This window comes from Pan paniscus, chromosome 8 (genome assembly GCF_029289425.2).
Source record: "Pan paniscus chromosome 8, NHGRI_mPanPan1-v2.0_pri, whole genome shotgun sequence".
Taxonomy (NCBI): Eukaryota; Metazoa; Chordata; class Mammalia; order Primates; family Hominidae; genus Pan; species Pan paniscus.
In genome coordinates, this window is record NC_073257.2 from 113220801 (window position 1) to 113452364 (window position 231564).

The window sequence follows — 231564 nt, forward strand, 5'->3', positions numbered from 1 at the left end:
GAGGTATAATCTTGGGAAACTCCTTTCTAAACTTCAAATCAGGAGGTCATGACAGGCAGCTGCAATTACTTCTGAGTTGACTTTTGTGATTTTGACTCTGGGCATCAAGCTTTTACACCACCCTCCAGGGCCAAAGGCCAGGGATCGAAGCCTTGCCCCATTTCTCTCAGTTCTCGGGCTGACCTGTTCTTCTGCTGCCCCTTGCCCCTCCTGCCCTCAACCCACTTTTGCTAATGTGCAGAAAAAATTAAGTCAAAGAACTGCCAGAGAGGAGGAAAATGTCCAAAGAATCACAGATGGCAGCCTTGCAAATTTAATTTAAAATCATTCTTTATTATCCAAAATATTAAAATTAGAGCTATAATGCCCAAAGGAAAACACAGATGAAAACCCCCAATGTTTCACGGCCTCTTCCTCAGGGGGTCCCAAAAACACTGAGTGGGAATGCTTTTGAAAAGAAAGCAGGAGTGCAGGAGCAAAGAGCCAGCTGTAGATCATTGAGCCAAACACTCAGTGACTGACCCAATCAGCTTCCCTTAAAGCCAAACACCAACTGTTTCATATGCAATTAATGATTGCCCTGGCAAATTAAAGTGCATCAAGTCATCACAGGCATGGTTGAATGAGAAGATACACAGCAGTCACAGGTATCTCATCCCTGGCATCTACATAATGATATTACCAGGCTAATCTAGACTCAGAGATTTAATTCTGCAAAACACCATGCACTAAATATTTATATTCATAAAAGGGCTAAAAAAATGCCCACATGCTACCTCTAGGCTCCCCATTCATCTAGAATAGGCTGCTGGTTTATTTGCTGGGGTCTATGGTTGGGAGTAAAGGGTACAAGTCAAGTGTCAGGAGGATCCCAGTGTTCCTGGCCCCCAACTTCACCTTTCAAAAGGGTCTCGGCCGGGCATGGTGGCTCACGCCTGTAATCCCAGCACTTCGGGAGGCCGAGGTGGGCGGATCATGAGGTCTGGAGATCAAGACCATCCTGGCTAACATGGTGAAACCCCATCTCTACTAAAGTACAAAAAATTAGCTGGGCGTGGTGGCAGGTGCCTGTAGTCCCAGCTACTCGGGAGGCTGAGGCAGGAGAATGGTGTGAACCCAGGAGACAGAGCTTGCAGTGAGCCAAGATAGTGCCACTGCACTCTAGCCTGGGCAACAGAGCAAGACTCCGTCTCAAAAAAAAAGTGGGGGGGGTCTCATTCCTGGATTGGGTACTGAGCAGCATCCAAGAGTGGGCAAATCTCCTTCCTTCTCTGGAGATGTCAAAGCAGAAAAGAAAGCCCCTTCGTATGTCAGAGTCAAGAAAGGAGTGTTAGAATGGATGACAACATCTCTTCCCCATTCTTTGGTGCAGAAAATCAAAGTCCAGAGAAGTACCAAAGACTGTTACAGTCATCCTTTACAGGTTCCAAATTCTTTTTTTTTTTTTTTTTTTTTTTTTTTTGAGATAGGGTCTCACTGTGTCACCCAGGCTGGAGTACAGTGGTGCGATCTTGGTTCACTGCAACCTCTGCCTCCGGAGCTCAAGTGAGCCTCCCACCTCAGCCTCCCAAGTAGCTGGGACCACAGGCATGCACCACCATGCCCGGCTAATGTTTTGTATTTTTGGTGAAGATGGGGTTTCACCATGTTGTCCAGGCTGGTCTCAAACCCCTGAGCTCAAGTGATCTGTCTGCCTCGGCCTCCCAAAGTGCTGGGACAAATTCCAAATTCTTTTTTTGTTTTGTTTTGTTCTGAGACAGAGTCTCCCTCTGTCGCTGAAGTTGGAGTACAGTGGCCCCATCTCAGCTCACTGCGACCTATGGCTCCTGGGTTTAAGTGATTCTCTTGCCTTGGCCTCCCCAGTAGCTGGGATTACAGGCGTGAGCCACCAAGTCCAGCTAATTTTTTTTTTTTTTTCTGAGATGGAGTCTCGCTCTGTCACCAAGGCTGTAGTGCAGTGACGTCATCTCAGCTCACTGCAGCCTCTGCCTCCTGGGTTCAAGTGATTCTCCTGTCTCAGCCTCCCGAGTAGCTGGGACTACAGGCGTGTGCCACAACACCCAGTTAATTTTTAGTAGAGACGGGGTTTCACCATGTTGGCCAGGCTGGTCTCAAACTCCTGACCTCAGGTGATCCACCTGCCTCAGCCTCCCAAAGTGCTGGGATTACAGGCATGAGCCACCAAGTCTGGCCTAATTTTTGTATTTTCACTAAAGATGGGGTTTCACCATGTTGGCCAGTCTGGTCTTGAACTCCTGACCTCAAGTGATCCGCCTGCCTCAGCCCCTCAAAGTGCCAAGGCATGAGCCACCATGTCCGGCCTCCAAATTCCAATTCTAAGTCACAAATATAGTTGTGATTTTGGATGCCACCGTGCCTGATCTGAAGAATAGGGTCTCTCCAAACAATCATAAATAAACCAGTGCTGATGGAAAGAAAATGTTTTCTTTGGCCTTTTGGATTTGTCTTGGTTTCCTCTACTAAAACCTAATTCTGAGCTTATGGCCCCTACTCAAATATTCTCATCTCAGCATTCAGCACACTGCTGGGCCTCAGCACCCCTACCATATAAAGGCACAGAACCTAACCTGGCTTGGCCTAGCCCCTATCCTCATCAGGTTGCCAGGATCATTTCTGTGTCCATCCTGGAGACTGCTTTCCTCTCCCCACTGGCATCCCAAACCCAATTATTTTCATTCAGCCCCCTCTGCCCTTTCTGTCTCCCTGGTAGAAAATGCAGATGATGGAGGCTGCCTGTTCTCTGTGCACACCATGACTTGGAGCCTTCAGCAACTTTTCCAGGGCTCTGCATATTATAATCAAGATGAGATCAGCTAATAAAAAATTACATTGGTTACAATCCAAAAAGATTAACCAGCCTTAAGGGTTTCATGGCTACGCATTACACTTCTCAATTTTCCTACAATTAAGCTAACAACAAATAATATTGACAAATAACTGCTAGATGTGCTAGTTGAAGCCTGGCCATGGAAGGAAGGGTGGTTCTGCGAGTCTGGCCATTCCCTGCTCGTAAGTTCTAGCAAACATTGGGCTGCTGGTACTTGAGCTGCTCCGGTGGAGAAGTGATGAGGAATGGTTGCTGTGCTTGCTCCTAAATAAAGAATTTTGGGCCAGGTGTGGTGGCTCATGCCTGTAATCCCAGCACTTTGGGAGGCCAAGGTGGGCGGGTTGCTTGAGCCCAGAAGCTCAAGGCCAGCCTGGGCAACATGGCCAAACCCTGTCTGTACAAAAAATACAAAAATTAGCTGGGCATGGTGGCGTGTGCTTATAGTCTCAGCTACTTGGGAGGCTGAGGAGGGAGGATTGCTTGAGCCTGGGAGGCGGAGGTTGCAGCAAACTGAGATTGCACCACTGCACCCCAGCCTGGGTGACAGCCAGACCCTGTCTCAAAAAAAAAAAAAAAATTAAAAGATAACAATCCTGACACCTGTTCTCCTACCACCTTTTAGAAATTTTCCTGGTTTCTACTGATTTCTCAACCTCCTGCTGGAGACAATCCAAGATAAGGAGACCTATATTCTCACAAGGCACAACTATATCGATTCATTAATGAACCTGATGTCACAAATCCAAGACCTAAAATAAATTAGATCTAGCATTAGCAAAATTTGGGACAGATAAGACTAAGAGTCTCAATGAAAACCCCCTCCCACACAGATGCTGATAGAGGTCTGTGGAGGTGAGACTTTTCCCTGACTGGCTGCCCTGGCACTGGGGAAGCCAGCGAGGGGTGGAGGAAGAAAGGGTGTTTTTGTTGTTGTTGTTGTTTGTTTTTTTATACAGGATCTCTCTCTGTTGCCCAGGCTGAAGTGCAGTGCTATGATCACAGCTCACTGCAGCCTCAACCTCCTGGGCTCAAGTGATCCTCCCACCTCAGCCTTCCAAGTAGCTGGGACAGGCCTGGCTAATTAAAAAAAAATTTTTTTTTGTAGAGATGGGGTCTCAAACTCCTGGACTCAAGCTATCCTCCCACCTTGACCTCCCAAAGTGTTGGGATTACAGGCATGAGCCACTGTGCCCAGCCACCAGTTATTTCTATTACTCAGTGTTGGGGAAGAAGCTAGCAGAGGGAATGGTTAGGAGAGGAGGACTACAAAGGAAATAATGACACTTGTTATCATTTAATCAGAGTTACCATGTTCCAGGTACTGTGGTAAGTGCTTTCATGCATTAATTTATTTAATTTTCACAATAATAACATGCTCACTTTGATACTATATCTGATGTTCATCAAAACTGACAAATATCTGAAGGGAACCCAGGCTGGAGTGCAGTGGTGTGATCTTGGCTCGCTGCAACCTCTGCCTCCCGGGTTCAAGTGATTCTCCAGCCTCAGCCTCCCAAGCAGCTGGGACTACAGGTGCACACCACTACGTCCAGCTTTTTTTTTTTTTTTTTTTTTTTTTTTGTATTTTTAGTAGAGACAGGGTTTCACCATGTTGGCCAGGCTGGTCTCGGACTCCTGACCTCAGGTGATCCGCCCACCTCTGCCTCCCAAAGTGCTGGGATTACAGGTGTGAGCCACCGCGCCTTGCCGATTGGTTTTTTTTGCTGTTGTTTTTTGTTGTTTTGAGATGGAGTCTTGTCCTGTTGCCACGCTGGAGTGCAGTGGGCCAATCTCACTGCAACCTCTGCCTCCTGGGTTCAAGTGACTCTCCTGCTTCAGCCTCCCCAGTACCTGGGATTACGGGCACCCGCCACCATGCCTGGCCAATTCTTGTATTTTTAGTAGAGACGGGGTTTTGCCATGTTGGCCAGGCTGGTCTCGAACTCCTGGCCTCAAGCAATCCACTTGCCTCAGCCTCCCAAAGTGCTGAGATTACAGGGGTGAGCCACAGCACCCAGCCTATATTTGTGTTTTACACATCTGGGCCTGGTGTAGGACTCTCTCTCTTTCTTTTTTTTTTTTTTTTTTTTTTTTGAGACAGAGTCTTGCTCTGTTGCCCAGGCTGGAGTGCAATGGCACCATCTTGGCTCACTGCGACCTCTGCCTCCCGGGTTCAAGCGATTCTCCTGCCTTAGCCTGCAAAGTGGCTGGGATTACAGGCACCTGCCACCATGCCTGGCTAACTTTTTTGTATTTTTAGTATAGACAGGGTTTCACCTTGTTGGCCAGCCTGGTCTCGAATTCCTGACCTCAGGTGATCCACCCGCCTCGGCCTCCCAAAGTGCTGGGATTACAGGCATGAGCCACCGCGCCCAGCCTCTCGCTGTCTTTTATAATGTAATTTTTACTTAAGTATAATATACAGAAAAGTGCAGAGAATGCATAAGGATATGGCTCAATTAATTTTTAAAAAGCAGATACACCTGTGTAGCCAGTATGGCGTCTCCTCTCTCTCAACACAAATTTGAAATCAACCCTCAGTCTATCCTCAATGGAGTTGTCCCTGAACTAAGCCTATAGGAAGCCTCTGAGCTGCCTTTTTTCTCTGGTTTCTCACGGTTATCACTGGAAGAATCACAAAGGAGCTCTGTTTTGGAGCTTGGAGGTTTAGAATCAAGAGTCTCATTGGTGGTTTTAGTAGCTACACTGCTTTGTTCCTGAACTGGCAAAGATGATGCCCCGGCACTGAGGGGCGGGGTCAGAACAGTCCATGCCCCAAAGAGTTTGCCTGTGAGCCATTCAATTTCTCACCTAGTACTGATTAACTCAATGCAAATGTTTTGCCTATTTTTTATTTTTAAAAAATTGTATATGTTTTTATTTTTTTAAAGTAGAGACAGGGCCTCACCATGTTTCCCAGGCTGGTTTTGAACTCCTAGGCTCAAGTGATCCACCTGCCCCAGCCTCCCAAAGTGCTGGGATTACAGGCGTGAGCCACTGCACCCAGCCTGTTTTACCTGTTGTAGCCACAAAGAGACCTGAAGATTCAAGAGTGGCTCTTTAGCTCTGTTGTCTGGCTCCTCCTCCTGCTCAGTCAGTGTGGGTCCTTCGTGCCCTTGACCCTACTTAGGGGCAGAGCATGACCTTCCATTTGCCTCTTCTCTTCCTTTCCACCTCCACCTTGGTCCATCCTCAGACCCTCTTTTATTCCTGGCTCCCACGGTCTGGGCCCTTTCTCTGAAGGACTCCCTCTGTTGGATTCCCTGACAGGTGATTGAACTGGGGAGAACGTTGGGAGGCAAACCCTCATAACACAATAATTAGTTCTTTAAAAGCCCAGCTTGTCTAGGTGTAGTGGTACGTACCTGTAATCCCAGCTACTCGGGAGTCTGAGGCCAGAGGATCACTTGAGCCCAGGAGTTCAAGACTAGCTTGGGTAACATAGCAAGACCACTTTTTTTTTTTTTTGAGACGGAGTCTCACTCTGTCGCCCAGGCTGGAGTGCAGTGGTGCGATCTTGGCTCACTGCAACCACCATCTCCTAGATTCAAGTGATTCTCCTGCCTCAGCCTCCCATGTAGCTGGGATTACAGGTGCCCGCCACTACACCCAGCTAATTTTTTTTTTTTTTTTTGTATTTTTAGTCGAGATGGGGTTTCACCATGTTGGCCAGGCTGGTCTTGAACTCCTGACTTCAGCTAATCTGCCCGACTGGGCCTCCCAAACTGCTGGGATTACAGGTGTGAGCCACCGTGCCCAGCCAAGACCACATCTTAAAAAAAAGAAAAGAAAGAAAAAAAAAGTTCAAAAGCCCAGCTTTACAATCCTTTGCACATCTCCATATTGGGTAATAGAATGTCTCCTTCCTGTTAAATTCTCTATGTCTGGAGAATTCAAATAAACGAACAAAAATCTACTCTGCTGTACTTAGGTTCAAAGCTGAATTCTGGTAAATGAATCTTTTTTTTTTCAAGACGGAGTCTTGCTCTGTTACCCAGGCTGGAGTGCAGTGGCACGATCTCAGCTCACTGCAACGTCCGCCTCCCAGGTTCAAACAATTCTCCTGCCCCAGCCTCCTGAGTAGCTGGGATTACAGGTGCCCACCACTGTGCCCGGCCAATTTTTGTATTTTTAGTACAGACGGTTTCACCACGTTGGCCAGGCTGGTCTCGAACTCCTGACCTCGTGACCTGCCCTCCTCAGCCTCCCAAAGTGCTGAGATTACAGGCGTGAGCCACCGCGCCCGGCCAAATGAAGCTTCATTGTGTTCTTTCTGGGCCTGAGTCCTTGACAAAATTCTTTGTTAGGCCCTTGTCATCGTCGTTGTCATCATCATCACCATCATCATCATTACTAGCATCTAATGTTTACTGAGTCCTTACCATGAGCTGGGGCCTGGGCAAACTGCTTTCCATAGATTGTCTCCTCCTGGTCCAGCTAAATCTGGACTACTGAGTCTAAACCAGAGGGTCAGTCTCCGGGGCTCTGCTGTGAATGAGGCAGACTCTCAGACCAGCACTGGAATCAGCAGGGAGAAGCCAGGGGTTGGGCATAAAGTTTAGATAGATTGCTGACAGTTGAGACAGGTTTGGGACAGTTCTCTGACAGAGACTGAAGAGTAGTGTTTGGTCATGCATCCATTTAATAACTATGTAGAAAAGTGCTTGCTAAGGATAAGGGAACTCTATGCTCAGGAAAGCTTTGAGATCAGAAACAGATCAGTACAGCACTTCGTGACCTTAATATACTGCAAGCTGCTTTTATAGTTATGAAATGATATGATACCCGACATTTGCATCCATATGAGCCAGAGAAGGGTGAAAGAAGTGGGTAAGGGCACACACAAAACAAAACTGACTATAAGTCAGTATTTTTGAAGCTGGGTAATGAGTAAAAGGAAATTTATTGTATTATTCTCTTTACTTTTTTATATGTTTGAATGTTAAATTCAAAGTTAAATATACATACCCTGGCCGGGCACCGTGGCTCACGCCTGTAATCCTAGCACTTTGGGATGCCAAGGGGGGTGGATCACTTGAGCTCAGGAGTTCGACACCAGCCTGGGCAACATGGTGAAACCCCGTTTCTACTAAAAATACAAAATTAGCTGGGTGTGGTGGTCAGCACCTGCAGTCCCAGCTACTTGGGGGCTGAGGCAGGAGGATCCCTTGAACCTGGGAGGTCGAGGCTACAGTGAGCCAAGATGGCACCACTGTACTCCAGCCTGGTGACAAAGTGAGACCCTGTCTCAAAAATAAAATAAAAATAAATAAATAAATACACACATCCATATTCTTCCATACCTTTTTTCCTTTTCTTTGTGTGTGTGTGTGTGTGTGTGTGTGTGTGTGTGTGTGTGTGTGTGTTTAATTTTAGTTGTTTTCTTTTTCCTGGTTGTTTTGTTATTCTGAATTAAGGTGCTTTAAAAAAAATAGCCAGTTCAGGCAAGCATGGTGGCTCACGCCTGTAATCCCAGCACTTTGGGAGGCCAAGGCAGTTGGATCACTTGAGGTCAGGAGTTTGAGACTAGCCTAGCCAACATGGTGGAACCTCATCTCTACTAAAAATACAAAAAAAAAAAAAAATTAGCCAGGCGTGGTGGTACCTGTAATCCCTACTCAGGAGGCTGAGGCAGGAGAATCACTTGAACCCGGGAAGTGGAGGTTGCAGTCAGCCAAGATCATACCAGGCTGGGCGACAGAGTAAGACTCTATCTTAAAAAAAAAAAAAAAAGCCAGTTGGGTGCAGTGGCATAGCTACTTAGGAGACTGAGGTGGGAGAATCACTTGAGCCTAGGAGTTCAAGACCAGCCTGGGCAACATAGTGAGACCCTGCCTCTAAAACGAGAGAGAGAGAGAGAGAGAAACATACATAATGAATAAACAAGCAATCAATCATTTATTTAAAAATTTTAAAAAATAGCCTATCTTAGTTGCGATAAGGACAAACCAAGTCAAATGGTTTTTTTGGGCCAGTAAGAAAAAGATAGTTATGGGTTCCTAAAATCTGGGTGCCTATAAAGGGGACATTCATAGGAGAGTCCCATGAAGACAAATAGTCTGGGGTGGGAGTCCAGACCTCTTTGGACAGCTGCCCTGGTTCTCTCCTTCCCTTTGCTGCCCCTTCTCAGGGTTGTTCCTCTCAAAATATGTTTCTTGATGCATGAATGACATTGCATTTAATTTAAGAGGCAATTCTCTGATAAGAAAGTCCTGCCTTTTCCCCACTTCCTGCCCCAAACTGCTCCCAGACCTCCTGGGGTTGATAGCCTGGCTATCTGGATTTCTCTCTGCCTACTAATTTGCTTGTCATCAAAGATCCTTCCCACTGAAAGCCCCCCTTGATTTTTTTCCTGGTACCTGCTTCTGGGGCCTCCCTCAATGACCTGCCCTGCCCTGAAGGTCTGTCCAGCTGCCAGCTCTCATCCACCCCCAAACCAGTCACATGCTAAACTCTTCCTTTTGCCTTTCTAGAGGCACTCTCCATCCTTTCCCAGCCCTCTCTGGACCTGGGAGATGAACACAAATGGACTGCATCAAAGGCTCTCTTGTCCTCTGGCTTCTGTTTGTGTTTAACCAAAAGGAGATATCAGAAGATTAAAGAGCAGGAGGATGCTGGTATATGATTCTTCCAGATCCCTCCCTGCTGGGCTGCCATGAAAGGGCTACATCCCTTTTCGAATGCCATAGCTATGGTCAAGTGGTCCTTTCCCCACAGCCACCTTCTCAGGGTCTTGGTAACTATGCCCTTCCCTTGGCCCTTGGGGCCTAGGAGTAATATGGTTGTCTGCTGTTGCTAGCTGAGGGGTATGCACTAGCCCTTGTTGGTCTCCCTTCACTCTGTCCACACCTTTGCAAATAGGTCCTTAATTAAACCCTTCTGAAATTAATCAAGTCTACATATGCCAGGACTGTGACTGATACAAATCCATACTATTGTCAAAAGAGCCTTAGTTAGTATCTATTTTTATGTCTTGTTTCCTTCACATAATGGAAAGCTTCTTGAAGGCAAGGCCCATCTCTTATCTGCAGAGCGATAGACACAAGGAAAATAGTGAGTTTTTAACACTGACTCTTAGAAGTAATCCTGACCTTGATCACCTCTTCCTCAAGAGGCATTTTTAGGAGGGAAGGGGTATCCAACGAAATATAGCTGCAGACGATGTAAATGTCTGGGAAATTAAAGCAGCCAGATAAAGGAAATCACCAGCTTGAAGACATGATAGTGGGGGAGTCTGGACAAATGCCAGTTAAAGATAAAACAACCTGTTCAAACTTTGACTAAACTATACAAAATAAAGTATGTTAAACAATGTTGGTCAAAAAGCGTCTAAGAAATCCAGGCACAGAAAGCAAGGGAAAGATAGCTTGGTCAGCACTGAAGACTAAAAACTGATTAATCTCCCAACCTGGGAAACATATGTAGCAAATATATGAAGTATATCTTTATAACCAAGGTGAATACTCTTTTTGTTTGTTTAGACATGAATTCCTGCTTTGGATACATGTGTTAATAAATAAAAAACTGTCACTGCATTTAAGATCTGGAGTTAGACTACCTGTAAAAGAACCCTGGTTCCATAAGATATTACAGAAATGATGGAAGATGACGCCCAAGGCTACGTTATACAAGGTACTGTGGCTTCTGCCTTAGTCTGGGAAAAATTAGCCACCATGTTGTGAGGTCCCATAAGCAGCCCTATGGAGAGGTTCACATGACAAGGAAATAAAGTATTCTGCCATCAGTCACCCCCAAATTGCCACCCACATGAGTGAGCCATATTGGAAGGAGATCCTCCAGCCCCAGTTAAACCTTCAGATGGCTAGAGCCCTGGCCAACACTGACTCCAATCTTGTGAGACACTGGGTAGAACACTCAGCTAAATTGTTCCTTAATTTCTAATGCATGTCAGATTTAAAAAGATGCTTATTATTGTTTTAAGCTGTTAATTTTCAGGGTTATGTGTTATGCAACAATAGATAACTAATACAGATGCATACCCTGGATCTAATGATGAAGAAACATCACAGCCAGGCACGGTGGCTCATGCCTGTAATCCCAGCAATTTGGGAGACCGAGGCGGGCAGATCACCTGAGATCAGGAGGTTGATATCATTCTGGCCAACATGGTGAAACCTCGTCTGTATGAAAAATACAAAAATTAGCCAGGCTTAGTGGCAGGTGCCTGTAATCTCAGCTACTCAGGAGGCTGAGGCAGGAGAATCGCTTGAACCCGGGAGGTGGAGGTTGCAGTGTGCTGAGATTGGGCCACTGCACTCGAGCCTGGGCAACAAGAGTGAGACTTCATCTCAAAAAAAAAAAAAAAAGGAAACATCAGATAAATCAAAATTAAGGAGCATTCTACAAAATAACTGGCCTGTAAGCTTCAAAAGTGTCATGGTCATGAAAGTTAAAGAAGAGATGAAGGAATTGTTTCATATTGAAGGAGACCAAAGCGATATGACAGCTAAATATAATTTGTGAATCTGAACTAGATCCTTCTGCAATAAAGGACATTATTGGGACAACTGGCAAAACTTGAGTGGATTCTGAGGATTAGATGGTAGGTATATATCAATGTTAATTTCCCAATTTTGGCGGTTGTATACTAGTAACATAGAATGTATTCGAGTGTAAGAAATACTAAAGTAGGCTGGGCGCGGTGGCTCATACCTGTAATCCCAACACTTTGGGAGGCCGATGCAGGCGGATCACGAGGTCAGGAGATCAAGACCATCCTGGCTAACACAGTGAAACCCCGTCTCTACTAAAAAAAAAAAAAAAAAATTAGCTGGGCGTGGCAGCGTGCTACTCGGGAGGCTGAGGCAGGAGAATGGCGTGAACCTGGGAGGAGGAGCTTGCAGTGAGCCGAGATCACCCCACTGCCCTCCAGCCTGGGCGATAGAGCCAGACTGTCTAAAAAAAGTAAAGGGCTGGGCACAGTGGCTCACGCCTGTAATCCCAGCACTTTGGGAGGCCGAGGCGGGTGGATCAAGAGGTCAGGAGATCGAGACCATCCCGGCTAACACGGTGAAACCCCGTCTCTACTAAAAATACAAAAAATTAGCCGGGCGTGGTGGCGGGCCCCTGTAGTCCCAGCTACTTGGGAGGCTGAGGCAGGAGAATGGCGTGAACCCGGGAGGCGGAGTTTGCAGTGAGCCGAGATCGCCCCACTGCACTCCATCCTGGGCGACAGAGCGAGACTCTGTCTCAAAAAAAAAGGAAGAAAGAAAGAAAGAAATCCAATTCTCTCAATCTCACCTGCCTGCACTTCTTTTTTGAAACGGACTTTCACTCTTGTTGCCCAGGCTGGAGTGCAATGGTGCAATCTCGGCTCACAGCAACCTCCGCTCCCGGGTTCAAGCGATTCTCCTGCCTAAGTCTCCCGAGTAGCTAGGATTACAGGCACGCACCACCACGCCCGGCTAATTTTGCATTTTTAGTAGAGACGGGTTTCTCCATGTTGGTCAGGCTGGTCCTGAGCTCCCCACCTCAGGTGATCCACCGACCTCGCCTCCCAAAGTGCTGGGACTACAGGCGTGAGCCATCGCACCCCGCCCCTTGCCTGCATTTCTTTACTCCGTGGAAGGAAGTGCAGGTGATGACGTTTGACAGGCCTCTGTGCAGACCAGACTGTACCTTCAGTAACTTCTCACGTACTCGCATTTCTTTCTTTTCTTTCTTTTTTTTTTTTTTTTTTTTTTTTGAGACAGGGTTTCACTCTGTCACCCGGGCTGGAGTGCCGTGGATCATAGCTTACTGCAGCCTCGACCTCTGAGGCTCAAGCAATCCTCCTGCCTTAGCCTCCCGAGTAGCTGGGACTGCAGGGATGTGCCACCATGCATGGTTAACTATTTTTGTATTTTTTTGTAGAGATGAGGTCTTGCTATGTTGCCTACCTAGGCTGGTCTTGATCTCCTTAGCTCAAGTGATCATCCTGCCTCTCTGCCTTCCAAAGTTCTGGGATTACAAGTGTGAGCCACTGCGTCCAGCTGCATTTCTCTTTTTATTTGTTTGTTTTGAGATGGAGTTTCGCTTTTGTGGCCCAGGCTGGAGTGCAATGATGCCATCTTGGCTCACTACAACCTCCACCTCCCAGGTTCAAGCAATTCTCCTGCCTCAGCCTCCCGAGTAGCTGGGATTACAGGTGGCCACCACCACACCTGGCTAAGTTTTGTATTTTTAGTAGAGAAGGGGTTTCACTATATTGGCCAGACTAGTCTCGACCTCAGGTGATCTGCCTGCCTCGGCCTCCCAAAGTGCTGGGATTATAGGCATGAGCCACCATGCCTGGCCTTGGCCACACATTTCTTAATAATAGGCTGCCACACTAAAAACAAACAAAACAGGTGCTCACGCCTATGAAGACAAAGTGTTAACAAAGAAATAGTAAACAAAGTGTAATTAGTCTTTATCCTTTACAGTTCAGTTCAAATATTATTGCTTTTGTCTTTTTCTATTTCCCAAGCAGAGCTAGTTAACATCCTATTGGATGCTACCATAGCATTTCCCACACTCTTCACTCCTAGTGATAATCACAATATATTGTAGTCTTGGTTTTTTTTTTTTCTTCCAAGTTTTCTCATAGACAGTGAGGAAGGAAATGTCTCTTATTTCTCTGTGTATCCTTCATGGCAGAGAGTTAATCATTACAATAATAATGGTTAACACTTACTGAGTTCTTAGTATGTACCAATGCTCTAAGTGTGTTATGTTTATAAATTGATTTCATTCTTAGAGCAATCCTATGAAGAAGTTACTGTGATAATCATTATTTTACAGATAAGGAAAATGACACACAGGAATAGAAGTCAGATTTGAACCTAAGTAGTCTGCCTCCAGAGCCCAATGCTGTTAAACACTGTGGTATATTGTACTGTATAAAATAAGTTTGTAGTGAATGGATAAATGAACGATGACTCATAATTACTCGTTTTATTACTTAAAGTCACCTGGGGCATGAACAGAATTATATTTGAGTTCCAATATACGATTAATTATATTTTGGACAGCCTTGGTTTAGAACAGGGTTTCTCAACTTCAGGGTTATTGACATTTTGGGCTGGACAATTCTTTGTTGTGGGGGGCTGTCCTGTGCATCATAAGATGTTCGGCAGCATCTCTGGTCTTTACCCACTAGATGCCAGTAGCAGCTCCCATTGTCCCTAGTTGTGACAACCAGAAATATCTCTAGACATTGCTATATGTCTTCCAGGGAACAAAATTGCCCCCAGTTGAGAATTACTATCTAGAATAGCACTAATCTAAAAAAAGCTACTTGTTTTTTTGTTTGTTTGAGATGGAGTTTCACTCTTGTGGCCCAGGCTGGAGTGCAGTGGCATGACCTTGGCTCACTGCAACCTCCGCCTCCCTGGTTCAGGCGATTCTCCTGCCTCAGCCTCCCGAATAGCTGGGATTACAGGCGCCCGCCACCATGCCCAGCTAATTTTTGTGTTTTTAGTAGAGATGGGGTTTCACCACATTGGCCAGGCTGGTCTTGAACTCCTGACCTCTGGTGATCCACCCACCTCAGCCTCTGAAAGTGCTAGGATTACAGGCATGAGCCACTGCGCCCGGCCGGAAAGCTACTTTTGGATCCAGCAATCCCACTTCCCAAATGAATTGAAATCAGTGTGTCTGTCAAAGGAATATCTGCACTCCTATATTCCTTACAGTATTATTCATAATAGCCAAGATATGAAATCAACCTACATATCCATCACCAGATGAATGGATAAAGAAAATGTGATTATATATACACACATATATACATATACATAAACACATATATACATATATACATATACATATATATTTTTTATTTTATTATTATTTTTTTTGAGATAGAGTCTCGCTCTGTCGCCCAGGCTGGAGTGCAGTGGCACTATCTTGGCTCACTGCAAGCTCCGCCTCCCACGTTCACACCATTCTCCTGCCTCAGCCTCCACAGTAGCTGGGATTACAGGGGCCTGCCACCACGCCTGGCTAATTTTTTGTATTTTTAGTAGAGACGGGGTTTTACCGCGTTAGCCGCGATAGTCTAGATCTCCTGACCTCATGATCTGCCCACCTCGGCCTCCCAAAGTGCTGGGATTACAGGCGTGAGCCACCATGTCCGGCCCCCTTTTTTTTTTTTTTTTTTTTTTTTTTGAGACTGAGTCTCGCTCTGTCACCTAGGCTGGAGTGCAGTGGCATGATCTCGGCTCACTGCAACCTCCGCCTCCTGGGTTCAAGCGATTCTCCTGCCTCAGCCTCCCAAGAGGCTGGGACTACAGGCGCACACCACCATGCCCGGCTAATTTTTTTTTTTGAGACGGAGTCTCGCTCTTTCACCCAGGCTGGAGTGCAGTGGCGCGATCTCGGCTCACTGCAGGCTCCGCCCCGCGGGGTTCACGCCATTCTCCCGCCTCAGCCTCCAGCGTAGCTGGGACTACAGGCGCCCGCCACCTCGCCCGGCTAATTTTTTGTATTTTTAGTAGAGACGGGGTTTCACCGTGTTAGCCAGGATGGTCTCGATCTCCTGACCTCGTGATCCGCCCGCCTCAGACTCCCAAAGTGCTGGGATTACAGGCGTGAGCCACCGCGCCCGGCCAATTTTTTTGAGTAGAGACGGGGTTTCACCATGTTAGCCAGGATGGTCTCGATCTCCTGACCTTGTGATCCGCCTGCCTTGGCCTCCCAAAGTGCTGGGATTACAAACAGGCCAGCCAAATGTGGTATATATACACAATAAAATACTATTCAGCCTTTAAAAAGAAGGAAATTCTGGCTGGGTTACATAGTAGGATAACTATAGCCAATAGTAATGTATCGTATATTTCAAAATAACTAAGAGTAAATTTCACATGTCTCATCACAAAAAAGGATAAGTAAGTGAGGTGATGGATATGTTAATTAGGTTGATTTAATCATTCCACATCCTATACATATATCAAAGCATCACATGGTACTCCATCAATGTATACAATTACGATCTCTCAATTTAAAACAATATTAATTTAAAAAGAAAAGCGACTTTTCCACTAATTGTGCTAATAAAAGGGAAAAATATAATCCAGAAGAACAGAAAATACAAAAATTTTATTTCTTTGTATGGCAGAAATTGTTAGTTGCCTATTGCAACACCTATTAGAAGGGACTACCTCGGCCGGGGGCAGTGGCTCATGCCTGTAATCCCAGCACTTTGGGAGGCTGAGGCAGGTGGATCACAAGGTCAGGAGTTTGAGAACAGCCTGACCAACATGGTGAAATCCCGTCTCTACTAAAATACAAAAATTAGCCATGCGTAATGGTGTGTTCCTGTAATCCCAGCCACACAGGAGGCTGAGGCAGGATAATCCAACCAGGGAGGCAGAGGTTGCAGTGAGCAGAGATCGTGCCACTGCACTCCACTGCAGCCTGGGCAACAGAGCAAGACTCCATCTCAAAAAAGAAGAAGAAGAAGGGACTACCTTAACCTTTCTCTGCCAATTCTAAACTTAACTGCATTTGTCCTCATACACTCCTCCTCCTGTCTCTCAGAGGAGGCTAATCCCTCCATCTGTTCCTAGATCCCTTTCTGTCCTGTCTTCTCAGGAACTGTTGCCATCATTATCCTCTTTCTTTCATCCTTAGCCTTTCTCTAATGGATCCTTTCTATCAGCATTTAAATATGCTCAAGTATCTCACTTCATTTTATTCCCCAAGTTTAAATTTTGGAAAATTTCAAACCCTCAGAAAAGTTGCAAGAAGAGTACAACGAATTCCTACAACCCTTCACTTAGATCCATCAATTTTCCTTTTTTTTTTTGAGACAGAGTCTCTCTTTGTCACCCAGGCTGGAGTGCAGTGGTGCGATCTCGGCTCACTGCAATCTCCATCTCCCGGGTTCAAGGGGTTCTCCTGCCTCAGCCTTCCATGTAGCTGGGATTAGAGGCACACACCACCATGCCTGGCTAATTTTTTGTATTTTTAATAGAGACACCATTTCACCTTGTTGGCTAGGCTGGTCTGGAACTCTTGACCTCAAGTGATCTGCCCACCTTGGCCTCCCAAAGTACTGGGATTATAAATGTGAGCCACCACACCCAGTCAGATCCATCAATTCTTAACATTTTGCCACGTTCGCTTTAGTTGTCTTTCTCCCTCCCTTCCTCCTTCCCTCTTTCTCTCTCACTTCACATAGACACCTTCCTTATTTCCTAAACCAATTGAGAGTTAGCTGCAGGTATCATAACATTTCACCCTAAATACTTCAGCATGTATCATCTAAGACATTCTCTGATTTTCTTATTCTCACAGTTATCACACTCAGAAAACTTAACATTGATAAAATACTGTTATCTAATACACAGCCCATATTCAGTTTTTCCCTGTTTCACTAATGTCTTTATTTATTTAATTTTATTTTTTTAAGAACTGGGCATGGGGCATGGTGGCTCACGCCTGTAATCCCAGCATTTTGGGAAGCCGAGGCGAGTGGATCACTTGAGGTCAGGAGTTCAAGACCAGCCTCGCCATCATGGTGAAACCCTGTCTCTACTAAAAATACAGAAATTAGGCTGGGCAGGGTGGCTCACGCCTGTAATCCCAGCACTTTGGGAGGCTGAGGCGGGTGGATCATGAGGTCAGGAGATAGAGACCATCCTGGCTAACACGGAGAAACCCCGTCTCTACTAAATATACAAAAAATTAGCCAGGCGAGGTGGCAGGTGCCTGTAGTCCCAGCTACTCGGGAGGCTGAGGCAGGAGAATGGCGTGAACCTGGGAGGCAGAGCTTGCAGTGAGCCGAGATCGCACCACTGTACTCCAGCCTGGGCAACAGAGCGAGATTCAGTCTCAAAAAAGAGAGAGAGAGACAAGGTCTTGCCAGGTTGCCAACCTGGTCTTGAACTTCTGGGCTCAAGAGATCCTCCTGCCTTGGCTTCCCACACCTGTGTGTAAGCCACCGCACCTGGCCCTATTAATGCCTTTTATAGCTGTTTTCTCTGCTGTGTATCAGTGTCAGTGTATGTGTGTTGTTCCTGTGTCCAATCAGGGATCATTCATTGCATTTAGTTGCCATGCCTCTTCAGTTTCCTTTGAACTAAAATCTTCCTTCTTTCAAACAAAACAATGCTTTCCTTAGACTCTCAACTTCTACATCCCACCACTGTGCTAGCTTTTCTCTCCTTCCCTAGATAGCCACATGTTTTGTAAAGAAGAGACTCAGCAGTCTTCATATCCTCACCTCCCTCTTCAACATGCTGCAGTGTGGCATCTGCACCCCCTAACCCCTTCATGATCCTCACTCACCAGACTTTCCTGCTACCTCTCTGGTCACTTCTTGGGCTACTTTGTAGGCTCCTCTTCCTGTGCTCGTCCTATAAATCTTACAGTTCTTCAGGGCCCTGTCCTAGGCCTGTTGCTCTTTCCACTGTTTATGCTTTCCCTGGGTGATTTCTTTTCTTTCTTTATTTTATTTATTTATTTTTTTGAGACAGAGTCTTGCTTTGCCACCCAGGCTGGAGTGCAGTGGTGTGATCTCGGCTCACTGCAACCTCCACCTTCTGGGTTCAAGCGACTCTCCTGCATCAGCCTCCTGAGTAACTAGGACTACTGGTGAGCACCACCCCACCCAGCTAATTTTGTATTTTTCGTAGAGATGGGGTTTCACCATGTTGGCTAGGCTGGTCTCGAACTGCTGACCTCAGGTAATCCACCTGCCTCAGCCTCCCAAAGTGCTGGGATTTCCAGTGTGAGTCACCATGCCCAGCTCCCTGGATGATTTCATTCTTTTCGGGGGAAGAAGCTGGAGTGGAGTTTCATTTACCACCTACATGCTGGAATCCCTATTTGTAGCCCAGGTCTTTCCCTCCAACTTCAGTTTCAAATATCCAATGGCCTCCTCAACATCTGAATCCACTTAGAAATCTCACAGGCACCTTGAAGCAATATGTCCAAAAAGAGAACTGATTATCCTCCTACCACTTCTACTGTGCTTTCTGTCAAAAAAAAGAAAAAAAAAATATATATATATATGGCATCCCTCATTCATTACCTGAGCCAGATACATAGAAGTCATCTTTGACACATCCTTTTGACATCATCCATGACACATCTAATCAATCACCATACTCCACTGATTCTATCTCCTTAGTATCTCTGGAATCCATCTACTTCTTTCTGTTCTCACCACCACATTCAGGCTGCCATCATCTCTCCCAGGAATATTTCAGCAACCTCATAAGCCTTTCCCCAAGCTTCCAGCTGTGCTCCATTTTAATCTCTCCTCCACCCCGGACTCTGAGTGATTTTCTGAAAATGCAAATCTGACCATTTTAAAAATTGTTCAGTTAGTTTCTCACAGCTCTCAGGATACAGTCTAAATGACTGAGCTTGGCCTATAAGCTGGAGTGAAAGTCAAGGTATTTTATAGCTGGTAAGGTACAGGCCCTGATGCCAGTTTAGAAAGCATGTCAGCTGATTTATCTGACCAGTTTATGCCGGCTAAATAATGGCTTGCCTATAGAGCCCCATACTCTTCTGCAGTCTCATCTAGGGCCACTCTTCCTCTAAAGTCCCACTGATCTTGTTTTGGTTCTCAGAATCAATCACCAAAAATGCAGTTACCTTTGCCTGGAATACTCTTTTCCAGTGGCTGCACCATCATCCCACCTTATCTTTTTATTTATTTATTTATTTATTTATTTATTTTTTGTAACTCCATCCTGTTACTGCCTTAGTCCTCTGAAAACTTCCAGCTAGTTTTCATACGAATGCGTTTGAAGTCTTCTCCATTTTGCACTTGTGTAGAATTTTTTTAAAAATTCAAGAACAAAACTTTTTATTAACTGAAAGCCTATTATGTATTAAGTATCATGCTGAGTTTTGTGGATATAGGGGCTAGGACAAAGTATCAACAGAGTAAAAGTGTAAGCTCCACGAGGAAATAACTGGGTCTGTCTTGTTCATTAATGAATCCCCATTTCTTTTTCTTTTTGTTTACTTAATTACTTTTATTTTTATTTCAATAGTTTTTGGGGTACAAGTGGTTTTTGGTTATATAGATGAATTGTATAGTGGTGAAGTCTGATATTTTAGCCACCCAAGTAGTGATGAATCCCTATTTCTTGAGATGATGTCTGCACACGGTTATATGCTTACCATTTGTTGGATGACTGAGTGAATAAGATAGTTTAAAATGGAGATTTTTTCCTATAAGTGAAAAAGTATTTTCCTAGTTCATTTATTTTATAAATTCAGATATTTTGTACAAGGCTGTCACAATCTAACTCACTTTTTTTTTTTTTTTTTTTTTTAGACAGAGTCTCGCTCTGTTGCCCAACCTGGAGTGCAGTAGCGTGATCTCGGCTCACTGCAACTTCCGCCTCCCGGGTTCAAGCAATTCTCATGCCTCAGCCTGCCGAGTAGCTTGAATTACAGGCGCGTGCCACCAGGCCCGACTAATTTTTGTATTTTTAGTAGAGACGGGGGTTTCTCCATGTTGGCCAGGCTCGTCTCGAACTCCTGACCTCAGGTGATCCACCCGCCTTAGCCTCCCACAGTGCTGGGATTACAAGAGTCAGTCACCGCGCCTGGCCCTAAATCACTTTTGTTGTTGTTGTTGTTGTTGTTGTTATACTGTTCTTTTTCATTGCTAAGTAATATTCCACTGTGCTACATATGGAATATGCTACAATTTGTTCATACAACCACCTGCTGAGGAGCATTTGGGTGTGTGTCAGTTTTTTAGGCTGTATAACCAATTATCACAAACATAGCAGCTTAAAACAACCTAAATCACTTTTAACCAAACCCTAGAGTTTTCTCCTCCTAAGGTAGATCCAATTTCCAAAATAAACCCATATTGTACCTTTTCAGGCCAAAGAAAATATTTATATGCTCTATTTGCTGGAGGCCATTATATTCCACCGTTGAAGGACTTTTGTTAAGTACCTGTTTGACCCTTAGTGCAGGGCCTACATCCCACAGTTAGCAATAGCAAGTTATGTGCTTTTTGAGCTCTAAACACTGAGAATTTCTTGAACCGAGTTCTATTCGGCCCTGACTTGCTGTGGGGGAGAAAAGATTCCTCGGGAGAAGTGTGGGTGGCGATGGCTTAGGAGGACCTTGAAATTCCGCATTTGTCTGTGAGCTGCTGCCAGGTGCCCATTGGCCCAGCTACTCTGGGTCGCAAACCTGCAGATGCCAGATACATGAAATTTGGGGACATTCAGCTTCCTAAAACCACAGTTAGGCAGGTCCTAAGACCCGTGATTCTTGCCACAGTTTTTCTTAGTATTTGGGCTACAAGTGAGGCATTGGCCGCCATCTTGATATCAAATGCCAGGCAAGCCGCTACTGGCGTCGCTCGGTAACCACGGAGACACCCGTGCCCCTCCCGTTTCTCATCCTTAGAGGCTGTAAACTACAATTCCCATCAGCCGATTTCCTCTGCTTAATGGCAACTTATCTAAATCTGGCTTGTGGGCAACCGCAACGCTGCCGCAGTGAACTGTGGGAGTTGCGGTTCATGGCGTAGACTCAGTTTTTTTCCTGGGGGAAGTTCCAGAACTACAAATCCCGTGAGCCAGTGGGCTTTCGCCTGCGCACGGAGAAGCCGATTCTCCTTGGCCCCTCAGCCTGCGCCTGAGAGGTAAGAGAGGGCGGGGGGAAGGAAGAGGAGGCGGGATCCGGGCGCTGCGTTGGCTGCGGCCTGGCACCAAAGGGGCGGCCCCGGCGGAGAGCGGACCCAGTGGCCTCGGCGATTATGGACCCGGCCGAGGCGGTGCTGCAAGAGAAGGCACTCAAGTTTATGGTGAGGAGACGGTGGAGGCCGGGGAACGGTGGAGGCGCTGGCGTTGGCGGCGTCGTTGAGCTCTGGCCTGGGCCGCCCGCCCACTGCGGGACCGGGCAGCGGGACCCTGGGCCGAGGCTGGCGGCGGAGCGGCTGGAGGGATGGGATGGGAGCTCCAGAAAGGAGGCCGGGGGTTGCGGAGCGGACCCAGGGGTGGGGGCAGCGGCTCCGCCATCTTGTGGATGAGAGGCCAAGTGACAGCGGGAGCTTAATCGAGGAGGGGGCTCCAGGCGGCGCGCGGGGCCCTGGAGGGAAAGGGGCGTGGGGACTGTTACTGAAAAGCGGAGGAAGCTCTCTGGAGAAACGCCGTGAGGCCGCTGGCGGGGCCTTCCTGGTGTCAGGGTTACCGGTAAGGCCCGGGAGAGGAGGTGCATTCACGACTGGGGAAGGGAGCGCGGGATAGAGTGAAGACAGATATGGTGGGTAGAGGGGAACGGGCAGGGCTGGATGCAGATGGATTTAAGGGTGGAGGAGGGAACGCTAGGGCTGGTGAGAGGCTTATAGTTTTGTAGAATGAGGAGGGAGGATAGCCTTTGCCTTGAGGGTGGAATCCCAGCTTGGCCAAACTACTGTTGACAAACTCTGGAAGGGAAGAGGCCTCACTAAAGAAGATAAGGACTGGGAATGAGGACCTAGGGCTATAATGACAGTCCCTGGGAGGGGAAAAGGGTGTTGACTGTAAGCTAGAATTACAAATGTCAGGGAGAGGGGTACATAACGCTACTTTGAAAGGAGAAGCTAAATACTGTAATAAGGACAAGGTGATGAAAAGTAAGAGCAGATTGTCAGGGAAACATGGGTACAGGAGATTGGGGCAAAATGAGTATCTAATAGGGTAAGCAAAACAAAATTTAAAGGTAAATTGTGGGACGGTAAAATGTGGAGGCCAGGTGCTTTGTATCATTTTCCGGGAAAGGAAAGGCCGTGGAGATGAGAGTTGCAAAGACCCATAAGAAGTGATGAGATCAGTTGAGAAATTTAGGAGATAAAAAGGGTGGAGGTTGGTAGAGGGAAGTAAGTCAGGGATAAGTCAGGATTTGTGGTTACCCGTCAGTTTTAGGTTGAAGCACAGTGTGAGCAAAGATTGGATTTTGTGGGTGTGCTTAAACCCCTTGGAACATATTTCTTTAACTTTGTATCACGCTTTTCTTTTTGCTGTGCTTATCTTTGGCAAACTTGTATAGTCTGATATTTGATGCTTTTAATCTGATGCTTTTTGTATTTCCTAGGTGTAAAACCAGACTTTGTGGTTACAACTAAAGAATGATGGAATGCATAGATTTTAAGCTTAACAGGTGGCCTTAGGGACATTGATATTATTTGCAGTCCAGTCTTGCTTTTTCAGAAGTTATTGTGACTTGTCACTCCAAATCTTACTCCTTTGCTTAAAAAAATAGCTATTTTGTATCTTTGCCTAAAATACCGTAACAAATCCAGATAAACATGGATACTAACAAAATTGAATTTTAGACTTTAAACTGCCCCATTTATAAGAATACTTTTTTGGAATCTAGTCAAATTCACTAAAACTTTATCTTGCATTAGTGTTTTCGAAAACACCTAATTAAAATTCAGGGGTATCATTAACAAAATTTCATTGAGCCTGAAGAAGGTTCTTGGATTTCTGCCCTACATTAAAATTCTAAATATGAAGAAGAGACCTTGAACTTTTACTGGACTTTAGAAGTAAGTGAAAGTTACTACACTTAAGTTAGAAAACTGTTACTGCTTATTTTTGTTTTCCTACTTAGAGGGTTGACTCCTTTTTTTCTTCTTTTGAGATGGAGTCTTGCTTTGTCGCCCAGGCTGGAGTGCAGTGGTGCAGCCTCCACCTCCTGGGTTCAAGCGATTCTCCTGCCTCAGCCTCCCGAGTAGCTAGAACTACAGGTTCGGGCCACCACGCCCATCTAATTTTTTATTTTTAGTAGAGTCGGGGTTTCACTATGTTGGCCAGGATGGTCTCATCTCCTGACCTCGTGATCCGCCCACCTTGGCCTCCCAAAGTGCTGGGATTTCAGGTGTGAGCCACAGCGCCCAGCAGAGGGTTGACTCTTAATCCTAATCCTGACATTTGTGTCAGATTTATGGAATAATGTGATTTACAGATCATAAAGAGACATTATGAGATCATCCTTTTTACTCTCAGTTAGACTTCAGCCTAGTAACATTCTCAGCTACTTAATCTCTGCTTTGTACCAGTGAGTTATGTTTTGATAATGGCCTCCCTGGTTGAGTTAAAGTGGACTTGGAGATGACCATGTAGTAGTTGCAGCTTTTAGAGCACCACACATTATTAAATCTTGAATCAGTTTCCATAGGGAGAAGCCAATTTTTTCTTTTAATTTTAGTTACTTTCATTATTGACCTTGCCTGCTGTTTTGGCTGCCGTTTGAGAAAAGGTCAACTAGAAGAGGGTCACCAGAATGACACCTTAATAAAAGAAACAGAGAATGGAGAGTTTGAGATTGGGTATTCTCTTTCAGTGCAGTAACAGTCTTATGAATCTGAGTAAGTCACAACTTCCCTTTGGTGCCATTTACCCTGCTATAACATGTCTGTTTATTCAGAGTCAGTTTTAAGAAAGGAAGATAGGCCAGGTGCGGTGGCTCATGCCTGTAATCCAGGACTTTGGGAGGCCGAGGCAGGCGGATCACGAGGTCAGGAGATCGAGACCATCCTGGCTAACATGGTGAAACTCCGTCTCTCTAAAAATACAAAAAATTAGGCGGGTGTGGCAGCGTGCGCCTGTAGTCCCAGCTACTTGGGAGGCTGAGGCAGGAGAATGGCGTGAACCCGGGAGGCGGAGCTTGCAGTGAGCCAAGATCGCACCACTGCACTCCAGCCTGGGTGACAGAGCGAGACTCTGTCTCAAAAAAAAAAAAAAAAAAAGGAAGCTATTTGAGCTAGCATCAAATAATTAGTGCACAGTACACATGGAAGAACTATCCTTTTAATCAAACGGGCATTTTTATTACTATTTGGCTTTGTTCTGGTCTTAACCTTTCCCTCAATTGTGAATCGCTAATGACAACTTTTATACAGATGTCATGATTTCCATGGTTTAAACAAATGTAAAATTAGTTTAAAATGCCAGAATGAAATGGATACTCTCACAAATTTGCTCATTGCTATACTAATGTGCCTTGATAAAGAATTTTACAATAAAATCCTATTAATAAGACTGCTGATTCAGAGATGACCATAATTCACACGTGATCGAGACTTAAAGCTTATTGTTTTACTTGTGAAAAAAGTTTAAGCAGAATGTTTAACTTTTAAAAACAAATAAATGATATTGAAAGCAACCGTTTACATTAACTTACGTGCTAATGTCTCTCATTCAGCTTTAGCAGGTCCTCAAGGACCTTTCTTAATACTTTTTTGGTTAACAAAAGTATAAATGGAAACTTGAAGAGAACCTAAGAAGAGAAATGAAAATGATTGAGGGAATATAGACCCCAAAACACACACACACACACACACACGCACATTTAAGATAGGGGTTGAAAAGACATGCTGAGGAGGAATTTGAACTTTATTTTTGTTTTCACCTTTGAGACAGGGTCTCACTATGTTGCCCAGGCTAGAGTGCAGTCATAGCTTGCTGCAGCCTCAAACTCCCAGGCTCACACGATCCTCCTGCCTCGGCCTCTCAAGTGGCTACAGGCACACACCACTATGCTGGCTATTTTTTTTTTCTTTTTTGTTTTTGTAGAGACAAGGGTCGCCCTTTGTTGACAGGGGTGGTTTTTGAACTCCTGGGCTCAAGGGGTCCTCCTGCCTTGGTCTCCCGTTGTTGGGATTACAGGTGTGAGCCACCTTGCCAAGCCACGTTTATTTTTAAAAACAGGATAAATATATTCTTGTCCAGCCAATCCCAGAATCAAGTACAGTAGCTTGAAATAGATGAAATAATTTTAGAATGTATTAAGTTTTATTTATAGAGCTGATAGATAAATGAAACAGTATAAAGGGTAAATATTTGCTGTTTAACAGACAACCTCAAAACTTAGCTTAAAAAAAAACAATTATTTTTCCACTCAAATGTGATGGTTTTTCTGCTTCACTTGGTATTGGCTGAGGTGTGGGAAAGACCTTCACTTCTCCTCTATATGGGCCTTTCTCTACCTGGCTGCTTGGATTTCCTTAAAGTGTGGTGGCAAGGTCCTAAGAAGGGACATTCCAGGAGACAGGAGGTACAGACTGCCAGTCTTCTAAATCCTAGATTTGGAAGTCCAAGAATGTCACTGTGGGTCAAAGCCAGTCAAGGCCAACTACAGAGGGAGGAGAAATAATCTCTACCTATTGATAGGAAGGGTGGCGTGCATAAACAGGGAAGGGGGAATTGCTGGGGGCCACCTTTTGAGACTTGCTACCATAGGTGCTATGCTAGTTGGATGTTCAGGCTAAAAATAAGAATGGTATCAGCCAAGTTTGTGGGTCATAATGCTAGGAATGTTTAGGAGGCATCTCTTTTTTTGAGGTTAACTTCGGAAGGCACTAACATGATCTCCTGCGTGACTTCCCTTAATGATGTCACTGTTGACATAATACTGGGTGAATTAATGTGATTCAGTAAACTTGCTTACTTACTTCAGGAAACAGAGGTATCTAAACACAGATTACATTTTAAAATAAATTGTCAGATGCTTCACTGTAATGGAATTTTCTTTACATCAGTGAAATTGATTACCAGGTAGTGGGATGAACATCTGAAACTAGTTCTTAGTTTAAGTTGTCTGAGTTTTTGTGTATACTTTACCTATTCCCAGTTTAAATTGGCTTTCAAACAGTTTCTTTTCTGGGTACTCTTATAGGTGTTGGGGTATGAAATTAGTGGTAATTCTTTTTGCTAATTTTCTTTTTTTTTGTCTGAGATACCCTGAGTCTCGCTCTGTTGCCCAGACTGGAGTGCAGTGGCACAATTTCGGTTCACTGCAACCTCCGCCTCCTGGGTTCAAGTGATTCTCCTGCCTCAGCCTCCTAAGTAGCTGGAATTACAGGCGTGTACCACCTCGCCTGGCTAATTTTGTTGTATTTTTTTTTTTTTTTTTGAGATGGAGTTTTGGTCTTGTTGCCCAGGCTGGAGTGCAATGGTGCAAACTCAGTTCACTGCAACCTCTGCTTCTGAGGTTCAAGTGATTCTCCTTCCTCAGCCTCCCCTGTAGCTGGGATTACAGGCATGCACCACCACACCCAGCTAATTTTGTATTTTTGGTAGAGACAGGGCTTTTCCATGTTGGTCAGGCTGGTCTCGAACTCCCAACCTCAGGTGATCTGCCCGCCTTGGCCTCCCAAAGTGCTGAGATTACAGGCGTGAGCTGCCGTGTCCGGCCTCTTTTTGCTAATTTTCTAAATTTATGTTTATAGTAGATTTTCATAAATTATCAAAAGTGAATTATTAGATGTGGAGTAAAAATTCAACTTTGGGTAGTTTTAGAAATTATTTATTGCTAAATTAGAAAATAAACTTTCAAAAGAGATCTCTCTTTTTTTAAAAAACTTAATTGAGACAGGGTCTCACTCTGTCACCCAGGCTGGAGTACAGTGGTGCAACCTTGGCTCACTGCAGCCCCTACCTCCTGGGTTCAAGCAATTCTTGTGCCTCAGCCTCCCAGGTAGCTGGGAATACAGGCATGTGCCATCACGCCCAGCTAAATTTTGTGTTTTTAGTAGAGACGGGGTTTCACCGTGTTGCCTGGGCTGGTCTCGAACTCCTGACCTCAAGTGATCCGCCCACCTTGGCCTCCCAAAGTGCTGGGATTACAGGCGTGAGTCACTATGCCTGGCCTAGAGATGGGATCTGCTTTTTTTTTTTTTTTTTTTTTTTTTTGAGATGGAGTCTTGCTCTGTCACCCAGGCTGGAGTGCAATGGCACGATCTCAACTCACTGCAACCTCCGCTTCCCGGGTTCAGGCAATTCTCCTGTCTCAGCCTCCTAAGTAGCTGGGATTACAGGCACCTGCCATCATCCCTGACTAATTTTTGTATTTTTGTAGATGGGGTTTCACCATGTTGGCCAGGCTATTCTTGAACTCCTGACCTCAGGTGATCCGACCGCCTCGCCTTCCCAAAGTGCTGGGATTATAGGCATTAGCTACCGCGTCTGGCCTCTAGAGATGGGATCTTGCTTGCTCTGTTGCCAGGTTGGCCTTGAACTCAGGCTAGGGTTAAGTGATCTTTGTGCCTCGGCCTCTCCAGTAGCTGGGACTACAGGTGCGTGCCACCACTCGCAGCCTAAAATACTTTTTAAATCTCACCTACTTTCTAGCAGTATTTTATTTTATTTGGGCGCAGCTCTGCCATCAGTAGGCTGAGCTCACTGCAGCCTCAAACTCCTGGGCTGAAGCAATGCCTCTGCCTCAGCCTCCTGAGTAGCTGGGACTACAGGTTTGTGCCACCACACCTGGCTATATTTTTATTTTTTTGTAGAGATGGGGTCTTGCTGTGTTGCCCAGGCTGGTCTGGAACTCCTGGCCTCAAGTTATTCTCCTGCATCAGCCTTCCAAATTGCTGGGATTACAGGCTTGAGCCACCATGCCCAGCTTTAGCAATTTTTTTTTTTGAGACGGAGTCTCGCTCTATTGCCCAAGCTGGAGTGCAGTGGTGCGATCTCAGCTCACTGCAACCTCAGCTTCCTGGGTTCAAACAGTTCTCCTGCCTCAGCCTCCCAAATAGCTGGGATTACAGGCACGTGTCACCACACCTGGCTAATTTTTTGTATTTTTAGTAGAGATGGGGTTTCGCCTTGTTAGCCAGGATGGTCTCGATCTCCTGACCTTGTGATCCAACCGCCTCGGCCTCCCTAAGTGCTGGGATTACAGGCATGTGCCACCGCACCTGGCCAGCAATATTTTAATATAGCACAGAAGTCCTTTCTAAATGTGTATAGTGAGAATCCATTGAGGATGAAATAGAAAATATTTACCAAAGTTTAACAACTTAGTCAATAAAAATAAAACTTTCTCTTTCCGTAATAAATCAATCTCAGCATTCTAAAATAGGCAATGGAGGGGGGAAGAAATCTCCATGGGAAGGGTCCACTGGATCTTAACAGTTTCAACTAGTGTTCCACAATATTTCTGCTGTACTTGGGGAGAATTTCTGGATAATTAGAATAGTCTGAGGCTTATTCCTTTTAGTTTCCCATAGCCTGATTGAGATAGAGCTATAAGACCAGCTATAATATTGTACAGAAGACTCAGAGATAAACAAGTGAAAAAGATAACTGAGATTAATGTTGAACTAAGAATATGATTGTTCTCTGAGGCACTACCTGCTAGTTCCTGGATTACCTTTATATGTGGCCAAGGTGGGGATTGGGAAGCAAGGGAGCAAAAGCCCTAGAGCTAAGGGAGAGAGAATTTCTGCCTGCCTAAGATGAACCTTCTGAGTTGGATATTTTTTTTCTTCCCCCTTGAGACGGAGTCTCACTCTGTCGCCAGACTGGAGTGCAGTGGCATGATCTCGGCTCACTGCAACCCCCGACTCCCTGGTTCAAATGATTTTCCTGCCTCAGCCTCCCGAGTAGCTGGGATTACAGGCACGCACCACCACACACAGCTCATTTTTGTGTTTTTAGTAGGGATGGGGTTTCACCATGTTGGCCAGGACAGTCTCGATCTCCTCCTCGTGATTCGCCTGCCTTGGCCTCCCAAAGTGCTGGGATTACAGGTGTGAGCCACCACGCCCGGCCAGAAGAAATTTTTTGTGTTTTGTTCATACAGTCAGCCACGAATAGCTAACAGCTATTCAGCCACGAATAGCTAACAGCTAACAGCTGGTCCCTCATATTCGTGGGTTCCATATCTGCTAATTCAACCATTGATTGAAAATATTCAGAAAAAGAGACCACAATAAAAAATAACAATATAACAATAAAAGTGGGAATTAAAAACAATACGTATAACAACTACTTACATAACATTTACATTGCATTATTATATGTAATCTAGAGATGATTTGAAATATATGGGAGGATGTGTGTAGGTTATGTGCCGTTTAAGGCACTATAAGAGACTTTTGAGTATCTGTGGATTTTGGTATCCGATGGGAGGATCCTGGAACCAGTTCCCTGCAGCTACGGAGATTTGACTATAATTATTTAGCATGTACTATTTGCTGTTCTAAATATACCGTTCTAAGCTCTTTATATATATTATTTCATTTAATCCTCCCAGTAATCCTGTGAGATAGATTCAGTATTACTATTATTCCCATTTCTCATTTAAGGAAAATTATTCCAGAGAGGTTAAGTAACTTGCTCAAAGTCATGCTAGCAGGTATCCTGAGATTAAATCCAGGCAGTCTGACTTGAGAGCCTTACTTACGTGCAGTATACTTCCTCTTTGAAGAGCAGGAAAACTGTGGGATATGGTGGCATGTTTCCTTAATATCTGTTAAGGCACACTTTGGTAAATGCTAAAATAGAAGCACAAAGTGCTATAGAATTTAAGGGAGGGGAAGTTCGTTTTTGTTGTTGTTGTTTTTTTTTTTTTTTTTTGAGATGGAGTCTTACTCTGTCACCCAGGCTGGAGTGCAGTAGTGCAATCTCAGCTCACTGCCACCTCCACCTCCCGGGTTCAAGTGATTCTCCTCCCTCAGCCTCCCGAGTAGCTGGGACTACAGATGTGCACCACCATGCCCGGCTAAGTTTTGTATTTTTTAGTAGTGCTGGGATTACAGGTGTGAGCCACTGTGCCTGGCCGGGAAGTTCGTTTTAACTGAAGAGCTCTTTAGCAGCTTTGTAGAAGAAAGCTTCATATTAGATCTTGATGAATAGATAGATTTTGACAGATATCTCTCTGAGGTAGGCAGTCAAGCGGTGGCCAGAGTGGAAGAATTACTGTCCAGATTTACATATAGGTTTCCTGATTATTTAAATTACCGATGAAGTGCAGTAAGACTCTACTGTTGTCACGGTATCATTTCAGTTAGCTATTGGCGTTTAGAATCACAAAATACCAGCATCTTACAGTGATAGGTATTTATTCTCTTGAAATTGTGGGTTTGCTGGGTAGTGGATGATCTAAACTTGGCTTACTCAAAGTCAAAAGCCCAAAGTCAAGCAGGGCAGGGAGTAACTTGCACAATACTATAGTGACAGTAATCTACTGCAATGATCTAGTACAGTTGATTTAGAGAAGAATGGTAAGATGCTTATTATGACAACTATTGTGCTTTCTTCTTTCTGCTCTCTATTGTTGACACTCTCCTGATAGCACTTTTTCATTTTGGTTGCTGAATAATACCTGTTGATTGGATACTCCTAGAATCATAATGTAATACAGCAGATTTCTTCTCTTCATGTTATGTAGAAAAAAAGCATAAAGAAATAATCAGAATCTTGACTATTCCACAGTGATGCCCTGAAAAGTTCAGCAATATCATGGTGCTATTCTTCTATCTTTGGGACTGATAAGCTTGATGTCACTGGAATGGCATTTGTAACAGAATTTGAACTGTAACAGAGTTTACATCAAGGTCATACATAATAACCCAACAACTCCTTTGTTAACAGTTTTAACAGCTTTTCCATCTCTTCGCTGCACCTAAACTTAAGGTTGCAAAGATCGGGTGCTGATATATTTAGATGTCTGGAAAACTTTCATGCTTTCACTGAAAAGTCATAGAGACAGATATCCAGGAATTATAGCATGTCGATAAATATTTTTGTAGCACAGATTCATAAATCCTTGTATGCAGGAAGTACTACACCAAACTGTTAATGTGGTTATTTGTGAGTTGCTGGATTATGGGTAATATTTCAAAATATTTAATGGTATTCTGAAAATATACTAGTAAATACACAGAAAAGCATTATTTAGGTGATATTTCTTTTAATTCTTTTTTTTTTTTTTTTTTTGTATCCCCGGAGCGAGTGCACCGTTCCTGGAGGTACTGCAATACCAGGTCGATGCATGGAGTGGACGGAGCAAGCTCCTATTCCATCTCCCTGCTCCAAAAATCTATTTAATATATTGTCCTCAGATAGAGGACATATCAGATACTAAACTGATGAGAACAGATACTACACTTGATCTTAGCCAAAAGGCTGAGAAGTGATTTTAATTCTTTTTCTTTTTTTCTTTTTAAAATTTTTTTATTTTTATTTTTTTTTAAGATGGAGTTTCGCTCTTGGTGCCCAGGCTGGAATACAATGGCGCGATCTCGGCTCACCGCAACCTCCACCTCCCGGGTTCAAGTGATTCTCCTGCCTTAGCTTCCTGAGTAGCTGGGATTACAGGCATGCACCACCACACCCAGCTAATTTTGCAGTTTTAGTAGAGATGGGGTTTCTCCATGTTGGCCAGGCTGGTCTTGAACTCCGGATCTCAGGTGATCTGCCTGCCTCAGCCTTCCAAAGTGCTGGGATTACTGGCGTGAGCCACCGCGCTTGGCCCTTTTTTTTAAAATTTTTTGAGACAGTCTCACTCACTCTGTCACCCAGGCTGGGTGATATTTCTTTTCTTTAATTCTTTTTCTTTTTAAAAATTTTTTATTTTTATTTTTATTTTTTTGAGACGAAGTTTCGCTCTTGTTGCACAGGCTGGAGTGCAGTGGTGCAGTCTCAGCTCACTGCAACCTCTGCCTTCCGGGTTCAAGCAATTCTCCTGCCTCAGCTTCCCGAGTAGCTGGGACTACAGGTGTGCATCACCACACTCAGCTAATTTTTGTGATTTTTATTAGAGACAGGGTTTCACCATGTTGGCCAGGCTGGTCTTATACTCCTGAACTTAAGTGATCCACCTGTCTTGGCCTCCCAAAGTGCTGGGATTATAGGCATGAGCCACCATGCCTAGCCTTCTTTCAATTCTTTTATGTTTTACGGATTTTCTACAGTGAATATATATCATAATCGGAAAAAGTAAAATTTAGTATATTGAGTATATGCATTTATAAAACAAAATGATCACGGACTACATTGTAGCAAGTGTACTGGCCAGTGGGCTGACAGTGGCTGCTTAAACGACTCCTTACTCTGAGCTCCAGTTTTCTTAACCAGAAAATCGGCTATTGTTAATTTTACCTACTTAGGGTCTCTCTCTATTTTTCCTTTCAATTCATGTTAATTTCTAAATTGCCATGTATAAGTAAGGGGTTGTCAATTTACACCATAAAGCCCCTTTATGTATCCAAGGTTTTCATAGGAAATTTAGGACTGTATGATCCTAAATTGTGCTGGAGTACCACATTTTCTGTTAAGTAGTACTTGGCAATAAAGTATAGGAAAAAAAAATCAGTGGGTTGACAAAGAGAGGTCATGATAGTGTACCTGTAATGTAATTTGATAAAAAATGTGAGCCTGAACTGATTGCAAAGCATTGTTACATATAGGGGAAGACATTAGGGGGCAGAGGGGGGTGAAGATACAAAGTTGAATAAAACTTCTCTAGAGCTTCACAATCTAATAAGATAGGCATTTATAAATATCTCTTAAGGCACACTTTGTTAAGTGCTAAAATAGTGGCACAAAGAGCTATAGAATTTAAGAGAGGCAACAGGAAAAAAAAGTAAATTGAGTTAAAGGAAGGAGAAATTAGTTTTAATGAGAGATTTTTTAGAAGCTTTAAAGAAGAAAGTTTTGTATTGGACCTTGAAGAGTAGACAGATTTTGACAGACTTGTGTCTGAGGTGGGCAATTCCAAGAATAGGAAGTAGCTTGGGTAAAGGCCAGGAGATCAGAAGTTGGGCAGGTGCAGTGAGTTATAGGTGGGTAGATAGATATAATTTGAGTATAGCAGATAAGGAAAATATAAATTGGAGGCCCAGGGAGTTTGGACTTAATCTAGTTATATATATATATATTTATATATATATTTGTATATATTTATATGTATATTATATATATAATATATTTATATATATTTTTATATATTTATATATTTTTTTATATATATATTTATATATATATATTTTTGAGATAGAGTCTCACTCTGTCGCCCAGGCTGGAGTGCAGTGGCGCGATCTTGGCTCACTGCATCGTCTGCCTCCCAGGTTCAAGCCATTCTCCTACCTCAGCCTCCCCAGTGGCTGGGACTACATGCACGCACCACCACGCCCAGCTAATTTTTGTATTTTTAGTAGAGACAGGGTTTCGCCATGTTGGCCAGGATGGTCTCTATCTCTTGACCTTGTGATCCGCCTGCCTCGGCCTCCCAAAGTGCTGGGATTACAGGCGTGAGCCACTGCGCCTGGCCTAGGTCTATATTTAAGAAGAATGTTCTAGTGTACTTTATGTATGTGTTAATGTGAGCTTTTTTACTAAAGTAAAATATATATACAAATAGTTACATATTTTTAATATGTACAAATAATTATATATAGCTCAGTGAGTTTTTACCTAGTGAACACATCTTCGTAACCATTATCTAGATCAGGAATAGAACTTTGCCAGCACTCCACAAGTTGCCTTCATGCTCCCTTTAGTTACTAACTCCCTAATCCCAAGGGAAACCACTCTCTTATAATATCTGTAGATTAGTTTTACTGTTATTGGTATGTAAGCTCATCTAAATGGAATCATTCCAGTGTGTATTCTTTGGTGACTGGTGTCTTTTGTCCCACATTGTTCGTAAGATGATTCATTCAGGTTGTTGTGGGAGGTGTGGTGTGTTTATTCTTGTTAATGTATTCCACTGTGATTAATCATTCAGATTAGTCATTCTATTTTTGATGGACACTTGGGTTATTTCCAGTTTTTGGCTACTTTAAATTGTGCTATTATAAATAATCTTGTACAGTCTTTCCTTAAACATATGTACATATTTCTGTTGGGTAGGTACCTGAGAATGGAATCGCTGGGTCACAGGGTATGAAAATGTTTAGCTTTATGCTATGGTTTGAATATAGCTTGTTTGGCCCTGCCAAGTCTCATGTTGAAATTTGATCTCCAGTGTTGGAGGTGGGGCCTGGTGGGAGGTGTTTGGATTATGGAGGTGCATTCCTCATGAAGGGCTTGGTGCCATCCTTTTGGAAATAAGTGAGTTCTCGCTCCATTAGTTCCTGCCAGAGTTGGTAGTTTAAGAGTCTGGCACCTCCCTTTTCTCTCTTTTGGTTTCTCTCTTGGCGTGTGATTTCTGCACATGCAGCTCCTCTTCGCCCTCCACCGTGAGTGGAAGCCGCTTGAGACTCTCACCAGGAGCAGATGCTAGCACCATGCTTCTTGTACAGCCTGCAGAACTGTGAGCCAAATAAACCTTTTTTTATTATGAATTACCCACCCTCAGGTATTCCATTATAGCAACGTAAATGGACTAAGACACTTTAGTAGAACCTATGCAACTGTTTTTCTTTTTTTTTTTTAGAGACAGGGTCTCACTCTGTTGCCCAGGCCGGAGTGCAGTGGCATGATCATGGGTCACTGCACCCTTGAACTCCTGGGTTCAAGCTGTCTTCCCATTTTAGCCTCCTGAGTAACTAGGACTACAGGCATGTGCCACCACAGTCAGCCAATGTTTTTCATTTTATACTTTCTTTAGCAGTGTATGGGAGTCCCAGTTGCTGAACATTCTTGCAGTGCTCACTTAATATCGTCTTTTTTGAGGCCGGGTATAGTGGCTCATGCCTGTAATCCCAGCACTTTGGGAGGCTGGGGCAGGTAGATCGCTTGAGGCCAGGAGTTTGAGTCTAGCCTGGCTAACGTGGTGAAACCTAGCTTCTACTAAAGGTACAAAAGTTAGCTGGATGTGGTGGCGGGCACCTGTAATCCCAGCTACTCAGGAGGCTGACGCACGAGAATCGCTTGAACCTGGGAGGCGGAGGTTGCAGTGAGCTGAGATGGTACTACTGGACTCCAGCCTTGGCGACAGAGCGAGACACCATCTTAAATAATAATAATAATAACATCGTCTTTTTCGTTGTAGCCACTGTAGTGGATGATGGTACTATCCCACCGTTTTAATTTGTGTTTCCTTAATGACTACTGTAAACAAGCACCTTTTTAGGTTTGTTGACTGTTTAGACATAGTCTTTTGTTGAAGTGTTTATTCAAGTCTTGGCCTTTTTTCCCCTATTGGAGTATTATTATTATTTTTTTTTTTTAAAGAGATGGGTTCTTGCCCTCTTGTCCAGGCTCTCGAGTACACTGGTGTGATCATAGCTCACTGATGATAGCTCACTGCAGCCTCCAACTCCTGGGCTCAAACATCCTCCCACCTTGGCCTCCCAAAGTGCTGAGAGGCATGAGCCTCATTATTTTTTGTGTGCCTGGCCTCATTATTTATTTTGATGCTTGAATTGTTCCCTATTTGGCCAGTGGGAAGTGCATTCAAACTGCTTCCTCTGTTTTTTGGTGTCATTAAGCATTTTCTTGTTTACTGAAAGATACTCCAGGCTCTTCTTATACTTTTTTTGCCCTAGCCCTGGAATTAGTGATTTCTCCGAGAAGCTCTTTTAGAAGTTTCTTTTAGTAGAGAATGACATGTAGAAGTCCAGATCTGGGTGTTAAGCGTGCTCATTGCTATTGGGGTGTCACTGCTCACAAGCCATCATACTGGACACACCACGCACACAGGTGCACATTGCACATTTACGTTGTTATTTTATCTTACATATTATTTAAAACCATGAGTTCACACTGATATCCCCAATTCCAGTCTAATACCACAGGGTTCGTTCAATAATTTCATAATTGTAACTCCGTTTTCTGACAGTGAGTAACTTGGCTTTCATTATCCTCAACATATTTTCTTAGTCAATCAGCCCCTTTCTATGTGACCACTCTCATGTTGCTGCTGTTCCCCACACCCACTATATAGATGCCGTCCTTGACTTACTTAGGCTCCAAAACCCCATGTCAGATTGCTGGCCTACACCCTTCCATGAACACCCTTGTCCGATACCTGTGCTAGATTGCTTTTCACATCACATTTGGACTTCAACACTCTGTGCGGGGCTGCCATGTTACCTGCCATATTTCTGTATGGACATATCCCTTATCCTGTTTTTTTGTTTGTTTTGAGACAAGGTCTCACTCTTTTGCCCAGGCTGCAGTGCAGTGGCACAATCACAGCTCACAGCAGCCTCACTCAACCTCCTGGGCTCAGGCGATCCTCCTGCCTCAGTCTCCTGAGCATCTGGGACTACAGGTGCTTGCCAGCACGCCTGGCTAATTTTTTGTAGAGATGGGGTTTCCCCATGTTGCCCTGGCTGGTCTCAAACTCCTGGACCCAAGTGATCCTCTCACCTCGGCCTCCCAAAGTGCTGGTATTACAGGTGTGAGCCATCGGGCCCGCCCCTTCTTCCTTATCCTGATAGTACTCTGTCATCCTGTACTAAGACCTCTGCTGATCCTGCAGATATCTGTTTTGCCTGGCCCTGACAAAATGAGTAGAGGTTTATTGTAGTCAAAATGTAGTCAAGATTTTCAATTTTTAAATTTATGGTTAGCACTTTTTCTCTTTGCTTATCCCAAGGTCATACAGATCCTTCCCTCCCTCCCTCCCTCCCTTTCTCCCATCTAGGCTCACTGCAGCCTTGACCTCCTGGGCTCAAGCGATCCTCCCACCTCAACTTCCCCGTAGCTGGGACTACAGGCATGTACCACCAAACATCGGCTAATTTTTTTGCATTTTTAGTGGAGATGAGGTTTCTTCATGTTGTCCAGGCTGGTCTCAAGCTCCTGGGCTCAAGTGATTCACCTGCCTCTGCCTCCCAAAGTGCTGGGATGCTGGGGTTACAGGTGTGCACCACTTCACTGGGCCAAGATGTTGATTTTATTTATCTGCACACACAGACACACATACATATGTACCTATATACATACACACACATATAAGCTTCATTTAAACATTTTTTATTGTGGTAAAATACATGTAAAATTTACCATTTTAACTATTTAAAATGTATAGTTAAGTAGTGTTAAGTATATTCACACTGTTGTGCATATATAATCTTTAGAACTTTTTTGTCTTGCAAAACTGAAACTCTATACCCATTAGACAAACTATCGATGTCTCCCTTATCCCAGCCACTGGCAACCACTATTCTTTTTTTTGTTTGTTTGGTGTTTTTTTTTCCCCCAGAGACAGAGTCTTGCTCTCTTGCCCAGACTGGAGTGCAGTGGCACCATCTTGGCTCACTGCAGACTCCGCCAAGCAATTCTCCTGCCTCAGCCTCCTGAGTAGCTGGGACTACAGGTGTGTGCCACCATGCCAGCTAATTTTTGTATTTTTAGTAGAGACGAAGTTCACCATGTTGGCCAGGCTGGTCTTGAACTCCTGATCTCAGGTGATCCGCCCGCCTCGGCCTCCCAAAGTGCTGGGATTACAGGCATGAGCCACTGAGCCCAGCCTTCTATTTTTTTTTCCTATGAATTTGATTCCTCTAGATACCTCATATAAGTAGAATCATACAGTGTTTGCCTTTTTGTGACTAGCTTATTTTACTTAATGTCCTCAGGTTTCATCCATGTTCTTCCTTTTTTAAGGCTGAATAACATTTAATTGTATGTATATACCACATTTTATTTGTTGTCAACGGACACTTGGGAAGCTTGTACGTTTTGACCTTTGTGAATAATGCTGCTATTTGTATATGTTACAAGTACCTCTTCAAGTCCGTGAGAAGTTTTATTTACCATTTGCATTTAGCTCTGCAATCCATCTGGAATTAATTTTTGCATATGGTGTGAGGTAGACGTCAGCATTCTTTTTTTTTTTCTTTCTCCATGCCGGACAGGTAATGTGCCTATGTAACAAGGTTTGAGGGAGGCACACTTCACACATGAGGCTGAAAACCCAATCGTCATGCTTACAAACTACAAAAGGATCAGAATTCTTTTTTTCCTTTTCTTTCTATAGCCAGCTTATTCAGCACTATTTATTGAAAAGATTGTTCTTTTTCTATTGCAGGGTCATTTTTGTCATATTAATGTCTATATATGTATGTAGGCCTGCTTTTGGGATTTTCTCAGTAGCTCCATTGGTCTATTCTTGTGCCAATACCACACTGTCTTAATTTCTATATTTTTATATAATAACATTTCTTGATATCTGATAGTATATGCCCCTCAGCTTCCCCTTCCCCCAAGATTGCATTGGCTATCTTGGCCTTTTGCGTTTTCTTTTTTTTTTCTTTTTTTTTTAAATGGAGTCTCGCTCTTTCACTCAGGCTGCAGTGCAGTGGCGCAATCTTGGCTCACAGCAACATCTGCCTCCTGGGTTCAAGTGATTCTCCTGCCTCAGCCTCGAGTAGCTGGGATTACAGGCACACACCACCACGCCCGGCTAATTTTTGTATTTTTAGTAGAGACGGGGTTTCACCATGTTGGTCAGGCTGGTCTCGAACTCCCTGACCTCGTGATCTGCCCGCCTCGGCCTCCCAAAGTGTTGGGATTACAGGTGTGAGCCACTGTGCCCGGCCTGCATTTTCATGTGTATTAGAATCAGCTAGGCCAGTTGCGGTGGCTCACGCCTGTAATCCCAGCACTTTGGGAGGCCGAGGCGGGCAGATCACCTGAGGTCAGGAGTTGGAGACCAGCCTGACCAACATGGTGAAATCCCGTCTCTACTAAAAATACAAAAATTAGCCGGGCATGGTGGGGCGTGCCTGTAATCCCAGGTACTCCAGGTTGAGGCAGGAGAATCGCTTGAACCTGGGAGGCAGAGGTTGCAGTGTGTGGAGATCATGCCACTGCACTGCAGCCTGGGCAACAGAGCGAGACTGTTTCCAAAAAAATAAAAAAGAATTAGCTAGTCAGTTTCCACAAAACATACTTTTATGATTTTTATTGGAATTGCATTGAATCCATATATAAGTTTTGGGAGAGCTGAGATCTTAACACTATTGAGTTTCATAGTCCACAAAAATGATGTGTCTTTCCATTTATTTAGGTTTTGAATTTCTCTGTTTAGAGGTCTTTATATATCTTTTGTTAAATTATTCCTAGGAAGCAGATGTTTTTAGGTGTTACTTAAAAAATTTAATCCTCTTTGTTGCTGATAGTGCAGAGGCTTTAAATCTGTGGTCTGTGGCCCCTGTACAAGCTATAAACATGTGAATACTTTTTCCTGAAAGATTTGTAATTTACATTTGAATCTGATTCCCACTGGGGGCAATAACAACAAAGATGAAAGAGCACTTAGTGCTTTAGAGTGGATTAGACTAGGGAGGGGTACCAGAGAGGCAGGGAGGCCATTTAAAGTATGTAATAGTCTACACAAGAGACTGGGCTTGAGCTAGGGCAGTAGGTATGGAAAAGGAGGAAAGACATTCAAGGATATTCTGGAGACAGAATGAAGAAGGTTGCTGAGAGTAGGGTAGAACAAATGAAGAAAAAGTAAAATATAGCTGGCATCAGTCATGTTAAGGGCAATTAGAGGGTTATCAAAGCAGTAGGTAGGTAAGGGAAAATGAGTGTTTGGTGGGTGAAGATATTGGGATGGTCCCTAACTATAATAAGGAGACTTTGAATTTAAGATATATTCGTATAAATAAAGATGGGCAGGGCCGGGCGCGGTGGTTCACACCTGTAATCCCAGCACTTTGGGAGGCCGAGGTGGGCGGATCACGAGGTCAGGAGATCGAGACCATCCTGGCTAACATGATGAAACTCAGTCTCTACTAAAAAATACAAAAAATTAGCCGGGCATGGTGGTGGGCGCCTGTAGTCCCAGCTACTCGGGAGGCTGAGGCAGGAGAATGGCATGAACCAGGGAGGTGGAGTTTGCAATGAGCCGAGATCGTGCCACTGCACTCCAGCCTGGGCGACAGAGCAAGACTCCGTCTCCAAAACAAAACAAACAAGACAGAAAAAAAAAAAAAAGATGGTCAAAGTGATAGAATATATGAGACTTGAAAGGTAGAAAGCTGGGTGATGATTAGATGGAGATTATATATTATTCTGTACTTTTTTGTATATTTAAAAGTATCCATGATAAGAGGTTAAGAAAAGTTTATCCGCATAAGAAGTAGGCTGAACTGAAGATCTCTGGACCAGCTGTACTCAAATTGTTATGTGAGAGAAATATCAGGATTTGGTTTTGAGTAATTTCATAACCGCTGTCTATTGGGAACACAGTTTTATCAAGATCTGCCAGATAAGGAGGCACAAAGCTACAGAGGCCAGGTGCTGCGGGGTGACTAGGAGTTGGGGAAAAGAAATTGACTAGGTGTCTGTTGGCAACTCAACCAGGTGTGTGGACTCAGGGGAACTTAGCAAGGGAAGGTGATATGATTTGGCTCTGTACCCACCCAAATCTCATGTCTAATTATAATCCCCAGTGTTGGAGGTGGGGCCTGGTAGGAGGTGTTTGGATCATGGGGGCGGATTTCCGCCTTTTGTGCTGTTTTCGTGATAGAGTTCTCACAAGTTCTGGTTGTTTAAAAGTGTGTGGCACCTTCTCTGCCCCCCTCTCTTCTTCCTGCTTCGGCCATATAAGATGCACCCGCTTCCCCTTTGCCTTCTCCCGTGATTTTAAGTTTCCTGAGGCCTCCCCAGAAGCAGAAACCATCAGAAGCAGAATTCACTACGCTTCTTGTACAGCCTGCAGAACCATGAGCCAATGAAACCTCTTTTCTTATAAATTACCCAGTCTCAGGCATTTCTTTATAGCAGTGCAAAAATGGACTCATATACAAGGGTATACATTCAGCAGGAGAATAATGGCAGGGAGTCTGGGGCAGATATTCTGGGGAGATCAATAGGCAGAAAGCATCAGTGAATACTAGAAACAGGTAGCAAAGCGTTGCTTCAAGCTTGAACTCAAAAGTGGAACTGGGAAACCTAGCAAGGAACTAAATAATTGATTCATTCAGCCTATACTGATTAGTGTCTATTGTAATAGTTCTACACTTTACCCTGTATAGGAATTATTTGGAATGCATGTTAAAATGTAGTACAGATTCTTAGTTCTTTTTCCCCCCTCTTCCCTTTTACTTGGTATGCCTAAAAAATTGGCATGTTCAGCAAGCATATCAGATGTTTCTGATGCTGATGTTTCTCAGGATCATGCTTTGACAAAATATCTAGTCCACTGTGTGCTGGCCAGTGTATCAACACAGGGGAAGTGGGGGAAATGATGTGGCTAGAACCAGAGTAAAAGGTGAGGCCTTGTACTTGGGAAACACAGCAGGAAGGAGCTGAATTAACTGGAATCAAAAGTGATGGCAGGCCAGTTGCAGTGGCTCACGCCTGTAATCCTAGCACTTTGGGAGGCTGAGGCAGGCGGATCACCTGAGGTCAGGAGTTTGAGACCAGTCTGGCCAACGTGGTGAAACCCCGTCTCTACTAAAAATAAAAAAATTAGCCGCTCATGGTGGCCCAGGCCTGTAGTCTAGCTACTTGGGTGGCTGAGGCCAGAGAATCGCTTGAAACCAGGAGGCGGAGGTTTCAGTGAGCCAAGATTATGCCACTGCACTCCAGCATGTGTGACAGAGCAAGACTCCATCTCAACAACAACAACAACAACAAGTGATGGCAGAATGAGACAAATCTCATGGCCAAGGCTTGGACTCTCTGAATTCCAACTAGTTGGTAGTAAGTTGGTTTCAGAAAACAATTTACTTCTGTAGGCTGTTTGCAGCTAGAGAAATAGTGAACCATGGGAGTAGGAATATAAGCAAGCTGTGACACTTGGAAGAGGTATATCTAGTGGAAGGACAATAGCAACATCCCAGAATGTGGCCACTGAGGTACTACATTAAAATCACATCACAATAAAACTGGTAGTTTTTCCTAGTACTATGAACAGATTGTGTATCATCTTCATTTATTTTAAAGATGCTGTGGCTGGTCCCTCAGCTCATAATCACCATCAGCCATGGCATCTTTACATAGAGGAAAAGGATGTAATTCAGTACAATTAAATAAGGTAAATGTAAAGGTGCTTTGTAGGTCATAGGGTAAGGTGGTGGTGGTGGTGGTGGTGGTGCTTTCACAACAACGTTCTAACACAAAGCAATTCATACAGACTCCCAAAGTTTATTGAATAGGCATTCCACTCTCATTCCATTTTACTCTTTAAATATATATTTATTCATGCCTGCTGTATGCAAATTTTTGATTCCAATTTTTTTAATGAACATACAGTAAAATGGATTTTTCTTAATGTACACAGTTTTAGGAATTCTAATATGTGTAGATTCATGTAAACCACAATCAGGATAAGAACAATTGTATCACTCCCCCGCAAAAAAACTCTTAAACTCTTCCTCCACCTCTAACACCCTCTTCCTCACTTCATTTTATGTTTTTGAGAATGTCATATAAATGGAACCGTGCAATATGAAATCTTCTGTTACTGACCTCTTCCGTTCAGCATAATGCCTTTGAGCTAGATTAATCCATGTTTTTGCATGTATCAGGAGTTCACGTCTTACTATTGTTGGGTAGTATTTTATTGTGTAGTGTACCAGACTGTTTATTCACTCCTGAAGGACATTTGGGTTGTTTCTGGTTTTGGTGATTATAAATAAAGCTGCTATAAATAAACACTTGTGTATAGATTTTGTGTGAACATTTTCATTTCTCTAAATACCCATGAGGGAGAATTGCGTGATAAATGTAGGTTTAACCTTTTTAGAAATTGCTATTTTCCAGAGTGATTGTACCAGTTGGCATTCCCACACGCAATGGGTGAGAGTTCTAGTTGATCTGCATCCGTGTCAGCATTTGGGATTATCAGTATTTTTAATTTTAGCCATTCTAATAGGTGTATAGTGATATCCTATTGTGGTTTCAATTTGTATTTCCCTAATGCATTCCTCGATTCTTGATGCTTTTATTGATGGAGGATCCAACACAAAAGATAATGCATGGTCATGAGAACAAAATATTTGATATGCCTAACTTTAACATTCTATGAAAGACTTCATTAATATTTTTAAAAAGGAGTTTGTACTATTGAATATTCATGGTTTTTCAGTGAAGTTTGAGGTACTCTGAAGCCTATCTACAAAGTTTTAAGTAAGCCATGTGACAGTGTGGATAAGAGAGTGACTTCAGAGCATTTTTTTTTTTTCTGGTGACCTTTGGTGTGTAGAACACTTGTGGCCTTTAATAAACTGAGGAGATAGGATGACCAAAAATTTTTTTATATGCCTGTAATTTTTTTAAAGCAGAAATAAGTGAGAAACGCTTATGGACACTGTGATCAAGATCGTGAACAAGATCATGATCTACATTTACTGATTTCATGTTCCTAGTAGCATAGATCAGTGGTATGATTTTAATAATTCTTATTCAGGGAAGTAATTTAGATGGAGGCAAGGAAGGCTTTCCCTTGAGTAATATATTAATTTGGCCCCATCTATCTCTTCTCCTTTGTAGATCATCCCAAGCAGCAGTCTGTATTATAAGAAGCAAACTAAATGATTGCTAATTAAATGTTTAGTGTTTTTTTTGAGTTGGTTATTAGCTTGAGGTTAAATTTGTTTAATGAGTGAATATGGAAGAATTATGTTTTTCACATTTGGAATGCATACTTGCTGATCATTGGTATGTTACTCCCATTTTATGAAGCTGGAACATAATTTCCTTCTTTTTAATGATTGTGAGTTTTACAGTTATTTAATCTTTGTTTTGGTGGTGTTAGTCATGTCAGTACTTTATTTGCTACCGAGTTCTCAGTTAGGAAATAGGCTCCCAATTATAATTTTTTTTTTTTTTTTTTTTTTGAGACGACGTCTCACTCTGTCACCCAGGCTGGAGTGCAGTGGCGCGATCTTGGTGCACTGCAACCCCTACCTCCCACGTTCAAGCGATTCTCCTGCCTCAGCCTCCCAAGTAGCTGGGACTACAGGAATGAGCCACCACGCCCGGCTAATTTTTGTATTTTTAGTGGAGATGGGGTTTCACCATGTTGGCCAGGCTGGTCTCGAACTCCCGACCTCAAGTGATCCGCCCACTTCGGCCTCCCAAAGTGCTAGAATTACAGGCATGAACCACTGTGCCCAGCCCCAATTATAACTTGTTTCCATGGGAAAACATCCGCTTTTAAGCAGTATTCAGTAATATATTGAAATGAGAAATAGGCGGTCAAGCAGTGATTCAGGTTTAGTGTTCAGTGTAATTAAGAAAAGGTGACTTAAGTTGAAGAACATTGATGTATCTGTTTTTAAATTGCACCTAATTATAATGACAACTTACAAGATCTCTTTCCTTCCTTCTCTCTTGGAATGTTGACTATAAATTTCACATAATTTAAAAACAATTTAAAAGCTAGTCAAATTAATTGAGAAGAATCCTGCTTTATCAAATTTTGCCTGTAATCATATCCAGACATGGCATTTTGAAAATCAGAAAGGATTGCTTCCACTTATATCAGAGTTTGAAAGTAGAAACTCTTTTCATGTAGGTATGGGTCACCTTTGATTATATGGTAGTCTTCTGAATATGGTCCTCTTACCTGACACATATGCACCTCATCAATAAACTACATACAATTCTTAGGTTTATATGTGGTCATGTTACAAAGGATTTCTTAAGTACTCTTAAATGTGTTCTACTAATGTCTTGTGGAAAAATATAATCTTTTGAAAGCATTCGTGTTAAAAAGAATTAGACGTGATTTATCTCATTTGGACCTGTTCTTTTTCAATGTGTCTTTAAAATGTAGGTACAGTATATAAGAATTCATACTAAAGGATCAACTGAGACTTTGATTTAAATATGTTATAAATTATAGTATGGAGGCCTGCATAATATACTACATATTTTTTTTTCCTAAGAAGCTTATTTAAATGGTTCTGTTAAGTGTAGGAATGTTCTGATGATTATCTTTTTAATTAAAATGAGAAATCTTTGTTTAAAGTGGCACTCGTTTTTTTATGGCCTGTTACAGTCTCTGTAACAATCATTTCTTAAGTCTGAACGTTTTATTTCCAGGAATCCATTTATATAAAACTATGTTTAGACGTAATTAAGGAACGATTCTTACAAAGCTTGTAAATAGCCAGGAAAAAAGGGACAGAAAATAAAACTGACATTCACATTTAACAAAATGATTGTTACAAGGTATGTAATAAGCTATAAAAATACAATAAAGCCCTTTTTATAAGAGTTCATATTTTTTGATCCTTGTTTTCAAAGGTATTTAAGAAAAGTATCAAAGCTTTGCAAAGTGACATCTGTTTGCTGAATGGACTAGTTATAACTTCTTTTGTTTATAACTGACAATACGAGAATTCTACCTGTTTTGTTAGTGTGTCTTCTTTGAAATACCTTGTAATTAGTTTAGATTGGTAGGTAAATTTTACGTTGTACCATAGTGAAAACAAGACCTGGTTTTCAGGTTCTGCTTCCTAGACGTCATAGATATTGGGCATGTTGCTTGACCTCCTTGAGTCTCACTTTCCTCATATAGAAAGCAAAGATAATATCTACTTTTGTACCTCAAAGAGCTGTTATGAGGAGTAAATGAAATTATTATAAATAGAGCAAATATTTTGGAAATTATAAAGGACTGTAAGCATCCAGATCATGTGTCTCTTAAAGATGAATTAGATTTAACAACCTCTTTTTTTTTTAATTAAAAAGTAAACTTTAATGTCAAAAATGCAAACTTGGGGAGGGCAGAAAGATCACACACAAGGCTGTCCCTTCACACTTGGAGGGTTGCACAGCAGCCGGGCAGAGGTACTCCTCACTTCCCAGACGGTGGGGCGGCTGGGCAGAGGCACTCCCCACTTCCCAGACAGGGCAGCGGCTATTAACAACCTCTTTTAATTAGCAAACTTCCTTCTCTTGTTCATGCATTCTGTCAAGTACATATATGTACATCGTTTTTGAAATGACACTTATTTTTCCATTTCCTTGTCTAAGTATAAGTGATTGAAACCACTATTGGCATAGTGGAAATTACACAAGAATTGGAGTCAGAAGACCTGGTTTCAAGTCCTGTCTTAACTACAGTCATGCATTGCTTAACAATATGTGATACATTATGAGAAATACATTGTTAGGTGATTAAGTGGTTGTGTGAGCTTCACAGAGTGTACATAGACAGATCTAGATAGTATACCTTACTATACACAAATGCCATGTGATAACCTGTTGCTTGTGCAGTTTGTTACTGTACACTGAATCCTGTAAGCCATTGTAACACAATGGTATTTGTATATCTAAACATAGAAAGGGTACGGTAAAAATACAGTGTTATAATTTTATGAGACCACTGTTGCGTATCTGACCATACTTGACTGAAGTGTCAGGGGGTGCATGACTGTATTTTTACTTATTCTCTGACCTTATTCTTGGGTGGTGATAATAATAAAATAACAATAATAATGGCAGCCAACACTTGTAGCTCAGTATATACCGTGCAGGATTCTAGACACTATATATATTAACTCACTTGATCCTCTCATCTTATTAGGTGTGTATTATTATTATCATCCTGATTTACAAATGTGGAAACTGAGGCACAGACAGGTTGTTACTTTTTCCAGATCAAACAGTTTGTGAATGGCACAGCTGGTATTCCAGCTCAGACATTCTGGCTCCAGAGTGAGTGTGGTTAATCATTGTGCTATACTAACCATGTTCCTTAATTTCCTCTTCTCTAAAATGAGAATAACAATAACTGTTCTATCTACTGGGTTGAAGATCCAGTAAGAGAGTACACATAAAAGCACTTTGACATCACAGTGTACCATAAATAGAAGTTATATGTGAACTGTAGAATTAGCATGCACCTTAGAGTAGGTATTTTATAGTTTTTTGGTGGGTGAGGGATGTTATCTTTTGACTTATTTTTGAGAAATATAATTTTGAAGAGAGGTGTTGATGGTGTCATTCTGTTTTCAACTCCTCAGAAAAATTATGAGAAACACACGATGATAACTCATATATCCCTCACCTGAATTATCTAATTGTTAACATTTTGCCACATTTGACTTTTCCTAGTATATAGTTATACTTTCTTTCTAAATTATTTGAGAGTTGCAGACATGATATTTTACCTTCTGCATGTATTTTCTAAGAACAAGAGCATCCTTATTCCTAACCTCAATACAAGATCCCACTCAGGAAATTTAACACTGATCACTGATAACCTTTTATTATTTAATATACAGTTCATATCCAGAACCCCTAGTTATCCTAAGAATGTCTTTTTTTTTTTTTTTTTTTTTTGAGATGGAGTCTTGCTCTGTTGCCTAGGCTGGAGTGCAGTGGCGTGATCTCAGCTCACTGCAACCTTCGCCTCCCGGGTTCAAGTGATTCTCCTGCCTCAGCTTCCCGAGTAGCTGTTATTACAGGTACCTGCCACCACGCCCGGTTAATTTTTGTATTTTTAGTAGAGATGGGGTTTCACCATGCTGGCCAGGCTGGTCTCGAACTCCTGACCTCAGGTGATCCACCTGCCTCAGCCTCCCAAAGTGCTGGGATTACAGGCATGAGCCACCGCGTCCGGCCCCTAAGAATGTCTTTTACAGCTCTTTAAAAAGAAATCCAGGATCCAATCACGTTATATATAATATCTCTTTAGTTTCCTTTAATTTACAGTAGTTCCCTAATGGTTTTTATTCATGAAATTGACATTTTTGAAGAGTTTGAGGTAGTTTTACAGAATGTCCCTCATTTGTTTTTGTCTGATTGTTTTTCCATGATTAGATCAGGGTAAAAAAATTTGGCAGGAGTATAATATATGCTGTGTTTTTTTTTTCTTAGTGCACTACTACATCAGAAGGCATATAATGTCAGTTTGTTCCATTATTGGAGATATTGTTTGATCATTTATTAAGGTTGTATTCACTAGATTTCTCTGTTGTAAAGGTATATTTGTAAGTATTCAGAGGAGCAAACTTGGAGACTGTGTAAATATCTTATTTCACAACATTGTTTCACACAGTAGTTTTACCATCCATTGGTGATTCTTCTGTGGTAGTTGTAAAATCAACCTATTTATTTTTAGGTAGTTCTAAATAATTTTTTTCTTTCTCAATTTTGAAATGGTGAGTGTTTCCTATTTTGGAAAGACATTACATGGGCTTTATCCTCTTTATTTCATTTTTGAACTTAGACCAATTAAACTGTACTTTTTACATTGTAAAAAAGATAAAGATAACTTTTATCTTTAGTGCAAAACACTACTAAAGCTGCTTGGAGAATTGAGTTAAGTTTTTAAGGGCTTTTTGTAACAAAAAGTATGTCTGAATTCCCTGGAGGACTTGTTGGGCCTTCCCTGGAGATTTTTTTTTTTTTTTTTTTTTCTGAGACAGGGTCTCACTCTTTCTCCCAGGTTGGAGTGCTGTGGTGCTATCACAGCTCACTGCAGCCTTGACCTCCCAGGCTCAAGTGATCCTCCCACCTCAGCCTCCTTAGTAGCTGGGACTACAGGCGTGCACCACCACGCCCGGCTAATTTTTTTATTTTTCATAGAGATAGGGTTTTGCCCATGCTGAGTTTGCCATTCTTTAGGCCTGGGTTGGGGTCTGAGAATTTGCATTTCTAACTAGTTTACAGGTGATGCTGCTGGTTCTGGGACTACACTTTGAGGACTGCTGTGGCTTCTATAAGTCTTCCTTTTTAAAAAAAAAAAAAAAAAAAGGCTAGTCAAGTTCTGAAGCAATTGGTTGTGAACACCTGCACTTGCCATTCGAGCAGATATTTTGCTCATGATTATTTGGACCGTTTTCTTCCTTTCTTCTTTTCTTTCTTCCTTTCTTTCCTTCTTTCCAGGCTGGAGTGCAGTGGTTCGATCATAGCTTATTGCAACTTTGAAAGCCTAGGCCCAGGGAGCCCTCTCGCCTCAGCTTCCTAAAGTGCTGGGGTTACAGGCATGAGCCACTGTGCTGACCTTGGGCTACTTTTCTACTTGTTTGCTTTCTTTAATAGATATGAGAATAATATGGATATAGTATAGCAGAGTAAATTGAAGTTTGTATTAGGGGATTTTGATGAATGTTGGGAAAATTTTGGCAATTGGCTAAATTACTGAATAGGATCTCATTAACCTAGCTAATTCAAAATTATCTATGTTGTAATGAAAATGGTTATAGGGTATTTTATCTATTTATTTATTTATTTATTAGAGATGGAGTCTTGCTATGTTGCCCAGGCTGGACTCAAACTCCTGGGCTCAAAAGTGATTCTTCCGTCTCAGCCTCCCAAATAGTTGCCGGTACCACAGGCTTGTATCACCATGCCCTTTCTAGGTTATTGTAAAACATATTTGTAGCATTTATATTTGTTGAATTTTCTTTACTTTGCTCAATGAAGTAACCAAATTAGGTATCCATAGTGATCAGTTTGTGCTTTCAGTATTTAAGTAATCTCTGTTACACTTTAGCAACTGGTTTTGTTAAGTCTGTGCAATTAGTAAAGCAAGTGGCAAATTTGTTACGTCATAGAGATTATTTTCACTTTTACAGAAGTTGGCCATCAGCCCTCCTTCTTTGAGTCTCCTATTAGAAATACTATAAACATCAGAGAGAAGAGGATGACCTTAATATTTGCTTCCCAGGCTAAATCACAGCCTTGAAGCAGCTATTTCTTTCCGAATAAAAAGTTTAATTTCACGCCCTGATTAGTGCCAGTACGTGCAGGTAGATACTTATGTTATGTAGCTAAACTGATTTGCCTTTGCAAATTACTTGCCAGTCAGCAGAACTATAGTTTCTTATGAGTAGTTTATGGTAAATTATAGTTCTAGTTAGCAAGTTCTGTGTGTTTTTTTAAAGTGTGTATTTATTAGATACGAGTAGGAATCAGTCACTAAATTTTGGCCAGACTAGCAGTTGACTAACAGCTTTTTTCAAAGGCTCAGGTTTGGACTAACAGTCCAGCCAATTAGCAGTAGGAAAGAGTGAGATCTTATTTTCAGTTGATTTGAAAATATACACAGGACCTAGAAAGAGTGGTTTCTGATGGAAAAGACCTAAGGAGAGATTATTTTTCTTATTGAGAAGTAAAATACATTGTAGTTAAAAATTGAGACCTTTGAGAGGCTTAAAAAATAGGAAGATCCACTGAGGACAAGACATAGAAGGTTTTGAAATCGTGGGACACTACTTAACTGAATTTTTAATTGCTTAATTGAAACTATGGAGTTTTAAAAACTTTTAAGATGAACTGGGGCCAGGTTTAGTGGCTGTCACCTGTAATCCCAGCACTTTGGGAGGCTGAGGTGGGAGGATTGCTTGAGGCCAGGAGTTTGAGACCAGCCTGGTCAACTTAGCAAGACCCATGTCTCTACAAACAGAACAAAACAGAACAAAATTAGCGTGGCATGGTGGTGCACACCTGTAGTCCCAGCTACTTGCTTTGAGGCTGCAGTGGGCTATGATTCCTCCACTGCATTCCAGCCTGGGACACAGAGTGAGATCCTGTCTCTAAAAAAAAGAAAAAAAAAAAATTAGCCGGGCATGGTGGCGGGCACCTGTAGTCCCAGCTACTCAGGAGGCTGAGGCAGGAGAATGGCGTGAACCCGGGAGGTGGAGCTTGCAGTGAGCCGAAATCGTGCCACTGCACTCCAGCCTAGGTGACAGAACGAGACTCTGTCTCAAACAAAAAAAAAAAAAGAAAAAGAAAAAAAGGGAAACTGACTTTTTTTGAACTTGGATGAAGGATAGATGAGATGAATTAGAAGGAAGCAAAATACTGTTTCCTTAATAAATGTATCATTTGTCTTATCTGAAATGTCACTAAATTTGCATGGAGTCATAGGATTTAAGAGTCTAGAAGGACCATCTAATTCAAGGCTTTTTTTTTTTTAATTTAGTTTTTCTATTTTCTTTGTTCTTTCTTTCTTCTTCTTTTTTTTTTTTTTTTTTTTTTTTTGCGTGTTCTTCTACTTGATAATTCAAGGCTTCTTAACCTTTTTTTGGTTATGGACTTCACTGAAAATCTTGTATCACAGGATCCTTCCTCTTCCCAGACATACACACACACATATGTTTTGTACAAAATTTCAGGAGGTTCAGAGATCCCTGAATCCTATCTATGGACCCTGGGTTAAGAACCCTGATCTAGCTTGGTTTTTTTTGATTCTTGCATAGTATATTTTTATTTAAAAGGTTTTGCTGATAATTATTATTTTAATATAACTAAGTTGTGACCTGTTTTAATAAGGGTCTGACTGTAAAACTTGAGCTTCATCATAAAGTGCCATTTTGAGAAGCTAATGAAATGTTGAGTATGTTGCCTAGTAGTGTCAGGAAAAATGGTACAGAGATGACTTGGCTGGTAGTTATCAAAAATCCTCCCAGAACATCCTGTTCTCATTCCCCTAGCTATTCAGGCAAGCGGCCACAATTAATCCCTGTCTATGATGATGTAATTTTACTTTTCAGGATATATGGACAGATACACTTAAATCCTTTGATTATTATTCTACTGATATTTCCAGGACCTTTCTATTTTTATAAGTTTTATTAAAGATGTGGTATAACCAAGCAAATGCCCAGCAAGGTCAGTTTACTCTAGTAAGTACACTCTGCATCTAGAAGCATGTGGAATAAACTCTGTTCTGTCAAGGTCAGCCTTAAACATTGTCAACATGTTCACTTATTTATGCTCTGCAGTTCTGGGGAGGCCTGGGAAACATTTATCTTCTTTTCTTTTTCTTCATCCTCTTAAGGTATCAACACTGACAATGCTATCTATCTAATTAGCTCATTCAAGAAAGACTTTTTTGTGATAATTTTAGATCAGCAGTACACTTTGGCCAGAAAACCTGGTTTGGATTTTATCTTATGTTATCCCACATGCTACTTAGAAAAAGAGTTTTTATGAGATATCGATAAAAAGTATTGTGGAATACTTCTTTTTTTTTAAAAAATGAGCACATGAAGAACCAAGGACTTGTTTGACTTGCCAGTGTCACAATTGATGACAGCCTGAATTAGAGCCCACATTTCCTAAGTCCAAGTCTAGTTGGTGCTTTTCCGAGTCTTTGCTTTGTTTGTGGTTTAGCTTGTGTTACTTCTACTGATAGGTGAATTGGTGGGGGGTGTTTTTAATTAGTACTTTTGTGATTCGTTTAAGAAAGCCTTCCCTAATTTAAGATCATGAAAATAGCCTCATATTTTCTACTAGAGACTTTTTGAGTTTTGGTTTTTACGTTTAGAATTTTAGTCTTTCTAGAATTGATTTTTGGGTTTGATGTGAGGAAGGGATTCCGTTTCACTTTTTTCCATATGGATTTACAATGGCCCCTAGCATCATTTATTGGAAGAACATGCATTCTCCATCAATCTGCAGTGTTATCTCCCTCATAAATCATGTCATTACATGCATTGATCAGTTTTTGGACTCATTCTGTTCTATTGTTCATTTATTTATATCAGTGCCATACTATCTTATTCATATAGCTTTTTTTTGGGCAAATCTTTTCTATTTTAAAAAATTCATATTAAAAATTTAACATAATAAGTGTACATATTTATGGGGTATATACTGATATTGTGATACATATAGTGATCAGATTAGTAATTAGTGTATGTATCTCAGTCATTTATTTTTTTTTGTATTGGGAACATTCAATATTCTCCTTCTAGCTATTTGAACTATATAATATTTTATTATTAATTATTGTCATTCTACAGTGCTATAGAACACTAGGACTTATTCCTCCTATATAGCTCACACTGCTTTATAATACACCTTTTTTATGGTAGTTAAGGTCTCATACCTTATTTTCTTCTTGGCTATTTGTGGCTTTTTATACCTTCATGGGACTTTTTTTTTTTTTTTTTTTTTTTTTTTTTGAGATAGCCTCACTCTGTTGCCCAGGCTGGAGTGCAATGGTGCGATCTTGGCTCACTGCAACCTCTGCCTCCTGGGTTCAAGCGATTCTCCTGCCTCACCTTCCCGAGTTGTTGGGATTACAGGTGCCCACCACCACACCCGGCTACTTTTTTTTTTTCTTGAGACGGAGTCTTGCTCTGTTGCCCAGGCTGAAGTACAGTGGCGCGATCTCTGCTCACTGCAAACTCTGCCTCCCAGGTTCAAGCGATTCTCTTGCCTCAGCCTCCTGAGTAGCTGGGATTACAGGTGTGTGCCACCATGCCCAGCTAATTTTTGTATTTTTAGGAGAGACGGGGCTTTGCCATGTTGGTCAGGCTGGTCTTGAACTCCTGACCTCAGGTGATCTGCCTGCCTCGGCCTCCCAAAGTGCTGGGATTTCAGGTGTGAGCCACCATGCCCAGCCTTTGGAAATTTTTATAGACAGCTTGTCAAGTTCAAAAGCAACAAATATCTAAAGGCAAAAATATACTAAACCTATTGGGATTCAGGTTAGTTGATTCTTGATAGAAACCAAAGTATGGAGTTACTTCAAAATTAAAAACTAAAATTTGAGAACTTTTAGCTAGGAAAGATGGCTTTCTTTTGTTTTGTTTAGAGGAGAATCTTGCTCTGTTGCCCAGGCTAGAGGGTAGTGGTACAATCATAGCTCATTGTAACATCAACCTCCTGGGCTCAAGTGATCCTCCTGCCCCAGCCTTCCAAGTAGCTAGGACTACAGGTAACACCACACCACACCCAGCTAATTTTTATTTTATTTTATTTTATTTTTATTTATTTATTTTTGTAGAGACAGGGTCTCTCTCTGTTGCCCAGCTGTTCTCAAACTCTTGGCCTGAAACAATCTTCCTGCTGTGGCCTCCCAAAGTGCTGGGATTACAGGCAGGTGCCACCGCCCCGCCTGTGTTTATTGATTGATTGAGACAGGGTCTCATTCTGTTGCCCAGGCTGGAGTGCAGTGGCATGATCTCAGCTCACTGCCGCCTCGACCTCCTGGGTTCAGGTGATCCTCCCACCTCAGCTTCCCAAGTAGCTGGGACTACGGGTGCCCACCACCACGCTTGGCTAATTTTTTTGCATTTTTGTAGAGGTGGGGTTTTGCCATGTTGCCTAGGCTAGTCTTGAACTCCTGGCCTCAAGCAATCTGCCCACCTCAGCCTCTCAAAGTGCTGGGATTACAGGCATGAGCCACTGCACCCAGCCCAGCCTGTTTTATTCTTAATGTTAAGAGATAGTTGGATATGATGAAAGAGCACTTTATTGAGCCAGATCACTTAAGCATTTGACCTTTAGACAAGTCTTTTATTTATGTTAGAGTTTCTTAGCCCTTGGGCCTTGGCCCTCTTCTCTTTCCTGTCTACACTTTGTTCCTAGATGATCATCTATTCCTTTTGCTTTGAAATACCATCTGTGGGCTGATGATTTCTAATGGGCTAATAGTCTCTAACCCATCCTTTTACTGTGACTTCTACCTTTATGTATTCAACTGATTATCCACTTGAATGTTGCATAATTGTGATTTTTTGTGGGTTTTTTTTTTTGCTGATCTTCCCATACTAATAAATGGTGCCACCGTTTATCCAGTTACTGAAGCCTGAAACCTGGAATCATCATTGGCTCCTCACTTTTTCTTATGCCGATATGCAATTCACAAGATTTTATCTGTTCTACTTCCAAAATACATCTCAAATTCGTCTACCCCTCTCTGCCTACACTGCTATCAACTTACTTTGGGTTATTATCATTTCTTTTATGGAAAAGTTTAACAGTTTTCTAGCTACTCTCCCCTTTAAATCTAGTCTGTCTCCGCACAATAGCCAGAGTGATCTTTCAGAGATCTAAAATGTTCTAATATCTTCCTTTTGGACTAAAGCTATGCATGGTAAACTTTGTTGTTTTGCCTGGCAGAGCTGGTCCTTTCCCACCTATGTCTTTGACCCTGTTAGGTCATTACTCCCAGTCTTCAGTTACAGTCAAGTTACACTGGCCTTTTGCCAAACACCTTTTTTTTTTTTTTTTTTTTTTGAGACAGGGTCTTTCTCTGTTGCCCAGGCTGGAGTGCCATGGAATAAACACAGTACAGCTCACTGCAGTCTTGACCTCCTGGGCTCAAGTGATCCTCCTGCCTCAGCCTCTGGAGTATCTGAGACCACAGGTGCACGCCACCATGCCTGGCTAATTTTTAAATTTTTTGTACAGACAGGGTCTCACTATGTTGCCCAGCCTGGCTGACCTCTTGGGTTCAAGCGATCTGTCTACCTCAGCCTTCCAAAGTGTTGAGATTATAGGTGTGAGCTAAATTTGCCAAACTCTTGCAAGACCACTGTAAGGCCTTTGCATTGGCTGTTTTCTCCAACTCTGACTTTTTGGTTGAGTCCTTCGTTTATCCTTTATATCTCAGTTCTAATCACCTACTTAGAGCCTACCCTATCTAAAGTAAATGCCCCTTTCCTTATTTGTCTATTATTTCTACTAGAAAAGAAATTAAAGCCCATGATAGTAAAATTTTGTGTTTTACTCTTGAGTATATCCCAGCGCATGACATGTGGTAGACAATAAATACTTGTGAAGTCACTCACTTTCTTTTTTTTCATTTTGTAAAATGGAAGCTGATGATAAACTGCCCATCCTGCTTCCTGGAGTCATTGTAGGGAATAAATCAAACAGTGTTTATGGGAATAAATCAAACAATGTTTATCAGTTTTGATGTCCTGGTATGATTTTTTTTTTTTTTTTTTGAGACGGAGTCTCGCTTTGTTCCCCAGGCTGGAGTGCAGTGGTGCAATCTCTGCTCACTGCAAGCTTCGCCTCCCGGGTTCATGCCATTCTCCTGCCTCAGTCTCCTGAGTAGCTGGGATTACAGGTGCCCGCCACCACGCCCGGCTAATTTTTTGTATTTTAGTAGAGACGGGGTTTCACCATGTTAGCCAGGATGGTCTCAACCTCCTGACCTCGTGATCCTCCCGCCTCGGTCTCCCAAAGTGCTAGGATTACAGGCGTGAGCCACCATGCCCGACCTGGTATGATAATTTTCAATAAATGAGCTTTAGTTTTTTAAAAGACATTAGAGCAAATTTGAGAAAGTACAAAATAAAAAAAAGCAGCCTGCCATCCCACACAGCCACTTTTATTTAATTTTGTTTGTCTTAAAAAAAAAAAAAAAAGAAAGAAAGAAAAACAACAACTTTTAAGGGTGAATGTACTGTCCAGCACTCTCTTCTTTCTAATTTTCCTGTCCCAAGCAGCTTCCAAACACTTTAAGGAGGTGCATCAGTTAAGATAGATTAATTTTATACTTTTTAAGACTTGTAGGGAATTCATTTATGTATTTTGAAACTTGCGTGGAAAGAAGTAAATACAAATGGTTCTTTATCAAATTTAGAAATTTTACTCTTGATAATTAAAGTTTTTATAAGAATTTTGCCTAAAGAACTTTTCTTGAAACTAGCCTGTATATAATCAGGATTTCTTGATATGGAATACAATCTGATTTGTCTTTTAAAACAACTTGTACAAGTTACTATTTATCCTGTGTGGTAACTACCACTCCTGCTGTGATTCAAATATTTCAGCCCTTAAGCAGTTATATTAGGCTTGGGGAATAGTGTAATTTGAAGCCCTTGGAACATCTTTTTGAATTAGAAAAGCAATTCTCTAAATAAATATATTCAACTGGGAGAACTACTTTTTTGAAATTTATTACTTTGGAATATATAAAGTTTGGTCATCTTTGGAAGTAGAGATCTAATTTACCAGCAAATGGAGTTTATAATACTAAAATATAGTATTGTTTGCAAATAACATTCTTTGTTTTTGTGTCTTAGGTTAATAAATTGTCTCTGAGTCAATTGTTACAACAAATACCAAATGGAAAAATTGCTTTCATTTCTTAGCATAGGCACAACCTTCGTAGTTCAGCCTTCCCAAAATGCTCTTTGTTCATCTGATGTATGTTGGAGAGACTCTTTATAAAAATGGCAATGTTGACATGTACCTTAATTTGCTATGTTCTTTTAAAAATAAATTTGGGAAATTTGCTCTCTAGAACAGGTAGCCTCCTAACCCATCAGAAACATTTTAAGGACTTATCCTAAATATTTTTACTTCTTAATTTGCAAATTGCAAATTGTACTCATGCCCTGCCATCATTAGCTACTATATTAAGGCACAATATATACACTTAGGGTAAATAAATATAAATAAGTAAATATATATGTGTAAATTGTGTCCAGATAGTTGTAATGATAATGTCTTTGGTTTATTCACATATGGTTAGTTCAATATTATTTTTACCTTGTAAAGTGACTAATGAAGGGCTTGTGCAAAGAATTAGAGAAGAGTCAATTGACAGTTTACTTAAAACTAACTAATATTCTTTTTTTTTTTTGAGACGGAGGCTTGCTGTGTCGCCCAGGCTGGAGTGCAGTGGCGCTATCTCAGCTCACTGCAACTTCCGCCTCCCGGGTTCAAGTGTTTCTCTTGCCTAAGCCTCCCATGTAGCTGGGATTACTGGCGTGCGCCACCACGCCCGGCTAATTTTTGTATTTTTGATAGCTACTGGGTTTCACCATGTTGGTCAGGCTGGTCTCAAACTCTTGACCTCGTGATCTGCCCGCCTTGGCCTCCCAAACTGCTTGGATTACAGGCATGAGCCACTGCACCCAGTGAAAACATTCTTAAATTCTGAGCACACTTAAGTTTTTTGCAATATGCCCAAAGAGAATGAATGAGGGAAGAAACCATTGGCAACCCCTTTGTGTTGTGGAATTCCCAATCTTCAGTAAGTGACATTTAACCATTTAACATCAGATTAGGGGAACATGTATCAAAAAAATTTTTAAAGATTATTTTTTAAACTAAAAATTAATTGAAAGTTTTTTGTTGTTGTTGTTTTCTTTTTGAGACAGAGTTTCGTTCTTGTTGCCCAGGCTGGAGTGCAGTGGTGGCATGGTCTTGGCTCACTGCAACCTCCGCCTCCCAGGTTCAAGCGATTCTTGTACCTCAGCCTCCCAAATAGTTGGGATTACGGGTGCCCACCACCACACCTGGCTAATTTTTTTGTAGTTTTAGTAGAGACAGGGTTTCACCATAGTAGAGACAGGGTTTCACCATGTTGGCCAGACTGGTCTCGAACTCCTGACCTCAGGCGATCCACCTGCCTCGGCCTCCCAAAGTGCTGGAATTATAGGTGTAAGCTTCCGCACCCGACCAATTAAAAGTTTTAATATTCCCCCTGTGGTGCTATATATGTATACATAGGTTTTCATCCATGGTCCTGGTTCATAACTCCCATATCCCTTTTTATGGTCTTTTGTTAATAATGTTGGGTGTGTTAGGCCTCAGCCGCAGACCTCAGGAAATAGTCTGTCTCCTGCCCTTCTTTCACCTGCCCCAGGGCAGGACTCTAATCTCCCACCACCTCCTTTCTGATTGTGGATCTTAAGACCCTCCACTGAGAGGGTCCCACCTCATACCCTCGTGGGAGGAAGGAATGCTTCCATAAAAACTCAAGAGGACTGGGTTTGGAAAGCTTCTGGATAGCTGAACACATGGAGATCCCTGGAGGGTGGTGTGCCCAGGGAGTCATGGCAGCTCTGAGCCCCTTCACCCATACCTTGTTCTGTGGGTCTCTTCATCTGTATTCTTTGCAATATCCTTCATAATAAACCAGCAGATATAAGTAAGTGTTTCCCTCAGTTCTGTGAGCCACTTCAGCAAATTAATTGAACCCACAGAGGGGATCATGGTAACCCCAACTTGAAGCCAGTCAGAAGCTCCAGAGGCCCAGAGTTGTGACTGATATCTGGGGATATGGGGGACAGTCTTGGAGCTCTCAAGATGAGGCCCGAGGCTCTCTTTTAAGGGGTGTTCTGGATAAGTCATAGCAGTTAACAAGAATGCTAGGACATACGGGGACACATAATTCATCAGTCCTGTCAAAGTACATCACAAAAATCCAGTATCATGATTCCAACAGCATTTCAGTCTTGGGGTTAGGGTTGAAGTTAGACAAAACAAAAACAAAAACAACCCACATTTGGTCACAGAGAAGTCTTCTGTGTTGATGATTATTGTAGTATGAGAGTAGTGGAAAAACACGAGGTTGGAAAGAGTCTTTCCCTACACACTCCCCCACCCTGGAGGATCATCTTGCCTACCTCCTGGCATGTGTACACCCTGCTTTGGAAACCACCTTGCCTCACACAAGGGGTGAAAATGCATTGTGGCAGAATTTAGTTCTTTGTCTTTTCTCATTTTCTCTCCAGATTTCATATATTGTTGAAAAGCAGTTGAATGAGAAAACTAATCTTTCGAACAAGCATAGCCAGTGTAATGCAGACTTCGTAGACTGTAGAGCATGTCCCTCTAAAACTGAGTGTATAATTGAGTCTGTACCTAGGACTTCCAGGGCTTTTAGTAATTAAATGATAGATTTTATAGAACGCAGACATTGTTTAGCTAAAAAGAGATATTTCCATCTCAATTCTATTTAGAAGATATTATGGAGCTAGAGGTGGAGATCTATGACTAAGGGCATGTTGAATTTTTTTATGAAAGAAGGGGACTCTGGTAATTAATTTTTTATGATAATGTATTCTTTCAATTTGGAAATGGTTTGAGTACGAACTCAATTATTTTCAAATATAAATTTTGGAAATGGGATATTTTTAGATCTAATTGCCGATGACTAATATAATGAATCTTTATAAAAATACTATTTTTTATCTTGGAGGTTGGGGGACATGTAGATGTCGCTTAAAATCACTGAAAAAGTATTCTTTTTGCAGCATCCTGCTTGCCTGGCTTGTGGATTTCACCTTGTTTCTGCTGGGGATATTAGTTTGTTTCTTAAATAAGGATTTTTGTCTATTTAAAGACTCAGTTGTCTAGTTTCAAAGGTAAAGCTTAAAGCAGGTCCTTCTTCCGCTTCCCTACTCCACAAAATACATAGTCACAGACTGACTAGTTATGAGTAAAACAAAAGCAAACTGCCTCTTAATCTAGGAACAGAGAAGAAATAAAGAAGTCCCTATTTCAGAGAGAGTAAGGGTTAAAATTCTTACCAGTCGGGGCAGGATATAACACTCTTTAGAAGAGTGATAAGGGCTTTCCCAGTAGCCTGCAGTTCCCTGTAGAGTAGTACATGGCTAGACTTGTCAGATTAGGGCAAGAATAGCAATTTGACCAGTGAGTTCCAGCAGGTGTAACAGCAAAAGCACAGATTTCTTACACATACATGTAATGCATGTCTGCTTATAGCAGACAGCCCTTGAGATGAGGTCTGAGGTGTTCTGGATGAGTCATAGCAGTTACCAAGAATGCTAGGACATGCATGCACAGATAATTCACCAATCCTGTCAACGTGCATCACAAAAATCCAGTCTCACATGATTCCAACAGCAGTAGCGCCTAAATTCACGTTATTGCACTGTAACAAAATTGTATCATCTTGTGTATAGCCTAGGATCTACTGGCTTCAGCTAATGTAGAAGTCATTATCACTAGGTGGCATTTGCTTGGGGAGTTGAGGCCTCACACAGAGGGATTTTCCTGAGGTTTCCTACCAATACAGCAAACTCTAAGGAAAGAAGAAGGTAGGGTTGGAGAGAGATGGGGTTTTGTATATTATTTCAGCCCATTCCGTTGGTTTAATTTTCGTGTGAGAGTCTAGCCAGGCAGGCTAGGATTGGAAATTATTTTGTCTGACTCTTTGCCCCCCTTTTTTCCCAACACCCTCTGTGCTGCTGTTCTTCCTCCCTTGACTGTAAGTAGTGTAACCCTCCCTTTTGCTCCAGCTGCTTTATTTTCATTATCATTGTCTAGGAGTTCCTCATTTTCCTGAGTGTGGAAAAGATTCTAAAGAAAAGACCTTGATCCAGTAATTAATTTTGCTCTTAACATTTACAGACCCTTCCTCTCCTTAATAAAAATGGCTAAAATACAAATTGTTAAATTGTTATTTCAGAATTTGAAATAACAGTGGATTTTTTTCTTTAAAAAATGAACTTAAAATGATCATGCTATGAAAGATCTTAGATTTATTTTTGGTTCTCAGGTTTGGTTAATAAATTATATTTTTCAGTTCATTGCATACTACAAAATTTATTAAATTATCTCAGCTGTGATTAAAATTAAAATGTATCTTGTTACATTAGTATGTGAAAATTAGTTCTATCCTGTAAAAATACTACCATATTATGAATAATCTTTTACATGCCTGTAGGGGACTAATGGGAAATTTAGTAATATTTGCATATTTTTTCCTTAAATAGTAGTAATATTTCCATGTTTTGTTTGTAAGCGACAAATATGTGTATATATATTCATAGGTATTTTTTATATGATGGGAGAAGGTTTTGTATTTTTGTTTTTTGCCTCAGCTTTCCCAGCTGTAGGGAGAGGTTTTTAATATATCTTTGTAATTGATCAAAGTTATAAGGGATCTGAATTTATTGATTTAAGCTATTAAAGATAACCTTTGCATACACAAAGTTCTGTTATAGCAAATACTGGTACAACAAAGAGTCATAACAATAGAGTTCTTTAAAAAACACACTGTCTTTGCTCTCATTTCCCAACATGATGGACCTAGTAATGGATATGGTGATCTAGTAGCCAGAATATTTTAAAATTTTTATACCGCCAATTAGAATAATGCTTTTCTTTAATTTTTGTCAATGAATGTGAGTTTTTATAAATGCTCATTTTATACTGTAAAAGTAGTTGAACTTTATGAATTTCTGCAAGATTCTGCCACTATGCGAAAACTTGAATGGGAGGTGAAGTTTTTTTTTTTTTTTTTTTTTGGTAGAGACATGGTCTCACTGTGTTGCCCAGGCTGGTCTCGAGCGAGGTAAAGATTTTAAATGGAGTTCAGCTAGTATTAAGCCCACTACTCACTTGTTCTGTGGTACTCTTAACAAATAATGTTGGATTACGACAGCAAAATATGTGGTATAGAACTATTTTCATTTTTGATCTACTTAGGACAGGTATTAATGGACACTTTCTCATAGCTCATAATCATGTTGGTATTGCTGTCTCTTGTTTGTGAAAGTCTGTGGAAACATCAGTCACTACTAACGGTAGACAGTCTTTAGATTTCAGCAGATATTCATCAGGGTTTGTTGATGTTTGTTTTTACATGATGAAAGTCCCTATCAAAGTAATTCTATCTCCAAAAGATTTTTTTTTTTTTTTTTTTGAGACAGAGTCTCACTCTGTCACTCAGGCTGGAGTGCAGTGGCATGATCTTGGCTCATCGGAACCTCCGCCTCCCGGATTCAAGCAATTCTCCTGCCTCAGCCTCCAAAGTAACTGGGATTACAGGCATCTGCCACCACGCCTAGCTAATTTTTTGTATTTTTAGTAGAGACGAGGTTTCACCATGTTGGCCAGGTTGGTCTCAAAGTCCTGACCACAGGTGATCCACTTGCCTCGGCCTCCCAAAGTGCTGAGATTACAGGCATGAGCCACTGCGCCCAGCCTCTCCAAAAGATTTTAAAGTTGGGTGTTATGTTATTGAAATAAAATTCTTATATAAATTCTCTTATTTACTTTGTTAGTGGGGAAATCCAGTATCCTTAAGAATACAATCCTAAAATAAAGTTGTTACATATTGCAGAAAGGCAGAGTGATTGTGTTGTTATGGCAACTCAAATGGGGAAAATGAAAACAGCCCAGATAAGCTGCAACCTGTTGTCATGGCAACCACAGTTGTGGAAATGATTAAAGCTAGTCTAGAAAGGATGTATTGCAGCTTTAGTCCATTGAAAGTAAATAGTGTAAGAAAAGACAGGGAGAATTGGTTTTTGACAAAAGTTAAATCCCTCTGGTGCCACAAGTTGCTAGTACCACCATGTGTAGACAGATCTCTGTCCTTTCTAATTGTGTTTCAACTCAATTTTATTGCCTCAGATCATAATTGTGCTATGAAGGAAAGAAATGTAATAACTATGAAAAGCTTGTGAATAATGATTTTTTGGTAGCAAATTTAGAAAGCAAAGTTAGGAAATTTATTTATTGAAAATGACTTTTAAAAAATAGGGTGTTTTCCTTTCCTCTTTCCCCCATTTCTCACCCAGTGCTTAATTTTCACTTTTTTCATACCCTGTTACTGTATCATTTTAGTCTTAAGTGTTGAATTGTAATGTAAATATCTAATACCATGGCAATTGGTAAGGCATCACATGCAGCATTATGATTGCCTATGAACAGATGGATTTGATGATAAATGATAAACATCCTGTAAGTGTGAATAAATTTATTTTAGCTCTATCTTTCAAACTTTCTCTGTAATCAAAGCTTCTTAAGTGTTTTTAAAAATGCCATTATTTCCTTCCCAAATTCCACTTGCTCATCACAGCAAGATATTTCATCCTATTGGAGTGGAGACATGTTAGGAATAAACCTGATGAAAACCGTGGTCTTTGTTCAGCAGCTGGCTGCTTGCACAGGTTTTTGTGGTAATGGCATTGGCATCTCTGTATTAGAGTATTGATCTGCTGCTTGGTAGGTACTGTGTAAAATAAGTCTTCTAGTAAAGATGTATTAAAGTGGTTTAAGAGCAGTTTATATTACAAATAAGGTGGAAGAAGGTGGAGTTCTGTAAGACTGGACACATGCTATAAATATCCATAAAATTAAGTATTTTATCTAAAAATGTGTGTTGAAAATTTCTTTTTTTCTTTTTTTGTTTTTTTGAGACGGACTCTTGCTCTGTCGCTGGAGTACAGTGGTGCGATCTCGGCTCGCTGCAAGCTCCGCCTTCCGGGTTCACACCATTCTCCTGCCTCAGCCTCCCGAGTAGCTGGGACTACAGGCGCCCGCCACTGTGCCCAGATAATGTTTTGTATTTTTTAGTAGACACTGGGTTTCATCGTGTTAGCCAGGATGTTCTCAATCTCCTGACCTCGTGATCCGCCTGCCTCGGCCTCCCAAAGTGCTGGGATTATAGGCATGAGCAACTGCGCCCAGCTGAAATTTTCTTATTTTAATTCATATTTAATTGCACATAGTTGAACATTATCTGAGTGTGAGTTGCGTACACTAATACCATCATCCTTTGCCCTTTAGTGGAGGATTTTATATTTGATGTTCCTGTGTTGTGGTTGAAAACTGTGTTGTAAACTCGTCAGTTATGAGAAATAATATTGACCATAGGAACAGTGTTTTAAAGTAATCCATTGAATATTTTCATGAAAATCCAGGTTGATTTTGCCTGAGCATAAGTTGGTCTTCATCAATAACCTCTTCACTGTATACATTGCCTGGTTTTGCCTGGCTAACCGAAATCTGGCCTTTCATGTAGGTATAGAGAAGAAACCTTTTTTGTTTTTTTTCTTTTGAGATAGAGTCTCACTCTGTTGCCCAGACTGGAATGCAGTGGTGCGATCTTGGCTCACTGCAACGTCCGCCTCCTGGGCTCAAGCGATTCTCCTGCATCAGCCTCCTGAGTAACTGGGACTACAGGCATGCGCCACCATCCCCGGCTAATTTTTTTGTATTTTTAGTAGAGATGGGGTTTCACCATGTTGGCCAAGCTGGTCTTGAATTCCTGACCTCAAATGATCCACCCACCTCGGCCTCCCAAAGTGCTGGGATTACAGGCGTGAGCCGTCATGCCTGTCCAGAAACCTATTTTTAAAAAGAAGAAAAAGATGGAGGAGGAGAAGGGAGAACTATAACTAGAATCACCTTTTTTTTTTTTTTTTTTTTTTAGAATTTTTAAAAAGCTCATTCCTTTTTGCTGTTATTTAATGGTAGCAGGTCATGTATGACTCACGACTTAGGTCATACAACTTAGGCTATTAAATGGTTCAGATACCCAGCAAACAGTTCAAAGATTGCATTAACAAGCTAGCTAACATTTTGTAAAGGAGTTCAAAATGAAAGACTGTCAGTACCTATATTCTGTGTGCCTAGCTATTGTTGCCCCACTGGAATGTCACAATGCAAGGATGTGAATCTCCCTTTCTCCTAACAGAAGTTTTTAAAGCTAACAGATTTTAATAGATTTGCAAACAGAAGTTTGCAAGCAGAAGTTTGTAAATCTGTTAAAATGTTTTACATTAAAATTTGATGCACTGATTTTTAGATTGGTGTCTAAAGTAGGCAATATCATCAGGTTGTGCATTTGAGATTTACCAGTTTACATCTTGGCTTATGATAAATTGGATTGGAAGATCAGGTACTTTATTTTCCTGGAAGAAAAAAAAATTAGGTATATTCATCATTCCCATTTCACAATTTCTTGTCATATCTCACTTGCTTCAGAAATACTCATTTTGGATCCTTCTTGTGAATATGTAACTCTTAATACTAATGTCCTGAGAGAAAGGAGAATTTCTTGTCTAACCTCAGTAATAACCATACCATCACAAAAGAAGGCCTCACAATGTATCAGGCAATGAAATAGCCAATAACCTATTCTCCTGCTAAATTCCATAAACTGGATGGGGAGGGTAGATAATGTTCATTTTTGTTACTTACCAGGGAACATGACACTTGGTCTTTGAAATTGTTATTTATTTCATATATTGTAGCTGCCAATCAGTCAGTGATTTGCAAATAGCAAAGTAAATACACTGCTGAAAATGAGTTTCTTCTTTGTGCTGACCTGTGATGTGCGGGAAATCAGATGTAATATGGTTGCATTTATTTATGTAGGCATTTATTCTCTTTCTTAATGAGCAAGTAATTTTCTTTTCTCTACTTCTACACAAAAGTTAAATTAAGGAGTACCCAAGAGGGCTGGGAAACTTGGTTTGCAGTCATTGAAATACTGCTGAGTATCAGGGGATCCTTTCATGAGTGGAGTTTCCCTCTCCTTAAGAAGAAAGCTCCAGATAGCTCCCTTTTGAACTCATTGTTAGAGCAAACACATCTGTAGAGGAAGATGATCCATAAGTCTAATGCTAAGGATTTGCCTCCTCTCCCTATCAATGAGAAGGATTTGCCTCCTCTCCCTGTCAAAGGATTTTACTCTGGCTTATTTGGCTGTTTTTGCCTGGGAAGTGAGGGGCAAGAGCTCTGATCTTTCCTATGACGGCCAGCCTGGCCTTAATATGTAGATTATTAACATGATACCAGCCTCTGTTGAGTCATAGCAACTGCTATGAACAAACATGTAAATCCATCTAGGGGAAAAAAAGAGTGTTGCAAATGCCTTTCATCAAAATGGAAGACTACTTCAACTTCTATTTGCTCTTCTTGTTATAACCAAGCTTTTTCTTTTTTCATTTTCCTCTGCCTTCCTTTCCCTCCTTTTTTCCGTCCCCACTATCCTCCATCTTTCAGAAATATCAAAAGCTGAATCTTCCCACCGAACACTGCAATCATTTGAAATTTGTGTATAGGCCAGCTTCACATCATCAGAAATTGTGTAACCCCATGATTCCCAGGCCTCAGCTGGTAGCGTAGTTATTTCAAATAATATTTAATACAATAAATTCTATGGCAATAAAAGAATTTGGACAGTCCCTTCGAACTTATTGCAACGAGATTTGACTTGAATTTAATACAATGAAGTTTCAGAATAGCCAAGTAATTTTGTTGTGGCATGATTTAAAGGGTATTTAAGTACAGGTATAGGTGATTGAGTTTGTAAAACCTAATCAGAGGTAAATTGCAGTTTCACTCTTATCACGTGAATGAGCATTCAAAAATACAGAAATTCTTTACTTAGCATGAGGTGATTTTTAACAGTGTGGCAAAGAGTGTAAGTGAACATCCTTAACTTTTTGTTCTGTCAAGGGGAGAATAAAGATACCACCTGGCTGTATGTATAAATTTGCTTACTAAGATGGTTGATTGATTTCTTGTAGGTGGGTATTAAAAATGGCTTTTTTGGTATAGAAAACATGTAGCATCAAAGCATTGTTGTGATGCCCTGCTGTCTTCTGATGTTGAATATTTTATGGGATTAAAAACAATTGTTTTTATCTTACTCTTTCAGATTCAACAATCTTATAGTAAAAGCAGCCATAGACCAAATATTTAGAATTTATTATGTTGATACAAATGAAAGAAACATAAAATACAAATATTGAGTGAATTAAGAAAAAGAGGCTGCTTGCAGTGGCTCACACGTGTAATCCTGGCACTTTCTGAGGCTGAGTCGGGAGGATCTCTTGAGGCCAGGAGTTTGAGGCTGCAGTGAGCTATGATTATGCCACTGCACTCCAGCCTGGGTGACAGAGCGAGACCTCATCTCAAAAAAAAAAAAAAAAGAAAAAGAAAAACAATGTTTCTTTCTAGAGTGCTTAGCAGGGCAAAAAAAGAAGGAAAAAAGAAAAACAGAATGTTGATGTTAGAAAAATTTGGTTATTGTCTTATGCTCTGGAGTTCTTACCTCAAGCCAGTGACTTTTAAGATCTTTTGTTTTCTGTACTGAAGCAGAATAGTGAAAATGTTTTTATAGGAAGTTATGAAAAAAAGTCTATATTAATTTGTTTTGGGTCATTCTAGTCTCTCTGGTAAATTCATAATTAGGAAGGCCTTTTTAAGGCTGTATGCTAGTCTCACAGGTATACAGCTACTTCATATCTGATAAATCTAAATTCATATGTGAGGAGGTTATTTTTTTTAAAGCATATTATTTACACAATTCACTGGAATGGCTCCTTTGGAAGTTGGGTGACTCTCTTATGTAATTATGTACTTAGTAACCCTGCTCTACAAAGCAGTAGAAATTCAAGTAAGAATAATTTACTGCTTATGCATAGTTATTAGAATTTTAAAGCATTTGTTTGTTCAAAATTCTAGTTTATCAGTGTTGTATTTGACTAATTGCCTACTTAATAAATAATAATGAATATAATTTATTTTAGAAGGCACCCAAATTTTAACAATTGTAAATAAACATTAGGAGCTGCTCCCCCTCTTCACTTTCTTGTTTAAAGGGATTCTCATCCCTTTAGTCCAAGTTTCGTGGAGAAAATAATTCCTATTTTAAAAATTCTATATTAGAAGTATTATAGATGGACTTAAATTACAGAATTGTGGAATTTTATTGCTGTAAGGTAGTTAGAAATATCTTATTCTATCCATTTTACCAGCAAAGAAGGTGAAGTGTATAGAAATTAAGTGAACTTCTCAAAGTCATACAATTGGTTTGAGGACAAGTCTGTTCCACAACCTGATATGTCATGCCTTCTCAGTTGTCATGATAATTCAGCAGTTCATTTCACCAGGGATTCCTTAAACACTGCTGTGTGTACAACAGTGGGCTAAGCATCCAGAGGTTATAACAATAGTGTGAGTTTATATGGTCTAACAATAATGATATCAGACTAGTAATATTTTACATTTGAATCTCAGTTTTATCTGGTGTTTTCTAATGTTTATAAATGTTAATGTGTGGTGGCTAAACCTTTAAATCTCTTTTTCTCTACTAGATTATAAACTCTTTAAAAGCAGGGACTCATTTAGCTTTTGTAAAGTCAATCCAGTTTCATTTTTAAAGACTTAAATTAAAATTTCTAAGCATTGATGGCATTGTTGGAATAAGTGTAGCTTCCTGAGGTGTCTTCTCTGGGGACGATACACATTTTAAAATTGTATTTCTGTCTTCATCAAGTACTTTTCATTTCAAGTAACAGATTGCTTCATTCCCCCTTTAAGCAAGAAGGGAGAGTATTTTAAGGGTACAGAGATAGCTCATGGAACTAAAGGGGAAAAGATGTCCAGTAAGGCCCCATAAGGACTTGGAACCAGGCATTGGAATACCTTTAGGACACAAGGCAGCCGCCCTTGCATTCCTAAGATAAATCCTACTTAGTCATGATGTATATTCCTTTTTCTGTGTTGCTGGATTTTATTTGCCATTATTTTGTTGAGGATTTTTGCCTATATGGCCATAAGGGATATTGGTCTGTAATCTCCATTCTGCTCTTGAGACCATCCAGTGAGTTTAAAAATTTTATTTTCAGTTTTCTCATTCCCATTTAGTTCTTCCCCTGACCCCCTTTTTTTACTTCCCCACTTTGAGACAGGTCTAGCTCTGTTGCCCAAACCAGAGTGCAGTAGCATGATCGTGGCTCACTGCAGCCTCGACCTCTCAGGCTCAAGAGATCTTCCCACCTCAGCCCCTCAAGTAGCTGGGACTACAGGAATGTGCCACCAGGCTTGGCTAATTTTGTAAGAAATTTTCTGTAGAGACAGGGTCTTGCCCTGTTTTTCAGGCTCGTCTGGAACTCCTGGGCTGAAGCAATCCTCCTGCCTTGGCCTCCCAAAGTGCTGGGATTATAGGCGTGAGCCACTGCACCTGGCCCATTTAGTTCTTTATATCTGTTGTTTCTTTGCTGGTACTCTCTTTCTTTCAAGAGTGTTTTTAGTTATTGGAACATTTTAATCCTATCTATGTGTATGTGTGTGTGTATATATATATATATATATATATTTTTTTTTTTTTTTTTTTTTGAGACAGTCTCGCTCTGTCACCCAGGCTGGAGTGCAGTGGCGCATCTCAGCTCACTGCAAGCTCTGCCTACCGGGTTCATGCCATTCTCCTGCCTCAGCCTCTCGAGTAGCTGGGACTACAGGCGCCCGCCATCATGCCCAACTAATTTTTTGTATTTTTGGTAGAGACGGGGTTTCACCGTGTTAGCCAGGAGGGCCTCAATCTCCTGACCTTATGATCCGCCCTCCTCGGCCTCCCAAAGTGCTGGGATTACAGGTGTGAGCCACCGCACCCAGCCAATCCTAGCTATATTACAGTCTTTGCCTTTAAAGTTAATTTCACCATCTGTGCCATCTTGGTATTGGCATCTGTTGATACCAGTTGAAGTTTTCCCCTTTTTAGTATACCAAGTAATTTTTGCGTTATATCCTTGGCTTTTTTAATATTATGCAGCTCAGTTTTATTTAAATTGTATTGAAAATGTTGATATTTTTGTCAGGCATTCAACCCAGTTGGCTGCAGTCTACAAGTTGAGATTCTGTAGGATTGTGGTTTCAATGTCTGTTACATTTTGAAAGCCTTTGCAGTTCTATTGAGATATATTCCATGCGTGTGCCACTTGATGGCCATTGTGGAATCTGGATGATAGTCCATCTCGTAGTTCAGTTCTCAAAGTCTATGCCTGGCCGAGTGCAGTGGCTCACACCTGTAATCCCAGCACTTTGGGAGGCCGAGGTGGGCGGATCACGAGGTCAGGAGATCGAGACCATCCTGGCTAATATGGTGAAACTCCATCTCTACTAAAAATACAAAAAATTAGCCGGGCGTGGTGGCAGGTGCCTGTAGTCCCAGCTACTCGGGAGGCTGAGGCAGGAGAATGGGATGAACCCAGGAGACAGAGCTTGCAGTGAGCCTAGATGGTGCCACTGCACTCCAGCCTGGGTAACAGAGCTAGACTCCATCTTAAAAAAAAAAAAAAAAAAAGTCTATGCCTTACCGTTTTGGGTTATATCCACCCATGTGCAGCTTGGGGGTGAAGATAGGAGTTCATTAACCACTTTATGAGGCCATTTTCTTGAGTTCCTCCCTCTGTACAATCTCCCCAGTACTATCTGGTTCCCTGGGGCCGCCTTTTTCAGTCCTCCAGCCAGAAAGCTAGGACTTTATTTAATCCTGCGTCTGTTACTGCATATGGGGCTACGCAATGGGAGGCTAGAGGAAAAAAAAAAAGCAATGAGGTTTTGTCTCACCCTTTTAGGATCACAACTCCTCTGATCAGAGAGGAAGGTTTCCTTACTTCAGAGTTTTAGCCTTCTTTGGGTCTCTGCTTCTGCTGTGGCTTTCCTCATGGAATTGCTTTGAGAGAATAGCAAGAACTTTAAAGAAAAATGGGAGATTTTTGCCATTCTCTCTGAGTGTTACGATACTCCTTCTGCACTCCTTAAGCTAGAACTAGAGGGCTTTTCCTGGAGCTCTCTTTACTGACACCAATACCCACTTGTGGGTTTCAGGCAGCAGTCCAGGCTGGTGGATACTGGAGGAATAATAAAAAGATAAATTCATTATTGGTTGAGTGTTATGTAAAAGTCTTCTCCAATTACCTGCTAGTATTTAATTTTTTGAGTCTTCAAATAGTTGTTCTATATGTTCTGTCCATTTCTTAGTGGTTGCCTTCAGTGGGAAATACAGGATGGAGTGCACTTACTCCATCTTACATGGAACTAGAACCCCTTCTAGTTAATTATCCTTTTGATATTGATTTATGCTAGTCAACAACATACACTGCAAGTTCAGTCCTTTGAACTTCCTTCATGGCCCATCTTAAGGTCTGTTTTGGTAAAGTGTAGCAAGTGTGCTTGAAAAGAATGTGTGTGTATACTGCAGTTGTTGGGTGAAGTGTTCTAGATAAATCATTACATCAAGTTTATTATTACTGTGCTTGTCACTTCTTTGTTGCTTATTCTATCAATAGCTGAGAGAGTTATGTTAGGCTCTCAAACTATGTAGATTTGTGTATTTTCCCTTTAGTTCTGAGTTTTTTGCTTATTTTGAAATTGTTAGTAGTGGTACATATACTTTTAGGATTATTCTCGATGAATTAACCTTTTTATAATTATGAAATAGTCCTCTTTATTACTGCTTGTACTTTTTTTTTTTTTTTTGAGATGGAGTCTCGCTCTGTCGCCCAGGCTGGAGTGCAGTGGCGCTATCTCAGCTCACTGCAAGCTCCGCCTCCCGGGTTCATGCCATTCTCCTGCCTCAGCCTCCCGAGTAGCTGGGACTACACGGTGCCCGCCACTACGCCCGGCTAACATTTTGTATTTTTAGTAGAGACGGGGTTTCACCGTGGTCTTGATCTCCTGACCTCGTGATCCGCCCGCCTCAGCCTCCCAAAGTGCTGGGATTACAGGTGTGAGCCACTGCACCCAGCCTACTGCTTATACTCTTTGTTCCGAGGTAAACTTTCATGTTAACATAGCCATCTCAGCTTTCTTTTTTTTTTTTTTTTTTTTTTTTGAGACGGAGTCTCACTCTTTCACCCAGGCTGGAGTGCAGTGGTGTGATCTTGGCTCACTGTACCTCCACCTCCTGGGTTCAAGTGATTCTCCTGCCTCAGCCTCCCAAGTAGCTGGAGTTACAGGCACGTGCCATCACAGCTAGCTAATTTTTGTGTTTTTAATATAGACAGGGTTTTGCCATGTTGGCCAGGCTGGTCTTGAACTCCTGACCTCAGGTGATCTACCCACCTCAGCCTCGCAAAGTGCTGGGATTACAGGCGTGAGCCACCGTGCCCGGCCTCAGCTTTCTTATGACTGTTTTTATGATACAGCTTCTTTAAGCTTTTTACTTTTAATTTATTGGTATACATTAATAGATAATTATGTCGGTTTTTAAATTAATCATCTGTCCTGATCATCTGTCCTGATCATCTGTCCTTCTTTGTTTATACTTGCACTGTCCAATAGAAATGTTTACCACAGATGCCAACCAAGTATATACTTTTAAATTTTCTTGTAGCTGCATTGAAAATGTAAAATGAAGCTGGGCAAGGTGGCTCATGCTTGTAATCCCAGCGTTTTAGGAGGCCGAGGTGGGAGGATCAGTTGAGGCCAGGAGTATGAGACCTGCCTGGGTAATATAGCAAGAACTTGTCTGTACCCAAAAAAAAAAAAAAAAAAAAAATTAGGCGTAGTGGTATACACCTGTAGTCCCATCTACTTGGAAGGCTGAGGCAGGAGGATCTCTTGAGCTCAGGAGTTTGAGGTTCCAGGGAGCTGTGATCATACCACTGCACTCCATCCTGGTTGACAATGAGACCATGTCTCTTACAAAAAAGTGAAAAGAAAGTTGAAATTTTCATAATGTATTTTATTTAACACACCGTAATTTTTTATTTTTGTTTTTATTTCTTTGGAAACAGTCTCGCTTTGTTGCCCAGGCTGGAGTGAAGTGGCGTGATCTTGGCTCACTGCAAACTCCGCCTCTGGCTTCAAGTGATTCTCGTGGACTACAGGTATGCGCCACTACACCTGGTTAATTTCTGTATTTTTAGTAGAGATGGGGTTTTGCCATGTTGCCCAAGCTGGTCTTGAACTCCCGAGCTCAGGCAATCCGCCCACCTTCGCCTCCCAAAGTGCAAGATGACAGGCCTGAGCCACTGTGCCCAGCCTAACACAGTGTAGTTTAAACATTAATTTTTTTCTTTTTCTTTTTCTTTTTTTTTTTTTTTTTTGTGAGACAGAGTCTCGTTCTGTCACCAGGCTGGAGTGCAGTGGCGCAATCTCGGCTCATTGCAACCTCCACCTCCCAGGTTCAAGCAATTTTCCTGCCTCAGCCTCCCAAGAAGCTGGGACTACAGGTGCGTACCACCATGCCCAGCTAATTTTTTGTATTTTTAGTAGAGACAGGGTTTTACCATGTTGGCCAGGATGGCCTCGATCTCTTGACCTCGTGATCTGCCCACCTCGGCCTCCCAAAGTGCTGGGATTACAGGCGTGAGCCACTGCGCCTGGCCTAAACATTATTTCAAAATATAATTAATATACAATTATGAATTAGATATTTCACCTTTTTGTATTAAGTTTTTAAAAATCAATGGGTATTTTAAAGTTGTAACATATTTCAATTTGGACTAGCCACCATTCAAGTGCTCAGTAGCCGTATGTGACTAGTGGTTATTGTATTGGAGAGTATGTTTAGACCATACATTTAGTGTAGTGATCAGTATGGTTAAATTTAAATTGATCATTTTGCTATTTGTTTGTTTTTTCCCATCTGTTCTTTTTCTTCTTTTTTTAAAAATTTATTTTCTTTTTCTGAGACAGGGTCTCACTCTGTCACCCAGGCTGAAATGCAGTGGAGTGATCTCTGTTCACTGCAGCCTTGCCCTCCCAGCCTCAAGTGATCCTCTCATCTCAGCCTCCTGAGTAGCTGGGACTATAGGCATGCACCACTATGCCTGGCTAATTTTTGTATTTTTTACAGAGACAGAGTTTTGCCATGTTGCCCAGGCTGGTCTCCAACTCATGGACGCAAGCGATCTGCCACCTGGGCCTCCCAAAGTGTTAGAATTACAGTTATGAGTCACTGGGCCTGGCCCTTTTTGCCTTTAAAAAAATTTTCCTGCTTTCTTTTGGATTTATTTTTTGTTACTATTTAAGTATTCCATTTTATGCCTTCTATTGGCTTACTAGGTACCTTTGTTTTGTTTTAATGGTTGCTTTAGAGGTGACAATTTGCATGTTAAAATATTGAGGTTGGCCGGGCACAGTGGCCCACCCCTGTAATCCCAGCACTTTGGGAGGCTGAGGCAGGTGGATCATCTGAGGTCAGGAGTTCAAGACCAGCCTAGCCAACACGGTGAAACCCTGACTCTACTAAAAATACAAAAAAATTAGCCGGGCGTGGTGGTGGGCGCATGAAAGCCCAGCTATTTGGGAGGCTGAGGCAGGGCAATCGCTTGAACCGGGGAGACGGAGGTTGCAGTGAACCAAGATTGTGCCACTGCACTCCAGCCTGGGCGACAAGAGCAAAACTCCATCTCAAAACAAAAACAAAAAACAAAAAAACAAAAACAAAAAAAACCACACAAAACATTGAGGTAAAGTTCACATAATATAAAATTAACCATTTTAAAGTGAACAATTCTGTGTAGTTTAGCAACTACTACCTCTATGTAGTTGAAAGACATTTACATCATTCCAAGTAAAAGCTTTTATCCAGTAAGCAGTTTCTTTCTATTCCCTTCCTTCAGCCCTTGGCAATCACCAATCTGCATTCTGCCCATATGAATTTATCTATTCTGGACATTTCATATAAATGGAAGCATACAATATGTGACTTTTTGTGTATGACTTCTTTCACTTACCATATTTTTGAGGTTTAGTCATGTTATAGCATATATTAGTAGTTTATTTTTATGGCTGAATAATATTCCATTGTATGTACATACAGTCATGTGTCACTTGATGGGGATACATTCTGAGAAATGTGCCATTAGGTGAGTTCAACATTGTGTGAACGTCATCTAGTGTACTTACACAAACCTAGGTAATATAGCCTACTATACACCTGGGCTATATCTTATAGCTTGTTGCTCCCAGGCTACCTGGACAGCATGTTACTGTACTGAATATTGTAGGCAGTTGTTACACAATAGGGAGTATTTGTGTATCTAAACATACTTAGACATAGAAAAGATGTAGTTAAAATGTTGGTATTATCATCTGTGGGACCACCATGGTATATGCAGTTCATTGCTGACTAAAAATGTCATTGTGCAGTGCGTGAGTTACCAGAATTTGTTTATCTGTTTATTCGTTGATAAGTATTTTTGGGCTGTTTTCAACCTTTTGCCAATTTTGAATAATGCTACTATGAACATGTGTATACATGTATTTGTTTACCTGTTTTTAATTCTTTGGATATATACCTAGAAGTAGGTATATACCAAAATTGCTATGGTAGTTCTGTGTTTTATTTTTTGAGACACTGCCAAATTGTTTCCCATGGTTACTGAACTATTTTATATTCCCACCAGCAATGTATGAAGGTTCCAGTTTCTCCACATCCTTGTCAGCACTTGTTATTTTCTGTTGTGGGTTTTCTTGTTTTAATTGTAACTTCAAAAGCTTTTGAGACTGGACAGGAGTTTACTGATAAAGCTTCTTCTAGTACATCTGGATTTCCTGGTATGCTTCTCTCCTAATATATCTGGATGGCTGCTTTTTAGCTTTCTTTAGTTCTTTTTTTAAACTTACCATACTAGTGGGTGTGAAGGGTACATTATCGTAGTTTTGATTTTCATTTTCCCAATGACCGCTGATGTCAAGAAGAGTACCTTGGCTGCGCAGGGTGGCTCACACCTGTAATTCCAGCACTTTTGGAGGCCAAGGTGGGCGGATCATGAGGTCAGGAGTTGGAGACCAGCCTGGCCAACATGGTGAAACCCCGTCTCTACTAAAAATACAAATATTAGCCAGGAACGATGATGCGTGCCTGTAATCCCAGCTGCTTGGAGGCTGAGGCAGGAGAATTGCTTGAATCTGGGAGTCGGAGATTGCAGTGAGCCAAGATCATGCCACTGCACTCCAACCTGGGTGACAGAGCAAGACTCTGTCTTGGACAAAAAAAGGAAGAGTACCCTTTTAATGTGCTGTTGAGAGTAATATCTTTTCAGTTCTTTTGCCCATTTTTTAATTGAGTTGTCTTTTTTTATTTTTTATTTTTTATTTTTTTGAGTTGTAAAAGTTGTAAAAGTATATTCTGGATAGTCAACTGTTCTTAGAGATATGATTTACAAAACAATATGCATCTTTAACTTAACACAGCCTGGAAATATTTCACTTCACATATACTGTATTTTCAGTTTTCTACATTCCTATCCTTTGTGTTATTATTGTCATACGTTTTGTTTTCATGTATATTATGAACACTGTAACTTATTATTTTTGCTTAAATTGCTTACTTTTTAAAAAAATTTTAAATGAAACAATTTAAAAAATATTGACATATTTGTATTTCTGGCACTTTTTTTTTTTTTTTGAGACAGTGTCACTCTGTCGCCCAGGCTAAAGTGCACTGGGGCAATCTCAGCTCACTGCAACCTCCGCCTCCTGGGTTCAAGCAGTTCTCCTGCTTCAGCCTCCTGAGTAGCTGGCATTACAGGTGCAGGCCCCTACACCTGGCTATTTTGTTTTTTCAGTAGAGATGGGATTTCACCATGTTGGCCAGGCTGGTCTCGAACTCCTGACCTCAAGAAATCTACCTGCCTCGGCCTCCCAAAGTGCTGGGATTACAGGCATGAGCCACTGCACCTGGCCATTTCTGGCACTTTTTATAGTTTTGTATAGGTTGGTCTATTATCATTCTTCAGATATATTTGGAAATATGCATTTTCCAAATATATTTTCTGCTTCTGCCCATCCCTGTTCTCTAATTTTCTTTTGAGACACCAGATATACATGTGTTAGACCACTTACAATTTCCTATAGGTCACTGAAGCTTTGTTCAGTTTGTTTCCTTAGTCTTTTTTCTCTTAGTGCTTTATTTTTGCTTCCTCGGGTTCACTGATCTTCTACAGAGTTTAAATGTGCTGCTAGTCCTATTTCATGAAATTATCATTTCAAACATTGTATTTTTCATTCTGGAACTTTTTATTTCATTCTTTTTTTATACCCTACATCACTATGTTCATGTTATTATAGCTGTTTTAATTCTTAGGTCTGCTAATTTCATTGTCAGTTTTTTTTTTTCTGGGTCTGCTTCCATTGACTGATAGTCCTCCTAGTTATGAATCATATTTTGTGCCTCTTGTCTTGTAATTTTAGATTTAGTTGTAGACATTGTGATATTACATTTTTGAATATTTGTATTTTAAAAATCTTTTTAAAAGGATGTTGAGTTTATTTTGGTGCTCTTAAGTTTTTTGCAGATCAACTTGATGCTCTTGTGGCTGATTTTAAGCTTTATTATGATAGTTTTAGTGTAGCTTTTATTCTAGTGTAGTTCATCCCAGCAACTGAGATGTGAGCTTTCTAAGGCTCCTAGTGAATGTCATAAGTATTCATTAGGCTTCTGAAATCTGACCAGTCAGAACAGAAATGTGCCCCAGGTCTGTGTAGTTTCTAGTTGCTGAGCTTATAGTTCTGTTGTAGTTTTTTGCCTAGTGTTGTGGAATTTCACTGTATGCATACAGGACTTAGTATTCAGGAACTGAGTCAGGGGTGTCCTATTCAGGTATATGGAACCTTTTTCTACATAATTCATTCTTCAGTATTCTGCCTCACTAATTCTTTTTAGCCTTCATGTATTTTGTTTCCTCAAGTAAGTGGTCCCATTGTACTCTGTTTGAGTTCCCCTTTCTTGTGCAGCAGCCTGGACAGTACCTTCAGGTAGAAGACTAGGATAATTTTAAGGGTCACCTTATTTGTTTCCCGTCATTCAGGGATTACATTCTGGCATTGTTTGTTGTTCAGTGTCTTGAAATATATGTTTCACATATTTTGTTCAGTTTCTTGATGGTAGGAAGATAAGTTTGATACCAATTATTGCCTTATGGTAGAATCTAAAGTCTAGTGCTTGTTTTTACTTTAGAGTTTAATTTTATTTAAACTTAATGTACTAGAAGTCCTCATATTACATATTTCTAATGTGCATAAATTTCAGTTAGCACAGTTTAGTTAAGTGACACTAGTCACCCAACACCATGGTTCCAATTTCCGTTACCATAGTATATTAACTATGAGTAACTATGTAAAGTACAAACTTCATTGCTAGTACTCCAGTCCACACATGACTATGTGAAAAACAGATACACACTAGTCTATTTACTTCAAGGTCTGTTGGCAATTAAGTTTATATACAGACAATAAAGTGTCTAGTTGTAATGTCTTTCCCAATGTTAAGCCCACATGATATTTTATAGAAATAGATAATCAAAAGTGGAAATTGGCCAACAGATATGAAACAAAGTAACAAAAAATGATAACCCTTTCATTGAAATTTGAGAGAAATGTAAATGAAGTTATAGAAGAGATAGTTGACCATAGGAAAATTGACACTGTCACCATTTGATAGACTCTAGATATGCAGCCAGAGGAACTTATTGAAGGTGAATTTATTAACATAAATGAGGGAAGTGGTTTTTTTGTTTGTTTGTTTTTGGTTTGTTTTTGAGATGGAGTCTTGCTCTGTCGCCCAGGCTAGAGTGCAGTGGTGCAATCTCGGCTCACTGCAACCTCTGCCTCTCACTGCAACCTCTGCCTCCTGGGTTCAGGCAATTCTCCTGCCTCAGCCTCCTGAGTAGCTGGGATTATAGGCGCCCACCACCACACCTGGCTAATTTTTGTTTTGTTTTGTTTTTTTGACAGAGTCTCGCTCTGTTGCCCAGGCTGGAGTGCAGTGGTGCAATCTCGGCTCACTGCAGGCTCCGCCTCCCGGGTTTACACCATTCTCCTGGCTCAGCCTCCCGAGTAGCTGGGACTACAGGCACCTGCCACCACGCCTGGCTAATTTTTGTATTTTTAGTAGAGATGGGGTTTCACCATCTTGGCCAGGCTGGTCTCGAACACCTGGCCTCAGGTGATCCACCCGCCTTGGCCTCCCAAAGTACTGGGATTACAGGTGTGAGCCACTGCGCCCAGCCTGAGGGAAGTGGTTTTGATGCAAAAGATGAAGATGTCCCAGAGGAAATCTTTACATTAAAGGAAAAAAAACTTTATATTAAAAGACCTTGAGATACTTCACAAAATTGAAAGTACAAAGGATAAAATGTTAGAATGTGATCTTGCTTTGTTTCTAATCTTCTCTTAAACCAATCTAATGAATTCTTAATTTCAACTTTTGTGTTTTTTTATATACAGGATTTTCATGTTATATATTTTAAATTTTAGATTCCAATTTTCTGGTGTAACTTTTTAATCTGTTTTGTTGAATATCTTAAATATGGTTATTTTAAAGTCTGTGATTACTTATCACATTGGGGGCTGTTGTTTTTAACTGTGTTAATATGTACATACCATAAAATTGACCATCTTAACCATTTTTAAGTGTACAATTCAGTAGTTTTAGCACATTCACATCATTGTGCAACCAGTCTTCAGAACTTTTTCCTCTTGCAAAACTGAAATTCTATACTCATTAAATAACAACTCCCCATTACCCATCACCTCTCAGCTCCTGGCAACCACCATCCTACTTTCTGAATTTGACTACTCTAGGTAACTCATATAAGTGGATTTATACAGTACAGGCATGCACTGTATAATGACATTTCAGTCAGTGATGGACTGTGTACACGATGATGGTCCCTTGAGATTATAATGGAGCTGAAAAATTCCTATCGCCTAGTGACATTGTAGCCAATGTAACGTCATATAATGCAAGGCATTATTCAGGTGTTTGTGTTGATACTGGTGTAAATGAACCTGCTGCACTGCTAGTCATAAAAAAGTGTAGTACATACTATTATGTACAGTACATAATACTTGATAATAAACAACTATGTTACTGGTTTATGTACTTACTGTACAGTATTTTTTATTGTTATTTTAGAGTGGGCTACTTCTACTTATTAAAAAAAATTAACTGTAAAACAGCATTAGGCAGGTCCTTCAGGAGGTATTCCAGAAAAAGGCATTGATGTCATAGGAGATGACAGGTCCGTAGATGTTAATTGCTCCCGAAGACCTTCCAGTGCCATAAGCTATGAAGGTAGAAGACAGTGATATTGATGATCCTTACTCTCTGTGGGCCTAGGCTAATGTAATGTGTGTGTTCATGTGTTGGTTTTCAACAAAGATGTTTAAATAATATATATAATATATATTTTTAAAATAGGAAACAACTTATAAAGATGTAAGGAAAAATATTTTTGTACTGCTGTACAATATGTTTGTGTTTTGAGCTAAATGTTATTACAAAAGAGTCAAAGTTTTTAAAAATTAAAAAAATTTATAAAGTGAAAAGGTCACAGTAAGCTAAGTTTATTACTAAAGAGACAAAAGTATGTTTTAATAAATTTAGTCTAGCCTAAGTGCACAGAGTTTATTGGCCATCTTAACCATTATAAAGTCTATAGTAGTGTACAATAATGTCCTAGGCCTTCACGTTTATTGACCACTCATTCAGTGACTCACCCAGAGCAACTTGCAATCCTGCAACCTCCATTCATGGTTAAGTGCCCTATATAGGTGTACCATTTTTTATCTTTTTGTCTTTTTTTTTGAGACAAGGTCTTCTGTTGCCTGGGCTGGAGTGCAGTGGTGAGATCTCGGCTTACTTCAGCCTCCACATTCCAGGCTGAAATGATCCTCCTGCTGCAGTCTCCCGAGTAGCTGGGACTACAGGCATGTGCCACCATGCCTGGCTAATTTAAGTATTTTTTGTAGAGATGGGGTTTCACCATGTTGCCCAGGCTGGTCTTGAACTCCTGGACTCAAGGGATCTGCCCACCTCAGCCTCCCAAAGCCACCACACCCAGCCACCATTTTTATTTTATTTTATTTTATTTTATTATTTATGTTATGTTATGTTATGTTATGTTATGTTATGTTATTTTATGTTATTTTATTTTATGTTATTTTATGTTATTTTATTTTATGTTATTTTATGTTATGTTATGTTATGTTATGTTATGTTATGTTATTTTATGTTATTTTATGTTATGTTATTTTATGTTATGTTATGTTATTTTATGTTATTTTATGTTGAGACAGAGTTTCACTCTTGTTGCCCAGGCTGGAGTGCAATGGCGTGATCTCGGCTCACTGCAACCTCTGCCTCCTGAGTTCAAGCGATTCTCCTGCCTCAACCTTCCGAGTAGCTGGGATTACAGGCATGCGCCACCATGCCTGGCTAATTTTGTATTTTTAGTAGAGACAGGGTTTCATCATGTTGGCCAGGCTGGTCTGGGACTCCTGACCTCAGGCGATCTGCCCGCCTCAGCCTCCCAAAGTGCTGGGATTACAGGCATGAGCCACTGCGCCTGGCCCTTTTAATCTTTTATACTGTATTTTTACTGTACTTTTTCTGTTTAGATACACAAATACTTTCCACTATATTGCAGTTGCCTACAGTATTCGGTACAGTAACATGCTGTCCCTGCTTGTAGCACAGGAGCAATATGCTCTACCTATAGTCTAGGCATGTGGTAGTACCTTCTAGATTTGTGTAAGTACACTGTGATCACACAGCCGAGAAATCACCTAGTGATGCATTTCTCAGAATGTATCCCCTTTGTTAAGTGTCACATGACTGTATTTGTCTTTTTGTGACTGGCTTATTTCACTCAGCATAATGTCCTCAAGGTTCATCCATGTTGCAGCATGTGTCAGATTTTCCATCCTTTATTAGGCTGAATAATATTCCATTGTATGCATATACTAGATTTTAGTTATCTACCCATCTGTTGATGGCCATTTGAATCTGTCTACTTTATTGTTTGCCTTTTCCCCTGGTTTTTGTTTGTTTTTTAATTTGGCCATTTGATCCCTTTGCTTTGAATGCTTCGTAATTATTCATTGAGAGCTAGATATTTTTTAATGAAAATGTTAGAGACTCTGAAATCATTCTTCACAGGGGTGTTGAATATTCTTTTCACAGACATATCCCTTAGTTCAGTTGAGGCATCTCTGTTTTTGGTGCCCTTCATTGTTCTGGTTCATGTGACTCTTCCATGGTGTCAATTGAAAGCCTGAGTTGTTGTTGTTGTTGTTGTTGTTGTTGTTGTTGTTATTGTTGTTGTTTTTTACCAGGGTACCTTGTCCTATATGCACCCTATACTCCAGTCTTTGGCTCCACAGCATCATGAGACTGCTGAAATACACTTCAGACTTAGTTTTTCAGCATCTTACTCTCTGCGTGTAAAATTTAGGAGTCAGGAAATGCCGTGGGGGAAAAATTATACCCAGAATATCAGGTTAACCGTAATGCATTTCCCTTCTGCCTAGGATCTTTGCCCCTAAAGTTTTGGCTGTATTAGTTGTTCTCTCTCTCATGCCTTCCATTTTCTATATTTTATTTAGCTTCTATAATTTTCTGCATGAAATTTAGTCTGATAATAATTACTACATTATGACCAAAAGCAAAATCCCAGTATGTATTTTTATTAATTTATATTCCATGTTTTATTTTTAAACATTCTCAAACTACAGAAGAGTTGTAAGTAAAATGCAAATTGTTTTTTTTTCATAAACCACTTGAGAATAAGGTTCTGACATGATGTCCCATCACCTCTGAATTCTCTGTGTATTTCCTGCAAACCAGAACATTCTCCCATATAACCCAATAACAACCGTCAGAATTAAGGAAATTATTATTGGCATATTATTTTGTCATCTAATCCACAGACCCCATTCAAGTTTCTCTAGTAATCTCAATCAATGTCCTTTATATAATAGCATAAAGATCTAGTTCAGGATCACATGATACATTTAGTAGTCATACCTCTTTAGTCTCGTTTACTCTGGAACAGTTCTTCAGTCTTTCCTTGGCTTTCATAACATTGACATTTTTGAGGATTACATGCCAGTATCTTGCAGAACATTTTTCAAATTGGGTTTTTCTGATGTATTCTCATGATTAGATCCAAATTAGGTATCTTCGACAGGAATATCACAGAGGTGATGTTGTGTTTTTATTGAATAGTATCAGGTGACACATAATGTGAATTTCTTCCAATATTGGTGATATTAATGTTGATTACTTGATTAAGATATCAGGGTTTTTTTCCCACTATACAATTAACTTTATATTTTTCCAATTAAAATGAAGTAGTATTTTGTGGGGAGGTATTTTGAGACTCTTTAAGTATCCTCCTCCTTATCAAACTTACAGTTTATATTTTGTTTCATTTTATTTTATTTCATTTTAGAGATAGGGTCTTGTTCTTTCACTCAGGGTGGAGTGCAGTGGCGTGATCCTCATTGTAACTCCTGGGCTCAAGTGATCTTCCTGCCTCAGTCTCCCAAGTAGCTGGAACTACAGATGCGTGTCACCATGCCTTCTTTTTTTCCCTTTAATTCTTTTTGTAGAGGCAGGATCTCAAAATGTTGCTCTGACTGGTCTCTAATTCTTGGCCTCAGGCAATCTGCTGGGTTACAGGTGTGACCCACCACACTTGTCCCCAGTTTATTTTTTATATCATTAATGGAGTCATAGATTTCAACTTTATTCAGTGGCTTATTTTATTAGTTATCTATTATTACATAACAAATTACCTCAAATTGAGTGGCTTATAATAACACATACATTTAGGCTGGGCACAGTGGCTCACACCAGTAATCCCAGCACTTTGAGAGGCCGAGGCAGGTGGGTCATTTGAGGCCAGGAGTTCAAGACCAGCCTGGCCAATATGGTGAAACCCCATCTCTACTAAAAATACAAAAAATTAGCTGGGTGTGGTGGCGGGTGCCTGTAGTCCCAGCTACTCAGGAGGCTGAGGCAGGAGAATCGCTTGAACCTGAGAGGCGGAGGTTGCAGTGAGCCAATATTGTGCCACTGCACTCCAGCCTGGGTGACAGAGCAAGACTCTGTCTCAAAAAAAAAACAAAAACACAGACATTTATATTTTTGGGGGGGGGGGATTTACAAGTGAGTTGTATTTAAACTTTAAATGGCGAATAGTTATTACAATATTAAATTTTTCAAAAATATATAGAAAAATGAATACTTAATACTTATTTTCAATAAATTTTTATGAGCTCCAGTATTTCAGAGTGCCACCTCCCAAAATGACAGCATGATATACCTTGGCAATAGTTTAGACCTCTTCTAGAATTTTCTCACATCTGCTTTTTTTTGCCAAACATATATATGTTTATATTTTTTCTCCCTGGCTGTATTGCTGTATAATTGGCAAACAAAAATTATTATTATTATTATTATTTTTTTTTATTCTGGGGTACATGTGCAGGATGTGCAGGTTTGGTACATAGGTAAACATACCACGGTGTTTTGTTGCACCTATCAACCCATCACCTAGGTATCAAGCCCAGCATGCATCAGCTCTTTTCCCTAATGCTCTCCCCTGACCCGCCCTCCTGGCAAACAAAAATTACATTTAAGGTGTACAACATGATGTTTTCATATACATATTCATTGTAAAATGCTTGTCTCAATCAAGCTAATTAACATATCTGTAACCTAGCATACATGTAACATCTCACAGTTTCTTTTCTTTCTTTCTTTTTTTTTTTTTTTTTTTTGATACAGAGTCTCGCTCTGTCACCCAGGCTGGAGTGCAGTGGCACGATCTTGGCTCACTGCAACCTCTGCCTCCCAGGTTCTGGCAATTCTCCTGCCTCAGCCTCTGGAGTAGCTGGAATTATAGGCACACACCACCATGCCTGGCTAATTTTTATATTTTTAGTAGAGACAGGGTTTCACCATGTTGACCAGGCTGGTCTCGAACTCCTGACCTCAGGTGATCCACCCACGTCGGCCTCCCAAAGTGCTGGGATTACAGGTGTGAACCACTGCGTCTGGCCAGTACCTCACAGTTTCTTTCAATCAGGAGTCTGGGCACAGCTGACCTGGGCCTTCTGCTTTAGAATCTCTCTCACAAGGCCATAATCAAGGTGGTGTCTAGGGCTGAGGTCTCATTTGAAGGTTTTATTTCGAGAAAAAGCCACTTCCAAGCTTACTGTTGTTGGTGGTGGTGGAATTCTTTTCTTCAAGGGCTGTTGGACTGAGCCTCAATTCTTAGTTGTTTGTTGACTGGGTCACCGCCAGGTCTGTGCCATGGGGACATCTACAGTATGACTGCTTGTTTCATCAAAGCATGCAAACCAAGAAGGCAATAGAGCCTGTTAGCAAGATGGAAGTTGCAGTCTTAACCTAATTAGGAAAATGGCATCACATCACCTTTACCAAGGGCATGCATACCAAGCGGTGGGAAACATCAGGGGGCATGTTAGAGTTTGCCTGCTACCGTTATCCATTATTATCATTATTTAGTTTGATATTCTAATTTTCTCAAATGTAGCCTGCCTCAGTCTTTCACTCTGGCCCCTGTATTATTTTGACATGTCTCTGTCATTCATTGAGCACCTCAAGAAGATATTCCAAGCTCCTCTTAAACTTTCCTGTCCAAGCCCTCGCATTGTTCTAAGGAGCTCTGGTTTCTTTTAGTGGAGAGTGATATTTTGAATCATTAAATGTGTTTGTTGCTATTAGGTTGCTCCTAGGCCCTCTCAGTTGGTAGTCAGTCTGTGTGTGTCTGTGGGTATATGTGTACATATATATATATATATCATGAATATATTATTTACCTAGGAATTTCTCGGTGTAATACATTGTAAGATTTCAGCTTACAACAACATCCTCAATTCTAGTTCAGCAATGTAATATTCATTCTAGTTTTCTTTCTTTCTGTACTTGTAACTTGTTTTTCTGATTATGAGAAACCTAGCTCTTATTATCCTTTGTATTTGATCTGCCACCTTTATTTGATCAATCTTCCTGTATAATCCATCTCCTGTTGCTGACATATCTCTCGCTCCATTTCTCACCCCATACTTCATATGCATGCCTTCCTCACCCTTTTGGGATCCGACAGCTTGCACTTGGCTGCCCCTTCTACCCTCCTCACTCCACTGGGTCTGAAACTCACTGCTGGACCACTGCCTCTCCCTCTCTTAATGCATGCCTTCTTCTGCCGACATGGGCAACCCTCACTGCCATCCCCCCACCCTTCACTGCCCTGTGTGGATGTAGACATCCTCATCATTCTGCTCACTGCTGTTACAGTTCCTACGTGGTAGCCTTCCTTGTTCCATTAGGGCTCTGTCACCTCATGCTGGGTCCCCCTCCCAGCAGATTTTTTCCTATCACTCTGCTTAGTCCCTGAAACTCTGTGCCCTGTCCTTTTCCCTCTCGGGAATACCCTTTTCCTACTACTTGGACTCCAAAAGCCTGTTTTGGGCCACTGTAGTCAACTCTCTGCCACTTAGCTTGATGCCTCCTTTGCCTGTACTCACCTAATGGCTATTGAACTGTTCAGGTAGGAAAGGAGAAGAGGGAGAGGTATCAGTTAAATTTTATTTTTGAAAAACTCACTGGTATTTTTACAACAAATGCTTTTAACTTAGTTTGTTATTACTTACATAGAAGTCAGTTACTCCCATATCTCTGTAATCGCTACAGGTTTATACTCATATTTTCATGCCATATTTTTCTTACATACTAGGTAGAGGTTTACTATCACATCAGATTCATGATTTGTGAACTTGGTTACTCCCTGCACCCTCCAAACGAGTTTCAGTTTACCAGTGTCTGTCACTACCACTACTGTTCTTCTAGTCATTCAAGTTTGAAATGTTGAAGTTAATTCATTTTTCCTTATAATCAGTTATCCAGTCCTGTTGATCCTTCTTTTGATGTACATTATCTTCTCCATGGCCATTACTTTAATGAATATAATAACCTCTTGGGTGCGATTTCTTTATTTAGTTTGTGTAGTCATTCCTGTGCCCCTAAACCATTTTGGCTTCCCATTTCTTAATGAGTGAAGTAACTCCATGTTTAACTTTTAAAGTGCCATTTTAATGTAACACTATTCTAGATAGTCAGAATATCTAGTTTTGACTCCCATCTTTGCTGCTTACTAACTACTCATCAACGTGTAATTTATTTAACCTCCCTGGGTCTGTTTATTTTTATTTTATTATACTTTAAGTTCTAGGGTACATGTGCACAATGTGCAGGTTTGTTACATATGTATACATGTGCCATGTTGGTGTGCTGCACCCATTAACTCGTCATTTACATTAGGTATATCTCCTAATGCTATCCCTCCCCCCTCCCCCCACCCCACAACAGGCCCTGGTGTGTGATGTTCCTCTTCTGTGTCCAAGTGTTTTCATTGTTCAATTCCCACCAAGAGTGAGAACATGCAGTGTTTGGTTTTTTGTCCTTGTGATAGTTTGCTGAGAATGATGGTTTCCAGGTTCATCCGTGTCCCTACAAAGGGCATGAACTTATCCTTTTTTATGGCTGGCTACTATTCCATGGTGTATATGTGCCATATTTTCTTAATCCAGTCTATCATTGTTGGACATTTGGGTTGGTTCCAAGTCTTTGCTATTGTGAATAGTGCCACAATAAACATACGTGTGCATGTGTCTTTAGAGCAGCATGATTTATAATCCTCTGGGTATATACCCAGTAATGGGATGGCTGGGTCAAATGGTATTTCTAGTTCTAGATCCCTGAGGAATTGCCACACTGTCTTCCACAATGGTTGAACTAGTTTACAGTCCCACCAACAGTGTAAAAGTGTTCCTCTTCTCCACATCCTCTCCAGCACCTGTTGTTTCCTGACTTTTTAATGATCACCATTCTAACTGGCGTGAGATGGTATCTCATTGTGGTTTTGATTTGCATTTCTCTGATGGCCAGTGATGATGAGCATTTTTTCATGTGTCTGTTGGCTGCATAAATGTCTTCTTCTGAGAAGTGTCTGTTCATATCCTTTGCCCACTTGTTGATGGGGTTGTTTGTTTTTTTTCTTGTAAATTTGTTTGAGTTCTTTGTAGATTCTGGATATTAGCCCTTTGTCAGAGGAGTAGATTGCAAAAATTTTCTTCCATTCTGTAGGTTGCCTGTTCACTCTGATGGTAGTTTCTTTTGCTGTGCAGAAGCTCTTTAGTTTAATTAGATCCCATTTGTCAATTTTGGCTTTTGTTGCTATGGCTTTTGGTGTTTTAGACATGAAGTCCTTGCCCATGCCTATGTCCTGAATGGTATTGCCTAGGTTTTCTTCTAGGGTTTTTATGGTTTTAGGTCTAACATTTAAGTCTTTACTCCACCTTGAATTAATTTTTGTGTAAGGTGTAAGGAAGAGATCCAGTTTCAGCTTTCTATATATGGCTAGCCAGTTTTCCCAGCACCATTTATTAAATAGGGAATCCTTTCCCCATTTCTTGTTTTTGTCAGGTTTGTCAAAGATCAGATAGTTGTAGATGTGTGGTATTATTTCTGAGGGCTCTGTTCTGTTCCATTGGTCTATATCTCTGTTTTGGTACCAGTACCATGCCGTTTTGGTTACTGTTGCCTTGTAGTATAGTTTGAAGTGAGGTAGCATGATGCCTCCAGCTTTGTTCTTTTGGCTTAGGATTGACTTGGCAATGCGGGCTCTTTTTTGGTTCCATATGAACTTTAAAGTAGTTTTTTACAATTCTGTGAAGAAAGTCATTGGTATTGATATTGATTCTTCCTATCCATGAGTTTTTTTTAATTAAGTTAAATTTTTTTTATTTTCCAGTTTTTCATAAAAATAGAGATGGGGTCTAGTTATGTTGACCAGGCTGGTCTTGAACTCCTGGTCTCAAGCAGTCCTCCCACCTTGGCCTCCCAAAGTGGTGGGATTATACACAGGAGCCACCTTGCCTGACCCTCTCTGGGTCTTATTTACCTTACTAGTTTATTATACAGGTGAATGAATTGGGGAAGAGCTTGTTCCGCAATTCATTGCCAAACAATGAATTGTTAGACTGACAAAGCTAACTAACAAAGCTTGTTAGTTTGTTATACAGAGAATGTTATACAGATGCAGCTTGTTAGTTTGTTATACATATAGTAACAAGTGCTACAATAAAATTAAAGTCTGTGACTGAGCTTTTCTAAATATTTGAAAATTTACCTAAACTTATAGTAGCTGTTGTCTAATGCAATTTAGTACATTGTTAAATTTTTTCTTGTAGTTACTATTTGTTAGTAATTTATCTCCTTGAAATAGAGTGTAAACTACTTGAGTCTGTGGATTTGTGGAGACAAACACATTTGAGTATTATTTCTGCCATTGTCATTTAGGCACTATAACTTCGCTGAACTTGAGTGTACTCTCTTGTTAAGGCAAAAGTACTAATAATTGTTTGACAAGAAGGTAATGCTTAAATGAAATAATGTACTTAAGGGATCTAGTACAATGCCTGGCAGACAGTTTATTCCCGGTAAACTTTACTTATCCTCTTTTTGTACTCCACCTGTGCCCACTTTGGTAATGAAAAAATAAATGGCTTCCCAGAACAGTTTGAAATGCAAGTGGCATTCACAGAAGCCTATTCCTGGTGATGATGCCATTTATATTTTTTTCTTTTGCACTTTGCAGCTTTTAGAATCCTTATTTTGACCGGGCGAGGTGGCTCATGCCTGTAATCCCAGCACTTTGGGAGGCCAAGGCAGGTGGACCACCTGAGTTCAGGAGTTCGAGACCAGCCTGGCTAACATGGAGAAACCCTGCCTGTCTCTACCAAAAATACAAAAATTAGTCAGGCGTGGTGGTGCATGCCGGCAGCCCCAGCTACTCAGGAGGCTTAGTCAGGAAAATCACTTGAACCTGGGAGGCGGAGATTGCAGTGAGCCGAGATCATGGCATTGCACTCCAACCTGGGCAACAAAAGTAAAACTCCGTCTCAAAGAAAAAAAAAGAATCCTTGTTTTAGTTTTACCACAACCTTGTGCAATAAGGCTGGGCAGATATGATTATCCTATCTGACAGGTGGGAGTTTTGTTTTTGGAGTGAACTAAATTGGGATTCTTAAGAGGCAATCATTGGATTTGTAGGTAAAGTCTGAATGTATTACATGATTATGGTATACTGCATTTCTCTGAATTTCTTAGTTGATATAGTAGTGAAAAGGGAATTCTTCTATTCCATGGCTTAAGGATACGTAAACTCTCAGTACAGCAATCTTTTTATTGTTGATTATTATAGCTTCTATTACTCCTAGAAGTTGACCAACAGGGACCTTAATTTAGGAGATTTTGTCATTCAGCTTTCGTATAGTAAATGCTGAGGCTAGCCCTTTGCCTGCAGGGCTATCAGTGAAGAGGATCTGTGACATTACTCCAGACAGCCAAGTGTAGGGGGAAGAGTTGAGATTTTCAGTGTTCTCTGTGTAAATGAATTGTGCCATTGAACCTGGTGGGCACTAGATACTATATTCTTCTTGAAGCCCTGGAGGCCCTTCATTGCAATCTTGTTTTTTCAACTTTTATTTTAAAATTGGGGTATATGTGCAGGTTTGTTACAGAGATATACTGCACGATGCTGAGGTTTGGAGTCTGAGTGAATCTCACCCAGGTAGAGAGTGCAAAGTACCCATAGGTAGTTTTTTCAAGCTTTACCCCCTTTGTCCTCCCACCTTTTGTATTCCTCAGTGTCTGTTCCCTTCTTTATGTCCATGTGTACTCAAGGTTTTGTTCCTGTGTATAAGTGAGAAAATGTGGCATTTGGTTTTCTGTTTCTGCATTAGTTCACTTAGGATAATGGCTTCTAGCTGCATCCATGTTCTGCAGAGGACATGATTTCATTATTTTTTATGGCTACTTAGTATTCCTTGGTATATGTGTACTGCATTTTCTTTATCCAGTCTTCCATTGATGGGTACCTGGGTTGATTCTGTGTCTTTACTATCGCATTGCAGCATTTCAATTTTTTTTCTGATTCAGGTAGTAGAAAACATGTTCAGTCTTATTTTTTTCTGTGCTGTGTATGCTTTTTAAAGGCTAGTGAAGTCATTCAGTTGGATAACAACAATTGTAATACATTGTTATACTCTTCAACTTTCTTTGATTTTGCAAAGGAGAGTCAATTGGGGTGAAGTTAGGTGGGAACTGAGCTGAAGAAACTAATATGTGCTGTGCAGGGCTGGATTTGTGTAGGATGCAGTCATTATCTGTTAACTTTGTCATAGCTTTTGAGACTGCATGTAAGGAGTAGGTGATTTGCAAGTTATTTAACAGTTAACAGAAGGTAAATATTTAAACAGGAGAAATGCGTAGTTGCTGCTTAGTTTAGAACCTGCTTTTTTTTTTTTTTTTCATTAAAAAAAAAAATGTTTTTTAGCCAGGCGTGGTGGTGCACGCCTGTAGTCCCAGCTACTGGGCAGGCTGAGGCAGAAGGATTGCTTAAGTCCAGGAGGTCAAGGGTGCAGTGAGCTGTGATCGTGCCACTGCACTCCAGCCTGGGCAAGAGAGTGAGACTCTGTCTCAATAAAAGGAAAGAAAGGGAAAAAAAATAAAGTATAGAAAGAAAATTTTAGGAATTTAAATATAATTTGCAAGGAAAAACAACAAAAACAGTCCAAACTTTAAGTAGAAAACTATGTGCTTTTCAGGTATTTTAAAGGTAAATTTTAAAGGGCATTATTTATTAAATGTTGAAGGACAGAAAACATCTTACATATTTGTCAGAAACTGACCAATCAGAATGGCCCTGAAATGTATAGACTTAATAAGGATAGTAACCAAAATGGCAGTCCTTTCCACTCTGTTCCTCATTGCCCAAATTTGCTATTTTCTCCTTCTTTTACGAAATGCTTCTAAATGTGAAGATAGAAGGGAAACAGGTAGAGTAAAAGTTATAGCCCACTCCATTTATTTTGTAATAATATTTTTTCTCAGTGTTAAGTGGCATTTACCAGTATAGATAAGATTAATTGTTACAAAACAAACCAATTTGAAGATTAGTTTTTAAATTGAGCCATAATATATAAAATCTTATGGTAATGTGCAGATCTGACTATATTCAAGTGTAGTTTTCATACCCATACCAATTGTCTTGTAATAATCGGGAATGCATCCTCTGTGTGGTGTTTGCAAATTAATGCTATTTTGGAAATCACACTGGTATATCTAGTGGCTTTCCTGGGTGTATGTGGCTCATTACTGATTATAATTTTCTTTGGGAATTTTAGTTTAAGGGGATGGGGTAAGCACTTTCAAATTCTTTGTTGTTAGTAGTTTTGATGGAGGATAGGGATAAATGAATGAGGAAGAGTGTTAGAACGAGTAAGTAAACTCAGATAATTTATCAAGTACATACTACAAAAATAACACAGATTTTTATGTAAAATGGAGGAGACAAATCATTCACAAGAGGAAAGCCTTAAAAACTTACCAAGGAGCATTCACAAAAATAAATATGTATATTTTAATTTTAAAAAGAGCCCCAAGTCTGTGAATGAAAGGGTTCTGGTTGGTTTCTAGACCCAGCTGTGCTTGCTGTATGTCATGCAGGTGGCTTTAGTATGGTTAAAAGTGTCGCCTGCCCTCTTGTGAAGGGAAGCAGGAGAAGCGACAAGCTACCTTCCAGTGCCTCCTCGATTTTCTTCCACTATTTCCTTTGTCCTTTTCCTGTGTTTTCATGCTCTATTTATTTACACCCACTTCTGACTTCTCTTTTTTCTCAGATTCAATCTTTCCTTCCGAATGACTGTGAGATTTTTTTCTACCCAGCACACACAGAAACTTAACCAATTGCATATGTACAGCATTTCCATTTCTTTTTTCTTTCTTTCTTTTTTTTTTTTTTTTTTTTTTTGAGACAGAGTCTTGTTCTGTCGCCAGGCTGGAGTGCAGTGGCACAATCTCAGCTCACTGCAACCTCCGCCTTCCGGGTTCAAGCGATTCTCCTGCCTCAGCCTCCTGAGTAGCTGGGACTATAGGCGTGCGCCACCATACCCAGCTAATTTTTGTATTTTTAGTAGAGATGGGGTTTCACCGTGTTGGCCAGGATGGTCTTGATCTCTTGACCTTGTGTTCCACCCACCTTGGCCTCCCAAAGTGCTGGGATTACAGGCGTGAGCCACCGTGCCCAGCCTGTGTACAGCATTTCTTATAACAATGAGTTACTTTTATGTTAAGGATTTTTTTTTTTTTTGAGACGGGTCCCTTCCTTCCTTCCTTCTTCTCTTTCTTCTCTTACTTTCTTCTCTTTCTTCTTTCTTTCGACAGGGTCTTGCTTTATTGCCCAGGCTGGTGTGCAGTGGCATGATCACCGCTCATTGCTGCCCTGATATCCCTGGCTCAAGCAGTCCTCCCATCTCAGCCTCCCCAAGTAGCTAGGACCACAAGCATGTGCCACCATGCCCAGCTATTTTTTAAATTTTTTGTAGAGATGGGGTCTCCCACATTGCTGAGGCTGGTCTTGAACTTCTAGGCTCAAGGGATCCACCTGCCTCGCCCTCCCAAAGTGCTGGGATTATAGGATTGAGCCACCACATCTGGCTCCAGGACAGTGTCTACTACCAGAACAGCATTTAATAAGTATTTATTGAATAAATGATTAAAATATTAGCCTTAAGAAAATTTTAGTATCATTTACTTAAAAAATTAGCAAAGCATTCTTAATACTTATAAAGAAGTAATATGAGTAGAATGTGATTCTCAACAGCAAGGAAGCTTTTTTTACCCTATTTTCTCCATTCTCTTTCTGTTGCCTTCTCCTTCCAATATGAGAATCTCTGCTATTAAGAACCACTGGCAGAGACTGAAATTAGTATACATAATTCTAAGGAGATATTGATGTAAATGGTCGATATGGATTGGCAGGATGACAGGGAGAAGGAAATTATAAGTTTAAAGATAGGGGTAAGATGAGTATTTGAACAAAATATCAAGGTAGGTAGTTAGCTAGAGTGCCAGGGCCAATTAGAAGATTAGAGAAGGTGAGTTGATGTTGGCAGTGGGGGAAATGTTAGATTGACAGAGTGCTTGGATTTCATACAGTAGATATAGGGAGCCCTCATGAATTATTGATGAGAGTGACATGATAACAAAGTGAAGACAATTATTTTTCTATTTAGCTGCTGTTTATAAAATGGATCGTAGCTTGAGGTGAGGAAACATTGGAAACAGTGAACAAAGTTCAGAGATTGTTGGAGTAATTCAAAGCAGTTTAGCTGTTTTGCTTGGTATGTTATCTGGTGATGCCTTTAGCAGATACCCTTCTTTTGAACCCCAGTGTCCACTTTATGACTGAGGGATGGATGGAGGCAGGAGGAAGAATTCTGCACTAGAAAGCAACAGGCCAAGATTCTAGTCCCTACTTCCCTACTTTGTAAATTCATAATCATGGATAAATACTTAATTTTTCCTGGGCATCAGTCACCTTACCTATAAAATGAGGATAATGTATTAAGCGTAGTCCTATGGGTGGTAAATAAAATGAGGATAATGATCTAAAATCAGGGGATATACATAGATCTCCTTTGGATTTATTTGCAGCCCATTATCTATCTATCTTTATTTAGATAAGAGACGGGATCTTGCTGTGCTGCCCAGGCTGGATTTGAACTCCTGGGCTCAAGCAATCCACCCATCTCAGTCTTCTGAGTAGCTTGGACCACAGGCACAAACCTCTTGCATGGCTCTCATTGTCCATTTATCAATTTTAGATGGTGTAAACAGTGAATACCGTATTTTGTTTCCCAATATTACTTTCTACAACTATATTGTTTTAAGGAGAAAAAAGTCTATGACAATATAAAATATTTCAAAGTCTGTAATTTTAAGGTTTAATGTTACCTATATTGACTACTATATTTTAAAATATGTATCCCTGTTTTTATATGTGCCATGATTAGGTATTTAGTTTTTTAGTTATTATTAGACTGTAATAGCACTCAAGTTGATGGATAAAACTTCATCCTGGGATACTTTTAGAGAAACATGAAGAATATAAAAATAGTTTTGAAAAGTATGGTTTCTTTCTTACAAAGCTATAGCTGCAATAATACTAATGTCAGTTACTTAGAGCTACTAGAAATGTGTAATTTCTACCTTTTTTGACTACTGAATATACCATATATATTATATATATGTACATTCTTAGGTATTTTTGTTTGTTTAGAAGGTTTTAATACCAACAGCTTTCTAGGTTTCTTCTTCTTCTTCTTCTTCTGGTTCTTCTTCCTCTTCCTCTCCCCTCCCCCCCTCCCCTCCCTCCCTTCCTCCTCCTCCTCCTCCTTCTTTTTCTTCTTCTTCTCTCTCTCTCTCTCCTTTCTCTCTCTTTTCTCTCTCCTTTTTCTCTCTCTCTCCTTTCTCTCTCTCTGTGTCCCTGTCTCTCTTTGTTGTTGTTTTCCCTTCTGTTTGGGTTGTTTCTTCTCCCCGCCTTATACCCCCCACCCCCCACAGACCCCAATCCATCTGGAAAGATGAAGAGGCAGCTGCTATGGTAACTGTGCATTTTGGTTAATGAATAGCAGACTAACAAGATACATAAAACATACGCAAACTGTGCAGAGTTTGTTGCTGTCAAAGCCGTAGGGATACAATACTTTTTCTTTTCCTTCTAAAAAAAAAAAAAAACTCTCTTGGCTGTGGTGTTTTGTTTTCTAATTTACCATTCCTAATATTGTAATGTTTCTGTGAACTCCTCCTCTTTCTGCTTAGTCTGCACAGTATTACACCCTGTGGTGAGTTTATGGGAGCTGAGTTGAGGTGCATAGAGGAAAATAATTGATCAACTGGATTAAGAAGTAGATTTCCTTTAGACTGATACATAGAAGAATAGGGACAAAATTTTTTTGACTAAATGTTTGGTTTTTTGAACGATAACTTCTTTTTTTACCTCCTTTCCTTTTGGCCACTACTGCCCCTTTTGGGATTCTCTCTGGGGTTAAAGCCAGTAAGTAGTGTGTTTCTTAAAGATGTTTCTATCATAAAGGTCAGCTGCAACTGGAATATTGCGTTCAGCCAAGCCTTAAAAATTCCTGTAATCTGTGCCATCCTGTCTCATACTGTCCCATCTCATAGTTGTCCTCTCTCTGCAGTGCTCTATGCCCAGGTCTCTGTGGCTGGGCTGCTCCAGCCTGGCGGACAGCATGCCTTCGCTGCGATGCCTGTATAACCCAGGGACTGGCGCACTCACAGCTTTCCAGGTACTTTCTCTGTCTCTGTGGGTTATTTGCGGGCATTAGTGTATGTGTCTAATTCATTAGTATGTGCCTCCTCCTTTCCCATACTTTACTTATGTTCATCTTTTCTCCTTCATATTGCCTGTATCTCACATCACTCAGTACTCCTTTAATGATTAGTTTATAATGTAGATCCAGACTGATCCACTCTTAAGACAGTGTCATCATGATTGGTTACAAAAATTGACATAGTACAGCTTGACTGTTGGCTTTCAGATCAAGTAGAAGTATAATAGTAAATTTTAAAGTAATCTCAATAAATAGCAGTTCAATACGTAATATTTGCTCTGGACCTACATAAAGCCAATTAGTATAATCAATCAATTAATTACAATCAGTTTCCTGAACATTTTCTTATTTTTTTTAAATGATTACTCAAAGTATAAAGTGCCCTCTTCAGAGTATCTCCTGGTAATTATACTACTAAGTATATATTTTTTATAACTGTTTTATTTATATCTTGATTAACATTTCTAATTTCTAGGTGGAAAAACCTTTGAGACCTTTAGGTACAGTATTCACCTTGAGACACTCTAGCTAGTGTTTCATGAATTAACAGATTCCAGTTCTCCTCAGCCTTTTTTTTTTTTTTTTTTTTTTTTTTGAGACGGAGTCTTGCTTCATGGCGCAAGCTGGAGTGCAGTGGCGTGATCTCAGCTGACTGCATCCTGCGCCTCCTGGGTTCAAGCAATTCTCCTGCCTCAGCCTCCTGAGTAGTTGGGATTACAGTTACGCGCCACCACGCCTGGCTAATTTTTGTATTTTTAGTAGAGACGGGGTTTCACCATGTTGGCCAGGCTGGTCTCGAACTCCTGACCTCAGGTAATCCACCCATCTCGGCCTCCCAAAATGCTGGAATTACAGGCAAGAACCACCGCACACAGACCCCTCAGCCTTTCTTAGAGGCCAGGATGTCAGTTCCAGGATGTGCGAGAAACTTATAGAGAAATAATGTGGAAAATTGTAGACAAAAACGTAGGAAAGAGTTTGGTGCTCATTGCTTACAGATTAGGGTACCATACATGATTGTTTTCTTGGCTGAGTCTTATCTGCGTACCTCAGGTATTTGGAATTTGTGTTTAGCATTTTATAGTAATACACAACAAATTAGTTTTTATATTAATATTTGCCTGCTTTTAACCTGTTGTTCATATCTATTTAGAAGAATTTCAAAGATAGGCTGTAAGTGTCAGAATGCTTGTGACTAAATTTTAGCTAAAAGAGGGGAACTTAGGTTTTCCACATTCCTAACCTATGCTAAGAGTTGTTAATTTTTAATGATACTATTTAGTGATCATAAAGCTGGATATTTTCATTTTTCCTTTACAAAATTTAATATCTTAAGATTTTCAGTTTTCCTTTACAAAATTTAATATTAAACTTCCTTGGCTTATACTATGAGATACAATATAGTAAAGCATGCAGGTTCTAAAATTAGCTAAATCAAGTCTTGAATATTGTCTTTGTCACTAGTGGTATGATCCTGAACTTATTTCCTTATCTGTAAATGGATACTATAGTAAGGGCATGCAGTGATGGTAGCTGCTTTTATCATGATCGTTATAAACATTATTGCTATTATTGGAGAGTAATTGATATCCTGAGACTGCTTATTTATTTCAAAGTGAAATATCTTTTTTTTCCTTTTTTTTTTTGAGACAGTCTTGCTCTGTTGTCCAGGCTAGAGTGCAGTGGCACAATCTCGACTCACAGCAACCTCTGCCTACTGGGCTCTAGTTATCCTCCTACCTCAAACTTCCGGGTAGCTGAGACTACAGGCACACGACCACACTTGGCTCATTTTTCTATTTTTTTTGTGGAGATAGGGTTTCACCATGTTGTCCAGGCTGGTATCAAACTCCCCAGCTCAAGTGATCTGCCTGCCTCAGCCTCCCAAAGTGCTGGGATTACAGATGTGAGCCACTGCACTTGGCTGTATCCTATATTTTTAACTACATATCATACTGACAAGGTTCTGCCATTGAAGAATCCATAGTCTAGTTTGTTGGTTTTTTTGTTTTTTTTTTTTTTTTTTAACCTTTTCGGGGTTGCAGTTAGTTTAGGCGATCTGCAAAGTCTGAGGGAATTGTAGTGCCTAAAAGGCTGCTCCTACTTCAGAAACTAGTTTCATGTTTAGAGGCCCCCACAACCACTCTTAGGTTTGATAACTTGCTAGAAAGGACTTAGAATTCACTGAAAACAATTATACTTACAGTTTATTACAGGGAAAGGACACAGGTTAAAATTAGCCAAAAGAAGAGACACATAGGGCAGAATCTCGGAAGGATCCAATTGTAGAACTTCCTGTCATCCTCTCCCCATGGAGTCATGGATGGCATTACTGCCTCCCAGCCGCAGTGTGTGACAATACTCACAGAGTATTACCAACCATGAAATTGACCTGAGCCTTTGGTGTCCAGGTATTCACTGGGGCTCTATCACATACTGCTCACATGGCTGACTTCTAGTCTCTTATTTCCTCATGGTGTTGAAACTTATAGGTATGGTTTAGTGCCCCCAACATGAATCACATTTGTCCAGTCGCTAAATCTCTCAGGCAAGCAGAGATACTCTCACCAGACAAGAAGTTCCAGGGGCCCAGAGACCGCTTTCCAGTAGCCAAGAGGAAAGGCCATTCCTTTCTTTGGTGAAGAGTAATTCTTCACTACACAGGGGTCATGGATCTCTTTGGGAATCTGATGAGAACTATTGATCTTGGGTATTTGGCAACATTGTGTTGAATACTTTACATACATATATAGATGTTTATTATATTTCTATTTTATGAAATGATTGAGAGCTATTAAATCACATGATTCTAAAAGTGTAATCTCCCAAGCTGATAAATTCTAGGAAGGGAATGTTCAAGGAGCTGTAAGAATATATAAAAGGGGGACCCAATCTAACCTGAAGTTTGAGGTAAAGAAGATCAGGTAATCAATGTTTAAGAGCTGAAGGATGAATAGGAATTAACTTGATAACAGGGAGGAATGGAGGAGAAGGAGGACATTTCAGGCCTAAGGAAGAGTCAGTGCAAAGGCCCCAAGAGCCGGTGAGGCTTGGTGCATTTAAGGACCCTACTGAAAACAAGACTGTTGTTTCAGAGAATAAAGAGAAAGGGGAGAATAGAGTGAGAAAAGACTGGGGAAGCTTGATCACTGAGGTCTTATGGGCCATTCAAAGTGTGTAGTTTAGTCTTGATTCTAAGAATAGTAAGTCACTGAAAGGATTTAAGCACAAGTTTTACCTGATCTGATTTGCATTACTCTGGCTATAAGAAGATGCATTTAGATATGTTACTCTGGCTATAAAAAGGATAATTTCAGTAGCTGAAGAGAGAGATGATGGCAGCTTGGTTTTGGACCCAGGATCTTTAAATTCTTAAAAAATTATTGAGGACCCCAAAGTGCTTTTGTTTATATGGCTTATATCTATTGATATTCACTATATTTGTAATAGGAATTAAGAAAAAAAAATTAAATATTCTTTAATTCACCTAAAGACTATAATAAACCTGTGGCATATAATGCAAATAACATTTTTATGAAAAATATATTTTTCAAAAAAAATTAAGACTAGTGTATTACATTTTTATGAATCTCTTTAATGTCTGGATTAAGAAAAGACAGCTGGATTCTCATGTCTGCTTCTGCACTCAATCTATTGTGGTTTGTTATTTTGGTTGACATATGTGAGTAATATCTGACCTGGCATAGGTATATAGTTTGAAAGGGAAAGATATTTTAATACCATTTTCAGGTAGTTGCAGTTTCTTGAAGATTAGTTGCAGTATAGTATCTGAAGCCTTATCAATGAACTTCCTCTGTTATTGTATTAAAATCCATTGGTCTCAGTTTTTTTCAATAAATTATGCTGGAACAATTGGATATCCTTGTGCAAAACAATGAACCTCAACGGTTATACTGCACTATATACATAAATTAATTTGAAATGGATCATAGACCTAAATCGGAGTTAAAATGTATAAAACTAATAGAAAATGTGGCAAAAATAATCATTGTGACTTTGGGTTAGGCAGAGATTTCTTAGCTAAGATACAAAAAATATGAACCATAAAAGAAATAACTGATAAATTGGACTTCATCACTGTTTAAAAATTCTGCTTTTCAAAAGACACTTTAAAAAAATGAGCAGGAACCAGGTACAGCAGTGCATGCCTGTAGTCCCAGCTACTCAGGAAGCTGAGGCGGGAGGATTGCTTAAGCCCAGGAGTTCAGGGCTATAGTGCCTGTGAAAAACCACTGCTTAAGAACAGCCTGACTAACATGGCTGAAACCCCGTCTCTACTAAATTTGCGTTTTTAGTAGAGACGGGGTTTCAGCCATGTTGGCCAGGCTGTTCTTAAACTCCTGTCTTCAGGTGATCTGCCCACCTCGGCCTCCTAAAGTCCTGGGATTACTGGCATGAGCCACTGCACCTGGCCTCAACAAGATTATTATTATGTCTTATGTAGCAAAAATGGGCTTATGTACTGGTTTTACCCTATCAATTCAATAATTTGTTCTATGTCAGGTTCAGCACACACAGGTGCTTGATAATGCTGGTTGACTAATAGGCAGAAACTGGATTTGAATCTAGTATCTTCTCTGCCCACCTACTGGAATTACAGCAGTCTTAGTGCATTTGCATCCTTCTGGTTTAGGTTTTATTTTATTTACCTAGATTTTTATTTAGGTAAATTATTTACTTAGATTTTTATTTAGGTAAAATTTACATACAGTGAGATACATGGATCATAAGTGTACTCTTAGGTGAGTTTTGACAAATGTATACTTTTGTGTAACCTTCAATTTCAAGATACACAACAGTTTCATAATCTGAGTTTCCTCATACTCCTTTCCAGTCTGTACCCATCCCCCATATGCAATTACTGTTCTGATTTGTCACCAAGAATTTGTGTTGCCTATTCTTGAACTTACTTCATATAAATGCCATCATATAGTGTACATTCTTTGTGTCTGTTTTCTTTCAATCAGTATGATGTTTTTAAGATTTATCCATGTTACGTATATCAGTAGTTCTTTTATTGTTAAATATATTTCATTATATTAGTACACCACAATTTGTTTATCCATTCATTTATTGATAGGTATTTGGATTGTTTCCAATTTTGGCCTATTATTAATAAAGCTACTATAAACAGTTTTGTATAAGTCTTTTTTTTGGCATGTATTTTTATTTCTCTTAGGTACATGTCTAAGAATGGAATTTGTTGGGTCATAGAGTAAGTGTATTTTTAACTTTAAAAGAGACAGTGAAGCAATTCTTCAAAGTGGTTGTCACAGTAGGAATACCCATTTTTACTAATATTGACAAATATGTTAATGAAATGTCTCATTTAATGTAATGGCTTCATGACTTCTTTTTTTTTGATCATTGGATTCTTTTAGTAAGTTTGAAGCATCTTAAGTCAAAATTCTTATGGCAATAAAGAAGGAGGAGCTATGGAGTCATTGCTGAATTTGTTGGATTATTCCCAGTAGCTCAAATTGAAACCACAGCATTGAGATGGTTTGAAAACTAGTGACAGGAAAGATGCTGAAAAAAGTTGTTAGAATAAATTCTATGGGGATATGTTTAGTTTGAGGATATTTTTATTTTCATCATTCCATTGATTTATCCTGGAAAGTGTATGAGTGATTAGAAGATTTCTGTTGATTACCAGTATATATATTTGATGGAATCATTTGCTCATTCCCAGCAAATGGTGATCCTATAATCTATAATATTAAATGAGAATGAGCAATAGAGTTAAAGTAATTAAAAATAGCTGAGTAATTAAGATTCTTTATTTTGCTTTAGATATTGAAAGAGAAGAGAAATGAAATTCTGACTGTAAGAATATAAGTAAGGGGCCGGGCACGGTGATGCACGCTTATAATCTCAGCACTTTGGAAGGCCAGGGCTGGCGGATCCCATGAGCCCAGGAGTTCGAGACCAGCCTGGGCAACATAGTGAGACCCTGTCTCTACAAAAAATTAGCTGGGTGTGGTGGTACTCACCTGTCCCAGCTATCTGGAAGGCCAAGGTGGGAGGTCAAGGCTGCAGTGAGCCATGATTGCGACACTGCATTCTAGCCTGGGTGACAGAGTGAGACCCTGTTTCAATTAAAAAAAATATATAGATAGATAGATAGATTTATATGGCCCTAGAATACTTTAGCTATCAAGTGTAACCAGTAATTTTAGGAAAATCTTGAGCTAAGTGAAACGTGATATTTTAACATTAGCTAGGGTTCCATGTCAAAGGTTGAAATTGTATTGAATTCAGGAGAGATGTTGTATTTTATTACTTAAGAATGCTTACAAGTCTACTGAATTTTACCATGTACAAAGTGAAATGTTAAAATGGAACAATACTAGGAAAATTAAGCATTATTCATTATATATATGGAAAACTTAATTTTACATTTGAGATTTTAGAGGAATATGGATTATCGAATTGAATATACATTAACATTCAAATTCTGTTACAAAACAATACCATAAGGAAAATTATCCTGTGACAGAAATGCTTCTCATTCTGTAGCTGATACCCTCTCTATTGTATATGAATAATTTCTGTGTAGCACAATTTCTGTATAATAAATGTAGTTATTTTTTATGTATATGTTAACATTTGACTTGTATTTATCCCAGCTACACCCTTCACCTTAGGGGTTTGCAGGGAATGACAAATCAAACATGTTTTTATTTGTTTGTTTGTGCAGAAATGTTTTGTTCTCCTAATAAAATGAATTATTGTTTATTATGGAATATGTACATTATTTGGTAAATATATAAACAAGAGTATCACCCATATGCCTTCCACTTTAAGATAATTATTGCTAGATTAACATGTTAGTGTCCTTTGATCTGGAATGACTTATCCATCCATGTGTGCCTGTGCGTGCACACACACACACGCCCAAATAATGGTTTCATTTTTAAGTATTTTTATTACATTTAATTAAATTATGAGATATACAGCTAAAACATTTAATATTCATTGTAGAAAATACAGAGAAGTAGAAAGAAGGAAGGATTTTAAATGTCCTCCCAGAGATTACCATTTCAGTGATACTAGTAATTTCTGAATTTCACCTATATCATATTGCTCAAATTCTACATTCATCATCTGGTAATACTGATTTTGGTCACTGTTTATCTCATAGATAGCTGCTCACATGTTTTTGAATTGAACAAAGTTTGAATTTGGCTTATATCTGACCACCACCTCCCTCTCATGTAATTGTTAGTCATTTCAAATTTTGCAGTTCCCCAAAGGTGCAGTGTTCTTTTATATATCTGTGTCTTTCCATATACCGTTCTGCTTACCTGAAAAACCCCTCCACAAACACCTATTGTTCCTTACCCACTCTCTGCCTTTGTCTACCTAATCTTCAAGATTCAGCTCAAGCTGAGCTAGAATTAAAGTCTTCCCTGATCTTTATCTTCTCTCTCTTAAACTAGTCAGAGGATCTGTACCCAGAGCATGCATGGAATTCTGTGCCCTGTAAAATTGACATGAAGAAAAGGAGTATTCATTTTCGTACTTGATTCTTTAACAAAAAATTCCTGATTGGGTCTAACTTTTTACGTGTGTTGGATTAGATGGTCATATACAGAAGGGAAAGAATAGCAATATAAGTCTTCTCACGTCTATAATCCCAGCACTTTGGGAGGCCAAGGAGGGCAGATCACAAAGTCAGGAGATTGAGACCATCCTGGCTAATGCGGTGAAACCCCGTCTTTACTAAAAATACAAAAATTAGCCGGGCGTGGTGGCGGGCGCCTGTAGTCCCAGCTCCTCGGGAGGCTGAGGCAGGAGAATGGCATGAACCCGGGAGGCAGAGCTTGCAGTGAGCCGAGATCGCGCCACTACACTCCAGCCTGGGCGACAGAGCGAGACTCTGTCTCAAAAAAAAAAAAAAGTCTTCTCATTAGCAATATAAGTAATCTAATTTTATGTTTTTATGTCTTACACATACACATACATATATACTACATTGTGTCAAATTAGTAAGTACAAAACTTTTGTGTATGAATTTAAGTTTTCTATTTAAAAGAAAGTACATAATTAGTTTTACCAAAATATAGTTGCTACTGTTCATTGTAGTTTCTACCCTTTATATGAGCCATTGTTTGGGGGAGTACTTGTTTTGTTACTGGTAATAAACTACAAGGGAAATTTGTAATATAATATTAGTATATTTCCCCTAGATTTTTAAAAAGCAGGTCATTATTTTTTTAAGCACTTCAACTGCAGCACAGTGCAATCTTTTGGGGAGAATTGGTAAAATGAGGATAAAATTAGTACAGGATTCCAGCAGCTTGAAAATAACACAATATTTGACCAAAATCTCTTTTGTATTCCCTACTCTGGTTCAATTCCAGTAGTCCTGGAAATGTGCCTATGGACTATTTACAGTGAGATTATAAAACTGAATCATGATTTTGGTGAATAGAAGCCAGAGCATGTGGCTACAGCACCCCAGCTGGCAGTAAGCTCTCCCTAGGTTTATGAATGTAGTTAGATGGTCCCCAACTGTTTACAAGACAGCAGAGGTGAGATCTTTGATTGACAAGTCAGAAATGCATTAGATCATTCTCTCTGCCAGTCTCTGGTTCATGCTGTTAAAAATGTCAGCCTCCAAGTTTGAATGGCAGCCTGAGGGCCTTAGAAGCTTTTTGTTTTCTGAGATGGAAACACAAATTGGATGTGTGCCTGAGCGCTTCATCCTGGGCTGTAATTTCATCTTTTAGCTAAGAACCACAAGGTACACGAGCAAAGCACACTGTAAACAATAATACTGTGGAAAAAAAATAAACAAGGTCGTGTTTCTGGTACGTTGATCCGATGGTGTCCTGACCTCTATCACGTTGAACATCTCCACTCTGATTGCTGTTCCCTTTGGCATTACAATGAGAGAAAGAGAGACTGACATAGGAAGAAAAGATTTAAAGTTGCAGTATCGTTGCACATTCCTTGTATTGGCTATGAAATATTGAACTGTCAGAATGTGACACTTGGTTTTTTAAGCAACCTTTCTTGTTTGAGGTGTTTGCAGTTCATTCCTTTCTCCGCCATTTGTCTGCTTTCATTGATAGGGTTGGAAGTAGTTGCCTTAAATGCATGAAGAGGGACAGTGTTAAAGAGAAGTGGTGCTGATGGAGCCAAACAAACTTAACACTGGAAAATAAATGCAGGCTGTGGGGCAAAGGAGATAAAGTTGGGTTAGTGTATTATTAATAGTGGAATTTATGGAACACCCTATTGTAAGGAAGAATCAGGTTAGGTCCCATTTCTGTTTTTGTGGAGGCAGGAAGTTGGGAAGGTGGTATTGGGTAAAGAGATGCAGTGACATAGTTTGTTAAACTGATAGCCTACTATATGGCAGTATTGCCAGGCCAATCAGAATTCACCCAGCTATTTTATTTATTGCTCTTATTATCCAGTGTCTTTAACAAGTGGTGAAATTATAGAAGACTTTAAAATTTGGGGAAGAAAAATATTTTTTTAATGTGGAAAATGTGTATTTATAGTAAGAAAGCTCATTAGGTAATATGGAAGAAACATTATGCTTATATTAGTCCAGCTTATGCCAAATGAATAGAAAATCTTCCTTATAAAACCACCATATATTTCTTGGAAAATATTTTGTAGTAATAAAATGAGTTTTCTATTATGTTTTAAATTACATCTTTTTTTTTCAAGCTATGAGTAGGAGTTTATAAATTACAATACATCTTAAAACAACATATATATTTTTTCTTCTAAGGAAGCACTATTGATGTATGCTTTCATTTTCATCCATTTTGGGGCATTGAATTTACAAGTAAAGTTTTAACTGAGAATGAATGGCCTTTTGCAGTTCTTCTGGAGTATGGAAAAGAGTTTGTATTGAAAGTTCCTCAATGGCTGGGCACTGTGGCTCATACCTATAATCTCAATACTTTGGGAAGCTAAGGTGGGTGGATCACTTGAGCTCAGAAATTCGAGACCAGCCTGGGAAACATGGTGAAACCCCATCTTTACCAAAAATACAAAAAATTAGCCAGTCATGGTGGTGCCAGTCTGTGGTCCCAGCTACTCGGGAGGCTGAGGTGGGAGGATCGCTTAAGCCTTGGAGGTGGTGGTTGCAGTGAGCCGAAATCATATCACTACACTCCAGCCTGGGTTGACAGAGTGAGTCTCCATCTAAAAAAGAAAAAAAAAGGCAACTATTTAGCTTAGCCCTCTCCTCTGAAAATGTGAAAGGCAAGAGCTGTTCTGCATCAGTCTAGTGAAATGCACTGGAAAAATGGTGTTGGTAATTCCTGCTTTGAGGTCATGCTAGAAAGAGAGAAGATAATACTTGTAAAATATAAGTCCTGCTCCTTTGTAGCCAGATTTTTGTCCTTACTTAAAAATATTGTGCTCAGAAAGTAATACCAAAAGGAGGGATATTAAGAACTAGTGATTGTTGTTTTTAAGTATTGCTCTGAATTTTTAAAGCATAAACATTGATGTAGATTTGCATTTAAGCTATGAGAACCCACTGTCTTGACTCAGTGGGGGAGTTTTCAAAAATCATTCTTGTAGAAATTGATTTCTCATTGGCTGATTTCTACAGGATGAATGAAAACAAACCATTTTTTGCAGTCTTAGAAGAATAAGAGGAATGCAAGTGTTTAAGAAATGAGACTGAAATATGCTTTATGGAGTTTTCTAAATCTGGTACAAAGAAACTACAAAATTTCTTCTTATGTATTATGCATCAATACAGTGAAAATGCCTCACAGCTTATGGGCTTTTTACAACCACACCTTCACAATTAATGATTAGCTTTATTATTTAAACTCCAGGCTTGCCTCATGAGCAAAACATCAGTGTATTCATAGAACCATAGAATTTCAGCATTGGACCAGACATCAGAGGCCATCTAGTCACATACGTCTCATAATGTAGAAATCCTTTATGAAATGTGTTTGGAAGGGAGTCATCTAATCTCTCCCTGATCACTACCATTATTGGTGAATCAAACTTCTTGAAGCATCTTGCTTTTACTTTGTTGGTTCTACTAGAAAGTTTTTTCTTGGCCAGGCGTGGTGGCTCATGCCTATAATCCCAGCACTGTGGGAGGCTGAGGCGGGCGGATTGCCTGAGCTCACGAATTTGAGACCAGCCTGGGCAGCATGGTGAAACCCAGTCACTACTAAAAATCCAAAAAATTAGCCAGGCGTGGTAGTACATGCCTGTGATCCCAGCTGCTTGGGAGGCTAAGGCATGCGAATCGCTTGAACCTGGGAGGCGGAGATAGCAGTGAGCCGAGATCACACCCACTGCACTGCAGCCTGGGCGACAGAGTGAGACTGTCTCAAAAAAAAAAAAAAGTGTAATAAGTCAAAATACAATGTAGACACGTCTTGTTTTGAACACAATTTAAATAATGTAATTTAATTACTGCCTAAGATTGCATATACTTCTTTGATTTGAATGATGGAAAAATTTCTAGGAACTTAGCCTGGGTTTGTTTCCTCATCTTTTCTTTGAAGCCAGAAAAGCATAGAAAAGCATATGTAAGCACTTTGACAAATGACATAATGTAGCAGCATATCAGAGTGGCACAGGTATTTTAAACCTAGCTCCAGTTCCTGAAGATGGTGAACATCTGCTTAGAGGTACTGTAGAGCTCCACAATGCACTAATTGAATTACTCTTTTCTGGAGTTGCGACTGCACTAATTGAATTAGAATCTCTTTCTCTCTCTCTCTGTCTCTGTGTGTGTGTGTGTGTGTGTGTAAATGAGATAATTCCAACCTTAACGGGAGAGACTATGAGAGACATGACTGATGGTGTGTACTGTGCTGCTATCTAATGGCAGCCTATGGAACTACTACGTGGTCTCCAGGGAAGAGAAAATACAGCGTGACCTCAGTCTAACCCCATCCAGTTTAGTTCAGAAGGTCCCAGGATGTAATTTTGTAATTCTAAATTGAAAAGGAAAGAATGTGATAAATTTCTTTATTAAAAATTAAGATATATTTTATTAGGCATAAAGTTTTTAAGTACTAAGTTACAAATATTCAACTGAATTAAAAATTTCCTTTAACTGGTGAAAAAAAATCGAGTTGGTGGGTCATCTTTTTTCTCATTTTGTCCTTCAGTGACATAAACATAAAAAGGAATTAACGTTTTTGAAATGTCTTAGCATCATAGAAAGGATAAATGATACAGGGCTTGTTCATATTTTTAAATACAATTTTTTTCCTGGTTGTTAGAAATAAGGTGTTACCAGATTTTGCTTATATGTGATTATGCTTATATTAATTATAGCAGTATCAAAGTAAGTTGTACAGATCTCACTTGCTCTTTTTTTTTTTTTTTTTTTTTTTGAGACGGAGTCTCGCTCTGTCACCCAGGGTGGTGCCATCTCGGCTCACTGCAAGCTCTGCCTCTCGGGTTCACACCATTCCCCTGCCTCAGCCTCCCGAGTAGCTGGGACTACAGGCACCCACCACCATGCCCGGCTAATTTTTTTGTATTTTTAGTAGAGACAGGGTTTCACCATGTTAGCCAGGATGGTCTGGATCTCCTGACCTCGTGATCCGCCTGCCTCAGCCTCCCAAAGTGCTGGGATTACGAGCATGAGCCACCGTGCCTGTCCTCTGTTGCTCTACTTAATAGTTTAAAAATTAACTTTACCACAAATTTGGGCACGTTTTAAACCCTCCTAAGTGAAGTCAGTTATTTTGTTCCTTTAAAAGAAAAAAAGAATCTTAGTCACAATTTACTGATTTTTGTAAAACATGCAAATGTAGTCCTGCGCAACATTAAAAGCAAATACACTGAGGACAACTCAACATGAAATATATTTTGATTCAGTTTAACTCTAGGCATTCTAACTTGTAAAAATGGCCCTTAACAGAAAAATACATATGTATAATCACTTGATTTATAGAATGTGTATGTGTGCATACAAAACCACTTCAGTGATAGAAAAGTGCTGTTGGTTACCATTCTGAGCATTTAAAACGATCACTTTCCATTTGATCATATTAAAGATATAGAAACAAGTATATAGCATAGAAAAGTTTTAATTTCTTCTATGTAATCTTCATTATTAAAATATGTTTGAATATGCCATTATTTTGTAGGCTAATTTGTTCTTCACTGTGAGATTGAGGTACTTAGATTTCTTGTATGAATAGCTCTCACTAAAATGACTATAATTTGTACTTTTTATATTGTCCTTAGGGACATTTTACTGATTTAGAAAATCCTTTTGACATCAAGTAGATGTAAGGCTTTACAAATAACATGGCCATTCACAAGTAGCCACAACTCCGATTCGATTCACAGAGTACCTTTTATTTGCCAATTACTGTACAAAGTCTTAGGCATAAATTAAGATTCAGAACCTATCCTCAAGGAGCTTATAGTTATTTGTTATACATGTATTAAGTACTTATATACCAGTCACTATGCATATAATTACTAGTGTTAACCATTAGTCATATGTATTTTTTTCTGATTTATTGAGCTAGAGGTCTGGCTAAGGAAATGGTATACTTATGTTCATATCAGATATATCTCATCTCAGCAAAAAAGTGATAATGTATATTTCAGACTAGTCTGTGTCTTAAATGGTTTTCTCTTGCCTTTACATACCTTCTAAGGGAGCAGTGTTGTTTGTGATAGCTGTACATGTAGCTTAAAAAGAGATGATAATATTTGTTACAATGCCTCCTACTGGTTGATCATAGATTTTCAATCCTTGTTGTCTTCAGAACTGGTAGTTCCCACTGGTGATTTGATAGTTTGGGGCTTCTACTGAGGCTATAACTGAGAAAGAGTCTATTGCATACAAGGTATAAAGTGCTTCTTTAAACAGTCTGTTTCTAGAACCTAAATTGTCCTGGGACCAGCTCTTGATATAAAAATTCATAGAAACCTGTTTTTCACAGAGTGTGGTAACTCCTTGCCATAGTGCTGTAGTGTTAAAATTCACATTGGCCAGGTTGTTCTGTAAATTAAACACTGACAGCTACCCTCAGGGGAACAGCCAATGTATTTATGATGATGTGCTGATTACACAAAATACACTGCAAGCAGAAAACAGCTGCAGAGAATAAACCTCTTAAAAAGAATACAATTACAAATAGCACCCTCAGTATTTCTAGTGGTGAGTGTCTAATGCAAGTTTCTTACTTAGTCTGCCTGAAAACAAAAAATCTGAAGGAGATAAATTATGGTTGAATGCACATGCGGTGCCAGCATAGCAGTGAACAAATTTCCTTTCTCAAGAGCATGGCTGTTAAGTGCACAGATTTCAGGTGTGGAGTAGTCTAACCACCCTCCCTCATTTTGTTAGGTTTTATTAGTGGTTTTCTCATATATAGTAGGGCATGGCCTTGAGGTTATAGGGGCTCTAGACATTTGAAAGATATTACACAATGAATGGGGCAGGAGGGTAACTAAATTGTGGTTACAAATTTCTGGTAGAAACTCGATATGTTAGGGTTTAGTTATCGACATTTCATTTGAAGATACGACTATATATTTTCAGTGTTATTAATGGCATTGAAGATGGTGCCCTTGGAATTAATAAAAGTCATGACTCTCTGGTAAGATCTTTCTGATTTCTTAGATTCTGTTTTTCAAGAATAATGGTGTTTTAGGACATTGGAATAGCTGATTGTATATTTGTAGGAGTATCAGCTCTCAAATATGTCCCTTTTCATTCCTGCATCTTACTGGTCACATGCATACAGGTAAGAAGATTAGAAAAAAAATTTTGTTTTCCCTATTTGAGATTCTCTGTGTTAGAGCTTAGGGTCAGTATCTATAAAATATATTTCAACTGCTGAGCATGCTAGCTTCTGTTTAAATCAGTAGAAAATATGTTGATCTTTCAAGACATAAATTTACTCAAGCCAACTGTAAGGTATAGCGCAGGGACATAGTGATTGGAAACAGTTCACTTCACCTGCCTGAAACTAAGAATCAACTCTTCAGTATATGGATCACTGGTATGTAATAATCGACTATTATCGGTCTGTCTGTTGGTCTCTTTTTAAATCAGTTTGGAACCTCCTGGAGTTATTTTCTTGGTCTACTGACATCAATCCCATGTGGCAGAGGAGTTGTGTATAATCGCTTTGGTTTAATCAATAGAATAATTGATAAACCAGATAAGATTTAAACTGATTATAGCCCCAGCAGAATTCCCCAGAGGCCTTGGACTCTCTTAATTTTGACATGTGTGTTGTGTACCCTGAGGATGAAGTGCAGTTTGAATTATCTGCTTTTATTTGCTTAATGACGGGGAGGGTGTTAAAGTCAAATGTTTAATTAACCCAGCAATGGGCTGCGTTGTCACTTACACACAGCTGATTGAGATATCTCATGGAGAATACTGAATAGGAATGATAATGTGGCACTGGGACGGAAGATTGCTTTTTCAATCCATTTGCTGGGTCACTGCTTTGAATGTCTTATTGGATGAAAGGCATTCAGCCTGGAGAAAAAATTCAGCATTTAAGTACATTTTGTTCTCTTTCCCCCCCACCCCCCCAACCCCCTCCGTGCTCAGAAGTTAACTAAAACAGATATGTTCTAGGTTTAATAAGCCATCCATGTACTAGTAAGAGATCAGGATAGCCAGTAGCCTCAAGCTACATAATTTCCTGTGGAAACGGAAAAATCCTACTAGCCTCTAAGGTATTCTAAATGTGAGCTCTTTTGTCCCTCACATCCTGTGTCCCTTGCCATTATTGTGAGGTTGTCTTTGGTTACTTGTCTCTTGCCTTTTTCTGTAGCGTTTGCTAGATGTGCAGCTACCTCTAGGGCCAAAGGCAGACCTTTTCCTCCCAAAGAAGCAAATTATCCAGTACATTTTTTGCTATTTGATATACCTGGCTTCTATTTGGTTGTAATTGTGACTAAGAATTATAATGAGACTGTTGAACTATTCAGAGAGATGAAAATTTGAGGCATTACAGATTCTTGCTTTTTTGGCTACTGCTATTATAAAAACAGTTGATGCTGTGTATATTTCATTTTGTTGAGAGGCACTTTGCTTTCTGTATGGACTAAAAAATTAGGCCAGGAAAGATTGCAATATTCAACACCATCAAAAATGCAATCTAGGCAACTGGAGTTTTAATGACTTGCTGCCCACAAAATATCCCTGACTAGCTTTATAATGGAATGTAAAAATTCATTGAAGGCATATGAGCAAAACTTTAAAAAAAATTAACCATGACTTTCCTTCTCTGTAGTTCTTATGTTTCTTCCCTCTATCCCCCAAAGATCTAAACCAGGAATTTACTAATTTTTTTCTTTGCTTTAGTCATTTGTATTCCAGAGAGCACAATAGGGAGAAGGATACAAGATTGATTTTTTTATGTGTGTCCTCTTGAAAGCAGAGTCTGGGGCATGAATACTGTGGGGGGTGGTGGGGGGCCGGTTACAAAGCAATAGAAGCATGCAGCTAGTGTTCGCGTGCAGGTTGGACTTTTTGCGGGTCAAGGCAGACCAGACGAGTAGCTTATCTTGAGGGACGCAAGTAATAGACCAAATATAGAGCAGCTATTTCAGGAATCATGTAGGTCATTTAATTATCCATTATGATTGAGTGGCTAATGCTCTTTTGGCAATTACATGACCTCTGTTATTCTTGAAACCTATCCAGGCCCTCGTGGGTCGAGTGACCCACAAGTCAGTGCTCTCAGACTTGATTCTACTCAGAAAGAAAGGAGATGTTGGGAACCACTGGCATTTAGAAATGGCCATGCTTTCTTTACTGACCACTACCCAGAATGTCCTTTGTACAGCAGTGATAGGCAACTGGTTTTGAAGTCAACTATTCCTTCATTGTATATAGGAGCAAAAGATGCATTATACATTGGTTTCCACAGGAGGGTATTTTGGCAGGAGATACTTTAATACCACAATTAGCTATTATGGTATTCACTAATTCTGTACTGTAAGAACAACTACTATGATATTAAAATTAATGTTTGATATCTGTCAAACCAATTATCTGTTACCAAACTCTGTAGTGGTATTTTCCATTCCATAACGCAACAAGTGCTATTGATGATAGCTAATAACAGATATTAGTATATTATTAATTACTAATAGTAATTATAGTAACAGAGATTAGTAATAATAACAAAATGCCATTGATGATAGCTAATAACAGATTTAAAAATATCATTCATTAAAATTAGCCTAATTTGAATTTCAGTGCTACAACGATTATTAAATTAAAAGGCCACTTTAAAATTAGGTTCTGGTCAAAGACAGAATAAGTTGGAAACATCTTGATTGTTTATCACTTTTTTTCTTTAATCAACCAAGTATTATTAATATTTCCAAAAAAAACCAATTTCTGCTAAATGATAGTAAAATTTTCTATAATTCAGTGACTTGTGGGATAATTTTGAGAAAAGAAAATGTACATTTCTTGTGATTCTTTAAATCGAAGATAGTTACGGTGTGGAAAGCAATGGCAGCATAATCAAATTAATTGTAGGATTTGTCAGAAATGCACAAAATTCTGCATAGTTAGCAAAATGGTAGATTAGAGGTATACAGCCATTCTCTAGCATTCCAGTAACTTAAGACCTTAGGCTTAAGAGAAATAATTTTGGTATTCTTTAAGTAGAAACTATTTGCATTGCTATAGAGAAAGGCAGTTCCTTCTATTGGAGAAAAAACATCTTTTAAAAATTTGTTACTTACACATCAAAGAGCATTGCTTTAAAACAACAACAACAACAAAAACCCAACAAGGTTGTTTATCCCTGGAGCAGTAAAATTAGCCATCCTTCCCAATAAATTTATTAAATTACCCCTGGTAGAACTCCAAGCTAATCTGTTTTGGTTTTATTTTCATTTTGTTGTTTGGTGATGTTAACAAATGAAAAATTGAAGACATGAATTGGTGTTTATAACCTTTGACCCTTCAGAAATAGAAGACTTCTCACTCAAATTTTAAATCCTTAAGCCAATACTACCTTAGGGTCTGGCTACTTAGAGACCCATGAGAATGCAGTTAATCTGAGTTATATTTGCTGTTTTCTGTTTAAAAACATATTTTCTCTCATTCTAGTTTTTTCATTTCTGTGGTGGAGATGAACAGAAAATGGAAAGCAGGATTTACAGCAAAAGTTACAGATTAAACTCAAGTATCCCAAATAAGGAGTATAATTAGTCTGCTTACCATTTTAAGAGGAAAGCAAGGGATATAATGTATGGTGTATAATTTTTTTTTTCTCCCTATATATTACTTTTCTTTAAGGCATACCCTTCAATATCTATGCTGAGACATGTTTTTCAGCCTTGGGAACCAAAAATTTATAGAAATAGGTGAGAGGAATGGTATTTGTAATTTTAAAGACCCGAAGAGACATTAAGGCAGTATCATTAGTGGGGAAGGACACAGTGTAATAATAAGCCTATATAATAATTTCTTAATTAGGAAAAAAAATAATGATTAAACAAGACCAGTCCATATTAGAGACATACACCTAAACACAGATCTTAATCTAGCCCAGTCTAGCTTTCAGAAATGTAGTTTATTTACTTGGGATGGTTTTACGTCTCGGGATATTAGCTTTTATCAAGTTTAAAGGAATCTTAAATTTCTTTCAAGATATTGTTGAATTGTAATAAAATGGTAATACCAAAGCAAGGAAGATATCCAAGGGGATGAAAGTCATTTAGCAAAAAGAAACAAAAAACCAGGAAACAAGGATGACAGAAAAAAAAAATTCATCAGAGAGAAAGAATTTTGTCATACATCCTAAGGGTTCTATAGTTCTCAGTCCTATTTTGATAAAAAAACTACTTAAGAAAATCTACAGAGGTCTTTGAGTTACAAAAATAACCAGATGTCCTTATTAGTAGAAGCAAATGTTTGCCTCTTAATTTACACAAAACTATATGCAGAGGATCTCTGGATGAAATATTTTTGTAAATATGGCAGCAAAGAAAATCATGGCACAAAAAAATCTGTCCAAAACACATAATCGTGAAGGTAATGTCTTAAAGAGGAAAGCAGTTTTTTAAAAGATTCCTATAGATTTAAAGGTAAAAGGTAAGTTAAGCTAGTTATATTTTGGTTTACATGATACGTATTCTTGGCTTTTTATTATGTATGTCTTTCTATCTGAAATCCTCCTGGTGAATTTTAATTCATTTTGCCTTGCTTATTTCTCTACTTTGTACATTGTTGTTGCATTTTGAACAGTGTAAACGTATGTGTGGATTGCTTTTTTTTTCCCTGAAAGAATGGTTGTCCTTTTAGTTCCATCACGAAAAACACAACCTACAGTGGTATAAGATGCCTGCTTTGCAAGCCTGTTTGGGATTTTAAAATATTAACCCACATTTTAATAAGTAGATGTAGTTTTGTAATTGCATTCGTACATTAAGCAGGATAAAAATGTAAAAAAAAAAACTACTTGAAAGGGTAAGGTAGGAAGTGTTTTTTTTGTTTGTTTTTAAATTAAGGCTTTAGAGCCAAAAAAAAAAAACCTGTAAAGTTTAAATGGACTATTACTTCTGATGTGGAGCATATTAACATAATTACAAACTCTTTTATATACTCATAGTCATTGCTAAGTTGATGTTCAAACCTTTGATTAAGAAGTCACAAAGCTGACTGTGTTCAGACAGCTGTGTAATATCGCTCCTATTCACAAAACAGATAACTGTTTTAGCCCCCTCCCTTTTTTGGTCCCCATATTTATTGCTACAAATTTGTCTTTCTCCTATAGCTAGACTTTTAATTAATGGTGAAACATTAAAATGTTGTATTGTGATATTTTCGGTGACTTGAATGTTAACAGAAAGCAGCACTGCTCATTCATGCCCTTGCCTTGTCACTCCCTGGTGCAGTTCATCTCTTCTATCCTTCTTATCAGAGTATCTCAGTGCTTAGTTGAGCTTGTTTATCTTAAAAGAGCAGGAGGCAGGCTTTTAGGGAGTAAGCTACATGTTCCAGTATAACAGGCACCAATGCTATTTGACTTGAAAAACATTTGATCTCTTACATTAACAGCCCATGTCACTGTAATAGGTAGTACAGCCGAGTTGTTCAGTTTTCTATTATTTTAGCTTTGAAATAACTGTTAGTGCTGCCCCAAAATCTTCGTGTATAAAATTGTATATTGGCTGTCCCCCCAGGACTCGTAAGTAAACAAGGTGATATGTGTGGCCAGAGGGAGGGTATTTGTTGGCTTTGTTTTAGATAATAACTGATCCTATCTAAAGATGTTTTCTGTCTGATCCCTGATAGTGGGTGCTGCATGACGTTGTATAAATTCGCAGACCTAGCAATATTTTAAGGCAGATTTCTGTTTGTTACTAATATATGTGCTCAGTAACTATTAATTATGAACTTTCATTTTTTTCTCTGATAATGAAACATTTAGTTTTTATGAAGCTTAATGTCAAAGATCCTACACAATTTGCCTAAGTATAGCAGTTTGCACAGCAGTTTTTGAAAATGGGCAAGCAAGAATTTAAAGGGAATGTTTGTTAGACTTAAAATATTACTTTATTTAAAAATAATTCAGTTGTGGATATAATTTCTGTGCCAGGAATAGTTTGACAGTTGTAATCAGGTAGCAGTATTAAAAGAACAGAAAACAAAATTCGTATAATCAGGTTGATGTTTTCTTCCTCTTTAAGAGTACTTCTCCTTTTAATAGTGGTAGAATGGCAGCAAATAATTTTAATCCTTCCTTTCTTCCTTTCTTCCTTCCTCTATTTTCAAGAATCTGATTTTTCTCATTCTTATTTTTTTCTGTTACAGCATTACCAGGCCACCCAGTTACTTTCTTAGAATTTAACCTAAATTAGATACATCAGCCAGAACAAGCATAATTGGTTGAAAGGCAGCCATCTATCTAGGGAGTTCTTCTAAATACTGAATGTGTCATGCGCTTTGACATGACATATCTGTAATCTCTGAATACAGAAAGCACTTTCTGTGTTAGCTGTAGGTGTTAAAGCAGTAGTGTGTTTTAAGAATGTGTGCTGTGCAAATTCTGGCTTGTGAGGTAATGACAAGTGTTTGCCTGCATAGACAATATATTTTTCCCCCCTGAGGTCCCTACACACCTAGTTTCCCTCAAGCTCATCATCTCTGTCAGGTTAATCAATAGGCACCGTATGGCAGAGGGTCAGTAATCAGTGTCATCGTGCCTTTAAATCGTGTTGAAAATTTGCTTAAAGCCTGGGCCAATTAACATCGAGATGATGAATGGATGGGAAGATGGGAAGAGCCTGCCGCTCAGGGGCTTTGTGAGGAGGAGATGCTCAGCTGTTGAGCAGCAGACACCAGCGAATAAAATCAGCCATTCATGTGAGCTCAGTCCACCCACTCTTAATGATAATGTCAATCTAGCAAAATATATACACATTGGAGTTGTCACGAGTTCATAAATCAAAGGAGTTTGTCAAAGGCATTCAGATTAACGAGGCAGCAGCAATAACAAGTCAAATTTGCATAGAGAATTGCTCAAATCTCAGTAAATTATGATCCTGTTTTTCATTTGATTATTTGCTAATGTCTCAAGAGGGAGAATGATTATATTAGCATGCAAAATCTACTCCAGAAGTAGAAATCTGAGGTATAGAAGACCAGTGCACTATGACAATTAATCAGTTTCTGCATACTAGCATAAATGCACAAGGCCCAGAAATGAACTTCTTTTTTATTATTATTTCTCTTTGCTACTGATCCAAATGGTTCAGCTTGACAGAGACTTTATATTGCTTTAACAGTGTTCTGAATTGTGCCTGCAGGCAAGACATAGTTATGCAGCTATAACCAACCTATCCATCTGCCAACCAGATTGGAATTCTCCTATCCAAGGCTTCCATTAACCCCCACTGACAGCTCCAAACAGGATTAAGAATTTGGAAGCATAAAAAATAGTTGTTCTTTGCAAATATACACAATCCCTCTGCATTTTGAGAAAGGATGCATCTGTAGTGTTTTATGATTAGTGTCGGACAGTGTGGCGGGGAGAAAGCCTGCTTGGCAGTTTTTTGACTTCTGTCACAGGGAGTAAGGCAGTGCTAATGGAAGTCCTCTTTGGTTGTCCCAGAGAATGTTGTCCATTCTATCTAGTTGTTAGCACTGTGCTTGGAATTGGTATATTACTAGAAAAGAGCACTCCTTGAAAGCCTTAACTGGTGAATCTGTGGAGTTTAGCAGTATAGGGAGGCCTTGATGTGGTTGTGGTTTAATAGAGTATGTCAAATGATAAACATGCTGGAGAAGCAATGTGCATGAAAACATGCCAGACAATATCTTAGGAGGACACTTTAGGTCCTCCCTAAAATGAGTCCTTGAATAGGATTTTCCAAACAGCTTCTGAACTTAAATGACCTAAGTTTTCCCCATTGTATCCTAAAAGGATTAATTAAAATTTGTTTAAACACACACACAGTGTTTTTTTTTAATGTCACCTTTCATAGAAGAGTTTGAGTGATTTTGTCCATGTAGCTAAAATATCTGTTAACCTTGTAAAATAATAATTTCTGTTTTTGTAAATTGTAAATTTATATTTGGAGGCTAAATTAGCTCCAAGTCACATAATAAGTTAATGAGAAAAAGTATTAATCCAATTACTAATTTACCATTGAAGTTCACTATACTGTGTTTGCAATTAGTTACTAGAAATCGGTCTCAGGATTTTTTCCTTCAGGTGGGTTGTCATTCTCTACGATGATGAGCAGATGATTTCATTTTTAAAATGTGTTCAAAATCAGTTATAATCCACCACAATTTACCTGCTTTGCTAAAATGATAGAATTATCCCAGTTACAGAGTCCTTCAAATCCTCCAATGGTAAATTAGTGAAGTATGTGGCATTGGTGGGAAATGTTCGCTTGTAGCTTTGGAGCTGGTTATTTTATTTATAACGGATGTCTCTTCAAACAGGTTCAGGCTCTGTTGCACCATCCAACCTTGAGCAAGATGCTTACTCAAAGATTATTGTAAGTCATTATGAGTGGCTTGACTTTTCATCACTGTGTAAATTAGTTTAATTTTTTATTTGATTATATAATCAACTCTTAATTATCCATTTTATCAGGAGTTGTGTGTTCAAATAGATAACTGAAAATAGTAAATAAGCCACTTACTAGGTCATGGGGAATATTGCCCCAGCTATGAACCTGCTGTGTGCTGCCATCAAAACATCTTTACTTCTTGAATTGGACAGTCAAAAATACAAACAACCTCAAAGTTAGGAATGCTTTGGTTAAGGGTTGCCAAACTTTGTCTGTAAAGGGGCAGATAATAAACATTTGAGGCTTTGTGGGAGATAGGATCTTTCTTGTGGCCACTTACCTCTTCCGTTGTAGTGTGAAAGCAGCCACAGACAAATCGTAAATGGATGGGCATGGCTATAGGCCAGTTAAACTTTATTTGCAAAACTATGTGTCAGGCCAGAGCTTGTAACTGCTGTTAACTGATCATACTGGCATTATAAGTAGTGGGACAGTAGGACTGCAGTTGGGCTGCCACTGAAGTTCCTCTGCTATTAAAAACAAAACAAAACAAAACTTTTTTTTAAGCTAGCTGGACAGTCTGGGTTTAGGGTTTCAATTATTCATTGAGCATCTGTTATCTGTATACTTACGTAATGTGTTAGTGGGTAGAGGGAGCTACAAAGACTTTTCCCAGTAATCTTTCAATCTTACTGGTTAGTCGAAAGTAACAGTGCAGACATTTATCTAATTAAGTGCCTGTTGTGTGGATCAAGATTAAAATTTAGTTAGGGAATTTCCAGTAGAGTAAGGTGGAGTAGTTTTATGGTTTCTTGGAGAAGATGACAGTTAAACCTCATTTTAAGAATGTGTAAGACTTGAATAGATGAGATAATCTTGTGTTTATAATTGTTGAGTGAACTAGACTGGAGTTAAGAATCCTTCCAGGCCAGACTCTGTGGCTCATGCCTGTAATCCCAGCACTTTGGGAGACGAAGGCGGGAGGATTGCTTGAGGCTGTGAGTTTGAGACCAGCTGGGTAATATAGTGAGAACCCCTGTCTCTACAAAAAAACAGAAAAATTAGCCTGGTGTAGTGGCTTACACCTGTAGTCTTAGCTAGTAGGGAGCCTGAGGCAGGAGGATTACTTGAGCCCAGGAGTTGGAGGTTACAAGGAGCTATGATCATGTCATTGCACTCCAGCCTGATGTGATAGAGCAAGACCCTGTCTTTAAAAAAGAATCCTTTCAACCCCGAAATTTCAAGATCATATCACCTGTTGGTGAGACTATGAAGAAACTTGCTTAACTGGGGCAGAAAAGATGTGTTGTGGGAAATAACTTGGTGTAATATAGTAGGGAATTCTGGATGGTCCTGAAAACCAGGCCTAGAACTTCATATTTGATTTCATAGAAATAAAGAGCCACTAAAAATATTTTAGGGAAAGACCATTATGACAGTAGCAGTGTTAAGAAAGATTAACCTGGCAATAATATTCAATGCAAGAAACTTTTTTTTTTCTTTGAGACAGGGTCTCACTCTGTCGCCCAGGCTAGAGCACAATGGCATGATTACACCCCAAACTCCTGGGCTTAAGCGATCCTCCCGCCTTAGCCTCCTGAGTAGCTAGGACGACAAGCATGTGCCACTATGCCCAGCTAATTTTTTTTTTTTTTTTTTTTTTTTTATGTAGAGGTAGGGTCTTGCTATGTTACCCAGGCTGGTCTTGAACTCCTGGCCCCAAGCAATCCTCCTGCCTCTACCTCCCGACAAGAAAACATTTTAAAATTCACATTATATTCTCTAGCTTTGTGCTGAACCTCTGAAATATAAGATGAAACAGAAACTGGCCCTGCCTTGAAGGAATTTACAGTAGTGTGGGGTGGGAAGCATGTTCATGTAGAGATATAAAGAGATATAAAGAATTAAGTGCCAATTGGAAGTGAAGTTTTTCTTCGGAGTAATTAATTCTAACTGCAGGTTAGGCATAAGGGGATAAAGGCTTCTCAGAGAAGGTATCATTTTAGCTGACTCTTGAATCGGGATTTTTAGTAGATGAAGAGATTGGGAAAGAAGCCTGTTACATGTTAAGGGACTAGAATTAACAAAAACACAGAGATGAAAGAGTGGTTTCCTTATTTTGGTGAATGATAAATAATGTCATGTAAATGGTACAGAGACTTTGATGGAGTGTTAAGTTGGCTGTCTTATGGATGCTGTATTAAGAAGTTTGGGTTTATCCTGTTATTGCCAAAAAGCTATAAAAGGCTTTTGAACAGGAAAGTAACCTTTTTAGAATGATGATTCTAATGGCCGGGCATGGTGGCTTACGCCTGTAATCCCAGGACTTTGGGAGGCCGAGGTGGGTGGATCACTTGAGGTTAGGAGTTCGAGGCTAGCCTGGCCAACATGGTGAAACTCTGTCTCTACTAAAAACACACACACACACACACACACACAAAATTAGCTGGGCATGGTGGCGCATGCCTGTAATCCCAGCTACTCGGGAGGCTGAGGCAGGAGAATCACTTGAACCCAGGAGGCAGAAGTTGTAGTGAGCTGAGGTTGCCACTGCCCTCCAGCCTGGGTGACAGAACGAGACTCTGTTTCAAAAAAAAAAAAAAAGAATGATGATTGCCACTCTAGTGTATAGAATATATCATTTGGATTTAGGCAAGGATGTCAATGTCAGAAGGCTGTCTCAATAGTAATAGCACTGGTAAGAGGTGTTGTGGGTCTGGACTAGAGTAGAAGCAGTGGAAATGCAAAAGTAGGGTCAGATGTATTAAAATAGATGATTCAAAGAAAAAGTTTATAGACTGGAAATTAGCTAGATATGTTCAAAGAAAAAAAAAGGAATGAGTAAAAACTGACTCTGAGGATTTAAGTCTAGGATAAAAAGAAAAGTTGGGAAGGAAAGAGCTGACCTAGAAATGAGTGGAGATGGTAAAAGAGTGCTTTAAATTTAGATGTGTTGATTTTGAGACAGTTTAAGCTTATCACCTGAATACTTTTTTAATATAATTACTTTCTTTTTTATTTGCCCAGTTTGGTTGTGGAAACATTTTATCCAAAATGCATCCCTGAGGTCTAATGCATGAGCTTTAGCAGTATTTCCTTCATTGACCTTTTCCTACCCAAATCTCTGTTACTGTATCTGCAGGTGTTACAGCCCAAATGCATCTAGTTTGGAGTTAAATTCAAAGTTGACAGGGAGACTTTCATTCTGCCCTTTCAATTCTAAGCTAGTAAGCACTGAGCTAAGAAATAAATATTTGAGTTAATATAAAAGGTAACAAGTTGTGCACTGGGCTAAGAAATAAATATTTGAGTTAATATAAAAGGTAACAAGTTGTGTAGAATCTTTTACAAAAATATTTTAATATACTATAGTCCCCACTTATTCATAGGGGGTATGTTCCCCAGTGGATGCCTAAACCACAGATAGTTCTGAACTCCATGTATACTATGTTTTTTCCTATGGACACATACCTATGATAAAGTTTAATTTATAAATTAGGCATAGTAAGAGATTAACAACAATAAGAATAAAATAGAACAGTTATAACTACACTGTAATAAAAGTTACATGAATATGCTCTCTCAAAATATCTTACTGTACTGTACTCACCCTTCTTATGATGATGTGAGACAATAAAGTGTCTATGTGATGAGATGAAGTGAGGTAAATGACCTAGGCATTGTGACACAGCATTAGGTTACTACTGACCCTTTGACAGCATGCTACCTGCTTCAGGTGATCCTGGATTATTGAGCCATGAAGATGTTGGTAGTGGGATGTCAGGAGCAGACAATGTCAATGACTCATGGTCGAGTAGCATGTACAGTGTGGATACACTGGACGAAGGGATAATTCACATCCTGGGCAGGACAGAGCTACCAGAAAGGTGCACAATTGAAAACTATTTCTAAAAATTTCCATTCAATATTTTAGGACCTCAGTTGACTGTAGTAACTGAAATTGCGTGAGTGAAACTGTGGATAAGGGAGGACTACTGTAATGCTATTCATAGACTATTAGTACTCAAGGACTACAAACACATTCTGCAATTTATTTACTATAATGAAACTTTCCATCTGAGTATTGGGAATCTGTTGTTCTGAGCAGGCAGGTTTGCTTAGGGTTGGTTTAAAGTTAAGCAGTAGAATATAACGTTAATTACATTTGATGGAATTTTCCCCCTAAAATTTATTTTTCACTTAACTTTTCTCCCATTTCTTAACATTTTATTATGGATTTAATTAATTTTTTATTTTGACATAACTTCAGATTTATAGACAAGTGAAAAGAATAGCACAAAGAATCTCCTTACACCCTTTCACGTAGATTTACCTAATGTTAACATGTTACCACATTTGTATTATATCTGCTTATAAATACATATACACACGCACATACATCCATTTATGTATTATTTTTTCTGAACAATTTGAAAGTTACAGACGTAATGTTCCATCCCCCCTAAATGTTTCAGTGCGTGTTTCCAGAAAAACAAAGACATTTTAATAAAAATAATCACAGTACAAATTATCAAAACCAGGAAATTGAATGGATAAACAAAACTGTGGCACATCCATACAGTAGATAATACTACTTGGCAATAAAAGGAAAAGAAATACTAGTATTTACAACAACATGAGTAGATCTCAGATATTTTATGCTAAGTGATAAAAGCCAGATTCAAAGGTTACGTACGATATAATTCCATTTATATGACATTCTGAAAATGGCACAAATTATTGAGCCAACAAATCAGTGATTTTCAGTGGGGAGAGGGTTGACTATTAAGGAGAATTTCAAGAGAATTTTGGGAGTGGTGGAATTTTTCGTTTTTTAATGGCGGTGTTATACAACTGTATGTTTTTGTCAAAACTTACAGAGCTGTATACCAAAAAGGGTAAATTTTTCTGTATGTAAATTTTAATGGTGGGGAAACAATCAGGAAATTAATATTGATACAGTGTTATTAGTTCACCTACAGAACTTACTAAAAAGTTTCCAATTGCCTCAACAGTGTGTGCTATACCTCTTTAGTTTCCTTTAATCTGAAACAATTCCTTAGTCTATTTCATGGCCTTGACATTTCTTAGGTACAAACTAGTAACTTTATGGAATGAAATACTCATTTTTGGGTTAGCCTGATGTTTTCTTATAAGTAGATTTAAGTTTTGTGGTTTTGACAAGGATACCTCACAAGTGATGTGCTGTTTTCAGTACATCATATTAAAAGGCACACAATGTTAAGGTGGCGTCTGCTGGATTTCTCCACTATGAGGTTACCCTTTTTTCATTGTAACTATCAAGTATCTTATAGAAAAAATATTTTGAGATTATGTGACCATCCTGTTAACTTGTCAAACTTTCACTCACTTATTGTAGTTTTAAATTTTACTTAGGTTTTTGAGATGGTGTCTTGCTGTGATGCCCAGACTGCTCTCAAACTCCTGGACTCAGGCAGTCCCTCTGCCTCCACCTCCTGAGCAGCTGGGATTACACGCATATGCCACAGTACTAGGCTCACTTGCTAATTTTAGCACCCAATGATGATTCTTGCTTATATTAATCACTTATCCTTAAATAGAATTTATTGGATATAATTTACCCTGATGATCTAGGAAAATTATGCACATAGCTTATTGGGAATCCTCATAGATAAAGATGCAAGGAATAACTGTGTTGCTGAGCTTTCCTGGGTGATGTTGGACAGGCTTTGAGAACTATTGAGGTGACTACTTAGGTATACATGGCTATTTCATCATTACCCCTTACCCTCAAGACTGTAGACCTAGTAATCTCATTCACTGGCATTCTGCTTCTACTCTTTAGTATTAGGAGGGTTCCTAATCCTTGTTCCTGATATCATGACTGTTCAATGTCCCTACCTCTATTTTTTTGTAACAACATTATAAGTTGGATTTTTTGTTTGATTTGATTTCTCATGATGGATGGCCCAGAGTAAAAGTGTTGGGTTAATCTGTATTAAAAGAACATACCAATGTTTATGGGTTTCCCCCATTTTTTGTTTAAGAGTTATTTTTAACAATACCATTTAAATATTCTTTGCCCTAGTGGGATAGAAAGGGGAAAGGAACTCCTAAGAAGCTCTGTGTTCTATGTTAGGTTAGTAACACCCTTTAAGCTCCCTTTGTGTTTTCATTCTTTAGACATTTTCATAATACCCACCCAGTGGTTATCCATCTAAATCTGATAAAATAGAGGGTCAGTAAAAAGAAAATTGTGAGTAAGGGCTAGTCAATACTCAGGCTGTTAGGTTGAGATGACTATTTTTCACTTTATAATTCAGTATAGAGGAGTTTGCCAGCAATTGTGTATCAGCCCAAGTACCTGTATAATAAAAATGTGATTTATAGTATCTTTGGTGTGACAAACTTCCAGCAAAAAGTAATTAGGCTCCAAGTTATATGATAACATTTCAAAAAAATAATTAATTTTGAAATACAGGATCTTACACTGAATTAAACAGGTTTAGTTTATCTGATCTTTTTATTTATTTATTTAAAGGAGGAATTTCATGACCTGAAAGAGAGTTACTTGCAAATTCTAAGTTTATAATTGGATACTGGCTTAAGCTTCTATTATATAAGGCATTTAATTTTGGTATTTAAAACATTGATCTTTACATTTAAAAAAAAAAAGTTAAACATACAACTTGATGTTATGGGGTAAATAAATGTTGACCTTTCCCTTTCTTTGTTTGATACTCTCACATAGCATGTATTGCCAGTCGCCTCATTTGTCAAGCTTTGTAGTCATTAATTCAATTATATCCTTCCTCCATTTTTTGGTAGATGATCTCCATTCCTTTTTTTCCAAACAGGGAGGAAAAGAAGTTAGAACTCTGAAGTTCTTGAGTCTCTGTCCCTTTCTTTGTAATATAGCATGCTTTTTCTTTAATTTTAGGGACTTTTACAAGGGATCATCACAAATGTAAAATATCAAGTTAAACCTCATAAGATATTTCTGCCCAAAAGAAACACATTAGGGTACTGGCCTGTCAGGCTTACTAAAGGTGACACACAGGTGTCAGCCACAGAGGTGAAAGGGCCTCAGAATGACACAGTACGTTTTTTATCTCTCAGTATCTTTCAAAATGTAATATCTAATACAAACCAAAAAAGTGAAACTTACATGTAGGTTTAGAACACAGTAATGATTGTATATTAATAATTTCATGCTTGTATGAAAATTTTCAGATAAACTCTCATGTTAAAAATAATTTCTGAACCTACAAATAAACTAACTCTCCTGTTAGAACGTTATGACTATATGTAATGTAAGGAATATATTAACTGTAAGTTTTTTGTTGTTGTTGTTTTGAGACGGAACCTTGCTCTGTCACTCAGGCTGGAGTGCAGTGGTGTGATCTCGGCTCACTGCAACCTCGGCCTCCTGGGTTCAGGCGATTCTCCTGCCTCAGACTCCCGAGTAGCTGGGATTACAGGCACCCACCACCACACTTGGCTAATTTTGTATTTTTAGTAGAGACACAGTTTCAGCATGTTGGCCAGGCTGGTCTCAAACTCCTGACCTCAGATGATCTGCCCGCCTTGGCCTCCCAAAGTGCTGGGATTACAAGTGTGAGCCACCGCACCTAGCACAACTGCAGGGTTTTAAATATTAATGTTATTAATGTTACTAATGTTGTTGCCGAAAATGGAACTCAAATAATATGTAATTTGGATTTTCTGTATTTTGCCTTGTAGATAGTGATTTACATATATTGACTAGCAGATTTTTAGTACTTATGAACTCATTTTCAATTGGATTGTTGTTTTTTTCCCCCTCCTAAGTATATAAAAACCCCACTGACATTTTAGGGCCTCTAGCTGCTGTTTGAGGTGACAGTGCCAAGGAATGGACTCTAATCCTAAACTACTGAGTAAATGTTTTTTTAAGTCCTATGCTACTTTTATCAAAGAAAATAAAATAAAATCTGAGAAGAGGGGGAAGAGAAATAACTATTTTTAGGACCCAGACTTGGAGATCTGTGCCAACCAAACATTTACTATAATCGAGAGAAGGTAATAATCATGGTTTTAGTTGTCATCAGCTAAGTGTGGGCTGGAACTTTCTTGTATCCAGTGTCAACCTGTGTCAAAGTGCAAGCTAGAGATCTAATGAATATGATCTCCTACACAATGCTTAAAGATACATGAAATACTTCCCATCTAAATCCTTACATAATTTATTTATATACATGGGCATATGTTTTCTTTTACATATGTGTATATCTGTATGTATGCAAATCTTCAAGTGAATAATTGTATAAATATATGTATGTTCTAACTTACAGAATTAGAAATGTAATTCAGTTTACTCCCAAAGGATAAGATTGAAGATAATGAGAACTGAATTAAAGCTTACTTTCTTTCACAGAATTCCTCAGAGAGAGAAGACTGTAATAATGGCGAACCCCCTAGGAAGATAATACCAGAGAAGAATTCACTTAGACAGGTATGAAATTCAGCCTTACTTAAGATAAAAAGCTACCAACAACAAAACAAAAGACAGGAAACCCTTGATTTGCCATTCTTTAAGCACTGGAGCTTATATTAAGAGTACTCGGACGTTGGCCTGGCCATAGCCATCACTTTCAATCAGGTGACATGGTTTTCCCAGTTATTTAAAAAACATTCTAGGTATACATGTACAGGACAGCTGGTTGGCATTTTTAAAAAAGTATAAAAACAGATCTGCCTGTAATAAAGTTAGCCCTTTTAGTATGAGCAATATTTTGTTTGCTTTTTCTGGAAGGAAAGGCCATTGTTAATAATAACTTAAAAAAACAGCAGCCGGGCAAGGTGGCTAACGCCTATAATCCCACCACGTTGGGAGGCTGAGGCAGGCGAATACCTGAAGTCGGGAGTTCGAGACCAGCCTGACCAACATGGAGAAACCCAGTCTCTACTAAAAATGCAAAAATTTGCTGGGCGTGGTGGCGCATGCCTGTAATCCCAGCTACTCAGGAGGCTGAGGCAGGAGAATCACTTGAACCCCAGAGGCAGAGGTTGCGGTGAGCTGAGATCGCGCCATTGCACTCCAGCCTGGGCAACAAGAGCAAAACTCCGTCTCAAAAAAAAAAAAAAAATAGCTCACCACTGTGCCCCAATAGAAGGTAACACATTTTACTTGTGAAAGTTCAATACCATTGTGTTCTTGTAAAAATTAGAATGTCCTTGGCAAAAACAAGAAACACAAGTTCTTATGACGTTGCCAGAGAATAAGTGTGCCACCTATTCATTTTTATTTATATTATTTTATTTTATTTTTATTTTTGAGACAAAGCCTCACTCTGTCGCCCAGGCTGGAGTGCAGTGGCGTGATCTTGGCTCACTGCAACCTCTGCCTTCTGGGTTCAAGCGATTCTCCTGCCTCAGCCTCCTGAGTAGCTGGAATTACAGGTGCCTGCCACCATGCCTGGCTAATTTTTGTATTTTGGGGTTTGTTTTTTTTTTTTTGAGACACAGTCTTGCTCTATCGCCCAGGCTGGAGTGCAGTGGTGTGATCTTGGCTCACCACAACCTCCACCTCCAGGGTTCAAGCAACTCTTCTGCCTCAGCCTCCTGCGTAACTGGGACTACAGGTGCCCACTACCACACCGGGCTAATTTTTGTATTTTTAGTAGAAACGGGGTTTCACCATGTTGGCCAGGCTGGTCGCAAACTCTTGACCTTGTGATCTGCCCACCTAAGCCTCCCAAAGTGCTGGGATTACAGGCATGAGCCACTGTTCCTGACCTAATTTTTGTATTTTTAGTAGAGACAGGGTTTCACCATGTTGGCCAGGCTGTTCTCAGACTCCTGACCTCAGGTGATCTGCCCAGCTTGGCCTCCCAAAGTGCTGGGATTACAGACATGAGCCACCACACCTGGCCCTGTATTCATTTTTAATATTAAATTGGATACAATGAGCCTCAGCAGCAGTAAAAATAATTCTAATTTACTTGGATTTATAGCATTGTTCTAGGAGATAGGAGATCTAATATTTGTTGAGCACCCACCGTGAACATGATGCTTATTTGATTTAACCCTCACAATAACCCTGTAAAGTTTTTAGATATGATGTGACTTCCAATTTATAGATGAAGAAAATGGAGGGTTAGAGAGGTTAGATGACTTGTCTAGCTAATTAGTGATTTGATACTCAGATCTCAGTGTTTCCAAAGCGTTTCTACTTGTGCCTTCTGACTTCAGTTTATATATAGTGTTTAGAGGGAAAGTACTTGAAACTGTGACACATTCATTTTTTAATTTACTATATGTTAAATGTTTTTTGGATGAACACTTCTTTTTTTTATAAAAATAATTGTTTAGTAAATAGAATTGAATCATCCAGGAAGCTTTAAAAAAAAAACAAACAAAAATCCACAAATGATCAGTAATTGATGTTGAGACAGTTACAATTTTAACTGTTTGGAGAATCAACACCTGATTTGTTCATCTAAACCAATAGGACAATACTGAATAAGATAAATTGGGAAGTAGGAACACTCTGCCCACTATACAGAAACAACTGTCGGAAAACAATGACACAACAAAAGTTTTGGCAACTTTATTTAAGCTAACAAACGAATTTTCTCTCTGCAAAGTTATAAATTAATTTTAATAGGCTGATCCAGATGGTCCATATGGAAAATGGATAGGCTGATCTGTTGAAAATTAAACTAAATTTATCTCTCTCATACTTCAAACTGAAGCAAGAGAGAGAATCATGCCTATTAAGTCCAGCACATACAGATGGACCAGCAGGTCACACATGGGACTAATCTGATTCATTTTAAAAATAAATGCATACATTATTGAATCATTTTCTACTTGCAAGATCTGTTGTGTGCAGTATTCGAAAGAGATTTAATGTTGTTTTTTTCATTGCCGTTTTAGCAGGTTCTCTTCCCCACTCCCCCTGCCCACTTTAATTTAACAACCTTTCCCCCCCGCCCCCATGGTGCTTTGAAATGATTTTTCTAATATCTGTCATTCAGTGTTGAGATCCAAGCTCTGGAGATTAATTAGGTCATGAGGCTTTTTCTCCTCCCTTCTTTGTAAAGGGTTTTATCTCCATTCTCTTTGTGAAGAGCATGAACTCAATGTTCTTGGAAAGAGAAATGGCCTTTAGAAACAGGGAAGTAGGAGATCCTCCTGGGGCCCTCAGAGTCTTTTAGCTTCTGGGTGTTTTAGCAGCCCCATGAATGCAGATTTGTAAATTTATTGCAGTGCCATCTGGTTTTTTGCTCGAACCAGATTACTGTTGGCTTGTGTCTGTCTATTGTGGTGGTCACTCCCTAGGAGCTTGCCCTCTCTATCTTAGGGAAGAGTGATGAATAGCAGGGGTCAATAGAAGCGGGTCACAGGGCAGCTGTCCAGGACTGCCCTGAACTTGATTACCCCATTGCTGATTTTTTTTAAGGTAGGACATAGTATATAAGCTGTTTAAACTCCCTCTTTTCTCTATTGCATATGACAATAATGAAGTGCCATTTGCTATTTTGTTTTTTTGTTTTTGTTTTGTTTTGTTTTTCCTGTAGTCAACTTCTGTAGACAAAAAGATGTCAAGGCCGCCTTATACCTAGTGTTGATACAAGTAGGATTTGCATCTCATTAACTTGAGATTCTTTTGCAGATATTTCTAATGGGATTTCAGAAACTCACTATTGATTATAAAAAGTTCAGTTATCTTCTAGCAATTTAACATTGTTTTTAACTAATATTATAGTTGACATATATTATTCAAAAATAGCGTTTTGCCATTGTTGATAGGACATAACTACTGCATGTTAATTTGGAGAGCTATTTAAATATTGGAGGAGCAAACAACTTTATACCAAAAATTTGGCAAGTTGAACAAATTCCTTGAAAAATACAACTTACCAAAACTCTTAACACAGGGTGAAGCAAAATTTGAATAGCCTGATGTCTATTAAATAAATTTAATTAATCTTCAGAAGGGACATGTGGTTTTACTGGTGAATTCAACAAATATTTAAGGAAGAAATGATACGAATTTTATGCCAGACCCTTTCACAGAATAGAGAAGGAAAGAACACTTCTTGACTTGTAAATCCACCATAACAGTAATTCCAAAACCCAACAAAGATATTACCAGAACAAGAAATAATGACGGTGGAAATTAAGAGACACTGTTCCCTGTGTCTGTCACCAAGTCATTTTGTATACCTGCTTTTTCGTTTCATTTCCAGCATCTGAAGATGGAAGAGTTTGGGGTAGGGAGAGGAAGTAGAGCAGTATATCCTTGTAAAGAAAGTTAATTTTCTTAGTTTCAGAATAATCTCATTTCTTGGCATTAAATAAGAACTTTTATATAAAGGATGTACAAAATAGCTACAATTTTTGTTTTACTCCTAAAAATGTGAAGTCAAGGAAAGGATAGCCACTGTTTTCCTACCTTTTATTCCTATCTGCAATCAAGGGCAAAGGCCTGGGAGGATACATGAAAGTACTCATTACTTTTTGAAAATTGTGGCATTACAACGTTCAACTCTTTGCTTCTCATTGGTGCTAATAGGATCTGTCAGCCCTGCCTTTCTCTGTAATTGAGTAAATTGTGACCGTTGTCTAATCCCTCTCCCATCCCCCATTTCCTTTGTGTATGTGTCCACTTACCATCCTGAGAACGTGGGCAGTGATAAATAAAGCATTGAGTAGAGCTCTCTCAACTCTCTGAAAGCAGCATGATGCCAGCCCTCTAGTTATATTTCTTTAAGTGTTTAGGTTTTTCTGTATTCTTTCTCTTGTGTAGCTGGAACCCTGGGGATGCAAAGCCATGAGAGAGGCCAAGAAGCTAACAAAGTAGCTGTCTCCCTTGTTAGCTTGTTCCTTTATTCTTTAAAAACAAGATAAAAACCATCTGGCTCAGGGCATTACATTTTCCTCCCCCATGCACCTCTATAGATGGAGACTTCACCTGCAGTGAGGGTTTACATTGATTAGGGAGGGAGCAGTAATTCAAGCTTCCATCCTCTTCAAGGATACTTTGCAGTCTTTAAAGGTGCTGACCCACTGAGTTAAACTGTCAAGGGAGGATAAAAAAGTATCTTCATCCCAGGAGGTAACAGCTGCCAGGTTTTCAACACCTTGCACGCTGCTGGAAAAATGTCACAATTGTCAGCTGAAAGAAAAATGACTGTGTTGTCATCTTCTGTTAATGACTGGGCCTTATAAAAGGAACTACATAAGTCTTTTAGAAGGAATAAGTAGCTGTTTCCCTTTTCTACCATATTCCCCTCCCCTGAAAAAATTCCTGCGTTCTAAACATTGCCTTGGAGTAGATCCACAAAAAACAGCAGTGAAGAACTTAAATCAGCCAGTATAAGCATGGAAGTCTGATGGGCATAGCTCCTTTATACAGTTGGATGAGTAGGAGGAAAAAGCACATCACTGACACAGAAAATGACATTATAGTGTGTATTAACAAAACAACAACAACAACAAAAAGTCATTCATAAGCCAGTGAACTGAGAGAAAACATACTGTATTTCTGTTCTTTGGAGGACAATTTATTTTCAAGCAGCATCCAGATGGGTAAATACCAAGACATTTCTTTTTTCAAGAGAGCTCCTTTTCTTCCTTTAAAAAAAAAAAAAAAAAAAAACACAGAATTTGCTTCCTTTAATAGCTCTGTAATGTTCATATATGATGGCATTCCCTTCTTTCTGATTTGATTGATGAGGGAAAAAGGTTTAATGAAGTCCCTGATATCAGGCAGACAGGGTTTTTTTTTTTTTTCTCTATTTGTTTTAGGTTAGTCACTTTAATTGTATTGAGTAATTAGAAGGTACACACAGCCAAGGGAGCTTTGTTCTGGTAATTGCTCGAGAAAACCCATTCCCTATCTGCCGTTGCTTTGTGTTAAGACACTTCTCCCTCTAGTGGCAATAGTAAGCACTTTGGCTTGGCAGTAGGCAAGGTGTAATTGCAATATGACAAACTATGCTTAAGGGACTGTCTTGTAAATACTTTCGTTTGGGGTTTGCATTATTTCATTATATATGTGTGGTTGTTTGTTGTTGGTTTTTTTTACTCTATAAAACTTGCTACCTCTTTTTGCCCCCCTAAAGTGCTTTGGGCTTTGGGTAAAAAAAAAAATTGCCTGAGATGTTTATTAATAAAAAAAATCACAATGCATTCTGGGTAATGTTTTGCAGCTTGACTTAATTTTAGTCATCTGTTTTAATTACCTATTTATAAAAATGCCTTTGCATTTGTAGACATTATTTAATACTTTGGAAGAAGCACCTCATTTGAAATAAATAAATAAATTGTACTTATTTTAAATAGTCCATGTAAAAGATCTTAAAGGTAATTAATGTAGGTCTCTTAAGTAAGACAAAAGTGATCTTTCCAAATCTGACGAAGTGATTTGTTTATATAACTTCCCACTTCTGTTGAATCCTTTAGAGTCTAATAACTTTTTTAAGAAAACACGGTTTGGCAATTTGTGCCTAGCTACAAAAACCCTTCTTCAAAAAGGAGCAATTTAATAACCGGCTTTCTTAAAATTACTCTGAGGAAGGAAGACCGTATAGGGGGTTGGTGCTTTGTTTTATTTGTATTTTAATGTAATCATTCTTTGATAAATTGTGTAATCACTGACTTAGTAGGAAAAATATTATTGAACTCTTGGGTTGCAATGACCATAAAGAGTGTATTTTCATATAGAGAGTTGTGATACTGGGAATAAATTATAAAGGAAACAGTTTATATGCTGGTCAAAGTCCATATGGGCCCAATTCATTTTGTTTTCAGTGCTTACTCTGGATGTACCATTAAAAAAGGCGGGGGGTGGGGTGGGAGGAAGCCTGTTGTGCTCATCTGCATGAGCCCTAAAAAAGAAATCTGCCCTAAAAACAACACGGAATGATAGCAGATGCAGCTTTGCATCTATTGAACAAGATTCAGTAGCATCTGTGTGGCATTTTTAAAACCCACTTCCAGCTTCCTTAGATATTGCTTTTTGGTTTGCTTTTTCTATACCATATTCTTGTGTGGGACATGATTTGATGTTACCATGTATCTGGAAGTCCCTGTCTTCCTATACCCCCACTCCCAGTCACTAACGATTTTCATTATACTATATCTTGTTATGCTATAGGGCTGCTGAACAGATTTCTTAAGCAGCTTTTTGCAAGGTTAAAACAATGCAGCCCAGTAACAAGTTTGTGTCATTTTAAATATATACCTTCTAGTAAATAAGGGCAAGTCTGGCAATCAATCCCTTTTAGTGTGTTATATGTTTCACCTGACAACTAAACCTTCTATTGATTAGCCATTACTTTGTTAGATAATCCTATGTCATTGAATCCATTGTAAAAAATTAAACTCTTTAAAATGTTTTACCCTAGCAGCAGTGTGAAAATTGAAAACTTGTTCAGAATTACAGCCTGCTTTCACAAAGAAGGTAGTTTTCAGCAAGGCATCTTACTAGTTTATGCTTATGTGCTTTATATGCGATATAAAAACGTATTAAAGTACTCCAACACAAAACTCTCTGCCTCTGGTTCAGCAATGAAGCTACCTTTTCAAGTGTTGCATGGGGACAGAACCTATCTTGCCTGTGGCTATTATATTCACTAGTTGGATTTCAAACTGGAGAGAGTCTTACAGGAAAATATTGAATGGAAAATATTGAATGTTTTAGCCTTTTAATTGCAGAGTGGTAAAGGAACTATGACAAATTTTAGTTTATTGATCTGTGTTACTTCCTTGGGAGATCAGCAAAGTCATTTACCCATTTTACAGATGGAATGTCTAGAAAATAAAGTCCTATATATAGCCCTACTCTGGAAACTCCCTCAGGCCTGGCACAGAGTTTCTGAATCTATCTAATGGTCCCCTAAATATGTTATTACATATTCATTCATGAAGGGAAAAGAGGGTAATTTTGAAGGAAAATAAATTTTCTTTTTATAACTTCGTATTTTCAGAAAAATAGCATGATACATTTAATTGATGACTGGACAAACCTCTGTAAAAAATTTACTCCTAAGATACTTCTATTGGAAGTTTTCATACAGTGAATTTTACAGATATTAATTGTATAAGTCTGAATTTTTGATAAATCTAACCACCTGTGTAACCACCACCCTAATTAAACTATAGAATATTTTCATAACCTAGGAATGTCTCTTGTTCTCCTTTCTACTTATTTTCTGCACCACCAATGGATCAAATACTGATCAGCTTACTGTCACTGTAATTTTGCCTTTTCTAGAATTTTGTGTAATGGAATGCTATATTTTTGGGGTCTGACATTCACTTTGCATAATGTTTGTGAGATTCCTCTATGTTGCTGTGTATATCAGTAGTTTATTCTCTTTCATTGAGTTGAATAAATATATTGCAGTTTGTTTTCTGTCTCCTTTTGGTGGATATCTGAGCCATTTCCATCATTATAAGTGAAGTTACTATGAACGTTCTTCTATAAAGGTTTTTGGTGAGCATATGTTAAGTACTTTTTCATGTGCTTATTGGTTATTCAGACATTTTCTTTGTGAAGTATCTTTTAAGTTTTTAGCCATTTTTAAAAATTGCATTGTTTGCCTTTTTATTATTGAGTTGTAGACTCAACTGTATTGAATTCTGGATACCATTCATTTGTCAGATATATGTACTCTGATTATGTCTCACAGTCTATGGTTTGCCTGTTTATGGTGTGTTTTGATGAGAAGTTTCTAATAGTTGGATGAAATCCAGTTTACCAATTTTTCTTTCTTTTTTTTTCTTTTTTTTTTTTTTTTTGAGACGGAGTCTCGCTGTGTCACCCAGGCTGGAGTGCAGTGACACAATCTCGGCTCACTGCAACCTCTGCCTCCCAGGTTCAAGCAATTCTTGTGCCTCAGCCTCCTGAGTAGATGGGATTACAGGCATGCGCCACCACATGCTAATTTTTGTATTTTTAGTAGAGACGGGGTTTCACCATGTTGGCCAGGCTGGCCTCGAACTCCAGACCTCAGGTGATCCGACCGCCTCAGCCTCCCAAAGTGCTGGGATTACAGGCGCGAGCCACCGCGCCTAGCCGGTTTTTTCTTTTAGAAGGGATACTTCCTTTGGTCCTACCTAAGAAATCTTCTTTGTCTACCCCATGATTGTGAAGATATTCTTCTAAGTTTTCTTCTGGGAGCTTTATAAGTTTACTATTTATACTTAATTCTATGATCCATCTCAAATTAATTCTTATACGTGCCATGAGGTAGAGTTTGGGCTTCATTATTTTTGCCATAATTTCATTCAGTTGTTTCAGCACCATTGTTGAAAAGACTTTCTTTTCCCCCATTGAATTACATGAATTCATTTGTCCAAACCATTTAGTTATATAAGAGTTATATTCTCGCTGGGCGCGGTGGCTCACGCCTGTAATCCCAGCACTCTGGGAGGCCGAGGCGGGCGGATCACGAGGTCAGGAGATCGAGACCATCCTGGGTAACACAGTGAAACCCCGTCTCTACTAAAAATTACAAAAACTTAGCCGGGTGTAGTGGCGGGCGCCTGTAGTCCCAGCTACTCTGGAGGCTGAGGCAGGAGAATGACGTGAACCCAGGAGGCGGAGCTTGTAGTGAGCTGAGATCGCGCCACTGCACTCCAGCCTGGGCGACAAAGCGAGACTCCGTCTCAAAAAAAAAAAAAAAAAAATTGTAAAAAAAGAGTTATATTCTCGAACCTCCTGAAGAAAACATTGCTGCTGGACCCAGAGCAGTGGGTGACAGTGCCTAAGGTACTGACCCATCCCTATTTTATGTCCCTGTAGACAAGGCAGACAAGAAAAATGATAGGTGTCTATCCTTGCACCAAATACCATAGTGTCTTGATTATTGTCATTTTATATAATGGGCCATGAAATCAGGTAGTGTGAGTTCTCTAGATTTGTTGTTTTATTTTTTGTTATTCCAGATAGTTCACATTTCTATATAAATTTTAGAATCAACCTTGCACTTTCTATTAAAAAGCAGTCTGTGAGGAGCTGGGTGTGGTGGCTCACTCCTGTAATCCCAACACTTTGGGAGGCCGAAGTGGGAGGATCGCTGGAGCCCACTGAGTTGGAGGCTACAGTGAGTTATGATCACACCACTGCACTCCAGCCTGGGCAACAGAAAGAGAAACTATCTCCAAAAATAGACAGACAGATAGATAACTACTTTTTTTTCCATCTGAGATATATAGGATTTTGCCCCCGTTATTCTGTTAATACGACAAATTACCTTGATTTTTGTTAAGAGTTTTTGTGTCTGTTTCATGTGAGGTACTGGTTTGCAGTTTTCTTTTTTAAGTGTTTGCCAGGTTTTGGTATCAGGGTTATGCTGGTCTTATAAAATGAATTGGGAAATCTTCCTCCCATCCTCCTCTGTTTTCTAAAAGCACTTGTGTATAATCCTGGTGGTGTTTCTTCCTTCAGATTTCATAGAATTCACAAACCACTTGGGCCTGTAGTTTTCTTTGTGAAAGATTTTTTAAACTTATTATTTAAATTTATGTGGCAAGATGTTTTAGAGCAATTTGAATTTCTTTTAGAGGTATAGAGCTGTTCAGATTTTCTGTTTCATGTGTCAATTTTGGTAATTTGTGTTTTTGAAGAAATGTTTCCTGTTTATTCAACAGATTATAATATGTTAATATCTTTTATTTTAATACTGTGATTGTTTCATATTGGGCTACTGAAAGCCTCTTTCGGCAGGCTTCCATGCCCCCTTTGACTTATCTTCATCGTTCTCTGAGTATTTCCATCTTATAGTTTCCCTGGTCAGTCCTGGAGTCAACCGTATTTCCATGAATGTATGATTCCCTTTAGTGCAGAATGGTATTTAAAAACCAAGATTCAAACACTGACTTTTCTTTTACATCTATATTTATATACTTTGAAACCATTAGTTCACATTGATAACTCTAATTCTAATTCAACCCCACAGGGTTTGTTCTAGATTTTTCTTTCCATATTTCGTTTTTCTCCCTTCCTTCCTTCCTTCCCCTTCCTTCCTTTTTCTTTTCTTTTCCTCCCCTCTCTTCTCTTCTCTTCTCTTCTCTTTTCTTCTCTCTCTTCTTTCTTTCTTGTTTTTGGTAGAGATGGGGTCTCTCCCTATGTTGTCCAGGCTGGTCTTGAACTCCAGAGCTCAAGCAATCCTGCATTGGCTTCCCAAAATGTTGGGATTATAGGCATGAGCCACCCCACCCCTTTCCTAACACAGGAAACCTGGTTTAAGATTTTTTTCCTTTCAGCACTTTAAAAATATTGTTCCCAGCTGGGCGTGGTGGCTCATGCCTATAATCCCAGCACTTTGGGAGGCCAAGGTTGGGTGGATCACCTGAAGTCAGGAGTTCGAGACCAGCCTGGCCAATATGGTGAAACCCTGTCTCTACTAAAAATACAAAAATTATCTGGGCATGGTGGCGCACACCTGTAGTCCCAGCTACTTGGGAGGCTGAGGCAGGAGAATTGCTTGAACCCGGGAGACGGAGGTTGCGGTGAAATAAAAATATTATTCGCTTGTCTCCTAGCCTTCATTTTTTTATGAAAAGCCTGACATTATTTATATTGTTAATCCTAGATACATAACATCCCCTTTTTCCTTGGCTGCGTTCAAGGTTTTATCTGTATCACTCGTTTTCAGCAGTTCTGACTGTGATGGGCCTATATGTGTTTTCTTTGTATTTTTAACATGACTGGGGTTTGCTGATCTTAAATCAGAAAGCCGCTAGTTTTCACAAAATTTGGGGAAGTATTTGATCACTATTTTTATAACTTCTTTGCTGTACCATTCTCTTCTCCCTTCCTTGGACTCCAGCCACGCATATATTCTAGATAATCCAGAATTGTCCCACACGGTGACTAAGACCGATCTTTTTTTTTTTCTTTTCTTAATCTCCTTTTTTTCTCTCTGTTCTTCAGTTTATATGATTTCAGTTTATCTATCTTTTTTTTTTTCGGTTTATCTGTCTTCATTGACCTTTTCTTCTGTCACTTCCAGTCTGCTTTTTAAGCCTCTCCAGTAAATTTTTTGATTTTTTTGAGATAGGGTCTCACTCTGTTGCTCAGGCTGAAGTGCAGTGGCATGAACATGGCTCACTGCAGCCTTGACCTTCTGGGCTCAAGCAACCGCCCACCCCAGCCTCCTAAGTAGCTGGGACTACAGGTGTGCACCACTATACCCAACTAATTTTTCTTTTTTTTCTTTTTTTTTTCTTTTTTTTTTTTTTGAGACAGAATCTCAATCTGTTGCCCAGGCTGGAGAACAGTGGTGCAATCTCGGCTTACTGCAACCTCCGTCTCCCGGGTTCAAGCGATTCTCCTGCCTCTGCCTCCCAAGTAGCTGGGATTACAGGCACGTGCCACCATGCCCAGCTAATTTTTGTATTTTTGGTAGAGATGGAGTTTCACCATGTTTGCTAGGCTGGTCTCAAACTCCTGACCTCAGGTGATCCGCCCGCCTCGGCCTCCAAAGTGCTAGGTGTAAGTCACTGGGCCTGGCCAATTTTTTCTATTTTTTGTAGAGACAGGATCTCACTACATTGCCCAGGCTGGTCCTGAACTCCTGAGCTCAAGCTATCCTCCTGCCTCGGCTTCCCAAAGTGCTGGGATTACAGGCATGAGCCACCATGCGCAGCCTGAATTTTTCATTTCAGATAATGCACTTTTCAGTTCTAGAATTTCTATTTAGTTTATTTTTGGTTTTTCATTTTCTGGTAGAATTTTTCATCTGTTTATTCATTGTGATCATATCTTTTATTGCTATGTTCAAGTTTGAACATATCTATTATAGCTTCTTTAGAGCTATAATATGTGCTAATTTCTACAACTAGGTCTTCTCAGGATTGGTTTTTGGTTCATTTTTCTCTTGACAATGGATCCCATTTATCTCCTTTTTCTCATTTTTAGTAATTTTTGATCATATAACCAACATTATAAATGGTACATTGCAGAAACTCTGAATTCATTTTTTCTTCCTCTGATTAAATTACTGGCTGATCACTATGACCTTGTGGAGGCTTGGTTTTGTATTTGTTAAGGTCAGGTGTATTTTGGTTTTGCCCTTAGTCCTAAGACATACTCTTGAATCTAAACTCACGGTCTCTTTGAATTTTTAATGGAAAGCCTAAGATGTTATTACATCCCTCTAACTTGATAGAAGTCAAACTCTAAACTCTTTCTCCCCCCATGAGCAGCAGCTGGAATATCTGCACAGGCCTTTCAACCCTCCAGCTGTTGCTCTCCATTGAAATCCTTGGAATCTCCCCTTCATGTACGTAGTTTGGGTGTTAGCCATAGATTTGAGGGGAATTTATATGTAATTTTTTAGTCTTCCTCCTTCCCCTGTGGTTCTCTTTCATTTCTGGGATTTCTGTTCTCTATTGCCAGCCACTATGGCAGTTTTGAACTCTATCACTTGATATCTCAAGCCAATAGACTGTGGCTTTCAGATTGAATTCTAGTCACCCTGCACCAAGTGGACTCGTGAGTGCCTTCAGGGGAAAGGCACATAAACACACATCTCACCCAGTGTGGTTCTCTTCTTTCAAGATCAGGCCACTCCTTCCCCATTTTCCGTCTTTTTTAAGTCGATCTCCAGTGCCTTTATGTAGCTTTAAAATGTTTTTCCTATCTGCAAGAGGGTTTATCTGATACAAACATTTCTGCCATTACTGGAAGCGGAACTCTTTGAGTCAAGTTATATTTTTTTCAGCAAATACTGATTACTTCATAAATTTATCTTTAAAACATAGTGAATTTTATTTTAAAAATATTTATGTTTGTGTGTGTATGAATAGTAAATGTTTGTGGAATTAGACAACGCAAAAGAAATAACAAATCTAGAGCCCAGAATTTACATGCACCAATATTTAAATCTGTACACTAATTTCTAATGCTCTATTTTTTCATATATATTTTGAAATAATTTTTACTTAAATTATAAGAATAAAACAAGTTGGTAAATTTTTTAAGGTTTAGCCTGTTTAAAAGAAAAACAGCTGGGCGTGGTGGCTCACGCCTGCAATCCCAGCACTTTGGGAGGCCAAGGCAGGTGGATCAGTTAAGGTCAGGAGTTCAAGACCAGCCTGGCCAACATGGTAAAACCCTGTCTCTACTAAAAATACAAAAATTAGCCGGGCGTGGTGGCACATGTCTGTAATCCCAGCTACTTGGTAGGCTGAGGCAGGAGAATCACTCGAACCTGGGAGGTGCAGGTTACAGTGAGCCGAGATTGCACCACTGCACTCCAGCCTGGGAGACAGAGTGAGACTCCGTCTCAAAACAAAAACAAAAACAAAAACAGAACTGACTTTATAATGTCGATGGGGAGTTATATATCTCTACTATTTTCCCCATTTTTTCTTAAATTTTATCTATTTTCTTTCCAAAGAATGATAGTTGACCAAAATCAGATTCTTTAAAATATCTCTTCATGCTGATATAAACAAATGAGTAAATAAATAAATAAATGAGGGGTGAAATCACATCTTTTCCTTACAGAAGAATTCCAGTGAATGTGGAAGGAAAGACAAAAATAATAAATTCACTATTAGAATACACAGTAAAAATTACCATAGGCATGATTAGCACCTGATGGATGCTAAAATTAGCAAGCTGAGATGCAAGTAGAAACAGAATATTTGCATAGTCTCCAAGTATTTTGCCATATATATATATATATATATATATATATATATATATATATATTCAGTAATTCCTAAGGGGAAAATAATGTTTATACTGGAGAATCTTGGCAGACATGTCCTTAGCTGTATAATCAAGGCTAACATCACCAGAAATACCAGCATACCTTCTGATTTGATGCAGTGAGAAGGGCACATCACCTCTAAAGTATCTTTCCCCAAAATAACCTCAATCTGATCATGAGAAAATATCAGACAAACCCAACTTGAGGCACAGTCTGTAGATTAACTGATCAGTGCTGTTTAGCAATGTCAGTCATGAAAGACAAGGAAAGACTGAGGGATTGTTGAAAATAAGAGGAGCCCTAAGAGACATGACAAATAAATGCCATGTGGGATCCTAGATTAGATGCTGAACAGAAGAAGGACGTTAGTGGAAAAACTGGTGAAACCTGAGTAAGTTCTGTACTTTATATAGTACCAAGTTAATTTCTTAGTTTCGATAAATGTTCTGTAATTATGTAAGATGTTAACATATGGAGAAGCTGGGTGACAAGTATATAGGAAATCTTTACTTTTTCTTTCTTTCTTTTTTTAAAGAGATGATGTCTTGATTTGTTGCCCAGGCTGGAGTGCAATGGCATAATCATAGCTCCCTGCAGTCTTCAACTCCCGGGCTCAGTCAGTCCTCCTGAGTAGCCAGGACTACAGGCCTGTGCTGCCACGCCCAGTTAATTTTTTTTTTTTTTAATAGAAATGTGGGCTTGTATGGAACTCCTGGTTTCAAGTAACCCTCCTGCCTCTACCTCCCAAAGTGCTGGGATTATAGGCATGAGCCACTGTGCTTGAACTTTACTATTTTTGTACTTGTTCTATAAATCTAAAATTATCTCAAAATGTTAAAAAATTGAATTCTTTGTTACTGTTGGTTTTGAGTGTCTTAAGATTTTTCTTCTTAAATCCAACACAAGTATTTATAGCAATGGTTCTCGAAGAGTGTTCCTGGATCAGCAGCACTAACGTCAACTGGGGCCTTGTTAAAAATGCAAATGTTCAGAAGCTCTGGGGATGGAACCTAGCAATCTGTGTTTGTTTTGTTTTGAGACAGAGTCTTGCTCTGTCACCCACGCTGGAGTGCCGTGGCACGATCTAGGCTTACTGCAGCCTCTGCCTCCCGGGTTCAAGCGATTCTTCTGCCTCAGCCTCCCGAGTAGCTGGGATTACAGGCATGCGCCACCACGCCTGGCTAATTTTTTTTATTTTTTTATTTTCTTTTTTTGTATTTTTAGTAGAGACGGTGTTTCACCATGTTGGTCAGGCTGGTCTCAAACTTCTGATCTCAAGTGATCCTCCTGCCTTCGCCTCCCAAAGTGCTGGGATTACAGGTGTTAGCCACCAGGCCCCACCGTGATCTGTGTTTTAACAAGCCCTCCTTCCAGATGATTCTGATGCACACTAAAGTTTGATAAACATAATTTATACCGTCAGTAAAAACTTAAGACTAAAAGGAAACATTTCTATTAATATATTGTCCAGTAATAAGTTTGCTTTTCATAAAGTATAACTATAGTATTACCAATGTTTTGTTTTGCTTTTGGTAGAGACAGGGCCTCGCTGTGCTGCCCAGGCTGATCTCAAACTCCTAGGCTCAAGTGATTCCCCTGCCTCGGCCTCCCAAAGTGCTGGGATCACAGGCATGAGCCACTGTGCCCAGCTATCACCAATTTTTAAAATCCATTTCCTATGATTTTTTTCTTTCTTTTTTATTTGGAGACAATGTCTTGCTCTGTTGCCCAGGCTGGAGTGCAGTGGTGTGATCTCAGCTCACTACAACCTCCATCTCCTGGGCTCAAGCAATTCTCGTCCCTCAGCCTCCTGAGTAGCTGGAACTACAGGCACCCACCACCATGCCTGGCTAATTTTTTGTATTTTAGTAGAGACAGGGTTTCACCATGTTGCCCAGGGTGGCCTCAAACTCCTGAGCTCAGGCGATCTTCCCACCTCGGCTTCCCAAAGTGTTAGGATTACAGGTATGAGCCACCGCACCTGGCCTGATTTTTCTATTTTCTCTCTTCAACATTACCAGATGTACTTAAGGGATAACTTCTAAGGTCTAGATAGGCCCAGTGAGGCTGCTCTTGCCTGTAATCCCAGCACTTTGGGAGGCCGAGGCGGGTGGGTCACCTGAGGTCAGTAGTTCAAGACCAGCCTGGCCAACATGATGAAACCCCATCTCTACTAAAAATACAAAAAATTAGCTGGGCATGGTGGCAGGCGCCTGTAAGCCCAGCTACTCGGGAGACTCAGGCGGGAGAATCACTTGAACCTGGGAGGCGGAGGTTGTAGTGAGCCGAGATTGTGCCACTGCACTCCAGCCTGGGCAGCAGAGCAAGACTCCGTCTCAAAAAAAAAAAAAAAAAGATTAGGTAAGTGTTGGTTTATCTTTTTTCAATGTTCTTTCAATTTTGGTTTATTTCTTTTTTCTTTTTAAAGCCAAAAGTCAAAGCTTGTATTGAGATTCTTTTATAAAAATATTTCATGATTGGTTTTAAAATAATTTTTTTTTTCTGGATGGTTTAAAATTTTTTCATTTATTGTTCTGAATAAGAAACATGTCAGCTGAGCACAATGGCTCGTCCCTGTAATCCCAGCACATTAGAAGGCTGAGGCAGGAGGATCACTTGAGCTCAGGAGTTCAAGACCAGTTTAGGCAACATGGCAAAACCCCAAAAAAATACAAAAAATTAGCTGGGCGTGGTAGCATGCCCCTGTAGTCCCCCACCTACTCTGGAGGATCACTTGAGTCCCAGAGGCATAGATTGCAGAGAGCCAAGATCTCACCACTGTACTTCCAGCTAGGGTGACAGAGTAAGACCCTATCTCAAAAAAAAAAGAAAAGAAAAGAAAAAAAGAGAAAGAAACATGTCCTCTGTGGGAGGCTGAGGCAGGAGAATCGCTTGAACCCCGGAGGCGGAGGTTGCAGTGAGCTGAGATCACGCCACTGCACCCCAGCCTGGGTGACAGAGCAAGACTCCATCTGGGGGGGAAAAAAAAAAAAGAAACATGCCCTCTAACTACTTTCAGATCTTGATGGTTTTGAAAGTTTAGAAGGAAAAACAACAAAAATAAATCTTTTCTCAGAACGGTAACTGCTGTTTTAAACAGAACTAAGCTTTTCCAATTGGCATTTTAAAATGCTACATAATCAGTACCCCCAGCTTCCATTAATCATTAATACAATGAAGCCACTGCTGCTTACATACTTGTTCATGGGCACATCAGTGGCTTTTGTAGCCTGTATCTTTGCCCTCCTCCTTTTCTAACTTACCTCTCAGTTCCCATAAGTCTTAATTTATAGATAAAATCTATTTGTGTTTTGACTTGAGAAATAGAGCAGAATTTGAAAACAGGATATGGCAGTATTTCAATATTTTAAAAACCTGTTTCCAACAAATTCTCTTTACAGACATACAACAGCTGTGCCAGACTCTGCTTAAACCAAGAAACAGTATGTTTAGGAAGCACTGCTATGAAGACTGAGAATTGCGTGGCCAAAGTAAGTAATATTGCTCATCAATGTATATTATACCACACCATAACAGTGCCATATCTGTAGGCATCTTTACTCAGTATTGCTTAAGGATTATTACAGGATTATATAGTTAAGAAAAAAATACAAACAGGCATCATTTTATCTAGAACAGATTGCAAGTTAGATTCTCCACCTCTTAATTGCAACAGAATGTTTTGCTTATGAATTCTGGTCACTCTTTAGACTGATTCACATTTGTTTCTTGACACTAGTTGTAGATTATCACATATCACTAGGATTTGTATAAGATAATGTACAATTGTTTTGATAAGTTTATGGTTTTTAAATACAGTTATGTATAGAGTACATCACATCATTGCAAGGACTGTGAAATATGCTATAGACAACCCAATTATTATATCACTATTATTATTTATTGAGTGGCTAATGTTAGAAATACTGCTTTTGTTGATCTTGATCCACATGGACAAGTATGTTTAGTCATGTGTATGGGCTACCTCTTTTTCATGTATATATGTCATCTCTATAGCCTAGATGTAAAATTAATCTTAAATATTAGAGATCTGATGCTTTTTATATCTATCATAACTCACATTTTCCAAATATCTGTAATTACTGAGGAATTTTGACTAAAATTCAAGTGTCAGACATTTTAGGAATAAGTACTATTAAGTATGGGCTTTGTTTCTTTTACTTGAATTATCTGCAAAAATATTGCCTTTATATCTATTCATAGATTTGCTACTGTTACAACATTCCCAACTTGAACTATTTTAGTTTAACCTATTTTATTATAGATCCAGGCCCTCAGTTTCTTACTGTTATTATTAGAGCTTAGGACTGGTGTCATGTCATTGCTATCTTTGCTACAAAAATCTAATGACAGTTGTCTTAGTCCATGTGAGCTGCTATAACAAAAATACTATAAGCTGGGTGGCTTATAAACAAAACTAATTTTTTTCTTATAGGGGCTGAGAAGTCCAAGATGAGAGCACTAGCAGATTCAGTGTCTGGTGAGGGCTTGCTCTCTGCCTTATAGATGGTGCCTTCTCACTGCATCCTCACATGATAGAAGAGACTAGCTAGATATCCGAGGTCTCTTTTTTTTAAGGGCACTAATCCCATTTACAAGGGGTCTGCCTTCATGAATTTTGGAGAACACAAACGTTCAGACCATAGCAAAAGCAGAGTTTTTGTTTATTTTTCCTTAAAACATGCAGTAGTCTCTGGGCCTGCTCTATCAACTGGAAATGTATCACACAAAATATAACCATCGAAATCATACATATAAGAAATATCAGAATTTATTTAAAATTACAGTTTAAAAAGGTAGGTTCATCAGTTAAATGTCTCAAATCCAAATATGTTAATATTTTGCTACAAAATGTAATTATAAATTACATATTTATTTTTTCAGTCATTTAGTCACAACTAACAAGTGCTAATTGACCCTATTTTATTTTGTTTTGTTTTATTTTATTTTTAGAGACAGGGTCTTGCTCTGTCGCCCAGGGTAGAGTGCAATGGCACTAATCCTAGCTCAATGCAGCCTTTACCTCCAGGGCTCAAGCCCTGATCTTCCTGCCTCAGCCTCCCGAGTAGCTGAGAACATGAGTGCATGCCACCACACCCAGCTAATTGTTGGTTTTTGGTTTTTTAGAGTTGTTTTGTTTTGTAGAGATGAGGTGTCGCTGTATTGCCTAGGCTGGTCTCGAACTCCTGGCCTCGAGTAATCCTCCCCACTAGGCCTGCCAAAGACTTGGGATTACAAGTGTGAGCCACTGCACCCAGCCCAAGTCTACTTTATATCCTGCTTTTGTGCATGGAAACAGGGATACACAGTTATTTGGGCCTTTAAAAATATTCTTTCTTTCTTTTTTTCTTTTTTTTGTTTTTGGCCATGCTGCTCTTAGTTTCATCACAAGTGGGTGACTTCTGGCTAAATAAGGTAAAATTTTAGCATGAGCACCAATCCAAGGACAGGGTGACGATTTTAATGAGTTTCACTGAGAGCTGGCCAAGTGAGCATCTGTTCCTTTTGTTTTCTCCATACTTTGTAAGCCAGGATCTCTAATCTAAATAGGTTGGTGTGTGTCTATATGATGTGGAGTTTTTTTTTGTTTTGTTTTTTTCTCCCACCCTCTGCTTTATTGGTACATGGTTAAAAATCTTCTGCCATCTAGCACAATTATTTAATTTCTTCCATGCTTTTGGGTCTTGAGTGAGAAAGTAAGTTTGCTCATTGCTGCTCATCAGTGTGTTTCACTTGCTCCCAGGTGGTGACCTTCTCATTGCATTGTTGCTTATTTTAACATTATTCTGACACCTATATCCTTTCATCATCCTCTTAAATAATCTAATTTAATAATGATGTCTATCATTTCCTATTGGAACCCAGTTAAATCACTGGTTCCTTTTATTGGCCCACATCCTGTCTTCTGGTTCATTGCTTCAGATTTGAGCCAAATAATCAGTTGGTCAATGTCAAATAAAAACACATAGCTGAAAATTTTTCTTTCTTGCAACAGTCTCCAGTGAGGTACCCATAGCATGAGAATACTGAAAAAGGTTTTCCTTTTTTTTGTGAGATGGAGTCTCACTTTGTCACCCAGGCTGGAGTGCAGTGGTGCCATCTTGGCTCACTACAACCTCCACCTCCTGGGTTCAAGCCATTATCCTGCCTCAGCCTCCCGAGTGGCTGGGATTACAGAAGTGTGTCACCACACCCAGCTAATTTTTATATTTTTTAGTAGAGACAGGGTTTCGCCATGTTGGCCAGGCTGGTCTCGAGCTTCTGACCTCAGGTGATCTCTCTGCCTCAGCTTCCCAAAGTACTGGGATTAGAGGTGTGAGCCACTGTGCCTGGCCAAGTTTTTTCTTTTTTATTTACATGTGTTTTGTGTGTCTCTTGATCCCTGTTTCTTGTTTGTTTGTTTGTTTGTTTGTTTGTTTTGAGACAGAGTCTTGCTCTGTCACCCAGGTTGGAGTGCAGTGGCATGATCTCAGCTCACTGCAAGCTCCGCCTCCCCGGTTCACGCCATTTTCCTGCCTCAGCCTCCTGAGTAGCTGGGACTACAGGCGCCCGCCACCACGCCCGGCTAATTTTTTGTATTTTTAGTAGAGATGGGGTTTCACCACGTTAGCCGGGATGGTCTTGATCTCCTGACGTCGTGATCCGCTTGCCTTAGCCTCCCAAAGCAATGGGATTACAGTCGTGAGCCGCCGCATCCGGCTAACTGTTTCTATTGGCCTCTATTGCTTGACCTTTGAATGGAATGACTTGTCGTTATTTTTGTTGGTCTGCAAGCTTGTCCCTATTTCCTGTTCTTCACCTTTAGCCCTTAACTGAATAGTTTCATCTGCTGCATTGATATGGCTGCAGTGTTTTCTCAACTTGGTACAAGTGTCTGTTGTTGATTCAGATTGTACTCCATTGTGGCCTGAATCTGTAACCATTTCCATGTGAGAACAACTATAATATTGTGATATCAACCATTTTTGTCCTTTAGTTCAAAGAGTGACTTTGGCTTGGCTAGAGATACTAATTATAGGCCAAAACCTTATTATTTATTGAATATGGTTCATGTAAGTTTTAGAGAAGACATTAATACCATTTATTTCCCTAAAAGCAGCAATGGTATTATGTTTGCACCCCTATAATACCTTGATTGTAACTCTTTGCCAGAAATATCATAGTCTTATGATAGCTCTATACGAAGGGTACCAATTAGTCCTCTGTAGAATACAAGAAACAAAGCTGTAAAACAAATTACAACCACCCTAAGTTGGCAATAATCTTGTTAGTCTTTAACTTGAAGAAAGAGGCCTAAGAAAAAATTTAAAACTAAAAATGGCCGGGCACGGTGGATCACGAGGTCAGGAGTTCAAGACCAGCCCAACCAACATGGTGAAACCCTGTTTCTACTAAAAGTATAAAAATTAGCTGGGCGTGGTGGCACATGCCTATAATCCCAGCTACTCAGGAGGCTGAGGCAGGAGAATCACTTGAACCCGGGAGGCAGAGGTTGCAGTGAGCTGAGATCGTGCCACAGCACTCCAGCCTGGGCGACAGAGTGAGACTCAGTCTCAAAAAAAAAACTGAAAATGTAGGAGGGTCTATTTTATCCCTATAACTTAATCCAAGTAATATTTGGAGGCATTGAGATACCTTTTTGTTTTTTTTCAGAATTCTTTCTCCTGGTTATGGCCCTGTGTTTCATGAGATTTGTGTTTGGAGCATGATGAGCTCTGTGTTTATTGTAGCTTTAAATGGACAGTCATTATTAACTGTCAACTTAGTCTTTAAAATCCATAATCACATTGTGCTTATTACTTGTCAACCTTCATGATTTTTTTTAATTGGTAAAGAAAACTCACTGGAAGGCTGAAAAGCATTACTTTTTTATGTTATCTTGCTATTGGCTTTATTAAACTATTACTGCAAATTTTGGTCTTAGGTTTTTTTTCCTAATTTACCCTTACCCACACCCACAGATACACAAATACATGCAGTTAAAATTGAATTGTTTGAATACATCTATCCAGATTCCTGGCCCAGATAAGAGAAGTGTTTCCTCTTTATGTTTCGGAAATAAACCCCTTCAGTAGCCCTTTGTGGATGTTCTGTATTTTAGTTGTTATTGGTTGTTGTCACTATTTTTTTATTTGAGACTAATAATCTGCTTGAAACTGACTGAGACAGAAAAATGTGATGTTCCTTTCCACTCACTCCAGATTTTGATAGAAGACTTGTTTTATTTATTTCCAAAATTATATCCGCAGGAAACAAGCTGTTTAAATTCAGATTATGCTGAAGCAAAATGGTCCTGGTATGAGAAGCAACGTGCTGTTTTACGAGCACAGAGTCCCTTTTCTCATAACTGATTGATAGTAAATATTTTCCTGAAGAATTATTGCCAACCATGAACAGTGCAACTGTTTCACTTTTTTTCCATGCTACTTGCTGTACCAGCCATTGTCGGTAATTAAGATCTACAATTCACAATGCAGACGTTTGCACTTCCTCTGGGTCTGTGCTATTTATAAGGCATTTCAGCTGTTCAGAGTTTCTTTTGAGTTTTAAACTACATGTTAACAGGCTTCTTTAAGATACTGTTCCACAAGTAGCATGTCATATGGTCCGTTCTTCACACAGGCGCCTCTGTCAGGTCTAAACATTAGCTTTACAGAGAACATACTAAGATATAACCACGTCATTGAGGCTGATGTGGTTGGAAAAACTGTGGAGTATAATGTGTTACACATTGGGCTTATTGCTCTTTCAAAAAGATAGGAAGGAACTTCAGATGTAATATTCTTTTTGAAAATCTTAATATTCATATGAGCTTAATGTGTTAATTGGGTTACAGAGATATACACAGTTAAATGACTTTTCCAAGTTCACTTTGCATTAATAAGAGAAGCCAGGACCCCTCTTATAGACAAGAGTTTGTGTGTTTGTCAGATTAAGGATGTAAGAATATATTTTCTTCTAGATGTGCGTGCCGTTTAAGAAAAATACAGACATGGGGCACCAAAACGGATCAGCAGATTGACTGCACATTTGTTGTGTAATCAGCTTCAGGAACCCTAAGTAGCATATGCCATTGGTTGAGGAAAGTGTAAACAGGAATCTTGGTCTGTGTTAAAGTTGGTAAAATTTAAACCATTTTCAACCAAAAAGAGATTTAAAAAAAAAAGTCCAGACCCCAGCCCAGAATCTTTATGAATTATGCCCTAAAATAAGAGTAATTGCTTGTGCAGTCTTCTTGCTACCGGCACTCATTGTTAAACATACAAGAAAAAGAAACAAGAAACTGAAAGCTGTCAACAAAATGTGTTTAAAACTTTGCCCCGAGTGGGCATCAGACTGGCTGTTTTTAAGCCTGAAGTCCAGCCGCATTGATTAGGCACGTTGGCCATCAGCATCTTCCAGCAGAGCAGATCTGCAGAGAAAGGCAGGACCCAGGTTTTAGTGCTGATTCTGGATGGCCCTTGAATATAGACAGAATATAGACAGCTTATAACAAAGCCATTCCAAGGCAGTTTTATTTTACAAATCTAAAACTTTCGGTAGTTCTTTTGAACTACCGTGTTTCTGTAAATTTCTTCAGTGAACTCTATGAACCGTTTTTTTTGTTTGTTTGTTTTTTTAAATAGCAGCGGTTCAGCTGTTGGGAACCACTGATATATCTGACTGAGGCACTTCAAGATGCTAGAACTTATTCATATTTCTATCTAGCCAGGGAGCTAATAGGCTCGAGCTTGTCTTTGTGGATTGATCTAGATTAGCATGAAATGAGCCCAGTCAGTGTCTTCCTCAGTGAAAAGGGAGAGGTTAGGGGAAAGAGGGATGAAAGAAGAAAGTTCTTCATCAAGAATTGACTGCAGTATTGCCTGCTGATGCATGTCGGATCACCCGCACAGAGAGATCACATGGCTTCTCCAAAAGTCAAACGATCAATTCGCCTCGTTTTGGCTCTGTACTTAATGCACAAACAGTGCGATCTGCGGGGCTGTAATTGCATTGTTAGGGCCAAGGAACAAGCCTGTGCCTTTTCAGCAGACAGCTGGCAGGGAGAGAGGCATGTTGTTAGGAAAGAGAGAGGCAAGGCAAATAAAATTACTGCTAACGCTCAGAGATCGGCAGGAGTCCTACTTGCCTAATCTTACCGGTGGGAGCAAGCGGCTGTTGTAATCCAATTATAGCAGCATAAGCAATTTGTTAGACACTCCGCATAATGTAACAATTTCCCAATAAACTCTGACTTGTAATAACGTCGGCAAGAGTCCGCATAAATCTGCCCGAATGGTGGGGGCTGGAGCATTCGGCTGGGGGCTTGTAATTGGCGCCATCAGCACGTTTTGCGGAGTGCAGTATGGTGCAGTCTTTTAGTGCAGGAATTTTAAGGAGAAAAGCGTGGCACACATTTCTCGGGGGAAAAAAAAAAAGTGGCCATTAAAAGGGGAACAGCAAGAAGGGCATACTCTTGCCGTCACATTACCTAGGAATCTTAGTGTAGAAAGAAAACAGGAGGAAGCCATGTTTCCTCCTAATACTAAAGAGGGGAGGTGGGGAAAAGAGTGTGTGAATTAGTTAAATTCCTTTATTTAAAAGGCATCGGTTTCTATTATTTATACCTTCATCTCCAGCCCCCTAAAATGCTGTTCAGGCAGGGTTTAGCTAACATTTTTATAAAATGGTCATACTCAAGACAAGCCTAGAAATGCCAAGTTAAAATCTGTTTTCTTCTGGAGTTAGCATTTTCTTTACAACATGAAATATATATTCTTTATGACCAGGACAAATCTTTTAAAGATATTATCTCACTGAATATCAGACCTTTCTGTGGTGTTCTGACTTCTGCTTTAAGAAACTGTCACTTACTGAAGGGTTTAAATCTCAGCTTGTTTGCTTAGCTGCACTGCTTATTTTCTCATTCTGAAACATATTGTGAATATCTATGATACTAGGATTAGTAATCAATCTTATTGAAACATTACATTTTATAAGAACATAGTATCATTTAAATTTATACTTGTGTGATCATTATAGAAATAATTTTGATTCCTGAGTAATAAAATTTCTGTTTTGGAAAAAATATTTGTTGTTATATGGGACAAAATAAAATCACCCTTATTAATTGATTAGCATTTGTAGTCACAGAATAGGGTTTCTTATTATATAAGGTATAGGAGGTGAAGCGTGCTTATGGATTTGAGTTAATAGATTTTCATGCTACTCAATGTTTATTCAATGTTACCTACTTTCTTATGCCAACCCATTTCTTCATTGCTATATAATTTGTGTCAAAACCAACTATATGAAAAACAGGATTTTTCAGAATATCCTGTTGCTGTGGGTATTACCACAATAAATACTTACTTGCAGTCTTAAACATTTCCTTCTGCTGAAACAAATGCAGCCTTCTTTGACTGGAGCTACATCAATAAACTGCAGTGCCTCTAATAAAGCCACTCAGTGTCTGGGTTTAACTAATGGCTGATTTTCATGGCTTTGACAGTGAGCTGTGTGCGTTATTTTCTCCTGATATTGTAAAAATAATGAGAGCAAATTAGAACAATCAGTTTACACAGATAGCTCCTGATTGGAGGCGATGGGCAATATGGCAGCAGGTAATCCATCTTTGGACTCCTGTCACATTAACTTCAACAGTGTGAAAAGATCAGGTGGGGTAAGCAGGGATCCTACCCAATCGGAACACTGAAATTAATGAGAAGAACAGTGTTCTGTGATCAACCTTTTAATTAGCAAGAGTGGAAACAGAGGGAATGATGAAGGGAGCACCACAGCTGCACAATGCCAGGCTCAGTTTCTGAAAAGGAAAGCAAAAAAATCTGTGTTTTATGTTACTTTTTTTCTTGCTGTGTACAGGCATTATCTTTCCATTCTAGAGCTGGTTGCAGGCTTAAGAAATACTGCCTACTTTCCAAAGTAATGCCACAAATATGGTTGATATATTAATAATCTATAGACTGTAATTCTATCAGGAGTCATTTGATTTTGATTACCAGCATACTTTCTTTGGCATTGTACTCTGGGTTTTAAGCTTGATTTTTCTAAAAATCAGGTAACCAGAGGAATTACATTTTTTAAAGTTCTGCCTTGTCAGCCTCCTCTCTCCTCATCACTCCAATTTAGAGTTTTCCTTGCAAGTAACATGAGAGTTTTCTGGTTTGGAGCATTTCTGTCACTTTGGGTTATTTAAAAGAGGAGCAAAATCCAGGCAGCCAGCTATGTCATATTTAAATTATATTCCTTTCCTGATTCTGTTTATTAGAAATTTGCTGTTTTGTTTTTCTATTACCTGTGCTATTGACTTCTCAGTGTTGGGCTGTGTTATTTCAATTTATGTAATTGAGAACTGAATATCAATCAAGTAAGGTGTTTATAGGAGGAAGAAGGAGAAAATCTAGGCATTAACTGAGACTAAAGGCTGATTCATCCATTCAAAGCTCAGATATACTAAAATTGTAACCTTGTTAATCAAATGGTATTAGGCTATAGAAGACATAAATGAGCAAAATTTTCTGAGCCAAATCAGCTTCTGTTTCCTAGACCTTTTTTGGAAGGCTTTAATTTTGGGAAAGTATATGAAGCCATCATGATTTGCAGCGTGTTAGTCTTTATATATTAGACTTAGTGGCTTACTGTAAAAGCAAGTAATATGTTATAGGCTATGTAAATGAATTCAAATATCTTCTAAAGATACACAAAATATTTTTTTCTTGATACTAATAATTAGGCATTTATTTGAAGTACTAATATGCAAAAGCTGGTTACCAGGTACCCACCTGGGTACAGAATTGGTAGGAAAGAGCCTAAAGTTAGTGTGAAATATTTAGGTTAGGTATGAGGTGATCTTTTCTCATAGGACTTTTTTTCACAGTATTTATAACTAATGTAGATTATATGTATCATAATAGGTATAACTCTCCAGGCTTTCAGTGCTAAGATACTGCATTTACAGAAACTTAAGTCTCTAATATTATGCCTCTACGTAAAACTCATTGTACAAAAGTACCTCACTTCCCCCTAGTACCATCTCCCTACCCTCTTCCCTGAAAAAACTTAGGATTCTGTTAGAACAGAAATCTGGTTTTTTGTCATGTTTTATTTTGACTGATAGTGAGCTTTTCCTGAAAACATTCATTTAGACTTGTATGTACCAATATTTTAGAATCAGTGATGTAATACCAAATAGTATCTAGGACTCCCCCCAGACAACTCTTTTTTTTTCTTTCCCAGAATCAAGAATAAAAGCAACCCAGACAACTCTTTAATAGTCTGATGCTACTGTGCATATTAATATTTAAAGTCCACTTGTTATTATTTTGCAGATCCTTTTCTGCATTCCTTAATCTGAAAGAGAGATTTTTATTCTTAATACTTGTATGGATTTTTGTGGCTTTTTATGGGTGTAAATATTCTCCTCTCTCGTTTGACAGTTTCAAAAGCCTAGGTTCATAAGCTCTCCATGAATAAATATGTTCTTAGTCATGTGATGTAAAAAGTTCGCTTACAAAGCTTGTGAAACCTGAGCCTTCCTTTTGAACCTTTTACTACCCATGAGCTCAGGAACCATACATGCAAAATTTTATTCTTGCGTCATGACTTCAGCTTATGAGGGAAATGAGCTATGAATTTAAATGACTCTTCTACTCTATACCAAGTTTCTATGAAAATAAAATTGTATTTTTTCCTTTTTCCTAAAAGGAAAGTTTCATCTGACTAGTGTTTCTGCCGGTATTTGTTCCCATTGTTAAAAGATTTGTTTCTTAAGATTAGCATTAAAATAGACGTCCTGTTTTTGAAGGCATCTTTTTTTGTTTATACTGTAATCCCAAAAATGTCCAACTGGCTGAATGGCCAAGAAACTCCCTTGTAATTTCCTAATAGAGCTGAAGTTAACAAGTCACCTTAAAGTCTACTAATTCCAATTAAGTTCACCTTGGAGAAATTTTCATTAGTCTAGTCCTTTGGCACTTACCCAATACACCCTTAATTAAAGTTCTTATGCATGGGACCAGTTGTATCCATTATAAAGATTATCATAATTCTAAGTTTTCTCTCCCACCCCCATTTTTTTTTCAGGGTGTGTTTCCATATAAAGATCGAAAAAGTCCATTTTCTTTTCATGTATCTTCAAGATGGAAGATCTTTTCCTTCCCTTCCTTCCTCCCTTCTTCCCTCCCTCACTCCCTCCTTCCCTCCCTCACTCCCTCCGTCCCTCCCTTCCTTCCTTTCTTCTTCCTTCCTTCCTTTTCAGTTTTATACTACTCAGAAGTTTGAGGAGGAGAGAGAATACATTAAAATGTATTCAGCCCCAGTGTTCAGGCACTATATAGTGCTAGCTATGTGTTACTTATTTGGATTCTCATGTGAACCTGGTGAGATGGACTGGATCCCACTTTACAAACGAGGAACGAGAAGCTTAGATAAGTTAAACCTTTTCCAAATTTTCACATCTTTAAATGATAGAGTCAAGTTTTGAACTAAGATCTGACTTCAGAGTTCTTGCTCACTAGATTGCCTTTCAGGTAGTATTTGGAGGCCTCTGCACCTCTCCTACCAGGATACTTCCCCCATCGCATTGTGTAGCTTTTCTCCATTTCATTTCTATAGCACTTTGACATCTAGCAAATGTTATTTTCTCGTCTTCCTCCTCTTCCTACCTCTTGCTGCTTGTATAAATATCTTGTTCAGGCTGAACTGAGAGAAGTAGTGTATTCAGAAAACTTACTATCTCTTTTCGGCTGGGTGTGGTGCCTCACACCTGTAATCCCAGCACTTTGGGAGGCCTAGGTGGGCGGATCACTTGAGGTCAGGAGTTCAAGGCCAGCCTGGCCAACATGATGAAACTTTGTCTCTACTAAAAATACAAAAATTAGGTGGATGTGGTGGCTGCACCTGTTGTCCCAGCTACTCAGGAGGCTGAGGTGGGGAGACTCACTTGAACCTGGGAGGCAGAGGTTGCAGTGGGCCAAGATTGCGCCACTGTACTCCAGCCTGGGTGAAGGAGCAAGACTCTGTCTCAAAAAAAAAAACTCTCTTTTCTGGGTTACCTAGTCAGTAATTCCATGTAACTTAAATAGTCACCTGCCTTATTAACATAGTATACAGATCTTTCAAGGATCTAAGGTGACTTCTTGGCTCCATATTACATTGTTCTGTATATAAAATAACTGAGATAATATTAGACAACTGGTTCAGGGTGGTGACTTACTTTAGTAATTGTTTTAGAAGTTGTTTTGGAATACAGATTTTATCCTGTTGTCTGTGTCACAATTTGTAGTGTAAGCATGCACTGGCAGTCCTTTCATACCAACACATTTGTTTTTCCCACTTAAACTTGGTTATTAATTTTGTCAATTAAAAATGTGTCCCTTGGCCTGGTTCGGCTCACACTTGTAATCCCAGTACTTTGGGAGGCTGAGGTGGGAGGAACACCTGAGGTCAGGAGTTCAAGACCAGCCTGGCCAATGTGCTGAAACCCGGTTTCTACTAAAACTACAAAAAAATTAGCTGGGTGTGGTGGCAGGAGCCTATAAGCCCAGCTGCTCAGGAGGCTGAGGCAGGAGAATTGCTTGAACCCAGGAGGCGGAGGTTGCAGTGAGCCAAGATCGCGCCACTGCACTCCAGCCTGGGTGACAGAGTAAGACTCCATCTCAAAAAAAAAAAAAAAAAAAGTCTCTTAAGGCTTCAGGTCTGTCTGATTACGCTTCAGTAAATATTTTTATATTTTGATTCATGCTTCTAGATGGTTCGGTGATTGTGAAGACATGATGAGGTCATGAGAATGTAGCTGGACCTTGAAATCCTCTGTCTCAGAGAAAAGGCTTGGGACAGGGATGAGTGATTAGAAGAAATAGGTTTTTTTTAAAGCAAATGAAAACAAAGCAGACAAACACCAATATTACTATTTTGTGTGTATGTGTAGTTGTTGTTTTTTTTTTATAACTCCCTGGATATTCTCTAATGGAAAGGTTAGAAATGCTTGACAGTTAAGGGTGGCATAAATTTTTCACACAGACTCATAAAGTATGTAAGAAGCACTTGCTCAACATGGAGCACTAAGACCATGACAAACAGGAACAGCAAAATATTTCTAGAAGAATGAACATAAATTTATGTTTTATACCTCAAACATCACTTCTCTAATTTAATCCACATTTTCTAGGAGTATCTAAGAGCATAAGAAATTTAATTATACAGTTTTGGGTTTGTTTGTTTGTTTTCAATGTGGGAGCAAGCCAAAAGGGAAATATAGAGAGAAAACCATGTTTAAAAAGAAATGGTTCCTACAGTGTTAACTATGGAGTCTGTAGCGTGACTCTGTAATGGAATATCATGGCAGGGGGTATAATACTGTAAATAAGATGAATATGCCACTTGTGGATTAATGGGCAACCTAAAGAGTGCTTTTATTTACATCTATGTGTGACGTTCATTTTCAGTTTGTATATTTTTCTCTTATTCTTGTGATTATAGTATTTACAAATCTGATATTTTAATTACGGAACTTTCTACTGATTTTTTTAAAAATCTGTTTCCATGAATCTTGCTCCATATTTATTTTTGTAGTATTAATATAGTGTCATTTTGGACTTTAAAATTGATAGATTGAAGGCGTTTTCTTTAACCCTTTCTTTAGATAATAAGGAGACAAGGTAGTTTCTGAAATGTATTGAATTCATAAAATACAGCTATTTTTAATTGTTTTTCTTATGAAAGATGGAGTATAGATACCACGAGTGTCCAGATTATAGCAGATTCCATTTGCAGTGATAGTTTTGTGGATATGGTTTGCTTTTCAAAGGTTTAGGTACTAATTAATATAAACTTGAATACATCTAGCCTGGGACACTAGAGGAGCTACTGTCTCAACATTATAACATTATAACATGAAATAAAGGTAAGTACTAAGTGAGATTTTATAAAACTGATTTTTTAGTCAGCAGTTTAGGTTGCTGTTGATTGCAAATTACTAGTATTATTTAGTGCCCTTGAAACTTCTGAAGTTGGAGGTTTCAATTGTTAGTTACTCCCTGCTTTCCTTCAATAGAAAATGTGTAGTAAAGGTTATTTATAAAAGACTAATTGTATCCAAAGCTAAATGGTCTTATTATAGAGTTTGTATAGGATTTATTTTCACTTGCACGGGTAGATTCTCAAAATGTATTTGAATGTGAATGACTTCAAACAAAAAAAAGTGAAAAATTTTTAAAAAGTACTAAAATCCAAAGATTTTGTCATCAAATTTGACAGCCTTTTTGCACCATTACAGGTATTTATTGAATGTTTATGATGTACTAGGCATATACATTTTCACTGAAATCATCACAATAGTCTCATTGTGTTTACACACAAATGAAGTAGAATTCAGATTAAGTAATTTGCCCAAGGTCATACTGTATGTTGCAGAACTGGAATTTGAACCCAGACCATCTGGCCCCATGGCCTTGTGCTTTCAAACCACTGTGCTTGTGAATTTTAATACATAGAAATTAGGGTAGATGTAGCAAATGGGGGGATTATCTAAAACATTCTCTGTGGTGTCTATTGAATGTTAACAATTTACTAACAACTAGCCAGGATTTGGAAATCGCAGAAGTATGCAAATTGGTTATATAAAATTATGATAGAGTAATACATCTTAGGTTTGTTGTTCTTCTCTTGCACTTATAGTATTTTCCTTTCTAGCATTCCATATGAGATGATAAAAATTAAAAATGCCTCAATTAGCAGCCACAAAAAAGTAAAACTGTTAATTGAACCTTGTAATCTCTTACTGTCTGTTAGGCTTTTCTTTTCAAGCTTTGATTGTGTGTAATAAAACTGTGGCTTAATTAATGCCAGGGTTCTGAAGCCTTTGGATGCCACAAAAGAGAGTGAAGTGGAGAAACCAAGGGGCAGCATCAAATAGCTTTTCTGTCATGTTAATTTAGCCCTGTCGTTCTTGTTCTAGTTCATGATGTACAGCTCCCACCAGATACTCACTTGGTGAATTGAAAGAGGAGCTGTAGTGAATACTGTCTTAGGAAAAACACAGCTCTTGATTGAGGCTATCAGCAGGTTAATGAATAACTGTTTTCAGACAACATTTCACCCCTAGTTTGAGCTGCTCTTAGAATGAATGTGGCCAGGTTAATGTGACCAGCAGACATAATGCAAAACCAAACTAAGGTGGTAAATTGGCATCTTGGCTTTATTGCACATGCAGGAAAGATCCAGGACTGGTGTCAGAGGTATACTGTCTTTGGCAGAAGAGTGCTTGTCCATAACCAGAGTACAAGAGAGGAAGTCATACTGATTTATATTAATCTTCATTTCATATGCTAAAAAACAAAATGGCAACCATTTCTCTAGGAAATTGCTAAAGCTGACTTTATAGACATACTTTTTGAGGGATCCATATGCTTTAAATAAGTTGATAGGAAATGTTTGCTATATCATAACTCAAAAAATATTTTCTTAATTTTGAGAATGCGGAATATTGAGCAAGACATAATTATCTTCCCTAAAATGAATTTACTTTTAAGGTGACTCTGCATTTTCTTCTTTTTCTTTCTCTCATTTTCCCTCCTTGATTCAAGGAACTTATTAATTAGCTGGTTTTATACACGTTATTGATTTTAACAAGAATATGGAAAAGCCATGTTTCTTTCAGGATGAGAAAGATTTGAAATCCAACCATGAAAAATGAAGCCCCTTGTATTTCTGGCTGCATTCCCAGAATAGTTGTGTGTAGTATAATTATTGAACTTTTAACACCTGCTCAAATTCTGTCTGGATTGCAGAGGATTACAACATCACATCTAAATTATACTTTCTGATAATATTCAAATGTGAAATAGACATTGTTGTGTGGAGGCAGTGATATCATCATAATTTTCAATGTTTTAAAGTGTCAGTGGTAAAGGGAGTTTACAAGCATAGGAAGAGAACACAGGCTTTACATTGAAAAAGGTCTCTGTCATCCAGGGGGTTATTTAATGCTAATAAATACTTGTTTTGGAATGGATGGAACTAGGTTAAGTGTTTACAGCCAAAACTTTCTATTTTCCTCCACCAAAGAGCAGGGTTCTCCTAATACTGACCTACTTTGCTCTTAGACAATACTACAGGTACAGTGGTTATACAGCCATGAAGAGAAAAATAAATGAGACCAGAAAGATTTTTTAGTAGGAAGTGTTTGGTAGCATGTTGCTTTGTTGGTGGAACATAATGTTGCCACAAACCATGAATAAATATTCTGAATTATCTAATATTATAGCAGTTATAACCATTTTTAAGCCTCCTTTCTAAGTAGATATTTCTCTCCTGGCTTTCTGTGCTGTGAACTTTGCAAAACTGGCATAGGCAGCCTATTAATTATTCATATCATAGCAACAATTAAAGCAAATTAAAAATAAAAATCACCGTATTGCATTTAACCGTGGGCAGCACCAAACTGTGTCAGCTCTGTAAGGGCCTGTGGTGTTTCCTTAGTTAAAAGTGCTAGAGGGAGCTCTAACCTTGTTCAGAGTGGTGGCATATAGGAACAATTGTCTGTATGTGGCCATAGGTTTGCAAGTGAAGATATAGTCTCAGGCTCTTCTGTGGCAAAAATTTAAATCTTTTTTATTAGAAGTCCCTGTTTCCTTTATATCTGAAAATAAGGGCTAGGACAGTCTATCTATAGCCAAACAGAACTGTGTTCATCCTTATTGCCCTTTCTATGAATATAATCATAGTGAATTTTCACGAAGTGAACATACCTGTGTGATTACCATCAGATTTTATTTTTATTTTTAAAAAATTCCAGATTAAGTTCACATCCACCCAGATTTTAATAGGAAAAGAGAAATAAAAAGACCATTACTGGAGCCCACTACTACCCTCTTTAAGTCACTACCTTTTCAAGGGTAAACATTATCCTCACTTCTAACACCATACATTAGTTCTGCCTGGTTTTGAGCCTCATATAAATGGAACCATATAGTATTTTTTTTTTACTGTCTGAATTATTTCACTGTTTTTGAGAGTCATTTATATTGTTATGTATGTATAGTTATAATTTGTTATTGATATGTAATATTTCATTATACATATATGCCATAATTTATCCATTTTACTATAAGTGAACATTGGGTTTCTTTCAGATTTTCATAACTACAAAAAATTATTTTACATATATTTTCCTGAATATATACAATGAGTGTATTTGAATGGGTATATTAACCAGCAGAGGAATTGGAATTTCCAAACTAGCACCAATTTTTATACAGCAGTGAATAAAAGTTCCATCATTCCTTTTTCTCACCAACCAACACTTGGTGTTGTCTACCTTTTTCATTGTAGCATTCTGGTGATACGTAGTAGTATTATGTATGACATTTTGGATTTTGTTTTAAGTTTTTATTTTAGAGGCATGGCTTCACTCTGTCACCCAGTCTGGAGTGCATCGATGCAATCATAGCTCACTGTAACCTCGAGCTCCTGGCCTCAGGCAGTCCTCTTGCCTCAGCCTCCCAAAGTGCTGGAATTACTGACTTTTTTTAAAATTGCAATTTAAAAAATAATAATAATATAAAATTTACCATCTTACTATTTTTAAGTATACAGTTTATTAGCTTTAAGTGTATTCACATTGTTGTCACATTGTTTTTCATTCACATTTCTCTGAACACTATTAAAATTGAGCATTTTTTAAATGTTGATTGGCCATTTGGATGTGAAGTTCTTGTTCAACGCATTTGCCCTTTTTTTTATTGGGTTTTATGTATTTTTCTTAAAGATTTATAAGAGTTCTTTATAAATTCTGGATACAGGTTATTTGTCTGATGTATGTATTGCATATATTTCTCCTAAACTGTGACTTGCCTTTTCACTTTTTAAATGATGTCTGTGATGAACAGAGGTTCTTAATTTAAGAGTCCAATTTATGGATCTTTGCCTTATACAATTAGTGTTTTTACATTCTACTTAAGAAATCTGCCTGTCCCAATGTCTTAAAGACATTGTTTTCTCTAGTTTTTATGGTTTTACATTTCATGTTTAATTCGTTTGATTTTTGTATATGATGCGTGGTAGAGGTGAGAATTCTTTGTTTTCCAGTGTGATACCCAGTTGACCTAGCACCATTTATTGAAATGTGTAGTTCCCATTATACTGGATTGTTTTCTTTGACCATATGCTGATAGGTCTTTATCAAAATCTTGAACTCTGATAGTAAGTGCCCTAGCTTTGTTGTTACTCTTCAAGATTATCTTGGTTATTCTTGGTTATTTTCATTTCCATATAAATTTTAGAATCGCCAATATTTACCAGCTGTGTGATCCACGCCTTGTGTACTACAGCACTTGAACATGGAACAGTCTTCATATATTTGTTTAAATATGAATATATTAAAGCTGGGCATGGTAGTTTATGCCTGTAATCCTGGCACTTTGGAATGCCCAGGTGGAAGGATTGAGCCTAGGAGTTTGAGACCAGCCTGGTCAACAAAGTGAGACCCCTGTCTCTACAAATAAAAAATTAAAAAAAAATTTATCCAGGCATGGTGGTGCGCACCTGTAGTCCCAGCTATTCAGGAGGCTGAGGTGAGAAGATCACTTGAGCTTGGGAGGTTGAGGCTGCAGTGAACCGTGATCATGCCACTGCACTCCAGGCTGGGTGATAGAGTGAGACCCTGTCTATCAGTCAATCAACCCATAATAAATAAACGAAGTTGGCTGGGCGTGATGACTCATGCCTGTAATCCCAGCACTTTGGGAGGCCAACGCGGGCATGTCACAAGGTCAAGAGATCAAGAACATCTTGGCCAACATGGTGAAACCCCATCTCTACTAAAAACACAAAAATTAACTGGGCATGGTGGCACGTGCCTGTAGTCCCAGCTACTCAGGAGGCTGAGGCAGGAGAATTGCTTGAACCTGGGAGGCAGAGCCTGCAGTGAGCTGTGATCGTTCCACTGCACTCCAGCCTGGTGACAGAGCGAGACTCCGTCTCTTAATTAATTCATTAATTAAAGTTGAGATATATATTGACATATACAGAGAGAGTGATTTTGTGTGACATATACACACAAAAATTCCCTAAGTTGTAGTTTCTTCTGATTTTTGCCCAGAGCCTTTTAACCTGGCTTTCTTAAGCTGCTTTTTTTGAGATGGAGTCTCATCCTGTCGCCCAGGCTGGAGTGCGGTGGCGTGATCTCAGCTCACTGCAACCTCTGCTTCCTGGATTCAAGCAATTCCCCTGCCTCAGCCTCCCTAGTAGCTGGGACCACAGACATGTGCCACCACGCACAGCTAATTTTTGTATTTTTAGTAGAGATGGGGGTTTCACTATTTTGGCCAGGCTGGTCTTGAACTCCTGAACTCAGGTGATCTGCCCCCCTTGGCCTCCCAAAGTGCTGTGATTACAGGTGTGAGCCACCACACCCGGCCTCCGAAGCTGCTGTTACAACCTAAATCACATCATAACTCTTTTTTCTTTTCTTCACAATTCTATCCTCAGTCCCATAAGCTAATGGTGGCCACACAGGTTAGCACATTTTTAAAGTATTTTAGTCATAATTCCCCTCTTGGGGAATTTGGCATTAAGTTTCTATTAAAACTACAGTTTTAAAGTTTAGTGGGCACGTCCTAATACAGCCTGAATTGTTGAGATGGTTTCTTGGTGCTAGAAAATAATAATAGCAGGCCAGCCGTGGTGGTTCACGCCTGTAATCCCAGCACTTTGGGAAGCCAAGGCAGGCAGATGACCGAAGGTCAGGAGTTCGAGACCAGCCTGACCAACATGGTGAAACCCTGTCTCTACTAAAAATACAAAAAAAGTAGCTGGGTGTAGTGGTGCGCACTTGTAATCCCAGCTACTCAGGAGGCTGAGGCAGGAGAATCACTTAAACCCAGGAGGCGGAGGTTGCAGTGAGCTGAGATCATGCCATTGCACTCCAGCCTGGGCAACAAGAGCGAGACTCTGTCTCAAAAAAAAACAGAAAAAAATAATAATAATAGCCACCTTTAGTAACCATGTACATGCTAGATCCTGTTCCAAGTATTTCATATACATAATCTGTTATTTCATATGACAATTCTAGGAAGTAGGTGGTATTAGTTTCGTTTACAGGGGGAAAAAGTGAAGCTTAAAGAAGGCAACTAACTTGTTCAGGTCTATATAGCTTGTACATGGCAGACACTTGGCCTGTACCTGGGCTTGTCTGACACTATGCAGTACTACCTTTTTTTTGAGACAAGAGTCTCGTTCTGTCGGGCTGGAGTGCAGTGGTGCGATCTGGGCTCACTGCAACCTCCGCCTTCTGGGCTCAAGCAATTCTCGTGAGTAGCCGGGATTATAGGCATGCACCACCATGCCCAGCTAAATTTTTTTGTATTTTTAGTAGAGGTGGGGTTTCACCATGTTGCCCAGGCTGCTGTCAAACTCCTGGCCTCAAAGTGATCTGCCCACCTCGGCCTCCCAAAGTGCTAGGATTACAGGTATGAGCCACCATGCTTGGCCACTATGCAGTACTACCTTTTAAATAATTATGTATCTTACCACCTCCATAAATAAAGCCCTGGGTCCTTCATATTATATTTAAGAATATACCCTCCAAAATGTCTTGATTCTGTCTTTGTCACACCCCTAACCCCCATTCTCACTGCTGCTCTCCTAGTTCATGTCTATTCTGATATCAGCCCACTCTTCCATCCTTACTATGTAGGCCTACAAGATTGCTCACTATCAAAAAATGCTATCACCACAGAAAGATGAGGTTACAAATTCTGCTTCTACCTTCCAATGAAACTTAATTCTTTCAAATGGAAATCAAGCCTCAGTGCTTGTCCATATTCATTTAGTTATTACAATAGCTAGTATGCCACCTTGGTCTTGAGGGCACTTGATGGACTCTCAAATCTGAAAGAAAAAGCTCTCTGCAATACAGCAGGCTATGGACTATAATGCTGAAAATACAACTGGCAAAGAACAGTGGCCATCTGATCATGAGCTCTTAATAAAGTTTTGAGAGGATTCCAATGGGTTTTTTATATCTAGTTGCAGACTTTTCTTGTGGCCCTACTGTGGTTGTGCACTGCTTAATGATGGGGATATGTATGAAAATGTGTCATTAGGCAATTTTGTTGTATTGCAAACATTATAGAGTGTACTTCCGCAAATCTAAATGGTATAGCCTCCTATACACCTAGGCTATATGGTATACCTATTACTCCTAGGCAACAAACCTGTACACCATGTCAGCATACTGAATACTGTACACAATCATAACATGATGGTGTTTGTGTATCTAAACATTTCTAAACATAGAAAAGGTATAGTAAGAATACAATACTATAATCTTAGGGACCATAGTTGTATATGCAGTTATTGACTAAAATATCATCACATGGTGCATGACTGTACTTTGATTTGGCCCTAATGGAGACCAGTTGGTGTATATAACTTTTTGCCTTCTTATGAAGCAAAGGGATTATTAATAAAGAGATAGATTCATGTATAGACAGTTTTCTGAAAGCCTTTATTAAATACTGGAAACTGTGGGGAGGGATAGTTGGGGTAATTATCAGAAGAGTTGATGTGAAAGAAATGAGGCATATTGAAACAGAAAACTTCAAGAAGGCATTACTAGGGCTTCAGATCCTAGTGTCAGCCATGAAGAAGGCTAAAACCTTAAAGCTTTTAAGATTTTAAATTATTAATTTTAGAGTCAGCATGTAGAAAAGTCAGAGAATAATAATATTACCTGTGTACCTGTCACTCAGAATGATAGCATTTCTTTGCATTAAAAATTCAATTGTTTAAGAAAAGTTTGACCTATTCTTGGGGTTATAGAATATCTTACTTGCCCAAATAATATTGTGAAAAATGTTTTTTAAAATTCGAGGGCCAGGCACAGTGGCTCAAGTCTGTAATCCCAGCACTTTGGGAGGCCAAGGCAGGTGGATCACCTGAGGTCAAGGAGTTCAAGACCAGCCTGGCCAACATGGCAAAACCCCGCCTCTACTAAAAATACAAAAAATGAGCCAGGCATGGTGGCACACGCCTGTAGTCCCAGCTACTCAGGAGGCTGAGGCAGAATTACCTGAACCTGCGGGGAAGAGGTTGCAGTGAGTGGAGTACACTGCACTCCAGCCTGGGCAACAAAGTGAGACCGCGTCTCAAAAAAAAAAAGAGGTGTATGCTTAAACGCCAATATGATGGGTTTTAAGTAAGAACATGTGAAGAATGAATCTCTATTTTTAAATTTATGTACGCAATTTTATTTTAACTTACAGTAGAACTGGATTATAGACTCAAAGTTTAAGAGCCAGACTGAGCTTCAGATAATCCCATCCACTCACTCATGTTACACATGAACTCCCATGCCAGTAGATACTTCCCCCAGGTTATATGGCTAATTAGTGATTTAGACTGGGCCTAAATCTCTTTAGCATCATGTTGCCTCACTTTTGCTTTCAGGCTACATTAAAACATTTATGTCAACTATAAGAAAACTTTTTGATGAATGGTTTGTTTCCAGAGCATCAAAGTTCAGTATGTATTCCTTAAATGGAAAATAGAAATAAACTACAGTGTTTGATACATAGAAAAATTCCATGGGAAAGAGTTATTAGTACTCTTGAGCCTCGTATTTATAGTGCTCCATATGAACTTAAACCACTCCCAGGTAAAATAAAAAGGTTAGGTAGTAAACCAGAAAATGTCTTTATAGAAACTATTTCATGCTCTAAGAAAAGCCAAGTTCTTCAAAGAAAGGATACAAGTCCTAATTTTAAATCAAGCGCATAAATTTTATGGAGGTGACTGTCTTCCTGATTTTCATTTTCTTATTACAACCCCTCTTCCCAGAAAACACCTACACAAAACCCCTGGTGGAAGTTTGTCCCATTCTAGGTTAAACAAACAAACAAACCATTTTTAGTGACCCTCAAAATTCTATGTCTTTTCTCAGAAAGACCAAAAATCTGCAATCTCTGGTCTATGAAACCCCATTAAAAATGGTGCCCATGTAGGGGACATATAAATAACCTCCAAAGTTACAGGGTAGTAGAGTTTTTCTGCCTATTTCTGAGAGAAAGGAAAGTGGATGCTGACAACAGCCAGAATTTTAGTCTGGTTTCTGCCCTGGCTCTTGTCTTTGCTGATTCTAAAACAATGCCACAAATCAGAAGGAAGCAAAATATACTCTGTGCCCTACAGGATGTTAGCTCTTTGGTAGAAATTGTTCAAGTGGATTTTAAAAATTAGAGTAATGCACTGAGAGTCTTGTTACCATTCTGATAATTTCCTTACTGTTCTTCCTTCCCTGAAGTTGGGTGTTATGGGAAAACATTGTAGCAATAGCTCTGAAAGATTGAAAATGAAAAAAAAAATCAATGGCAAATGTCTTTTATTCCATATTGTAGAAGATCTTTGAGGGCTTCCTTTTGCTCTTTTCTGTCTTCAATTATTAAGTTTCATGAAACATTAACCTACTGTTAGTCTTCATTCCTTTTGGGAGTTCAGTTTTACTTTGGTTCTTAAATTTTTGCATACCAATCTTAGAAAATGGATTAGATTGCCAAATTTGAGTGCCTATGGACAAAGCATCAATATAGTGATAGTAGCATCCTTCTTGGTGAGAGAAGGGGACTCCAAATATGTTTACACCACAAGACATTTTACCACTGTACTCACAAAAAGCAATACCCACCTCCTCGTTCATTTAGATTAACAGTTCAGTTTATCAAATATTTTTGAGCTGCTGTTATATAGATACTGAAAACTTACGTGATAATCTATTTTAAAGTGAAAGTTTCTGGACATAATATTATTGTAAAAGCAAAGAAGAGTATATTTAAATATAGTGAAGCATTAAGCTAATTATAATAAGTAACTATGTAGATTACAATCCTTTTTAGTTAAAACTCATCACAACTTATGCCCTTACTATGTGCCAGGTACTCTTTCTGAATACCTTTATATGTATTATTTTAATCTTAACATTAGCCCTTCTAGCTAAGTATTGTAACTATCACCATTTTATAGATGAGGAATTTGAAGCCCAGAGAAGTTAATTAATTTACTGAAGATCACACTCCAGGTAAATAGTAGAGCTGGGATAGAATCAGTGTCAAATTATGATTTTTTTATGATATTCTATTACATAAACTCCTTCAGAAAGACATTTAAGCTTGCTTCAGTGTGGCACTTTGAGTCTCAGTGCATATGTAAACCTCTTTTGGTTATAGAAATGCATTTATCCATCTACGCAAAGCAGTCCTGGTCTTCTACATTTAGTCATAGTCATTGACTTGGAGCTTCATTGTCATTGAAAAGAGGAAGAGGACCAGAATTTCATTTTAGAAAAACTGTTCAGCTTATATAATAACTGCATTTTGAAATCTGAACTTTACTAACGTGTGAATCTGAGCAAGTTATTTTGATCACCTGTGCTGAAAAAACAGATGCTGCCTCTAAACTAAGCTTTTCCTGGATAAATTAAGAAAACAATTACCAAAGTATTCCAGAGAGAAATGTCTTCAGTCCCTTGATGTTCCCAGGGTTATTAAAGTTTTACCTGAAGATAACCAAGACTTCCAGAAATTACAAGTCATTTACTTCATTCACTGCAGCTAAGAGAAGCTTGTGCTGCTGCCTCATAGAATTATTTCTTGCTGCATTTAACATGCATTAACAAGCATTTGAAAAGAGTTGAATTTCTTCTAGAAAGCTGAGTTGGCTTCTTGAGATCCTATCCAAAAAACTTTGTATTTTCCTAATCCCAGTTTTAGATAAAGCTTCTCAAAGGCTTTTTTCAGGAGCAAGTTTTACCAAGTTGTTGAGGCCTTTTTATAGAACACAGAAATTGAAGGATTAGAGCACAAAGAAGATCAGGGTAGTTTTTTCCTTCTTTATTTAAACCCGACTGTATTTTTCCCATACACTTTTTAACTGTTTTACATGTGCCTCTGTGTTTTCCTCTGACATCTGATGCATTCCCTACTAATGTTAGAACTGAATTTTCTGATGCTAACTGAAGGGAGAAGGGTGTTGGGGGTAAGTTGGGCAGAAGACTCTCAGTTTCACCTTTCAGCATCACAGAAATTTTATTCTGGTAATCTTAACATAATTTGACATCTAGGTGAACAACCTCCACCTGAGGAAGTTACACAGAAAGAACAACCAGATTCCAGACAATTAAACTTTATTACTCCGCCTGAAACATTAAGTAGTGGTTTTAAAAAATAGTTTTTTATCTCCTCTCCCTCTTGATGTTTATTGTGTGGGAGAGGATGTTTGTCCAACAAGCATATTGCTCCTCTTAGAGCAGGTGAGCTTGGTAATGCTGGGTCCCTTTTGCATTTGGTTATATTCATTCTCCCCCTTCCCACCTATTTCTCACTTCATCTCTCCTGTAGCCATCTCCCTCCATCTCTTCCCCAGCTCATCATCTCTCCCCATCCCTATCTTTCCCCTAGACCTGCTTATCCCTCTTCCTTCATCCTTATCCCATCTCTCACCAACCCCACTGCCTAGTCTCCACTGTCCTTTCCCCAATCCTCAGTCACTTTTGTCATTCCTCTTCCTCTTCTACCCTCTTCTCTAGCCCTAGCCCTTCCTCTCCTTCCTTTCCTCCTTCTGCTTTCCCATTTTCCCCCTTCCATTTCCCTTTTCTTTCTCTCCTCACTTCCTCTCCCTTTGACTCTCTTTCCTTTCTCCTCTTTCCTCCCCTCCTTTCAGCTCCCGTCATCACAATAACCTATAATTCTCTGTCCTCCAGGATCAGATCTTGACTTCTCTAACAGCAAAGATTAATTTTGCTTGCTCTGATCAATTTGATATTATGAACAAAGAATTCTCTAGATGGCACAGATACACTCCCCCTCCCCCACATTCTTCAAATATTTGACTAATAAATTTTAAAAATTTTTTGTTTTCTTTTTGAGATGAAGTCTTACTCTGTCACCCAGGCTGGAGTGCAGTGGTACAATCTCAGCTCACTGCAACTTCTGCCTCCCGTGTTCAAGCAATCCTCCTGCCTCAGCCTCCCAAGTAGCTGGGATTACAGGCGTGCACCACCGCACCCGACTAATATATATATATATATATATATATATGACGAGGTTTCACCATGTTGGCCAGGCTGGTCTAAGACTCTTGACCTTAAGTGATCCGCCTGCCTCAGCCTCCCAAAGTGCTGGGATTACAGGCATGAGCCACCATGCCTGGCCGTTGACTAATACATTTTTAAATAAACAGAAAGATGGCCGGGTGCGGTGGCTCACGCCTGTAATCCCAGCACTTTGGGAGGCCGAGGCGGGCAGATCATGAGGTCAGGAGATCAAGACCATCCTGGTTAACATGGTGAAACCCCGTCTCTACTAAAAATTCAAAAAAATTAGCTGGGCGTGGTGGCAGGCGCCTGTAGTCCCAGCTGCTCAGGAGGCTGAGGCAGGAGAATGGCGTGAACCTAGGAGGTGGAGCTTGCAGTGAGCAGAGATTGTGCCACTGCACTCCAACCTGGGCGACAGAGCGAGACTCCGTCTCAAAAAAATAAAAAAAATAAAAAATAATAAAAAAAAACAAATATACCCACCAAAATGTGAACATTATGTCTTTGTTGATAGTTGAAATTATGGGCAATTTCCATGTTTTTTGTGTATCTGAATTTTTCATATTTACTAAAATGTGTCTACTGTAAATGCTATTTTTAGAAAATGAATTAAACATTCTTTGACCCCCCCCATAGATCTTTATTTAATCAAAGTGAAAACAAAATGACTCAGATTTGATCCTTTTTGAAGATGAATTTGGTTTGCTATTTTGATGTTCAGTTTTCCAATTTTTTTTTTTTTTTTTGAGACGGAGTCTCGCTGTGTCACCCAGGCTGGAGTGCAGTGGCACAATCTCGGCTCACTGCAACCTCCGCCTCCAGGATTCAAGCAATTCTCCTGCCTCAGCCTCCCATTAGCTGGGACTACCGGTGCCGGCCACCACTCACTGCTAATTTTTGTATTTTTAGTAGAGACGGGGTTTCACCATGTTGGTCAGGCTGATCTCGAACTCCCAACCTCAGGTGATCCGCCGCCTCAGCCTCCCAAAGTGCTGGGGTTACAGGCGTGAGCCACCTGTAGTTTTCGCGCCTGGCTAGTTTTCCAAATTTTTTTACCTTTCAAAATGGGTGGCCCTTTGAACTGAAGCATGAAGCCATCAGCTCATTGGCACTATTGTAGCACATGGTGAATGTTAAATACAGTTGCTCAAGTTAGGCTTCAACTCTAAGTCCTATAAAACCTTTCCTGCCTTTCTCTGTCCTCCCAAAATTTAGCTCATGTTTTTTTGTAATATTTCAATATTAGAGTGTTCAGTCTGATAGACTTGGCAATTTTTATACAGATTTGTTTTCAGCCCTGTTATCAGTCTTGGGGGTGGGGAGGACAGGCATTGATTAGCAGCAGTTCTGTTATATACCTTGTTTATTGTCCTTGGTAGTGTTGGTTATAAAAAGTGTAACAGTCATGCTGTACCAAGCCAAGATGCCAACTCTGCCATAGTTAAATGTTAAAATTCCAAGCTCAGATTCAAAATTGACTGAAAGGAAATCTTTCAGCAGACTATTTCAATCTCAGTTGACTAACCCTAGGTATGCAAGGTGGATGGCAAGGCTAGATGAAGTGCTCTAAACAACTGAAGTTTACTTATTTCCTAGCTATAGTGTACTCATTGTTTCACAAAGGGTTAAATTATGTAGTTAGTGAATGCTTTTCTAGCTGCAGGGGTTTTTGAAAAGAGATCTAGGAATTCTGCAGTTAATTGAATTCTTCAGGCATGGACTCAGGGTCTCTGAAAAAATTTGAGTGAGCAAAATTCTCTTGCTTTGCTCCTAGATATAGTTCATACCATGTCTTAGGAATCCAGAATTATTTTTTGAAGGATTTTATGCCTATATATGCTGACTGAACATTTAATAAGATAACCACGACATTTTAAAAGATTTTATACAATGTATTTGTTTCCTTGCATTGCCCTTCTCCCTGTTTTTTCTTCTCTTACTTCCCCAAGTCTGTATCACTGGTGCTTTTTTCCCATTTTTTCCCATCTTGTGAGCAAAGTTTTAACAGTACGTAGAAAGTTAACTGCCTGGAGTCTTTTAAATATAAGTAACACGCAACCAGTAATAAGCTGTCGGTTGATTTTTTGCTGCCTGCAAAGAAACATAAACACAGCGCTCATTTCTGGCAGGTTTTTACTGTCAGAGTTTCTCCTATTATATTTATCTTACAATTTGCCAGGGGGTGAAGTTATTAAGTTTTAGCAGCAGCCATCGATCAAGTTCACAAGTTAACACGATAAAGGCTCTGTGCCGCTCCGATCCGGGGAAATGATGATCCTCACTCGGTAATTAACTAAATGAGAAAGTTAAATCTTACTTGAGAGCTGGGAGAGATGAAAGAGAGGTGTTTGTCAGTTTCTCAGTGGAAATTAGAAGCAGTTTTCTGCAATTCCCTAAGCTGCTGCTCTGTCATATTTTACATAAGCACTGGGAAAACGTCTTGTAATTAGTGCTGTCATGGAAGATTTTTTTTTGCTGAAGGATGTTGGAATAATTCATTAGATTATCAAGAAAGGCTTGTGTCCTGAAATGATTAGCACAGTGAAATTTAAACCATTAACGATAACAAGTTTAGAGCTTGCTGCAGTGCAGAGGCACCCGGGGTATGTCTGTGCCTATTTCAATCATTTCTTATAATTAAACATTATGTCCTTTTTTTTTTCCTCACCACTAGGACCCATCCAAAAATCCTTTTAAGGTGGCACTATCTACATCAGTGGGTTTACCAGCCTTGGAGGTGTGTGTAGTTAGTAGCTATAATAATGCAACAGTAAATTAAACTGCTGTGAATTTCTTGGTTTAGAACAAAAGAACCTATCACCCTGGAAGCTATAAAGTTGCATGAGGGGGCCAATAAAGAAGCTTGAGTTTCAGTTTTGAAACCTAAAAATGTTAAATGACTATCCTGTCCCTTTAACTATGTCAGAAATCAGAAAATAATGAAAAACTGCTTTGTTCTGAATTTGATGAATTTTATATATGACTTTTCCTATAGTTAGTAAATAGGAAAAAAAGATTGGCAAGTGTCCAGTCATTAAATAATCATATATACTGGGCAATGTCAGTTCATCTCCTACTGGGCTTTATTTAAAGGAATTGGAATGACTGCAAGCTTTTTCTTGTTGGTTATTAGAAATCATTCAGATTCATAATGTGAACTTTCCCTCTACTGACAAATCTGCCCTTTCCTGTCTTCCATGTTCACTAATCAGATCTGACATGTTTATGAGTTCACCTAATATGTAATCATATTTAGTAGAGGCTGTTAAAATATTAATACAATAATCCCTCTGAGAAATATGATGTTTACTTCTGTTGAAATGTGTGCCCCATTCTATATGTACCATTTTCTTTTCATTTGCTCCCACTTCCCACCCTACTCCAAAAAAAGGAATGGACTACTCCTTTGATCACTGAGAGTTATAAAGTTTAAGAACTAAAAGTAGGCTGGGCGTGGTGGCTCACGCCTGTAATCCCAGCACTTTGGGAGGCCGAGGCGGGCAGATCACGAGGTCAGGAGATCAAGACCATCCTGGCTAACACGGTGATACCCCGTCTCTACTAAAAATACAAAAAATTAGCCAGGTGTGGTGGCGGGCGCCTGTAGTCCCAGCTACTGGGGAGGCTGAGGCAGGAGAATGGCGTGAACCCAGGAGGCGGAGCTTGCAGTGAGCCAAGATTGTGCCACTGCACTCCAGTCTGGGCAACAATGCAAGACTCCATCTTAAAAAAAAAAAAAAGAACTAAAAGTAGAATGTTAAAAGTTATTATCCCACTTTTGAGCATTAATTTCCTTTTTTCTGCATGTTCAATTTGTGGCTAAATTCTTTCAGTTTATCTTGAAATCTCCTTGTAAAAGGATGCTCAGGTGCCAATGGGCTCTAGCCCTTCTGGGTTCCTTTTCTTTTCCATTCTAGCTCTTTAGAAATCTAGGTCTCCCTGCTATCACCATCTTCATCACTAGGTGTGCTTACTTATCTCTTTCCATTCTAATCAAAGTGTAAACAATCCTATTTCCTCTCAATTCAAGCATGACAGTGGCAATGTGGATTTTTTTTTTTTTTTTTTTTTTTTTTGAGTCAAGGTCTCTCTCTGTTGTTTAGGCTGAAGTGCAGTGGCATGACCACGGCTCACTGCAGGCTCAACCTCCCAGGCTCAAGTAATCCTCCCACCTCAGCCTCCCAAGTAACTGAGACTACAGGCATGCACCACCACACACAGCTAATTTTTTTTTTTTTTTTTTTTTTTTTGTAGAGATGGAGTCTCACTATGCTGCCAAAGCTGGTCTCAAACTCCTGAGTTCAAGCAGTCCTTCTGCCCTGGCGTCCCGAAATTCTGGGATTACAGGCATGAGCCACCATGCCTGACTGGCTTTTTTTTTTAAAGATGCTTTTGGCCGGGTGCGATGGCTCATGCCTGTAATCCAAGCACTTTGGGAGGCCAAGACAGGTGGATCACGAGATCAGGAGTTTGAGACCAACCTGGCCAGCATGGTAAAACCCTGTCTCTACTAAAAACACAAAAATTAGCTGCGCTGTGGTGTTACATGTCTGTAATCCCAGCTACCTGGGAGGCGGAGGTTGCAGTGAGCCGAGATTGCACCATTGCACTCCAGCCTAGGCGACAGGCAAGACTCTGTCTCAAAAAAAGAAAAAAAGAAAAGAAAAGAAAAAGAAAGATGCTTTTACAAAGAAATCAAAGGAAAATAATCAGAAAAAGATCTTTTAAAGTCATTATTTTTGGCCGGGTGCAGTGGCTCACGCCTGTAATCCCAGCACTTTGGGAGGCAGAGGTGGGTGGATCACGAGGTCAGGAGATCAAGACCATCCTGGCTAACATGGTGAAACCCCGTCTCTACTAAAAATACAAAAAAATTTAGCCGAGCATGGTGGTGGGTGCCTGTAGTCCCAGCTACTCCGGAGGCTGAGGCAGGAGAATGGCGTGAACCCAGGAGTTGGAGCTTGCAGTGAGCCGAGATCGTGCCACTGCACTCCAACCTGGGCGACAGATTGAGACTCCATCTTAAAAAAAAACAACAAAAAAAGTCGTTGTTAGATGTTTATTAACTAAAGCCTGACAACAGCCTCTAGAGGGTATAATATAGACTTTTAAAAAATCTCTTCCTTTCCCCCTCAAAATCCTTGTAAGTTTTGCCTTGTTTCTCCTGGCCGCAGGAGCAAGAACACTGTTCTATCCCCATCCAGATTAATGTACCAGACTAAATATCTAAAGGATCAGCCTTAATGAGGTAGTAAAGTATTATACTAAAATAAATGTATATTATGACCCAGACTTACAATTCTCAACAGGGGATTTCTCCTCCTTCGGTTTCTCCTCCTTCATCCTCTGTAGTGAGAGTTAAAATACCTTTCTTTTAAACATTTCCTAATCTGCCTAATCTAATCCTAGCCATAGTCACATTTTGCCTGGATTATTTTATCAGCCTTCTAATTGATCTTTCTTCCTCTGCTTTTGCAACTTGCTCTTATTATCCCCTCCCCACCTTTCCAGCCCCTGCTCCATTCTCTGTGTGGCAGCTAGTATAAATATTTGTAAGGCACAAATCAGACAATGCCATATGTGACTATTTCAAAACCTCCAGGGGCTCTCCTTTACACTTCAGATGAAATCTAAACTCTGTAGGATGGCCTAGAAGGCCTTATGTGATCTTAGCCCCAGCCACCTTAATTCCCACCATTTTTCCTTAATTCCCACCATTTTCTTATTCATTCTGCCCAGCCACATTGGCCTTCTTTCACTTGAACATACCATTGCACTAGCTCTTCCTTCTATCTAGAAGGATCTTCCCCAAGATCTTCACAAGACTGACATGTCATTCAAATCTCAGCTCAGGTGTCACTTCCTTTAGAGGCATTTCTTGACCACTCCAGTTAAAGTAGGCTGCACTCTTTACTTCTTTTCTTTTTCTTTTCTTTTTAAACATGATCTCACTCTGTTGCCCAGGCGTTCAAGCAGTTCTCGTGCCTCAGACTCCCAAGTAGCTGGAACCACATGTGCGCACCACCATGCCCAGCTAATTTTTGTATTTTGTGTTTTTTGTTTTGTTTTGCGACAGAGTCTCACTCTGTTGCCCAGACTGGAGTGCAGTGGGCAATCTCAGGTCACTGTAACCTCTGCCTCCCGGGTTCAAGCGAGGGTTCACACACCATCAAGCCCAGCTAATTTTTGTATTTTTAATAGAGACAGGGTTTCGCTATGTATGCCTGGCCAGGCTGGCCTTGAACTCCTGACCTCAAGTGATCCACCCACCTTGACCTTCCAAAGTGCTGGGATTACAGGCGTGAGCCACCGTGCTGGCTGTATTTTTAATAGAGACGAAGTTTCACTATGTTGACCAAGCTGGTCTCGAACTCCTAACCTCAAGTGATCTGTCCGCCTCAGCCTCCCAAAGTGCTGGGATTAGCGGCATGAGCTGCCACCATGCCTGCCTTTACTCCGTATTTTATCTTTCTTTGTTTTCTTCACAATCCTTACTGGTTTCTGAAATTAACATATTTATATATGTTCTTTCTCCACTCCTCTTCAGAGAAGGCAAAGACACTTTGTATGCCTGTTCACAGCAGTTTCCCTATTACCTGGTAAAGTGCCCAGCATAGAGTAGTCACTCAATAAACTGTTGTTGGTTGATTGATACCACTAAAGTTCCAGGTTTAGTCAAAATTGTTGTCCTGCCCCTCCTAGGCTACAGCCTTATCCCCTGCAAAACCCTTGCCTATTTTATTCTTTAATTAATTCAGCATTTAATCATTATATCCCCTTCCCCCCCATAGTTCTCAATGCCAGAGCCTTTCCTTAGAGCCTTTCTCAAAGCCAAATGGAATCCTTAGATATCTTTTATCATTTGCATCTTTCTTGTCATAAATACTTTCTTCATCTAGTCCTTGCAACCCCGGTACTAAAGAGTGTCCTATGTCTGGAATGTCTTTCTCTACTTACTATACCCTTCCTTTTGGTTAAAGCAGATTTGGATGCAAACTAGAAATATTTGTCATTTCACCATAAAGTTCAGTCAGTCCACTATGTATTTCCCAACCTATACATAATACAGTTAGTAAAGTCAGCATACTTAGTATTACAATGATAGTTGATGGTCAAGCCAGTTGGTGTCTGCAAGTGTCTATTTTTCCCTCCTGGCCCAGGCTGCAGCTTCAGAGAAATTCATGGTAATTTTGAAAGTGGTACGTGAAATATGTTTTCGGAGAGGAAACTAGTCCCTAGCCTTTGAGAACTAAGCTGAAGGACAGTTCCAGAAATACTTAACTCCTTTCATTTTGTGTGCTTGTCACCTGACAGCTTCTTTCTTTCTTGTGGAGACAACTGTTCACTATAAACAAAAAAGAGGGAGATGTGCAGGGGTGGCAGAAACTTAGTGTTACCATTAAGCTGAGGCTGTTTGTCAGCTTTCCAAGACACTTGAACAGTAGTGGTTGAGTCATCAGGCTTTTGTTGGGAAAGCCAAATCAATTCTACTGCAACCAGTAACCATTATATCTCCCATACACTCTAATATACAACCTTTTGATTTTTTAATAATTGAACTTTTTCATTGTGTCCTTGTAGATTTTCAGAAGTTCTCAAATTGGAATTTTGCTGAATTTACTTTAGATAATTGTAGAAAAATCTGTATTGGAGAATGGTAGAAGAAAGGGGCATGACAACAAAGACCTTTAGATTTCTCTACAAACATAATACCTTAGTTACAAATAAAATTCATATTACAGTGGATTTATCAGTAGGAATACTCTACTCTTAGAAGTTTTTTTAAAATAACTTTATTAAAATATAATTTACATACAATAAAATACACCCATTTTAAGTATATAGTTCAATGAATGTTGGCCACTTGCGTAACAATCAAGTTAGAGAACATTTTCATTGTCCCAAAAACATCCCTTGTACCCTTCCCCCGTCAGTCCCATCTCTACATCCAGCCTCAGGCAACCACTGATCTGTTTTTCTAACAATTAGAATTACTGTTCCTAGAGTTTCATACGAGTAGAATCATAATGGACTCATTTGTACCTGGCTTCTTTGATTCAGCATGTTTTTGAGATTCATCTTTACCATTTTGTGTGTCTGTGGTTTATTCTTTTTGTTGCTGAGTACTATTCCATTCTACAGCAACATCACAGTTTGTTTACCAGTTAATCTTTTGATGGACATTTGGATTATTACCATTTTGGATTTTTATTAATATGGAAGCAAAAAACATTAATGTACCAGTCTTTGTGTTGAACTGTGTTTCGTTTTAAGGAGGTAAGTACCTAAAGTGGAATTGCTGGGTTGTTTGGTAAGTATATGTTTAACTTTACAAAAAACTGTCAACTTGCTTTCCAAAGTAGTTGTACCATTAAACGTGACTGCCAACAATGTGTGAGAGACCCAGTTGTTCCTCATTCTTGTCCACACTTAGTATTGTCAGTCTTTTAAATTTTAGCCATTCTAGTGTGTCATAATGTCTTGATATTTTAATTTGCATTTCCCTAATGACTAATAATGTTGAACATCTTTTCATATGCTTATTGGCATCTGTGGATCTTTTTTTGTGAAGTATCTGTTCAAATCTTTTGCCTATTTAATAAAACAGGATTTTTTAAAAATTATTATTGAGTTCTAAGAGTTCTTTATAGATGCTGGATACAAGTCCTTTGTGAAATACATTTATTGCAAATGTTAATAAAAATGACAAATCATTTTTGGAAATCATGTTTTGAACATGCCAATTTACTGACTTTTTTTTCCTTTTATAATGTTTGCCTATTCCAAGAACATCAAGGTTTTCTCTTGTGTTTTCTTTTAGAAGTTTTATAGTTTTAGCTCCTATATATAAATCTAGAATTAAGTTAATTTTTGTATATGATGTGAAGTTAGGAACAGACTTCATTTCCTCTATGGATATCCAATTGTTGAAAAGACAATCCTTTCCCTATTTAATTTTTTTTTTTTTTTTTTTTTTTTTTTGAGAAGGCTCTGTCACCCAATCTAGAGTGCAGTAGCACAATCTAGGCTCACTATAACCTCCACCTCCCAGGTTCAAGTGATTCTTGTGTCTCAGCTGCCCTAGTAGCTAGGATTATAGGCGTGTGCCATGATGTCCAGCTAATTTTTGTATTTTTAGTAGAGATGGGGTTTCACCATGTTGGCCAGGCTGGTCTCGATTTCCTGACCTCAGGTGATCTGCCTGCCTCAGCCTCCCAAAGTGCTGGGATTACAGGCATGAGCCACCGTGCCTGGCCTCCCCATTGAATTATCTTGGCATCTTTCTTGAAAGTCAGTTGGCTGTATGTATTTCTGGACTCACTATTCCTTTCCATTGATCTACACTTGTGTCCTTACACCAAAGCCACACTATCTTGATTACTATTACATATCTTGAAATTTACTAGTCTGAGTCTTCCATCTTTTTTCAAAGGGTTTTGTGGTTTTTTAGGGTTTTGTTTGTTTTGTTTTGTTTTGTTTTGTTTGAGACAGTTTTACTCTGTAATCCAGGCTGGAGTGCAGTGGCACGATCTCGGCTCACTGCAGCCTCCACCTCCCGGGTTCAAGCAATGCTCCTGCCTCAGCCTTCAGGGTAGCTGGGATTACAGGCATGCACCACCACACCCGGCAAATTTTTGTATTTTTAGTAGAGACAGGGTTTTACCCTGTCAGCCAGGCTGGTCTCAAACTCCTGACTTCAAGTGATCCACTCACCTCAGACTCCCAAAGTGCTGGGATTACAGGTGTGAGCCACCACACCTAACCGTTTTTTTTATTTTCAGGAATATTTTGGTTAAGTTTAGGTCCTTTGCTTTTCTTTACAAATTTTAGAATCAGCGAGTTAATTTGCCTGCTGAGACTTTGATATTGCACTAACTCTATAGGTTGATTTGGAAAGAATAAACATCTTAATAGATCCAATTTCTGAATACAGTGTATCTCTCCATTTATTTAAGTCTTTTTAAAATTTCCCTCAGCAATGTTTTATAGTTTTCAATTTATAAGTGTTACACAAATTTTATCCATTTTTTTTTTTTTTTTGAGACGGAGTCTAGCTCTGTATCCCAGGCTAGAGTGCAGTGGCGTGATCTCAGCTCACTGCAATCTCCACCTCCCGGGTTCAAGTGATTCTCCTGCCTCAGCCTCCAGAGTAGCTAGGGCTACAGGCATGTACCACCACGCCCGGCTAATTTTTTGTACTTTTAGTAGAGACGAGGTTTCACCTTGTTAGCCAGGATGGTCTTGATCTCCTGACCTCGTGATCCGCCCATCTCTGCCTCCCAAAGTGCTTGGATTATAGGCGTGAGTCACTGCTCCCAGGCTAAACTTTATCAAATTTATTTCTGAGAATTTTATGTTTTTATGGTACTACAGATTGTATAGGTGGATGGTTTTCAAAAAATGTATTCTTTTTTAATAGGTGTAGGAGTCACTCTCAGGGTGACTAGTGACCTGAAAAGGGACACAAAGGGGGCTAGTGAGTCTCGTGATGATCTGTTTCTTGATCTGGGTGTTGGTTATGTGGGTATGTTCACCTTGTGAAAATTAGTTGAGTACATTTAAGATTAAGCATTTCTATTTATGTTATACTTTAATGAAAATTAAAATAGAAAAAATATATAGTGAAAAAGAAGAATGTACTTTCAAAAAGAGAGGGAAGGCTCAGCTCCAACAGTGTTATAAGCTCATTAAGAGTGTTGATTGACGGAACACTTGACTGTATGCTAGGTGGTGTGCTAAGCATGCTTTTCATGAGGGTTTTTTAATTTGTTCCTTACAAAAACCCAATGAAATAGAACCTATTATATTATTTTCCCATTTTATAGATGAGAGAATTAGACTCAGAAGGATCAAGTTATTTATTCCATGTCACACAGCTGCTAAATTGAGGAGCTAGAATTTGAAACCAGGTCTTTTTACTCCAGGGCCAAAGCTTTTAAAACAATACAGTATGGGGTAGTGGTTGAGAGTAACCCATTTGTTAATGGATCTCAGGTATGTGTCTTTCTGCCTCATCAAAAAAATACTCATTTTGAGGGATGGTGACTAAAATGTATACCAGCTAGAATAGCCCAGAACAGTTGATAAATACGTGAAATCTCAGTTTATACTTTATGTCTAATAACCAAATGTGTGATTCCCACTTATGACTTGATCATTGAAAGTATCACAAAGTCTTATCTTTAGCTTCTGCAGTAGGATACCCAGACTTTTTAAATCCTTAGGCAGTTTTACCTAACAGTCTGATAGCCACTGATCAAAGCATGACTCCTCATGATTATAGCAGTATCTCGTTTATTTAATGTATAAGTGGAATAATTTCATTAAGTTGCTGATTGTTCTTCTCTGTTACTGGCATTCTGGTCTTTATCCAGAAAACAGTACTCCAGTAGCACCCAACTCATGTCCATTTCCACCTTTTAAAAGACAAAGGGTGCATTTTAAAAGGCAAATATATAAAAAATGATAGAGTTTGGGAGGTTTTCATTATTGGGATTAGAAGTGGCATTTAGTCAAGCTTAGAAGCCTGCCTGTGTGTTAGTTCTCTAAATCTTCACATTTCATGAGTTTTCATTTCTGAGATACAAACTAATAAGTTACACAAAAAGCAGCCCTAAACTCCCCCAAGGCCTGTGTCCAACAAGGTTCTTAGTAATCATTTTTAGTCTGTATCATAGGCAACAGTGGCATTTATGCTAGAAAACATCCACCTCAACACACCAGGATTACAGGTGTCAGCTCCTTCTGTGTATATAAAATGGCCTAATGCCATTCTTGAAAATATGCTTTCAGCTGTGTATCTTTACTTTGTAAAGAGGCCTGTGTATAGGATTTAACATCTAGAAAATAAGCAAGCCTCAAGAGTTCAGGGCTGCAGTGAGCTATGATCACACCACTGCACTCTAGCCTGAGTGACAGAACAAGACCCTGTTTCTAAAAATAAAAGTAAATAAATAAAAGAAAATAAGGCAAGCCTGAGCCTTGAAATGAATTATCTAAATGTGGTACAGTTTTATAGCATGTTCCACATTGAGTATGTCTGAGCAGGGATGAACTCTATGGTAACATGGGTCTTTCTGCCACATTTGGGTTGCCTTAAGTAAATATGCCAAAGATCCATCAAATTACTTTGATAAGTACCCAGTTGTACCCATTTGTGATTATCCTTTAAAGAAATACTTTCTTCAGAGTAGCAAAAGTTTCTATTGATTTCTGAATCTTTTCCCAGTGTCCCCCAGCTTCAAACTTGGGTGTGATTTTGTCTCCTTTTTTCTCATACTCATATCCAGTCGATCAGCAAATTCAGTAGGATCTGTCTTCAGAATATACACTGAATCCCAATTATTTCTCACCACCTCTATAGCTACCACTGTGGTCCAAGAGATTGTTCTGTCTTCCATGGACTGTTGAAGTAGTGTCTTAATTGGCCTCCTTCTATTTATGTCCCATATAGTTTTAAAGGACCACATAGCAGTGGTCCTTTTAAACGATGTCAGATTGTGTTGCTATTATGCTTCTGGGTGTTTGCCCATGTGGCCCCTCTGTATGGCTTCTCATCCTCCATACCTGTCTCTTTCTCAGATTAGCCTGAGTTTCTTACATGGTAGCTCAACGCTCTAAGGAGTAAGCAGAAGTTGCCTGGGCTTAGAAGTCCCAGAATGGAATGCAACTTTCTCCCCATTCTCTTAGTCAAAGCCCAGATTCACAGAATAGGACATAATCTCCGCCTTTTGATGGGAGGAGTAGCATTCATGTAGAGGGAGGGCTGGAGTTGCTGGGGCCAATCTGTGGAGATTAGTTACCACCACTGGAATGACCAGGATGATTTGACCCTGGCTACTTCTCCAGCCTTAACTTTTCCTTGCTCACTCTGTTCCAGCCACACCAGGCCCTCTTGTTCCTTGAACATCCCAGGCCGACTGCCACCCAGGACCTAGGGTCTCAAAATTTTCATTGCCTAGACCATTCTTCCTCGCTGTCTAGTCCTCATTTCCTTCATGTCTGAGTTAAATTGTCACCTTTTTCAGGAAACGATCTCTAACCACTTAGACTTAAATAATCCTATTAGTTTTTTGTTAATTGCTGCCTAATCACCACAAACTTAGCAAGTTATAACAACACATTAATTCTGTGTATAGTTCTGAGGGTCAGAAGTGTGGCACATAGTGGCTGGGTTCTCTGCTGAGAGCATCTCAAGGCTTAAATCAATCAAGGTGTTGGGCTGGACTGAGTTCTCATCTGGAAGCTCAGAGGGAAAATCCTCTTCTCAGCTTTTTTTTTTTTTTTTTTTTGAGATGGAGTTTCGCTCTCGTTGCCCAGGCTGGAGTGCAATGGCGTGATCTCACCTCACTGCAATCTCCACCTCCTGGGTTCAAGTGATTCTCCTGCCTCAGCCTCCCAAGTAGCTGGGATTACAGGCGCCCGCCACCACACCTGGCTAATTTTTTGTATTTTTAGTAGAGATAGGGTTTCACGATGTTGGCCAGGCTGTTGTCAAACTCCTGACCTTAGGTGATCCACCCACCTCATCCTCCCAAAGTGCTGGGATTACAGACATGAGCCACCACACCCGGCCCTCAGCTCATTCTTGTTGGCAGAATTCAGTTCCTTGCTGTTGTAGGACTGAGGCCCCCATTTTCTTACTGGCTGTCAGCTGGGGGCTCCTTTCAGCAGCTAGAGACTGACCACATTTCTTGCCAACTGTCCCCCTTCCTCTTCTGTAACCCGTTGAAGCAAACTCTGTGCTTGTAAAGCCTGATACGATTAGGTCAGATCCACCTGAGTAATCTCCTTATCTTAAGGTCAGCTGATTTGGATCCCTCTTTTAATGACAGCAATACCTACATTACTGTTTGAATAACTCAGAGAAGGTATGTGTACACCAGGGGCCAAGAGTCTTGGGGACCAGCCGGGTGCAGTGGCTCAGGCCTGTGATCCCAGCACTTTGGGAGGCCAAGGCGGGCAGCTCACCTCAGGTTGGGAGTTCGAGAACAGCCTGACCAACATGGAGAAACCCCGTCTTTACTAAAAATACAGAATTAGCTGGGCATGGGGTTGTGCACCTGTAATCCCAGCTACTCAGGAGGCTGAAGCAGGAGAATCACTTGAACCCGGGAGGCAGAGGTTGCAGTGAGCCGAGATCACGCTATTGCACTCCAGTGTGGGCAACAAGACTGAAACTCTGTCTCAAAACGAACAAACAAAAAAGAATCTTGGGGGACCATCTTAGAATTTTGCCTACCACAATAACATACTTTTTTCCTGTCCCCTTAAACTGCTTTATTTTTCTTCATAGCACTACCTACATTATATTTTCTAAGTATTTGCTTGTATTTTGTTTGTTTATTTGTTTGTTTGTTTGTTTTGGGGGACAGAGTCTCGCCCTGTTGCCCAGGCTGGAGGGAAGTGGTGCAATCTCAGCTCACTGCAACCTCTGCCTCCCGGGTTCAAGCGATTCTCCTGCCTCAGCCTCCTGAGTAGCTGGGATTACAGGTGTGTTCTCCTCACCTTGGCCTCCCAAAATGCTGGGATTACAGGTATAAGCTACTGCACCTGGCTGCTTCTGTTTTTAATGTGCCTTTCACACTAAGAGTATATGTTAGTGATGTTAGAGACTGTCATTTTTGTTCATTGTTATATTCCTAGTACCAAGGACAGTGTTTGGCACATTGTAGAGGTTCAGTAAATACTTATTGAATGAATCAATTAATAAAAAAGACTTCATGGGAAATACGGAATATTTTATGTTATGGAAAAAGGTAGATTGAGCATACGAGTGTTGTTTTAGCTTTATGTCCAAAAAGGTACCACAGAGTCTCAGAATATTCATTGGTTTCTCTTTTCATGAGGAACTTCTTATTTGACAAGTAAAAACCAAGTTGTTGGCCGGGCACGGTGGCTCATGCCTGTAATCCCAGTACTTTGGGAGGCTGAAGTGGGCAGATCATTTGACGTCAGGAGTTCAAGACCAGCCTGTCCAACATGATGAAACCCTGTCTCTACTAAAAATATAAAACTTAGCCAGGCGTGGTGGTGGGCACCTGTAGTCCCAATACTTGGGAGGCTGAGGCAGGAGAATCGCTTGATTCTCCACCTGGGAGGTGGAAGTTGCAGTGAGCCAAGATCATGCCAGTGCACTTCCAGCCTGGGCGACAGAGCAAGACTGTCTCCAAAAAAAAAAAAAAAGTTGTGATGACGGAGCACAATGGCTCACACCTGTAATCCCAGCACTTTGGAAAGCCAAGGCAGGAAAATTGCTTGAAGCCAGGAGTTTGAGACCAGCCTGGGCAACAAAAGAAGACTCCATCTCTACAAAAAAAAATGTTAAAAATTAGCAGGACATGATAGTGTGTACCTACATAGTCCCAGCTACTCTGGAGGCTAAGGTGGGAGGATCGCTTGAGCCCAGGAGCTGGAGGCTGCAGTGAGCTATGATCTCACCACTGCACTCCAGCCTGGGTGACAGAGTGAGACCTTGTCTCAAAAAAAAGTTGTGAGCAAGTAATTGTATAAATGTCCAACAACTGTTGTATACAAGAAAAAGCAAATTAGATTTTTGGCTTGCTAGTAATAACATGCTTTCAGCTTTCGGTTTTTATTTGTATATCTTCAAATATTAAGAATGTCTTCTGCAAACTTTTGGAAATGGATGCTTAGTCTTGTAGTATTATAGCTGATTTACCAACTTTCTATGGTATTTCTGTGGTTTTCCACGTAATTGCTAATAGAATAACAGAGTGGGCTCAATCATGTAGACATAATATAGCATGCCATACCAGAAAATCATATATATTTCCCTCATTTTCAATACTAATCATTTTATGTTTCTTTTAACCCCCTTCTACAGACAAAACTTGCCAATGGCACTTCCAGTATGATTGTGCCCAAGCAACGGAAACTCTCAGCAAGCTATGAAAAGGAAAAGGAACTGTGTGTCAAATACTTTGAGCAGTGGTCAGAGTCAGATCAAGTGGAATTTGTGGAACATCTTATATCCCAAATGTGTCATTACCAACATGGGCACATAAACTCGTATCTTAAACCTATGTTGCAGAGAGATTTCATAACTGCTCTGCCAGGTATGTCTACAAGTGTTTGTAAACCATTAATTTGCTATGATGATAAGAGAACTAGATCTCCAGCTATATATCTCTCTTTAAAAGTCTTTATTGGCTTGATTTTTACAAATTAAGTTCCTTAACTGTACCTTTTTGGTATAAAGCTTTTTTTTTTTTTTTTTTGAGATGGAGTCTTGCCCTGTCGCCCAGGCTGGAATGCAGTGGTGTGATCTCGGCTCACTGCAACACTGCAAGCTCCACCTCCCGGCTTAACACCATTCTCCTGCCTCAGCCTTCTGAGTAGCTGGGACTACAGGTGCCCGCCACCACACTGGGCTAATTTTTTGTATTTTTAGTAGAGATGGGGTTTCACCATGTTAGCCAGGATGGTCTGGATCTCCTGACCTCGTGATCCACCTGCCTCGGCCTCCCAAAGTGCTGGGATTACAGGCGTGAGCCACCACGCCCAGCTGGTATAAAGCTTTAAAAAAAAAAAAAAACACAGACTCTAGAAATAAAGACTCCTTTTTTTTTTTTTTTTGAGACAAAGTCTCACTCTTGTCACCCAGGCTGGAGTGCAGTGGCGCGATCATTGCAACCTCTGCCTCCCAGATTCAAGCAATTCTCCTGCCTCAGCCTCCCGAGTAGCTGGGACTACAGGCACCTACCACCATGCCTGGCTAATTTTTGTATTTTTAGTAGAGGCGGGGTTTCACCATATTGGCCAGGCTGGTCTCAAACTCTTGACCTCAAATGATTCACCCGCCTTGGCCTCCCAAAGTGTTGGGATTACAGGTGTGAGCCACCGTACCCAGCCAAGACTCCTTTTACCTATCTTCTTACTCATGCCCTTCTATTCAACCTATTTTTACCCATACATAGGTCCAAATAAAATCTTTTCTGAGGTGTTACCTGGTGTAAGATGTGTCTTTTATAATAACACGTCTTAGTTCATGTTTATGTACTTGGATTTGTATTTCTATGAGAATATATCAACAGAATATTTAAATTCTACAGATGGGCTGGGCACGGTGGCTCAGGCCTGTAATTCCAGCACTTTGGGAGGCCGAAGTGGGTGGATCACGAGGTCAAGAGTTTGAGACCAGCATGACCAACATAGTGAAACCCTGTCTCTACTAAAAATACAAAAATTAGCTGGGTGTAGTAGCACACACCTGTTATCTCAGCTACTTGGGAGGCTGGGGCAGGAGAATCGCTTGAACCCAGGAGGCAGAGGTTGCAGTCAGCTGAGATCACACCCCTGCATTCCAGACTGGGCGACAGGGCGAGACTCCATCTCAGAAAATAAATGAATAAATAAATAGATAAATAAATTCTACAGATGAATAAGAAACGTTTTTAGTTGAAGTTTTTAGAAAGAAGGATATCTCATAAGCCTTGTTGTGGTGTTAAATAAATATAAAATGATACGTAAAATCATTTTTTTGGAGGATGCTGTGGTTTTTCTGAATGCTTAAGGGCAGACAAGAACACTGCCAAGGTGTCAGTATTTGGGGGGAATGCTGTTTCAGGAAAATAGGAGTCTTGTGTATTCAAAGTTTATTTTAAGAGAAAAAAATCATACCAGCATGAATGAATCTTATCTTAAATATCATTACCTTGTTAGGGGAGGGGGTGTTGGTTGTTGTTTTCCAATTATAGAAGTTATAGGAAACTTAGAAAATATTTAAAAACATTTCCTAGAACCCCACCATTCAGAAAACTAGGAATTTAAGTTGCTGTTTAAAACAAAAGAAGTACCTATTTATATCTTAGGAATAACCACTATAAAAACTGAATTTTACCTATATCTTTTGTTAAATAGAATAGATTTTTGCCCCCTCTTTACTCACTGGATTTTGTTTTAGCCATAGGCAAACAGTTTTCTTTGTACAAAACAGTCTGTGTGTACCTCATTACTTTGTTCTCCCCAGTCACTGAGACATGTTACTATCTCAAGCTTATACCACTAAGAATTGAACAGGAGTTGATTAGACCTGTGTATCCTTTACCTAATATTGATCCCTGGTTTGTATCCACTGACCACTCTATGAGGTATTAAATCATCAATCTAATGCTTTATGGCCATTTAAACTTATAAACCTATATACCATCTGGCTATGTTTAGTAAACCAAACTACTTCAAAAAGTGCCTGTAGTCCATTAATGTAATGGGTTTGTTTGGAGTGTTAGGTGAAATTACTTCCAAAGACTTATTTATAGGTACATGGTGAAATGATCAGGAACAATTTGATGGCACCCATTAAAAACACAGGACTGCATTTTGGAAATTTCTGATGGTGTAGAAAGTTTTAATATAAATTGTACCATTACTGTATTTAACATGAAGAACTAATTATTATATCTTTAATTGGCTTTTGTTCATGTTCCTTTAATAAGAATTGGGTAATGCATGTCTCCATCTGCTTATGCTTACATACGAACATGTGATGCCAGCCAAACAAAATCCATTTAATGCTTTCTTTCTCAAGTCTGCTGAAAAGTGTGACTGATATCCATACAATCTTTATAATTAAAATGATATGATTCAGGGGAAAGGCCCAAAATGAAATGCCATGTTCTCTTTCTTGTTAAGTTTGTGCCTACGGGAGTGAGAGTATGAAGGAATCCTTCTGAACTATTTAAGTCTGTAGAAAACCTCTGATATGTACTTTGTAAACAGAAATAACTTTGAATGTTTTTATCTCAGTTGTAAATGTAGAACAGCAGGCAAAAGAAGTTTTTTTAGTGAGATCATCCTATTTTATAGGATCTTTTCTTCTGAGACCTCAGTACAGATTTGGGTGGTGGAGAACTTTAACTGGGAAGCCCTTCTGGTTTACACTCCCCAAGATCTATTCTCCACTGTTTTCCTCTGCACCTCCTACAAAATATTCTCTGAAATGCTAACCAAGTTATCTTTTGGTCTGGAATTTTTTTTCATTTTTGCCCAACTGTCATTTAGGTTTTATAGCAGCAGCTACTCTCAAATATAGTTTTTTTTTAATCTGAAATTAAACCCATTCTTGAACTTAAACATACATCTCTGTCTTTCTCTTGGGATATTTCCATGCCATTCTGTATTTCCTCCTTCTCTCCTTTCTGCATGCCCAAAATTCTATAACCCAGCACATTCTGACTTAGTGCCTCTCCCCTAGTACATTTAAAGGACATTTCTTTTACCGAACAGCTTTGGAACTACAGCAGTAATAGAAACAGAATGAGAAATGGACCTAATATAGAGATTTGGGGGGGGTCTGAATCATAGTTTGAGATGCCATCCATAGAACATCCCCTAGTGCTGAAATCCATATAGATAGATGTGAATTGTTTTCTGGAATCCTTTTTATTTTTAATGTCTTGGGGGGTTTGCTGGTTGTTAGCTTTAACTTCCTTATCTAAAGGAAGATGGAAAATACTGTTCATTTCTGTAACCTTATGGAAAAATTATTGACACTCATTTTACCCAAGCCTCTGTTTGAAAAAGAAACTGGACCACACTAGGGACAATGATGTGCCTTCATAGCAGAACAAATGCTGTTCTGTTTTAAAGGACCTTTTGTAAAAAATCATTCGCCTCCTTCTGTGTTCTTTTTCTTTGCCTCCTCCCCCTACTGAAAGCTCGGGGTTTGGATCATATTGCTGAGAACATTCTGTCATACCTGGATGCCAAATCACTATGTGCTGCTGAACTTGTGTGCAAGGAATGGTACCGAGTGACCTCTGATGGCATGCTATGGAAGAAGCTTATCGAGAGAATGGTCAGGACAGATTCTCTGTGGAGAGGCCTGGCAGAACGAAGAGGATGGTGAGCCTTTAACTTTTCTTACTCTTATATGGCTTCAGGACCTGGCCATTCACAGTCACTGAAAGATTTTTGGGGAGCCAATGAGACCACTTCTCATTTAATATGGTGATTTTGTTGATTTCTAGCTTAAAATGTAACAGAGAACAAATGTTCATATACTCAGCAGTTTTTCTTCTTACCTGTCACTCACAAAATGACATGATATTGTATTAATACTGCTTTGCAAAAAATAATGGAAAGCTGATCAGCCCTCCTGTTTAAAACATTCTATTATCTGGGCAGAAGTTGGTATCCTGTGGCTGGGCACAGTGGGTTCACACCTGCAATCCCAGCACTTTCGGAGGCCAAGGTGGGCAGATCACTCGAGGCCAGGAGTTTGAGACCAGCCTGGCCAACGTGGTGAAACCCCAACTCTACTAAAAATACAAAATTTAGCCGGGTATGGTGGCGTGCACCTGTAATCCCAGCTACTGTAGAGGCTGAGGCAGGAGAATCGCATGAACCCTAGGTGGACATTACACTCCAGCCTAGGTGACAGAGCGTGACTTCGTCTCAAAAAAAAAAAAAAAAAAAAAAGTTGGTATCCTGCAAAAGGACTGATGGGCAATTTATGAGAAAAAAAAAAAAGTAGATGACTTTGAATCACATAGAAACCATCCAGTATAGCTTTCCCCTAAAATAATGCAGGACAAATGCTTTTATTTTCTTTCAGAAAATTTCTTGCCTTTATCTTATGCCTCTGGTGTTTTGTCACCTTTGTAATCAAAAATTATTTTTAAGCCCAAGTGGAATAAGAACTGTAGCCATCAGAAAAAGTGAAAATGAAATTAAGTATAAATCATTGTTTCTTCTTAAGACTTCTGTTTTTCAAGATTTTCTGACTTAATTCCGAATTCCCCAAAGCATCATATAGTTAGCAGTCTAAGAGACTTCACTAATTTTTTTGTTGTTCTCTTAACAGTACTATTTCATTAGAACTTCTGAAAGATATCTTTCTTTAAAGAATTTTCTCTCAGAGTATGTCTCTAGAATGTCACTATAGGAAAGCTACGTAGTAATAGTTCACAAATAAAGGTGACATATTAAATATTCTCTGACAGAAAAAATTATAATAGGCATGTGTGTGCTTAGTAATGTCCTTCCAAATTAATTTTATCAGTTGTTTATCTTGGATCATAAAGAGGAAAACAGTTAAAAGTAGAGAACACTTTTAAAAGATAAATATTCATGGGCCAGCTTTCCTTTGAATTTTCATGAAAAAGTAGTTGGCTCTCTTTCTTTTTTTCTATCTTTGAAATTTATTAACACATAATAAATACAATGACCTATAAATATTATACCAAATGCCTCAGAGATTTTTATTATTCTGGCTATTAGGAAGACTGTTTAAATTTTTCTCTCAAATTGAATTAAAGGAACAAAAAAACTAGGCAATTTTTAGGCTGTGTAACAAAGAATATTGTTGGCCAGGTGGGGTGGCTCACGCCTGTAATCCCAACAGTTTTGGAGGCCAAGGCAAGAGGATCGTTTGAGCCCAGGAGTTTGATACCAGGCTGGGCAACATATTGAGACCTCATCTCTACAAAAAAATCAAAAAATTAGCTGGGCCTGGTGGCGCATGCCTGTAATCCCAGCCACTCAGGAGGCTAAGGTGGGAGGATGGCTTGAGTCTGGGAAGTTGAGGCTGCAGTGAGCTGTGATCATGCCACTGCACTCCAGCCTGGGCAACAGAGCAAGACCCTGTCTCTTTCTCTGTCTCTCTCTCTCTCTCTCTCTCTCTCTCTCACATACACACACACACACACACAAAAGAATATTATTACTACTTCTCAAATATGTTTTTTAATTCTTATTTCGCTACATAGAAAAATAGAAATCTTTCATAACCTACTTCATACTTTGGAAATAAACTCTTTAATAGTACAACAAAGCAAATAAAAATGGAGTTATATGGTATTCGGGGTCCATCATTTTGCTAAGAGTGCTGGGACCAGCCTTGGGGATACAGCAGGCAATTGCTTACATGAGAAAATTTTAGGGCAGCTGAGAAGATTTCTGTATCCCTCAGAAAAAAAGAATCTCGTCTCCAAATAACTCCTGAAATTTCAGTTAAGGAGATTCATTCCTTTAGTTATAAAGGTTCTGTTACCTGTTAAAATACATTGTGTTCCCATTTGGACTGTAAATGACAGTAAACCTTCATCATAAATTGGGAGTTTACTGACTCCTTTTTTGAAGGCAGAAAGATCAAGAAGTAACTGGGCAGTTCTTGACAGATAGATGTGAAAATGCCAAAGGTAAAAGGCTCCACAGTTTTGCTTGGGATTGGCACTAAATGGCAAGATCTTTTATGTTATTTACAAAGAAAAAACAATCATTGAGAAGATGGCTTTTGAGCCTTTCTAAAGCGTAGGTGAAATAATCCAGGATCCAGCACTAATTACCACTTTTTTCCCCTATCTCTTTATCCACAGAAACCCATTCCCGCTCTTTTGAGTATCCTTCAGAGTTCTGACTATATCCCCTTGTCTTTGGGCATGTTTATCCTCTTAATCCCATGATACACCCATGAAATTCCAAATACTTATACATCCCGTGTCGACTTCCTCCATTATTTCCTCGACTTTCTTGTTGCTGCTTCTGTTTTTACATGTTGACTTTATTCCTGTGTCAGTTGTCCTCCCTTTTTTAAAAAAAAATTTACTCCATCAGTTTCTCATTTTCTTCTTTCAAGTTGTCTTACCAAGCCTAATACGTCAATAAAGTCTTTCTGTGTTATACTTTTCCCCATATGCTAGCTTTGAAAGGTTCTTCCATTTCTACTAACCAAAAATAGTAAGTAAATACAGTTTTCTAATAAAGCTTTTATCTCTAAGTTTTAACTTGGTATTTGATGTTGTATTTTATATCTAGATGGATTTGACAGTCTTCCCCTGGGACATGAACTCTGTAGTTTTCTCTCTTGAATAATACTGAATATGCTGTCTGCTCAGTAATGGTAACTCTTAAAAGTATAATAAAAGACCACTTGGGAAAAGTCAATTTTCTTAATCAGCAGATCACATTTTATAACATTCTGAATTTAATATTTAACGTTTATCATGTACTCACATTCTTGTAGGTACTAGGCATTTCACGTAGAAGTAGTCCCTGTTTTCAAAGATCTTCCATCATAAAAGGTTTTGACTTAAAACATAAAGACAGAAGCCAGTTTTCAGTACCTAGCCACCCCTTTCTGTAACACTTTGATTTGAAGAAATTCAGATACTTTACCAAGACATGGTAAATGCAGTGAGGTGGAAAACAAGATCAGAAGCTTATGTGAGTTCTCTTTCCTTAGAATGTAGATAGTATCATTGCATAGGAAGAAAGTCTTGGAGTGCTAGAGATTAAAAGAAGACAGGAATCTCAGGAATGGTGGGCATTGAGAAACAATAAAGTAGTTAAGAATGTGGGTGGGCTCAGGAGTCAGACTTAAAATCTTCACATTCAAAATCTATTATTTGCCTGCAAAGTGTTTGTAGAATAATATTGTACAGAGAAATGTACCATTAATCTGGAATTCTTTCATAATGCATCTTGTTTCCCCTTTTGTTTATGCTGGTGTATCATGTTTCATTAATCCCCCTTTTTATAAGTATTATTTTCACTTCTCTATTTCAGATTTTCTTTTCTGTATTAACACAGAAGTTAGAGCCATCTACTTTCCTGATAGGAAATTTTCTCAACTAATTTTCAGGGTGTATAATAGGGAGAGGGCAGGGGAGAAACACTCCTGGAGACACCAAACAATTAATTATATTGTAATGGAGCTATAGAGGGAGGAGTGGATGGCTGGCCCAGAGAAAACATGATTTCTCTGGTGCCAGGATTACACTCAGAGGCATTTCTGCCTATCTCCACTTTGCAAGGCACGGTGCCAGTGAGAACAGCAGTTAGTACACCCATAGTGGGGTTTACTAGCTTCCACACCGTGTTTGGTGGGTTCTTAACTTCCGGATGAGGAATTGAATTTTTTACCCAGCAGGAAGTGATTGCCATTTACTGATTTTTTTTTGTAGCAAAGATCTAGCTTGGGATACGAGTATTCCGGAGATGTGCTGTCATAAGGAAGGAGATACTAACAAATGTTGCTCACTGGAATCAGGGAAGGCAGTTAAGTACATGTATGTATGTACACAGCCAGGAGCACACCTGTGAAAGTCAGTTTCATGCCTTAGACTTGATAGCAGTGCTGTTAGGCATTTCTTTTTTTTCTTCTTCCCTAGCTGCTGCTGGACACACCTGTGATCCTTTTGTTTTCTGTTGAAATGAACTGAATTGCTCCTTTCAAAGCATAGTTGCACTGATTAGCAGCAGCCTGGGTGACTGAGCAGCCACCACACCTTACCCTGTACAAATAAAGACCTAGCAAAAGTGATCTCCATGCCAGAGGCATTGCTGCTGTCTACAATGCTGGGGACCACTGACACAGTAAAAGGGGGAAAAAAAAAAAAACCTATAGGGCATGTGCTAGTTCAAAGGTAATAGTTACCATTACTAACAAAATTTCCAAAAGATGAGGCCAGTGAATCTAAGCAGTAGTCTTAATAGAGCAATAGATGAATTCTGATTGTACATATTCCATTTGTTTACTGATATTATAATATTCCTAAAGGCTTGGTACTCCGATGTTCTACACTGGAAATAATCATGTTTTACCCAAAAGCAAATCAGTGTTGGTCAGATTCCTTAGAGCCCAGAAGGTTACTCTTTGACATGGGACTCCTGAAATCAGGCTTACCTTTGCTCCTCCGCAGACAGCTATGGAGAGTATATGGAATGGTAACTGTGAAAACACTTTCAAAATATATGAAGTTCCTTATAAATATATAATGTCGGCCGGGTGTGATGGCTCACGCCTGTAATCCCAGCACTTTGGGAGGCCAAGCAGGCGGGTCATTTGAGGCCAGGAGTTCAAGACCAGCCTGACCAACATGGTGAAACCCCATCTCTACTAAAATCCAAAAATTAGCCAGCATGGTGGCAGATGACTGTAATCACAGCTACTCAGGAGGCTGAGGCAGGAGAATCACTTGAACCCAGGAAGCGGAGGTTGCAGTGAGCCAACATCACACTGCTGCACTCCAGCCTGGGCAACAGAGCGAGACTCTGTCTCAAAATATATATGTATTTAAATATATAATGTCATGATTTTCACTGGGAAATATTTGTTATTTTTTAGGGGACAGTATTTATTCAAAAACAAACCTCCTGACGGGAATGCTCCTCCCAACTCTTTTTATAGAGCACTTTATCCTAAAATTATACAAGACATTGAGGTAAGAATCTATGTATTTTGGGGTATTGCCCAAGGGCACAGAATTATCAGCATTCTTCAGTCACAGTATGGTTACAGCAAGCCCATTAAGGTTTATTGACATGAGTTGGGAATCAATCTCTTAGCTGGCCATGGTGGCTCACACCTGTAATCCCAGCACTTTTGGAGGCTGAGGTCAGGAGTTTGAGACCAGCCTGGCTAACATGGTGAGACCCCTGTCTCTACTAAAAATACAAAAATTAGCCAGGCATGGTGGCACACACCTGTAATTCCAGCTACTCAGGAGGCTGAGATAGGAGAATCACTTGAACCTGGGAGGCACATGTTGCAGTGAGCCAAGATCGCACCACTGCACTCCCTCCTGAACGACAGAGCGAGACTCCATCAAAAAAAAGAAAAGGAAAAGAAAATCAGTCTCTTTACAGGCGAGTAGGGTAGGTAAAATAAATTGCTAGGCAAAATTTTAAAGCTTTAAAAAATGGTTTACTAATAAGTAGATGAGAGAGTTAAAGAGATTGATCCCTTCATACATAGCAGTGTGACTGGTAAACTTGTACTCATAAGCTCATATTTAAATATCTTCTGAATTGAACCTCCTTAGAAGTTCATCAGTAGCAATCAGTAGCAATGGCCATCACATATGTAAGAGCACTGAGTGTATAACCTCACGTAGTTCGTAGCTTTTCTTCTCTTGATGAGTAGTCTCTTTCCACCAGATTTATTATTTAATTGAACAAATTATAGGCAGGGGAGTTCTAGGAAACAACCTTTAATTACCTTGCAAAAGGAAGAATATTTTATAAATATAGATAGTAGCCTTTTAAAGACATTTTTTAGTTTTCCCTAAATTGTGTATATCCCATAGAGTAAAGCATTGAGCCATTGATTGTCATTAAAGCCTAAAAAGAGTTTGATTCTAGGTGTTTCCTAACACTGCCTCTTTCCCATTCCTTCTTCTCAGACAATAGAATCTAATTGGAGATGTGGAAGACATAGTTTACAGAGAATTCACTGCCGAAGTGAAACAAGCAAAGGAGTTTACTGTTTACAGTATGATGATCAGAAAATAGTAAGCGGCCTTCGAGACAACACAATCAAGGTGAGGTCTATTCAGTTGTAGAAAGGTAGCAGAGGGAGCAAGAGTGACCACATTCATAGCGCAGTCTAAAGCATAAACTCTAAGCATTATTTCTAGAAAGTAAGTGAAGATTTTAGATTGTTTCCAGTCCCAAAGCCAAAATCATTTCCTTAAAGGACAGACATCAGCTTCCCCCTAGAACACTATACAAATGGGTAGTCCTAGGGTTAAATTCTCTTCTTGAAATGCACTGAATGGGCTGTTACTCTTTTGGCCATCACATAATTATAGACTACCCTGTTCCTTAATGAAAAGGATAAAAGTTTGCATTAGTACTGAAGCTATGTGTGTGTGTGTGTGTGTGTGTGCTTAGCTATACCTATAGAAAATGCATTCCACACTACTCTAGGCTTTGATTATTTTGGGGGATCAGACACGTAATAGGACCAACAAGTCTCCACAGCACCCCATCATCACATTGATCAAAAGGATCTTATTTGCCATCCTAGATCTGGGATAAAAACACATTGGAATGCAAGCGAATTCTCACAGGCCATACGGGTTCAGTCCTCTGTCTCCAGTATGATGAGAGAGTGATCATAACGGGATCATCGGATTCCACGGTCAGGTAGAAAATTTCAAATGCTTTTTTGAACTCTGAAATATCAGCTCTGCTCTGTTCTTTGTCATAGATAGTAATTTTGTATATATCGGCACAGTTCTGAAACTAAAGAAGAATAAACCACCGGTTCCCCATCATTTCTGTCAGTCTAGAACTAGAAAACTTGATTTAGAAATGCTTGAGGTAAGTTTACATTTTCACACATTGAAGAAACTACACATTCTATTTTAATTTGGAGGATCATCTATTACAGAAACTTTTCTTATCCTTATGGTAAACTTTGCATTCCTTACAAAAACCACCTCACGGGGGAATGATATGAATGCAATGAAGCCTTCCTTTCAGGTAGTGGTAACTGTAGTGCAGGTCTGTATTATCTCCTTTGAAACATGTACAGGTGAGCTGTGCTCTCTTTGCCAGCCCCTCCCCTGCCATCCCTGCAGTTTTTAATTGCAAGCTTCACTCAGGGAGGGGCCCTCAATTTCCAGAGGCATTAGTGATTTGATGACACAGCCATTATACTGCTGGAGTCCAGGATAGCTTGAGTTCTGGGTACCAGCAGCACTGCTGGGAACCTCTGTTAGGAATTTTGCCTTAAGCTAAAGGATTTAGCAAACATAATGCATCAAAAGTAACTTTAAAAAAAAAATAGACCTAGGAAAAAAGCAGTTAAGTGCATTGTTAGATACTCTGAAGTTAAATGTTTACCATTCCAAGTTATCCTCTGTGAATAGAAAAGACTGTTCCTGTTTTTTGTCTTTTGACTTAAAGGCATAGCAAGGCATAGCAAACTTGGCCCTTGTAGTTACTGACATTTAACATTTATTGGTGCTTGTGGAGTGAGTGCCCCACAGAATCTAAAACACTGCAGGTGCTAACATCATTTATAAGATAAAGAAAAAATGATATTCTATAAAAGGGGGCTAAACTGGAAAAAAGGAAATAACATGTTATAAAACCTTAAGTAAATACACAAAAATAGAATAATCAAAATATATAATCATACAAAATTCTCAAACTATCCAAGGGCCCCACACTCTGCTGTGAAGCCCATATTTACAATGGGGGTCTATTTTAAACCCCTACCCACTTCAGAACACAGAAATGGGGGCTTAGAATTAGAGTCGTGGTTATCTTGGCCTTTGACCTTTATGATAAAACCTGAGATCCAGGGTAATGAAACTCACATTCACATTACTAAGTATGTGACAGAAGCATCTTGGCCTATTTCATTTCTGGCTCCTGAGGGCTATCATTGGAATGGGCACTAATGCTATTGTTATTAATCAGATTCCTCATTTAAAATGTATCTTACTAATGGTATCAAATTGAATGTGAGAAGTTTTACAGTCTTCAAGTCTGGGCCAAATTATTAGGTAACAGTGGCTGCCACCTCATCCTTGCCCTCCACAACTTGCCCATATTTCAAGCAGTATGTCTTAAGGACACACTGGCAGCATCCCATCCCCTTCCTTCTCCCACTCTCCCAGTCCGGCCCTCTCTCTAAATATAAGGAGTGGAAGGGCGCATGATGGTCAAATATAGGTAACAGATAGTAGCTTGAGTACCATCTAAATCTCATCTATCACTTCCAGAGTGTGGGATGTAAATACAGGTGAAATGCTAAACACGTTGATTCACCATTGTGAAGCAGTTCTGCACTTGCGTTTCAATAATGGCATGATGGTGACCTGCTCCAAAGATCGTTCCATTGCTGTATGGGATATGGCCTCCCCAACTGACATTACCCTCCGGAGGGTGCTGGTCGGACACCGAGCTGCTGTCAATGTTGTAGACTTTGATGACAAGTACATTGTTTCTGCATCTGGGGATAGAACTATAAAGGTAATAAGGCATTTTTCAGTAAGTTTCCAACTTAGAATGGGGGAATTCATATGAAAATTTGATCAAGGGCAATTTCATATTTAAACGTTGCTACAGAAAAATGTAATATTTAATTCAGAGACTAGTCTACAAGTGAAAAGGTAATAAGTGAGACGTTGTGTGACAATTTATCCTAGATATTTTATTCCTATAAATAGTGGTGAGTGTGAGAAGAGACTAACCCTAGAAGAGTAAATCAATTTGAGGAATTCTCATGTGGTAACAGCCAACTGCAAATTAGCCTCTGTTACCATGAATTTAAATTGTCCTTTGTTTTATTTGTTTGAGAAGACTTCCCTCTAATGGTTCAGTCCTGTTTTCTGCTTCTCTAAGACTCCAGTTGCCATAGATTTTACCAATAAAAGCACCAAATCAACTGCTCAATGCCATTTTCTTTTTCAGGTATGGAACACAAGTACTTGTGAATTTGTAAGGACCTTAAATGGACACAAACGAGGCATTGCCTGTTTGCAGTACAGGGACAGGCTGGTAGTGAGTGGCTCATCTGACAACACTATCAGGTGAGCAGCAAGTGCCTTGTATCATAAGGGATCAATATTATGCTCCCATTCATTATTAATGCACAGATCATACAAGTCTTCAATTTTGTTATGTTTATAATCAAATGTTTTTCCTTTCTGTAGCTTCTTACAGGTCAGAAGTTTGCCCCAGGCAGAGAAGCAGCACAGCAAAGCCTTTTGTTGCCCTTCTTTTTAAATTTCTCCTGTCTACAGTTGAAAAGTGCTAATAAACAGCTAACAGCCTTTTCTTTGCCATTGTTTTTAAGAAATGAAAAGAAAGATTTGTTTCCTTACTAGAAATTATGTTATTTTTGTCTTAGCATTACATAATTGGCCAGAGAGTTACCTGTCTTTGAAATTATGAAGATTTCACAGTTGGAAGTCCTTTTTGGGGTTTTCCCTTCACAAAGATGAATGACATAGATATGATTATAATTTGGAAGATTTATCCATCCTCTCCCTTCAGTGAAGTATTAAAAGGATGAAAAGGCCATTAAAAAAGAGCTACTGTTTGTTATATCTAAGGAAATTATTCCTAGAAATCACTTGAATTGCTCTGAAAACATACAGTTTTTATAATTAGTACACAAAAGTTCTTGAGAACTGAGTTTGCATTTCCATTCTCTGAGAAGAGCTGTCCTGGACAGTGGTGAAAGAAGTGTCTGCCGTGGCAGAGGGGGAGGTGCTTTGTGAGAACAGGACATCACTGATAATCTGTATCTCTTTCAGTTTGGTGACTTCAGGAAACTGCTTTCTTAGCTTGGTCATTTCCTTCTCAGGCCAACTGCATGCATTGAATTAGTTTTTATGCCTGGAAGAACCTGTTTACAGAATTATGTAAAGCCCTGTGCTTTGAAAATACATTTTACATTTGAACTTAAACCTACATATTTCTGTGTGAGTTATATAGCAGAAAGGAAATAAATTACATTGAAAGCAGTACATATCTGTGTGGGTGGTGATTGATTTTATTTTATGAATTTTTAGAAGGCATATGAGGTGTATTGTTATAACATTCCAGGCTTAGAAAAGAATACGTGAAAATTCACCTGACTTAATTTTCTCTTCCAGATTATGGGACATAGAATGTGGTGCATGTTTACGAGTGTTAGAAGGCCATGAGGAATTGGTGCGTTGTATTCGATTTGATAACAAGAGGATAGTCAGTGGGGCCTATGATGGGTGAGTGTGCTAACAGAGTGTAAAAAAGAGAAAATCTACGTCTTAATCCTTCCTTATGTTTATGGTGTTAAACATAACCATTCCTTGTTTCTAAAAGCTTATAGATTTTATACAAAATATCTGATACCATATTTCTTTAATCCGTGTATTTACCTCTCCTTGGTTTAGTGTCCTGAAATATTCTTCCCATTCATTTTATTATACTTGTTTGCACATGGTTGTCATTCATATTTTGGTTATTTGGTTATGTATTTGACTGTTTTGCCCTGTAAAGCAAAGAACAAGAAAAACCCAGTGTTAACAGGCTACCCATGTAAAAGGGTAACCTGTTAACAAAACAGAAACACTAGAGGGCAGTATTTGGGGACTTAGTGTGGTAAGATCTTGAATTTTGATCTCTTGGGTTTTTTATCTCTTTGAGTAATTTTTAAGAGTACAGTTCTCTTGTCATCACTTGTCATCCTAGCATTTCATTTATGAGTTTAGTCATCTTTATTTTCTTCTAATTTCTAGTGGTTATGGAATCCATTAATTTTGTGAATGGACCCCATGTCCACCAATCCTAAACACAGAGTAAATTCAAACAAAAGTAGTCTGGGCACAATGGCTCATGCATTTAATCCCAGCACTTTGGGAGACCGAGACAGGTGGATCATTTGAGGTCAGTAGTTCGAGACCAGCCTGGCCAACATGGCAAAACCCAGTCTCTACTAAAAGTACAAAAATTAGCCAGGTGTGGTTGCGGGCGCCTGTAATCCCAGCTACTTCGGAGGCTGAGGCAGGAGAATTGCTTGAACCAGGGAGGCAGAGGTTGCAGTGAGCCAAGATTGCGCCACCACACTCCAGCCTGGGCAACAGAGCGAGACTCCGTCTCAGAAAAAGAAAAAAAAAATAGTTATTCACTTAGGAAGAACTCTTACCATTTCTTTTTGTCAATCTGCCTGATTTTGGCAGCTTTTTAAATATCAGAAACTAACAACATTATTTTAGTTCATGAGCTAACTACACTGATACATTCATTAGCCAATGCAAGCAGCAGGAAGTGTAGACTGCTCACTTCTTCTGCTTTGGGACAGCCATCACTGTTACAACCTTGGGAAATTGTTCAGAGTGTGGTGACATGTTCCAGCTTGGTCAAGACAATATTTTCTTATTGTCCTGGCTTTGATCTGTACCCACCTGTCTTGGAATTTGTCTGCTATGTACCTTGAGGAAACATGGCCTATTAAAAGATTTTTGGAAGAGCTACACTTATCTTATTTAAATCAAAAGATGAGGGCTTGCTTATATAAACTGCATTGCTCTTACATGGACCCCAGTCCCTCAGTACCTGTGACCTGGGCCACTCTTAGAAGTGCCCAGGAAGAGGATGCTTCACAGTTGTAGATTTCTAGGTCTGTGTAATATCATTAAAAGGTCTAAGGTACAAGATCTCCTCTTGATCCCAAAGTATGGTATAACTTTACTATTAACTGTCTTCAGTTTGGTTAAAGCTAGCCTGTTTCTCATTTGTAGGTTAATCACGTACATTTAAACTATACTCACCATCCATATTTATTGCCATGAATTTCTGCTGTTCTTCCCTGCCTTCTCTTACATTTGCTTTTAACTAACATTTTTGTCCCCTTTTTGATCTTTAGAAAAATTAAAGTGTGGGATCTTGTGGCTGCTTTGGACCCCCGTGCTCCTGCAGGGACACTCTGTCTACGGACCCTTGTGGTAAGAGCCTTGCTGTTTAGAGAGCATTGGAGAGCAGGTGGGGGAAGAAATTAAACGTTGATGTGCTGTGGAATATGGATTTGAATTTAATAGTTACAACCTCACAAAACCTACAACTAAGTGGTAAGGCAACCAGTACATGACAATAAAATATGTTTATATAATTCCTTTCATCCAAAAATGCTTTAGAGACTATATATGGAGAGAAATGTGGCAGCTGTTTAACAGCTGCACAGCAACTCTACACAACAGTTTAGTGCAGGGAGTGAATAAGAATTCTGTATCCACCAGAAACAGCAGGGGGTACTAAGGGAGAGAGAATATAATTATTCAAATTGGAACCTGTCCAAAATCTGAGGACCTGTACACCTGTGCCTTCAAAAAGTGCCCTGGGGGCCGGGTGCGGTGGCTCATGCCTATTATCCCAGCACTTTGGGAGGTCAAGGCGGATGGATCACCTGAGATCAGGAGTTCAAGACCAGCTTGACCAACACGGTGAAACCCCGTCTCTGCTAAAAATAAAAAAAATTAGCCAAGCATGGTGGCAAGCGCCTGTAATCCCAGCTACTCAGGAGGCTGAGGCAGGAGAATCACTTGAACCTGAGAGGCGGAGGTTGCAGTGAACCAAGATCATGCTTGCACTCCAGCCTGGGCAACAAGAGCGAAACTCTGTCTTAAAAAAAAAAAAAAAAACTGCCCTGGGAATCTGCATGAATCCCCCTGGTCAACCCCTTAGTTCTGCAGCCTATTCATGAGCTAGTGCCTCCAGCAACTTGAGCCCATCTTTTTTGTTCCCCATATACCCCCTTTTGACATTTGGGGAAAAAAGTGATTCAAAAGGAGGAATGCACTAAATTATTTATCATGTTGTTAGCCAAGGGCCCAGATTGATAAATGCTGCTTCCATTAGAAAATTAGTTGGAGCAACAGGGTGGACAGACACCACTTGGAGAAAAGATGAGAGCAAGCATTTGAAGCCCAGTGTTCTAAATCCTGACTGTCATCATTTAGGCATTCTTGGCTCTGGAGAAGAGAAAGAGGTTACATTTCTTGTCTTCCTTGTTGGATTTATGTGTGTATGTATAAGACAGGGTCTTCCTCTGTCACCCAGGCTATAGTGAAGTGGCACTACATGTTGTTGATGTATATCAATATTTCATTTCTTTTGAAAATTTGCTGAGTAGTATTCTATTGTATGGTTATACCCATTCACTGATTGTTTCTCGTTTTGGGCTATTAACAAAGTTTCTATAAACATTTATGTAGAAGTCTTGGGATGAATGTATGCTTTTTGCTTTTATTTCTCTGAGGTAAATACCTAGGAGCAGATGACTAGGTCATATGGTAAGTGTATGTTTAAAATTTTTAGAAACTGCCAAACTGTTTTTCAAAGTGGTTTACCCTTTTACATTATAGTATAGCAGTGTATGAGAGTTCCAGTTACTCCACATTCTTGCCAGTACTGAGCACAGTCTGTAATTTAGTCATTCTTATTGTGGTTTAATTCGTGTATCTCTAATGATTAATAATGTCAAGCATCTATTCTTTGCCATCTGTATATCTACTTTGGTGAAGTGTGTTCAAATCTTTTCCCATTTTTTAATTGAGTGGTTATTGAGTTTTGAGATTCTTTTATATATTCTAAGTTACAAATGCTTTATCAGATGTAATTCACAAGTATTTTCTCCACGTTCATAATTTGTTTCTTTGTTTTCTTAAAAGTGTCTTTCAAAAAGCGGTTCTTAATTTTAAGTCTACTGCATTGACTTTTTCTATTATGGCCTATGTTACTTGCTGTTGTATCTCAGAAAAACCTTTGACTAATCCAAAGTCACAAGGATTTTTCCCTGTGTTTTCTTCTCTAAGTTTTATAATTTTCAGTTTGTATTTTGGTCTATGATCCATTTTGAGTTAATCTTTGCATATGGTACAAGGTATAGATCAAAGGGTTGGGCTTTTTTACACATGAATATCCAGTTGTTCCAGCACCATTTATTCAAAAGACTGTCCTTTCGAAATGCTTTTGCAACTTTGTCAAAAATGAATTGACCATATATGTGTGAGTCTTCTTTGGGAATCTGTTCTGTTCCATTGATTTTTGTCTGTCTTGATTCCAGTATAATTTTATTTTGATTACTGCAGCTTTTTACCAACTCTTGAAGTCAAGTAATGTGAGTCCTTCAGCTTTGTCTTTTTCAAAGTTTTTTGGGGCCTTTGATTTTTCATGTTAATTTTAAAATCAGTTTGCCAAGTTCAACCAAAAAAGTCTGCTGGGAATGTTTTTTAATTTTTTAATAAATAAATAGGTATGGGGTCTCAGTGTGTTGCCCAGACTGGTCTCAAACTCCTGGCCTCAAATAGTACTCCTACCTCAGACATCCAAAGTGCTTGGATTATAGGCCTGAGCCACTCCATCTGCTGGGTTTTTTGTTGGACTTGTGTTGACTGTAGATCAGTTTGGAGAATATTGACTTCTGAACAATATTGAGTCTTTATCTCTCCATTTGTTTAGGTCTTTTTAAATTTCTCAGCCACGTTGTAGCTTTTAGTATAAAGGTTTTACACATCTTTTTGTCACAGTTATCCCTAAATATTTTGTATTTTTAATGCTATTGGAAAAGGTATTTTTAAACCTTGGTTTCTGATTGTTCATTGCAAATACATAGAAATATACTTTTACTTATTTCCCAATCTGTGTATCTTTTATTTCTCTCTCCCTCTTTTTTTTTTTTTTTTTCTTAATTGCACTGGCTAAGACCTCCAGTACAATGTTAAAAACAATTGGTAAGAGTGAATGTCCCTTTTTTGTTCATGATCGTAGGTGAAAGGCATTCAGTCTTTCACCGTTTCACATATGTGTATATATAGATGTATGTCAGCTATAGGGTTTTTCTCTTTTTTTTTTTTGAGACGGAGTCTCGCTCTTTCACACAGGCTGGAGTGCAGTGGCGCGATCTCAGCTCACTGCAAGCTCTGCCTCCTGGGTTCACGCCATTCTCCTGCCTCAGCTTCCTGAGTAGCTGGGACTACAGGCGCGTGCCACCACGGCCGGCTGATTTTTTGTATTTTTTAGTAGAGACGGGGTTTCATCATGTTAGCCAGGATGGTCTCGATCTCCTGACCTCGTGATCCAGCCACCTCGGCCTCCCAAAGTGCTGGGATTACAGGCGTGAACCACCGCGCCCGGCCTAGGGTTTTTCATAGTGACCCATTATCAGGGGATTAGGCAGTTCCCTTCTGTTCCTAGATTGCTGAGAGTTTTAATGAGGAACGCATGTTGGATTTTGTGAAATGCTTTATCTGCATCCATTGAGATAATCATATGGTTTTTCACTTTTCTTCTGTTAATTGGTATATTACATTGAATTTTTTTTAGCTTTAAATCCTTTGCATTGCTGGTATAAACCCCACTTGTTCATGAGGTATAATCCTTTTTATGTGTTGTTGGATTCACCTTGCTAATATCTTTTTAAGGATTTTTGTGTGTGTGTGTATCTGTGTTTGTAAGGGATATTGGTTTGTTGCTTTATTTTCTGTGTCTCTGGTTGACTGTCATGATAATGTTGGCCTTATAAAATAATTTTTGAAGTGTTCCCTCATCTATTTTCTAAGAGTTTGCATATGTGATATTATGCTTCTTTAAATGCTTGATAGAATTCACTAGTGAAGCATCTAGACCTGGAATTTTCTTTGTGGAAAGTTTTAATTACAACTTCAGTTACTTTAATAAATACAGCACTCTTCAGATTTAATATTTCTTTTGAAGTCCACTTTAATACTTTGTCTTCCAAGCAGTTTGGCCGTTTTATCTAAATTATGAAATTTATTGAAATAAAGTTATTCATCATATTCCCTTATTATCCTTTTAATGCCTGTTAGGAGCATAGTCCTGTTTTCCTTTTTTGGTTTCATTGATTTTTTTTTTTTTTTCTAGCTTCTTAAGATAGAAACTAAGATCATTGACTTTGAACCTTTTTTTAAATATAATCAGTTGAAGCTATAAATGTTATTAGAAGTAATTCTAATCACTACTTTAGCCACATCCCAAAAAATGTCAATTAAATCAAGTTGGTTTATAATATTCAGGTCTTCTGTATCCTTAGTGATTTTTCTATTCGTCCTTACCAATTATTGAGAGAGGAATTTTTATGTCTCCCACTATAGTTTTGAATTTGTCTGTTTCTCCTTACAGTTGTGACAGCTTTTGCTTCATGGTTTTTGTTTGAGACAGGGTATCACTATGCCGCCCAGGCTGGAATGCAGTGGCACACCCATGACTCACTGCAGCCTCAACCTCCCAGGCTCTGTCAATCCACCCACCTGAGCCTCCTGAGTAGCTGGGACCACAGGCGTGCGCCACCACGTCCAGCTAATTTTTTTGTACTTTTTTTTAGAGATGGGGTTTTGCCACATTGCCCAGGCTGGTCTGGAACTCCTGGGCTCAACCTCGACAAAGTACTGGGATCACAGGCATGAGCCATGGCACCTGGCCTGCTTCATGGTTTTTTTTGTTGTTGTCGTTGTTTTTGAGACGGAGTTTCTCTCTTGTCACCCAGGCTGGAGTGCAGTGGCACGATGTCAGCTCACTGCAACCTCCGCCTCCTGGGTTCAAGCCATTCTCCTGCCTCAGCCTCCCAAGTAGCTGGCATTACAGGCGCCTGCCACCACACCTGGCTAATTTTTTGTATTTTCAGTAGAGACAGGATTTTGCCATGTTGGGCAGGCTGGTCTCGAACTCCTGACCTCAGGTGATCCACCCACCTCGGCCTCCCAAAGTGTTGGGATTACAGGCGTGAGCCACCGCACCCAGCCGCTTCATGTATTTTTAAGCTCTATTATTGGGTACCTGCGTGCTTAGGATTTTTGTCTTAGTGATTAACTGACTTTTTAACATTATGAAATGTCCTTCTTTGATGTTTATAGTATTCTTTGTTTTGGGAAATTAATACTTTGATATTATATGTAAACATTCTGCTTTTTTATGATTAGTGTCTGTGTGGTGTATCTTACTATATTCTTTTACTTTTAATATGCCTGTGTCTTTATATTTAAAATGAATTTCTCATATTCAGCATATAGTTGGGCCATGTTTTTTTTTTGTTTTTTTTTTCTTAATCCAGCCTGACCATCTCTGCCTTTGTCATGTTTAGACCATTTATGTAATTTTTGTATGTTTGGATTTAAATCTATCATGTTGCTATTTATTTTCCATTTTTTGCTTTTGTTTGTTACCTCCTGTTTTCATGCTCTTTTTTTTTTTTCTTTTTTATCTCAGTTTAGCTCCTATTATGGGTTCTTAGTTATATCTCACTAATTTGGTGAGGAGGGACCTAGGGTTTACAATAGTTATCTCTAATTTATTGCAGTCTACTATCAGATGATATTGTACCACTTCATGTATAATGTAGGAAACTTAAAACACTATATGTTCATTTTTCACCCCCATCCTTTATGCTATTGTTGCTACAGATTTTACTTCTAAATATGTTATCATCCCCACAGCACTTGTTATTTTTGCTTTAAACAATCAACCATCTTTTAAGATTTTTTTGTTTGTTTGTTTGAGACGGAGTCTTGCTCTGTCACCCAGGCTGGAGTGCACTGGCATGATCTTGGCTCACTGCAACCTCCGCCTCCCGGGTTCAAGCAATTCTCCTGCCTCAGCCTCCAGAGTAGCTGGGACTACAGGCGCCCGCCACCACACCCAGCTAATTTTTTGTAGTTTTAATAGAGACGGGATTTCACCATGTTAGCCAAGATGGTCTCGATCTCCTGACCTCGTAATCCACCCGCCTCAGGCTCCCAAAGTGCTGGGATTACAGGCATGAGCCACCGCAGCTGGCCTTTTAAAGAAATTTTTTAATGGAAAAAAGAGAGTTTATTTTTACCCACACGTTTACCTTTTCTGTTGCCTCCCATTCCTTTGTATAAATTCTATTTCCATCTGATACATTTTCCTTTTGCTTAAAGAACTTACTTTAACATTTCATATATGCAGGTACACTGGTGACAAATACTTTCACTTGTTGTTTACTTGGGAAAGTTTTTTTTTTTTTTTTTTAAGGGATGGGGTCTCATTCTATATCCCAGGCTGGAATGCAGTGGCATGATCATAGCTCACTGCAGCCTTGGACTCCTAGTCTCAAGCAGTCCTCCTGACAGCTTCCCACATAGCTGACTACAGGCTTGTGCCACCATATCTGGCTAATTTTCTTTATTTTTTTAGAGATAGGGTCTCATTGTGTTGCCCAGACTGGTCTTGAACTCCTGGCCTCACATAATCCTCTTGCCTCACAACCTCCTGAGTAGCTGAGATTATTACAGGTGCAAGCCACTGCGCCTGGCTCTGAAAAAGTTTTCGTTTTGCCTTCATTTTTGAAAGATATTTTTGCTGGCTAAATAATTCTATATAGGCCAGGCATAGTGTCTCACACCTGTAATCCCAGCACTTTGGGAGTCTGAGGCGGGTGGATTGCTTGAACTCAGGAGTTCAAGACCAGCCTGGCAACATGGCAACCCCTTCTCTTCAAAAATACAAAGATTAGCTGGGCATGGTGGCACGTGCCCAGTGCGACAACTTTTGGGTGGCTGAGGTGTGAGGATCATATGAGTCCAGGAGATTGAGGCTGCAGTAAGCCACAAATATGCCACTGCACTCCAGCTTGGGTGAGAATGAGACCCTGTCTCAAAAAAAAAAAAAAAAGAAAAAAAGCTAGATTGACAGTGTCTTTCAGCACTTTAATGATGTCATTCCATTTTCTTCTGGCTTGGTTTCTGACTAGAAGTTGGAAGTCACTGATCTCCATTCTGTATCTTTTTCCTCTGGGTGCTTTTAAGATTTTCTCTTTATCATTAGTTTTCAGCAATTTGCTTATGATGTGTCTTGGTGTGGTTTTGTTTGTATTTTTCCTACTTCACATTAAAAAAATAGAAATTGTCAGAGCAATTTGAAGAAGAAGGCTAAACTTATGTTGTCTACAAGAAAGCTACTTTAACTATAAAGACACATACACCTTAAAAGTAAATGGTTAGCGAAAGATATAACACATGTTATTGGCTGAATTGTGTTCCCCTAAAATTTATATGATGTCTTAACCTCCAGTACCTCAGAATGTGACTGTATTTGGAGTTATAGGAGCTTTCAAGAGGTAAATAAGGTTAAATGAAGTCATTGGAGTAGGCCCTAATCCAATATGACTGGTGTCCTTATAACAAGAGGAGATTGGGACACACAGAGACCATGTGAAGATAAAGGGAGAAGATGACCATCTACAAGTCAAAGGAAGAAGCATCAGAATGAAACCAACCCTGCCAACACTTTGATCTTAGAATTCTAGTCTCCAGACTGTAGGGAAATTAATTTCTATTTTTTGAGCCCCCTAGTGTATGCCATACTTTGTTATGGCACCCCTAGCCCTGATGGACCATTCTAACACTAGTCAGAAGAAAGTTGGGGTAGCTGTATTAATTAGAGAGAGAGCAAACCTCAGAGCAAAGAATATTATCAGGGATAAAGAGAAGTGTTGTATAAGGATAAAGGGGCCAGTTCTCCAAGAAGACCTAACAATCCTTAATGTGTACACACCTAACAACAGAGCATCAAAACATATGAGGCAAAAAACCATAGAACTGCAAGGAAAAAATAGATGCATCCACTGTTATAGTTGGAGACTTCAGCACCCCCTATCAGTAATGGACAGATCTGGCAGGCAGCCAATTCAGTAAGAACATAGTTGAATTTAGCAGTACTATCAATCAAGTGGATATAATTGACATCTATAGAATGCTTCATCCAACAGCAGCAGAATACACATTCTTCTCAAGCTCCCAAGGAAATTACACCAAGGCAGACCACAGTCAGGGCCATAAAAGGTACCTTAAAAAATTTACAAGAGTAGAAATCATACAGCATATGCTCTCAGATTACAGTGGTATTCAGTAATGGAAAGATAGCTGAAAAATCCCAAAATATGTGGAGATTAAACAACACACCTCTAAATAACACGTAGGTCAAGAAGAAATTGCAAGATAAATTGAAATGTATTTTTTTTAATTTTTACTTTTCATTTTTGTGGGTACATAGTAGGTTTATATATTTATGGGGAACATGTGATGTTTTGAAAAGTATTTTGAAGTAAATAAAAATGAAAACACAGCTATCAAAATTTGTGGGATGCAGTGAAAGCAGTGCTTAGAGGGAAATTTATAGCACTGAATGCATATCTTAGAAAAGGTCTAAAATCAATAGTCTAAGCTTCTACTAGAGCCAACTAAGAAAAGAGCAAATTAAATTCAAAGTAAGTAGAAGAAAAGAAATAACAAAAACTAGACCAGAAATCAATGAAATTGAAAACAGGAAATCAATGGATTACATCAAGACCAAAAGCTAGTTCTTTGAAAGGATCAATAAAATGGATGAGTCTCTAGCCAGACTATGAAAAACAAAGAAGACATAATTTACTAATATCAGAAATGAAAGAGATCCCAGATCTTCACAGAATCAATACTTAATAATTATCTTTCCAAACAGAGAAACTAAGCCTAGGCAGATCCACTGGTGAATTCTACCAAACATTTGAAGAAGTTATATCAATTTTCTGTTATCTCTTCTATAAGATAAAAACAGAATGAATAACTTACTAACTCATCTATGAAGCATTACCCTAAAACCAAAACCAGACAAACACAATATAGGAAAAGAAAAATACAGACTAATAATGGCTAAGCTATGAAGTTCAATAGGTTAGGCAGATCAAATGCATTTTCAGCTTAGGATAGTTTCATTTACAACAGGTTCATCAGGATGTAACCCATTGTAATTTGAGGAGCATCTGTATTTTAAACTATTTGATTCATGCTTGAACCCGGGAGGCGGAGGTTGCAGTGAGCCAAGATCACACCATTTCTAGCCTGGGTGACAAGAACGAAACTCCATCTCAAAATAAATAAGTAAATATATGGTTTTTCTTTTCTTTTTTTTTTTTTTGAGACGGAGTCTCACTCTTGTTACCCAGGCTGGAGTAGTGCAATGGCGCAATCTCGGCTCACTGCAACCTCCACCTCCTGGGTGCAAGCTATTCTCCTGTCACAGCCTCCTGAGTAGCTGGGATTACAGGTGCCTGCCACCACGCTCAGCTGATTTTTGTATTTTTAGTAGAGACTGGGTTTCTGCTTGTTGGCCAGGCTGCTCTCAAACTCCGGACCTCATGATCCACCTGCCTCAACCTCCCAAAGATCTGGGATTATAGGCGTGAGCCACTGCACCCGGCCATGTATGGTCTTATTATTGCCCTTATGTTTAGCAATTTCATGATTTCTAAAATATTTTAAAATGTAATAATGTGCCAATAAAATGTAGTAACTCTGAAATTTTAAAAAAAATCCTCGACAAAATATTAGCAAATTAAATCCAACAATGTATGAAAAGAATTATACACTGTGACCAAGTGAGATTTATGCCAGGTATGCAAGGCTGGTTCAGCATTCAGAAATCAATCAGTGTAATCCATCACATCAGGGGGCTATAGAAGACAAATCACATGCTTATATCAATGGATGCAGTAAAAGCATTTGACAAAATCCAACACCCATTCATGATAAAAACTCTCAGCAAACAAGGGATAGAGAGGCTTTTCCTCAACTTCATAAAGAAAAATGCAAATTAAAATTATAGTAAAATACTACTACAAACCTACCAAAATAAATGTAAAAGATTGGTAATATCAATTTTTGGTGAAGATGTGGAGTAACAAACTCTGATAAACTGTTGGTGTGAGTATAAATTGGCATGACTTTTAAAAAATTGTTTCATAGTATCTTCTAAAGCCAAACATACACCTACCCCGTGGCCCAGCAAGTCTACTCCTAGCTGAAATGGGTGCATATATTCAGCAAAAGACACGTACATAAATGTTCCTAGCAGCTTTGTTTTATAATAGCCATAAACTATAATCAGCCCCTATGTCCACCAACAAGAGAATAGATGGATTGTAGTATATTCATACAGTGGAATATCAACCAGTAATAAAAAAGAATGAACTACTGTTTTACATGCAGCAACATAGAAGAATCTTATAATGTTGACTAAAAGAAGCCAGGCATGAGCTGGGCTCAGTGGCTCATGTCTGTAATCCCAGCACTTTGGGAGGCTGAGGCCGGCAGATTGCCTGAGCTCAGCAGTTGGAGACCAGCCTGGGCAACACGGTGGAATCCCGTCTTTACTAAAATACAAAAAATTAGCCAAGCATGGCGGGGGGCATCTGTAGTCCCAGCTACTTGGGAGGCTGAGGCAGGAGAATCACTTGAACCTGGGAGGCGGAAGTTGCAGTGAGCCGAGATTGCACCACTGCACTCCAGCCTGAGCGACAGAGCAAGACTCCATCTCCAAAAAAAAAAAAACCAGGCATGGCTGGGCACAGTAGCTAAGGCCTGTAATCCCAACACTTTGGGAGGCCGAGGTGGGCAGATCACGAGGTCAGGAGATCGAGACCATCCTGGCCAACATGGTGAAACCCCGTCTCTACTAAAAATACAAAAATTAGCTGGGTGTGGTGGCACGTGCCTGTAATCCCAGGTACTCAGGAGACTGAGGCAGGAGAATCGCTTGAACCCAGGAGGCGGAGGTTGCAGTGAGCCAAGATCGCGCCACTGCACTCCACCCTGGGCGACAGAGCAAGACTCTGTCTCAAAAAAAAAAAAAAGCCAGACACAAAAGAATACATACTATATGATTATATTTATATGAAATTCAATAAGAGACTAAACAAATTAATAACAATAACAACATTGGGCCAGGCACAGTGGCCCACACCTATAATCTCAGAGCTTTGGGAGGCCAAGGCAGAAGGACTGCTTGGTCTTGAGTTCAAGACCAGCCTGGGCAACAAAAAGACCTAATCTCTACAAAAAAAAAAAAAAAAGCCAGGTGTGGTGGCATGAGCCTATAGTCCTCACTACTTGGGAGGCTTAAGCAGGAAAATCACTTGAGCCCAGGAGTTTGAGGTTACAGTGAGCTATGATCACACTACCGCATTCTAGCCTAGGCGACAAAGCAAGACTCTGTCTCTAAAAAAAATGATGATGATGACGCCTGTAATCCCAGCACTTTGGGAGGCCGAGGCGGGTGGATCACGAGGTCAGGAGATCAAGACCATCCTGGCTAACACGATGAAACCCCGTCTCTACTAAAAATACAAAAAATTAGCCAGGTGTGGTGGCAGGCGCCTGTAGTCCCAGCTACTCGGGAGGCTGAGGCAGGAGAACGGCGTGAACCCGGGAGGCAGAGCTTGCGGTGAGCTGAGATGGCACCACTGCACTCCAGCAGGGGCGAAAGAGCGAGACTCTGTCTCAAAAAAAAAAAAAAAAAAAAAATGATGATGATGAAGATGATGATGATAAAATTGGAGTGGAGGTAACATTGTTTAGTAAGGGGTGTGAGATTGTTTTCCAGTATGCTGGGAACATTCTACATCTTCATCAGGGTGGTAACTGCCAGTGGTGTGCTAGAACAGGCTCATACTCACTTATGAGAGCCAACTATTAGATATTCATGAATTTTGCCAGCGGTTGACTATGACTAGCTTATAATTGGCCATGATAGGAGTTTTTAATGCCGTGGAAATCTACCGATGGTTTTACAAAGTAGCAAAGTTTGGTTGATAAACATTTATCAGCATACTGCTTCTTATTGCTCACCAATCCTTGACCTCTGATTGTAGAAGGAACTTAGAAGATAAAAACCAGGGAGGTAGTAAGGAATGCTCTCATCCACCCTACGCCAAAAAGGGTTGGCCATGAGAAACTATTAATAGCATGCTATTTAGCATGTCTTGGCCAAAGAGTATTGCTTTGTTTACAGCTGCCTAGTATTTGACTTTTCCATGCTGCCTTTAGCCGAAGTAAATTTTCTCTATTTTTTTAATTTATTTATTTTTATTTTATTTTTTTTTAGATGGAGTCTCACTCTGTTGCCCAGGCTGGAGTGCAGTGGAGTGATCTCGGCTCACTGCAACCTCCACCTCCCAGGTTCAAGCAATTCTTCTGCCTCAGCCTCCCAAGTAGCTGGGACTATAGGCACATGCCACCAGCCCGGCTAATTTTTTGTATTTTTAGTAGAGATGGGGTTTCACCATGTTAGCCAGGATGGTCTCGATCTCCTGACCTCGTGATCCGCACGCCTCAGGCTCCCAAAGTGCTGGGATTACAGGTGTGAGCCACTGCACCCAGCCTCTTTATAACAGCAAACCATAGCCTTTCCGTAGACTCCTTTTGACATGTTGCTGAATTTGTGTCCTATTGATTTTGAGTAGTTCAAGTTCCTACCCTTTTTGTTTCTACTTCTTTAGGAGCATTCCGGAAGAGTTTTTCGACTACAGTTTGATGAATTCCAGATTGTCAGTAGTTCACATGATGACACAATCCTCATCTGGGACTTCCTAAATGATCCAGCTGCCCAAGCTGAACCCCCCCGTTCCCCTTCTCGAACATACACCTACATCTCCAGATAAATAACCATACACTGACCTCATACTTGCCCAGGTATCGAAATCGATTATGTACATAACACTGTGGGTAGGAGACGGAATATTAGCTGTAAGGTGTTGCTAGTTCATGGAGCTTTCTCCTGCCGTTTGGGTCACCAACTCCTGTAAAGCCGAGGAAGCAGACAATGTGAGACAGGGCTGAAGCTGCCACAGTGTGGACAGTGCCTTTCACCAAGGTAGCCAGCCTCAGTTCTAGATGATTCTAGGGTCCTACTTGTGTGGTAAGCCTAGTCATTCCTGCCCTAGTTATCTAGTAGTACTGTTATGAAAATAAAATGAGATTTGAATCAGTTTGAAAACTAAGTACTGTAATGACCCAAAGGCCTGTGATGTTTAAGTTCCCAGATCAAACAGTACCTACAATAGAGACCTTTCAAGCCAAGTAAACAGTCTGATGTCTAATGTGTGAATGGAAACATCTCTTGGTGAAAGTTCACACTGACATATAAATAAAAGGGCAGATTTTAAAAGGAATATAAAAAGTAGCTTTTATATCCCTATCCCTATTCCTCAACCCTCCAAAAAGAGGACCTGTCTTTTGACCTCTGACCTCCACATGTCCTCCCACTCAAGTCTCCAACCTCTCTCTCAGGCAGGGGAAGATCCTAAAATACCCAGGTGGTCCATACATATTGTGGTATATTCAGATCATACCTGGTGTTCTAACCAGTTCGAATACACTAGGTTGTTACCAGTTTGAGAAGGCTGCCCTAGCTGCTGAGGAGCGTTGCTGTCAGGATTTGCCACGTGTGCCTCAGTTCTCGTGGTGGAAGTACATGTTCGCTACACGTTTCTGCATCTCTCTTTGCAGTGTTCCGCTGAGGACAGTGATTCACGCCCAGCTGGGCTGTCCTCAGCACCTCTTTCTCTCACAGAGGACACGGTTCGTCATTCCTCAGCCAGGTCGCACAGGCTGTGTGCCCTTAGACAAGTAACTTCCCAGAGCCTGAATCTCTTGATGAGTAACGTGAGGGGCAGCACTCACCTCACGGAACCCTGTGAAGGCTGTGTGGAGATACTGCATGGAAAATTCCTAGTGCTTAGCACAGTGGCGAATACATAATATGCCCTCAGGAAAAACTGGTCATGAGTATTAATATTGCAATCTCCATATACCTACCCCCTCCTTTGCCCAAAATTTTCTCTTCCTTAGACTTCCATGTTACTTTGCCATTTTTAATATTCTTCCTGACTCTCTGATTATTTGTGCTTCTTTCCCCCTCACTCCCAAGAGTCTGTTGCTGACTTTTCTTATTATTTTTATTTTATTTTATTTTATTTTATTTTATTTTATTTCTTGAGACAGGGCTTCACTCCTGTCACCCAAGCTGGAGTGCAGTGGCACAATGTCAGCTCATTGCAACCTCCACCTCCTGGGCTCAAGTGATTCTCCTGCCTCAGCCTCCTGAGTACCACGGGCACACAACACCATGACCAGCTAATTGTTTGTATTTTTTTTTTTTTTTTTTTTGGAGAGATGGAGTTTCACCATGTTGCCCAGGCTGGTCTCGAACTCCTGAGCTCAAGTGATCCTCCCAAGGCCTCCCTTGGCCTCCCAAAGTTACTGGGATTACAGGTGTGAGCCACCGCACCCGGCCTGTCTCTGGCTTTTCTTCCTTATCTGAGTTCCTTCTTAGGCTGCCTTCTCTATTCCCAAGGCTTCAGATCTCATCTCATTGCAGAAGACTCAAATTTCTGTCTCCAGTCCAAGCCTCTGCCTTAATCTCCAGGCCACATTTCCAGCTGCCATCCACACAGCTGTCCTTGAAGATAGCAAGAGCACTTCTAGTGCTCACATCCTCAACTGCACTGTCCCCTCCTTTACACTGCTGGTACCCTGCAGCCACACAGCCAGGCCAGCTTTCCTTGATTCCCCCACTTCTGTTACTGGCACCGCCATGCTCATGGCCACTCAAAAGGCAGGGCCCACAGACCATCCCCCACCCCTGCCCTGCCATTCTACAGGGCAGGTGAAAGCTATGCCAACCGTGGGCACTCTCAGCCTCAAGACATCAGAGTCACTCTGCTTGAACACCACAGCCCTAAGCATGTCAGCAAGCCCTGCCTTTAGTATAACTTCCCCCATCAGGCCAGGTCACCTTTGACAGAAGCTCCTGCGTGGCATAGGCAGAGAGCAGGCATTAGGAAGGACCCCTAAGCCTTTTCCCCATTGGCAGCTAAGTGAATGCTCTTTTCTCTTCAAGCAAGTAAGAAATATCGAAAAAGGGGCTAATGACTATTTGCTCTGTTTTCACACAGGACCCATTAAAGTTGCGGTATTTAACGTATCTGCCAATACCAGGATGAGCAACAACAGTAACAATCAAACTACTGCCCAGTTTCCCTGGACTAGCCGAGGAGCAGGGCTTTGAGACTCCTGTTGGGACACAGTTGGTCTGCAGTCGGCCCAGGACGGTCTACTCAGCACAACTGACTGCTTCAGTGCTGCTATCAGAAGATGTCTTCTATCTTTTGTGAATGATTGGAACTTTTAAACCTCCCCTCCTCTCCTCCTTTCACCTCTGCACCTAGTTTTTTCCCGTTGGTTCCAGACAAAGGTGACTTATAAATATATTTAGTGTTTTGCCAGAATCTCTCTTGCTTTGCCATTAAGCAGAAGAACTAGTTTCCCTGTATAGCCTGCTGGGAGAGACCCACTTCTAGGGTATGGGGGATGCAGCTTCAAGCCCAGTGCCCTGTTAACTGCAGGAATGCCTAGCACCTGGCCAGAGCAGCCCAGCCCCAATATGCTTAGGAGGAGACAGAGTTCTCTCTGTATAGCCTCTGGGGCAAGAAAAAGAAAACACAAGAATGTATACACTGGAAGATTTGGGCCTCCTGCCTGCCTTCTCTTTGTTTCTGTTCCTCTTCCCATCTACTCCCCTACGCCCCTTCAACCTTTTTTCTCTGTCTGCTTCACCTGAGAAGAAAGTGTATGAAGAGAGTGTCCTCCTCTAGCATGAGCCAGATCAGCCAGAAAATGCAACACTTGGAAGAGTTAAATGCTGTTCAGTGAAGATTTCAGCCCCAGGCCTTTGCTGCAAGTGACCCTGTGGCAACAGTGGATTCTCAGACATGATACTCTCATCATATTTGCAACTCTTCTCTTTCTTCCACACACCCAAGAGGAGGATTGGTGGTAGGGGGCAGGCAGAGGGGGTGGGGAGAAGTTTCCTGGGCTCCATCAATGGCTGCATCTTTTCTGGACTCAGCAGTCTCCTTGATTCCATGTAGAGTGTGGAAAGGAGTTGCTGATTGCATTTCCTCTCATTAACAATTGGGTGTGTAATAAAAAGCATTGTACTTCATCTTAAATCACTGGTAAGGCTCAGCCTACAGAAAGATTTGAAATGGCCAGAGCCAATCGCTTGGTGCATTCTGCGTAATGGTTTCCATCTCCGATTTCCTCATCAGGGCCTGTGAATACCCAGGTGCCTGTATCTTTGCCAAGACCGTGATCAAGGTAGCTTAAGAGAGATGGTCAGGAGAAAACACTGTTTTTGTTTTTTTTTTGTTGTTTTGTTTTGTTTTGGCCAGTTAAATATCATCTCTCAAATATTGATCTCACCGTGTCAACCTTGCACTGCAGAACCTTCCTTCTGCTTCTCCCACACCCAGTATTTGCAGAAGGGCAAAGCTGCTTAAGAGAGAGGATCAGGGTGAAGTTTGGCACACAGGGTTTATTAATGGGGCAAAAACTGCCTTTTCTTCCTCCTCCTGACCTTATTTTGCTCTTCACTCTCCCCAGCCAATAAAGCGTCTGTGGCGATTGGTGAACAGCATAAACAGCTGGACCTCAGCAAGGGTCAGGCAAACCCAGTCACTCGGAAGGCAGCTGTGTGAGCTGCCAAGCTAGTGGGCTTCAGGTGCAAGGGTACCTGTGCCACACCAACCTGGGAGCACACAGAATACTATTAATGTGCACCCAGCTGGTCTCCCCAGGCAAGAAGGTATCCTCTTCCCAAGGTGTACCCACTGAATGTTGTTACTACATATTGAGAGTCATTTTATGCATATGCATTCTACCTTTCCTGCTTTATGAGTATTTTTAAGCTTTTAGTTCAAGGTTATATTCAGAAAATATTTCCCAGTATAATGATACATCGTAGCCTAGGAAATATTTTCTCAATGTAATTCCCTTCCCAGCTACCCAAATGCTACAGAGAAATGTTTTCTACTTGGCCACTATCAGGGTTTGTCATCTATTGTGTTGACTATTAATGGCTTTTTGATTGGGTAAGGATTTTGCTATAGATGAAGGTAGAGGGCTGTCAGCCCTGAAAAACACACAGGTCAGACATTTAAAAGGCATGGGTTTCGAGCTGTCTCAAAATATTGCCCAATAGCCATAATTTTACCAGCCTTTCTGTCATATGCTGCTATTACAAAGTGGAAGCTGTTGAATGTTTATTGGTGCCCAGGGTTTTGCTCTCCAATCTAGGTTCAGTTGAAGGAATATTGTTTCTAAGACTGTTTTGAAACATGTCCAGTACATCACAAAGGAGATCGGGGCGACCCCTGCAGATGTGGAGCCATTAGCCCAGTTGAGGATATTCTCCAAGTTGTCCTCTCTGCTGCTGATGGAAATGGGAATGAAGTTAAGTGGTCTGAAAAACTTGAATCGTTCACATTTCTCAGCTCTGGGGGTCATTTACCAGTTTGTTGTAGAAGAAATAATCAGGTAAGTTAAAAGTTCATTTCCAGAGAAGGTAAACCCCACTTACCATCTCTGCATGATTTCAGTGGGAATTGATTATCACTAATCCCCAACTGGGCTAGAATAAATGTAAAGTTTGACCTTTTTAAAATGAAAAGAGAGACAAAGTCTCAGCACATTCCAAGGAGTGGTAGAAACAGAGCTGAAGGTGTCCCCATTGTAGATTAGTCTCTTCTCACTAAAATTTACTTTCCGACGTAGGGCCTAAAGGAAACCTTTCTTAAAGACAGGCTGAAACCCCTTCAAAGGCAGATGAGGAGGTACAGACACGTGACCTTTTGGTGCACACTGGAGCTACTTGGACAAGACCAGCATGCCTTGCTGCACGTGTGTGTATTTCACTGCTGAGAACATCCTTTAACTTGGTGTGCAATTTGAAAGGATGTGAATCATGGATGGAAGCCCATTTGTACATGTCCCTTGGCAAAATTCTTTCTGGTGTCTCCTAACTTCAGAGACAGGGACTCTTTTTGGATCTCTATTGACAAGTAATAAAAGTCTGGCCCTCATAACTTGTTTCTGAACTAGAAAAGTCTGTGAGACCCCTACATCATTCTGGTTTTTTTGCTTGAGTAAGAACAATCCTTTTTTATTTTTCTTCTGTACAATCTAAAGCTACAGAGAAAAAAAAATGCACTCTTCCCTTGCCGGCTCCTGGTGCCATTGGTCTGAACAGCTGTAGTTGGTCTACTCCTTACTTAGCACTTGATTGTGTGGGGAAACAAAGGTGGGAGGGGTGGGGAATACTGGAAATAATCAGGGCAATTTTTTTCTTTCCCATAATTGGACTAGATACCTTGGTACTGTTGACCTTCTCAGCATCTCCCTTTTGCCTTAGACGGCAACACCCTCCAGTCTGTAGCAGAGCAGTCCAACCCAGATTAGTGCAGCCCGGAGGCTTAGGGTGCAGCCTCCCTGGTCTTCCTCCACACAGTGGTTCACCAACAGACCACACCTCCTTTAACCACAATGTCAACATAGTATCGGAAAGAGAGCCATTTCTTAGGGGAATAAAACTGAGTTTCGCTTCTTTAGCTCATCTGTGGTGTCAGAATCCTTGGAGCTGAAGAGAGAAATCAAAAGAGCATGATGATGGCTGCCTGGTTTCAGGTGGAACTTAATGCATTGATCTTTAGAAGCTCCTTCTGTTGGAAGTTGAGTACCTGTGATCTAAAATGTCCTGGAGGCAGATGACATCTAAAATATGTGCTTTCCAACCAGCACAGCTGGCGCTCTTAGCTCCTGATTGGTTGTGTGTTTTATTAAGGATCAGTGCAGTTAAGTCGTATTTTAAAGTGTTACCTCCCCTCCTAACCCTTCCCCTTCTTGGACACTGAAGGAAAAGGCCAACTAGGGTGTTAGCCCTCTGGGCACCAAGGAAACTAACAGCTTTCTCAAAGCGGTGACCACTCAGGCCAGCCCAGACAAATCTGAGGGATGGCCAGTGCACTCCAACGATGGGACAGGCCTAGCAACACATGTAAGCTTCCCTGAGAGCTTTCAGCTGGTTCACCTCTTTGTTCTCTAGACTCTTAAGTACTGACTGCTTTTACTTTTGTGATTATGTTATGGTGATGTGTAGTCAGTGTACCAATATGTTCACAACCTAGGATCATGATAATAGAGTGTGTTTTGGGTTTTTTTTAACTGTTCAGAAAAAAAGTAAATTACAAATATAAGATTAAAGTGAATTTTCTAAGCGTCTTGTCTCCTTGCCCCAGCATCCAGAAGGACAGTACACTTTTCAGTATACAGACTGAGGGAGTGCAGAGGTAGAATACCTTTGCAGATAATCTGACATGAGAAAACAAGATTGAGAGAAAGCAGGGCTGGACGCTGTGGATGAGTGTGGGGTCCCTGGCTTACGCCTACTGTTCCATGTTGAGTTAAATTGAAGCCAAAGTCATGTCTCATTTGTGCATTGGTCACCTTAGCCAACCACAGCCCAACCTGAATGCAGAATTTACATTTTTCTCTGCCCCTCAGCTGTGAAAAAAGACTTGAGTTTCCCCTACATCCCATTTGATCAGTTTATAGGCAAGCAAGCTCACATCTGGGAGCAATTTCCAGAGGGACTCCAACAAGCTGTAAGAATGAAGGCACCCTTGACTATCTGGGATATGACATTGCAGTTCTTGAGTGAAACCCCCCTTCCCTCCTTCAGCCAAACCTGGAGAGGTACAAGGTTGCAGGCAGTGGCCGAATGGGACTATCTCTCCCCGTTGGCCCTGTACCCCTCCCCTCTCTAGTGTCACAAACAAGATCCTTGTCAAAATTGACCCATCCTTCTTTTAGATCTATGGGCTTTTTGTATTAATAACCCTTCCACATGACCAAGGCTCTCTGGCTTCCATCAGCCTTGTAGTCTCATTGTCTTGTCTGGACTGACCACTGGCCATGAGCAATCTCAGACTGTGGTCAATATCAGGGCCGCTGTGCAGAACCCTCCCTACTAGAGCTGGAAGAATGTCAGAGCATCAGGTCCACCCAACCCTTGGCAGATGAGGAAACTGAGGAGGAAGAAAAGGGACCCACATTGCCCAAAACTACACTGAAGAATCCTCCCTAACAACTAAGGGCAGGCAGCACCCAAGAGAGAGAAGGAAGGGAGGGAGGTGTCAGAGGAACCACTGTGGGGCCACTGGTATCTGCTCAGTTAATATTCCTCACCAGCTGGGCTCCTGAGCAGAGGCTGAGCCTAAGAGTTTGTGGACCTCACCCTCAAACTGTGTCAGATCTCTTCCCCAGGAAGGGTGTGGTCTAGGGCCTGCCCTGGCAAGTCTCAACCCTATAGCCGTGGTTTCCTACTGCCAGGCTGGGCCAGGAATCCCTCCCTGCTTTAAACCTATAGCTGTGCCACCATCAGCAATGACTAAGGGGAGGAGATCTCTCTTCTTCCTGATTGGCTCTTGCCAATTAAGAGCATTTTATTAGGCTGCTAATTAAAGGCACTTCGTTAGCAGCAGGAGAGGCCAAGTGGGTGCCTGGTGAGACGGAGCTGAAGCCTGGAGAAATTGTTTTCATCCCCCCATGGAAGCAGAGCCTCTCAGGGAAGCTCTCAGTCCCCACCCTCTCCTGCTGCGCCTACAACACCCCTTGCTTTCAATTAGCAACTCTGAGGGGAGCAAGGTGATTACCAAACCCAAGCTGGAACCCCCCCCACCACCAGCACCACCTCAGGCTGCATGCGGTCATCAGGGGCTGGCCAGACCCCCAGGCACCTCATGAACCCGGGCCCAGGGAAGGAGAGGCTGGGCAGCCCAATGGGGAGTGTGCTCTCCCCACTAAGGAATGGGGCATGAATCCCCAAGCAGCTCAGGTGAATGTCACCTGGTCCTCATCATTGGGGCCATCCCTAGCAGTCACTGGATAACCAGTCACTTGTTCACATAGTGTGAATCCTCATGCTCCTTTCCTCAACAAACGCTCATGATTTCATGGAGGAAATGTGCCCTTCCCACCCGTGAGGGACAGTCCCTGGTCGTTTAACAAGAGCACAGCCCACGTAGACCCTGAATGGGTCCAGGAGGAGAGGGGGCTGACAGTTTTACAATCCCGGCCATGCAGACCCTTGAGCGACTCCTGTCCCTGAGCTCATGTCGAATGTGAGGCGCTTCTCCTGGACGGTCCGAATGAGCCCCCTGCAAGAGAGGAGAGCCTGGCTATGACCTAGCACGTGGGGGCTGGCATGCAGGGACACCCCCTCTCCAGAGCCCTGCCTGTCCCATCTTGTGCCCACCTCACCCCTCAGTTAACTGCAGAATTAGCACCAGCCCGTGAGGGCAGATTTATGACTAGGCCTGCCTCCCTCCACTTAACCCGAGGCCGGCCCGGGCTCCAGACACTAAATTAGATTTTTGACAATTAGAGAGACTAATGGGCACATAGCCATCCCCAGAGCCAGATATCCAGATCCAGCAAGGCCATTCTTTAATATCCACCACCAGCCAGCCCAACCCTCCCCTGGCCACCCCCTTCTCCCTCCCGTGGGTGGGCATTTCTCTCTCCCCAGCCCCTGTCTCTCTCTGCCCGGGCTCTACATGCACTCCCGAGCTGTCTCTGGTTCCCCTTCCCTGTCTCACCTACTCTTGCCTTCCAGCCCCTTGCCCAGTACCAGCCTGGCTCTAGAACGCTGTCCGTCTCCTTGCCTTCAGCCTCCTTTTTGTACTTTGAACACTTCCATCTTAAGCCGCCCTTTCCCCAGGGCCCATCTATCTGTAATCTTCCATCTGCCCTGAGGAGATGGCAAGCCCCTTGAGGGCAGGGGCTTAGGCTCTCTCTGGATCCTAAATGCTCCGCACCCAGTCGGTGTTTACTGTTTGTTGTTTCCTGAGACTCCGACTCCTTCCTCCCCCTTCCTCTGAGCTGCTGGGTCTACAAGGCCTGCCCACCTTGCCCTCTTGGTCCCAGGCCCACCCTGGCTCTGGCCTGGCTCTACTTGGATTGGGTGGCTCCCCCTTCCCTGCAGCCCCACAGCTCTGGCCAGTCTTGAGTTGGCCGGGTAATGAGATTGCAGTAAGTAGTTGGGGGAGCTGCTCACATTCACTCAGGCGGACTCATAGCTCTGTCAGGCTGATTGGTCCTGAGTGGAGGCACAAACGGCCCCCCATGGACACACTGCGATTGGTTATAAAATTACAAGCATTTGTCCTGCTGTCAGGGGCCTTCCTCCCGCCCCTCTGCCTGCCTGCCTGGGCTCCCACCATTCCCCACCCATCCCTCTCCCCAGTGGGGTTGGCCCACACACCCCAAAGGACCTGGCCAGGGGCCACCACAGCAGGTAGGGCTAAGAGGCTGAGGCCACCAAGCTCCCAAGGGGCAGGTTTTCATGTCTTGGCCCTGGAGTGGTTCACAGTGCAGGCTGGCCTCAGAGTGACCTGACCCTGTGCTCAGTGTTTCCTGTCCCCTGAGGGTAAGTGGGGGTGGGGGCCCCAGGGCAAACAGGCCTTGGGATCCTCAGGAGAGGAAGAGGTGTCCCAAGCCCCAGGCCTCCCAAGGACAACCAATGCCTGCAACTTTAGATGTGGTCCCAGGCTGGAGCTGTGGAGCAAGGGGTGGCTGAAGGCCTGCCCTGCTGAAGGGGAGAGCAGCAGAAGCCAGGTCAGCCACAGGAGCCCATCTCTTCTCCCTCCAGGTGGCCAGACCCTTGCCCTGTATCCTGACCCCCAGCTAAGGACAAATCAGCCCTCAGGAGAGTCTCTGAAGCCTAGACCAGAACAAAAAGCCAGTATGGCACACCAGAGCCTTGCTGTGGTTACTGGTCTGCAGGCTGAGTCCTCTAGGTCTGGCTCTTAGACACCCCCACCCAGGCCTTGGCAAGGGCCCAGTTACCCCCAAGCATGAGTGCCTTGAAATCCCACCTAGTGCTCTCTTATGCTCACACAGAAACACCCACTTCTACCCAGGCATCAGCCCAGGCCCTCTCACCCCCACTGCACAGCCTCCTTCCCACTCTCATTTCTCCAGCCAGGCCCCAGACCCCAGCCCCTGACCAGCCCCCAGCTCCAGCCTCAGTCCTTCCTCTCTGGAGGCACCAGGGCACCCTATAATCTGCTTGGAGGGATGCTGAGGGAAGGGTTCCCCAGCTTGGAGAGGGGAGCATTAGGGGAGCAGCGTCTCCTGGCTGTGGGCCACAAGGTGCCTTCCTGCCATCCGTCACTCATTCGCAGCCCAGAATGTATTTGCTGTAATTACATCTTTAATTAGGGTGGTGACGGCTCATTGTTCACCAACAATGATGAATGGGTCCTCCTGCTTGCCATCCTCCCTGTCCAGCACCCTCCAGGTCAGCTCTCCCCCAGCTTTGGGGCTGGGAAGGATACATGAGCACAGGCTCTTCTCCCATCGAGTCCCAGGCCCTGAGGCCTAGGAGCAGCCGTGAGCTCTCCCCCAAGGGTGATGATGTCCTTCTGGGCCTCCGGGGGCTCCCAAGGGACTCGACAGATCCTGATACCTTCACCCAGGGCTCCCTGCAGCAAGGCTGCAGATCTCACAGCCACCAGATGTCTCCTTGGTCCCAACCGGCCAGGCTGGGGGGGTAGCCTGACATTGCCTCACTCCCACCCACCACACACATGCCACATCACCACGCCCAGACTCGTCCCTGGGCCACACGCTCCTTATCACAGGAGCTGACAGGTGCAGAAAGAAAGGCTTGCAGTTCACAAGCTGGAGGGTGAGTGGGCAGCCTTAACTCCAAGCTCCCCTGTGAATGAAATGGGGTCTCTGACCAAGGCGAGGCCTCCCTTCCCCCACATGCCTATGTGCACCCAGGCCATGTGCCCAGGCCCAAAGCTGCAGGTGGTGGATGTTTGGTGACTCCATGAGCAAATGGATCCATCAGTGAGAGGAAATCCATACACCTGTTTGGAGATCATGGGCTGGTTGGGGCCTATGGTAAGCAGAGGGGCCGGGACAGGCCATGGAGGCCCAGGAGGCTTGTGGAGGTGAGAACCCTAATCTGGGTTAAAGCCCCAAGTGGCATGCTCCTGGCTGTATGACCTGGGTGTGTCCCCTAACCTCTAAGTGTTCCCTCATTTATAAGAGGGGGATGAGAACAGAACTCCCCCACAAGAGATGGCTGCCTGGATTTTCACTGCAACACTGCATGCCAAGTGAACAGAGCAGGCCAAGGTGGGAGCCACAAAGGAAGGGGGGTGCAGGGCAGCTGAGGCCACAAGGAGCTGGGAGAGGGACCTCACACCTTGGTGTGAAAAAGACCTCAACAACTGCAAGCTTTGTTGGGCACAGAATGGGAGGCGGGGGTGGCAGGGCTGTGACAAGGGTGGTATAGGATTGGGTGCACAGTAGTTGCACAGGACATACTTGTTGATAGGAATTGCGGCGGGGGCCTCCTTTCAGAAGCTGAGGAAGCTCCTCCCAGCATGGGCATGATCTGGTCAGGGCAGGGCCCTGGTGAGGGAGGCTGCCATGGGGATATAGGGATAATATCTTCTTCATAGGATGGTCATGAGTACACTGGGAGAGGTGAATGGATTAGAAGTGCTCAGAGGCCGGGGCACAGTGGCTCACGCCTGTAATCCCAACACTTTGGGAGCACAGATCACCTGAGGTCAGGAGTTCAAGACCAGCCTAGCCAACATGGTCTATTAAAAATACAAAAAATTAGCCGGGCGTGGTAGCATGCGCCTGTAATCCCAGCTACCTGGGAGGCTGAGGCAGGAGAATCTCTTGAACCCGGGAGTAGGAAGTTTCTGTGAGCCGAGATCATGCCACTGCACTCCAGCCTGGGCAACAGAGTGAGACTCTTTGGAAAAAAAAAAACAATCATCAGGGGTCCAGGCGCAGTGGCTCATGCTTGCAATCCCAGAATGTTAGGAGGACCCAGGAGGGCGGGTCGCTTGAGTCCAGGAGCTCCAGCCTGGCACAGAGGGAAGGGTGTTGGAGAGACAGCTTTGAATGCCAGCAGGGGCGTGGAGCCCATGGACTGCATCTCTTTTGTGTCAGTGTTTATGGATACGTGGTCGTTGTAGTACCTTTAAGGTACTGGCCTTGGAGACAGCAGGGCAGGCTAGCACAAGTGGCTTCAGGAAGGGTAGCCGGCAGGAGGGGATGCAGATGGGTTGCGCCCTCTGCCCTTTCTACTTCCAGCTCTACAGTTCTGTGACTCCCATCCCTCCATGGGGACTGTCATTTTCCATGGAGCCTCTCTACTCCCAGGGATGGCCTTTCAGCATCCCTGCTCTTCCCCAGCAACCCTCTCCACCCCGCAGGGACCCCCTTCCCAGGGTGGAAGCCCAGGCTGGAAGGAAGAGTCGTACCTAGCGGTAAGTATGGGCAACATTACATATGTATATTGGAGAGTAAATAACCCCAAAAAGCTCCTTGTAAATAGACTCTGAGTTTATCCTTTATTAATGAGGCACCGAGTGCCCTGCTGTTTTAGAGCAGCGAGACTTTCATAATATCAAAACCTAAATTACACTTGCGTCTCTCATCCCAGGGACGAGCATCTTTCAGCCCCGTTTGCAGAGTGAGTAAGCAGGAATCCCTCCTTGCCTGCCTGGGAGTTGGTGGCACCTTTCTTCTGGCTGGAGTGAGGGTGGATGTGGACACACACACCCCAAGTCCCTGGAGAGCTCCGTGTCTAAGGCCTCAGGGTCCCATGGATGAGGGCTGCCTGGGATGCCGGCCTCTGTTCCTTGCACAGAGTTTACCGGATCCAGGGGCTGCCCCAGGCTCTGAGGTTTACTCTTTCAACATAAGGCAGTGGACACTTACAAGCTTTGTGATCAAATTACTCCCCATCTCTCAGCTTCAGTTTATACATGTGTAAAACAGGGATAATATCTTCATAGGATGGCCGTGGGGACGCTGGGAGAGGTGAATGGATTAGCAGTTCTTGGGGGTGAGGGGGCCTGCGCGCAGTGGCTCATGCCTTGCAATCCCAGCACATTGGAGGCCAAGGCAGACAGATTGCTTGAACCCAGGAGTTCCAGACCAGCCTGGTCAACAAAATAAGAACCTGTCTCTACAAAAAATACAAAAATATGCTGGGTCTGGTTGTGTGTATCTGTAGTCCTGGCTACTCGGGAGGCTGAGACGGGAGGATCACCTGAGCCCAGGAAGGTGGAAGCTGCAGTGAGCCGTGATCATGCCACTGCACTCCAGCCTGGGCGACAGAGTGAGATCCTGTCTCAAAAAAAAAAAGAAAAAGAAAGTGCTCGGGGGTGGTGCTTGGCAAATGTGAGTGGTGATGATGATAATGATAGTGACAACAATGATTAATTCCCCTCTTTGGGATGGGACATCATTGTCTTCTGTTCAATTCCTGGAATGGACCATGTGGGTGGGTGGGGGGGGGCCCAAGCTCCAGCCCCATCCTGGCATCAAGGCGCTGTGCTGAGGTTGGGATGCCAGGGCCCCTCTCACCCCAGCACATTCAGGATCTGACTTTGCTGTGTCCCCCAACTCTGGGGCAGAACCCAGACCCTCTTGGCCCCCTCGATTCCCCAGGTCCAAGACCCCTCTCAGGCTCCCTGGGGATTGCATCTGTCCTGCCCTGGGCCTGGGCCAGGCTGGCTAGGCAGGCAGGTGGGCAGGCGGGCGCGGTGTGGTCAGGATTTACAGCTTGGCCAGCCAGGTTCCTGGTGCTCCGGTGGGCGTCATGTCGAGTCTGTCCCATTATATGGACAGTTGAGTTTAATAGGCATTGTGTGCTCACTCGGAGCCCAGCAAACATCGCGGGGCGACACCCCCTCCACGCGAGCTGCCCGCTCCCCAGCCACACGGCCCATCCATACAGTAAATTAAAAATATGAATCACTTCTCCCCACTGCCTCCCCAAACGCTCATCTTGTCAGCCTCTATGTTGCCTTCATTTGTATTACCTTAATTTAATGTTAATTATGGTCTTCATTTACAAGGAACAAGCGAGCCCTGCTCCGCCAGGGGAACTTCCCCCCAGCCCTCCCCGCTCAGCCCAGGAGGAGAGGCTGGGGGAGAAGGGGAATTTGGGGGACTGCAGGAGTGAAAAGGGGAGTTAGGGAGAAGGCATGAGATGAGATCTTGGCCATCAGAGGCTGGTGGCCATTCTAGGAGGGACTAGGAGGACCTCCCATCTCCCCCATACACTCTGTCTTCAATCATTTATTCATTCCACATCTATTTATTGAGCACATAATATGTGCCAAACAATCAGGAACCAGAGAGGTGGGGGTGGGTGTCTCTCTCTAATAAGCGCTAATGGAGTCCCCTCTGCAATCCTGAAGTGAATGTGGATCAGAAAGACATATCCGTGCCCCAGGTGGGCTGGCCCCTGACCCAGCCTAAAGGGCATAGGACACAGACAAGTGGGGGAGGTTCCTTCCCTTCCAAGCTTCCCTGGACTACCAGTGTTACCCTGTCCTTAATCTGCCTCACACCCCTTTCAGGCAGGAAGTTCTTTCTGGAGTCTTTCCTAAGGCCCTCTTGCTGCAGATCAACCTAGGCTCAGAGCCTGAATGGGGCCAGGAGTGGAAGAGTGACTCCCATGCCACACTGTCTCTGGAGGGTTGGGAGGAAGGCATTGTGGGGATCAGTCATCCCACCACCCACCAGCCAGCAGCCATCATGCCCCCACCTCATCACCACCCCCCAGCCAGCCATGCAGACTCCACCAACATCCTTGTATCTGAGAGTCCTGGGAGCCCTGATTGTGACTCTTTTTTTTTTTGAGATGGGAGTCTCCTACTGTCACCTGGGCTGGAGTGCAATGGTGCCATCTCGGTTCACTGCAACCTCCGCCTCCCAGGTTCACGCGATTCTCCTGCCTCAGCCTCCCAAGTACCTGGGATTACAAGCGCATACCACCACGCCCAGCTAATTTTTTTTGTATTTTTAGTAGAGACGGGGTTTCACTATGTTGGCCACGCTGGTCTCAAACTCCTGACCTTGTGGTCTGCCTGCCTTGGCCTCCCAAAATGCTGGGATTACAGGGATGAGTGAGCCACCGCGCCCGGCCTGATTGTGACTCTCTGGCTGTCCCTGTGCTGCCAATGGAACTACACAGTCACATTCAGACCTGTACAGCCTGTGGGGAGCGCAGTAAATGTTGGTGGCTGATGTCACACGTGTGCACACGAAGCTGGCAGAGGGCCACCTGCATGCAAGCTGCCATTAACCAGGAATATCCTCTCCCCTGCCCCCCCTACATACAGCTCTTCCACTGGGGAAGAGGATCTCCAGCTGGGAATATCTTCTTGACAGACGAGGCTGTTGTGTGTGTCTGTCTGCATGTGTGTCCTCTCCAGGGAACCTTGATCCCTGCATAGGGACATGTGTCCCCCAGGATCGGCGTGTCTCTCAGGTTCCGCGTGCATGTGTG

General features: G+C 40.2%; 1 protein-coding gene and 2 non-coding genes across 14 annotated transcripts; 1 reads left to right on the forward strand and 2 right to left on the reverse strand.

The window, feature by feature from the left end:
• The first annotated feature begins 21405 nt into the window (after window positions 1–21405).
• BTRC (beta-transducin repeat containing E3 ubiquitin protein ligase) lies at window positions 21406–222438 on the forward strand. Of its 12 annotated transcripts, XM_055093295.2 has the most exons (15): window positions 21454–21626; window positions 73176–73268; window positions 96313–96420; window positions 127877–127954; window positions 145583–145672; window positions 187136–187367; window positions 190968–191154; window positions 196379–196475; window positions 197436–197573; window positions 198062–198180; window positions 199770–200019; window positions 200461–200579; window positions 201651–201761; window positions 203402–203480; window positions 215825–216012. In XM_055093295.2, the coding sequence occupies exons 1-15, from the start codon at window positions 21579–21581 to the stop codon at window positions 215984–215986; spliced, it is 1911 nt and encodes a 636-aa protein (XP_054949270.1). In that variant the 5' UTR covers window positions 21454–21578; the 3' UTR covers window positions 215987–216012. The 12 variants fall into 12 exon arrangements, with proteins under 12 accessions (XP_054949273.1, XP_003825537.1, XP_054949272.1 ...); XM_055093298.2 differs by lacking the exons at window positions 73176–73268; window positions 215825–216012 and adding an exon at window positions 218282–222438 and having other exon boundaries at window positions 21406–21626; XM_055093297.1 differs by lacking the exon at window positions 73176–73268 and having other exon boundaries at window positions 21439–21626.
• LOC112441112 (U2 spliceosomal RNA) lies at window positions 31541–31731 on the reverse strand. Its single transcript, XR_003029085.2, has one exon. It is a non-coding gene; the product is annotated as a U2 spliceosomal RNA (small nuclear RNA).
• Window positions 38336–38436, reverse strand: LOC112441094 (small nucleolar RNA U13). The gene has a single exon (XR_003029070.1). It is a non-coding gene; the product is annotated as a small nucleolar RNA U13 (small nucleolar RNA).
• Window positions 222439–231564: the final 9126 nt, after the last annotated feature.

Coding starts and splice junctions, on each gene's coding strand:
- BTRC (XM_055093294.2), top strand. CDS start 21,772: ATGGGAGCTCCAGAAAGGAGGCCGGGGGTTGCGGAGCGGACCCAGGGG. Junction 200,580..201,650: donor TCATCTGACAACACTATCAG/GTGAGCAGCAAG, acceptor TTTCTCTTCCAG/ATTATGGGACATAGAATGTG. Junction 201,762..203,401: donor GTCAGTGGGGCCTATGATGG/GTGAGTGTGCTA, acceptor TTTGATCTTTAG/AAAAATTAAAGTGTGGGATC.